The 202,194-nt window shown below is 44.7% G+C and overlaps 1 protein-coding gene and 2 long non-coding RNA genes across 7 annotated transcripts; all 3 read left to right on the top strand.

Moving 5' to 3' along the window:
- The first annotated feature begins 13,336 nt into the window (after positions 1–13,336).
- CCDC85A (coiled-coil domain containing 85A) lies at positions 13,337–97,090 on the top strand. 5 transcript variants are annotated; one of them, XM_057405785.1, is made up of 5 exons: positions 13,337–13,998; positions 16,601–17,510; positions 76,476–76,552; positions 87,624–87,743; positions 95,054–97,090. In XM_057405785.1, exons 1-5 carry the CDS (start codon positions 13,780–13,782, stop codon positions 95,141–95,143), a joined length of 1,416 nt encoding a protein of 471 aa, XP_057261768.1. In that variant the 5' UTR covers positions 13,337–13,779; the 3' UTR covers positions 95,144–97,090. The 5 variants fall into 5 exon arrangements, with proteins under 5 accessions (XP_057261768.1, XP_057261770.1, XP_057261771.1 ...); XM_057405787.1 differs by lacking the exon at positions 87,624–87,743; XM_057405788.1 differs by lacking the exons at positions 87,624–87,743; positions 95,054–97,090 and adding an exon at positions 76,794–77,081.
- Positions 97,091–110,136: 13,046 nt separating this feature from the next.
- Positions 110,137–152,708, top strand: LOC130597339 (uncharacterized). Its single transcript, XR_008971738.1, has 2 exons — positions 110,137–110,260; positions 152,380–152,708. It is a non-coding gene; the product is annotated as an uncharacterized LOC130597339 (long non-coding RNA).
- Positions 152,709–154,088: 1,380 nt separating this feature from the next.
- On the top strand, positions 154,089–163,093 carry LOC130597340 (uncharacterized). Its single transcript, XR_008971739.1, has 3 exons — positions 154,089–154,154; positions 159,669–159,748; positions 162,989–163,093. It is a non-coding gene; the product is annotated as an uncharacterized LOC130597340 (long non-coding RNA).
- Positions 163,094–202,194: the final 39,101 nt, after the last annotated feature.

The raw sequence follows: 202,194 nt of genomic DNA, 5'->3' as shown, positions 1-202,194 counted from the left end.
CCAAACTTCTGGCTAATAAAGAAGTTTCCAGAAGCAAACAATAAATGGCAGCAGAGCATATCTGTGAAGTAAGTTTTGAGGACAAAAACCTGAGCTTTAGCACATCTGTCTTTTCAGTAATGAGATAAAAAAAGAACGGAATCAGCTTTGAGGCTCAAAAATACATCTCCTTGTTCTACACGTAACACTTGGTATAGGATGATGATATGTAATGAAAGCACGTCAGCTGTCTGTGGGTGAGCATCACCACAAGGGAATCACTGTCTCCAGGCAGAGCTGTTCTGTGCCCTTATAAATTGAAAGGAAACCAGCTAGTTCAGTGCAATGTATTGTCCTGAGCAGGAGCATCTAGTTACAGTAGACCAAATGCCTTTTTCTTGAAGGGAACATATTGAATGAAGTATATTATTCTTTAGATAATGGACAAAAAACATTCTTTATTATGAAACTTGATGCTCTTTCATAAGCATTAATAGTGCTGGGGGATGTGTGGGTGGGAGAGCAGGTGGGTAGACATGGTAAATGGAAAAGTAAAATGGGATAGTTATGAGGCTGTATTTCTGGTGAAATATTTCTCTGTGTGATCCCTCTTTCCCTTAGAACATTCTTGTAAAAGTACTGTGCATTTCCTGCAGCCTTCGGGTTTGTGCTGCTTTTTGTAAGTGCAGAACTTGTGAAAGGCCGTGGGAAGGAGGTAGCCGAGGAAAGCCTTTATCCAGATGACATCCAGTACTAACAGCAATGGAAATTTCCTCTTGCTCTGGGACAGTGCCTGAATCTTGTCTAAAAATCATCTCTTAGGCTCACAGCATTGCTCCTCTCCAGTGCTCATTCATTCTCCAGCAGCTCTCCCAAGCCTAGCAAGGTAAAACAAACCCTCTTGCTCTTCTAAAAACGTTTTCTGGGTGGTTTTCCCTTGTTAATCTCCTTCATAGGTCACAGAGCTGTAGTAGGAGCAGTGGGTGCTGCACACATGGATGGATTCAGGTGGATTTCTGGGGTGGGCTCCATCTCTGAGTACCAGGAATCATTCCATCTTCTGCTTGCCTACAAAATCTTGTTATTACACCTGATTCCTACATTACAGCAACCAAATGTTTCAGCTTCAGAGATATGTCTCAGTATGGCAGTAGTGGCCCTGGATTTTTTTTTCCTCTATCAACCCACTTGCTTCCCTATTGTTATTATAAAATCTTCCTCAGGGATACTAGTAAGGGTTTAGGACCATCCTGCTGGTGAGAATTACCAATGAGAATTTCCATCCAAGGTCCAGAAAGCTTTATTAACACAGCTCTTTCTTGTGCAGTGTGTACAGAGATGCTTTTCTGAAGCGGCCAGTTGCATTTTGAGTAAACCTTGTCTTCATGGTTGTACAGATTTTTTTTCATGGCTGAAAGTAAATGCAATGAGCTTGAATTATCAGTAGATAGATCTCAGCAGGTAGCTTCTCTCTAAATGAAAGAAATATTCCATTTTAAAGAATAATAATTATAAAAAATAATTAACACAAGAAGGGATATTTGCAGCCCTATTAGTCAGAAGCAAAAGATGTAAAGAGCAAGATTAGAGTCAGTGCTGGCCTTTCCTCTTAGACATTTATGGGTATTTTATTAATTTCAATGAAAAAAGGAACCTGATAATTAAATTTTTAGTAGGAACTGTATTCAGCAGGGTTTGAGTGATTCCTGTTGGCTTTCACTGTTGTGCTCCCCCTTCTCTGTCACCTCAGCCTGTTCACTGGAAGCATTAGATCAATACTGATGTAATAGGGAAGTCATGAGAAGTGTGCTATCGATTTTATTGATTGCAAACATGTAACCAGCACCTAAGAAGACACGTTAGAATGGTACCAGCTACTCGGAGGCTTCTACAACTGCTAAAGAGTTAAGACAGGAGCAGAAAACCCATTTGAAAGAGGTAGCAGGATGGATAAATCCTTTTGTCCCTCTACACTTACAAGTTCAAACTTAATGCTTGACAGTTAGGCAGGGATGTATGGAAAAAAAGAGATTCTTACAGAAAACTCAAGCTGGGCAATTTGCATTGGTCCATAAAGAAAGAGGGAGAACAGCAGAGCAAAGAGTCTCAGCCTACACATCTAGCAGGGAAAATGCTGCACTATGAATTAATTTTCATTAAAAAGGTATGTGGAGCAGCAGGAGGACAAAGTGAAACGCTCTGCAGATGGAAAGGGCAGTGGTAGGAAGGAATCAGCACAGAGACCCTGGGCTGCAAGTTGTTGTTGTGGAGAAAAGGCAAATGCATTTACCCCAGCAGATGAAGGAGGTGTCTTTTCATTGTAGGCTGTGTTTGACAGCTACTGTATGTGGGTGCTTATGGCTTTGGGAAGTTTTGGTTTGTTTTTAGTACCTGAAAACCCTTGAAAGCTATTGCAAATATTTAATAACTGGGAGTTATCCAGGCACTGACATGCCTGTGGACCAGTGGCCTGCAAAAAACCCCAGAAGGAATCTTTTCCTTTCTCCAAAAGGTCAATCCATCAGCCACAAACCCAAGAGATGTTGAAAGGAAGTAAATTTCAACTGTGAGTTTTAAATTGGCAACCGGGGAAGATGAGTTGCCAAAATGGGTCTTCGGTTTGTGTTTCTGAAAGCCTCAGTTCCTCCTTGTGGAAGACTTCCATGGGATTCCTCATTGAGGGCATAGGATGGTTCAGAAACTCAGTAATTACTTTCTAATAAGTTGTAGAGAATCCTTTTTAATTATGCAGAGAAATAAGAAGCCTTTTGTAAACACAGTGGTCAGAGAAGGAGAGTAATTGAGATGTTAATTCTAATCATATGCTCTGCTCAGGCATTGATTTTTAAATTAATGTTATCCATTAATTAGTTAATGCCTGTAAAGTGCCTTGAAGATAGAAAATGCTATAAATTACTACGTACTATTGTTACTATCCTTATCCATTAGGTTTAATTAGTTCTTATACATTTAATTGGATTATTGAGATGTAAACTTAAAGAGTATGATTTCAGACCACACGTTATCCTCAGAATGCTGGGGAAGTGAGCAGCTGCAGTGCCAACACATACAAATCAGACCTTGTTTATGTGGATGGAGACATAAATATGTTTGTGCTACATGAACACGTGCCTCTGATGGCTTCCCTCTCCCCTAAAATTATCCTTGTCTAAGACTAGGCTAGGGTACATCCAGTCTGGTATTTCTACAGAAGGATGTGTCATAGTGCTAAGAATGCCCCTGGAAGACCAGAAACAAGAGGATTATAGCACAACAGTGAGAAGAGTCTCAGTTTCCCTGTGGGACCAGCATGTTTCTGTCGCCCTTTGAAGAAGGGGAGCTGGCTTTAAACCAACAGCATCTTTAACAGTATCTGGTTGTAGGGTTTTTCTTTCTGTTTCTGTAATAGTGACAAAACCTGCTGACCTTGTCCTTCTTTCTTGCCTGTTGTTCAGAAGGATGTATGGAAAATAACTGTTTCTCTTAAGCCTCATTTATTTATTTATAAGTAACTGCTTTGAAGGAAGCATCCAATCTGATCCTCTTGGAAGAAAACCTTTTGGAAGTTTTCCTTTCAGTTTGGTCCAAACTGCTTCTCCCTATCCCCCTGCAAGATCAGGGACTTTGTGGCTTTGTATAAAGCTGTAGATGCTCTAGTTCCAAAACCTGCTTTGTTTCCAGAACAGTAGTTGGGCAGCTGGCAAATCTCCCCATGCTGCTTGCTACAAGGCTCTTTCTTCTGCATATCTTCACTATGTTTTGGGTTTAGTCCTTATAAGACACTGATTTTCTTCTTCTATCAGCCTACTTCTACTGAGAGATCAGGAATAAGGCTGATAGGTAAGTAACTGAGCAGGGTACCGATCCATACTCCTTAGAAATAATGGGAAGTCACCTGTTGAAGCCAGTGGGCTTTGGGACAAACCCTAAACCATCTAACAACTGTCTGCTTCCACAGTGCTGAGTTCCTGATCAAAAATGTTGAGATTTGTCCCTTTTTTATCATAGCCTTCTGTTCTTTGGTCTTATGTAGTGGCAGTAGTTCCTATTTCAGAGGACTGAATCTGATTGCCCCTCTCTTTAGATATTAGGGTTAAAATCTTTGATTTAACCTTTGCTGAATGTTTGCTGTGTCAGCCCAAGAAATCAAGTTTCTGGATTAGATCCTCTTTCATTTCACGTGGTGCTGCAGTTGCAAGAATTTCCCATGCAGTGATCTTGCTTTGTGCTCATTGTTTGTCTAATGTTACAGAGAAAATACTCATCCCCTGAAGATTGGGGTTTGTCTCTAATATTTCCTTGTCAGAAGCAATTGTTTAAACTGGAGCCTATCAGTTTATCTTCAGAAGCACTTGCCCTTGGCAATTGTCATACCTCAGCTGTGGCAAACTACAGCAATTTGATTCTCTTTCTTTCTTCCCCCTGAATATTCCAAACATTACAGCGTGTGTCGTCCCTAATTGCTGGGGATTAGCTGGGGTCTGTAAAGTTTTGCTGGAGTTCTGAAGCAATGGTTTGTGCTGTACTTCGGTTAAGTGGCCTTTCTTGGAATCACCAAGTTGTCCCCTCTCTGTTTCACTCAGTTTGAAACCTCCACTGTGGCCTGTCAGGCCTGTGCCTATCCTGTACAGTGGGATTTTCTCTACCAGTGAATTCCTGCTCCACTTAAAAACCCAACCAGGCAAAAAAAAACCAACCCTCACTTCAGTGCCCACCTATTAGTGCACCAGCAGTTTCCAGAGTTTGGGCATCTCTTCTTGAATTGATAATAATAGCTAAAAGCAGTACACTTAGAAGTCCTGGTTTAGTTGTCCATTTTCTTTTTGCTTTTACTGTTCATAAGCACATAGAACAAAATCACCAGTAAAGCACATATCATAGCAATGGTGTGTTGTACAGAATGTTTTGATACAGAATGTAATGTTAAGCCAGCACTAGAATAGTACAATTACCTAATATATTGAACAGAGCTTAATTAAATATTTAATGGATTCTTCCTGCTGAGAGGAATCAGCAGAATAACTAAAGACTCTGCTCCTGGAGATGAAAGTTACAGAGGAAGGAGATCTGTGGGAATCACTGTTCATTCAGTAACTTCCTGAGCTGCCTTTCCCATCAGTGTACCCCTTTCTTCCAAGTGTGGTATTGCACATTAATATGTATACACGTATTTCAGTGGCTCCAAACCAGTAAAGAATTTCAAAGCATTATTGCATGCATGGCACTCTGCATGCTGTGGCCTGGCCACTGTCTTTGAGAAGTGCTGTAGGTGAGCTCAGAGTTACAGTGAGGATATGAGGCTGATGTGGACCGATGTGCAGATGTCTTCAGCGTGTGTTCCTTGGTTTTATGCTCTGCTTTCATTACTTGGTTTCCAGTTCTGTGCTCAAGAATCAATGCATGGCTGGGGAGAACGGTTTTGTTTGTATTTTTAAGTTAGTCTAGTATTTAGAGTGAATCTAGGGAAATCTTCAAAATAATCTTGTTTTGCTTCTCTGTGACTAGGCCATCCTAGTAAAGATGTGGACACCTCAGAATGGGAAGTAAAGATAAGCTGGAAATCCCTGGAATTGCTTCCTACCAAGCTCCATTCTGGAAGCTGTCCCTGTGAAGCAGCAAGAGATGGAGAGAAATTGTCTTTGGTGTAATCCTGCTGCGTGTCTCTCTGGCAAAGGGGTAAGTGATGGACAAATAACCAGTGATTTCCCCAAACCCACCTTACTGCAGACAGCAACTGAGTTTTGGGGAGGTTTGTGGAAACTGCGGAGTCTATTTACAAAATACCTCTGTACCAAGGGAGGAGGTGGGTATGAGGCCATCATAGCCATGTGGCAGCCAGAATGGGTGGGTAGGTGACTGATTTAGATGTTTTGGGATAAATGGAGATGGTTCTAAATGAAAAGTACCATGTTACAGACCACTGTTACAGAGTGTTACAGTGAGATCTGTCCCGTATACTCTTGTTGCTGATTAGTTTTATTTAAGCACGCATAGCTTTATAAAAATACAATGAATAATCTCTTTTTTATAAAAAGGGTTAATTAACAAGTTATAACAATAATGCCACTGAAAAGACAGATTAAAAAGAAGCTTTTATCTTACAGAATCATGGAATCGTAGAATAGTTAGGGTTGGAAAGGACCTTAAGATCATCAAGTTCCAGCCCCTAGCCATGGGCAGGGACACCTCACACTAAACCATGTCAATCAAGGCCTCTTCCAACCTGGTCTTATATTGTCTTAACAAGACAATCTTTTGTCTCGTAGATTCAGGGAGATGATGATGGAGTCTGGAGGCTTTCCTTTTCATTAGGTAGCTGTTTGACATCATGTTTCTTACGAGTTAGGAAGTGGGGCTTATTTGATGTAATGGCTTATGTGAATGGACATGGAGTCTGTGAGTACTTGCTTTTGTGCAGTTATCAAGGAACCCACTACTCCAGTGAATTTGTGTCAGTTTTCACTCATGATACCGGAGCTTAAACTTGAAAAAAGGACATAGATAGGAAGAGGGGAAGGAGAAGAAAAGCTCCTGTAAAGTATTTGGTGTCCAACAGGGCATTTTTCTGTGTTGCTCCTTCCTGGCAGTGGTGCCTTTCTTCCTGCATGGTATTGCTTAATTTCCAAACCATCTCATTTTTTGACAAGGTTTTACCTCACCTTAATCTCATTCCAGAGTTTGTGGTTACTAAGTATGTTGTAAATGCGTAAAAGTGCACTTTCCTACAGTTATAGTGGTGTCTTGAAGGAGGACAGAGATCTCCATCTTCACCCCTGTAGATATTGTACCTGTATTTGCCACTTTTGTGGGGTCAGGGAAACCAAAGGATTATGCTGTAGGACATGCACATAGAGAAGATACATAGTCATCTGCTTCCATCAGCAAGAGTGGAAAGAAGCATCTGGCCCCTCATTAACTCCCTAATCCAATATGAATACAAACCAAAGTCCAGTGTTACTGAAACGATAAGCAGGAGTACAATTAAAACAAACCCACAGATGCTGTGGTTATGCCTCTGTGTTGGATCCCAGCCAGAACAAACTGTTAGCTGTAGACAAGTTGCCAAGCTCCTCGATAAAATCAGCCCCATAAAAATGTTGTAATTAATGATTTCATTCTAACATCATTGGATGACTTGAAGTTACTGTTTCAGGTATGATTTCTGCTGAGTTGGAAAAGCGCCTATTCCTGTGTCAGTCACGCAACCACTGGTTTAACCTTGAGCAGTTATAAAGCACGTTCATTTCCATGTACCTCACTGGAAGTACCACACAGGTTTAGGATATTGGCCCAGACCTGCAAAGGCAATTTCTAAGTCAGTTTGAGTGGCAGTATCTTTTCCTGGCACCTCCTGGGAGTAATGAGGACCACAGGATTGTCCTGGAGAAGAGCTGCAAAAGCCTCCAGTCAGTTTTCCAACTGAAAGAGCAAAATGCCCATATAAGAACTCCCAGGACTTTTCATTCTGTGGTAGATTGCAAGTCAAATCTGCAAGCCTGGCTGAGCCACAAGAGCCCCAGCAGGAAGTGCTGATTGCTCTCTGCTCCTCTCATCTAGGGTGTCTTTGGTGGTCGTTGTGAAGGCTCACTGTCACCCCATGTTTAATCTGCTCTGAATGCAGGCTGCCATCAACAGGGATGCTGTTGCTCCACCTCTATCCCTGGGGTCCTGTATTCCCTCCCTTGCAGCTAATACATGTCCTGTGAGCCAGATCAGTGCAATCATCCACTGCAGAAGCAGTCATTATTTTAAGTGGTTGATTTTGGGGTTATGATTGATTTTATTGAGTCCTGAAGCTGATCCAGCTCACCACGGGGTTGCACGTAGCCAGATCATGTAGGTGGCTGTAGGAGAGAGTTCAGAACAAACTTTGGTTTGGGAAAAATTCTTAATTTTGAAAAAAGGAAATAAACTTTTCAACAGTTTAAAGAGGACAAAAGCTTTTATTTCATTTTTCTGACAGAATAGATAGAAACTACCATAGGTAATTAATTAAAGGGTTTAAAGTTTAATCTTTCTGAGGTTTTAAAAAGCCCAATGGTGAACTCAAGCTGAGCTTTTTATTATTTCTGAGATGAGAAACTGCATGTTGCCCAGTTTGAAAGAATGCTGGTAGTTGCACTGGAAATCCGTGTTTGTGGAATTGCTTGTCATCTAGGTTGCAATAAAGCTGAAACGTTGGCAAGAGAAGTGTTCAAGGCCAGGTTGGACAGGGCTTGCAGCAACCAGCTGATGTGGAAGGTGTTGGGGTTGGGACTGGGTAAGCTTTAAGGCCCCTTCCAACACAGACTGTTCTGTGCTTTATGAAGAGGGTTGAAGTATTGCATGGTTTGCCCTCATGTCACTAGCCTTGTCCCAGGGGTCTGTAGTTTCTGCTGGTTCCTCCCCTTTTTCACTTCCTGCAGGTCTTAGTGGTGCAGCAGCTTTGCTGTGGTGCTGTGCTTGGTGTTTGTCTGCAGTGTTGTTTAGGAGAGAGGTCACAAATGAAACTCTCTTAGAGTAGAGAATGGCATAGAGAGGCATTCTGAAATGCCCAGGGCACGTGGGTACAAGAGCTTTGGAAAACCAACCCTTTCACATAACATACTGTCTTTAATCTCACTTAAAGCTGGAACTGTGTTTGTGTATCTCTACCTGTCGCAATTATATTAAGGGAGACAGTATAAATAAACCCTGCCTTAGCAATGGGTTTAAGCCAGAGAGTGTGAGTATAGTTCATGTTGGGTTGTGGACATATGGAAGTGTGGGTTTGCTGGATGCTGGCTGTTCACTTGTGCCTATCATGAAGTCAGGAGCAAAAGACAAGGATTCCATCTGTAAATGTTTTGGATATGAAGGTGTCCGTAAGGAAGGATTTTGTTTCTGGCCAGCTTTAGCTCAGTGGCATTACGCATAATATAGTCCCCTGTGTGATGGTAGTGGGTGTGCAATGAAGTAGAAAATATTATAGGAACTGCCTGGTGTCAGTTTATTAACTTCTATATCTACAAGTAGAAGACTCCATTAGGGAAAGCTGTTCTATATTCTATTGTAAAATGTTTTTATGTGAATGCAGTAATCTAATTTATACTGGTGTAGTGAATAAATGAGGGTCTGAGCTTGTCAAGTTGGAAAATGAAGACTCCTATGGTGAAAGAGCTGAAGGAGGACTGGATGGATCCTGTGGTCAACAAGTGCTTGCACAGGTGGTGTGAAAGCAGGGATTTGGCTTTTATGTCCATGGGATCCTCTGTGAGTGTTAAGGACCAATAGAAAGAGATGGGATCCACCTGTCCAAATTAGGCAAAAGCATTTTTTTCCAACATTCTGGCAAATCTGTTGATGGGATGGACAGGAGACAGCTGATGACTGAGAAGTGAGCAAACGGTAGACCAGGCTGGTAGGCAGAGGATGCAGAGTTATGTGGACAGAAGAGATATCAGGAATTACATACAGGACTGCAGGGTGTCCATGTAGAGCATGGGCACTTAAGTAAGGAGGTGCCGAGAGGACAGCATTTCAGGGGAAGCTCCACTGCCTTTCCTGGGAAATCAGGACAACTGGGTGCCTCTTTGGAATGCCTGTATGCTAATGCAGATGGCATGGGGAACGGACAGGAGGAATTAGGTCTGTGTGCAGCTCCAGGGCTATGATCTCATTGGGATTATGGAGGCATGGTGGGATAGTTCATGTGACTGGGTGCTGACACAGATGGATAGATGCTCTTTATGAAGGACAGGATGGAAAGGAGAGGAGGAGAAGTCATCCAGTGGGAAGGTGTGGAGATCTGCCTAGGGATGGGTGATGAGCCACTGGAGAATCTGTGGGCTAGGATTAGGGACCAGCCAGGGTGGGTGATGCTGTGTTGGGTGTCAGCCACAGACACATGAATGATGGGTAGAAATCTAGAAGCAACAGTAACTAAAATTACTTGAACTTTTCATTTGTAAAGCTCTTTTCACTTCCTTCCGATTTGGGAATGACATTTTTGAAGTCTAAACTCTTCTCACAAGTATTTTTGGAAAGTCTGAACAAAAACAGTTTAGCCATCTTTGTAACATGACTGCTATGAAGGCATTCATTTGCTATGACACATTTTTGGCAGAGAGCTCTTGAACAGCTTTAGGACCTCATTGGAAATGTCCAAAAGTGTTCTTAAAATCACTGTGTAATTATGACTGGCTCTAATAATGATTAGAGACTCCTCCCAGGGTTCAGAGACGTTAAGTACTAGATAGTCTGTCTGCAAGGGGCAATGAAGAGCCAGTGAGTCCTCAAGCACCTGGCTGCATGTTCAGAGGTGAGCAGGACACTGCAGTGAACATGTTATGGAGCTGGCAAACCATGGTCAGCTATGGAGAGCTAATTGGATGTGGGCCCACATTGCTGCTGGCATTTGGCAAACGGCCTCAAACCACACTAGGGGAGGTTTAGATGGAGCTGAGGAACAATTCCTTCCCCAGAGGGTGCTCAGGCATTGGAACAGGCTGCCCAGGGCAGGGCTGCAGTCACCATCCCTGTAAGTGTTCACACATGGTGTGGACGAGGCCTCAGTACCATGGGCTAGTGGTGGCCTTGGCAGTGCTGGGGTAAAGGTTGGACTTGATCTTACAGGTCTTTTCCAACCTGGTTGATTCTGTGATTCTCTGAAGTGCTCAGTGTTTGAGCAGAAGATGGACTATCTGAAAGTAAAGTTTTAAAATTGCCAGAAGATGGAATAATTATATCACACTTCCCACTCTCTGTTTGATCTTGTTACACAAGCGTGAGTGTGAAATTAGATGCTCTCCTTATAGAAGCATTACAGATTAGTTCCGCTTGCTATGGTTTTGGTTCCATTATTAGAGCTACATTTCTCCCAAATTTTGAAAGTTTGACTTTATTTAACTATTTCTAATGGTCACACTTTATGAATTTTCCTTTTGTGTTTCATAGAATCCCAGCGTGGTTTGTGTTGCAAGGGATCTTAAAGCTCATCCAGTTCCAACCCCCTGCCACGGGCAGGGACACCTTCCACTAGAGCAGCTTGCTCCAAAGCCCCTGTGTCCAACCTGGCCTTGAACACTGCCAGGGATGGGGCAGCCACAGCTTCTCTGGGCACCCTGTGCCAGCGCCTCAGCACCCTCACAGGGAAGAGCTTCTGCCTTACCTCAATCTGCCCTCTGGCAAGTTAAAACCATTCCCCTTGTCTTGTCCCTACAGGCCCTTGTCTCCAGGGTTCTTGTTGCCCCTTTAGGTACTGGAAGTTTGTGTCTATATAATAAACCTGTGCCCCCTGAAGACAAATGTGGAGGAATTGCAGGCTTATGGAGAACGTGGTATTTTCTGAAGCTGTACTTCTTGAATCCGTGCTTTCCATGGCACCCCATGATCAGAAACCACGGAGTGCTACTCCTGAGAAATGCCATTAGCACTGAGTTGAGGCAAGGGGGACATTCTTTCCTAAAGCTTTTGGATTAAAAATTATCAGGCATTTTTCACTCAACAGCTGATTCCATGGACAGAAATACATGTGAACTTTTAAAATTCCAACATCATCTGGCCTTTCAACTAATATACTGCTGAATTAGAAGAATAAGAACAGCCTTCATTTATTGCTGCCTTTTCCCCAAGCTGTTCTTTTTGAGTTGCATTAAAATGGAATATATTTGGGCATGAAAGATGACAGCTCCTTTTCATGGCCTTTTACAGTATTTTTGTTGTGACTGGTCAGATGCTTTTATCTACAGCTTTGTTCTTTTGAGTGGGGAGAAGTATTCAGAGGATTTAAGGGAGTGATAGAGTTTTCAGAGAAAATAAATATTTCACACAATACTTAGTGCTGGTTGGGAAATGGGATTTCATGATGGCAGAGCTCCATGCTCTGTTGGAACCCTTGTTGACTGTGATGGACATCAGAGTTCATACTGCGGCTTGGCACAGGTTCTGTTTGTAGTAGGGGTGATTCTCCTTTTGTGGCAGCCTGTACCCAAAATGGGGCTTTGGCAAGCGACTGGTAGGAATGGAAGGTGGTCATACCGGGTCAGAGCAGGGTCTGGCACCTCACTGGGAAACTGGAGGTACATGGGAAGCAGATCAATGGGCAGAGCATCTCTGCATGTGCTTGGGAAGGGAAAATGCGTTGGATTTATTGGCACAGTGGAAACGCAAAGTGTAGCCTGTGATGCATAGGAACAGAACTCTGTGATGAAATTACAGCTGATAGTCTGGGGAGAAGAACAAAGGACTAAACAGTGTTTGATTTGACCATTCTTGCAACTTTTAAATAGGACTGGAGCAGAAAATAACCCTTGGCTATCTGATCCTGTGGCATGGGCTGCTCTCCCAGCAGGCAAGGCAGAGAGGTGCCTGGGGCAGCAAAATGCCACAGGAGCCACCTGGGATGGTGACAGGGACAGGGACAGACCGGGCAGGCGTTGTGCAGCTCCTGCAGAGCCAGCCCTACTCGTGGGGCTGCATCTGCAGCCCCGAATATCGAGCACTTTACATTTTCCCCCTCCAGAGCCTGGAATCTTTCATGCTGAGTAATTATGGAATACTGAAATTGGAGGTGGCAAGAGCCCATGGAGGGAGGCAGTCTTCTCTGCCCGCAGGGGATTGCTCGGAGTGATTAAAAAATGGGAATTCAACCAATTATGCACCTACTAGTTCCAGTTCATCCACTACGAACTAATATCGTATCATCTGTCTTTGTAAGCAGCATGAGTGGATTATCGCGTTCCATTCTCAAATCATCAGCAAGGCGGATTGATGTAGTCTTCGTATCTCCGAGCAAACTGGGACACGTAAACCTCTCGCAGCACCGCCACTGAGTGTTCTGAAAGAGGAAATGCAAACATCCCAGCCCTGATTCCTGCGGGGAGCTCGAGCGACCTTCAGCTCGAGTGAAGAGTTGCACTGAGGGGCTGTGTCTAGTTCTGTCTGGTCGCAGCTCTGTACAGCCGAGGCGGCGCTGGCTGCCGGTGATGTAATGCGCCCTCCCCTCCCGCCCGGCGCGGGGAGCAGGCTGAGCGGCGGGCGGCTGCCTCTGCACCCCCGTTTCCCGGTGTAAAGCCGCTCCCTGGAGCACCGGGGCCCGGTCTGCGGCCTGAGGCGGGGGGGAAGCCCCGGCAGCTCCCTCCCGCGGGGCTCCCCCGAGCAGCGGCCGCGCTGCGCTCCGCCCGGCCCGGCCCCCTGTGCTGCGGGAGGCAGGTACCGGCGGTGCCAAGCGGGGCAGTGAGCGGCAGGTGGCGCCCGCGAGCCGTGCGGGGACAGCACCGCCCCCCCCTCCCGCACGTGTGAAAAGCCGCGAGCAGCCCCGCGCCCGGCACTGCCGCTCCTCCCGCTGCGGCGGGGACCGCTCGGCCGACGGACACAGACCGAGCACCGCCATGGAGCGCCCGCATCCCGCAGCGCAGGGGCGGCGGTTACCGTGAGAGGCACCGCGCCCCGGCAGCCCCGCCGCGGCAGCGGGCAGGAGGACCGCTGACCTGTTGAAAGAGCCGGGCTTGTCCCGCTTCCCCTCTTCTTTTTCCCTTTATTTTGTGTTTTTCCTCCTTCCCGACGGGGGAAGTTTGCTCCCCAGCCTGTGGCTCGGCTTCCTCCACACCCTTTCCTCCTCCTCTTCCTCCGGTTTTCCAGGATCCGCTCTCTGGAGCCGGGAGCTCCCTTCGTAACCCCCCCGCCCGGCCCAGCCGCCCCGGGCGCTGGAGCCGGGGGTGCCCCCGCGGGAGCAGCCGGCGGGCTCCGCGCTCGCCCTTTCCCCTGAGCGCCGCGGCGGTGGGGCGGCCGCAGAGCGGTTGTAGCCCGCGGTCGGCGGGCGCCCCCTCCGCGGGTGCCACCATGTCCAAAGTGGCGTCGGAAAGTTGCGGGACGGCGCCGGCCGAGGACTTGTCCAAGGTGTCGGACGAGGAACTGCTCAAGTGGAGCAAGGAGGAGCTGATCCGCAGCCTCCGCCGAGCCGAAGCTGAGAAGATGAGCGCGATGCTGGACCACAGCAACCTCATCCGCGAGGTGAACCGCCGCCTCCAGCTCCACCTCGGAGAGATCCGCGGCTTGAAGGTAGCGGGGTGGGCAGGGTGGGAGCCCCGAAGTTGCTGCCGTGTCTTGGTGTCCCGCCGGGAGCGATCTCAGCAGGTGGATGCTCTAGGAGGAGCCGTTACCGAGAGTCCATTGGAAAGTGAATAAGTAGCCTTTGAGACCCCTTAAAAAGCAAGTGTCTGGTTAGGTGAGCATACCCAGCTCTCCTGCAGTCTGTGGAGCATGGCTCTCTTATGCTCTGCCTCCGTGTACTTTGGGTTGATAAAACCAGTCTGGTCACCTTTGTGTTAGACTTCATTGCTTTTGGGGCAGGTTAAACCACCCTGCCTTAAAGTGTACGTGAAAGAGTAGTATGCGGAGCTGTAGACGTTCAAAAGGTTTTATGTAACTTAGTCTGCTTTCTGTCACTGTCTTAAGATGACCTACTCGTCTGATGGGCTTGCTGGAGAGAGGTGCTCATCTCCAGGCTGCAGAGCAGCATGTGGCAGGTGGTGGTAAACCCCTGGGCTCTGTTTTGGGATGATCAGAACCAATCCCAAGTTTATTGTCTGAAAAAGATGTCTGGTAACTCATCTCCGATCGAGCCATTTTCGATTGTACTGTAGCCCCTGCTACAGTCAGGGGCAGACCAAGTCTGTAATAACCCTTCTTAACTGAACTCTTTTGTTGGATGAGGAGCGTAGTCCCTGATGTTTCCTTCCCAATTCCAAGGACTGGGAAGACAGTGTGAGTATTTATAGATAATTTCCCTGACTTAGTATGTACACGTGTATTATAGACCTAGAAAGTTATCTTAAAGCAGGCAGGACTACAGAACCTTTTATACCTTGTTGCTTTGAGAGAAGACCTTGTCTTTAGGAAGTTCCTTCAGCGAGATGAGGTTGGAGGGAAAGAGAGGGGAAACAGAGATGTAGATTGGGCTTTAGAATTATTATTATGTAAGAGTACATTAGAAGGCAGTTCTTGACTTGCAGAATGGCTTTAATCAACTAAAAGATTGAGAAAGCATCTTTGATAACAGTATGGCATAAAATAAATAGCATGTGGGGGAAGATTGTTCCTATCTCCCAAGTTCTGCAAAGCAGGAATGTGTGTGTATGTCTCCCCTCCCTCTTTTTGACAATCTGGGGGTAGAAAAGACCCATCCATGATAGTACCTTAGTAAAAATAAAGCTTAAAGTGTTAAATGTAAGCTGAATTACAGCTATGTGTGAAGGTGATATCATATAGATTTATGCGTCTTCCAGATAAGTAGCAAAACAGACCAAGATGTGTAGGAAGGAGTGACAAATTCCTCTCCATTCTGAACTGCTTAAGTGATGTTTCACTTCCACCTTTTGTTTAGATGCCTCAGCTGGAACTCTGAAAAGGAACTGGGGAGAATGACTCCCGGGGCCCTGGGTTGGTGCCTGGGCATCCACTCCTTTGTCCTGTGTGGAGTAACTGGTCTGAGTCAGAATGAGCAGCTGTGCCTGATTTCAGTGACTGGATACCTCCTGCCTCTGAGTGACGGGTTGTGGGCTTCCACAACTGTTTATTCCACTGTGGGGTCATTTAAAATCCCTTTCACAGCCCAGATTTTAAAGGGTACCTTGTAGACTCACTGAAATGTTTCCTTTGTCAAATATGGGTTGAAATTGGTCAAGTTCAAAGCTGTTTGGAGGCAAAGATCAGATAAACACAGGCAGTAGAGTTACAAAAGTTTCCTTTTCTTAAGAAATAGTGTTAAACTGGTCTTTTCATAAGGCTAATTTTTTGCCAGTTGTGGCTAATCTCTGTTTCTCATGCCCTACATTAAGAAGGAATGAATATTTAGATGGGAGATAGATAAACATGGTCACAAGCCAGTATAGTAAAACTAGGAGGCTAAAATACTGAAGATGTTTTCTTTGGCACATTATTCTCCTGTAGCAATAGCTTGAACGTTTTTGCTTCAGAGCATTTGCTTCACACTGTTCCTCCCTCAGAGAAGGGCATGGAATCATGTACTTCATTTTCACTCTTAACAAAAACCTGTGACAGCCGATTATTTTATTGCAGAGTGGTTGAAGCAGTCCTGGTTAAGTAATGCCTGACAAGGTTCTGTCATGCAAATCTGAAACAAAGCCAAAGAAAGGCTCAGTTTTCCTATATCTCTCAAATGTTCATCCTTCCATGTGAATCTGCTTTAGGGAGCAGAGAGCGTAAATGTTAATAAGAAATTATTTAAGCAAGATTACAGTTTCTGATGTACTTTGCAGTTCTGTTCAGCTCTAACTTGCAGGTGAATATACCTCAGGGGAGTGAGATCATCATGAGAGAGGTGATGATCTTTGCTAAGTCAGAAACTAAATTATTCTCATGATTAGCATGAAAATGAATTAAGCATCAGAACTTTTATGCTGTATCACAAGTTTGTCTTTGAGCCCTTCTAGATTAGCTCCAGGTGATCGTTGCTTTTTAGTGGCCAGCAGCTTTGTTTGTTTGAAGCATGATGCTGTCATAATATTGCCAGATCTACACATGCACCTGTTTGTGCCTCGCTTGAATGCTTAGGTGATGAGTTTACAGCAGGGCTGTTCACTAGCTTGTGTAATGTTATTCTTTTATACGCTTCTCTGTCATGATAATTTTTCTCTTAAAGGATATCAACCAGAAGCTGCAAGAAGATAACCAAGAACTGCGAGACCTTTGCTGCTTTCTGGATGATGACAGGCAGAAGGGCAAGAAGGTGTCCCGAGAATGGCAAAGACTGGGCAGGTACAGCGCTAGTATTATGCACAAAGAGGTTGCCTTATACTTACAGAAGCTGAAAGAACTGGAAGTGAGACAAGAAGAAGTGGTTAAGGAGAACCTGGAGCTGAAGGAATTGTGTGTGTTGCTGGATGAGGAGAAGGGTGGTGGAGCAGGCAGTCGGAGCTCTATTGACAGCCAGATCAGCCTGTGCCAGTTAACTGCTACAAGTGCTTACATCAGAGATGTTGGTGATGGGAGTAGTACGTCTAGCACAGGAAGCACAGATAGTCCAGACCATCATAAACATCATCCAAGTACTAGTCCAGAGCATCTCCAGAAAACTCGGGGTGAAGGAAGCCCTGAGCATCAGAAACACCGCAGCTTAAGCCCAGAGCACCTGCAGAAGCCGAGGAGCTCTGGCAGTCCTGACCATCACCTGAAAGGACCGAGTCCAGAGCATCACAAAACCATTGTCAAAGCACCTGAACAACAAAAGCACAGCAGCCCAGAAACTATCCCAAAGCATGTTTTGAGTAGTAGCCCTGAACACTTTCAAAAGCAGAGGCCGGGTAGTAGTCCTGAGCATCAAAAGCACAGCAGTGGCAGCCCAGATCATCTTCAAAAGCACACGCTGAGTGGAAGTACAGAACATCTCCACAAAGTGAGGGGTACGAGCCCTGAGCATCTCAAACAACACTATGGAGGGAGTCCAGAGCATCTCAAACATCTCAGTGGAGGCAGCAGAGAAGGTACCCTCAGGAGACAAGTAACAGATGACCTGTCACCTCACCACAGGAGTATATACAATGGAATGAATGGTGGGTCAATACCTTTAGTGAAAACTCATTTTGAAAATTACTAAGGTAGTTTGAGTGCTAATTCCAGCTATTTCTGGAAAAGGAATAATATGTGAAATGAAATGAAATGTACCAAGTCTGGTGTTGGCATTATTCCTTTAGCAAGTGATGTAATCAGAGTCCTTCCAGTAGATGCTGAGTAGCTTGCAAAAACAGAGCAAAAGTACCTCTTGAGTGTAAGGTACCACGGAGCAGCTCTTGGCTGTGATCCTGTTCTGTGGCTGGTAGGCATAAACTGTTTGTCCCTAGGCAGACCTCTGTGTACATCAGAGGAGTTGCGTGGGTTTGAGTCAGCAGAATGGAGGTGAATGTCTTCCGTTTCATTGCCACCTTCCCAACCTCCTCTTTCTGTAGCTTTAAAGATGTAAGAATTTCCTGTTTGTTGCTGGAAGGCTGCTTCTGTCCTTTTCCATAAGGTTTGGAAAAGACCCCAGATGAAGAGCTGGCCTCAATATAAATGAGTCTGCTCCTAAAGCTTCACAAAGCCTTGAGCTTGCATGTGTTTAATTATAATAAATTAAAAATGAAGGAAGATCTTAAGGTTGGGGTTTTGTGTTATTGCTGCATTTTAGAATGATACCAAATAAACAAGCACAAGCTTTAAGAGCTGTGTATTCTCTCTGAAATGATTTAAAGTAGTCACAGTGAAGCATTTTGTTAAGACAAACAGTTGCAAACATACTGAAATGAATGAAACACAGCAAAGGAAATTGTTAAACCAGAGTTCAAGCATCCTCCTATGCTGTAGAAATAACTTCTTAGAGACTTGGCAGAATTTTTGTAGTCTGCTCCAGTTTGTTTTCACGAAGGAGAATAGCATTGTAGCTGCAAACCTATTTCTCAGACCTTTACTTTTAGATTTGAAGTCAAGCTCTGTGGAAAGTGATGATTTTGTCTTAGTAAACTGGCTGGGATGGAGTTCATGTCTTTGTATTCTATAAGCAGCTGTAGAAGTTGTGTTGCAGAATGCCTTCAGCTAAGATAACTCGCTCTGTAGGGGTAAATCCAGATTACTGTCAGGTAAATGCATATGCTTGACAGGGCTGAGGAACCCAAAGTGGCTAAATGTAGAGACTTCTCTTTTTAATGATTTTAAAATGATTGAGATGAGTGTATGACTGTGAAGACATGCAATGCACAAGTTACAAGTTTGTCTTACAAGAACTTCTGTTAAATACTGTATTTCTTTCTCCATCCAGTTCTTTCTGTTTAAAAGTGACCTGGCTGTAAGTAACATGAAGTATGGAACCAGACTTCCCCACATGGCTTCTTTGTTGCGTTTGTGAGGTTCATCAGTCTGATCACTGGTTATGTACAAAGGAGATCTGAGGTTTTAAAACTCATGCACAAAGGGATGGGGTTTCTGCTCCCAGCAGGGTGGACTTTCTGGTGTTTTTTCAGTCCAGATAGTCTTGTCAAGAGCTCAGCCATGTTACTGACAGTGCAAGGAAAGCAGTTGCTACTTTAAACCCGAGTTGACTGGTGTCCTTTGTGCAGAGTATTTGAGCTATCTGCAATTTGGACCTGGGCCACAAGATGCTGGAGAGGGCAGCTGGCGATTTGCGAGTCTGTTTATTGACTTTAATCAGAGCTTTGCCTGTCCTATGCTTTATATAATCATTCTTGCAGAGGACTTCTCTCACTAGTAGGATGTCAAACCTCTCTCCTTTCATATTTATATAGTTTGATGCAAGCATGAGGCTTAGTTCAGACGTCTGTCTGACCTTGGACAGTGCTAAAACTCTTGACAGCTTTGCTCTGAGGAAGAAGCCTTAAACTTCAAGAACATACTTGATCTTCACAGCAAGGCTGAATCCTTTCAGAGTTCTTGTGTTTTGCCTTTGCCAGCTGCTGTAAAAGTGTGAAGAACAGTTAATATGGAAGCAGTGGAAGTGGTGACTATTATCACTTGTTATTGCTAATGTAATGTATAGATCTTAATGTGCCTGTTCTGAGTCTGCCTATATACATGAACCTGCCAATTGAGCAGAGATGGGAACTGTGCCTTGTAGAGAAAATCCTGATCTTTTGCGTCTCTTGTAAGGACTGGTGGAACTCTGAAAACAGGAGTTAGAAAGTGGCCTGTATACCTGGCCCTAAACTCCCATCAGGAATATAAAAGGATGCTATTTTTGTTTCCTATCCAAAAATCATGTAGTAAGCATACTATATTGTGTTGGTGGAGCCTAGTTTGTTTTACAACTTGCAGTATGATTGCACATACAGGTGGTTATTTTTAAGGGCACTTCTAATCTTATTGTAGTTCTCATGGACTGTCATTTGAGCAGCAAGAGTGACAAATAGCAAAGAGATACTAACACCTTTTGACTCCTCTGTACTAAAGGAATAAAGTAATCAGAACTTGGTAGGCTCAGTACAAGCCTGTCCAATCCTCCTTGTTCTTAACTGGACCCTGAATCAGGTCTGAGAGGAGTTCTTGTCTTGTCAGCACTTGTGTGACCACAGGGAAGCAATGTATTGAGTAATGTGCAATTAATCTATACTAGAACTCTGGCTGTATGTAAAGACATGGGGAATGGAGTGTTTGCAGGGTTCTGCCAAACCCTTAAGCTAAAGTTAATGCAGTTGCAATTTAACATTACAGTGCCATCAGAAATATGATGTGTAGCTGTTGCCTGCTTTACAGGGTATGGTATGTGCATTAATTGTTTGGGCTTCCTGCATATTTTAAGCTGTCATGAGGTATGCAGGAAGTTACTTCAGTCTGGAGCCATCTTTGGTCCATAGGCACAGCTGAAGGAATAAAGGATGAGGTGATAACATTTCCTTTCCTAATTCTTCTCATTTTCTATGCTCAAAGGTTTGATCTGAGTATTTTTTTCTTGTATGACATGTCAGCTTTCATTTATAAGATTTATAAAGCTTTAAAGACTTGACTTCAGGGTTCTCCTACATATTTTTCTGCACTGGATGTCCTCAACCTTTAGAGTGACAGAAACTGGGATGAGAGCTCTAAATGTGACTTGATGTTTGTTAACTGAAATCATGTATTTCGTTTGAAAGCCTTTAAGCAACTAAAACATGGCAACAACCTTCTGCTGTGCTCACACCCAAAGGTTCTGGGTAATGGGCACTGGCTTATTTGGGATAGAAAGGCTGCTGAAATTAGGAGATGCCAGCAGTAAAAAACACTTCAAAGAGAACATTTCTGCAACTGAGAATAATACATGGTGGTTTGACTCTGACATAGTGTGTGGGGTAGAAGCGCTTGGTATAAATGATCGTGCTTTCAGCAGTTGCAGTCTAAGTGGTGGGTTTTAGTCAAAGCAATTTCTCGTGAACTTTCTATTTTAAGAAGCCCTTTGTTTTACTCTGGGCTTTGGTGTGAAAGGAAAGCATCAGAAGGCTTTTCATACGTGCTTTTTGCTTCCTGGTGAGGTTATTAATGAGGAGAAGTAAAACTGCTGACTAACACTGTGTGCTGCTGGAGGTGTGAGGGTTCTTGCAGAACAAATGCAACAGCCCCTCTCCTTAAGCAAAGATATTTCTAGGCTAAATGGAGACTTGGCTCAACTATTGAACAGTTTCTGCTGTAAAGATGCTGCTTATAAGGAAAATAAACTCAGAAAATGCTGTGTTGGGTAAAAAAGAAACTGCAGCATGACTTCAGAGAGGGAAAACATGTAATAATGTTACCGAGTTAACTTGTAGCCTCTCGGTAGAAACAGCTTATATCCTGCTGGCCAAAGAGTGAAATGATGACATGTTATGGTGTAGGTTGTTTATGTGTTATGTTCCTTAAAGTTATAATGGAAATAGTTTGCCTGTCATTAATAGCAGCGTATGATGCCTTGTGTGTGACTTGAGCTCTCCTGATGGCATCCACCACTCTGCATCTGCACTCTGCTGTTGGGAGCCTGATACAGCTTTACTGACTCTTGAGAGGAGCCTGTTGTGTAAGCAGAGGCTACAGGATTGATAGATTCTTTTGCTTGCCATTATGAAATCATCTACTATTTATTCCAGAAGCTTATTATTTGAACTGTAGAGCTCTGAAACTTTGTCAATCAGAGTCTTTCAATTGAATTCCATTGGGTTTATGTCAAGCTTGTAAACTATCTTGAGCTATTACACACTGTAGGAGAACTGGGGTATATACGTGAATATGTATGTGACTGGAGTGCGCTGCCTTTATTACCCAACTCATTTTTTTGTGGAGTAATTTATCAAGCTGAAAATGTGTCTTGCAGAATCAAAACAACGAGCCTACTATACACTCATACTGTAGGGCTTTGGGAAGAAGTCTGCGTTTACAGATCCTTAACTTCACTGACAAAACCAGTAGTGGTTTGAATGTTTTAATATGAGGTGGATCATCCTTCCAGCCAAACTGCTGTTGTGTTAATGGGAAGACACTTAACCTAATTTCAAACACTTACATGGATGTTCCAGTGCTCTGACTGGGAAGTTCAGTGGCTGATCAAAATGGCAATGAGACTGGTGCTGCTGGCAGAGGTTTGGTCCTACCCCTGTCTAGCTGGTGCTAGATAGGCAGTGGCACTACATCTTACAGCAGGAAAAGAGCTCAGCTGAACAACTTCTCACAGGACTGAGTACACCCCAGCCAAGTGTGAGGCACTGCCCTTTCTGTGGAGTCACTACTTCCAAGTCTCATCTTTCTTGTTTCCCCTTAGGTTGCATACCCTGCACCATAGATGACTTTGGCAGTAAGGACTTGATGCTAGTTCAGTCTTTCTTTGATGGAAACAAGAATCAGAGTAGGGAATGTAGACATAGTGTCTTTAAATGAACACCAGTATAGGAAGGAAGGAGGAAAATAACTGTTACAGATGAGCCCAGGACACCATGTATCTTTGTGAGCAAGGTCTATATTAGTCAATGGTGAGTGTGTGTGTTAATAAGGTGGGAGGGAATTGGTGCTAAGTGTACAGCTGCTGCAGTGAGTTGGTTACTCGTCCCTCAGCTCCTGTGGCGTGCCATAGTTGCACCAAAGTGTTGATGGAGCCCATTCAGCAGCTCTCCCTTCAGACCTGTGAGTGGTGCCCTTATCTCCTAAGCATTTAACCAGCAGCTCTGCTGGCTGATTAATTTGAGGTGTGTGGCCATAGCTCTTGCTCTGGGTCTCTGCTGGAACTACACCGATGTTTGTCCATAGACCTCCAGAAGTGAAAGGTTGACAATAGATCACAGTGCTGTTATCACAGTGCCTTGACAAACACCCTGCAAGCCAGCCCTGTGGCATCTCCTCACTTTGCTGAGATGGGGCTGACACACTCCTACTACTTCTGCTTATTTCATTGCCTGTTGTGACCAATAACGTGGTGTCTGAGCAGTGAGAGGGAGCTTGTTTCGGTACGTAGAGAAGATCATTTATTTCTCATGATGATTGGGTCAAGATGCAAGGTATTTGCTTTTACCTGTGAGAGCTCATCAGGAGCTTGCAGGGCTGTGAGTGTTGGCTGCCTGAAATCTGTGGGCACATTTTGATTCTATTTTATTTCATTAGTGCCAGAATGGAGAGTCCTTACATGAAAGCTGTGTCTGAGCCTGTGCTTGGAGAGAGCACCTTTAACCGGAGGCCAGGACCTCATTTAACACAGTCCTTTGCAGAGCTTTGAGTTAAAAGTGGTTTTATAATAGCAAAATATGGGTTTAGAAATATTACAGTGATTAAATTGTCAGATTCTCTGAACTCTGTCAGTTATAATGCAGAGTTAGAACATCATAATAACTCTTGGTAAATGCTGCTTGTTTAAAGACTTCAACCTTGTAGGGTATATTATATGTGTTAATCAAGGAGTGTCCTGTCTCTTCTCTTCTAGCTAGCAATGGGGATCTTTAATGTATTATCTTATTAGGAAGTTACCAATGGGGAGTTGCTGTAGGTTCTGCAAGGATTGGAGCTGAACTGGTTAACAAATAGGAAAGAGGGTAGCAGTTAAATAGTGTGGGCTTAAAACTTTGTGCCATTCACCCACCCAGCGTGCGCAGCCGCTGACAGAAGTGAAGGACAGTGAAGCATTCACATTATAAGGGCTTTAATGAGGTAAATAAAGCTTTGTGTACCTATAAAAATGACTCTAGCAATAAAAATTCGTTGTCCTCTGAGGTAGTAAGTCATGTTTTAATTAGTAAACTGAAGCACAGCTTAGGTCTTATTGTTATATACACAGATATATATATCTATATAGCTTCTGAGAGAGCATTGAGAATTATCTTCAAGTCATGATCTTGATATAAATCTTGTCTGTGTGTGCTGCTTGAATAGTTAAAGGGTGCCTCAGTTAAGAGAATCTATTAGGACTGGCACACTGAGCTTTGAATTTGCCTTGGTGCAGAAAGAAGTACATCTTAATACACCACCTCCATACTTATGAAAAGATTAAAACCAAGTTATACGGTGCTTGTGCTATGATTGGTTTTGCCACAACCTTATACTTGAGTCTGTAGAATAATCCACTGTGGAACCAACAGTGTTCTTCTCTGTCCAGAGATCACTGTGGCGCTAAGCCTTAGTAAAGACAAGGATAGAGCACTGTACCATGCACTTTGGAGAAGTATTGTAACAGGATGCTCAGCTGTAACTGAACTCTTCAGCCTCACCAGCAGATTTAGCCAGATCCTCGTTGCTGTGCAATGACACAGAGCCCAACAACAGTTAAAGTCCTGAGAAGTGTGAAGTGGCCCTTTGGGTCATACAAAATGCAAGGTAAAATGGGAATCCTTCATGTTTGGGAGATCTGATTCATTTGTTCTAAGGTGAACATCAGCTTTTAAGTAGTAGAAACTGAGGGTGAATTTCACTCCAGTGTGTCATTCCATTGCTGTTAATGGCAAAAGTTTTTGTGTGCCTCTAAAAGAGCTGGTCCTGGCCCTTGTTGGGGGTGTGTGTGTGTGTGAAATATGGATGTGTGTTTGCCTATGTATATATATAATAAAATACTAAATGTATTACAAAATACTGCTTGCACTGGTCTGATCCAGTGTGGTAATTTCTGATTACTGTAAGATGGTTCTTTTGGTCCTTATTCGTTTGTATGTGGAGGCAGTTTAGTTTTTTCACACACTCACTCTCCAGCTGTGGCCTATAATATTCCTCGAGGACTTAATACAGTCTGCAGTCTTAGTGCAAACTTAAAGTGTTGTGAAGGGTCTTAGTTATGTTCTTTGATTCCTTCATAAGCGTGAATTAAGGATCTTCTGTAGTCTTTGGGGTATTCACAGTAAAGAAATCTGAAAGCATCTTTAGGTAAATGAGGAGAAAAAAATCCATCCTTCTTTCCCCTCTCTGTGCTATTCCCAGGTCGTCTTTTGAAATCTGATCACTTATGATGGGATTTTCAGACGGTGTCATAATAGAAAGAGACCAAATGAAATGAGCAAAGGGAAGGATTAGCCTGGGAGAAGCCTTGGACAGTGGGACTAAAAGCCAGCAGGATACACTAGTAACAACAGTAATCCATTTCAGAGGAGATTAGTTCTACAAGTGTTACATGGGGAGAAGGATCTATACTAAATTGTCTTTAAAATATAAATACACTAATGACACTAGTGCACATTTAGTGTTTAAGTCTTTTTAAAGTGCTTTTAATTCTCTAAGACACACAGAAGGGAGTCACATCATCATTTGGGATGTGTGAGCATTTGGTACGCAGCAGGAAAATGTTTTCAGATGGATTGATTGTGAATGGAAAGCTGCTATCTTGAGCTGGGCTGTCTTCAAAGATGAACACTCATGTGAAGGCTGTGAATAACAAACAGTCTTAATTCAACTTGTCAGTTCTACTAGAAAACTTCGGGCATATTTGCAGGGTTTCTCTATATCCTTAGGGAGAGGAAGGAACCAGCAGCTTTGTACCTCTACGTGTCAGCAAGTACAGGTTTCTTCAAGCCTTCAGTTTTCATTTGCATGATTTCTGAGAACTTTGCACCAAATTATTATGAGTCTTATGTCAAGTTAGAGTGGGTAAAATGGTGACAAGGTTTGTAATACTGGCTAGTAGAAGTCCATATACTAATGTAAGTGGTTATTTAGACTAGTCAAACACAGTAGTGTCATGAGTAAATACACATTGTAGCTGAAAAAGCATCCTGAGCCATGTGTTATGCAGCAGTACTGAATATAGAATCATAGGATAGTTAGGGTTGGAAAGGACCTTAAGATCATCCAGTTCCAACCCCCTGCCATGGGCAGGGACCCCTCATGCTAAACCATGTCACCCAAGGCTCTGTCCAGTCTGGCCTTGAACACTGCCAGGGATGGAGCATTCACAACCTCCCTGGGCAACCCATTCCAGTGCCTCAGCACTCTAACAGTAAAGAACTTCCTCCTTATATCCAATCTAAGCTTCCCCTGTTTAAGTTTGAACCCGTTACCCCTTGTCCTATCACTACAGTCCCTAATGAAGAGTCCCTCCCCAGCATCCCTATAGGCCCCCTTCAGATATCTTCTAAAGACAGGACAGGTGCTTTCTCAAGGATATCTAAAATTATTCCGGAGTTTTTATGCCTGTAATACCAAACTTCTAATTTGATCAGTAGAGAGACGCCTCCTTCAAATGTTTGACCTCAAAACTCACTGGATTTCATCCACTGCATCTCTTTAAGTTCCTATGGATTGTGAACGTTTGCCTTGCTCAGCCCTTGCTGTAGGCTCGTGGAGCATGTACTTGAAACTTGGATTCAAACAAAATATATATATCTGCTTTTCACAGAGGCTTCAGGGCTGATTCATCACTATGTAGCTCACATTTAGGTGAAGTTCAGAGAAGCCTGGAGAAAAGCACTGGGAGGTGACCCACATCCCCTCTTGGTTTCTGAGTCTATTTTTGTTTTACAGTGAATGAATCTTAATGATGTTCAAAATCCATCTTAAGGGTTTTGTGGTCTGAAAACATTACCAGTGACATTAGGATGGGTCTCTAAAAATACTGGTTCCTTATGAGAAAGGAAGGTTTTGCTGAAGGCAGCTGCATATGTGAAGCACAGTGTATGAATGCTGTGAGCTAGAACCTGAAAACTGGCTTAGGTCCATGGAAGTATTTGAGCACTTCACTCCTTGTTGGCACCTGATTTCTACTGAGATTGGATGCCCAGACAGAAGCAAGGAGCTTGAATATCCATGTGCTTGCAGTGATCTGGTCACTTGTCTGTTGTTGTCATTCATCTTTTTTGCCTGTTCCATTTCAGCTTTTTTTGTAACCTGAAGTTGAATTTTGAATTTTAGGTTTTTGCAATACCGTGAAGTCCATAAAGAAACCATGAAAGCAACAATAGGTTTTTTCCTAACCAGCTCTCCAGCTACCAAGACCAAAGGTTCTGCATCTTGACTAAGCAGCAGAAGATACCAGAATCTGTGTCCTCCATGTAGAGGTGCAGGGAACTTCTTGATTTGCTCCTTGTTATTGGAACGTGCCACCTGGTCTACTACAGTGCAGTCAGTGATGCTGAATGCTACATTTTGATCACTTGCAACCATAGCATGTGCTGCAAATATTTTGGAGAGCTAAAGCATCCTGAGCATATCAAAATAAATCCTAATTTCAGCATTAAGGCCCTGGTATTGTGTATTTTACCTTCTCTATGAATGTAAGAAAACGGAAAGATCTTGTAACCTTTTAGAGTGTATTGAAAATTTGTATCCAGACTGATAAAAAGGAGTTGCTGGATTGTGTGACAGCATGGAAGTGACTGATCAGACTCTCTTGGAAGCTTGGATCTCAGGGTTTTATCCTCTTAAGTCACTCCATCATCCTTTTTTTGTCAAGAATGAGTTGGGTAGGTGCTAACTCCTTGTATCGATCACACTACTGTAAGTACATCCGGTTGTTGACCAGTGGAATACTGAAAAGGGGAAGCTCAAAAAGAGGCATAGCGCAAAAGCACTTGCTTGAGCCTCTTTTGTGATAACTCTGGAACAATCCAGATTAAGCCAAGTGGTTTGTACTTAAAAGACAAGTTAACGCTTATCAGCCTATGCCTGGAAATGTGTACTTTGGGAGTCAGATTTCTGGGCAACGTTTTCAACTCCATCTCTGTTGCTTGATGGCTTAACAAAGCCAACAGTGTTGGTCCTGATACCAGTTTGGAAAATGGATATTTGAAGGATCAGTGAAGACTGTTTGAATGAGAAACCATTTCTGTTGGCTTTGAGATCAAAATACCTGTTGACTTTATCAACATGGAAAGATCTATACCTTAAACGTAACAAACCTTGGCTCTGCTTTGTGTTTGGTGGAGATGCACTTGACAGCTCTGTTTCTCAATAAATCGATGTTGGGTGTTAACCCCACATGTCACTTAAACCTCATGTGAGATGTTTTGATGCCCACTGTCCTTGTGACAGGAGAGACAGTATTGACTGTGAATTTAACATTTTTAATGAAGTGCTTTGAATACCCCCCAAATTTTGTTACTTTGGAGGTTGACTGTGGAGGTGTGAGGGTTTAGTGACAGCCAGTCAGGTAGGGCTTGGTATCCACTTCATTGCGTGCAGGTTTGCAAATACCTGTTCCCATAGGGTGGGGAGCAGTCTCAGAGATCTGGGCATCCACTAAGGTGTGCTCCTCACTGCTGAGTTGGTTCTCTTTTCCTTCTGTATGGCATCATCAGATCTTGTATAATGTCACCTTGCTCTGGTTTTGTGAACACATGTTTTGAATGAGGTATTGTGCAGAAAACTTAACCCTCAAAGCCACAAACTCTTAAAAAAACCAAACCCAAATATATATCAGATCTGAAAGCCTCCAGAGTAAATGTTCAATGATATCTAGTCTAGAGAGGGACTCTTCACCAGGGATTGTAGCAGTAAGACAAGGTGCGATGGGTTCATACTGAAACAGGGGAAGTTCTCTGCTGGGAGGGTAATGAGACACTGTAACAGGTTGCCATACCTGGCAGTGTTCTAGGCCAGGTTGGACAGAGCCTTGCATGACTTGGTCTAGTGTGAGGCATCCCTGCCCATGGCAGGGGGCTGGAACTGGATGATGGCAAGGTCCTTTCCAACCCAAACCACTCTATGTTTCTGTGTTTCTATGATTTCTGTGTGTCTCTGGTATGCTTCAGTTTTGCTGAATTCATGAACCTCTGGCACAGGGAAAGACTCAAAATCTGTGCCATGTTGGCCATCAGATTAATGACATTTTTGCATCTTCTGGGAGCTGCCATTGCAATAGTTCTGTTCTGTTCAGGCCCAGTCTTTTGGGCCAACCCCTTTTGCTCTGGTTTGTGCTGTATAAGCCTGCTTCTGTGTTTCAGTGAGCCCTGTGAGCTTCTGAAAGGTCCACAGCAAGTGTGTGATCTCAGAGGTGGGGACTGTGGTACCAGCCAGGGAGCAGGAGGAGAGGAGACCACTGCTGTTTTGTTTTGCTCACTTGCTGTGGAAAGCCATGAGAAACTCCTTTTCTTTCTCCAGATTCTAACTGTGGAGTTTGAGCCTGAAGGCAATTGTGAACCACTTTTGGGTGACTGTTAGGAGATAAAGCAGCTCTTTACTAAAGAGCTTTGGCTTTTTAGCTGGAGATGGATTAACTAGTGGTAGTACTAGCCCTGGAGATCACTGGTGTGTTGACTAGGATAGCATCAGGATGTGGAACTAGCATCAGTTTACATGCATGAATGATTGTAGCCAAGATAATGGTTGTACAAAGTCAATGAAAATGGCTTTGTGAAGTTGATGTGTATAAAGAGCTAAAGGATGTGCTGTTAACCTGAGTAAACACACCTTTTAGTAGTTCCTGTTTATTACTTACAGCTTTTTATCTGTAGTTCTCAAAACAAGTTACCAATGAAACAAACACTGATCATCATCGGGTGTATGAAGAACCATGAGCTAAACAAATGAAGAGACAGGATGAATCAGCCACCAACTAAACCTTAAATCCAGGTTTCCTGATTATTCCATTGCATCATCCCACTTTTCCAACAGGTTTTTGTTTTACATTAGTCTGGTTCTGAGTGGGGTGTAAAAACTGGGGCTGAGGTTGCTCACATGCCTAGAAAACACCTTTACGAACACTTAGCTTGATACAAACATTTTCAATGTGTTTCCTTTCAAAAGCAACTTTTAAGGCTCTGCTTCCTTCCTGAGCTTCCTGAAGTATGCTAACCAGGTGAGTGGGGAACAAAGCTATTTTGTGTGTGTAATGCAGCAAGCATATTAGAAGATGTTAATGTACCTTTTGGATTTACAGGGTGCTTAAAAGCATCCCTGCCCATAAAGTGATTTACAGTGAATCCATACATAAAGTGCTGTGGTAGCCTTACTAGAGGGAGTTATGTTTGTCTGTCTTGTTTCTTGTGGCCTGTTCTTATTGTTGCAGAGTAGTTGTGTAGCTGTAGTTGCCTTTATTTGGGAGATGAAGATGCTGAGATGAATCAGAGCCATGGTCAGCTATCAGCTGAGGATTTAGAGTTGCTGAGTGGCAATCAAAAAGAGAATCCATCTTTTATCAGGATGAGCTTTGGAAATGGAAGGTGTTACGTGCTGAAAAGGAGGAGAACACAGTATTTTGGCAAGATGGTGATTTGGTCCTCAGTATCAATCAATAGTGTGTTATCTTGTGAATATGCCAGTGGTGCTTAGCAGATATAAATCTCTGTGACAAACCCCAGTCTGCACATCTGTGTGATTTGGCAGATGTGGATAGGAACCAGAGAGCTGGTGTAATTTGAGATGTTTTGGCTGAAAGCCTGTACACTCATTTCTAGCAGGTAGGTGGCTGCTGCTGCTGCTATCTATCAAACACTGCACTCTGAAGTGTTTACTTCAAGTCTGTGAAGCAGTGGCTGTGTTTGAGGGAAGACTGGGGAAAAGCTCTCACTCTCTGCCAAAAAGATGGAGGTTTCCTGTACAGAGTAACTGTAGCAGAGTCATTGCTAAAAATGTTTATGAATGGCACCCATCAGAATTCAGGCCAGGATTTTCAGGCTCCATAGGAATGTGCACTCGGTGGGGAATCGGGCTTTGACGTTCAGAAATGACAGCCTAAACATTTCCAGCCCATGAAATGTGATGACAGGACTATAGTAACAATTCTTGTCCTGAGTAGAAAGTTACTGCAATCACAGCAGCTTCCTGCCATGCGAAGAAGTGAGTTTTTAATGGCACTTCTTACCATGAGATGTGGTCTGAGTGCAATTTAGTGTTTCAAACCTGGGCGGAGATTAAAGAGATATTGGCTCTGTTACTATTTTAATCTTACAAACTGGAGCAAACACCAGGTTGTGTGTCCTGAGCATGATTTAGCAATCTGTTAGGCTTTTAATTATCCCCTTCCTAATTAGATTGCTCTGATTATTTGGTGCTTGAAGTAATGGTGTATTTTTAAGTTCGCAGGGCAGTAGCTTTTCATTTTACAGGCATTTTGTCTTTCATGCTGAAGTATGGAAACATATGGTGCTACTTCTGATGTAGCACTTGTCTAAATATCTTTGCTTGTAAGATTTTCTGCAGAGCCATATAATTTTCTCCTGTAAAAACATTCCTAATGTATTTAAGCAGTTTTACAACTCCAGCATGGGATTATCACATTCTGGTCATTGTAAACATTTACTGGATGTAGGTCAAGGTATTGAACTGTGAAGCCTGAAGAAGAAAAATGACCAGGAAGCAGTTAGAAATGCAGGGGGACCAGTAGGAAATGGAATAGTGATAATTCATAGAAACAAAAGAGTTTATGAGAACACTTCCAGATATTTTGAAAGGGTCAAACTAATACATTTCTTTTTAAGCTGAACTCTTGGGATATCACTGTCAGTAGACATGGAATCCTGTAACACAGTGTGCAGACTCCTCACATGGTAACTGGTCACATCTCATGCTTTGTGTTCACTTTCTACGTGATAGTGTTTCTTCTGTCTGAGCCATGTGAAGTCAGGCTGCATTAAAAACTGTGCAATCGCAACACTTATACAATGAAGGGAAACTGGAAATGTTTGAAGAGTTTGGTATAGCTGGAAAGGTTAGTAGAATAGCCAGAATACTTTTGTATCCTTTTGTCTACATTGCTAGGCTCTTGTCCAGCATGAGAGATGATGAGCAGGAGGCTAACTGGCCTGTTAATGAACTTTAGAAATGAGCAAGAACAGTTCTCTCAGGGAGTGATGCAGATCTAAAACTCCTCTTCTTACACAGCAGTGAGAAAGCAAGGGTTCTCATTAATGTGGTCCTCCTGAAGCAAAGTGCATTGCCAAGAAGTGGGTATGTGATGAGCATCACCTGGATCACCTGCCACAGAGGGAAGCGCTCGAAGGCATAGGAGTTGTGCCAGCCTGATGACAGGTCTTGTGCTGCCGTGTTGCTTCCCAGCAGCTGTTATCCAGGAGCATGAGGGTGTGATTGGGCAAACTTTGAAAGCCAAGCTGCCAGAAAGCATTCATGTGTCCTATCTGGGAAGAAGGGCAGGTTGGGTTAAACCAGCACCTGAAGCACTTCTTGCTACTTGGAATCGATGACTGCTTGCCTGTTCCAGACTCCCGAGTACTGTGCTGTAGGACTGCACGTGTGTGAGGATGCGTGTGCTGGAATCTTGCTGCTTCAGCAAACAGAATGGCCCACTGTGTTGCCATGTTGGAGATCGTGGTGGAACTGATGAAATCATTTAGGGTTTGATACTGCTTTTATTTATGCAGGTGGCTGACTTCATACACTTGCATGTCCCCACCGAGTTCACGGGCTACTAGAAGCACTTGTTTGTGTTTTTTAAGTGGTATTATGAAAATCTGAGCTGGCACTTAGAAATGTATTCCAGAGGAAGCAGGCAGCAATCCCTCTTGCCCGTAATGTTCTGATCTGAAGAAAATCTTGCAAGTTTTCTTTCCTGCCTTCAACAGATTGATATTTGGCATCAAGACTTTCAATCCAGGTTTGAAGACAGTCAAAAAATGACGATGGCCTTTCTGTCCCTGGGGTGCTGCCTTCATGGATCACTCATCTCAGGGCTGGCCCTCCCTGAAGGCACAATATGAGTACAGCTTTCAGTAGCAGGGAAGCATTTTAGACTCTCTGGGCTGCCTTGTAAAGCTCTTGACCATCCATATACCTTGTAAAACTCTACAAGGGATGAAGCATCCTCAGTATCCAGGAAAGGAGAGTGAGCAGCTCCCCCAGTCAAGCTCAGAGCATGGAGGCAGAGCACGCTTTTCCCCAGAGGGGTTACAGGGGGAGCTGGAAGTGGAAAGCAAAGAGAAGGATGCACTGGACAGGATCTCCTTTCTCCTCCCTCCTGAAACTGGGTCCAGAAGCCGACTGCCATTTCTAGGACAGATCACCCAGGAGGTAGTTCTGTAGCTGTAATGGGAGCAGGCTGTGTCTGATGTGGAAGGTTTGAGTTGCACCCTCGTGAGCACAGATGATAAAGCTGCTTATAAAAGAATTTGTAATTTCTGAGGGGTTTTCTTTGAGAAAAAGAAACTGGATGAGGTTGGACAGATTCAGAGTTATAGTAAGGAGTGTGTATGTTGTAAAGTGAAGGACTCTGAAGAAGGGGAAATGTCATCATCCAGTTACCCAAAGTTGGATTAGGTAAACTTGCACTGGTTTTAACAGTAGTCCTGCTTCTACCTAGAAAATGGAGGTGTGGGACAGCAGAATTAGATTATAGAAGCGAGCAGAGCTCCAGCATTTCTGAACTTGAAATTGTTGGGAATGATGCAGGTAGTGACCACTTACATTCACTTCTTTGTGTGTGATAAATACAGTAATTGGAGGGGTTTGTTAATGACTATGCAGGTTTTAGTCAATCACAGGTATCAGTTGATATCCTGCCCCCTTGTTCTGTCAGATGAAAAATAGGGCAGCTGTTACCGTATCTGCCAGCTGTGGTGCAGCTGCTGATGTGGTAGTGCTGATCCTGACTGACTCATGGTGGGTACTCAGGAATTTTACTTCCATAGCATCTCTGAGCTCCCTGGGGCTTTTGGGGTCTTGAGCACCTCAAGGTGCCTACTGCAATCTTTCCTTGTGGCTGAGAATGAAGAAGTAGAACTGCAGCTACTTTGGCAATCCCAGCAGTTGATAGTGTAGAAATGTGAATTTCTTCTTATAGACCCTTTACTCTTCCACCAGAGTTTTCTGTAAAGCACGGTTCTCCTCCTGTACACTGGAAGGCAGACAGCTCTCATTTGGAAACACTGGATTTTTCAAAGAATGAAAAATCTGGTCTGTGTTGAACTCTGCTACTAAATGTGAGCTCTCCTGTTTAACAAGGACAAAGCAAACCATGTTTTCTGTCTACTTTTTTACTCAAGTAATCTTCATTTGTGAAAGTCTTTACTATGGGTCCTTTCATTATTGCTGCTGTTGAAAAATCAGTTACACTGGAAGACCAACTAGAAGTCTAATATGAGATGAAGAACTACAGTTCTCTATCTGTTCTATGGGGCAGAGGTGGTTTCTTGCTGCCTTTTATAAACCATCTAGACTGCCAGCAGGCAAGAATAGAGGTAATCCAGTTATTTGGGTTCTCAGTTTTGCTGATAAACAACTAAGTTCTTTTTATAAGTTCTCTCTACAGCAATATGTATTCTTAAGTATTAGTCAGCCATTGCTCTTCAGCGTGCAAAATCCATTGCACCTTTTCAGTCTGGTGGGATTTGAGGTGAAATTGGACAGATTCAACAACGTGACAAAAAAGTCCAGCAGTGCAGAAGGATCCCACAAAGACTATCCATGGAAGATCCAGATGGCTTGCAGCACCCTGCAGTGTTATAGAGCTGCTAAAAGCATAGTGATGTGCAAGCATAATCAGAGTGATCCGTCAGGCCAGGGACACTGCATGTTACTCTGAACTAAAAAAGCTAAATAGCTCAGTAGGTAGGTTTGGTTGCAGTCTTAATGCATCGAGATTTCAGTTTCATTGTGAGCATCCTTGTATCTTTGGCCCTGAATTGTGGCAGTTTGCAATAAACTCTAAGGTAATGCGCTGAAGTGATGCTATTGTCTCTGTGTTTCTCGTTGTAAGTGTAAAAGCAGCATTTGCTAATATGAGGATATGGTTTTTAAAGGGCAAAATCTTCTTCATTGAAGTTGACAGTACCAGAAATCATGTGGCTCATGGAGCCTGATGCACACTTAAAGTTCAGACCATGTTGGTAAGTAAGCTTCAATTAAATGTGGGGTTGGAAACTATGCTTTGGGCATTGCAAAAGAAGTTTTATGTAGATCAAAGTCATAGATCTTATTGGCCAGAATCCTCAAAATGAAGAATGGTTTGTCCCCGTTTCTTACACAACACAAGCCCAGCTGAGAGTCGGTTGTGAGAGGGTTTTCTGTCCTCTGAGTGCTGCTAATACACAGCATCATCCTCTGAGGGCTGCTTTAATGCAGCACTTGATTACTGTTGTCTATTTAAGTTATATTTTGTTTACACTGGGTGCAGTGTAGTGAGAAATAAGTTTAATTTCTTCTGCATATTGGTAAAAAATCAGTGCATGTGTCTTCTACCTCTGTAAAATAACAGCCTGCAGTTAAACATGGGATCATATCCAGACCTGACACGGTTGTGGTTTAACAGCCTTGAAGGCTGACTGTTGCCTGTACCAACATCGAGATGTGTCACTGCAAATCTACCAGGGACTGGGATCAGACTCTTCTCAGATGTTTGGCTTTCCCCAATTTATTTTTGATGGTGGGTGATGGATTATTCACTGGGAGACAGGGATGCAGGAATTCCTCCTCGTTCCTCTTGTTAGTCCTTGTCGAGCAGTGGTTTAAGAGGCAGAACACTGTCTGATTAACATGGCAGCATGAAGTGTCTGGCAGCATGAAGTTCCTATAGGTGCCTGGGCTTCAGGATGAAGAGAAAAATCCCAGATTCACTGAGCAGGGTTCATTTTATGTGTGTCTGTACATAGTAGCATTTATTAATTTAGGGGGATGCTTGGCTTGTTTTAAATCAAATAGAAAATGCTCACTCAAGTGCACAACTAGGACTATAGCTATTATCAGATTGATTAAAGTAAAAGCAGTGAATTAACTGCATTGAATCATAGAATTCCAGACTTGTTTGGGTTGGAAAGGGCTTTAAGATCATCCAGTTCCTACCCCCTGCCAGGTGCAGGGATGCCTCACACTAGACCGTGTTGCCCAAGGCTCTGTCCAGCCTGGCCTTGAACACTGCCAGGGCTGGAGCATTCACCACTTTTTGAGCAGCCTGTTCCACTTCAGTTACAAGGGCTGCCATGCATGGCTTGATACTCGTTTAAGTGTATGCTACATAGATAGAAGGCACCACACAACTAACATGTTAAACTACCAACTTTTAGTCAGGCATTATCAGGGTTTTCTTGCATTTTGTTTCCAAGATCATCAAGAAACTCAGCTAAATGCTCTTACAGGAGCAGTGGCTTTGAAAGCTTTCCTGAATCATTTGTAATGTTTAATTTTAGCCTTATAACTATTTCAAACTATAACCTTAAGCACCTTTAATCTCTCAGTTTGAGTGGTGATTCTGATAGACTTCACATGATCCAAAGGTACCTCGGGGTGAAAACTTCCCTGGAAGGTCACTGAGGAGAGAAATAGATACTTATTTCTTTGAATTACACAGGGCTAACATGAAATTGCCTTTCTGTTTCAGACAAGTGTAGCCTCCACTCTATATGCTGTATATGTGCTTTAGTACTAAACTCCAGGCAGGACCTGAACCTATTTGTGGGAAAGTCTAGATCTGTTTCAAAAGGAGAGGGAAAGCACAGGAAGGTGCACAGTGTGGTAACCTACAGGTTGTATTGTATGCTCTCAATAGTCAAATCTGCAGGCAGTCTGAGATTCAGCAATATGAGAGAAAGCAGAGTGTTGCCAATCTATTCCTGTGCTGAGGGCAGGAAATGAGACCTCTTTCTGCAATAACTTCATATTATGAAAGTCTGCGCGGCATCCTTGCTGTGTGCAGGCTATAGCTGATGCTTCAAAAGCACAACTGCAAGTGAGTAGCACTGGAGCTGTTCTGTCTTGAACTGTGGTGGCATTTCTGGAGGTTGGAGTAATCTGCCTCTTTCCTATTGGCATTGCTTTGGTGACAGCTAAGGGCCAGCAGTGTTTGCTTGCTGGATGGACGACGTTGGGCTGTAAGCTGTTCTCCTGGTAGAAAGGCAGATTTTGGTCACTGATATATTAAAAGCCACAGTTAGTGGGAATGTGATTTTGGCTGGGGTTTGGAGCTCTTAAGGAATGGCATGAAGTATTTAACTGCTTTTTAGGAAACTAGAGCTAGATGGGGAAATGCGGTTGTGATGGTTGTTGAGTTGGGGGGGGAAGAGAAGCACAGGATTGTGCTACCTTGGATGGGGTTCTGGTGTCCTGCCATTACTCTGTCATCACTTTAGGTGAGGTTACAGTCTGTGGAAAGACTCCTGTTGACTCCTGTCTCTGACAGATGGCCTGTGAACAGGCGCATGAAGCAAGGCCTATGAGCAGGACTTACCTCGCAGTGCAGAGTGAAAGCACAGGCAAACAGAAATCTGTGGTGGGTGCAAAGCTTTACAGCTCCACATGGAGGTAAAAGCTCTCTCTAAATTTATCAGAGACTTTTCTTTTGACAACGTTGGTTTTCCTCATCTCTCAGATCATAAAAAGCCGAGAGAGTTGCCTTGAGGCTGCTTTGGAAGCCTCTGGCTGTCAGCGTGATGAGCATTTCAGATCCCAGTGCTGTGACCCTGTGTTCATCGCAGGAACAGACGTGTTGAAACGATAAGCCCCGAATCTTGAGGGTGAATTGGCAACACTGTGAATTTGTTGCATGCATCTTACCTAAGGACCAGAATATCCAGTGTTATCTTGAATGAGAACAGCAGAATATGCTTTTCAGTCATCCCCTTTGCTAAAACTGTAAAAAAAAACAGAAGAGAAATCCATACATGAGTATATATCCTGTTATTTCATACGCACACAGGAGAGAGATTTAAAGTGGAATCAAGGAAATAGTGACCTGGGATAGCTGAGCTTGTTCTCTTGCTGAACACAGAGTCCTTGAAGCAGGAATAAGAACTAAGATAGCCAGGAGCAGCAATTGACTTGGCCACACTTGGGGTGTTGTGGGTTAGCAGATGACATGGGGAGGTCAAAGTTCCATTTCCAGCCTGTTTGACCCCAGTTCGATTTTTAGGGGAAATGGAATGTCCGAATGTTTCAAGGTTGGACTTGATCTTAAAGGTCTCCTAAGGTTGATTCTAAGGAAGGAGGAAGTTCATATTGCTGCAAAGAACTGGTCACACAAGAATTCTCTTTCTATTTTATATATAAACATATGTTTCATACTTCAGTCAACTCTTCCCCTAAATCGTTGCTTCCTATAGGGAATAAAGTATGAAAAATCAGTGTGTATATAGTGAAGGAAATAGGTGGGGTTGGAATAAAACCTTGTACAATTGGTCACACATAGGATCATAGAATAGTTAGGGTTGGAAAGGGCCTTAAGATCATCCAGTTCCAACCCCCCTGCCATGGGCAGGGACACCCCACACTAAAGCATGTCACCCAAGGCTCTATCCAACCTGGCACATAATACATCCTTTAGGACAGAGAGGAGAAAATTTCTTCCTCTCAAAACCTGAATGCCAAAACCATGGGGAGAAGGGGCAGAGTGGTTTGGAGAATGCTTAAATTGCTTTAATTTCATTTTTGGTGGAAAGAATAAGGAAAGAATAAATGAATTAGAATGAGAAATTGATCAAACATGGTTTGAATCCTCTTGGAGAAATATCGCCATTGATTTCTAGAAGAACAGGATGTGACCACATGGTTTGTCTGTGCCTCTGCTACCCTGTTGGCATAGACTAAATCACTGACACTCAAAATAAACCCCAACACAACCCAAACCCAACTTGCTACAAGTGAACAAACAAAACCTACTTGACTGCATGGCACTAAATTAACTCCTTAATCTGTACCATGATTGTTGTGCCAGAGCCGTGGGGGTGAGGAGAGATTTTCCTCTATTAGGCGTGAGACCAACCCCACACTTGGTGGGTGGCTCAGGACCTGAAACAGTTAAGTCATTTTCTAAGCATCACCCAGGTACATGAAGCTGAGATTTTGATTTATTTTGAGCTCTGAGGAATATAATGTGCAAACCTATTGAGGTTCTACTTGCTGGCCAGAGACTGCTCTCAGTTTAATAAGACACAGCTAAATTTACCATGATGAAGTGCTGCTTCATGCATGAAATAGATGCTGTGGTCCTGTGTTGGTGATTGATGATTTATTACCTTTTAAACTATAGGACCTACATGCAGAATTAATTTTCAGTGGATTCTTTATGTTATCACTTGTTTGTACCCCCCTGGAATCTTATATGATTAAACATAACTTTTAAAGAACAAACTCAGAAATAAAATCTGAGAGATATTTAAATTGTGCTTTTCACAATTTTCCCCCTTTTCCCCATGAGATGTTTTACAAACCTAATCTAGCAGCAGCTTATGCTGCAGAAGATGTTTATAGCTCACACTATTCTTGTTCCTTATCAAATCACTGCTCTTATTCTTTAAAGCTCTCAGAGGATTGATTTAAATTTAGGCTTAAGTGTATAGATCACCCCTGTCTGCATAGTCCTTTGTTACCCACGGCAGTTTCTGGCTGCTCTCAGATGACAGACCTGAGGTTGAAACCCCAGGCAGTCCATGTGAAATGCCCACATGGGCCTTGCTCTACTGGGGCAATTTTCAGCTCCAAGTTATGTTCCTGTTTTCACCCTTTAAGTTCTGGGGAGAATAACCTGGTTAAAGAAAGACTGGAAAACTGAGAGGAGAATCCGTCCAGCAGAAGATGGAGAGGGGAGAGGTATGGTAGAGGCATCCTGTCTTACAGAGAATGACCAGATGTGGTGTGGTGTTTAACTCTCTGAAGGGCAGGCACCCAGTGCCATAGAGCCTTGGGGTTTCTTCTGGTGCAAACAAGACTTGGGGTTGACTCTTGTACTGTGGGGATTTGAAAACACTGATGCTGCTTCCTTAAACTCAGAGCTACATAAATGTGCACAGCTAACCTGTACTGGAAGTCTTGAATACATAAAAGGAGCTGGTGATGCACCTTGGATCCTGTAGGTGAGCAGCACATGAAAGTCTTCTGGAGGAGTAGATTGCAGCTCAGCTGCTGGACAGCTCAGCAGCATCAGGCCTTAGGGCTGAACATGTTGGATTGGGGTGAAATACTTCAGATGCTTCATGGCTTTGGTCCTTGCCCTACAGACATCAGGTGAGCCCATGACTGCTCTGTTCAGAGGCTGGTTCATGATCCTTTATACATAGTCTCCTGTGTAGTTCCAGAGTGACAGAAGGGCTCAGCAGTGTCGGAGCTAACAAATAAATTCTTTATTTGAAAGAAAATAAGCTGTACTTTTGCAAACAAGGCTCTTCTCAGCATTTGTAAGCTGAGCAGGGTCAGCCTGGGTCCTTACCTGGCTTTTTAAGCTCTGGAAAGACCACAAGGGTGTTAGTGATGGAAAAACCATTATATTTTGAGTCAGTCATAAATACTGTGAAGGTAAAGGTTGAAATATTCTACTATGATCCATTCTGCTTGTTATTTGAAGTCCCAAATACCAAGAGCTTTAAAGTTCTTCCAAGGCTCTCTGCAAACATTGGTGGTGTTTGCAGAAAGCATTGTGTGCAGTGTTGCCATTCACTTCTTGTCAGAGACCTCTTTACGATGCTGCAGTGTACTTCTCACCAGACACAGCACTGTCTGCTTTGAGTGCAGAAGCAGATTCACTTTCTCTTCTCTCATCACAGCACCTATTGATTCTCTTTATCAGAGCTGTCATAGAACCCCAGCCTGGTTTGTGTTGGAAGGGACCTTAAAGCTCATTCACTTCCAAATCCCTGCCACAGGCAGGGACCCCTTCCACTAGAGCAGCTTGCTCCAAGCCCCTGTGTCCAACCTGGCCTTGAACACTGCCAGGGATGGGGCAGCCACAGCTTCTCTGGGCACCCTGTGCCAGTGCCTCAGCACCCTCACAGGGAAGAGCTTCTGCCTGAGAGCTCATCTCAGTCTCCCCTGTTCTGTCAGGTTCAAGCCATCCCCCTTGGCCTGTCCCTACAGGGCCTTGTCCAAAGCCCCTCTCCAGGCTTTTTGTAGCCCCTTTCGGGATTACAAAGCTGTTATCAGGTCTCCCTGAAGCCTTCTCCTGTCTTCTCTCTTTGTCCCTTGTCCCTGCCACTCTTCAGTGTTATATTTTTGGAAGATAAATTTAATTATAAGCAAAAATGCCTACTGAGGATGGACATGGTCCAGTACTATGTCAAGAAGAGATCATTCCCATTGTGGGGTAAAATCTCTCTTCTCTGTCCAGTTTTCTCTCTTGGAAATGCTGTTTCCCCTATGTTTCCTTCCACATCTTCAGAAAATTAAGTGCTGAAGTCTTTTAAAATCTATAAGCCAGATTCCTGCCTTTCATGGCTGGTGAAGTGAGTAACTGCAAGGTGATTGCAATGGCTCATACTCAGATTACATGGGAACAACTGTGGTGCCCTCTGACTGTGAGCTCCTGGTGGCTGACACATACCTGCAGTGCAACAAGCCAGTGAATACTCTGTTTGGTAAAAATCAATCCTGGTTATCCTCTCTCCATCTCCATGTTTTGGTGTCTGTCAGCTTGGATTTATCACAATGATCACTGGTTGGACTTGCACGTCGGGCTTGACTGATGAACAACTCTAGATAGGAAAGGGTTTCCTTAAAGGGCGCTTGGCCTCTCAGTCTTCACCCATGGAAAACCTGTAAAAGGTGAATGCATGTTGGTGCTGCAGTAGGTATGGGTTTGTTTCCAAGGACTAAGCTTTGTGCTCACTGTAGCCATAAAGCAATGACTTCAAATTATTGACTTCTGGAATGTGAAGTCATCAAACTTCTGTAATGGGAAAATCTTTTTATATTAGAGAAATTTATCTCAGGTTGAAAATAGTTTTATTTGTCTTCCTCAGCAGCCAAACCTCTGTGGGCTCCTCACTAGCTCTCAGAAATGATCCTAACTTGTTTGTACCGTATGGTACTGTCTGGACACAGCAGAACAGACCTGACTAGATTGGATAGGACTTGGAGCAAGCTGCTCTAGTGGAAGGTGTCCCTGACCGTGGCAGGGGGTTGGAACTGCATGAGCTTTAAGGTCCTTTCCCATACAAACCAGCCTGGGATTCTATGAAATCTTAGATCTGTTTGCTGTCCCCCTGGTATGGGCTTCCCACATGTCACGTAGGACTTGTCTTGTTGTTCAGTATACTTAAGGCATGAGCTCCTTTCAGAACCACTTTCAATGGCAGAGTACGTTTTACTGTTTCCTTTTGCAAACATTGCTTCAGTTTCTCCTCTATCTCCATGGTGTACTCATAACTTTCTTTACAACTTAATAATAATAATACAATGTTTTTATTTATTAGTTTTATGAATAAGATGGGAAAATTTGCATGTATCTCATCACAATAAGGTTAAAAATACCTTATGGTTGCAAACAGAACACTACAATTTGTTACTATCCTTTAGGCAGGATCCTGTGATCCCACTATCAAAGTCTAGATGGGTGATGATCAAACGAGCTCGCTCTTGCAGCAAGTGTTGGATGTGACAGATGGAACAGACGGCAGCTTGGGCTTTGTTTTGCTATAAGACAGGGAAGATGCTGTGTATTTCTGTGCTGGTGAAAGTGTCCCTTCTTTGGACATTTTAGCAAAATAAAAGTGGTTCCGTGGGCCACATGGGGAGAAAAAGGGGTAAAGGAAGCCTTTGGCTGAGAGCAGCACATGCATCAACAATGTTCCTTTGGGAATATAAATAATTAGTGCAAGGAAAACTTCTGAAAGTGTTGTCAGACAGCAAGGAGCGAGAGATGATCTTGAAACAGGATAAAACCTCAGGATAGAAAACAGTGAAGGCCCAATAGCCTGGTCTTGAGATGCCTGGGGGAGCAGGGAAGAGAGGTTGGCTGGAGCCATGCACTGGGCTATATAAGCTACTGTATTTCCAAAAGACACAGGTATCATTCCAGCTCCTGGTAATTCAGACTGCTTGAGTGTTACATTGCTACTTTGTGATCTTGATTAAACCTTGACAAAGCTCTCCCTCGCTTAGATACTTGCAGAAGCTTTATGCTTGCCTTCCAAGGCAGAATTTGGATCTGATGCCTACCTGAGGATATACTGCACTTTGTATCATGTGGCCACTTTACACTGAATGCCTCTGTTTAGCTTTTCCCAGTTGGATAACAAAGGAATGGCAAAAATGTAGTAAAGAAGGAATAAATGTCTGTCTTGTGTTGGAAATCCAGACCAAATTTGGAACAACTCCATCCATCCATGTGTTCTAGTCAGACTGCCTCTGCACACACTGAGACTCGCACATGCTGCAGTGGAAGTTTTGGCTCTTCGTCAGGAGGGAACAGAAATAGAGCACTTGCAAAAGCCCCCAAGGCCCCCAAAATCATTTGCCTGACAAATGAGCAAGGCAAACGATTGGATGGAGTTGGGGTTTTCTTCTTTCACATTCTTTTCTTTAGAGAAACCAAACCAAAAGCCTTTGCCAGAGCTGAGGTTTCCCAGGTAGGCAGCGTCAGCAGGAAGCAGAGAAGCCTCTGAAGGGCAGAAGGAGAGTGAAGAAGTACAAGGTAGTTTCTAGGCAGTATTCCTGACGCATAATGCAATGGGTGGTTAAAACAATAAGCAGATTTGGTGTCATGTTTTGAAGATGTACTAGAGCTAAGACAAGGGGAGAAAGCCAGGAAGCACAGGGATGTGCCAAGGGCAATTTTTGTTGAGCTGGAAGACATAAATAGTAGCAGTTTCAAAGGTTGCAGGACACCAGAACCTTAACCTGCTGTTTGCAATTCCTGTCAGGGCTGCTTTGAGTTGTGCTGAACGTGCAGGACCTGGAAACACATCTTGTGTCAGAGTATAGATCATCAGTGTTCTCTCCAGAAGTCAAATTCTCATGCAGAGCACTGGTCTGCAGGGATTATTCAGGGAGAGACATTCAACCAGAGGAGCTTGGTAATTGCTGCACCATCGGATGCTGGATGCCACAGTGTGATACTAAGCTTTAGTGATGTTCTGGATGTCATGTAGAAGGGATAGATCAGAAGGGAAGTGTCCAGGAATAGTTGCAGTGCAAGTAGTCTTGGTGCTGACACTATTTTTGGAATCCTTTCCCTTGTCTAGGCAGTATCTTGATGAAATCAAGTAAGACTGAATATGTCTGAGGTTTTGGAGTGGAAAGAGAATAATGATGATGCTTTTCTTCAGGCCAGTTCTTATCTCACAGCCATTTCTTCACTTCTTTCTCCGATAAGAGGTCAGTCTGATTATGGGAGTTAAATAAATCTTATTTAGCAATAGTTGGAAAACAGAGATTTCTTATTTACTTGTTTATGTATCTTAATATATCTTCCTGATCTCTCTGTCTTCTTCTCAAAAGAGTTGTAACACATGCAAAGACACTGTAATGAGGAGGGAAGAAAATGATTCCTGGCTGAAGAGCTGTGAAAACTAAACCTCTCATTTCCCTTAGTAGTAGGAAAAGGACCTTGTGAACGTGACCCCAGGCAGCCAGCCCCCTGCAGCCATACAGGGAACGTGCACCAGTTTGTGTTGGTGAGCCAAATCACCAAAGTTTAACATTTTATGGAATGAGATGCTTATCCTTAATGTATCCTTAGCTAATGTGAAGCGGCATAGAAGTGCAACTGTCTTCTGTCTGACTGGGGGTTTGGCTTAGATTTTCAGATCTTCAAACCACTCCTTACACCACATCAAATGATGACAGCTCCTGTGAAAGCTGCAATGATTTGGATAGCGGCCATCCGGTGATGCATAAGCTTTTCTTTCATGTCTTCCTTCCATACCCTGACTTTCCTGCTTAATGAAATAAAAGTCAGTTTAACTGGTAAGCTCAGCCAGTATTTTGTGTAATTCAGGATGTAGACTTCACTAAAGCTGTGTTCTACACAGTAGATGTGGTTGCAAGGGGAGGCATTATGGATCCATAACTCCTCTGTCACTATAGTCAGAAGCATCAATGCCTTGACCTCCATCTGAAAGCAGAGCAGTGCTGATGTTTGTTAAGGAAGTCCAGGTACATGGATCTTGTTAAACCCCCAAGGTGTTTTGGGTTTATTAACTGCCTCATTGTATTACCTCGGCACCTGGTGTGCATCGCTGGCCCCAAACTCCTGCTTTTCTGCCTTCTCTGTAGAAATCTATGCAGAAAGTGTGGTTTTGTGTGTGTCTCAGTGGTGCTGGAACTATGAATGCACTCTCTTTAATGAGCTGACAGCTTAAGCAGGGCCAAACGTGTAGGTTATAGCCTGATGCACAGGGAAGGCCTGATAACAAACCCAAAGGTGATTGATGCTGCAGCAGAAGTTTAAAACTAAGATGAATTAAACTCTGGCGAGGGTTTTCTGGGTTTGGCCATTCAGCTTTGAGGTTCAGAGTTGAGGAAATCAAGCTCCATACTGTATTCACAGGTTCTTTTACTTATACATAAGCAGCTCACCTGGGATCTTTTTAGCCTGACTTGAAATTCCAGCTTGATGGGTTTCTGATAAATAGGCTGCCTCCTGTCCTTTCTGAAGCCTTAGGAAGAAATGCAAGCTGAATGTAAAGCTGCAGGAAGAATAAGCTGTATTTCATTTTTACAGGGATTTTTATCAGCTGCTGGGTTTATTGTGCTTCTACATTAACACCATTAATTTTCAGGTTTGTTCTTTAAAGGCTTAGAACTAAAGCTTATTAAAAGATGACAGATTTTCCAATATTTCCTGGGAATGATAAAGGGAAATTTCCATCAAAGAGGCATCAGTACTGAGTTAAAATAGGATATCCAGCATTTTACAGCTGGTGGGCTTGGTGTGTTGCTTCTCTTCAAGCCTTTCTCTCAGCAGCAACTTGGACTTCATAGGAGTCTGGATGGGAAGAGCAGTTGTCCCTTAACTTCCAACCAGGTGAGGGCATGATGCAGATGCCATAGTGGGGTTAAACAGTAGGACCCATCTCTTAAAACATTAGTCTGCATTTGATTTGCACCTGAAAGTATGTCTAAGCTATGAGTACACAAACTTGTCTATACCCTTCTTGGCAGGATGGTCTTTGCTCTCTGTTTGGAACATGTTACATTAAAGAAAAGGAGGCAAATATTTTCTTACCTATATGGACTAAATTCCCTTTCCTTTAATTTCATTCTATGTTTTGCTATGCACTAACTTAAGGCTGGCCTGTGAACTGCAAGCACAGGCCTCCCTGCTGGCATCTGTTCCTTGGGCTTACTGGCTCTTGCTATATCACTGCAGGAGCAACCAGGGAAATAAATACCTCCAAATTCACACAGAAGTGCTTTTTGCTATCAGCAATGTATTGACCATGCAGGTGAATGGGTACTGCTTCATTCCTTGCTGGGGTGTGCTCCTAGGGATCAGTTGCCTCTTGTGAGCTTCACTTTGAAGCTACAGAAATCACTGGCATTGCAACTGAGGAGAGCTCACCTGGAGTCAACCATAGTCTGCCAGCTGAAAAGCAGGAATCTGTAGTGTATGCACCCATGCAGAAAGTGCTGCTGTTGTATTTGGGACACTGTACTGTGATCTGTAACATTTACCTCTAGTGAAAAGCGTTTCCTTTTGCTTGTTAATCTTTCTTAGCTTGCTTTAAGCTCATGCCACATCACTTCTTTCTGCCTCTAGATGACTGCTACCATATGTCTGTAGGTTCCTAAACACAAAGAATAAAAGGACTTTCAGGCAAGTGATGAGATAAAAATTGACACAGTACATGGCTGGAAGTGGAAATGTTACACTACTGCTATGCCTGCAAGTGCCCTTTTAGCAACTAAGAAAAACTGCCTTTAAATACATGGCTGGGACATGAAAAGAGAGTGACATTTAAAAGAGAACAAAGGGAGCATCTGCAGAATTCACAGCCAAGGTGTGAGCAGGTACAGGAGGAAAATCCCAGTTAAGGTAGCAATTGAACAGAGCTTTTCTCCAGAGGGGCTCTCAAATATTTGTCCTTTCATCAGTCTTTTAGAGGAAGATTCAATGTGTTTGGGAGTAAAACCACACTGTGGATAGTGTTTGCTTAACATGTGAATCATGCCTGGGAAAACAAACTTAGGCAAGATGTGGTCCATAGCAAACCAAACTGATTCAAGATCAACTTGATCTTGAAGTCATCACTTAACATCACTGTTAGTGGTCTAAATATGACCCCTGTAGTGTCCAGATAGGATAGGGATAACTTTAATAGGGTTGTAAAATAACTAAGTCACTTTTCCTAGTGCTAAACTGATGGCATTATCAGTACGGGTGTTGAATCTGGGTGTACAGAGGGGAGGAAGCCCTGTGCACGTGCAGTGGTGGTTAGAAGAAGCAAAGATGGTGGTAGGTTACGTGGGGTTGTGAATGCTGCAGGGAACATGATATTGTGTGTGTGTTTTGTGTAAGCTTTAATGTGACTAATAAGTGAAGTTCTGGTCATCTCTATCTTGGGGACAAAGGAGAATTAATTGGTGAAGGACAACTGGAAGAGACTCTAATGTCTGAGGAGAAGAGGAGGAGAAAAATAACTGCAAACAGAGAGAAAGTGAGTAGCTGCAGAAGGCAGATTGAAGCTTTATATTGCTTCTAGCTACTCTGTGATATACTTCATAGATACTCCATGAAATACAATAGCAGAGAATTCAAAACCAGTGAGAGAAACAAGCATGTTATTTGAATATATAAAAAGAAATTGGAACCAAAAGAGATGATACTAAAAGGGTATTTATAACTGGAAAAAAGACTGAAATGTGGACATTGGGAATGTTCAGGGTTATCATAACTGCTTGGAACAAGCTGTCCCCCACAGTGATTACATTTCAAGACTGTTTACTCCTGGCTCCTAAAGAACAGGATGTGTTCCCTGCTGAGAGGGACAAAGTAACCTGCGTCAGCCTGTACTGGGGTGTTTGCTTGTTGTTCTGCAGCACAGAATCATAGAATCATAGAATCGTTAGGGTTGGAAAGCACCTTAAGATCATCCAGTTCCAACCCCCCTGCCGTGGGCAGGGACACCTCACACTAAATCATATCACCCAAGGCCTTGTCCAACCTGGCCTTGAGCACTGCCAGGGATGGAGCATTCACAACCTCCCTGGGCAACCCATTCCAGTGCCTCACCACCCTCACAGGAAAGAATTTCCTTCTTATATCCAATCTAAACTTCCCCTGTTTAAGTTTGAACCCGAACTAATCCCTGGCAGAGCAGTCTGATCTCAGAGCAGCGCTGCTGAAACTGCAAGCTGACTTGTCCACTTAAAGGCTGTATTTACCCTTCTGTGGTTAAACACCCATAAATACCCTTCACTTCTCACCACATTTGAGCCCTATCCCATCAATTACTTATTTTTGTAATAGAACAGTGCACAGAGACATGCTTGGTTGTTGGGGATCCTTCTGTGAAGAGTGCCTGTTATATGCAGTATAGACACAGCCCCTGTGCAGCCTTTGGCTTACTTGAAGCGAGCTCATCCCGAGGGTGCTCTGATTTTGAAGTCTGTGCACATTAAACACTGTAGCTTATTTTAGTGCAAGTGGATGGTTATAATTAAGAGAATTTGCAAGTAGAAACTTTGTTTAGGCTATATGTGCAGAAGTAATGCCATATGGATTGAATTCTAAAGATACATGCAAACTTCTATATGAAACTATGTGTATGTCTGTATGTAGTGGTAAGGCAAGGGGGAATGGCTTTAACCTGACAAAACAGGGGAGACTGAGCTGAGCTCTTAGGCAGAAGCTCTTCCCTGTGAGGGTGCTGAGGCGCTGGCACAGGGTGCCCAGAGAAGCTGTGGCTGCCCCATCCCTGGCAGTGTTCAAGGCCAGGTTGGACACAGGGGCTTGGAGCAAGCTGCTCTAGTGGAAGGTGTCCCTGCCCGTGGCAGGGGTTGGAGCGGGAGGAGCTTTAAGGTCCCTTCCAACACAAACCATTCTATGGTTCTATAAACATGTGGCTGGACCGTTAGGAAAGAGGTTGAATAGATACAAGTATGAAACAAGCGACAAGCTTTCCCACAGCATCCATAAATGAGAGCAAAGGCATTACTTACTACATATTCAGCAGAACTAAGGAGGGAAGAAGCCGCAGGACCAAAAAGGAAGAGGTGGGCAGTATAAGTGGTGTTTGGTGTGGGGTTGTACCCCTGAGTTCTGTTCACCAGCGATGTGATGGGGAGCACTCTGCACTGCTGTGTGTCTGGCAGCTACCCTCTATAGCATGTCTACAACTCCACTGATTTTGACAAAAGGCAGGTCTTGCTCTAGGATTTTGTCTGACACCAGGTGAGAGGAGGGCAAAACATCAATAGGGATGGTTTTATGACCACTGGGAGTCAGAAGGTGCGATAACTTCATGTTAGATCTTCTTGACCTGCGTCATCTGCTGTCCTGGCCCTCTGTTTCTGATGTGGTCATGACTTATTCCGAGTCAAGCCTTAAGAGCACTACCCAAAGATGTTCAAGGACAGGGAACACTCAGTAAGTTGGTTTATACTTTGATCTGCTTCAGTGGCTGGTGGTTGCTGCCCTTCTGCTGCTTTCTCTCTTGGCCCTCCCTGCTGTATCCTCCATTAGCCTGATAGAGCCGCTGGGCTGGCTTGCAGCAGCATCCTGAACATGCCTAACAGTGGGAAAACCAAAGTAGTGTCCTTTTCACAAAGACTGTATACACTAGAAAAACAAAAGAGACAAAAGGATGGAAAGGCACTGTGATGATCACCAGGCAGGGTGGTGATCAGTACACTGTTTCTTGTTCATGCACAACTGAGCAGAGGAAATTCTCTTCCTTTCCTCCTGGATTCACCCCCCTTCTTCCATTCCCCTAGCTGCTCACCAGCTTTGGTTTATTTCATTTACCTTAAAGTGAATGCATTTAACTGAGAAATGAAATGAAAAGGGACTAAGGAAGTGATTTTTGACTTGCAGCTTCCTGTAGGGTACAGAATGGGGTCGTTGGAAGGAATGTAAATCTTGACTAGAAACAAGTGAGAGGTTGGTGTTTGCTTGCATTTGTCATTTTGCTGGCAGTGTAATAAACCCTGGGTAAGGGACTGGGGTGTTATTGTTCTCAGGTTGATAGAGTCTGCATGGGAAGTACTGTTCACTTCTTTAAAATTACACAACTGCCAAATCACAAACTCGGTGGAACACAAGAAGTTCTTATGAATTTTATCTTTTCATTTTATGATACGCAATATCCTGCCCTTTATTAAACCACCTAAGGGATGGACAGTGAGAATGGAGGAGAAGCTGTTACAGTTCCCAGGGGGCTGCTCCAGCCCTCGTTTATTTCACTTCTCATTTTTACTAAAACCAGCACTTCCCATCTAGGAATGGTGCCATGCTGTCAGACACACGCCTGTGAGGAGATGAGGTGGTAACTGCTCTGTGGTGACAGTGGGTACACAGAGCATGGGCCCTTTGCTGCCTTCTGAGGGGCATGGTAAAAACTGTATTTCTGTGTAGCACAAGAGTTGTTTCCCATTTTTTGCCTATTAGCTCTTGGATGTAAGAGACAGGCTGAGAGCTGGGCTTGTTCTGTCTGAAGAAGGCTCAGGGCAGACCTTAGAGCAGCTCCAGTGCCTAAAGGGGCTACAAGAAACCTGGAGAAGGGCTTTGAACAAGGGCCTGTAGGGACAGGCCAAGGGGAATGGCTTGAACCTGCCAGAGGGGAGACTGAGCTGAGCTCTTAGGCAGAAGCTCTTCCCTGTGAGGGTGCTGAGGCGCTGGCCCAGGGTGCCCAGAGAAGCTGTGGCTGCCCCATCCCTGGCAGTGCTCAAGGCCAGGTTGGACACAGGGGCTTGGAGCAAGCTGCTCTAGTGGAAGGGGTCCCTGCCCGTGGCAGGGGTTGGAGCTGGAGGAGCTTTAAGGTCCCTTCCAACCCAAACCAGGCTGGGATTTTATGAAATGTGATCTAGAAGCTTCATGGCAGGAGAGCGCATGCAGGCTGCAGAAAGATGAGCCATGCTTTGAATAGATTCTAGGTCACAGGGGTTTTTTAATTTTATTTTATTTTACTTCTTAAGATATAAATTTAGAAACTCATTAAAGCTTTGTCCTTATGGATTAGACATACTTAAAACAACTACAGGATTTTCTCTGAAGTATATGATAGAATTTGTTGACAAGATTAAGGACAGGCAAAGGGTGTCATCCAAAGCCCACAGAAGCCAGCGAGGAGCTTCACTGACTGAAGGCTTTGGATCTGGTCTTCCTAGTTGACAGTGGGGGAAGAGCTTATTTTACTTCTTGGATAAATAATAATGCATTGCCACTTCCTGGTAGAAACCATGGGCATTGATTTCCCATAGATTTCTGTGTAGTGGTTCATAGGGCTCGTTTTTATAAATGGGTTCTGTTTGCAGATGTAAGCAGTCTCCTCCTGCACTGTGGTACGACTCCCATTAAGCAAATGGTTGTTATTAGCAGGTACTTTTTTAAGCTTGAGTTTGTTTAAGCACTTCCTTAAATTCCAAAGACCTGTAAAATTACAAAATGGGGGAAGTTCTAGTTCAGATGGCTGAGAAATCCGGGAGAAAATTGGTTTAGAAAGCATCTTAAAAGGACAGACACAGCTCTACAGGTTTGACTGTGTCATTCTAAATACAATTCTGAATATAATTTAATGGAAAGGAAGAACAGGGAGAAATACAGCTGCATGGAATAAATGGATCTCTTAAATACATATCCACTCTGCATTGAACTGACTTGCCCTGAAACCTTATTTTTAATCTTACTTCAGGTAATAGATCTCTCTTTAGCAGTTTCTTTTTAGAGTAACATCTTAGCCAGGGGAATGCGAAAACGATCATCTCCAAGTCCTGTTTCTGGAGGTTTATAACTCAAACCCTGAAGCATTTACTCTCAAGTGAAAGCCGCTGTGTGAGGTCTCTGGTGTCCTGGCAGGGATGTTTTGCTGTGCCACTACGTGCTCTTTGGGTTGCATGAGCTCCTCAGAGCTGGCTTTTCTGAAGCTACCTGTGTGCGGGGCAGCAGGAGGGGAGGCCAGGCGAAAGTTATAGAGGAATACTCCTCCTTCTCATGCTGTTCACCATTGGGATCTCAGCTTAAATGCAGTTATAGGGGGGAAGTGCTCAGTATTCTGGTCTGAAGAACCATTTCTGACATGGAGAGATGTCTTTCCGTAAAGCTGTGCCTGCTTTCTGATGTCCCTTCCCTGCTGTATTTTGTAATGTAGCCTGTTGTGATTCACAGCAGACAGCAGCTGCACCCACATAACCCTGAATCAGCAAATGTCACTGCATTTTAGGTGCCTCTCATTTACTTAATACCTTTGTAGAGCCTCATGCAGGACTCATGTAGCAGTAATTATGTATTAGATTCTTAGAAGTGTTGCATTTGCCTTGAGGGCAAGGAAGTCCTCTTAGTTTTGTGTAAATTGCAGCTGCTGGTTTCTGCTTTTCTAAGTGCTGAAAGGGCTCAGGAACCTGGCAGAGGCTGCTCTTCTCACCTGCCTTTGGAAATACCTTGGATATACCTTTGGATTTAGCTTTTGGGATGTACCTAAATATCTAGGTACTGAGGGTTACGTGTGCTGCCGATTGGATGGGAGATGCTTTTGGAATGAACTGGGGGGTTCTTGAGGACATGGGCTTTGTGCTGGGAGCTCTGGTACACAGCTAAACCTTTGTACTCTTAATGCCAGCTTCAAAGGCAGTGCAGGATCAGGTCCTGAGTGAAGGTAGCAGATCTGATACATACCTGTATTTGACAAAACAGCTACTTTAAGTTGCCCTTAAGAAAGCACTGGCTATATGGTAATTACTGCCATAATCCCACTCTAAAATGGGAGGCTGTTTTGTGAAAGGAAAAAATTATTGCCTTCAAGTACTTCATTGTTTACTACACTTGCAGTTAAGGGATTTAAAACGTGTATGTGATGCTATTTTCATAAAACTTATTACTTATTTACAGTATCTATTAATATCTTCTTAATTATTCATGCCATGTAAATTTTGCATGCTACTGCCACAAGATATAGCTACCTTTCTGTAAGAACCATTGTACTGCCATGTATGACACTTCAGGGCAAGGTTAAGACTCAGTCATTCTGGGTTCTATCTGGATTTAAGAAACAGAAGAGTCATGAATCTCAGTCTCTCTCTTTTGCTCCTTTTGGCTTTCACATGTGTTCTGGCTTTGATGTGAAATACCTGCAAACTGCAGAGTTTGGGCTGATGTGAATCTAATGAATTGTTTAAGCAGTTTATGTCTTCATATACTCATTTTAGTTTGGTGAGCTTTTACGTCTCATTTTTACATTGAAAATTAAGAATTTTCAGAAGCCTTGAGTTTTTATGTGGTTCTGCCGAAATCAGAAGAGAATTTTTCCTACTGGCTTCAATGGGAGCAGGCACCTGGCTGCCTTTGGAAATCAGACCCATAATTTATTAAACAACAAATCACTGTCAGATTTACAGTGGATGTCAGCATTTACAGCAGGTATATACAGCATTTACACTATAAATGTACCCATTAGATTAATTGTTATGGAAGAGTTACTGTTAGCTTAGGGTACGCTGCTGGGCTGCCAGCCAAGGCCAGGCTGTTCAGCTGGGGCTCCTTGCAGTGGGATGACTCTTAGGGAAGTTGTCTCGGTGGCGTGGGGCTTGTTCTCCATCTGTGCATCAGCCCAGCCACTGCTGTAGCTCTGCTGGAGCAGGCAGGTTACAAAGCTGTCCCTCTTGCTGAAGTGGTTCCTCTGAAAGGGAGGTGCTGTGGTTTACATGGAAAGCAGGGTCTCAACCTGTGGTTCGCACCCATGTTTCCTGATGTTTATGGTCTGTTCTTGGGGCTGGCTCTGCCATCACACCAGTGAGGCTGTGCCTCTTAGAATCATGGAATCAACCAGGTTGGAGAAGCCCTTTAAGCTTCTCAAATCCAACCATTGCCCCAGCACTGCCATGGCACTGAGGCCTCGTCTCCACGGGGTGTGAACCCTTGCAGGGACAGTGACTGCAGCCCTGCCCTGGGCAGCCTGTTCCAATGCCTGAGCACCCTCTGGGGCAGGAATTGTTCCTCAGCTCCATCTAAACCTGCCCTGGTGCAGCTTGAGGCCGTTTCCTCTTGTCCCATCCCTTGTTCCTTGGGAGCAGAGCCCAGCCCCTCCTGGCTCCATCCTCCTGTCAGGCAGTTGCAGGGAGCGATCAGGTCCCCCCTGAGCCTTCTCTTCTCCAGACTGAACCCCCCAGGTCCCTCAGCCGTTCCCCATCACACTTGTGCTCTTGACACAGGTCAGAGTTCCTCTTGCAGTGCCTGGAGCAGTTACTAATACAGTAGTTGCATAGGAAAATGCAACCACATGTATATATTTTGTATGGTACTTGCAATGAAAATAAACTTGCAATGAAAATCAAATTGTTACGCTTCCAGTGAGCTAAGTGCAGTATTCTGCTAACAGAGCCACAGAGAGCAGTGGATATGCTGCAGCAGGGCTACACAAGGTGCTGCCATGTACAACAGCTATTGTGCTGTGCTGGTGGAATTCACTTGGCATTCTGTCTGTTTGAGGAGCCCAAGTCAGTGCGTGAAGAGAAAAAAGTGGTTTTGGATACAGCAGCCTGAGTTCCACCTACATCCTGCTACAGGAATCTAAACCTGTTTTAAAGCTGACCCAAAACCATAGGCATGTGTATGCGGTAGAGGCACACTGTGGTAAGCACACTTAAAACACATCACTTGGCACTTCAAGGGCACATGTGTCAGGTCCAGCCCCTGGGGAAAAGCTGTGGCTCGGGATGTTCCTGTCAGTCGGAGGCCCCATGGCTATGGGCAAGATACTGTGTTTTCAGACTGTTGGCAACTTCAGCGTGGCTACAACCAAATCCTTAACTGACAGCATGTCCTAGGGGCCAGCTGTGTGGACAGGCTGCCGTCATTGCATCGTGCTGTAATTTAAAGAAGCTTTAACCTTTTTTTTCCCTAAAAGGGAAGCTGGGAAGTGTTTATGAGCTTCTGACACAGAAGCCAGAGAGAGAACACGGAGCTTGTCCTCTGTTTGTAAGGAAAATTGCTTCTCTTCACACCTGCATGCATTGAATAGTGCAAGTAAACAAATTAGGAGCAGCTTTTCACTCAGTCCCTGCACATTAATAATCTCATCCATACAGCTTCCAATTGGGACATAGTTTATTACAGGAAATAGATGTCATGGACATATATATCATCATGCTCATTACACTGACGAATCTTTTAGAAGCCTTTAAAAGAAAATGTCATCAGTACTTTCTTCCCATGGAGATAAGTCAGTGAGTGAATAGCCTTTGAAATGAGTAACTAGACATTTCCTCTCTGGAGGTGGGAAGAGAGCCCAGGAAGAAATATGGGCAATTCCCCTTTTGAAAGGAGCATTTATACAAAGGGGAGGGTCTGTTCTGGGTCAGCTCAGCCCACCTACACGGTGTGTGTGGGATAGAGGGACATGTGATGGGGCTGGGCAGACATTACCAGTTCCTTGACCTGTGGTAAATGAGGCCGTTCATGACTTCATTCTCCTTTTATTCCTTCCTCACTATATAACAGGAGGTCTTGTAACTCCCATTTGGCAGGGTTATTATTTGCCCCTGTAACAAAGCAGGCATGGTGGGAGCAGAGACATGTGAGGACAGGCACTGAAAACACCCCTGTGAAGCTCATGGGCATTGCTGTTTTAACAGTGCATGTGTCCCATGCTCAGTGACGTGGTTTTCAAGCTAAAACTTCCACATTGGGCAGAATTTCAGTCTCTGAGAAGCAGTTCTTGAATCCATGTCTGGCTGCAAAGGGGGGATACAGAGAAACACAATGGCAAAAGTACAAACAAAATTTCAGACATGATAGAAGTGACAAACCATGGCCAAATACAGCCCCTTCTTATCATAGGATCACAGCCTGGTTTGTGTTGGAAGGGACCTTGAAGCTGATCCATTCCAACCCCTGCCACGGCCAGGGACACCTTCACCTTCCACTAGAGCAGCTTGCTCCAAGCCCCTGTGTCCAGCCTGGCCTTGAACACTGCCAGGGATGGGGCAGCCACAGCTTCTCTGGGCACCCTGTGCCAGCGCCTCAGCACCCTCACAGGGAAGAGCTTCTGCCTAAGAGCTCAGCTCAGTCTCCCCTGTTCTGGCAGGTTCAAGCCATTCCCCTTGGCCTGTCCCTACATCCCTTGTCCCAAGCCCCTCTCCAGGTTTCCTGCAGCCCCTTCAGGCACTGGAGCTGCTCTCAGGTCTCCCCTTCAGGAGCCTTCTCTTCTCCCAGCTGACCCAGCCCAGCTCTGTCAGCCTCAGGCTAGTATTAATCTGATAAAACAGCAGCAAAATCAGGCCATGAGAATGAAAAGGCATGCACAAGAGATCTTTAAATCAATGCTGGCTCAAGTTATGTTAGTTTTATGAAAATCATTAATATCCACCCTTGACTGTCCTGAATTTGCAGCTATGTGGAAGGTCTGTATTGGTTTGAAAGGAAAGTGCTATGAGAACCCAGGGATGGAAATACCCGCGTGCTGAGGGGTGTCCTGTATCTGTTAGTGCTCTTGTACACCCTGTCCTGCTTGGTGAGCTGCAGGGTGGGGGACTGGGCTTGGCCTAAAAGAACATCTTGTGCGCATCTCCAGAAGGCTCTGATGAAATCTCTTTATTCAATGTCAGATATTCCATCTTCCAATGCTTTCAGAAAAAGCTGAATTAATTCATGGCAGTTGACAGTAGAGCTATTCTCAGAGCAAATACAAGACCTGCAGCATACTAATATTAAATGGTACATTTTTTAGAGGTTAAATATAGCTAGCTAAGCATTCCAGAGGTGTCTGTGTGTATGATAATGCTTTGGAAAGGGTCCTAAGTGGCACTCTGGAAAATGGACTTTTTTCGCTCTTGAAACGTGCCCTCTGACTTTGTGACAAGGATCTACCTTTATTTGAATGATATTTTGGGGTTATTCTTATTTTAAAAACTGTTTTCCTTCTATCTTAATCTTAAATCTTCATTCATATGGCCTCAATCTTGCTGCCTTTTTTATAGTATATTTGTCTTTCTATGGGTTCTCCAGCTGCAAAAATATACACTGTCTGTCTCAGGGTCAAAGTAATGCTTCTGAGTGTGAAATTTGACAATGTGCATATTATCCCCCTGATAAACATGTCAAATCTAAGAGATGTGTTTGACAAGAAGATAGAGGCAAAATTTCAAGGCCATAGAGAAGGAAGTAGCAGTGTAAGGAAAATACTTACTTATTCATTCTCAGTCACTGTCAGACAATGGCAGTAGTGAGAATGGGATAAAATCTAAAGCCTTTGTTGTGATCCTCAGTGAGAGTTTCTTGAAGTAACCACAGAGTCAAGACTGAGCAAGGACTCGGGAGTTTGCTAATGATGATTGGCTTCATGAAGAGAGAAATCCTATTGCAGAATGTACATACATCATTTGCTCTAACGTAATAAGTAAAAGCTATATAGAAGTGATTTTCCTGGGGGGAAACAGCAATTAACCCATCCTGTTACCACAACCCAGGTACTTTACTAGGGAGGGTTCTGCTGGGGATAGCAATCTTACCTTTGATTGTGTGCAATTACATTATGAAAACTGCAGTTCAGGCAACCTCATCTTTCATTCAGCAGATTTTCAATTTCATGTGCTATATGAGCTTATTGAGCTTAATCTTGGTCTGAAGATTGCTAAAGGTGACATCTCAAATAAACATCATTTTTGTGCAGCCTTTCCACAGAGGAGCTAGAACAAACCAATGACAGACGTGAATGATCTCCCAGTTAAGAAACACGGCTTGTAAAATTGAGGTGTTCTGAGTAACAACATCCCTAATTTCTTTTATGCTTGATTAACTTTTGTATCATGGTTCACAGGGCCAGGAAGACTTAATTACAGTGTGAAGCGACTCGCCATGCTCTGTTAGACCCAGTTCTTGGCAAGAAGTGTTTAAGGGCTCTTAAATCTGTAGCAGCAAGAGCAGGAGGTAAAAGCCAATTACTGGTGCAAATGTAAACTTGACAATTAGCAGGTAAAGGCTTGTGGTTTGGGAAATGACTCTCAGCACGGTGAAAGTGTCTACCAATCCAATGATATTTGATTCCAGGCTGCTGGTGGAGGGAAGCAGATTGTCCTGGGAGAGCTGCCCTGCCAAGCTGCAGAGAAACAGGCGGCCCAGAGAAGCTGTGGCTGCCCCATCCCTGGCAGTGCTCAAGGCCAGGTTGGACACAGGGGCTTGGAGCAAGCTGCTCCAGTGGAAGGTGTCCCTGCCTGTGGCAGGGGTTGGAACTGGATGAGCTTTAAGGTCCCTTCAACCCAAACTATTCTATGATTCTATGGTTTATCCATGTACATCTGCCCAGGAGCACACCCAGAATTCAAGCAGATCACCCTCCATTGTCCATCACACTGTGTTCACCTGGTTGTGTGTTGCAGCACAAGGTAGTTCCTTCCTTCCTTCCTGCCCTGGCACCATCCGTGTCCAGTGGAGCAGCACTGGGCTGAGTTGTCTTAGTTTGTGCTTGCTCCAGTATCAGTCATCTCCAAAGTGAAATGACCCATTTTACAGCACGGTGAGAGGGGAAGTGATTAGTGGCAGTGCGCCCTGCCAGGGGTGGCAAAGTGGCTGCTCACAAAGATATGCATCAGCAAAGGGAAGTAGACTTTAAACTCCCTTTTAATTTGTGCTGAGACATTAACTGTGAATTATGAACCAGAACTATTTAATGAAATACATGGTCTTTAATAGGCTGGGGGTGTGCTTAACGTGTAGGACAAAGTGGTGTATCTGATTGGATTAGTGGCAAATTTAATCTAGTGTATGACACTGCTGATTCAGCAGTCTCTTATTTTACAGGACCAAAGTGACTTTGGCTTGACGTGTGGTCTGTTCCGTGCACCAAATGAACTGGAGGCTGGGTGGTTTTGATTCGTTATTTCAAGAGGGGAATTAACTTACTTTGAGAAGAGTTGCAATGTACACTATGGGAAATGATTTTCTTACAGTGTGGGAAAGCTCTTCTGTGACTTGTGAAATTTCCTCAGGTCTGAGCCCGGAGCAGCAAATAACTTGCAGGGACATTTCCCCAGAACATCAGCACTGATTGCACAACTTATGTTTTCCGTGATCTTTTCCAGTCCTGACTCCAAAGAACAAATATTCTTTTTCCTGTAAGGATATTTATTCGAATCAGCAGACCTGAGTGAAGGTTTATAGTGTCCCAGCCTGGTTTGGGTTGGAAGGGACCTTAAAGCTCCTCCAGCTCCAACCCCTGCCACGGGCAGGGACCCCTTCCACTAGAGCAGCTTGCTCCAAGCCCCTGTGTCCAACCTGGCCTTGAACACTGCCAGGGATGGGGCAGCCACAGCTTCTCTGGGCACCCTGTGCCAGCGCCTCAGCACCCTCACAGGGAAGAGCTTCTGCCTAAGAGCTCAGCTCAGTCACCCCTGTTCTGGCAGGTTCAAGCCATTCCCCTTGGCCTGTCCCTAAAGGCCCTTGTCCCAAGCCCCTCTCCAGGTTTCCTGGAGCCCCTTTAAGCACTGGGAGCTGCTCTAAGGTCTCGCTTTCATGCAGTAGTGGGGCAGAATCCCCTCCCTGAGCTGCTGCTCACGCTCTGGGGGTGAAGCCCAGCACATGGGGGGGTTCTGGGCTCAAGCACACACTGAAGGTGGGTCATGGAGAGCTTCTCCTCAGCCAGCACCCCCAAGTCCTTCTCCTGGGGGCTGCTCTCAGTCCAATCCCCTGTGAGACAGGCAGGATCTGGACATCTGGGCATTGTGGACTAAGGCATCTTTCTAGAATTCATAGAAATGGACATTTCTATGTATCCATGTGTCAGCTCTAGGCACAGTTGCTCCAGCAAGCCTTAGGGCATGTTCGCTTGTAGGTACTATACTACTATAGAGTTGAGCAAGAATGTTTGCAATGTGCTTTGGGGTTTGGTTTCAGTTAGAACAGCCGGTTCTGCTGGTAGTTTCACTTACATGTGTGAGCATTTGTATAGAAGTGAGGGGAAATGTTTTGCAGGTGAAGGTTCTGGATTGATCAGAGTGCCACAGCTAAGATCTCACTAGTGCTTACTCTAAACACATTACATAGTTGCAGAGCATGTCCTTTCATTTTCAGCTTTCTAAGTGTTATCTTGAGAAGTGAGTTATGGAAGAAGTGTTGCCAGCTTCTGCTTTTGACACTGTTGATGTGAGTTGTTCAATATCTATGTGATAAGACAAATATTTTTAATAAAACAGATTAAAATATCACTATCGGCAGCACTGCAGCTCTTGTTGCACTAAGTGTGGTACTTAACAACTGTGCAGCCATAAGAGCTTTCAGCTAGCAACCATTCACGTATTTGTTTTACAGTTCTGAAATGTACTTAGCTGCCAGCTGAGGAAAGGAACTGGTTAGGTGGGACCAGCAGTGGAGATGTGGGCTTTGACAAGAGCTAGTAGGGAAAAGCAGGAATTGATATTGCATAGAGTTTCTGAAACAGAACTGGCTATTGCCAGCATTTCACAGGGTCAGTGGGAAAGGCGCTGAGTCTCAAGGGATTGTAGACTTGCCTTGGAGGCAATGGGCGACTGTAAGAAAACTGTCTAAAAGAAAGGAATCACTTCGTTTTACGTTTAGAGGGAATTCTTTACCCTAACGTAAGAAGCATTGTGTTCATGGTAAGAATGAGGCAGTAAAGATAAGGTGATTTTCAGAAAATAAGGTTGCCAGTGATTACTTGCTTCCTCTGATTATACTTTTCCAACCAGGTCTGCGCTCCTCTGCCTGCCACAATGAGGGATCTGTCTCACTTGGTAGTTCAAACTGAGGTCAGGTTTCCTTCCTCCTACTCTGCTTCCTTCTCTTTCTCTTTTCCACTCTGAAAGCTGCAGACCCAAGTGTGAGCCTGTCCTGTAACCTTTTCCTGCCCAAAAGGTCCAATCCTTTCAAGACTTGACCTTTTAATCCCATATTGTTCTAAGGCAGAGCAACGACTTGCGTGTTTGTGCTTAGCAAACATGTAAGTGAGTATAAGCATTATGCAACAAACATATAAGCAAGTGTAAGCATTATCATCAAAATATGAAGTGGTGAGGATGGTTTTCAACAAGCAAAAGTGGAAGTTGACAAGAAGGCTCTTTACTGGTGTTTCTTTAAGGAGAGCTGGTGTCCATTCAGTGACCAGTCTGAACTAAAAGGCTGGTCTTTGATCATTTACTGCCCTGGAGCAGTGCCCTGGCCGCAAGATCATCGCTGTATTTGCTGTCCATGGCTGAAGTTCTTGTGTGAGGTCAAAACCAGTGGGAGCTCTGAGGCAGATCAGGCTTAGAGGAAATGGTGGTGTTGCACATTGGGCCTCTTCTCTGTTGAGCTGAAAGTGGTGTCCTCAACTGCAACAGCATCAGTCACGTTCAGATGGGTTTTAGATGACACTCTTGATGTTTGGGTGACAGTGATAAATGTTTCATTAAAATGTTGGCCAGGCAGCTCTAATTCTGTTTTCCTTACAAAGTTGTACACTTGGGTAAGCCTGCCCTAACACTGCTACTGAATCTTGGGCTGTTCCTTTCTCTGATGATGGAAAGCAGCCCTTGGAGGGGTCCTGGGAGTATGGGTCTTACTGAGAGGTCCAGGGCTTGCCTCTTAGAGTAATTCAAGTTAGCTTGTAGAAAAGCAAACCAGAACAGTGATATCAGGAGCACACTCTGCATGTGGTAAGAGCAGGTAATAATTCCCTTTGAGGGGAATACAGAAACCAAATCCTTCTACCTGTCTCCAGTATCAGAATCCAGCTTGGTGCTCTGTTCAGTAAAGTTAATGCTTCATAGCATCCCCTTATCATTTCCTAAAGGAGCACTTCAAACTGGAAAAATCCCATGGACAGTTAATAACTTCCTCTAGGCACCACATGTATTCTGTGCCACCACAGCACTTCTTTTGCTGTCCTGTACAGTGTAAGTTGTTCCTTCCTGCTGTCCATGAAGCCAGGCCTCTGGTCAAAGAATCCTAGAATCCCATGCTGGTTTGTGTTGGAAGGGACCTTAAAGCTCATTCAGTTCCAACCCCCTGCCATGGGGGCACCTTCCACTAGAGCAGCTTGCTCCAAGCCCCTGTGTCCAACCTGGCCTTGAACACTGCCAGGGATGGGGCAGACACAGCTTCTCTGGGCACCCTGTGCCAGCACCTCAGCACCCTCACAGGGAAGAGCTTCCGACTAATGCTTAACCTAAATGTCTAATGATGGAACAAATAACTTAGCAAAACTCAGCTGCCCTTGCAAGCATTCCCTTAACAGAGAGTGAAAAGGAAACCTGGGAATATTGTGAGTCATTGGAGGAGACTGATGTGGGAAATATATCCTCTCACTACCACTTCCCAGCCTGCAAAGTGGTTTAGAGACATGTTAAATGCTTTTTTTCTTCTGCCTGTTTGTAACAGTGGGACAACTGTAGGACAACCCCTCCACCCTCCAAAAAGCCCAAATCCAATCCCCAGCAAACAAAGCAGGCACTTCCCGTTACTGCTCCATTTGCTTCCCAAGCACTTTGTCTCCCAAATTCTGCTTGTCTGACGGGAAATGATGGAACTTGCCACTCAGCTGAAGAGTTCAGTTCCTGCCAGCACTGGATCCTGAGTGCTCAAGAAGAGGTTATCTCACATGTCTGAGAACATGCCATGTCCCTGGCCCATGGAGGTGGCTCTCGGCACAGGGGCAAGTAACATGTAGAGGCTGCTCTGCCTGATAATTCTGCTGCTGTTGTTGCTGCAGAGCCTCATTGAAACGTGTTTATGCTACAGGAAAGAAAGCTTATAATTTCCCTGAGCTCCTGGCATGTTTCCAGGAAGAAGTTGTGTTCTGTGTCAACCATTGCTGGTGTCACTGTGTTGTAATTGCTGCTATTAGAAGAATGGGAGGAAAGGAGATTCCTTTTCTTCTGCAAGCCTGTGCTTTGAGATTTTTCTGTTAGTCTTTATTAAGGTTGGAAGTGTGTGTTGAGTTTGTGAAGAACGGTCTAGTTAATGCTCTGGTAAAGCCTGTGGAGTTGTTCTCATCTGGGGAATACCAGTGGCTTGCTGGGGGTCATAATCTGTGTAAGATTTCTTACCCTATATAAGGACTTTGTTAACATTTAACTGTAGAATGACAGATTGTGGTGCTGCAATTCCTATTCAAATACCCCCGAAGCAGCAGGTGGGTGGAGGAAGCATCATGGGATGTCCTCTGGTGGGAGGTTTCCCAGCTGGGGGGGACGATGGGTTTCCTTCTTACATGCAGCGTGATGTGAACAAAGGGATGGAGGGTAACTGATACAGGCTTTAACCTACTCATTCCATACATGAACATCAGAGCAGGGTTGTCCTGATGAATGGCAGGAAGTAACATAGAAGCATTGGAACTGCTTGCCAGGCTTCAGGAAAACCATAGAAATGGAGACTGGAACCCTTTGCAATAAATTATTACTACAGATCTTCTGTTTATCTCCTAAATCACATGAAAAACATTGTTCATAAACTTCATTTTGGTCCAGTTGTTTTTACCAAAGTTTTCTCTGGAGTTAAAAACCCCGCAGACTTCTTTAGACCGTGTCCACTTCCAGCAGCGAAAAGGAAACCAGGCATTCCTGGAATTATTATCAGAATTCCTTTGTCTCCGCAGGGCAGGAAGCCAGGCTGCATTGTTTTAATGGCATTTCTCTAGCCTTAAACCTCTGAGGCTCTCTATATTTCTCAATTTTCTCCAGAAATTTCAGGATGCTGCCTGCATTTTGGTACAGCAGCTACTCTGACAGCTCATCTATAGCCTTATTCTACCTTCCCTGCCCTCAGCACTGTTGTTTCTGAGCCCATCCTGTGTAATGAAATAGTAGGTGGTATGGTTCCGTTGTCTTTTGAACAGGACTTGCAGTGGTCATGTATGTGTAATATAATCAGATTTGTAACTGGTTTACTCGGAGCTTTCCTTCAGTTTGTAGTTAGAGTCACGTCTGCCTTTTATTGCCCAGAACTCCGGGAATAATTATGTCTTTTTGTCTTCATTCTAGCCAGTCTCGGGGGATACAGTCCTAGTTTGCAGCTACTGGCAGAGGAAGACGTTGGTCTTTTTTATCCTTCTAGAATTTATTCTATTGCACTACATTGCTGTATTTCTATTTCATTATTAGTATTAATCAGACAGGATAGCTGTGACTGTACTGCACGGCCTGCCCAGGAAATGCTCAGCTAAGCACCAAAAATCCCCCTCTGTCTTTCTGAAGGCACACATTTTTAGTCCTTATAAACCTACAGAAACCCCTTTCTCCATTATTTGTATGTTTAGGGAGAGGAAACACGTAAATGGCTTTGCCATTAGTGAAGTAACCAGGAAATAAACGGAGGAGACCTTGTTTAAAATACTTGTTTTGTTCCGATGCTGCAGATAAGCAGCTGTGAGAGCTCTCAAGTTTGACGGCTCATGAGTCATTCTAAGCTCTGTCTGGATGTCGTAGCCCCTTGTGCAACCACACAAAGTACCATACCCCTGCAGATGCTTTAAAAACTTGCACCACTATTGCAACTGCTTATTTATCACTTTCAGGTTCTGGGGTACTTCCAATATTGGACTGATTTAACCCCTGTTGAATTAAATGGTATTTGAAACATAGGAGAAGGTGCCGGGGCAGCCAACGGCAGTGGCATCATTTCATGTGTTTTAAGAGACAGCTCAGTGAGATGTATAGATTCACCTTGCTCAGTGGCTGATGGCCATGCTGGCAACAAAGGTCACCAATTGGTTTGTGCTGGAAGGGGCCTTCAAGCTCATCCAGTTCTAACCCCCTGCCACGGGCAGGGACCCCTTCCACTAGAGCAGCTTGCTCCAAGCCCCTGTGTCCAACCTGGCCTTGAACACTGCCAGGGATGGGGCAGCCACAGCTTCTCTGGGCACCCTGGGCCAGCGCCTCAGCACCCTCACAGGGAACAGCTTCTGCCTAAGAGCTCAGCTCAGTCTCCCCTCGGGCAGGTTCAAGCCATTCCCCTTGGCCTGTCCCTACAGGCCCTTGTCCCAAGCCCCTCTCCAGGTTTCCTGCAGCCCCTTCAGGCACTGGAGCTGCTCTCAGGTCTCCCCTTCAGGAGCCTTCTCTTCTCCTGGGGGCTGCCCCAGCCCAGCTCTCTCAGCCTGGCTCCAGAGCAGAGCTGCTCCAGCCCTCGCAGCATCTCCGTGGCCTCCTCTGGGCTCACTCCCAACAGCTCCACATCCCTCTTGTGCTGCTGCCCCAGAGCTGAACAAGATATACAAAAGCTGTTCTGCAGAAGACTGTCCATTACTTAGAGCTCCTTGGAGTTGTATTTGACTCTTTCTCCTAAATGTTTGGAAGTGCAGTGAAGTGAAAGCACTTCATTAACCTCTTTGATGAGGAGGATGATCTCATCATACTAAAGCCCCTGGATTAGCTTTGCTAATACTGGCAAAAAGTCACATCATCGGAGGGGCTACCAAGAGAGCAGGCAGTAGCATCCTAAGGGAGCTGCCCACATCTGCTGTCCCAGGACTTATGCAATCCATACAGAATCACTCAAGAAATCTTTTATGCTGACCAGGAAATGGGCAGGTGGTGATTGAGCATGCTGTTGTAGGAAATCTCAGCTGGTTTTGCTCTAAAGACATTGCAGATACATGACTAGCAGAAAGAGAAGGAGAGCACAAGGGGCTCAGCCACCATTTGCTGGCTCTGGGAGGTACATACATGATTATACAGTTGTTGACAGCTTTAAAGCAGATGTGTGTAGTGCAGCCTATCTCTATACTATGAGGGTGCTGAGGTGCTGGCACAGGGTGCCAGAGAAGCTGTGGCTGCCCCATCCCTGGCAGTGTTCAAGGCCAGGTTGGACACAGGGGCTTGGAACAACCTGATCTAGTGGAAGGTGTCCCTGCCTGTGGCAGGGGTTGGGACTGGATGAGCTTGAAGGTCCCTTCCAACCCAAACCAGGCTGGGATTCTACGTATGTCTGACAACGTGAATGGGGAAATATGTAAAAGGTGCCTAAACCCTGGGAAGGTTTGGGTGCCTTAAAAATGCAGTGTGGCAGGGTTTGGTGTGCAGCACCTGAGTCCCCTCTGCCTGGCAGGCCCTGCCCTGGCTGTGGCTCTGAGGAAGCAATGGCTGCTGACAGCCTCACTGGAATGGTCACAGAGTCCCAGCATTGTGCCAGGACCACAGAGAAACTGGGTCAGATCTCCAGAAATGCAGGAAATGGCAAGATCTTGTGTTAGGTGTGTGCTTGGTCTGCTCTGGCACAGGCATCCCTATGCCCCCAAGGTCAGGCTTGTTTGAGGTATCAAGAACATGCAGGAGACATCCAAAGTGCTGAAGTAGTTTAGCAAGGTGCTGATTCAGCCAGAGCTGGGCATTTAGTCTGATTCCTGATTCCCTCTGGGAGCTTTCCCCTCCCAGGGATTTTATCTGAAGACATGGATGCTCCACTGAAGAGGAGCCCAGGCACTTGTGCTACGTTGCCTGGCAGACAGACTATTGAAGATGTGAGTACCTATAGATAGAGACATACTTGCACTGACAGATTGTTGGCTTAAAAGCCATGTCATTTAAATGCTTCTTTTTACTACTCTCTTCCACATTCAGCCAAAAGTCTTACAGAAGAGATAGAGCCTTCTCCTCCGCTCTCATGTAGCTGCCAGCATGAAATGGGTAGTTAATTTTTCCTCAGAATTAGGTTCTGTGCTGAGATTGCCAGTGCAGTAATTTCACAGAACGGTCATCTTTCCAGCTCCAAATGGGACCAGGCTCAGTAGGGGCAGGAAAGCACTTTTATATGATGGCTCTTTAATGGGCTGTGGGAAGCAAGAGGGTGGTTTCAGTCTCGAGGACGTATTTAATCTTGCAACATCTTTTACTACATTTAATAGCCGGTCCTGCGTCTTGATCACTCTGTGTAGGGAAATTAATCCAAAGCCCCCTTTCCTGCTGATAATTTTTAATCTTCACTGTGTTTGCTCACATTAGCTTGTCTTCTTCTGGCAGTCCCTCAGCTTCTGCTCTTGCCTCATCACGGGAGCGTTCCTCATTGCTCATCCACGGAGATGGATAATAGTATAAATCTAGCTTCTCTTTTTCCCTTGGAGACCTGCTGGTTTTGTGGTTTTCCCTGCTGTGTTTCCCAGTAAGTATCCATCTGTAAAAAGACAGGATTTGGGGGAGGACACTCCCCCTCTTCTTTTCTGGTAGATGGAGTGTCAGTGGTGACCTGCTGTGGTTGGTGCCTCCTGCTGATGCTCTGCCTCCGGGAGGAGATGCCATGCTGCTGCCAAGTGCTCATGGCTGCAGGGAGAGGCTGCTTGGAGGGATATCTCTGCCATGCAGACAGCGTGCCCCGGGCCAGAGGACGCCTGCAGCCATGTGGAAAGGCTGGACATTTTGATGCCTTTGTTTCTAGAGGTGTGGATGTCCCCTTTGCCCTCTCTTCCCACTTGGCAACCAAGTGTGTCCCTCCCGGTGGCAGGGCTGTGTGTAGCTGCAGGCTACCTGGCATGCCTTGGGCCTGAGGCAGTGACAAGCAGATGCAGGGAGACTGATGGACAGGTCTGAAATTCAGCTCCTTAGAAAGTAGGACTCATTATTCCCATACAAAATTGTATACTGGCAGAGCTTTTAGCACAGCTAGTAAAGATGGTCTCAGTTTAAGAGTGAACGTAAAAGACTCCTGACCTATCAGCGTCTTTTCCTGTGCCTCTGAGACAGCAGTCTCATGGATAATAGCTGGATTAAATCCTGCTGTTGTCCTGGGTTATTATTAGGTGGTACTTTTCCCCTGAGGAAGGGGTGTTGCTGCATTGCTCTGCACAAGAGAGATGCTGCCTCCATGCAGGCTCCCCGGCAGGCATCGTGCCACTGTCTGCACACCACAGTTCACTGCAGGGTGCATCTGTTGCAGGAAGTGGAGCAGCAGCAGGATCAGAAGGGAGCAAAGGAGCTAGAAACAGAGCCTAAGACAGTGACTTTACTGTTCCTCTTGCATTCCTGGCTCTGCCTGCTGCCCAGATACCTTGAAGCCGTGATCTGATGTTGTACAGGTTCTCCCCAGTGAGCCTACGCCTCTCTGAGCAAGGAGAGAAGTAAAGGGTGAAGAAAGAACTCGCTGGCACAGCTCGCTGCGTACCGTGGTCTGCAGCCTGTAGACAGTAGGATGCACTCTGCTGCCCCTACACCTGCAGTCCATGGTGTCCACTTTAACGGTGTATGCAGCTACAGGGTCCTTCCCAGCCTTTGCCTCTCCATCCAGACTTGCCCCACATAAACCCAGAATGTGAACTGTTGGTTTCAGTCACACAAGGAGATGCCTTAACAAAGAAAAGGAATGTGGCTTGGCTGTTCCTCCACATACCACATGGCTATCGATCTTTGTTGTGAGTTTTGGCATCTCATTTGTAGTTGTAGCAGGAAGTGAGCTGTTCAATGGCTTCAGCAATGTGAAAGCGTCTATTTCTGCTCTCCCAGGAACATCGCTTGCATTTGGTTCCGAGTCACGCAAATCATAACCCATGAAAAGGGATTGTACAGGGTGGATAACTGCCTCTTAACAAGGCAGTGGATGAGCATGAGAGTGATTCACAGGTTTGATCTGGTTCAGAAGTCCTGGAGATGTAGTTTTCAGTTTTGGCCTACATTGCAGTCTTCCAAGTAGAAGCCAATGTAATTATTAACTAGAACTTGCTGTACCAATGCTAACTTTGCTACACTGTGTTTCTTCAACATCTGATGGTTGGAGCTTCTGAAACACAATTGTATGTGCTAGGAAAGATGGCTTTGAGCATCTGCGGGGAGTTGTGGGGATGATGACAGACCTTCAGTGCATGTATTCAGCACCTCAGTCAGTTTGACCCTCTGGTCCTCTGCTTTCTCAGCTAATACTGTTGTTGCTGGGAAGCTTTAATTTGCATTCATTGTTTTGTTTTTCATTTTGTTGTACTGCAAATGGTCATTTAACATGGGCACAGGAGAACTGGGAGATGCTGGTTCTGTGGTGTCTTTGTGGATCGTGGGGTCATGTAGGCATGTATGGCTTCACACTGGCCATGTCTTTGAAGAAGACCCAGGTCCTCTTCAGCAAGGGACTACTTAAAAGATGCAAATCAACATGATCAGGAGATTTTGTAGTTTGCTTTCTAGGTGCCAGTAGTAAACCCCTCCCTTATTTATCTCTCCAAGCCAGTACCTTCATGTACCTTACTTTCCTAAGCAAAGCTATACTCAAGCTTGTCTTTCCCCCTCTTCCATTTGATTTCCCACAGGAGCCCATTCCTCTCCTGCTGCTGCACTTCCAGTCTAGGGGGATGTTCTTGCACTTGGGGGACGCTCCTAATGAGCAAATGAGAGAGCAGTGGCACAGGGACAAACCCAGGCAGTTCAGTAAGTGGAGCTGATAAGGGTTTTACCGATAATAAAACACACAGAATCAATACCAGAACAAGCTAGCAGCCAGTGGGCAAGCTTTAAGCAATACCATAATGGGTTTGATTTTCTCAGTTTTCATCAATAACGTGGCCAGTGCATTTAGCACAGCCTGAAGTGGAGCTAACAGGATATCAAGCAGGCCAGGAAGAAAAGCTTTGCCTTTGTCACCTGTAGCTCCAAAAAACCCCCAACAAACCAAGGTTAGTGTTACAGCAGACCATTAACGTGACAGCGTTACCCAGCTGTAAGCAAAAGTGTTACTGATAGCTTCAGAGAAGCAGGAAGCAAAAGCTGACCTTGTCTGACATCTGATGTCATTTTTCAGCACTCCTGAAGTCAAATCCTTTTTCTCTATGAGAGGGTTTTTAACTTATTTTTTTAAGCTTTTTTGATGTAGGTGAATTCAGCCGGAGATCTTGTTGTACCCTAAAAGTGAACATGCAACAAAACCTCCAACCAATGCCAACCTAAATTGCTAACACAGAATCATAACCACAGAATCAACCAGGTTGGAAAAGACTCATCCAGTCCAACCATTCCCAGCCCTGCCAGGGCCACCACTAACCCATGGCACTGAGGCCTCGTCTCCACAGGCTGTGAACCCTTGCAGGGCCGGTGACTGCAGCCCTGCCCTGGGCAGCCTGTTCCAATGCCTGAGCACCCTCTGGGGCAGGAATTGTTCCTCAGCTCCATCTAAACCTGTCCTGGTGCAGCTTGAGGCCGTTTCCTCTTGTCCCATCCCTTGTTCTTTGGGGACAGAACCCAACCTCCTGCTGGCTCCATCCTCCTTTGGGTAGGGAGCAATAAGGTCCCCCCTGAGATGGATCATTAATGCTTGTGCTGCCTCAAGACATTACAAGTATTTTTCCCTGTAATAAAGAGATGATTTATGATTAAAAGCTGCTACAACTGAGAGGACACTATTTCTGAATGAAATCTGTGTGCAAATGCCTGATTACAGAAATACCATTATTGGCACACGTCTGTGTGTAGCGTGTGCTGAAAAAGGGAAACGTGGCACATGCTGTCTGAGAAATAAAACTAAGTGGCAGGGGTAACGTTGCATTCTAGATGTTTGAATTAGCATATGTAAGCTTTTCCCTTTGCTAGCATTCAGTATTGAGGCACTTAGTGAGCTAGCTAAGCTTGGGTAATTCTATTTTTAATTACAGGGAGAAGTCAAGAAGTGCTGGATCCGTAATCACAAGGAATCTCAGCTTGGGGTGGGAGAATGTCAGACAGCAGCAACCCTGAGAAATGCAGACCCTATATTAATGCTAATGCTTGGCTGGTTGCTGCCCCAGAACTTCCCAAGTGCCTGTGCCTAAGTGGTAAATAGCTCCTAAACATTCTGGTGAGCTCCTAAAATGTGGCCTTAGGCAAATGTCTGTCTGTCTACATGGTAGCCATAATCCTCATGTCACTATGTTACATACAGGGGAATTCAGCTGCACTTTAATAACTTCTCCAGCACTTACTCAATAGCAGTGTTGCATAAGATGTGCAACCATAAGAGAAGATCGCAGAAGACAGGGCTAAAAGTGACCTTCAGAGGTCATTGTGTCCTGCTGCCGGGCGGCTGGATGCTGCCAGTATAAGCCCTGGGCAGCTCCACCGGTTCAGAGATGCAGGAGGTGGGAATCTGCCTTCGTGTAAAGTCAACAGTGTGATTTTTTTACTTATAATCAAGCAAGGCAGCTTAAAGGAGATGAATTGCAGTAATAACATGGTTTAGTCATGAATATTAATACTGAAGTAATTAAATCAGATACTTAGGAATTATAGGACAGGGAGATACTTTGCGTGTCATTGAATCTGCTCCCCAGTTCGCACAGAAACCCTTCAATGAACATATGGAGCTGTCAGTTAATTGCAGGAGGGTTTAAAGTATCCCTTGCACAGCCGTGGTTTTCATCTCCCATTCCTTGAAAGATGATTTAGTTTTCATTGCAGGATGCTGGGTGTGGATTTGAATGACCAAAATGTGATTTGATATGCAAATATTATATCCCTGCCAACACAGTGCAGGAGGAGCAGCGTAACAAATGACTTTCCCCACTGAAGTGGAAATACCTTCACTGAACCTTCACTGCCATACATCACAGTATCACTACACATAACATGCTAAAGTCTTTGCTGAAATAAGTTGCTGGCAGTTTCCCTCATTTATACCATAAGTGGTTAAAGTATTGCATTGGGATGTGACAGCTCTCTAGGTTCTGGTGACCTCCTTTAGGAACCTAAAGAGCTGAGCTAGTGGAAGCAGAAACTGTTGATGTGAACAGAACTGGGGTGATGTTTGCATTATCATAAACCACATTTATCCATTTTCTGGACATGAGGACATGAGGACCAGCTGCTGCTGCTTCAGAGCTGCCTTTCGTCCATCATAGCGTCTTCTATTCATGCTGGCCAGAAGTCACCAGCTAGGCAAATCAAGGCAAACAGTAGTACTTGTTTCTCAGTCTAAGTATTTTCAGCTTGGGGGATTTTGTTCTACTTCTTCCTGTGCTTTGCTTATCCCCTGTATTACCAGGTGTTTCCAGAGTTAAAAGATTCTGTAAGTCTTTTTTAACTTCCATGAAGTGAGTAGCATCTTTTGCATTGATGGGTTTGCCCTTTAAGGTCAATCAAAGGAAGGTCTGCGGGATCCCTGTGCTCAGTTTTTGCAGACAACTATTATAATTTGTTATCAGTGTTCTTTAAAAGTACGAAAAGTTGGGATTTTAGTTACTGCATGCACTTGTGCATTACTTTCTGAGTTTATATCAGTCCTAGAGGTGTTGCATCTCCTGCTCTTTCTTTACCTCAGGTGCTTCTCTAGTCATTAGATAAAACTCTTTCCACTGGCTTGTTACTCAAGCTCATTTCAACAGTAGAAGTGTGGATTGAGGTTTTGCTTTCTGTGGGGTTCTGATCTATTTGCTTTGCAGGGAGCTAATATGTAGTAGAGGACCTCAGTCTTTAAGAGGTTCTCCAGTGCAGTGCCACAGTTGCCTGCAAGTTGTACCCTTCCAGTTTCTTCAAACCCAGAAAAAAGGGAACTATCAGAATGTAATGTGGCATCTTCAACCATTCTAAAATAGCAGAGGATAATCTGGCTTCAAGAACACTATGAGTTATTTGATAGCCTGAGATCAGGCACAGTCACACAAAAACGGATAAAGCCAAGGGACAAACGCGCCTTTGGAGCAGCGTAAGAGTCTGATAAAGTTTGACATCAGCCCAGAATATCTACTGGCTTCGAGTGTGGATGTCAAAAGAGAAAGGGATCGGCTATAAATATTGATGTTCTCTAATAACATGTTAGAGTGACGGATGTGGAGAAGGGGTGTGCTGTCACTTCTTTTCCCTAAAAGCAATGTACTGCTGTCTCTTTAGTGATTTGGAGAAGAGTTTTAGTTTCCGCTGTGGAATAAAGCACCACATGGAGATCCTGCTTTCAATGATGCTGTGAACGTGGGAGGCTCAAGTAGGGGAGCTCATTTGGTAGGAACCCATTCCTGAGAATGGGAATTGTTCAAATTGTAACTCCCATAGAAGTACCTGGTGAAGGAAAATGAGATGAAGCAGAAATAATGTAACCAAGAAGCCCAGAGGGGGATGATGTGTGGCTACTGCGGCATCATGTCCCTGCGGTCGGATCTAGTTTAGTTATGGGGCCAAATTAATTGTTTGTGGGCTTTTACTTGAGGCTGTGTTTGATCTGCATGTAGTTAACAGTTTCTGATCTATTACAGTAGCTGAGCCTTTATGGTGTTTACTACAAACGCTGTTTCCCCCTGGTTGTGTTCTCACACATTTGTGTGTGGAAGTTTATCTACAAGCAATCTACGACTGAAGTTTAAGGTCCTGCAAATAAGGGAGGGCTTTTCTGTGTACCCACAGCTCTGAGCAACGTGAGAGAGATCTGTCTGGGGAAGGATAAAACACAGAAAGGTTTCATGACTAATGACATCAGCTTGGGATCAGCTTGTTTGCACAGGTTGGGTTTCAGAGCAGTGGTTGCCTGACACATTGTGCCATCTCACTAAATGCCTGATTATCAGATAACAGTAATGATAGGGAAGTGATGCTAAGCTTCTGTACTGCTTCCCCTTTGGGATACATCTGTTTGCAGCTCAGATATTGAAGCTGAAGCATTATTATCATCAGTTCATTCTGCTTCAGTTTTAAAGTGCTTAATTGTCTTCTGGCAATTTGCCTGAAGTGACAAGGGGAGCGGTAGCAGGTAACTGTTTGCTGATGGCATTTTAAGCTTTGCTCTTTGTTTAGAGCTCATTCCTGGTCTCCAGGCTGATTGGGAATAGATGGATCGTACAGACCTTCTCACAGTTACTTTCAAGATGCAACTTTGATTGTTTCAAGTTTGGTGACAGTGTTTCACTTCATGTCTTTTCAGTTCCTCTGTCTCTTACGTCCTTGACTGGCTTTTCTGCTCATTTTCCCCTCTAAGCTCATAGCATCACAGCATGAATATATTAACAGATACTGAAATATCTATGCACCTAGTCTACGTGTCAAGAAGACTCACATAAATAAGGATTTGCTGGATCAAAACGGTGGTAGATGACCTAATTTTCTGTTTTAATCAGATTACAAAAGGGATTTAAATCATTGTTTCACACTTTTGAAGAGTTAACAGGCACAGAGATTTCAGACCAAACCCTCAGCAGGTCTGACCTGGCACTGGAGCAGAGTTGTGTGATTTGAAGCAGAACAGATCTTGGCTCTGGACTCCCGGCATACAAGTGAAGAAGTAAAACTGAGAGGCAGGCTTTGCCAAGAGGTGCACATCCTATGAGGAGCTATTAAACTGTAAACCAGACAATTACAAAAGACCCAGAGTTGAAGAGAATCCAGAAGGGAGCCTGCATAAAGCAGGCTGGTGGGCACAGCTGGGAAGTTGGACTTGAGAATCAAGTCTAAACCCAAGCCAACATAAGAATGGGCTTGTAACCAGTGAATTCAGAGATGGCAAGTGCCAAAGCAAGCCCCTACTTCAGTCCCTTTGAAAAGGGACAGGAAGCATCTTATGTGGAAAACAACAAGGAGAAGAGATGAGATGTGCTGGAGCTATTGCCTGTGCTAATGGCCATAATGGTGAGGGAGCTTCTGCTGCTCCTCCCAGCAGTGCTGCTGCTGGGAAGGAGCTGATGTGGTGGGAGGGACCCTGTTGTATGCACTTAATTGAATAAGCTGCTCATCTCCTAAGTGCTCAGCTGGGCTTGGCTTAGTGGCTCTCCAGAGATGCACTCATCACTGGCTATGGAAATCCTTATGCAGCAGAGCACGCAGAACCTCACATTACCTCTTTCATTGTACAATTCTATTTTTAACCCAGTGCCTCACTGTGTATTAATCATTTTGGACAAATTACCCTGTGTTGTCTTCATGTTGTGTAAATTCCCACACACTGTGCAGGCATATTTTAGCCTATTGCAGCCTCATAAGAGCAGTGACACCTATATTTTATGGGTGGGTTGGCAAGGTGATGAGGTGCCAGAGGAAGCACAAATTCATCTGCCAGTTTAAAACAGTGAAGAGCTCTGTGGTCAATGAAGCTTTGCAGGGTTGTGTCAACTGATAGTACTGCCCCAATACCTGTGGATTCTGTACCATTAACCATCAGAGAGAGAATTCTACTAGTTACATGATAGTAAGGGTACAGATAAGTTACTGGAGTTGACATTGCAGAGCAAGGTGAGTGGATCATGAAGTCAGGAGTAAGTACATGGTGGATTTCCATCTACGTACAAGGAGGTCCAAGAGTCACAACAGTGTTTCTGCACTGAGAAGGTATCTTTACTCTTACAGTCAAGTGCTGCTTTCTCAGGCATGTGCTTCTCTTAGATACAGGGCTTTAATATCAGGAATTCTTTGTGACCCAAGAACTGTGGGATGATAAAGCTCTCGGATTCATTTAGGGGTGGATCCAGGATCTGCTCTTCTTGCATGAAGTTCTTGGGAACAGAGCAGGCTAGGAGTGATTAATTTTATTTTCTTCATTTATATTATTCTGTGGAAGAAGAGAGGATGGGAAAAATGCGATTTTATGGCATTTATTTATTATTAATTTCATTTATTATTGGGTTCAAACTTAAACAGGGGAGATTTATGTTAGATATAAGGAAGAAATTCTTTACTGTGAGGGTGCTGAGGCGCTGGCACAGGGTGCCCAGAGAAGCTGTGGCTGCCCCATCCCTGGCAGTGTTCAAGGCCAGGTTGGACACAGGGGCTTGGAGCAAGCTGCTCTAGTGGAAGGTGTCCCTGCCCATGGAAGGGGGTTGGAACTTTCAGATCTCTTCCAACCCAAACCTTTCTATGACTCCATGATTCTGAATTACCTTACGAAAGTCAGTGAGGTTGCTTGTGCATAGAGCAGGCAGGATTCTGTTCCTCCACCAAGCCTGCATCACATAGCAGTGCTGTGAGGGCATGTCCTGGTATGGCACTGCCCTGGTGTGCATGGGATGAGTACACACTGTGAGCAATGCTGTGCCCTGGGCTGTTGTGCTATCAGCCAGGATTAAAACCCTCTCAGGGCCCTGGAGACACGCATCTGGTTTGTAGCATAGGCTTGAGCATGACAGCACATCCTTAGCAGATAATGAGGCTTGAGCCTCTGTGCTGGTGAACTGCTCTATTCCCTGCAGGCAGGAGCATGGCGTGCAGGCGGAGGCTGCGTGTGCACCACCAGACCTACATGGGACTGTGTGGAGAGGCTTCTTCCACTGCATCTTCCTTCGGAAGTCTGTCTTCTCTTTCTGGGCTTTTCAGTGGGATAATGCATTATTCTTGTGGGGTATTTCCAAAATACAGCACAAGCTCATAGGTGGGGCTGTTCAGCCTGGAGAAGAGAAGCTGTGTGGAGACCTCAGAGCAGCTTCCAGTATCTGAAGGGGGGCTATAGGGATGCTGGGGAGGGACTCTTCATTAGGGACTGTAGTGACAGGACAAGGGGTAACGGGTTCAAACTTAAACAGGGGAAGTTCAGATTGGATATAAGGAGGAAATTCTTTCCTGTGAGGGTGGTGAGGCACTGGAATGGGTTGCCCAGGGAGGTTGTGAATGCTCCATCCCTGGTGGTGTGCAAGGCCAGGTTGGACAGAGCCTTGGGTGACATGGTTTAGTGTGAGGTGTCCCTGCCCATGGCAGGGGGGTTGGAACTGGATGATCTTAAGGTCCTTTCCAACCCTAACTATTCTATGGTTCTATGACTCAAGGGATGGGTTTGAAGAACTTAAGTCTGTGAAATACCTTGTGTCTGAGTAGGGACCACCTCAAAGCGCAGCAGTTTAGAATCCCAAGCAACAAAGAACTAGGTTAATCCTAGCACCAGTGTTACTCGCAGTGCCCTGGAGAGGAGCAGAGCTGATTGTTTCGTGGACATTTGAGAGAGGCCGTCTGCTGTGAGTCCAAGTCAGAATGTGGTGCAGGCTCGGACGTGAGCAAACACGAGCAGATCTCTGTGGATAATACGAGTTCTTTTTTTCTGTTTGATTTTTTAGAATCAACCTTGTCCTATGTTAGGCAGCTGGAGGCAAGAGTAAGACAGCTGGAGGAGGAAAATCGCATGCTGCCCCAGGTGGGTGACTTCTCTTGGTGGGAACAGTAGCCAGCAGCTAGACAGCAGCGCTCGGGTCCTCGTGTGTGAGATAAATCAGTGTCACTTCTCACCTGACGTTGTTACTACTGCGTTTGAACGCTCGGGCTTATCACTTGGATGACCAAAGGCACTCACATCTGCTTGTTCATCTTGCTCGTGGTTGAGTGGGGTATTTCTTTAAGGCTATGACAATGCTTTCATTCATCTTTCTCCTTTGCAGGTGTTGGTACCTTGCTAAGAAAAATTCACTGGAAGCTGCTTCTTATAATTAATTAATGTAAGGGTTGGAAATCACAGAGAACTGACCCTTTACATTCTGGTTTTATTCCAAGAGCTTCTTCTTATTAACAGACCAAGTGATATTTCTAATTAACCAAAATATTTTGCTCTGGAAATGCAAATGTTTTAAGTAATAATAGTTGGGTTATATTAGTTTAATATTTTGAGGAATATAGTAGATAAATAAATGCAAAACTGTGATTAAATCGAATAAATAAGAAAATATGAAGGTAAAGGTTTTTCAAATATGTTTTTTTAAGAATGAAAAGTTTTGAAGTTCATTAAGAATGGATCAAAGACACTTGTTAAGTTTTTATATATACACATGCAAGCCAGCACCTTTCTCTTGTATTTTATGAAGTAATCCTTAGAAAAATCCATCAAGTCTCCAAAAGAAGTTGGCCATTGGCAGAAAAAAGAAGTTGCATTTTGTTTAAATCGAACTAGTTTAAATGAAGACATTGCTTTTAAGGAAAAATGCTCAGCACTGTTATTTGAATGTGACATTCAAAAGAACAGTGGAATGTATAAGAACTAAAATCCACTGGCTGAGATTTATTCAGTTGTATAAGCTGAGATCAGCAGGAAGATCTCAGCCCTGGGTTGACAATTGCCTTTGGGTAGATTTGAAGTCAAGTGTGGTGGGTTTTTTCCTCACCCATAATGTGACAGTTGGAAGAGCCCCTTTCGCTCTCGGTGACACTGAGCAGTTTATGTAGCACCTTTATACCCTAATTCTTTGATCTGGAAAAGAAGGACAGCCAGAGTGGTTAAATGTCCAACAACATGCTCACAGGCTTCACCAGGAAAGGCAAAGGTTGATCTTCACTGATGAAGAATATGATTTTCTTGCCAAGAACCGTGTCCAGGGCCTGCAAAATACCACTGTGGTTTGTGTTGGGTCTGGAACGGCACTGGGAGATGAGTTGTGCAGAACATTCTTTGTGGGCAAGGTCTTTACAAGTGCTCATACTTTTTTTTGTCTGGGGCTTGAGGCTTTCAGGTGGGGACCCATGAAATGCATTCCCAGAGCTTGCCAAAGACTGGAACACCCACATTGCAAGCATCGAATTCATTGAAAATATCTGAGATGGGGTGCCAAAACCAGAACATAGTGCTTGTGACTATAGCACTTAAACCTGCAGCTGTGGCAAAAGTAATTGGAACAAAATATGCTGATTGTGGGCATTTGAAGGGGAAGAACTAGGTGAGCAAACCTGCAAACTGAGTTTTGATTTTCAATACAGAGGCCAGAGTTTGCCTTATGTTTGGTTTTGTTGGCACGAGGATCTGTAGGAGAGTTCTGAAAAATCTCCTAATATCTCTGCATACTGATGCTAAGAAAAAAGAGTGAGGAGGTTCGTGTTTCCTGACATATCTCACCTTTCCTCCTGAAGAAGAGAGGAAGGAAATGTAGACACCGACGTTCACTTTGATGCCTTTGCATTCAATTACCTCGGCATCACATTTGCATGAGTTCATTTTTGGGCGTTTGTTGTTCCTCTGAGTGACACCGTGAACGTGCTGTGAGCAGTGATCAGGCCCTGTCACAAACACAAGGATGCAGGATGGAAATGCATCAGTTCCAAGCACTGCTTTGATTCAGTTTAATGGCAGGAATGGGAGTTTGTTGGGCATTAAGCCAGACCAAGCGCTTTTGACAAATCAGCTGCAAATACAGGATGAGCTCCACAACTGATGAAGGTTTTTGGCACAGCTCTTAAAGTGATTTGCCTTAAAATTTCACCAGTGCTTCAGTGAGAAAGTGCCTTTTGCTTTGTGCACATCACCTCTTTGATGGCACTGGAGCAGTGGGAAGCTTTGGGAGTTGCAGGACTGTGCTTGGTACAAGAGAGGTGACAACTCACACTTGGATGAAGCCTCTGATAGGTGTTTAATGAAGAGTCCTTACCTTGCTTTCTGAGGCTTTTTTCTCTCCTCCTGCCATGCTTTCCTTCTTTTTCCTTTCAATATCCTTTCTTTTTCCCCTTTTTTGCCTATGTGTTGCTCATGAAAATGCACTGGCACCTTCACTGACTCCCTCTTCAGCTAAACCACCCCCTCCATCTATCACTTAGGTGTGGTTCTTTTCCAGTTGCTTTTGCTTTGCTTGTCTCCCTCCACACTGATTTGTTCTTTTCAAAACCCCACAGCCCTCTAATGTAAAGGTTTTATTAATATTTAGTAGCAAGAACATTTCCACAGAAAATGGGTTTAAGTGCTGCCATCACTGCTCAAATGGGTTCTGAGTTTTAGTTCACTCTGCTCTGCTGAAGGGCTCTGTGTCAGAGGAAATGCAGTACCACCACTGAGTCAATATTTTAGTTTGATCAGGTAATAGCAAAGGTATAAAAATTCACTTGAGGCTGCTAAAGTCTCTTCCTTTGTTGTGCACAGTTGTTCTGGTGGCGGTTTATAGCATAGTAGTGGGTTTAAGAGTTATGAGGAGCTATAGATGGGTTGTAGGTTTGCTGTGCTGGTGAGAGCTGTAATTAGCTGTTCTTTTTATGTTGTTCTCTTTTTTGCCTTCTCTCAAAGAGCACGTAACAGGATCCAGACCCTTTCAGTTCCTGGCCACAAGCAGGGTTTTTGTGCAAGAAAGCAGATGCTTTCCAAGATTTATGGTGTGCAGCTGGGTCTTGTGTTGGGAATGCCAAACGGTGCCGGCTGTGCCCGAGACAAGGGCTGTGTGTGCACTGGTGCTTCTCAGTCCCTCGTGGAGTGAGGGACTGTGACAGCAGTGATGGAGGCAAAAGGGTCTGAGCAAGAGCATTTGTGGCTTGGATTTCAGACCATAGTTTCCCCATGGGGCTGGGGCAGGAAAGTTCCCTGTGGCACTGGGCTCTGGCAGTGCCTTCTGCTGCCTTACAATGTACCTGGGACTACAGCATCGCTGTGCATCGAGTTTTGCTGCTAACACTAAAAACCCTCAAAACACAAGATAGCATGACCGGTGCCCTAACCAGACGCAGGAGGTTGACACTGGCTGGATGCCATATGCCCCCCAAAGCTGCTCTGTCACACCCCTCCTCAACTGCATCAGGGAGAAAATATAATGAGAGGCTCATGGGTCAAGATAAAGACAGGGAGATATCACTCACTGATTACTGTCAGGGGAAGAACAGGCTCGGCTTGGGGAAACGAGTTTAATTTATTAACAATCAAATCAGAATAGGATAATGAAAACTAAAACCAGATCATAAAACACCTTCCACCCACCCCTCCCTTCTGCCTGGGCTCGGCTTCACTCCTCGTTTTCTCTACCTTCCCCCCAGTGGCGCAGGGGATGGGGAATGGGGTTGTGGTCAGTCCATCTCTGCCACTCCTTCCTCCTCAGAAGAGGACTCCTCACACTCTTCCTCTGCTCCAGCATGGGCCCACCTTGGGGTCACACGTTCTGCCAGCAAACCTGCTCCAGCACAGTCCCCTCTCCACAGGTCCTGCCCAGAGCCTGCTCTAGCGCAGGCTTCCCACAAGGTCACAGCCTCCTTCAGGCATCCCCCTGCTCCAGTGTGGGCCCTTCCATGGGCTGCAGGGGGACAGACTGCCTCACCATGGCCTACACCATGGGCTGCAGCACCTCCTCCCCTCCTCCTGCACTGGCATTGGTGTTTGCAGGGCTGTTTCTCTCACATGTTCTCATTCCTCTTTTTTCTCTTCAGGCTTTTTTCCCTCCCCTTCTTCAATCTGCTATCCCAGAGGTGCTACCACTGTCACTGATGGGCTCAGACTTGGCCACTGGCAGGTCTGTCATGGAGTTGGCTGCACTGACTCCATTGGAAGCGGAAGCTTCAAGCCACTTTCTCATAGAAGCCACCCCTGTAGCCCCCACTACCAAAACCTTGCCACAGAAACCCAATACAGCAGAACGTAGTGTCTATGCATATAGTAATGAAAGCCAGTCAGCAATAATCAAGAAATTGGATTCAGATCCCAGTGGGAGCTTCCTGGGCGCGACAGATCCGTCATGTCAGCGAGCAACTTCAGATAACTGGGAACAGGAGAGTCCTCCCAGCGCTGGTGCGGTGCGTAACCACTATGCGTGCCTCTTGCTGCGGGAAGCCAGATCAGGATCTGGCATCCCCATAGCAATTAAGTGCAGCTCTCCCTGGGTTTTCATAGGGGTTGTATTTCAGGGCTGATAAGCTCAGCTGGAAAGTTATGGAAATGTGGACATCTGTCAAGTAATGACAGCGAATGCATTTGCAAAAGATCTACTTGGCAAAGCACCCAATTTAAATTGCTTCAGTGCTTGTTTCATCGGAGGAGGGAGCAAGAGGCAGAGATGGAGAATTGTCAGACGTTTCCCCCTTCTAACTCCTTGTCCTTGTAATTGAGCTTTACCTGTAATGAAGGGGAAAGGAAGCGTTGCCAGGATGCTGCTTTCTGAGCGAGCAAACTGCATGGGACAGTGGGGCTGGATGCACGGAGCTGAGCTCCGGCTTCCACAGTGTGCAGCACCAACGCCACGAGGCTGAACCTTCTGCTCTCTTTCAGGGCTTTTCTGCCTATGTTTCCTCACTCTTTCTTTTACCAGTCTTCTGGTCCTTTTCCATCTCTTCTTGTTGTATCTCTTTCATTTCCACTGTTGTTTCAGGCACTTTTGGGGGGGTTTGACACAAGAAGTTTGCCGTTTGCAGTATGTTTCAGTGTGAAATGGCAGGCATGATCCTTAGGCACACAGTAGTTTATTATTAAGCTCTTCTAACATTTGCATTTCCCTCTTTTTCCCCCCTTCCTTTAGACTGTCACATTTTATTTCAACCCCTTTCCAATTCTTTCAAAACTCTTTTTGCTGAGCTCTGTGTGTTCTATTTTCCCTGTGCATGGCATGGGTTTACTTATAAATCTAATTAGAAGATGGGAACTGTTTGGTTAGCATTTTTTCTTGTGCAATCTGTGTTATTCACAGCCCAATACTGTTTGTCTCCTCCCATCCATAGCATGTAGGAGAATAGGGAATCCTTCAACCAAAATGTAATTAAAGCCCATTGAACAAACCCACGGTATCTCATCATGTCATCAAATATTTGCTGAAAGTAAATCAACTGCATCCACCCACCAGGTTCTTTCATGTGCTCTCCTCCTCTGTTTAAATTAATAGGTCATTAATGTAGTGACTTACAACAGCTGAGGCTCTGACCGAGGTCTTTGTCTCTGGGAGCACCAAGCACAGTGCTTTCACCTTGGGTTAACTGAATGGGAAGAGCTTATGGGCTTGGTGTGAATCCAGATACAAATTCAAGGAAAACCCACTTACAACAAGAGTTGCAGTTCAGATGGAAGAACAGATTTGGTTTGGGGATTTTTGTTCCCAGAGTAATTCCCAAGGTCTAGAGTTGCTTCACACTCATGATTTTCTAGTAGAGCCCTAGTAGAGTGGAGTCTAGAAGAGTCTGAACCTTCCAGATCTTAAATAGTGGTGGTCTTTACATCTGTGGCCTCTGAGAGTTGGACCTGCTACAGCCCAGGACCTTTTCCTCTTACACATTCATCAGCAAAAGGGGTTTATGAAGGACCAGCTGAAGATGGTTGCTTCTGAAGAAGCTTGGGCCATTGGAAGGTGTCCCTGCCTATGGCAGGGGGTTGGAACCGAGTGAGCTTTAAGGTCCCTTCCAGTCCAGACTCTTCTGTGATTCTATGAAGGTGTGTAGCCAGCAGTGGTTTTGGCCACTCAGAAATCTGAATGTGCTTCAAACAAGTCATGATGCTGTGTGGATTGTGGCAGCAATATGCACAAGTAGAGGTTTCTCCTGAGCTCTTTGGGAACAGGAGTTCCATGGTGAGTAACTGCAGCAGTGTAAAATTGTGTATTTTAATTGACAGGAATGTTCCTTAATACAATGGTTGCAGTTTTGTGCAGTGTGTTATTAATCCAGCACAGCACCACGCTGCGGTCTGGTGTTTTCTGGTTTCCTTTCTCCTGCCTGCTTGAAACAAGGCGACAAACACAGCCCGTGTTTTCTTTGAGCTAACCGTGAAAGTGAGGGCTGAGGAAATCAGAAGCAAGTTTCCAACATCAGGTAGTGATTGAACTGGTGTGGCAGTTACCCAGCAGGAAGGATATACTTCCCAGGAAACCACTTGCCTCTGGGATAAAAGGCTGCAGGAGGATGAGGTCTGGGGCGTTTGAAGTAGGTCTCCGATGGTAAGTGAACAGAGCAGTGCCCAGTGGACAGGAAAATCGTGTTCTCTCAGAAGCTTTGGGGAGGTGACTCAAGTGGCCTTGGGGCACAAGGAGCTGTGGCTCTCCCTGCGTGCTGTGCCATGGGGAGGTTGGGAGTCAGGCAGCAAGCGGAATGCTTCCTGGGAGATGAACCGCCACGACTGGAGCTGCACAGCGTGCTCTGCACTATGTGGTTTTCATTCATGACTGCCCTTGTCACCAGTAAGGACTGGAAAATGGTGGGGTTTAGTGGCTCAAGGAGGAAAGCTCATGATTAGTTCTGTCCATCAAATACCCTGTTCTACACAGGGGTCTTTATTGTGACTGTGACCAGGGCACAGTGCAGGGTTTGCCTCTGCCTCTATGGGAGAATGGCCTGAGTATCCCTCACATTTTGCAGGGAGTGTGAGGGAGGTGCTAAATTTCCATTCATCTCCTTTTTTGTTACGTGATATTGTGGGGCTGAGTCAGATCTCCTGTGCCTTCTATTCACTGGAGTCACGTGCTGGCATTAGATATTGTGTAGATTTACTTCCAACAGAAAATGGATCTACGCATTTAGAGGTTGCCCTCTCTTTTCTTTATGAGAAGCTGTACATGGGATATTATGTGGGTTCTGCCTGCCTCAGGCAATGTGCTTTCTGCAGCAGTGTAATCCACACAGAGTACACTTCGGAGGAGGCAACATCCAAACCATGCTGTAGCCTGGGCACAAGGGCTGGCAGGGGCAGAGGGGGTGGTTGGCAGTGTAGTATGAGTCCATTATTTGTCAGATGCTGATGTTTGCAGCACTGTGTATTCACAATTACTCAATATATTGAAGTTAATACAGATTAATATGCACAGTTAATGCAGATTTGCTAGCCAGGCAGCCAGCAAATGAAAGCAAACGTGAAATTCTGATTTAGCTTTTTAGAGCTATTGGGAAGAAAATAGGCCTGGAAACAGCCTACCAGCTTGCAGATCAGATTTGCAGTGTCAGGTGATGTGTCCTGCAAGTGTTAAGAAATTAATGCAGGATCAGACAATGGTTTATTTCACAAAATTATGTAAATATGTTCTTAAATTTATTTAATGACTTTATTTAATAAGTAAGGCATGAAGTTAATAGCAGTTAATCATTCTCTGAGGGGAGACTGAGATGAGCTCTTAGGCAGAAGCTCTTCCCTGTGAGGGTGCTGAGGCGCTGGCCCAGGGTGCCCAGAGAAGCTGTGGCTGCCCCATCCCTGGCAGTGTTCAAGGGCAGGTTGGACACAGGGGCTTGGAGCAAGCTGCTCTAGTGGAAGGGGTCCCTGCCCGTGGCAGGGGTTGGAGCTGGAGGAGCTTTAAGGTCCCTTCCAACACAAACCAGGCTGGGATTCTATGAATCTGTGATTTCAGTGCTATGACTTCATCCCTTCTGTCTGATTTGGTTCCACTTGCACAGCTTTGTCACTAGATAATAAGTGGAAGGTTCGCATGTGTACACATGGGATGCCTTCTTTGAGTGGCTGAATGCAAGTGCCTTGTGTGGAGCCGGGGAATAGGAGGAAGGGAACAGGATTTCTCCTCTCATCCTCAAGGTCCTGCTCAGGATCCTGTTGAAACCTGGGTTAGGCAGCAGCAGAGAAGGGATTCAGTGCAAGGAGGTTCAGGTCGAGTTTTGGTGGAAGGTTAAACGTTGCCATGCTCCCCACTGGCAAGCAGCAGCTGTGATGATAGGTCTGAAAAGCACACTTCTGCTCTCCTAAGGCACCTTGTTTTCAGAGAGCTCCACTTTGGCAAAGTGCCTTTTCCTCTTGTTTTGCTTCGCTGCCTCAGAAACTCGTAACACCGTCAGTAGCACTGAAGTGCCTTCAGGCTCACAGAACTTGAAGAACAAGAGACCCACATTCAAGCTGGTCCCATCCCCATCCCCTGCTGCAGTAAGCTTCCTCCAGAAGGAAGGGACAGAATAAGCAGGCAGAAGCTATCCTGCCTTTGTGGAGTCGCATCCCCTGAGATGAGAAGTCTCTGAGCTGAAGGATGGGACTTCAGGGCTGCAAAACCTGCCTGGTTTTTAAGGAAAAGCTGATGTCTCTCTCACCAAGGACAGAGGGAGAAGGATGCCCACAGGGGAAATACTAACTTTCAGTGTCCTACCAACATGTGTTGAAATGCTGCCTGCTTAAAGCACTGTGTTCACAAGAAGTTTCTCATTCTCATGAGATGCAGATGGCACAGAAGAGGCTGTGAGGATGCCTGGAGGGGAGGAGGCCTGAACTCTGAGAGCAGCACAATTCACAGGAGCTTTGCATTTGCTCATATTCAAGAGGCTTTAGATGTACAATCTGCACTAATATTCCCAGACTTTTCATAGCAATATTTGTATTTTACCATTCAAAACTGACTAGAAATCTTTGCTGGCTCTGGAGTCAGTAAAAGAAATAGAATACTTTGACTTATAAAAACCCCAAAGCTGACTGAGGGAATTTATCCTAAAGCAGAATTGCTCCAATCTGCTTTATTACCCCTTTTCCTTCCCCCTTTCATTTCCTTTCCCAAAGTATAGCATTAAGTCTGCCCGGTCACTAAGAGATCTATAAATCCTGCCCAAAGAAAAATAAGTCCTAAACCTCCCTCCATATATCACAGCAAATTGATAATAGTCGTTCCTGGGGAGAAGTGAAGGATGATACACTGCACGCTGCCCTAAGTGTGTGCTGCTATTGTCAGCCTGGTTATGAGACCCATTAGTCCCCACTCTTGTGGTTCACACAAGCATCCATGGCTTGGCAGGAGGGCGCCATAGGAAGATGAGTTTCTGTATTAAATGCAGACTTAAGGTACCTTTTCCATGGGCTTAACACATGCAGCAGTCTCATTTTATTACATTTTTTAGGGTTTTGTACAATATGTGAGGTTCAGTCCTGCAGATGCTTGCTGGGCGTGAGTCTAATGTGTGTCCACAACTGCCTGACAGGAGGATGGAGCCAGGAGGGGCTGGGCTCTGCTCCCAAGGAGCAAGGGATGGGACAAGAGGAAACGGCCTCAAGCTGCCCCAGGGCAGGTTTAGATGGAGCTGAGGAACAATTCCTGCCCCAGAGGGTGCTCAGGCATTGGAACAGGCTGCCCAGGGCAGGGCTGCAGTCACCGTCCCTGCAAGGGTTCACAGCCTGTGGAGACGAGGCCTCAGTGCCATGGGTTAGTGGTGGCCGTGGCAGGGCTGGGGCAATGATTGGATTTGAGGAGCTTAAAGGGCTTCTCCAACCTGGTTGATTCCATGATTCTATTGCCAGCAGTTGCAAGGGTTCTCCCTGTGCTCTGCCCCATTGGCAGCATTGGTTACAAAAGCCTGGGTGTATCTCTTGAGGAAGCCATGCGCAGCAGACAGACCTGCTTTGGACTAGGGTTCTTTCCAGTTACACATTTTCAGGTAGTCTGGATCTGTGCAGCTCAGCTCATGCCATCTCTCTGTGCCCTTCTTCTCCCACAAGCCACCTTCATCTTTCCTATTGTTTAGATTATAGACCTCCCCCCAAAGACCGCAACGTGCTTCGTGCTTGCTCAGCGGGGCACATTAGCGCACATCGGGGCACTGATCCTGATCAGAGGCTCTTCCCACTGTCATTATTTTCCCTTCAGAAATGCGTTTCCCACACATTCCAGCAGGAATTACTGCTACATTATTTCTTAATGTTTCCTACAGCGGTTCTTTGCTTTGTAAGAAAGGAACTTTTCATCCCTCAGCCTTTGAAACATTTTTCTTCTTTATGTCTCTTTGTTATAAAACAAAGTTCTACATGAAGAATGGCAGTGAAGAGCAGATCAGGCTGAAGGCACCTCAGAAGGATCCCTCCCACTGCAGCTATCACATTGCTGTCCATGCACGCAGCAGGGGTATTTTTAGCACTCCTCTGAAGCAGGCTGCTTGCTCAGGTTACCTCGGCACTGCAGTCGCTCCAGGAGGTGCTTTACATCCTGCAAAGTTTGAGGTGACTGGGCTGTAAGAGTTTATGTAGCTTGTGTTTGTTTGGCAGCGTCCTGAAGAACCCTTCAGATGTTCACTGGGAGGAGGAGCCCCATGAGGTTGTCACTGTTGGGTATAAAGTGACATCTCAAGCTTAAACAGGGGAGATTCAAACTTAAACAGGGGAGATTTAGCTTAGATCTAAGGCAGAAGCTCTTCCCTGTGAGGGTGCTGAGGCGCTGGCACAGGGTGCCCAGAGAAGCTGTGGCTGCCCCATCCCTGGCAGTGTTCAAGGCCAGGTTGGACACAGGGGCTTGGAGCAAGCTGCTCTAGTGGAAGGGGTCCCTGCCCGTGGCAGGGCTTGGAGCTGGAGGAGCTTTAAGGTCCCTCCCAACACAAGCCACTCTGTGATAAGAATTTTTTACTACTATATCCTAATTTTTCCAGCTATAGTTGCCTTTGAGGGCCTTTTGAGGGTGTTTGGGTGTCACTCAACAGTAGCATTTGTTCTGCCTCGTGGATCTTGGTTACTGTGGCACAGAAAGAGGGGCAGTTCGGAGCAAAACATGCCTTCAGTGCTTTTCAGCCTTTTAAAACAGAACAGTAACTAACTGACATCTGTTGTAACTAGTTGCCAACCCTTTTCTTTATTAAATAGTGTTTAATTTCTTGTGAAGGATCCCATTAGGATGCCAGGAGGGGCGGAGGGGAGCTACTGCTCTGCAAACGAGCCAGCTAGCGTCAGTGGACATGGCTCAGCCTCCCAGCAGTCTGACTCAGTGGTAAATGCTCTGAAGGTAATGCTCCTCCGGTACAGTCCATGCCAAACGTCCTGTCTGTTCCCCAACACGTGTCGTATTTGTCTTGGCAACATTCCTGTGGACACCACTGGGATGTTACTGTCATGAGTGAGATTGGTGTTCTGTTTGTCACCCATTGCATCTGTGGACTGTGTGTTTCTTGGGGCAGGAATCTGGCCCTTACAGCGGGGTCAATGCCAGTTGTAGCTGCTCTCCACACTACTTACACGTGTACAGTTTTATTTTGAACCTGAAACTGGTGGTTTTCCAAACGAGGAAATCTTTCTACTTCGCCTAGGATGCCTGCTTGTTCTCCAGTGGAATATGATGGATTCCTGTAACCCATGCAGAGAGAAATACTTTAATGCAAAGATAAAGCCAGTGTGCATGGTCTATTGATGATAAAACTAGCAGGACTTTGGGCTGAAGACCATGCATCATGATCCCAAGGTCAGTGTTGAAACATCTTTGAGAGCAGATGTGCTTTACTCTGAAGTCAGGGTTGGATTGCACAGACCTGTGTTGTATTGATGAACAGCAATTGCCACAAGCAATCAGAGGGGGAAATCTGCAAGTTCTTAACCTCTGTTAACAGTGAAACTACTGCAATTAATGGCACTTAGAGAGCTGTTAAAGATGTGATGGTTTATCAGCTGAGTCAACCAGTGGCTGAGTTCCCTGTCCCACCACAGCAGGGGCATCAGCTGTGTCTGTGCTCCTCCAGAGAGGATCAAACCCTGATGGTGAGCTGAGCAGAGAGCAGGGACTCCCTGTTCCTGCCTCCTGGTGCTGGCTCTGATGTGAACGTGACTGTTGCCTGGTGCTTTGTGCACATCTTCCCCTGGACTTCACTCATCAGCTAAACTGCTTTAATGTTAATTTGGTTAAGTGGGTGTTACTCCTCACCTGTACACATACTGCAGGGACATACTGGTTCCTTGGAGGGGGAAGGTCTGCACTCCTTCAGGGGAGAACTGGAAGGGATTTTGTAGACATTTGCTCTGGTTTGGGGCTTCATGGAGATGCTCAGTGCACAGCAAGAGCTCTGGAGTGCTGTTGACTTGCTGAGTTTATGCACAGGGTGATTATCTTCCACATGGCTGGGTGACATTGACTTCTCCTCCATGAAGCCTGAGGAAATAGGTTTATAGGAGTGATCTGTGCACAAATTACAGCAATCAGATCCCTTCCTGTAACATAAAACCTGGGCACAGCAATGCCTCACCGCAGCCACCTCTCCTGGTTTCCTGGCATCCAAAGGGGAAGCAGCAGCAGCAGAGGGCTTGACCCATCTCCATGTGCACACAACTACAAGTCCCTTCTATAATGACCACTACAGCCCATGTCCCCAGTCAGCAGCACTCTGCCTATGAGTGCACTGGTCTTGTCCTTGTACAGGAGAGGACATGGGATGAACCAGCACCATTCCTGGCTGGTGAGGAGCTCGCTCCAGCAGTGCTCAAGTTCCTGTGTGTATCTCCCATATATTTTACCTGCTGTTGCCTAGAAAATAAAGCTATGCCAAGTAATTCTGTCAAGAGATCATGCATAATTATCAGGAAAAGCCTTTTGTCGTTCTTAAAATTCCCCTTGGCAAAGACACTTCCCTGAGTGGAACCTTTAACAATGTGCTCTTGTGCAACCTGTAATAGCTGGTTGGTGTAAGTGAAATACTGGATCAATGGTTGATACATTGGTTGCTGAAATGGACTGGTAAGAAATACACAGAATTTAGTTCAATATGATGTGAAAGCTCAGCCTCGAGTTTGCTAGGAGGTATTGCAGCAGGCAGAGGTAGATATAAATGATGCTGGTATATTCAAAAAGGAAAGTGAGCTGTCAGCTAAACACACTGCCCTAACTTCCCCCTTCCCAGCCAGGGAGGAGACCCTGCTGGTTCCCAGAGTGGAGCAGATGGGTTTGATCCTGCCTGTCTCGGGGGAATGCAGAGCTCCCACTTGCATCGCTCAGCAGAATCAGATGCAGGAGGAATAGCAAGCCAGCCTCGGCAGCCTGCTTTTCCTTACTCATTTGGCCATTCGGAATTCCTGCAAGAAAGAAACAGTTGTTGTTGCAAAAGCTCATTGTTGGTGCGCTCCCCTTCTGCGCAGCAAGAAATCTAAAGAGCAGGAATGTGTTTTAAAGGGGCAGATCCAGAAGAAAACAGAGGGAGGTCATTGATAAAAATAGTCTGGTTTTCTCCTGAGTAATGAAGAGACTGCAAAAACCAACCCTATCTACCTGTGCCTCTTCCACTGGTGGAGACAGTGGTGAAAGGGAGGGAAAAGCTTTGCCATGCGGCTGGTCTGATACAGGCTCTTCTATGACCTGATCCAACATTCAGGGTGGTTGAAAGGAGAAATTGCCTTGTGCACCCTCATACCGGGGCCTTGGTGATGCTCCCCAGCCGACCAGTGGTTATGGGATTATTCCCTATGTGCAAGTAGTATCCTTAGGGATATATAAGTAACTATTTCATATGGCAAGATGTGTTTGTTTCCTCTTGCAAGTTGTATATGACCATCCTGCCTGCTTGTGCATGGAGGTGCACATGTCCTGCACAGTTTGCTTTACAGACCAGGGGTTGTATTTATGGAATGATGATGGTTATCTAGTCTGGCTTCCTGAATAACCATGCGCACAGCCTTACCTGTGAAACTTGCCCTGGGTTTTCCTATCCTGAGTTCAGTGTCACCTACTGGAATCTCCACTGTGCATCTACAAATGGAATTGAGGTATGCTTTAATCAAAGGTCTGAGGGTAAGTATAGGAGCTACTGCAGAAAAGTGAGTGTCCTATGGTACCCAGGCAAGAAGATTTACTGATCCCCCCTGCCTTGCAATCCAGAGCACTGTAATCACTCTAATTATGTCTAAGTGCAAGTTTTTGCTCAGTTGCATATGTATGCCCATACTCAGGAGGTCCCATGAAAGTTTAAATCTACCACTGCTCTTACTTGTGGCTTCAAAACAGATTTATAAAGTAAAATCTCCTTTTATTAAGCATACCCTTGCCTTGGAAGCTTAGGAAAATAGAAATCAGCAGGTTATTGTTATTAAAGACTCCTAAAACTCTTACCACTACCTATGTGAGACAGAAAAAGCTGTGGCCGGAGCAACGTGCTGTATAAGTTTAAGGTGTTTCATTTTCTATTGCACAATGAGCCTGAAAACACCTGAAAATGCAAAGTACTTCTGCTTAAATGCTGACAATAAGCCCTTGAAGATGTTATATGGAAATCAAGTCAGTGACTGTTTCTGTAATGCAATTACTGGTTTATTTGGAATACTGTCATTTTAACGTGGCGGTCAGTATTGATCACAAAAGTCTATGTGTGGTAATGTACCTGGGATGAAGGACTGTACGACTCGGCTGACCTGGATTCATCCTTTGGAAGGATAAGTCAGCTGCAGTCTGGCAGCCTCCGTTTCCCCATCTGAGCAATGGCACCTGTGAACTTTCCTGCCTGCTCTATTCCTTTGCAAATGATGGATACAAAAGCAGTTTCTGACTAATACATATTTAATAGTAATCCATAGAAGTCCTCGTGGTGTAAGTGATGCCACTTCTAAAATGCTAACTTTGACATGATCGGTTCTGTTTTGTAAATCCCGAAGATACACCTGGATTCTGCCTTGTCTCTTTGTTCCCCAGGGATTCAAAGCTCTGCTGCTGGCACTGAAATACTCCCTTTCCTTTTGACTTCTATAATCTATGTCCGATTTGGCTATTGATATATTACACTTTGAAAACACTTGGTTATTTCCTCTCTGGTTTTGCTTTTTCTTATGTTCATCTAGTCAATGTTAAATGTGGACCTGTGCTAAACTAATTCTAATGTTTCTTTCTTTCGCATTCTCACTGCAGTTCCTTCCTGTTTGTAGCTCACTGTTTTGCTGCAGCTTTATGCACTGTGGGTGTTTTACATGAAACATTTGCCACAGCATCATTTTGCCTGTAAAACCAGCGGAAAGATGACAAATTTCATTTTGGGCTCTATAATAATCCCTGCATAACTTTGGTGCATCGTTTTGATTTGTACAAAAATGCAATTTGGATGTATAATTCATATTATAGAAACTTTATGGAGCTATATGATCATGTTGATATTTCATTAAGATAATGGATGTGGGAATTCTCTCTTCAGGATGTGCATATGGTATTGGTACTACAGCATCAACATATTTGGGAATGTTTTTGCATTGTATTTATATATTTGTCTTATGAGAATGTAGGAATGTGTAGTAGCAGGTTTAGAGGTAGTTTATTGTGTCAGGGAGTGAGTCCAGAGGAGGCCACGGAGATGCTGCGAGGGCTGGAGCAGCTCTGCTCTGGAGCCAGGCTGAGAGAGCTGGGCTGGGGCAGCCTGGAGAAGAGAAGGCTCCTGAAGGGGAGACCTGAGAGCAGCTCCAGTGCCTAAAGGGGCTGCAGGAAACCTGGAGAGGGGCTTGGGACAAGGGTCTGTAGGGACAGGCCAAGGGGAATGGCTTGAACCTGCCCGAGGGGAGACTGAGCTGAGCTCTTAGGCAGAAGCTCTTCCCTGTGAGGGTGCTGAGGCGCTGGCCCAGGGTGCCCAGAGAAGCTGTGGCTGCCCCATCCCTGGCAGTGTTCAAGGCCAGGTTGGACACAGGGGCTTGGAGCAAGCTGCTCTAGTGGAAGGGGTCCCTGCCCGTGGCAGGGGTTGGAGCTGGGTGAGCTTTAAGGTCCCTTCAACCCAAACCATCCCATGTATTAGTGAGCATGGGAGTAATTTCAAAGCCCAGGAACAGTTGGATCAAGTCTGGAGGGGTGCCCTTCATGACTTTCCTCAGATTACCGGTAAGTTTTGTTCTTAAAAAAGGGCTGCAGCAGCCTCACTTGGGCTGGGAGCCAAAGGGAAGATGCTTTATGCCCTGTATGATTGGTGGGGTGGCTGGGAAAGAGGGAGTCCAGAGATCTCCACAAGTATTTGATGAAATACCATGGGCTTTGAGTGCTCCCCATCCAACAGGCAGTGTAGCTGCTCTCCCCTGCAGTTGGGGTGCAGCTTTCTGCCTGGCTTCCCCGTCCTTTTACTCTGGTGTGTTGGAAGTGAGCTAGAAATGAATTGCCGTGACTGTATCATGAACCTTACAACTGTCCTTCATTCAGTCAAGGTTTTGGCTGAAAATCTGAGTGAAAGCTGTGATACAGGGCTATTTGTCAGAACTATTTAAAACATTTAGCAATGCTTAAGCGTTACATTTTCTTTTCAGTGCTTGTAAACACAAAGTAATTCCATTAGTGCTGCTTGTGACAGGTCAGTGTTGAACTAGTGAACTGATGACATGTACAGCTACCATGATTGTGCAAAGAACTGTACACATGCCAGCACAAAAGGAACTTGGTGATAAACTTAGCCTGTATCATCCTGTGTTTCTGAAAAGGAGGCAAAAGTCCTGTGATGCCTTCAAGACTCAGGTACCTGTTGCACTGTGTGCACAAGCAGAAGTGGTTGCTGATAACAGAGTTCTCCATTTCCCACCCATAAAAAAGGCATGAGTATTGCTTCTGACCCACCTGGGCAATTCTGCTGAGGCTGCTGGCTTTCCAGGGCTGTCTGGTGTGTGTTTGTCCCCTCCTTGCAATCAGGCTCATTTGTTCAGCTGGAGATAAAGGATTAGTTTATTACTGTGTCAGCATTAGCTGCTTGGTAAATATTGCCTAATGTTTATTGACCAGAAAAGTTGTTGAAAGGCAACGTGTGGGTACAGTGTGCCTCCTCACAGAGCTATCCAAAAGACCTTTCCTTTTGAGAATATTAACTTAGGAAAATCAGCAACCAAACGTTGGAATCTCATCAGACCCAGCCCTCCACCGTTTCCAATGGGTCTGCCATAGACAGCTGATGCAGGAGGCTTCACTGAAAACCCATTTTCATGCTTTCACCATGGCAAAATGTTTCACAATACATCAAACATAGCTAAAAGATGTTTTTGTGATGGTAACTTCTGATTTTAGGCTACAAGAAGCTGGTCATATGGAAAGTTTGCAGGGTTTGGGTTGTGCCCATCCATTAGTATTAAAGACATTTCCCTTAATTTGTTTGGTCCTGTGTAGCGAGACGGTTGTCATTGCTTCCAGTCTTATACTCAGGTTTTCTTCAGCAAAGGCTCAGAGGAACTGCGTTATTTTCCCACCTCCTGCACAGAATCACAGAAGGACCTTGGGGTTGTTCTGCCTTTGCTCATCAGCTGTAGGAGATGCCTTGTCAGGATGTCAGCTTCCCAGGATCCAGCTGCTTTGTGTTTATTCAGTTCCAGCTAATGCCCCCTTTGCTCCTGGGCTTTAAGCACTGTTAAAATACAAATAATAGGTAATGACAATGGAAAACAGTTTTTCCCTTCCTTGACAGTCATATGGCTGTTGGTTCAGAGATTAATGAGGGTTTAGCAGCCGTTCTGCTTTAGCTGCTTGCTAGTTGGTACTTAGTAAACAGAAATAATTGTAAGTTGCTATACACGGTGTGGTGAGCACCTCTCTGGTTTTGGTGGTCCCTGGAAGAGATGCTCAGTGATACAACACAAGCAGCTGATTCTCCTGCTTATAATCAGTCCACCTTTTTAGACTTGCCTAATTGCGGGAGGTGTAACTTCCCTGCATTTCTAATTCTGTAATTGTAACGTGAGTGCTATGCAGTCGTGAATGGGAGTAGATGTGAGCCTCAGGAAGGCAACCTTTATAACGTATGGTCCACACAAAGAAATAAATCACTCACTTCTACTGAATTGCAGATTTTGCTCTGGTTCAGCAAAACGCACAGGCATGTGTAGAACAGTGACTACAGGCACACTTCCGCTGAGCTCAAGGAAGAACAAATGAAATCAGCTCTTTTAATGCCTTCCTTGATTGTAAGAGAACAAGTAAATTCTTTGGAAAAGAGCAGAACCGCTCTGTGCGTTTGAAACGGGAAATGTTTAGGCTCCTTTGGACTGAGCTTCGTGCTTCTGAACTGCATTCTGCAAGAGATGCATTGAACAGAGTTTCAGCTGAGGCCTGGAAATGCCCTCAGTCTTGGACCTGAAGCATAAACCAGCCTGGTGATGCACGTGCCAGTTCATCTGTCTCTGTTTATAACCATTTTTTCCTAGAAGCATGTGCTTTCTGTGTTCAGAAGCAGTGTTGTACCCCTTGAGAAATACCCTCCTCTCCTGTTGTGTGGCCCTCCCCTGTGTCCTTACCTGTGCTGCATGGTCTGCGCAATGCGTGGTGTTTCCGGATGCATGTCTGTATGAACAGTGGTACCTCTGAGCTGGTGGTAACAACATCTCTTCCATCCCTCCCTTTAGGTTGTGTGGAGGAAACTTGGAGATGCTGCAGGGTCGTGCCCTGGAATTAGACAACATTTGTCAGGCAATCAGTATAAAGGACCTATGTAAAAGGCCCTGAGGAAGTCCTCTCACTGAAGAGAAAGAGTTTGAACTGCTGATGAGAGCGAAAGGACTGGCTGTGTCTGCAGCAACTTCCAGCTGACGACAGGGTGTCTGTGTGCACTGCAAGAGACTCGGTTCGAAACTGGTTGGGATTCTCCCAGAGGTCTCCCAGAGGAGCCGTGCTGTTGTCCGCATCCCCTGAGTGCTGCTCTCTGGGTATACTGGCTACTGCAACGCTGCCGCCGCATCGTCTGCCAACACACCACATGTAGGAGCACTGAGGTATTCCCACCCTAACTCAAGAGAATCGGGATTCTGCAGGAGTTACATGATATAAGTTTTCTTTTGCTTAGTTACAGTGAATCTTTAGTCAAATCTGAACGACTTTGCCACTGGATTTAATGGAGGTTTTCCACCAGACTGGAGAGACGTTGATAAACTGTGCCTTTGCTCGCCGCAGTTATGAGAAAGTCACCTCTTAGTAACTCACCCTGCAGTCTGTAGAGTATCCGTTAATGGTGCTTAGGCAATTTCCAAGTGATTGTTTTTCCCTTTGGTAGAATACCTGCCTTTGGAGGTGCTAAAAGACCATCAAGTCTCCTGACCAGCCAGTAGTGTAGCATAACTACAGTCCTTGTAGTGAAACACAATTTCTTTCTAAATGGAAGTACCGATAGCTTTCTTTTCGATTCACTTTGATGCACATCTTCTGAAGACATGTAGGATGTTGGCAGCCCTTTACTGAACAGAAGACTTAGGGATTGTTATTACAGGTCTCAAATAAGAGTGGTTTTCTGGAGAGTATTTTCCAATTGTCAGGATGCTAATTTCTCCTGTTTAATTTCGAGACACGCTGGTTTATTTAACAAGAGCCTATAAGGATCTAAACGATTGCACTGCATTATATAAAACAAAAGCTTTCTTTGCCAACTGTAGCGTTCTTTCAAAGGAAAAGGTTTTATTATACTCAGAGCATGTCTTTCATTACTATGAGGCAGAAAGCTCTTGTTGAGATTGCCTGAGACTTGACCAGACGGCGCCCTAGATGTGCTTAGTTTATTTTTATCTATGTGTATGATACTAGTTGTGTGTAATGAATTGCAACAAATAGGTATTTTGTGTATATCTAAAAGCAGCGATAGTTTCATGTATGAATGTGCAACAGGCTTGTGACTGAATGCTGTTGCTTAACTTTTTACTATAGCCGAGCATCAAAGAAAGACTAATAAAAGTTAAACATAAAAAATAGGAATGCAACAATTCCTGGGTTTCTGGTTTGTTCTTGGTTACAAAGATTTGAGCCAAAGGCAGAACCTCTGTTTTCTCTGAGCTTGCAACATGCTGTATTCGTGGGCTATCTGCAGTGGAATGTAGCTGGGTTGCTGTACAATCTTTTGTTATCTAGGCCTATGATGTAAATCTGCTAATTGTCTTCAGAAAAACAGTGTGTTAATTTGCAGCAGTAATTCTACTGGTTTCTGTTGTTAGTTTTACTTGGTACCATTCAGTGTAAGGCCTCTGATCCAGCATTGCTTTCTCCTTTTGAGGGCAAAACTCCTCTTCAGTCCTTCTCCTTGAGTTGGAAATGCAGAATCTGGCCTTCCATTCCGAAACCTTGCACTCTTGCATCGGTTCTCCTATATATATAACCCAGCCCAAACAGCTCTCTGTTATCTTTACATGTTGTTTTCTCCCATGCATATTGTTTGCATAGTTAAACTACAATTGTTGTATTCCTATATCTATCTCTATGCGTGTATGAAACGATGTAAAACCTGTACTTGTGCCTGCAGGATGGATGTGCAGGGGCTAACCTGAGGGACACTGGTCTTTTGACATGACACTTGTGTAAATTTTGATACTGTATTAAAACTATTTTTTTACAGTTCTGCATACGAGTGGGTATCAAGTATCTGTGTTCAGTTAGCAACGGTAATAAATTATACCATCTCACACTGTTTGCTCTCCTTTAATGACTGAAGCCATGAGGTGCTTGGCCTCCCATGAGGTTTGCTGGGAAGGAGCCATTTGAAATGTTCCCTGCTTGGTTGAGGAATGAGCTGCACGTTGTGGGGTTTTGTTCACTTTCTCTCCAGGTGTCTTTAAAATCACTGTGAACTTGCTGCTGTCTGTTATGCTAAAGGAGGTAGGTGCTGTATGTAAGATGTATGGACCGCGGGGAGCCAGGGACATGGGTTAGTGGTGGCCTTGGCAGTGGTGGGGTAAAGGTTGGGCTTGATGATCTTAAAGGTCTTTCCCAACCTCATTGATTCTGATTCTGTGCAGCAGCTCCAGGTGGCCAGGTAAGGCGTTAAGTCCCCAGCCCTGCTGCAAGGGCAGCCCCAGGGCACGTGTGCTGGGTTTTCCTCCCTGCTTCTTGCAGTGTGGCTTTGAGGCAAGATGAGGCAACGTGGAGCTCCCGCAGCTGTTCGGCTCAGGTAGGACACACAGGCATGTTGGGAGTCCTGGGGAGGCTGGTTGTGTCCCACTGTGTGTCTCCTGTGCCCAATGCATCTCTGGATGCCCCTGAACCAGCCCCCTTCATCCCACTCCATGGGCTGTAGGGGCAAAAGGAAAGTGCTGTGAAAGGGCTGCCTGTCACTGCTCATGCTGGGAAGCAGAAAAGTAAATTTTCTGGAAGAAACCCAAACTCTGTACAATCAGGATCTTGAAGCTGATAAATTGTTCTTTGTTGCCCCATGGAAGCTGTGGCTGCCCCATCCCTGGCAGTGTTCAAGGCCAGGTTGGACACAGGGGCTTGGAGCAAGCTGCTCTAGTGGAACCCGTGGCAGGGGTTGGAGCTGGGTGAACTTTAAGGTCCCTTCCAACCCAAACCATTCTGTTCCTCTATGTTTAAATCATGTGGGGGGTCCTGAAAATGTGGCTTACTAAGAGGAGAAAGTGGGTGGTGTGGGGAGAAAGAGGTGCAGTGCTCTTGAGGGTCCTGTAGCCTGCTGATAGGTCTCTGTGCTAATGAATAAAAACTGCTGTGGTAGTTATGGACCTTCATCTCATCCGATCTGCTCCCTTCCCACATGGTTAGGTGTTCTTCAGGAAAACATAATCTTGCCAAGCCTCATGAACTTCTTGTTCAGTTGTTTTTAGCATAATCCTGCTTCAGTTGAAAATCTCCAAGTGTTGTTACAGGGCCGTTCCCAGCTTCTGAACTGAGCATCAATGAGCTGTAAAGTTCATGATGCGAGTGAATTTTAAATAGCTCTTGCACAGCAGATGTAGTGGTGGATTTCACATTCTGGACTGCAGAAAGGCTGCTTTGCTGAAGGATTAGGAGATAAAGAATGGCAGTTTGTTTTCCAGCAAGTGAAAGGTTCCAGTGAAGCCTGTTCCCCAAAGGTTGCAGTTGATGGACATGTTTATGAACACAGCACAAAGCCCTTTGGAATGCTCTGAGCACAGCCACCCCAAACAGCCCCTGCAGCCCCCGACCCCATGCTCCTTTGTGCTGCCTGAACCTCTCAAACACCAAATGCCCCTCAGGCTTTCCGTGTCACTGCCAGGTACCTGCCCAGTGAATCCCGCTCTTCCCAGGGCACTGCTTCAGTTAATTCTTTATGTGGTTTAGAAATAAGTCTCTGGGGTGAATTCCTTATACTGATCTCACCCGTGTGATGCAGAAGAAAGTGGCTGAGCCTCTTTTTCTCCCCACTTTCAGGGGAAGGAAAAAAATCTTGATACTGTCCTTCATTTTGAGTTGCTGCAGAACAGACCTGCAAATGCAGCTGCCAGGTATATAATGCCAAGACCTCCTTGTAACTCCACACTTGTGTTTTCCAGGCTTGGTGAACCACATACACAGGGACCCCAGCCATGCACGTCCCCAGCCAGCTACTAGCTCTGTGACTCTGGTCATCCAAACCTGAAGGTAAGAAGAGCTGACTCGATAGCAGCTCTGCTTGGGATGAGGAAAGAGTTTCTGCATTATTTAATCACCCAGCATTTGCTGGGCTGCCTCATAGTTCTGGTACTTTCTAGCATAGGTAGTAACGACCAGAGGTGAATAATGGGACAGCATTTACCACAGTTGGCAAATCACCTCTGATATCCACAGTATTAAGAGTGAGGGGGGAAGAGAAACTGCAAGAGGAAGAAAGGACAGGTAACCTTCTTGCTAGTAATGACTTTATCCTCTCTTTTGTCTTCCCTCTTTCTCATTTTTCTTTGTTTAGAAAGAACCTCTCCCCCCTCCTCCTTTGCTGACTCCAGACTCTTCATGGTTTTGATTTATCCCAGAAATAGCATGGTGTGACTGAGATTTCCAATATGTGGAAAAGAAACTTCAGTTGTTATGAAAAGCCAAATGCTTTTGGCTTTTCAAAAAGATCAGAGAGGAGAGAAAAGCTTATAAAGACTACATGGGATGCTCCTGAGCACTCCTGCTGACTTTGATGGAAGGTCAGGCAACCCAAAATGGGTAGTGTGAATGAAAATAAAGTTTTAAATAGTCTTATAAATAAATAAGTAATTTTAAATAGTTTTATAAATAAATTAAAAAATAGAACTATCATGTTTCAAAAACTTGAGAGATAACATGGACCAGAGACATGAACCTGACCTGAATGTTTCTTAACTGAGAAAGCTCAGACACTTCCATGGGAGTAATTAGAAAATTGAGACATATCCACTGGAAATGATGAAAATGAAATAAAACTATAGCTGAAAATACAATAAAACTAGATTATATTAAATAAAACAATATCTTCTGATATTAATAGGAGGTCTTTGCTGGCTGTGCTGGAGCCAGGCTATGGGGGGCTGCAGCTCAGGCGTTAGTGAGTGGTTCTTTTCACGCTACTGACTGGTGGGGAAGGACCTCAGGGACTTCATTGCCGCTTCCATCTGAAACAGCTTCCTGAACACCTGGCTCCCAAAGAAGTGCCAAAATAATACTAATGTATTATTTAATGTGTTTGTTAGCACATGATACTTACTCTTCACTTGCATCAGAATCTGTCAGAATTATCTCTTCAATGCAGTAGCCATGGCCCTGAAGTTTGAAGCTTCTTTGGTGGGTTTTTCCCAACTACTGTGAATAGGTTGAAGTAAACTTTAAAGTCATTTATTTATAGGTCTTCAGATGAAAAGTAAAGGAAAAAATAACCCTGGGAACCCATTTCCAGGTTCTGAAAAGGAAGAGGACAAAGGGAAGGGGGATGAAGACCTGTCTTGCCAGGATCCCGGCTGCAGGTGCACCTTCTTGCAGTGTTTAGGGGACTAATGGGTACAGCTCCTTTTTTATGCAACCCACCTGTGTGTGGCAATCACAGAGGGCTGAGAGGAAGGCTGTGTGAGAAAGAAGGTGCTTTAATGCTTTCACATGTGATTTTATTCTGTTTGTGGGTTGGGTTTGTTTAGCACTGCTCTTGATAAATGCCAGGGGACGGGGTTGGCCATGACCAGTGGTGGTCCCTGGGCCTGAACACCTCAACCGTGGGGCAGGAGGAGGTTGATGTCATGGTATTTTCAGGAAGCTTTGCAAGTCCCTGGGGACACAAGGACATCTTGGCTCAGGCAAGTGCACCGAGCCCTGTTGAGCTGTAGCATCACTCATGGCTTAAGTGCAAAGACCACAGCGTGAAAGGAAAACACTCTCTGGGGGTTTGAGGTGGACTTTCAACATAGGATCCGGTTTGCTGTCGGAGTGGTGGGAATTGGCCAGAGCATCAGTCTGTGGCACAGGGCCGTCGAGCTGCTCTGTTTTCACAGGCATTTCACAGGCTCATCAGAGAGGAAACACACAATCTAAAAATACATCCTCTTCCTCCGGCCGCTGCAGGGAAGCGCTCGCAGACTGCTGCACGTGCCCATTTAGAAAGGCCCCGAGCACCCCAGAGCCCACCCTGCACAACCTTGAAAATCCCAGGAAAAGCTCACCCTGCAACACGGCAACGTTTCCATGGGAACTGTTCCTCTACTCCTGCTACTAAAACCTACAGCAGGAATGATAACAGGACCCAATTTCTGCACCAAACTACAAACAGCGAATGCTACAAAGGGAAGCGGTAAAGAGCAGGAGTGGAAATCAACAGAACTGATAAATGAGGTGCGTGTCTCTCCACAAAAACCCCACAAGCACATAAACAAAGCCCTTGGGAGGTGGGGGGAAAATCATCTTGATTATAGCACATCCAGCCAACATAAACCCCATGGATTGTGTGAAATCAGGTTTGTTCTTCTGATACGCAGCAGGAAACCCTGTAGCAGATCAAATATGTTCAGGGAGGCTGTCTTGCTAATTGCTGCTCCTAGCTGAGCCAAAGCAAACTATTTAGACAAAGGAGAGAATTCACTTTTTCTTTAGTATTAATTATGAAATAGCATGTCTGGATGGGCTTTCAATAACACTGTGTTTCCTGGGGAAACAAAAATGAAGTTCTAATCCTGTGAAATAATTGCAGAATTAACACCTTGCTCCAGGCTGGAACCCCAACATGTGCTTACAATTAAGTGCAAGATGAGCGAGGTCTTGGATAAGACCTTTCCTTCAATCACAGCAGATTATGAAACTCGTTTTAAAGCCCTCTTTATAAGCATTCTTGTGTGTTCTCACTTACACGGGTGTTAAAGCAGCGCATTCTTTCTGTTGTGGCTTTCTTAGTATTTCTTTTTTAAGCCTGTTGTTATGGTCATTTTGCTCCTCACTAAAGATTTGGCTTCTCACTAAAGATTTTGCACTAGGTATTTTGGGGCTTGAATGGGGCATTTGGGCGCTTTGTACTCACTCTGTGCTGCCAAGAGCCTACCAAACACTTACGGCAGGGTTTATTTTCCTCCTGTGCTTTCCTCCTGCTCAGAGCAGCTTCGCTGAATATTAGCACTTGTAGCCCCAGACAAATGAAACCAAAGTGGCAAGGAAGAAGCTGTGATACTGAATGCCAGAAGGTTAACCACCTTCCACACCTGGACAACAGGAATGGGGTCACTGATGTTCTGGCTGTGTGGTTGTGGGGCACAACAGAAAAGGGGAGCAATGATGAACTTGTAAGTATGTGCAGCCAAGCTTGTAGGAAGATAGGAGTAGGAACTGGCTGAGGTTGAAGGCTGCTTCTTACCGTTGTGTAATGGCTCATAGTGATCGCTCTCTTAGGTTTAGCTTTCTTTGACATCAAGCTTTGAATATGCCTAGCTGCAAAAACTGCTTCTTGAGGGCCTTCTACTCTGGGAGGTGCCATCTAGAAGGGAACAAGAGATCACAAATAGCGTGAGGACCTCTAAATCACAAACTTCCTGGTTCAGTTTCTGCCTCACTGAACCACGCTGATCCCTTCTGCCCTTGTTTAGCTGCACCACTGTCCATCAGGTCCCTGCAGAGGTGTGATTTTGTTGGTGCACACAGTGTCACCCTGCTGCATCGGGGTACTGTGCCTCACTGGCAGGCCTGCGGGCAGCTTTAAACAGTCATAGGTCTTTAGGACTGGAAGGAGAGTGTATGTTAGATGCCTTTTAATGCTGAAAACACTTGGGAGGAGAAAAAGGCACATCATATGTCATAACTATTGAGCCTTTCAGAATGATGCATGAATTAAGAGCCACTACTGAAGTTACGTGCAGCATAGTAAGAGAATAATATATACTATTAGTTTCCTAGTTGCCAGGATCAATACTTAGCTTGGTACAGCCTCCCTTTTGCTGAGGTGCTCCCACGTGCTCTGTGGGTCTGCGTGCAGGTGCACACCTGCACACACCAGGCTTTATTTGAAGGTCACTGACAGAAACAGGCCTTAGGTTAGGTGAGGGTCTGGTGCGTGGTGCAGTTAGAGGGTGTTGTGGGTTGGGTCTGGTGCAAAGTCCATTCTCAGCTATAATGCCCCAAAGGGAGTGTATTTCTCTTCATAAGGCTCCCAACACAGTTTCATAGAATCATAGAATAGTTAGGGTTGGAAAGGACCTTAAGATCATCCAGTTCCAACCCCCCTGCCATGGGCAGGGACACCTCACACTAAACCATGGCACCCAAGGCCTCGTCCAACCTGGTCTTTCTCACTTTCCTGATCAAAGTAATGGAACCAAACACTTAAAAGGAGAAACCAGAATAAAATCACAAGCAAAAAGGTCTGTGACCAACCTGGTTATCTCTATCTTTGCATTCAGTGGCATCTGAATGAGTGATTCTAAAGTAAAACATTCTCCCTTGGGATAGTCTGCTCCCCACAGACAGGTAGAGCACCTTGTGTCCAGATGAGGTAACCTGTAGCTAAGAGGACTCCAAAGCTTCCTGATTTAATCACAGCAAATCAATTATGTGTACCTATTAAACAAAACAAAAGATTTTGTCTCCAGTGATTAATTCTAGCTAGAAATTGTTGTTAAAATATTCATCTTGGTTTGCTAATGGCTTTAAAAAGGGGGGAAAAGGTGAAATAATGATGAATGATTAAACCTTGTCTCCATAAATCCCATTAATTACATTTGGGGAAAAATGAAATAGATGTTGAAGGCAGTATGCTCTCAGATGGCTTCACTAGAAGGGCAGAGCTACATAATGGGCAAATTACTGTTTGTTTCTGTACAGGAAAATAGCCACTCTGTATCCAAAGGGGTCACAAACCCCATTGTTCAGGTGGGTCCCATGGGGCGAAGCTGGCCAGCTTGTCCCCAGACCCAGGGCTTAATATGGCAAAGCAGAGCTGCCCCCAGGCAGCATCCTTTGCCTGCTTAGAAAGGGCTCTTTGGGCTTGATGCGCTGCACGTGTTTGGCAGCCATGGGCAGGGAGAAAGGCAGGAAGGCAGTGGTGTATTTCTGTAATCATAAATTATGCTGTATGTTACCTGGAGTTCAGTCTCTATAAATCCTGCATTGACCCTGATTGCATGTGGCTGTAATTAAGCTGTCCAACAGAGTGGGTCTGGCTGGTGATTACACACCGGGGCCTGACCGCACGTGACACAGGGGAAAGGGGTCAGGCACCTGAGGACCTCGACAAGCCTCTTGTGACCAGATGAGCTGTTACCACAGTTCAATCAGGCTTTGGAAAGCACACTGAAACAATTCCTAACAAGTCAACAGGATAGGAGTGGCCTGCAATCATCTGCAGGGGAAGCTGTTCCACTGGTCCTGGCATGTGCCTGCGGCTGAGTGCCAGCAAGGAGCTGTGTGGACCAGCCTCTTGGGTCTGCAGATGTGCAGGGCTCATCTCTGTGCGCTGGGCACCCACTGCCCTGTGTTTGATCCTCTTGGATCATCCTCACAGTGAAAAGACTTTCCTTATATCTGCCCAGCGTTCCCACTTGTCGCTTGTCCTTTCACTGGGCACATGTGGGGAGATGTATATGCCTTGTGCTCCAGCCCCTTGCCATCCTGGTGGCCTCCACGGACTCATTCCAGTGTATCCATCTCCACCTGGGGAGCCCACGACTGGACCCAGCACTCCAGATGTCTCACCAATGCTAAGTACACTGGAAGCATCACCTCCCTCAGCCCTGTTTGATAAGCCTTATAATGCCGTGGAGACAAAGACTATGTTGGTACCCTGACCGAATGGAAATGACAGGAATATTCATACATAGCATCCACAGAAACGACAGGAATATTCATATATAGCATCCATAATCCATATGTGCTTACGTTAAGTAATAACTTTACTGTGTTCAGCAAAACGTCTCTGCGGGTGCTAATGGAGAACTGAGATGGATGTAAAGGCAGACATGTGCCAGCACTGTGCAATAAACCTGCTGCTCTGAACTCGTTCTGGAGACACAGTCACATTGAAAAAGGAACAGGACTACTCCAGACCACGCAGCTCCCCTCGGCCCTTTGAAGCTCTTCCTTGTCTCAGACGATAGGTCCACGTGACCATATACTTGTCTTTTTCCCTGCTAATATCCCTGCCCTAGCAGGAAGAAGGAACAATAGAGAGCAGATAGCTTTTGATAGCATTCAGGCAGTGATCTGATCTGCTCCTGAGCCCTGCTGAGACGACAGCAGATAAGGTTTTATCTTTGATCTTGATGAAATAATCGATGCTCAGCATCCTTCAGCACTGCTCATGCGTGGGGTGAACATTTCCTCCTCTGTTTTGGTTCTGTGCTGTTGACGAAGGGACCGAAGGGCTCGTTCCTGCCCATGTCTCCATCCCAGGGAGCTGCCAGCGGGTCCTGAGGCCTCTTGCTTGCCCGGTCAGTGCTGTGGGGTGGAGGTTTCGTGGCCTTGGGACCAGCTGACCATGGCAGGGCGCCTGTAGGGATGGTGAATGTGACCCTGCCTGTCACTGTGGCACCTACCCTGATGTGAGCAGCAGCCCAGGGAGGGGATTCTCCCCCTCTGCTCTGGAAGACACCCCCCCCCTGCAGCCCTGATCCAGCTCCGGGGCAGCAGCACAAGAGGGACGTGGAGCTGCTGGAGCGAGGCCAGAGGAGGCCACAGAGATGCTGCGAGGGCTGGAGCAGCTCTGCTCTGGAGCCAGGCTGAGAGAGCTGGGCTGGGGCAGCCTGGAGAAGAGAAGGCTCCTGAAGGGGAGACCTGAGAGCAGCTCCAGTGCCTGAAGGGGCTGCAGGAAACATGGAGAGGGGCTTGGGACAAGGGCAGGTAGGGACAGGCCAAGGGGAATGGCTTGAACCTGCCCGAGGGGAGACTGAGATGAGCTCTTAGGCAGAAGCTCTTCCCTGTGAGGGTGCTGAGGCGCTGGCACAGGGTGCCCAGAGAAGCTGTGGCTGCCCCATCCCTGGCAGTGTTCAAGGCCAGGCTGGACACAGGGGCTTGGAGCAAGCTGCTCTAGTGGAAGGGGTCCCTGCCCGTGGCAGGGGATTGGAGCTGGAGGAGCTTTAAGATCCCTTCAACCCAAACCATAACACGATTCCATGTGCCAGCTCTGATATAGCCACGCTCCGCATATCTCTCGCGCTCTGTACCTCAGCACTGGCGAGGGCAGCAGGGCTGCGGTGGCTCCTTGCTCCTCTGCCCTCCGGTCTCTCAACGCTGTTTCTTACAGGACTCCCCTTCCCTTCCCCTCCCCGCTGGCCGCCATTTTGTGTGTTCCCATCCGGGCTCCCCTCAGGTGCCGGTGACGACGCGGAGGGGCGGGGCTGCCGGAACCGGCTGGAACCGGCTGGGGTCAGCCCCGCCTCTCCTCAGGGAGCGGGAGGCGCCTGGACGGCAGCGCCCGGAGCAGGTACAGCTCAACATACATGTGTTTGTATATAAATATATGGATTCTCTAGATATTATATATATAATATATATTACTTTATATATAAAGGCAGGCACGGAGGGCGCGGTGCCTGACCTGTGTTGAGGGCATAGCCTCCTCCTCCCTCCCCAAACTGCCCTCCCCCCTTTTCCCCCTCAGCTGAGTGAGTCTGAGGTGAGCCCTGGGTTTGAATTTGGCGGTTTCCCCTTGTGTCCCAGAGGGAAAAGGCTTTCCTTGGGTGAGATGGTGTCTACATAAATAACTTGTTCCCCTGCTTACCGTGCGTGTGTGCAGCTGGTGCCGAAGACCGAGGAGAACTTCTTAAGTGCACGTTATAAAAGAATGCCTTTTCAGTCAGATTCGCTGTAGTTTAGCTCTTTGCCTTTTTCAGAAACTATGTGAACAGCAAAATCCATGAATCGGAGGGATTGCGAGAGGGGAGGATACTTAGGCTGATCATCCTGTGCTCTTCGTTTGGATGGGGAGGGATTATTAGGCAGACTGTAGGGATTTTTTCCTAGGAGTGATAAAATATATTCCCTAAAAGGTCTCTGACTGAGCTGCCTTTAACCACATGTGTAATTCCCATTTCACACGTTATTAGGCTCTGAATTCTGGTGGCCTGAACAGGAGGAGCTAAAAGGCCATAAACTAAGGGCTGGTGTTAGAAGTGAGCCATATAATCCATGCAGAATAGCTCTATGGCTTGGTGTCTTCAGATGTGCCCTGTGAGTTTCCATTCTTTACAGGGAAATAAAGGTGACCAAAGGGCAGGAGAAATGTAACTGCAGTGCTGGAGGCTCAGCTGAACTGGAACTGCCCACAGAACCTGGGGTTTATTCTGTATTTGGCTACCCGAGAGATCCATCCAGTGTTTGTGCCCATGACCAAAGGCAGTGCTGGTTTAGCTGGGCAGACACTCCTTTAGAAAACAGGACCCGGTTCTGTTCACGCTTCTGTTGCTGCTTTACAGACACAATCCTGTTATCTGGGATTTCATGGGCATAGATGACTGTAAAATTACCTCAGTGATGCATTTTCTATTCTCCTTTTGGTGTGTCTGTTGTGATTTGCTAAGGGGTAAGTAAATTACATGGAAACTGTCACATTTAGTCATTAAAAAGGTTTAAAACTCGATTTCACCTTGCAAGATTTTTCTTGTGGGGAAAACACCTGAAGCTCGTTTTACCTTGAAGCTACATTTACTACAGTTGGTGGAAACGACCTGTCCATCACTGGTGATGGTTGGTAGGTCCCCATCCTTAGCAGCTGCTGGGACTGGCCTGAGGCTTGGGGAGGGAACCAGTGATTGTAAACCTGAAACCGTGGTAGCAATGATAATGTGTGTTGAAAGGAGGTGACAAAGCTGTTCCAAGAGAAGATAAATGCGCTAGGTAGGCTCCTGAACTAATGCCATTTGATGTACCTCAGCTGTAAGCGGAGTTTTCCCCTGTGTCTCTCCTAGGAAAATTTGGTCTGTAAACAGTAGAAATCTAATTGTTGTGATCAAAAGCAGTTGTGCTTTGCAGGTGCTCTTGCTCATAAATGACAATAGTAGAGCTTAGTAGAACAATTAGGTATTTATCAAAGGGATATGGCTATGGTACTTGACAAACTGTACAATTTTAGTTGAATTACAACAAAATACAGCTATGTTGTAACAAAAAAGTCTGTGGTGGAGTGCAGTGGTGTACACTTTGCAATTAAAAATCAGGTTAAAGGAGTTTAAAAAGAGGCTTTCCTCATTTTGAAGGTTAGATTTTCAAAGGGCTTCAGGGAATTTACAGGATCTATCAGATATCTCCCATTTCTGTTTCCTCCAGTGTAACTAATTAATGCAGCTCAGAACAGCTCAGGGAGAGAGTGGAGGCAGAACACGGGTAGTTTTATATGACAGAGGGAATGGTTTTACAGTTACCAGTCTGGGCAAGGTGTTCTTCTGCTCATGAGACCTTAATTTCCGATTGGCCTGTGATTCACTGGATGCTTTGCTGAAGCTTCCTGCTAGTTGGTTCTATGATTCTGCCAGACTTAGGTGTGCTGTCTTTAAGTGTGTGCCTTGAAGGATAAACCTGTGAACCTGCTCCATGGTGGTGCTTTGTAAACTGATAGTAGAGAGAGGCAAGTCTGCACGGGGTTTACTCCAGGTTTGTGGAGCCTGGTGCTAAAATGCACACTTTATTTGGTCTTAGCTTAGCGTTTGTCTCAGTATGTTACGTGGTGTAATTTGCTATGGTGTCATTGGGAGGTATTTGCAAGTGCCTGATGGCCTTTCCTTGGGACGCTGCTTGGCGTCTGTTTTTTGAACTCTCCTCCTTAGGCAAGATCCCTCCAATCTGCTTCTAAATTCATTCATCGTCCTTCAAAATAATTTCTGAAAAGAAAGCCTGATCCCAGGCAGCCTTAGTAATACCATTATTAACAAGTATATGGAGACAGGCTGAGAACATTGGGGCTGTTCAGCCTGGAGAAGAGAAGCTGCGTGGAGACCTCAGAGCAGCTTCCAGTGTCTGAAGGGGGCTACAAGGATGCTGCAGAGGGACTCTTCATCAGGGGCTTTAGTGAGAGGACAAGGGGTGATGGGTTCAAACTGAATTTCAGGTTAGATATAAGGAAGAAGTTCTTTACTGTGAGGGTGCTGAGGCACTGGCACAGGTTGCCCAAAGAAGTGGTAAATGCTCCGTGCCTGGCAGTGTTCAAGGCCAGGCTGGACAGAGCCTTGGACAACATGGTCTAGGGTGAGGCGTTCCCTCCCCATGACAGGGGGTTGAAACTGGATGATCTTAAGGTCCTTTCCAACCCAAACCATGCTGTGATTTTCTGATATATATTAGAAATTCTAATAGATGCCCGGGTTTTGTTTTGTTGCGAGGTTTAAGTGTGTGCGAAATATTTATTTGCATGAAGAAATGCCTTCATCTATTTGAGAGACACATTTAGTTTGCAGATTTTACTGCTGATTAAAGGTGTACAGCTCAGTTTGCAAAGCGCAGCACTTTATTGTGCAGACAGATTTCTCCCCTTTACCCTCTGGTCTCTCTTCCCGACTTGAGTTTTCCAGGTGTGGAATGGTCTTCACTCAGAGAAAAGAGCATCTGCGTTTTGTTGATGCTCAGAGGAGTAAAACTTTGCAGATGAGAGCTGATTTCAGTCCTTCTCCTTTCCTGCCTCCATGCTGGAGTTGGTTTTGTGGGTGTGCCGAGCAAATTGACAGAGCAGAGTGGTGCTGATCTGTGGCCAGAGCAGCTCTCCACTCCTTTTATCCTGTAGGAGTATCTGTTTATTTTCTGTTTGAATTTCAGGTTGTCACAGAAATACCATTTATCCTGCAGATGGTGACAAGAAAAGTGTTGTGTTTGCTTCAGCTGTAAGACAAAGGGACCACTTCCCAGCCTTTGCTGTCAGCTCAAAGCAAAACTGGGATATGGAGAGAAATAATGCACAAAGGAGAGGTCTCTGAAGGCCTTTGTCATGCCAGTTCAGTGGGTGCTGTGAAACTCCCTGTGATGTAATTGTGTAGGAGGTTTTGACCACTGTGTGCAGTGCAGCCCTCTGAACCTGAACCTCTGTTCGTGTGTCCCCCTCCTGGCCACGGAGCTTGTAGCAGCCAGAAAAGGTTGCTGAAACTTAGCAATGTGAATTTGTGGGGGAATTAATTGCAACTGAAGTGTAACACCTCAGAAATGGCACCTGGGAGACTTTGGCATTGGGCAGTTCACAGCTACAATATGTAGTACCAGCGTAAACCCTACCCTTCTGTGTGGTTTTTGCAGGGTCTCATTATTTACCTTGTGAGCAGGAAAGCTGCTGTAAACCTGGCCTCATTCTCTGACACCCATTCTTACACAGGAAAGCTTCCTCTGATGGAAGCCACAGTGCTGCATGGAGAGAAGTACACCCAGGAGAGGAGCACTACACCCAGGTGTTGTCACTGCTCCAGTTTGCTGGACTGTCACCTCAGCTCTTGGCAGAAGCAAAAGTGAGTAGCAGTTCTAAATGCTTGAGTAGCTTTCTATTTGCAAAAGCAGCTCCCAGCTGGGGGGGTCAGCAAGGATGCCCCTACCTGGGGCTGACAAGTGCAAGTGGAGGGTGACAAAGTTCCTCAGCAGCTGATACGCTTCAGAAATGCATATATTTTAATTTTAAAGAATGCTGATTCTTATCTGCTGGTTTGTGCAGTATATCAGTTGTTTGTATAAAGAGGTTTTTATCTACTCAAAGGCTCACTATTAATTTTATTGTGGCTGAGGGTTTAATGAATTACAGGAGATGAGAATAAAGAGGAGAGTCCAACCTTTTACCAGAACACAAAGGAATCGTGCTGATATGAAACTTTTTTTTCCCCCTCGGTTATGAATGTACAGTCTTTTTCTTGATTACTAGCTGGGGGAGTGAAAATGTAGAGGTTGGTGACTCAAGGCCATAGAAATGAGTAAATACTAGTACATAAACCTATTTGCACTGAAATATTAAACTCTTCCAGAAGATAAGTAACAGTGGTTTTGGTAGTGGTAGGAGAGTGATGGTTTGCTATCAGTCCTCATAGTTTATCCTGTGCAGAGCGTTGCCTGTGGACTGAGGTCACAATAGATGCTCTCAGCCATCCTGGTGTGGCAGGAATCAAGATTTTGTTTCACACTGAACTCTGTGTATCAAGAAAGAGAAGCCAAAAAGCAGAATTGACTATTGATTTGCTGAGCCTCCATGTTAATACTGCTATAGATCTATATGGCTTAGTCCACTACAGTATCTTAAGGTCTTTAAAGAATCAATGGCACTTGCTGCAGCACTTGTGCCTGCTTGCCCCAGAGGAGCTGCTTTTGTTCTAAAATAATCTATATTTGAAGTTTGAAGAATTTTCAAGTGCCTCCTTGGGGTGGGCAGCTTGGGCAGGGCTGAGCTCAAGCAGCAGCAGTGTGCAAAGAAGGTTTAAGTTTTACTGCTCATGCTCTCTTTTTCTCTGAAGCTTGTGTCACCTGTGGTGAGTTGCAACGCACACACACCTCCTGTAACTGTTTTCAGCCTCTTGGTACCAACCTGTTCCTGTATTTGTACTGTCTTTGTTCCTTAACATGGGGGAGATGGCTGAAAGGCAGTTGGTATGGTATTCTCAGGGAGGTAATTAATCTGCATTTGCAGCATTGCCCCTTTGCAGTACCTATGGGTGAGCGTGCACTGGGGAGAGCTGGATGTGATGTTGCCTTGTCTTGAATCCCAAAGGGTTAGCATTAAGCAATATTGTCAGCATATTTGAGCTTAAACACATTACAGACTTCTAAAAGTGAGTTGGCCAAATTGATGTTGCAGAGCAGGAAATAAATAACTGGGGGGTTTGCCTTGCAGTCAGTCTTGCATGGCCATTTAGAGCTGATGATACAACCACAGGTTGTTAACCAATTTGTGCAGACGTGTTTTGAACCATGTAAAACTAACATTTAATGAAGTGAAACACAGATCAATGGTGAATTTTGTGCAGTGGCTCAGTTGTATTGATTGCAAGGTTCAAAGGCTTTCAGTATGGACCTCTTAAACCTCTATAATGTTAGGGTTGAAATGATGTTTGGCAAATGCTAACGAGGTTGAACAGGCAGTGTGGATGTGTTTGCTTCCTGCTTTCAAAGAATCTGTTGCTTTTCTGTCAGTAAGGAGGGGTGGGAACTGGTTGGTCATGCAGGAGATGCTCCTGGATCAGTTTTACTGGGTTTCAAAGAAAGGGACTTCTGTGCTGGTGCAGCTGCAAAGGCACCACTGCAGCAGTGGTGGCTGCTGAGTATGAAGGTGTTGGTGCTCTCACCCAGCCCATGCATTGTGCAGCACTTGTTGCTTCCTAAAGTGATTTTGGCTGTCAGACATGTGGATGCACTTGTACAGGTGCTAACCTCAATTTGAGCATGACAGACTGAGCAGGATCTCCTTCCTGCAGCATGGCCTGTCCACGCTCTGTGCGTGTGGCAGTAAGGATGGCCACACAAGGTGGCCCAGCCATGGGTGCTGGAGACTGCATCTGTCGCAGCAGCTGTTTAGTAAAGCAGATGAGAGGATAATTTAACTGTATTTGCCTTTGGCATGCTAAAATCTGGAACCTGGCTCCAGTCTGGGCCCCTAGTGAGAGGTCTGTAATTTGCAGCCGCTCAAGGATGCTGGTGGCTTTCTCTCTGCTCTGCAGATAGGCACCATGCTCAGCCTCAGCTGAGTCATGCACCCCCTCCTGCCCAGCAGTGGAGTGGAAATGGGAAGAGGTGTTATCAGGCCAATAGAACTGCAAAAATAAAATCAATAGAGATCAACCAAAGAGTTTAAATCTTGCCTTGTAATAACTCTGCATCTGACCATCCCCCATATATATTACAATTGTTGCATCATCGAACACTGCTCACTTGCAAATCAAAATACTGTGATGCAATATAGTATGTATGAATATGTGTGCACACATAGAAAATGCCCCCCTTTGTGAATGGCTGTGTGCCTGCAGAGAAACAAACCCAACCAACTTCCATGGCAGGTATGGCAGAGCAGTGCTTTGGGCAACGAGTGTCTAGGTGATGTGTTTGACCCTGACAGTTCATGCTGTTGTTAGCTGGCTGGATGACAGTCACAAAATTAACACCTGGGTGTAAAGGGCTCTTATTTCATAAAATAGCAGCTCCCTCTCCTGCATATATTCTGACAACAGCAATTAAAACCATAGCAGCACACCAGGGATCTGCTAAATATAGTATGGCCTGAAGTTACAGCTTATGTTTCCTGGATTTTTCTGTTGTGATTCCCCATGCCCTACCCCGTTATGGATGGAGCAGGAGAATTTAAAGGTCAGGTGAGCAAATGAGCTCAGGAAGAAGAGGGATCCCTGCCTCTGCCACTGCAGCATGGAGCCCCCCCTGGCTGGGCCAGCAGTGCTTTGGGGCATCGTAGCTCCTGTGCAAGAAGTACTACTTTCAGAAAACTCTTTAGGAAATGTATAAAGAGGGAGAGTTTTAATTCTTGGACATCTTAATTCAGGCTGACTTGTTGTCACTGCTGCAATAACACATATTTTGCTTGTGCATAGTATTATTCCTTTTACAGAGGCTGAATGAAGGAGAGAGCATTCTCTGTGTGGTATGTGAACGTTTATGGATGGTTTGGCGCTTAGTTTAATAGCTCAGGCTTTTAAAGACTTGACATCTTGTTTGTAGTACCTAAATAGATACATGCTATTTCCGGGAGCTATTGCTACTGCTGGGTTTTTATGACAGTCTTTATACAGAGTTTCATTTTCAGCGTGGGAGAGGTCACAGCATTCCGCTAACTCAAAATACCTGACACTGACAAGAGAAAACAAATTTCATTAAATAAAAAGGGGGTCAGCAGGCTGATTATTTATAAATAGTGCTGCCAGTCAATACCTGATGCTTTATTGAGCTTAATGAAACTCCTGGTAGCCAAAGTGTGTATTTTAAGAACGTGTTTGACCTTGGGCATCTCTCCTGCTGGGGGATGCTGTCTGCTTGCCAGAGGTTCAAAATCAATAACCTCCAACACTGTCCTGTTGAGGGCTCTTGTATTTAAGGGTGATATTGTAAAATGTGACAATATTCTGCTGACGAATGGCTTGATACAGAGATCCCTGTGGGGAAGGGTGGGCAGGGTTATGTGGTGACTCTAAAAATGCACTTATAATGAATGAAGGGGGAAAAAAAACTGCTGGGAATGCCATTTTATCCACTTAGTGCTTGGATCTGCTGTCCTTGTGTCAACCTTTACCAACATGGTCTGTGGGTGCCTCAGTGAAATCTAGTTGTATTTCACAGGTTTCATAAGGTTGTTAGGGCTGTGAAAGTCATACTCTTATTCACCTGCTTTTCATAATGTTAGCAGAGGGAAAACCCCTGTCGACAGAAATGATTCTTGTGTGACTTGTACACAAAACCAAGTCTGTAGCCCCCAAATCAGTTCTCAAGCCTCACTCTAAGGACTGGCTGGACATTTTATGCTGTTGTCTATAAACAGGTTGAAGATGAACACTAGAGAGGGACAAGAGCTTTCTGTGCAGGAAGAACTGGAGATAAACTAGCAATGATTGCATTTATCATTATCAGTTGGAAGAGAATGTCAAGCTAGCAAAAGTGTCTTTCTAGAAAGGCTGAAGAAGCAAAAGGTTGAATTTCTTCTTAATGTTGATACCTAGTTCATGTGAGGGGCTGTACATCAGTAGACAGATGATGGGTTCATTGACATGCAAAGGGCTTTTTTTTTTGTGCCCTAAATGTTTAAAACTCCAAACTAACCAATGTACTGTACATAGAGGAGCTTCAGTACCCGGCATCGTTTCAAGGTTGTTGGCACTACTCATGGCGTAGACTGAACATGGATTTTCCAGATTCCTGGTTTTGGAACTGGGATGCATATCAAAGTTGAGATGCTGTATAAACTTAATACAAAATGGTTTGACAAATCTGCTTAGGCCAAGCAGCTGCTTTATAACCTGTGTTTAAAAACTTACAGCCTTTCAGAAGAGCAATACCATTACTTTCTTGTAAGCATGCTTATAATGGCTCAAATGTCTATCTGTGCAAATAGACTCTTATGTCTTTAGCTTGATGCAGACTGCCAGTAGGAGAAGCAATAAATGCAAGTGTACAAATAAATGTGTAATTGCAAATCTCCAGAATAACTTATTTTTAATAACATCTTTTAAATGCTTTATGTATTGAAGGGCTCAGCAGGTCTCTTCATGATGTACAGTGTGATTAATTCAAATGAGAAAAACCAGTCATGAGGACAGGCTTTACAGCTAATGAACAGGATGCATAAAATATGCTTAGCCTCACTAAGGTATTATTGTCATCTGACATTTTTGCAAACTCCCATGGAATTTATTTTGCATTAACTTCTGGCAGTGCTGATGGAGTTGGTGACTTACTGCCCCTGTCTTGAGACTGGAGCTAATTCTCTGGGCAGATTTGTAGAAGTTTCTTTTGCACAATTCTGAGTTATGCACATTATTAAGAGAATTGCATGTCGGAAAGTTTATCCCAGCAGCATAGGCAGGAGAATAGGCAGTAAATTACATTCCTATGTCACTGTGGGTTAAGTTGTGAATCGTAAGCAAAGACGGTGGACCTTTAAGTCCCATTTTTTCCACTAATAAGCCTTAAATGTTCATTGCCTGTTTTAGCCATACAACCACAGACTGGTTTGGGTTGGAAGGGACCTTGAAGATCATCCAGTTCCACCCCCCTGCCATGAGCAGGGACGCCATCCACTAGACCAGGTTGCTCCAACCTGTCCCTGAACACTGCCAGGGACAGAGTAGCCACAGCTTCTCTGGGCAACCTGTGCCAGTGCCTCATGTTACCTGTGCAATGTGTTTTTAAATGTAAATTCTGGAACTTAACAAAGGGGGCTGGTTGTTCCTGACCTGAGGGAACCTTGTTGAAACACTTGCAGATGGTGAATGGTAGGGGCTTCCTGATGATCAGTAGCTGCCTTCTGGTAGAGGATGGGGTGGTGTCTCCAAAAAGAAGACATTCCAGAACATTGCCTGTTTGTAGAAGTCTGGCTGCTTTGGGGTTTGGTAGTAAAATCTTCATGCATGAAGAAGAATCAAGTCTCCTTTGCTTTTTGGATGCGCTCTAAGTAAGCACATACACAACCAAAGTAAGTACATCTCTTACTTAGAGATAACACATCAGTAACTATGAATGGTTCTAGACCTGCCTGTGTATTTCCCAGGACTTGGGTATGTAATCAGAATAAGGGTCCCTTCATCTGTTTCAGACACTTGATATGAATAAGTGCATTGTTGTACTGAAATAACAGACCATAAGCTATACTTAGCGTATATAAAAACCCAACTTGGTTTTCCCCAATCTGAACAATAATTGTTGCTGGGGAAATATCTTGAAGGGAGATCCCTTCAGTAAAGCCCAGGTTTTTGTCAGCGAGCTTCAACAGTGTTCACATACATACCTCTGCAGAGTACCTCCCAGTATTCTGTACCTGAAACTTGAGTAAACTTATTTAGCAGAGAGCGCTTCACTTCCCTTGCTCCATCAAAAAGCAATTGTTTTTCTTGCTCTCTAGCTTCTAAAGTCATTCTTTTACAGGAAAGATTTGCTACTCTGAAAGAAAACAGGCAGAAGACAATGGAAGAGGAGTTGCTAAAGAGATAGATGACAGACTCAGCCTTAAACCCTGCACTTGCAATTTATTTGAAGCAAACAGTCGGGGAGTGTGAAGACAGGACATCTGTTTTATATTATTCCCAAAGCAACCTGCTTATTCAGCTGCAGGCATCCCCACCTGCTCCTCTAATGAGCTCAGATCTCACAGTATTCCCTGTTCACCCCTTCGAACCTGGACAGAACTGTCTGAAACAGAGGGGCAATACCTAAAATTCAGTGTAGGGTGAACCCTCTGCACGCATGCTGTTGGAATCTCTTTAACTCCCACGTTACTGGAGTTGTGATGGCTAAATCAGGCATTACTGTACACAGTCCAAATGTAGGATGTTGAATGTGAAATTAGAGCAGTCTTGGGTCTGGTGAGGAGTTTGGGCTCTGGGCTTCAAGAGAGAATTTGTAGTGTTATCATTTTCTGATGCACCACTGGTGTTTGACATTTACAATTGGCTGCTTATGCAAACCAAGGAATAGCAGCAAGAAAGAGTTTTTTTTTTCTCCCTGTGCTTTAATTTTATAAAGCAAATATCACAAAGAAATGCTTTGCAGGTGCTTTTTAGCACAGTGAGCATAATGCTTGGGGAATGCAGTTGAAATCCTTGGCCAAGGCTGCAGAGTCACTGTGTTTGAAAATTCATATGACTTTGGTGAAAACTCTGGACCAAGTACTCACAGCCTGCAGAGGTGCCCGCAGCAGTGGAAGAAGTGTCCAAAATGGTGCAGTCATCTGCTCAGGCAACCTGGTTTGTACTGTGCAGGACAGGAAGGGAATGCCCTTGAAACTTTGCAGAAGAAACAGATCCTAGTCTGAGCCCCTTGGTCTGAACTCCTTTGGAGACTGGTGATTGAAAAATGTGTTCAAATGTATCTGAACACTCTGAGCTGACTTCCCTTGACCTGTACAGCAGCCTAGTAAATAGGGCAGCAGCAAGGCAGAAACGCTTTTTGTAGACTCCTTCTCAGGCAGGAACATTCCCAAGATTCTTTCTGTCTGTCTGTCCTTGTACTACACCATTTTTTTCTCTGTACAGAATACACATTCTCAGATGCAGATCTCATTCAAGGAGAAGGAATTTCTGATGGTTTTCCTATGCTAAACTCTGCTATTAATTTGGCATTTGCTTTGTGTGATGGCTTTTGCCTTTTACTAGCCACTGTTTCCTGGGGTAGTGTTGACAGGAGAGGGTGCATCTGGATTCCAAGAGAGCTCAGTCCAGGATTCTTCAGATGTGGGCTGACTAAGGATAATACTGATAATACAACTGAAATTCCTTTTGTTGGCACCTTCCAGTAAACATTCCCAAATAATTTAAAGAACACGATAAACTTAATATACCAGAGACTCTTATCCCTTGTTAGTACTTAATTTCTTTTTTTCAGAGGGTCAGTATCAACACTGCTTTTTGGTGCCAATGCACAGTCCTGGCTGTGGGACTGAGATGAGCTGCTGTGATGGCTGCAGACCATCTTGAGTGATGGCTGGAGGCACCGGAGTTGCTTAGCAGCTTTGTGTGTGCCTCTGCTCCAGCAGGAGCCCAGTGTCATGCCAGTGGCCTCTTGCCATATGCCAAAACCAAGTTGCATTGAGACCATAAGCTGTATGATCAGTTACAATGTGAAATCTGATGGCTCTTGCGAAGAATGGATGATTATCAGAAAGCTTTTCTATAAATGCTGGGTTGAAGGAGTCTGTGGGATTCTCTGTAACCGGAAATTCTGTGTCTCTGTGTTGGACCTGACTAGATGAAACTCAGCAGCAGTAACGTTATGAAGGATGTGTGAAAATGTGATCTGCAGAAAGCAACCAGAATGGCTTATAATGAAAGGGGATCTGCAGGTAGGTGTTTCAGTGAAGACCACTGTGAGAATCATCTGTTTTGTCATGGTAAAGGCATATCCTCTCTGCTGCTGTCTCCGAGGAATGGCAGATCCAGAGAACAGAGCTGTGGCTTTCTCTGTTGGAGTGAGCAGGAGCAAATAGCAGCTTTCTCCACAGGAAGAAAACCTGGCAGTGATTTGATTGCCTGATACACAGTGCTCAGTGTGGAGCACTCGGGCTGGAGCTAACTGCAGTGTTTCCAGTTGTAAAAACCATCTCATGGTAATTAGTTTTATTGGGTTTGGCCAAATGCCAGCTAAAAGATAAAGTAATACAGAGCTATTGGCATGGTGCTTCACAGGTCCAGATATGCTCCATTTCCAATAGCTTTTGGTGTCTTTAGTGACTTGTGTTACACAGCCATTACATATACTGAGTCAGTGTAGATAGCATAGTATGCAGCTAAGTGTCTTTTCCACTGCCCAGTTTTAAAATTTATGGTATTTAAGTTGATATATCAGTGGAATTAAGTATAATGGTTTTCTCTTTGTTAATGGGGAGGATATTTCCTGTTAAGGCAGTTAGGCTTGTTGGGGCAGAAAAACTACTGAGAACAGGGAATTACAAAGGTTTTAAACTCAGTTTAGCACCAACTATATATAATTATACTGAAGAAATGGCAATAACTGGAAACTATGGCATGGTAGAAAAAAATTGAATCCTCACTGGAAGAATGCCTTTGCTATTTGTAGCCAATCTCACATGCATAGTAACTTAGTTACACATTGATTTCTGTAAATGGTACTTTAGCTCACAAGATGGCATTTAGCATATTAAATCAAGTAAAGAGGAATATTGGACAAAGGGCTGTTGGACCATACAGGACAGTCAGGGTTCTGTTGTCGCTTAGGCATTCCTGGCAGTAAGATAACTCTTTACTGGGACCATGAGAAATGGGAGGAGGCTGTTACAAAACAATCTGCACGCATACAACCTAGCTTCTTTCTTAGTGCAAGCATTTGTCTTGAATGTAGAGATGGTCCCTTCAGCCTGGGACTGAGACGTGCTTCAAGAGGAGGTTGTTAGGGGAGTATTTATCACTGCTGTGTATGTTGTGCTTCTTCCATGAATAGGTAGACATCTTCCAGACCCACTACTGTAGTTGTTTCCTCCAGTGAGGAAAAGTGATGTTAAACAACAGAGGTGAAGACCCATTGAAGCACTGATCCTAGTGGTTAGGAGCACTATAGAGGGGAGAGTTTAGTAACAAACTAACAAAATTAACAAAACTGTGACTGAAGTCTTTTGCCTTCCTCCTGAATGACTGAACAGGTTGTTCAATCCTGATTTAGAAATAAGAATAAAAAAGGGGCATCTTCTGAAAGGTTCAGTTGCCATTGAGGTTGACAGTGGCTTAGGAATTTGTTTCCTTGTGTTGCTCACTAACCTTGCCTACAAATAATAACATGTGGCTGCAGAATCTGACATGATAATAGCTGCAGGCTCACAGCATATGCAAGAGGTCAGTACCCTGCACCATACAGCTAATACCAGTCATGAACAACTGTGGAAGATGCAGAAGTTCAGCATATGCCTGTTAACCACAGGACATGCTGTAAAGTAACTTCACATCTCCATTTAATTCTCTATTACTTTCAGTAAAAAAATTGATTAACTCAGTTGATATCTTTATCGTTATCCCTACCAGTCAATAGTCTCAATCTAGTCTTTCTTTAGGGACAAGACAGTTCTTGATACTTCAGCAGACTATTTGCAGTTATTGGCTTTGTTTAAGCATAGTGATTACTGGTTTTAGGGCTGGTTTAATTCCTGTAATATTCATGTTAATAACAATAACTTTTGGGAAACCCATTAAAAGTCTGTGATGGTAATTTGAAAGAAAGGTCAGATGCACCATTCCCCATTCAATTATGATCAAGTTAGTAACTTTTGATGGATATATTAAATGATGCTGTCATCCCTGGGCATCTCATTGAATCAAAATTAGGCTCCTGTTTTATTCAATGTGTGCACCTGCAGTGAAATGGTCTTCTTGCTAAAGCAGGTGTTTGCAACAGAGGGAAGGTTTGCTGCTTTAAACCGCGTTCAGCCAGTGCTGTGGGTGCCTGCCAATAGAGAGCAACCCATAATCTATATATGAATTAAACAAAAACCCTTCATGACAAGAATATTATTAAAGCTGCAAAGTCAGACACTTGGAGGTGAAGGAATGCCAGCATCAAAGTTTCCTGGGTGACCTCAGTTTGTCCCCTCCTTCTGTTGTGCACATGCATAATGATGCAGCTTATAATTACACAGCCACAAGTTACTGCTTTTTAATGCCATGTACCTGTGTTGAGAACCCAAAACACCCCTTGCTCTTGGGGCTGTGCAGTGCTAGAGGCTTGACTCTGGACTGTTGTTACCTAAGCAAATAAGGTGGTTATGAAGTAACACCAGATTTGTATCTTGGAAAGAAATGTGTTAGGGGTGTTGGGCTTTTATTTCTGCAGTAACTTAAATAGCCCATTAAAATCAGACCTGCCACATGAGAATCACAGAATGGTTTGGGTTGGAAAGGACTGTAATGTCATCCAGTTCCAACCCCCTGCCATGGGGCAGGGACACCTTCCACTAGAGCAGGTTGCTCCCAGCCCCATCCAACCTGGCCTTGAACACTGCCAGGGGTGGAGCATTCACCACTTCCCTGGGCAACCTGTTCCAGTGTCTCACCACCCTCACAGTAAAGAACTTCTTCCTTATATCTAACCTGAACTTCCCCCGTTTAAGTTGATGAGGATGTGAGAGTGGGGCTCCACACTTCTACAAGTGCCGTTGGAAATGCACTGTAGGCTTTGTGTACAATGCTGGGAGCAAAACTATACTGGAAGTCTTTCTGGAGTTTCCCCTGATGTTATGTGGCTCTGTGGCTGTGAGCATACGTGTCTCTCCTGAGCCCTGGTGGAATTCTGAGCTCATTTAAAAATAGCACTTGTGCTTTATAAGGAAATACATTTCTTGGGGGATTTGGAGCATCATTCTGGCAAAAGCAAACAGGACAAGTTTCACCGATCATCTGCTTCTTAGACTTCTTTCTATATACCTCTGGTCCTGGGTGGTATAAGAGAGTTTTGGGGTTTTTTAAATGCATGCCAGGAGTGCATTGCTATGATTCTTACAGAATGCAATTGTTTAATACTTGACCTCACTCTTGCTTCAGAAGGCAAAGGAAATCCAGGTACAGAGCCAGAGACAGGGAGTTATAACAGGAGTTAAACTGAAATTAGATATGAAAGATCTTTTTAATCTTTTGTCTGTGGAGCCTGAGAGGTTTCTCCTTCTCCAGTGAAGGCATCATGAAAAGGGAGATTCAACCTCATTGAAAAATGCTTTATTCCTCTCAGACAGAAAAGAGAGAGCAGAAATGTTTTTAAGAGCATCAGTCCTTGTTTCTCTGGTCAGACTGTGCAAACCCACTGCTTCTAGGTTGATTTGTGAGTTACTCTGCAGTTTAAAGCATCTGGCAAGAGGTGGTCCAAATACCAGCACAGATGCTATCAAACCCGGGAAAATCACCCTTTGAAGACATAGGGAAGAATAGAAATTGTATATAACTTTGTTCATTGAATAGTCAGTGTGAGCATATAATGAATCTAGCAAAGGCTGGATCCTGCCAGAAGTTTGCAGACATGGAGCAAAAATGTTAGGTTATACTGAATCTCACCAGTAGCTAAAGGATGTGCAGCTCTAAGTGAGTGGTGCTCACCTCCCGGGGCAGACTTGGCGCAAGAGGGTCTGCTCACTCTCATAGTTTTCCTCAGCATGTAGTGCTTCTGTGTGAATTATCCTTCACATGGTTTCTGGGAGGGAAGTACCATTCCCAGAGGCAGGATTAAGCTGCTAAAGGTTGTTCAGAGAAAAAATAATGCTGGTTTTATTTACAGAGACAAAAAGAGCCTGTGAGGTTTGTAGCATCAGCCTCAGTTTTCATAACTATGGTAACAGCTGGAACCAGGGGGTGCAGGCAGGATGAAAATACACTTGGGCTTGTGTTAGGGAGAACTGTGTTCACCATTTGGCTTTTATTCTCTTCAGTTGTGTTTGCTCATGTAGGGCTGTAATCTGGTAAGACTCCATTACGGGTAGTTATCTAAGGTATGGAAGGACATGCCTAAATTGCATAGATCTGAAAACTCACACAGAGCTTTGCTTCTCCAAACTGGTGTATCATTAAACTCAGCAGAAAAGTGCTGCAAATGTAATGTAAGTGAATTCATATCAGACTTGTGGTGTAACGGCTGTGTTTATGAGACAGATGTCTCGAAGACAGTAAATACATGCAAGTTACACTTGCAGCTGAGGAACATCCTTACACCCTTGTAGGAAAGTTTATCACCTTTCCAGGCTTAGAAGTCTGTGGGGTTTATTTTCTGGGTTGAGCTGGTGACTGAAGCTCACATGCTTGCAGTAGACTAACTTGCTGTCACCTCGTTGGCTTCCTGGTTTGCCATTTGCAATTAAAGCTAAATTTGCATGCATGCATTCCCCACAAGACACCAGTCTGCTTGCAAAGAGCTTCTTGAGTGAAAGGAATCCAACTTCCCAACTTGTTCCCTTTCTTTGACTTTTTAGTATGGAAAGTTACACGATGCACCAGTCTGCAGGGACCTGCACGCTGCCTCTTAATTGTGCACTGTAATCAGTTGCTTGTTTGCAACCCTCTGCAATGACTTAGCTTTGTCCTCCAGCTGAGGGCATGACAGGAACTGTCTCTGCAGGCAAAAGGCACGAAGGAAGCTGAGGGACCGTTGAAAACCTCTGCTTTGATGCCACAAGGCTGATGGGGCTGTGTAAGCGTAACTTGTTAACTTTGGCTCTCAGTTTATACTTCAGCATGTGTTTTATAGTGTATTGATTGGTGAAGGGAGCATAAAATACTGCATAAACCCATATTCTCTTTGGCAGTTGCCATTACCCAAGGCAAAACTGAACCCAAAGAGCTGGGGTCCTAAAAAGCTTTAATTCCCTTATAAAGATACGCATGACCCTGGATTAATTTGAAGTCAGGAGAAATAGGTCCCACTCAGCATTTCACAGGCATTTGCAGGCTCACAGGAGTGAACTTGTGATGTACACCACAATAAACTTCTGCAGGGTGAAACAGGAGAAACATTAATGGCAGCATCTGAGCTGAAGGAACTGCAGTGTTCTGCTTTCGTAAAAGAAGGAAGAGTGAAGGACCTGTACTCTTGCCTTTGCTTTGTTTTGCTTTGTGTTAGTAAAAATAAGTGTATAAGCCCTGTAGAGAAATGGGAGTTGTGAGAAAACACCCTGCATCCAACTGGCAATGGAAGTGGGCTGTTGCAGAAATGTAAAGCACTGGGGATGGTCTAAAAGAGATGTGATATTCCCTGTTCGAGGTGTCCATGATTCAGGCGCTTCTCTGCCTGGTGAACCAAAAACATAACTGTAAAAAAGGCAAAATAACTATGACATTGGACCAAAGTGTTCAGAAGTTAGTTGAACAAAACAGGACATGTTTGCATTCTGTAACAGTGAAATTATGCTTCGGGAAAGGCTGCTTCAGCCTCATGGAAGAGGTGAGCCTAAAGTGTGGGGTGGCTCTTTGGGTCCTTCCTGGAATGTAGGCTTCCAGAATCCTTTAGCCTTCTTCTCCGAAAGCAGTCATTCTCCACCTTGATAAAATGTCATGAAAGATAATCTGCATAAATATAATTGCTGCAGGCCTGGCTGGATTGAAGCATTTGCTATTATACTTTAGGACACCAAGAAATGGGTTGTGTGTGTTTTCCTTCAAGGCAGAATTTCTTACATTCTTGACAGCTTTTGGAAAAAAAGTTGTATGTGGAGTGCAGATCTTTGATAGGGAAGTGGAAGAGTGAAATAGATGTGAATTATAGCTTAGTTGTTCTGCTTTTTAAAGGTGAGCTCTTAAATTTCTAAAGTGGCCATCCAGATGCTAAAAGGCATAACTTCTACAATTTATTACAGCACATTCTCTCCTTTATGTCCAATAAAATAATATAGACGTTCTTGACAATACACCTCTGTCATAGCATGTAATATATACCTCAAATATATTTCTTCAAACCAGGATACCACATGGCTGTCTTTCCTTTAGCTTGTTTTACTGGTCTATGTGATGGGCAGAAGTTGGAATGAGTTTTAAAAACCTGATGGATAGTGACACCACATCAACAAAATGGTAGAAAAGAACATGTAATCCATGGTTTTGAGGTGTTTAACTGGACTGAGGTCTAAACTGGCTTCCTGTGGCTTGTGCTTGACCAGGAAAGTAGATTTATGCTGCAAATGAAGTTTTGTACCTTTTTTCCTTTACTGTTGGGGAAACTGCAGCTTTATATTGTGGAAAGACTGGAGAAACACAAGGAGGACAAATGCAGTTGAGTAAAAGTCATGTGCAGTTCTCTGCCCAGGTGAGAAGAGAAAGGTGAACTGACAAACCAGACCAAGGAGTGATTGCTCCTTCTGACACCACACTACCTCCAAAAACTGGGTTTTAAAGCCAGGAACAATGTTGCTTGTAGGAGTAATTCAAGCCACAGCTAATGGGCACAGGAAAGGAGCTTGGCTGGTTGTCCCAGACCTGTTTATTACTTTGTGCTGCTTACTCGTCACTGCAGAGCAGATGGCATCTGCATCAAGTACGGACTTCAGAAACAACATGTTTGCCACCCAGGCAGAGTTTTGCCAGCTGTCAATGTGTTTGCTGTACACATGGTGAAAACCGGTCCAAATTGTGAGAAGGGAGTGATTCCGTGTATAGAATCATAGAATAGTTGGGGCTGGAAAGGACCTTAAAATCATCCAGTTCCAACTCCCCTGCCATGGGCAGGGACACCTCACACTAAACCACGTCACACAAGGCTCTGTCAAACGCAGGCTTGAACAGAGCCAGGGATGGAGCATTCACAACCTCCCTGGGCAACCCATTCCAGTGCCTCACCACCCTAACAGGAAAGAATTTCCTTCTTATATCCAATCTAAACTTCCCCTGTTTAAGTTTTAACCCGTTACCCCTTGTCCTGTCACTCCAGTCCCTAATGAAGAGTCCCTCCCCAGCATCCTCATAGGCCCCCTTCAGATACTGGAAGGCTGTTACGGGGTCTCCACACAGCTTCTCTTCTCCAGGCTAAACAGCCCCAGCTTTCTCAGCCTCTCTTCATATGGGAGGTGCTCCAGCCCCTGATCATCCTTGTGGCCTCTGGACTAGTTCCAACAGTTCCATGTCCTTTTTATCAAACAAGGGATCTATCACTTGGTAAGAGTAATTTGCTTTCCTTTTAGTAGTTTGTATTTTTAATGACTTGTGATACTTCTGTATGCCCTTTCATTTCAGGGGGTTCAAATAAATTGGACTAAATTGCCTTCAAAGGGCTACAAGTATAATCAGTGGTTGGGCAGAGTGCTGCACTGGGCATGCAGGGATAGCACAGGGACTTCAGAAGTACCAATGTTCCAGCTCAGTCTGAACACATCAGTTTTAGCCACACAGGAACTTGGTGAGTAATTTCTTTACTTACCATAAGGGAAAGCAATGGAAGTTAAAGTATTGATGTTCAATTTCCTTATGTTTCAACATATATAAGTAAAAAAAGTATGTATACACTTAACATATTCAATAACCATACATTCTTATTGATACTTAATATGAACATATATAGCAAATATATAATATAGCCAGTACAGTACAGCATATAACATCTTTTCTTACAGTAAAATATTGGCTGTATTTGGTTCACTGCACTTTGGCTGTTAACTGTGTTTTAATTAAGTCTACTGAAAATGTTATTTGTTTCCTGTAACAGTTTGGCAGAGAAGTAGGACAAGTTCCACCTGTTAAGACATTTAATCTCTTTAGGGAAAAGGAAAAAAAAAAGCTTTATTATGCTTTCTAGTGGTGAACATAAAACATCTGAGAAGATCTAGTGTTGGGTTGAAAAATGGACAATTGCACTGTTCCTAAATAAAGGTACAGTGATCCTGCATGTATATGCTTAACTTTGCCTGAGACTGAGCTACATTGGGCTACTTGCATACTTAAAATCAAATGCATAGGCATTGTCTTCAGTGTTTTAAAACCTAACAAAAAAAAAGAGGGTAAAATGTCCTAAAAATTAACTGTTTTTTGCTCCATTTCCTCTCCCAACATCTCTTCCAAGTTTGAAGTGCCAGTTTGGCCGTAACTAGCAACTAGCTTGTGAAATAAATTCTCTTTTGGAGATTGCAAATGCAGCTTTTCATAACCCTCTGCTTGAATTCCTCCTTCAGCACAGTCATGTGTTTCTTCCCCTGTTCTACTGTTGCCTCTCATTTAGAAGTGCCTCAGCCTGATCAGATTTGAAAATACCTTTCCCAAAGCTCAAGACCTTGCTTGTATTTACTAGTGTGAGACCAGCTTTTACTCCTGGCCACAGGTACAGTCCCAAGTGCATGAGCTGGCCATGGGCTGAACTGGTGGCTCCCCTTTGGAGATAAATACCAGTAAGGACAATGGTTTTAACTGCTTATTAATAGAACTGGGTCATCAGAAATTACGGGAACAACGAAAGGAACCAGCTTTCAGGGAGTTTGTGTGGAGAGCGTAGGGCTTACTTTTGTTGGCTGTAATATCTTTGTTAGTACATGTTAGGTGCTTGTATTTTGAGTACTTGTAAAATTAACAACCATTTTATGAGCCCTGTGGTAGATGAATGAATCATGGAATGCCACTGCTTTCTATTCAAGTGCCGAGGAGTCCAGGTGATAATGTACTTGGTGGAGAGTTTGATTGCTTCATTGAGTAGATAAGGAGCTGATAAAGGAAGTTATTCTGGACTCCACATGTCCTACTGGTGGCATAACTTGCCTAAATGCCTGGTTTCAGTGACATGCTTTGTGGTGAATGTGGCATGCTTCTGGCGTGTGTCTGGAATAAGGTAACTGTATGACAAGCACAAAGAGGGTATTTCCCAAATTGTGGGTGATTTTCCTGGTGTAAATATGCATAGCTCTGTCAAGAGGGCACAGTAAATGGCCCACATCTAAAAACCTTCCAGTGTAATGGGAATTTTTCCATTGCTTTTCCTGGCATTTGGTTTGGGGTCCTCATCCTTGGAATTTGGCTGAGAAGCCTCATCGAGGATATACAAAATCTGGGGTTACCAACTGTGTATTTCAATTTCTGCTTAAGAAAGTCAACATGCTGTGTAGTATAACATGTTTCTGGAGAAGGTTTAGTTAAGTGAAATTGTCTTTTTGTCCTGTTCACTCTGCTCCACCCTAGCCTGTGGATTTCTGCCACAGGATTTACTGCTTTTGTCTGGAAACACAGAGTTGGGTGGCTCTTTCTGTCCTTTTCCTGATGGATTGGCTTGGGAACAGCCCCACTTCTGGGTGGTGCAGGTTAGTGGTGAATTCAGACACCCTACACAATGACCTAGACCTTTGCTTTCTAAAACAATTCTACCTTGTCTTCAGTGGGATGTTCATGTAGAATATGGGTAGGAACATACTTGGAAGGCATTGAAGAAAGTGTTGGGTATGTTCATTTTTATTCTTGCAGACTTTGCAGAGATGCAGTGTCCAGTCAAATGATGTGTGATTGCTTCTGAAAGAACTGTGTGTTCTCACATTGTCTACAGATCCTTTTTCTATAGTAGGTCAGAGCACAAATGCCAGGGAAAAAGCGAATTATTGGTAAAATAGTGATTTTGCTGAGAAAAGTTCAACAAAAAGTAGCAAAACATCTCTCTCCTCTGTCTCCTCTGTCTTGAAAGATTGTTCATTGTTTTCATGGCTGGAGAGAATCGAGAGCCTGTGACTTTCTCCTAAGAAGACTAATAGATTTTCTTCTTTTAGTCTGGGTGTAGCATTTGATGCTTGAAAACACAATTAGGGTGCTTGCCTTCACTTCTCCTCTGCTTCTTACCTTTTGAGCCTGCCAGGAAGTCACTGGAAGTTATTTTGTATTCTGAAGGGAATCTTTCATTCTTTTCCATGTTACATGATGTCTTTATCATTTACATTCAGGGGAGTAACAGGGCTGTCTTAAGAGCACGAGGCCACGTTGCTTGGGAATCTCAGCTCTGCACCTTTGACACGTCTTTGGTTTGCAGGTAGTGATTTTTTTAAATCTATTTTTAAAGTATTCTTTTGCAGTAGTACAGAATAGCCCTCCCCATGAAACACAACTCTCTTGTGCTAGGCTTTGTAGCAACCTGAACTAAGAATAAATGTATTTTACTGCTTGTGGGGAGGGTTCTCTTCCAGTTATGTGATGCACTCTGACCAACTGCTGAAAGTAGCCTGGTATCAATGTAGATGTGCATAGACCCTTCCTAAATTATCATGTCCTCACTATTTCTGCAGGTGTTTGAGAGTTTTGGGGGTATACAGCATGATTGTTTGTGATCTACAGGTTTTTGTTCAGTTGTATTGATGAGGGTACGATGGTGTCTCACTGGGGAAAGATCCTGTGCCCTGACCAGTTCAAGTGCATTAGCTTGCAAAAACAGTGAGTTCACCCTTCCTGAGCAAAAGGAGAGTTTCAGACCCAGCTCTAATCTTTGTACATTCATGAAGCACTTCCAAAACCATGGCAAGGAGCATCCAGATGGATGGGAGAAGGACTGGCATAGAACCTGGCTCACAGCCTTGGCTAGCTGCCTGGTGCAGACATACCCAAACTGTCCCTTGGTGGCTATTCTGACACTCTCCTGTGTCTTCACTGGATGCCAGGACAGCAATGCCTTCCTGTTCTCTCCCCCTGCAAAAATCCACACTGTCCTTTCTTGTCTTTCTCTTCCAGCTCTTTATTGCTTTAGTAATTTTGAAAGGATTCCCTGCTCAAGCTGGAAGAGGCAGTTTGTAATAACAGAGGCAAGAAACATGCATGAGATTTACTTGTTTGACCAGAGATTTGTCTCGGGAAGTCTTCAGAGCCCCAGTGTGAGTGCAGAGAACATTGCAGCCTTGTGGTTTAACTAAAAGCGTAGAGGTAAAAACCCAGCAGTAAAACCCCAGCAACCCCCTCTTCACCCTCACAGAAGGAAGTAAAAGCACCAGTCAGATCTGTCTAGTAACTGTCATTTAAGGCACCAGCATTTGGGTCATCACCCAGCCTCTTCACCCTGCAAGCCTCTGGCACTGGACTGTGCTGCCCTCACTCCCATACAGTGCAGTGGCCAACCATGGGACCTGATTTGCAACCTCTGAAGGCTGATTTGTCCTCTGCTTTCAGCTGGTTATCTGAGTGTGATTGAGTGTTTAGCAGATGAATCTGGATGTTGCATTGCAAAGGGAAGCAATTGCATTAGGTGCTCTGGGAGAGAGCTGAGGAGCATCTTATATGGCCTTTCCAGAACACTGCTCCAGAGCTGTTCCTGAGCTTATTAGCAGTGAGCCTCTTAATTCAAAGGAGATGCTCCAGAACCACTTGGGAGATAAGGGAAGATTAAATAGAAGAGCATAAGTGCTTGGAGATGAATCCTTAATACCCCTGATTGAAAGGAGGCTGGAATAAATGAGAGTTGCACCTAGGCAGCTTCATTGCAGTGCAGGGATAGCAGATCTCCTCCCTAGCTTCCTGCAGCTGGGCATCAGCTGGCTCCAGGCTAGAGGCAGGTTCAAGCCATTTTGTCATTAAGTGAAAATCTTTTTTGGAGGTCTGCACTTACAAAAAGTAGAGTTGTGTAAGTGACTGAGAGCAATATTGATTGAGGCTCTCAGGATCTGGTGGCAAAAGGATTGTTTAAAGGGTGGCAGGAGTTTTATAAACACACAAGTGGTGGTGAAGATGATGAATCGGAGGAATGCTCTGCTAAAGAATTGTCTTTGTTAAAAGAAGATGCTTTCTATAGAAAGGCATATCTCAGAGCACTAAAAAATAGCAGTGCAGTGTGAACAATAACCCTATAATGCTTCTGCTGCAAAGGACAAACCTTGCTGAAATACATGGGCTCCTACAGCTGGCAGGCAGAGTCATCCTGTCTGGGCTGGGCTCTCAGCGTGCCCCCAGATTTGTACATAGGGATTTCACCTCTTGGAGACATGCTCCAAGGACAGCTGGATGCCAGCAGCTACTGTAATGGTGGGGGGGTTATAAGAGAACCAAGTGGATGGGTTTTCCCTCAGGAAGTCCTCATGGAAACAGACTGCTCTTGACTCACATGCTGCAGCTGCTCTAGGGTGTATGAGCAAGTGCTGGGTGTCCTGGCTGTCCTGGAATACAAAAGATAATCCGAGTATGATGAAAGTGTACAGAAATGGCTCTTTTAAGAGTCTCCCATAAGTAAAACCAAATACTGAACTGAAAGTGACCTCCTCTTTTAAAGGGTATTTGCTATTTGTAGATGAGATCTGATTCTGAGCTCACCTGTTTTGCACTGCTGCAACTGAGGAGCACTCAGGTCTTGGACCAACAGACCACTGGTGGCAGTCTGGGGGAGCTTTGCTCACTTTTTACTTGTGATATCTGCAGCCTACCTGTTAGTTTTTCTGTGAAGAGATCTGATAAATGTTTCGGCATGGGCCTTTTCAGTAAAATGAGTTTGTGTTCGTCTCGGAAAGCCGATTTCTTTTGTGAAGCTTTCAGCAGGGAGGAGGAGCTGTAGCTCACCACTCTTAAGGGACTAATCTTGATGTATTTATTTCTCGTATCCTAGCTGGAGCTCAAGTGTTTCAGGGTAAGGAGCATATTCTGGTTTTTCTTCTTCTCAGGGGGATTTTGTCATTCCCTGTCATATACAAACACCCTGAAATATGCTTTCAGCCACCACTTTGGGGCCTGTTTCAATACTGCTTGTGCCTTTGCTGCAGTCAGCACCCTGTTCTCTTGCATTGCCTTCCCTTGTAGTCCTTGCTGAAGGGCCACTGATGGGAACATTAAGCAGCTAGTTGGCTTTGTACTGGTTTTCTTGCATTGTCGTACTTTAGGCCTGGCAGTAACTAGCATATTATTAACCATTGAATGTCAACGCTGCAGTGTACTCTGAGAAGGTGCTCACACATTTTCAAGACCAGTAAATGCATTAAGATAATATCAGTGGCCTAAACCCCCACAAGCCAGGGATTTTGGACTTCAGGATGAAGCTCAGCTTTTTAAGATGCATGTGTGTGTCTCACTAGCACAGACAACCCTCCGCAGGGAGTTCCCAGGGAAGTTTGTTTGGAGCTGCAGCAGATGGGCACAGCCACGTGCTGGGGATGGACTGTGGTGTATTGTTGTCTTTGATGTCTTTGACTGGTGGTGTTATTATGACTAATGTTACTGTCAAGGCGAAATGTAGGGATAGTGCAGAGAGATGAAGACACTGATCCGATTATAGTGACAGACTATGAAAATAAACCTTTCTCTAAGAGTAGAGTTTTGACAGTTGACTTTTTTAGTGCATTCTCAAAGCTCAGGGTATTATGCTCTTTATTTTCTCATTGCTCAAAGCAAAAGGTTACATGCATCAGGCACACACAGATGCAAAATTAAGTCCGTTAATAAAACAATAATTTTGAGCCAGATATATGCCTTTTCAAAATCTGTTGAGTTTCTGACACTTGGGTCTGACTGAGATGGAGTTAATTCTCCCCATAGCACCCCTCATAGTGCTGTGGTTCTTATTGGTAGCTAGAAAGGCGTTGATAACACACCAGTATTCTGGCTACTGCTGAGCAGTGCTCACAGCATCAGGGGTGTCTCTCCAACATTGCCCCTCAGCAGTTGGCTGGGGGTGAGCAAGATGCTGGGAGGGGACACAGCCAGGACAGCTTACCCAGACAGACAAAAGGGATATTCCTACCATATGATGTCTGCTCAGCAATAAAAGCAGAGAGAAAGGAGGGGGGAAAGGGCATTTTTTGTTACAACATTTGCCTTCCGGTGGAACTGCTATCCATACTGAAGCCCTGCATCCCGGGATGTGACTGGTTGTTACCTGTTGATGGGATGTAAAGAATAAATCTTTTGTTTTCCTTTGCTTCCACATATGGCCTTTGCTTCTGCTTTATTAAACTGCCTTTATCTTGAACCACAAGCTTCTGTCCATACTGTTTTCTCCTCCCCGCACCATCCCCTGTCCTGCTGGGGAGGGGATTGATAGAGCAGCTTGGTGGGCGCCTGGTGTCCAGCCAAGGTCAACCCAGCACAGCATATTTCACTTATAATGACAGCTTGTGCCAGAAACTGCATCACTGAGTGCCCCAGTGGGAACAATATGCTGGGCTGTCAGGATGGCAGATCAGGGAAGCTTTGGGACCTTGAAAAGACAGCTTCAACTGGACTGGGCTCTGCTCAGCTTTGTAAAGGCAGCTAAATGAGGAGCAGATACCAGAACCAGGAAGTAACAAAGCCTGATTGCTCATGGACTTGTAGAATCACAGAACCATAGAATAGTTAGGGTTGGAAAGGACCTTAAGATCATCCAGTTCCCACCCGCCTGCCATAGGCAGGGACACCTCACACTGAGCCATGACACCCAAAAATATGCCCCACAGCTGACTGTGGGCTTCAGCACAGCTATGGATATGGTATGAGACTTGAAAGAAAGTCAGCTTGCAGTCACTAAGAAGGGAAAAATTCCTAATTACATATGCAGTCAGTTCTGCTGCTGAGATGGAATTGTCTTTTCTTTTTTGGGAACAAAAGACTCTTGGAGAATACTTTGGGGAAGAAAGGTCTTGACACTTTGGAGAGGCACAAAGAAAAATACCGTACAGTGATTTTTCTTCTTCTTCCCCCCTACTCCCCCTCAAACATTGACTCTGCAGTGCCTGGGCTCTAACTTCTGTCAGCAATTTCCATTCCCCTCCTATTCTTACAGGTGAATTTAACATGTGAGTTTTGTCATTGCCTGGGAAGCACAGGAGTTGTCTTGTTTTGCCCCAGCCTGGATTCCCTTCTGTTAACAGGTGCTGGGCAAAGAGCACTGGGATTTGAACATCTGTCCTCTGTGTTGTCCAGTTGAATAATGTGCATTGCAAGCAATGCTGCTTGCAGCTGGGCTGCCTCTTCCTAGCAAGCGAGTGGCCTAAAGGATGGGCTGGTTTCTGAACTTGGGTAAGAAGAAGGGCTGCAATCCTAATGGCTTTCCACCTGCTCTTCCTCCTCCTCCTCCTTCTGGTGTGTCCAGAAGCAGCCATGGCTGGCACTTCAGAGAAAGCTCTGTAGAACTTGGCTGTACACGCTCAGGTTTGCAGCTTGCCAGCATGAGAAGTGCCATCAGGCAGCGCAGCAGGTAGCTGGGTTTAATCCTTTTCTGTACTGTACCTCATACCGCCTAATGGGACTGCATAATTCCCAAAAGGCAAAAAAAACATTGAGATGGAGGTGTGTGTGAGACCTGAGGCCAATGCACAGGTTCACCGCAGCCAGGCAAATATCACTGTATCCTGCTCTGCACCTCAGTCAGGGAATTCCTTGTATGACTTTTGGCTCCAAATGCTGTGGAAGTGCTGCTAGCAGCCTCTCTGGATGGCAGTGAGCAGGCACCTCGAACCTCAGGCTGAGGCCAGTTGTTGAATACATTCATTGTTTATCTTCAGGGGAGAAGTGCTGTGCTGTGGGGCAGCAGCTTTGGTCCATGGTGTAACGCTGCTGTTGGATAAAATGACTTCTTGTTTCCACCGGCTGCTGACCTCTGCTGTCTTGTGGAGTTGATTTTCAGAGGTCAGTGAGGTTCTGTGGAGAAAGAAAAGTTGTCTCTTGGCTGGTCTGAATTCTCCATGTGTTGGTGTTCCTTGCTGGTGAACTTGGATGGAGTTTTGCTTTGCTTTGTAGACCAGCACCAGGCAGACATGGGTCTGCTGTGGTTGTTGATGGGATGCTGTTGGGTACAGGCTGGCTCCAGCTCTCCTGACAGTGCAAACACAGCCATCAACATGAACAGCCACAAAATCTTTACTGAAGTGTCAGATACATTAAACTACATCTTGATTTATGAAGATTCTCTCTAGAGAGACTGTTATCTAACAGAAAATAAAGAACATTTTGTATCCATATTTAATAAGCATGAAGTAAACTATGAACTGCATCAAATCAAACATGGATTCCCTGTTGGATAGTGTTAAATTGATGGTGATTTATAAATACTTTACTTCCATCTTTGTATGCTGTAGGGTGCTGCTTAAGATGGAGAGCAAAGGAAATCTGTATGATACTCCACCAAATGGCTAAACAACATTTGCACTAAAGAACAGCAAGTGGATACTTTTAAAACTGTGCGTGTTTATTCAGAGGCAGGCATAAAATAGGTCAGTCTGCCTCAATGCTTCCTGTTGTTATGGATTGCTTATTAAAATGTCAGACACATTTGTATCTGTTAGAAGTTGTGTTTTTAGAGAGAAGGTGCTGTAGAGGGACTGCCTGGATTATGCCAGGGTGTTACTTTGGAGTACCCAACATGCCCTGAAGGAAGCAGGGTTTTTTCCACAGATTTCTGTGCTTTTGGATCATCCTCTGCTCCTGTTCTCTCACCATTTGCCTGCTGTGACTCTTGCTGTCATCAGCACAGCTTGCAGGATTTGGGGACTGCAAACAGCAGGTACCAGGGCAATGTGTACGTAAGGGGATCTTTGTACTGGAGTTACATACAGTGCTCACATTGCTGTGTCAAGGAAGTGGCCTTTGCTGAAAGTGCATACCACCTTTCTGCTTGGATCTGTGGCTGCAAGGGGCAAAGGGAGAGGGATGCTGCTTATTCCTGACCAGCTGGATTACTCACTCCTATTTCTCAGCAAAAACATCCCCCTTTTGCAAGTGAAAAGAGGATGTCACAAGGAAATCTATTTGCAGTGCTCTGACCTGCACTCCCAGTGGGTTTGGGGCTAGCAGCACACCCAGTTCCAGCTGTGGGAAGTGCAAACATGCTCTGCCAAGCTTTCCAGCTCTCTGCCAACTTTTTCTTGCAGTTCAGATGATATTTTTGTAAGACTTGTTGTAGCACTTCTCATTCTTTAAGGCAAACCAACGCCATCAGCCTTGCATTAACTGAATGTATGTGCTCAGGCAGATACAACGAGTGCAACAGGATGATAAGATCAGTGGTGGTTCTGGGACTTGCCAGTCTTCAGGTGGAGAGAGTCAGCTCTCTCCACATACAAGCTGTCTGACCTGCTAAGTGCTTTAGGGCACTGCATCCAAAAAAGCGCCTTTTGTACATGGATTTTAACCCTCTGGAGCTGCTGGCAGGCATCGTGGTGGGATTTAGGAAGTAATGGGGTGCTTGCACAGGATGCATGGCTTTGAAATGACTGTCTTGGAGGGGACTAGACACTTGCTGCTGTGAGGGAAGGGCCAGGCGGCAGAGCAAAGAGCATAGCCTTTATGGCTGAAATCACTCAGTAAACCCATTGATACTTGTTTTTCCTGCAGGTGTTGTAATTTAGGTGTAAGTGCTCTGTTTTTCCTGCTGCTCTGTCATGCCTGTCATTATGGAAATAGCACTTTCTACCCAAGAAGAGCACAGAAAGCTGGCGATTCCCAGGCCACAGCTTTCACAGTTTGTGAAAGGCTGTTTTCAAGTGGGAGCTGATCAAATGCACTCGATGAGGTAGCCTAATTTTACAGAGCACATCACAAAAACAGTTTGATCTCCCCTCACTTGGCAGCTCACACATTGGAGGCAGAGCTCTAGGTGGCTTTAGCAGCAGAGCAGACTCGTGCCAGAAAATCCAAACCAGGAGGCTGGAGTGTGACCTGCGCTGCTGCTCCCCAGGGCTGTCTTAATGGATGGGACACTGGCCAGCTCATCATGGAGGTGACCGGCTCACCACATGAGGCCAGCAGCAGCCACAACTCCCACAGTGCAATCCCTGCCCCTTTGGTTTACAGAAAGCCACAGTGATTCTGCCCAAAGGTGCTTTTGCAGAAGTCAGTCATGACTGAGCTCCATCTGTGATGGCTTTTCTTAACGTCCACAGCTAGTTTCCCTAAACTGAGACGACCCCCTTGTGCATCCTGTGTCATGTTTAGGTTGTAACAGTGTACTGAAATAGGCAGGTGGAAACAAACCTTGTCCACATTGGCTAGCTGCAGATCCAGCCCATGCATTTTTGACCATTTGTATTAAGTTTTCTTTCTTCTTGTTCCTCTTGGATGCACTGCGCTTCCGGTGCCTCTTGCTTGCAGACACACAAAGCTCAAAGCACTTTGCTGGTTTTATTAGCAGCCTTTTTTCCTAGATTGCAATAGATTTAGACTGTCTTCAATGATCTGGGGGTCTGCAGATGACTGGGAACAGTGACAGCAGTGCCCAAGTGTGGGAGGAAGCCTCAGAGTTATGTCCTTCACCAAGTGATCGTGATGCAGTTTTGTTTTTGTGGTTGTGCTTAGCCTCTATGTGGTGATTGAGCATCACAAATTCATATCCTGCTGCATCATCTCCAAGGAGAGCTTCTACAAGCAGCAGGCAGTGTTACTCTGCACCAACAGCCTGCTTGCCTTCATCCTTGTATTTTCACGCTACTTGTGAACAAGCCTTTCTGCTGAAAGCTCTTGAAAACAGAAGAGGTAAAACATACAGAATTGCAATGGATGGCTTCACTGGAGCTGTTGGCTCCTCTGCTCACTGCCAGGGTGTGTCCTGGGCCAAGAAAGAGAGCAGGGCTTTGAGGAAGGTCAGTTCATTCCCTGTCCAAGGCCACTGGCGAGTTTCTGTGTGGAGCTGTGTGCCTGTACCGAAAGGATGAGCAGGGCTGTTTGCATGAGCTTTTGCTGGCTACCTGTGAGAAGCCTCATGTCTGTCCTTTATGGTATATTTTTTCCCACCTGTGGTTGAGAAAAAGATCTTCATTCCTCTCCCGTCCCAATTCCTCCTCTCCCCAGTGCCCACCGTGGACAGACATGTAAATTTGAAGGGGTGGAGAATCAGCCTAGCTCTTATTAGAAAGGCTGGAAACCGTGTGTTTTTAGAGGGTGCATCCTGGGGAGCTGGTGCACTACATTACGTGTGAGCAAAGCTTGACCAGACCTCCCTAGTACTTGTGCAAGGGCAGAGCCCAGGCGTGGGTCCTCCCATATCTGCCTTGACCACTGCCAGTGTCCCTTTGGAGGGACATGCTGGAGTTCAGAAGTAACCATGTAACTGATTGACAGCGGAGTACACTGACCTGGCACACTCTGAACTGTTCCTGGCAAGGCAGAATCAGAGGGATTGGATTTGCAGTCGCTACGGGGAATACTAGAGCTTACAGTAAGCCTTATAGAGTTAAGGTACAATGTACTTTATCATATTTTAAGTCTGTAACATAAACAGTGATGGGTTGTTCTTATCGGAGAGCTTCCAAACAAGATTCTGATCACACCTAACAGGTTGTTGTTCCAGCTGAGGGGATAAGAAATCCAAGATAAAATGCTGAAATGGAATGACGTTCTTCTCTTCCTATAGATGATGTACATTTAAGCCCAGATAGAAACCTAGATTTCACAGCTGGTTTTTAGCATAGACTAAACCAAAATCTTGGATCCAGAGCTTGGCAGTGTTCAAAGTGCAGAAAATGGTATCAGAGCTTACTCTCCCTTCTGGCATGAATGTGTGAGTGAAGTTCACAGACAGAACTCAGTACAATGAAGAAATGCTGTGGTTTACTGGAATATATCTTTATTCCTTCCATTTGTGGCAGTGTAGATGACAGGGAAGGCAGTGGGATTGTCCTAATGAAATTGGTGACAGTAATTTTAATTAAACCAAAGCCACTTCGGTTTTAAATAAAACCATTTAGAGTTTGACCGCAGTTCACAGACATTCCTTTTCTTCCTTTCTTACACTGCAGATATATCTCTGCTGAAAGGTTATGTGTTTAGCATTGAGTTCCATTAGAAAAAACAGCATTAGGACTATAGGAGGTTTTTTTTTCCCTAGCAATAAATCACTAAGAAGAGCTGCATGTGGACTGTTGGGGCTAAAAAGGTTATTCCAATGCTTGAGCAACACCAGGAGTAGGCACACAACACCTTTTGAAATGGTAAAATAATTGGATTGCTACAAGGCACCTTCTATTTTGTTTATTTACCAATTTGATGGTGCTGAGCTGGGGCCAGGATTGTGCTGGTGAATGGAGTGGCTCCCTGGCCAGGGGAAGAGGTCACTGTAGACGTGGGACTGATGCCGTGGCAGGGAGGAGATTACCTGAATTAGCCCCCAACAGCCCTATGGAAGTGCTGGTGTGTAGTATGTCCTTAAACCAGGAATGTGCTAAGTCTGATGTTAGCAAAGCTGTTGCCTTTATTATGCTTCCCTTCTTGCAAAACTCACAAGTCATAAGAGCTGCCTGGACAGAGGCAGAAATGTGAGTATTTTCAGTGGAAAACCTTTGGCTTCAGATTTTATTTCCTCCACTGCTCTTGAGGGTACACAATAAATCTTCCGTGCTTATTTTCACTGGAGGCAGTGATGCACCAGAGTGAGATGTTATAGCTTACCCTGGTGCAACAAATATCTGCAATTTACTTTTTTTACAAGCCTACTAATTTTTATGGATTTCCAGAACTGTTTATGAACCAAGGAACATCTGCGTGATGGAAAGGGAAAATAATGCTCCTCCAAAACATGGTAACTTAAAAATATCTGCAGTGAACAAACAGAAAGACCACTGCGTTTGTATCATAGAATGGCTTGGGTTGGAAAAGACCTTAAGATCATCCAGTTCCAACCCCTGCCATGGGCAGGGACTCCTTCCACTAGAGCAGCTTGCTCCAAGCCCTGTCCAGCCTGGCCTTGAACACTGCAGGGATGGGGCATTCACCACTTCTCTGGGCAGCCTGTTCCAGCGCCTCAGCACCCTCACAGTAAAGAACTTCTTCCTTATATCTAACCTGAACTTCCCCTGTTTCAATTTGAACCCATCATCCCTTGTCCGATCACTACAGTCCCTGATGAAGAGTCCCTCTCCAGCATCCTCGTAGGCCCCTTCAGATACTGGAAGCTGCTCTGAGATCCCCACTCACCTCTTATCTTAGAAGTGAGATATTTTACAGCTAATCCTTCATCAGGTGCCATTGGTACTAAACAGCATTGCTGTCTATGCAGGTTTTTGGCTCCAGGAGCAAAGATGTGCCCTGGACACTTCCAAAATGCTGCTTGTGATGGGCTCAATAGCATCTGGGACAACAGAAATGGGGACTGTATAGCAAAGCTCATCTTCAGCAAGGAGATGTATACATGGGGACTCATCTTGCTCCTGGCTTGCCCTTTGGATTTTTACTGTATTTGTAAGGAATGGGGGGGTTCCAAGGCTTTGGTTGACATCTCTGGTCCCCCGAGTGACCAGACAATGCAGCACAGCTGCAGAGGACAGTGCAACTCTCTGGTTAAGCGGGTTGTACTGTCAAGATGGCCCAAACTTAGGCCACATTTTGTAGGTGACCAGTGATCCCTGGGTGGTACTTTGTGTCCTCTAGTCCGGATTGGAGATTTTGGCTCCAAGACCTTTGAACAACAAGGAGATGAAATACAGCTTCTTATTGCTCAAAGGGACCCAAAGGTCTTGGAGGAAAATCAATTTACTTGACAGACTTGGCAAGGAGACCTCTCAGCTGGTGGCTGGCCTCTGGCCAAGCTTTTTCCTTTACAGGGACAGGCAGGATAATGTAGCAGATCCTGTTCCAGAAGAGTGGGATAACACATTTGTGAATGTTCAGGTGACTGAAGGGCTTCATGCGTAAGCACTTGGGAGCGAAAATCTGTTTGGTGCTTGCTTTTTGCTCCTGTTGAGCAAAGGAGAGTGTTTGACCCTGTTCTGTGACAGGCATCAGTGCAAAGTCACTTTGAAAAGGGGCAATGGAGAGCTTTGAAATGGTCCACAAATGTTGGGACATCAATTTCTCTCAAAGCACACAAGTTTCTCCTCAGCCCATGGATATACCATGACAGATTTGTTTCATCAGTTGAATTTTCCATTTCTCATCAGGTTTTTCTTCCTGCCTTAACTTTTAACCTTCTTACCACCCCTGACTGTGCTTTGGGTGATTTTAAATGAAATTCCAACATTACTTTCTCAAGAAAAAGCATTGCTGGTATTGAAGACATGTAGTTATTACTGCCATAACACAGCAATGGAAAAATACAACTTTACTTGAACCCTTCTTTGGTTTTACTGTAGCTTTGAGTCTTCTTGGGATCTAAGGATTTCTGAAAACCTTCCATGTGTGCAGCCATTGCTCTAGTGTGGTGGATGCATGAGGTTTTCATTTTTTTCCCAGATGAAGTTAATAACTGTGATAGAAAAACCAGGAAGTGGGAAAGGGGAGAGGTTGGTGCATGCTCTTCTCACTACCCATAATGCCAGCCCCTGCCTTCAGCTCTGCGGTATGAAGATGGTTTGTTGTAGTGTTGAAGTGTTGCACAAAGTAAAACAGTTTGTTGGTATGCATACCTGGTGGTATTTTAAATGAATTCTGTGGTTTATGTTGTGTTTGTAGGGTGGAAGCTGATTTAAATTCCTTAGCCTTTCATTAAGAGTATTCTATGGGGCTTTCATTCACTGTTGCCTTGAAGCCGTGAAGGACTGAAATAAAGGAGAATCCTGGAATATCAAAAGAAGGTTAACACAGGAATGAAGCATTTCCTTGGTTTGCAGAGAAATGATAAAAACATTCTGAAAGTGTGGGAAGACAATTACAGAGTGCAAATTGGAAGTCCTAAAGTTCTGTTTGGCTTTTCTTTGGACAAATAATGTCAGGATTAATTTAGCAGAGCTGATCCTGCCTTGAGGAAGAGAAGGGAGTAACTGACCTTGTGGGATCTCTTCCCGCTTTCCTTTCTACAATGCTGTTATCATTCTAGTCCTCTGGGACCCAAAACTGTGCAGCATCTGAAAGCCAGCCTGAGAGAAGGTTACTGAAGGCAGAACTGGTTCAGCCAGGAGTATGAGAGATGTGTTTGCAGATGTTATTGAAGTGTTGCTATTTGACATCATTAACTTGAGCTTTAACAATAAGAAAAATACCTGAAAAACTTCATGGCTTCTTTCTCTTCCCTGGTAAACAATGGGTTCAGGACATACAAGAAAAGCAATTCAGCAAAGCCCTTTACTCCCTATCTCTGACCCAGGTGCTGTAGGGTAACAGATTAACAGCAGGACATGTACTTTACAGCCTCCTTCACTTCCCACTGGCTGCCACATGTCCCCTGTCCCTGTGTTAACACACAGAGGACAGGACTTAGCTGCTACCTCTTTGATTCTACCACAGTTATGCCAACTAAATAGACTTTTCTGTATTTATTATGGAAGAGTTACTTACACCTAGTGACATTTCTGCTGACTGCTGTTAAAATCCCCTCTGCTTTAAAGTCAGCAGCTGCATCTTAGAGTGACAAACAAAACTGTTATTGAAGAAAGTGTCTCCTGACGTGTTGAATGTAAGATTGTGTAATGGTAAGGAATACAGTCTGCAAAGGTACAGTGGGAAAATGGACTAAAAGCAGAAATCAGATTTAATGCACTCTGGTTTCTTGCTCTTTGCAGTTCGAGGAATTGATAATGGAGAGTTAGTGAGAAGGGTAAGAAAACTCAGGGGAGACACAAACGCCAGCACATACACCTCAGGAAGAAAAAGCCAAAGGGTTCAGAAGAATATTCTTTTACTTTCTAGTTCTGCTGCTTATTGTTTGTTGGTATTTTTTTTAAGGGAATAATACATTTCTCTTTTATCTCCTTTTTCATCTTCTTTCTTAAATTTCTCATTAGTTTCTGCTAGGAAATTTTGCTAGATCAGATGCTGACAGCCTGCACTGGTGAATATCTATCTGCAGACGTTACAGAATTCATCCCAGCCCCAAATCAGGTTAGAGCAGAAATAGCACCTTTGAACTGCCAATCATGCAACAGAAAGGCAGCTGTTGGCAGCATGTGCCATGCCAGGGGGTTACCAGCAGGGTTGGAAAGACATAGCACCAAGTTTTGGGACATAGAAATGGGGCAAAGCTTGTGTCTAAATATGTCGTTGCAGCCACACTTACCCTATATCATGTTGACAGTCCTTTACCCATTTATTAGGTCCGAGTTCATTGTATTTGGAATCTGTCCTTTCATGATGACAAAGATGGAAAATGTTGCCGAGTTTAGGTTTGTTTTTTGCATATGAAACTCAACAGAATAAAGCAGTGACTGAGCTTTGTAAGAAGAGTGTGTTGTTTTTGGAGCAGGCTCACACTAGCAAGCATCCTGTTCAGGCTTGCATTGCCCCTGCTTCAGTGGTGCTCTCAGCTGAAGGCTCCGGAATGGTCTGTGTAAACAAGGAGCAGGATGCTTCTTCCCAGTACCATTTACTCAAGATACTGTTCTGCTCTCAAGCTCCTCTTAATGAACTTGCATTGACTTTGGGTCCAGAGAAGGGCAACGGAGCTGGTGCAGGGCCTGGAGCACAAGTGTGATGGGGAGCAGCTAAGGGACCTGGGGGAGTTCAGTCTGGAGAAGGCTCAGGGGGAGCCTGATGGCTCCCTACAAGTGCCTGACAGGAGGATGGAGCCAGGAGGGGCTGGGCTCTGCTCCCAAGGAGCAAGGGATGGGACAAGAGGAAACGGCCTCAAGCTGCACCAGGGCAGGTTTAGATGGAGCTGAGGAACAATTCCTGCCCCAGAGGGTGCTCAGGCATTGGAACAGGCTGCCCAGGGCAGGGCTGCAGTCACCGTCCCTGCAAGTGTTCACACACCGTGTAGATGAGGCCTCAGTGCCATGGTTTAGTGGTCAACTTGACAGTCCTGGTATAAAAAGGCTGGACTTGATTTGCTTAAAGTTCTTTTCCAACCTAGCTGATTCTATGATTCTGTGACTTGAGCAGATACGTATGGGTCAGAGCTAAATCCTGCCCCTTTCTGACAGGCTCGTGCTAAACTGGGCAGTTTCGTTTCAGAGTTTTGAAGGCCACACCAAATAATCAGTCTACTTTTTCTAGCTCTCCATTAAATTTATCATTTCTCCTGGCTAGCACTGGAACACAGCAGGGAGTCTTTTCAGTCAGAGCTCTGGAATCCCATTTAATACAACAGACCTGCTGCAGCTATCAGGTACAGTGGACTGGGGGGATTGCCGCAGTGTAGGATGCAGGTTAGCTGACTCTGTCAAGGTTCTCATCCTGTACGTTGCATGCAGGAGTATCTGTGGTAGATAGTACATTCAGAACAGCCCATATCAGTGAGTGGGGCACTGGTCAACATTCAGCTTTCCTAATAATTCATGGCTCTGCTGATAATTGCCATTTCAGTATCTGTGTCTCATTTATTCTACAAGGAAGGAAGGCTGACAGGGTTGCAGCTTGATTTTTCTTGGTTAGACAAAAAAACATTTGCTGGTTACACAGCATCCTTAGGGAATCCCTCAAAACCAGACAGGAGTGCTCATTATTTTCCACTGGCCATGACCACTGGTCTGTGTTAAGGCAATTTATTGTTTCCATGTTTACTGTCAGAGAAGAGTTTGTTTCGTCTTATTTTAAACCCCTTTGAAGCCTGTGCTTAACCTCCTGTGAAGCCTGTGCATAGATTTACCTGTTGCACTCTGATATCCAAGTAAGATTTGAGCCTTTTGTATGCTATGGGAAGAAGATGGAAATACTGCACTGAGGATGCAGGCAAACAAAAATAGGATTATTGATCTCTTGAAAAATGTATGTGTGCATCTATTGGACCTCCTGCTGTGAAGTGAGGTAATGCACACACCTGAATTTGGTTCCTGATGTATTTGGGAAGCAGCAGCAAAATGTATGAGGGAAAATAGATACAGGTAAGAGCTGCAATGGATTAAAATGATGTAATCTGCAGAGCAAAATGTGTAAGAGTAAATGGTCATCTCCCAGCATGGGAGTCTAGTTACAACTGAGGAATTAGGGAGAAAATAAGGAGTGTTTTTTGCACAGAACTAATGCAGGGAAATTGTACACCACAACTGGTTTGCAGCCCAAGGACTAATTTAATCACAGGAGATAAAATTTCCCCTGTTTCACTGCAGGACATGTAACAATGACTGGCTCGTTTATTTCAGGGCTGAAGTTTATGTGTATAGGTCATACTTTATTTCACAGATGCTTCCTGCAAGCAGGATGTTTGACCTGCAGCATGGTAGAGGTCTGAAGGTGGTTCAGGGAAGCCTCTCCAGTCTGGAACAGAGGAGGCCTTGGAGGGGCTGGTTTGGTGAAGGTCTAGATTCCCAAATAACCATTTTGCTTGCTCTGTTATACACCAAGTGCTGAGCAAAGGGATCTGCTTTTCTTTTTCCTGTTTCTGTGTCTGGTGCCCTTGACCCTCACAGGAGTCACTAGAGAATTATTAGGTACCAGTCTATGTGTGTGTATGTATCACACACACATATAGATGCATTATCATTAAATGAAGGACTGAGCAATTGCACTGTGACTTAACTGGCTTACAATACAGCTGTATTGCTTTCAGATCTGGAGGAAACTCAGCTTTGGACTTGTGCATTGCCTGCAGGTCTTCTCCAGCATGAAGGAGACTTTCAGTTAGAGCTGGGGTTACAACTTGGTGCTTCTGGTCTGATTGAACCACATTTATTGGAATAAAATACATGGCACAAATGCTGTTTTATGGGGTACCCTTAGTGCAGAAAGTGGAAGGAGGCTGGTGGACATCGTTGGGATACTTAGAAGTAAAAAGAAATCAGTGATATGTATTTAAGACTTAGGTGTGCTAAAGGGAGACAGGAGAAAAAGAACGATTCCTCAATGCTAATCTTCCTCACATACTATAGATGAGTTTAAGGGAAATTCAACCACTTGAAAAGGAAGTTTCAAATAGGAGGATTACCAAAGGCTGTTCAGGATGAAAGAGAGTGAGAACCGGCAGAGCAACGCCCCAGTCCACGCTCCAGTCAAGGGGATGCTAATGTGGCTCTCAGCTATTCAAAGCCAAAAAAGCAATAGATGAGGAAGCTGTATTCCCTGGGGAGGGATCTTTATGAAGGAGGGAAAAACATCTCCATGCTATGCATTAAACCAAGCACTCTGTGTGATTTATTCAAGCAAAAGGCATAAAGGCAACTGGAAATGAGAATATGCAGTTGTAAAGAGCAAGGAACAGGTCAAGTCTATTTTTAGTGTCCATAAAATTATGGTTCTGTTTAGCAGAAGAAAAAGTGATAAAGTCCTCCTTAACCATAAGGCAGGGGTGAAGGAAAGCTCAAACCTTTCTCTCCTCTCATTTTCTGACTAAATCCACTTTTTTTCCTCTGGTTTTCCCAGTCTCTGTCCTGTCCAGGTCTAAGAAATTAGTATGTGTTGGGTTTTTGTTATAGGCTAACAGTGTTTTTTCTCCAGTGTTTGTGAGGAATGGTGGAAATTGCCCTTCTAGCAGACAGCTTGTGGGACAGGCAGCACAGGAAATGGTACCCACATGGAATAACTAGGGAGCTCATTTCTTCTTTCCATCCTTGTTACTGAGTGCTTGCGTTGGTTTATTGCAGGTGTCAGGAAATGTGGCCAGTTTTAAGGTGGGGTAAGGTACAGACTGACAAGAAATCTGTGATGAGGAGGGTACGTAGCAGGAAATGGGATTGTGAGGAAAGTGGGAATGTGACTCTGAAACATCTGTAGGGTATTTAGCAGAGGGGATGGAAGGAGAGGTCTGCAAGGCAGTGCTGCTGCTGCACTGGACACATGCCCTTTGGGAGCCAGGGAAGGCTTCCAAGGATGGAAAGAGGTGAGGTAGCTTCAGGACTCCTTACTTCTTACTTGCATGGAATCATCTCTCTTAGCACTACACTGCTATATTTGGCTTTTCAACACAATAACTGCCGTTTTTGTGAAGTGTGATCCAATAATATCTCCTCATATGACTCAAATGCCTGTCTCCCAAAGATTGTGTCAAAATCTAATTAATTACACTATCAGATGTCTGCATCATTCATTCCTGTAACTTGGTTTGCTAGGCTGAAAGATTTCTGCTGAAACACATGTAAAATGAGCTAGGGTTTTGATCCTTGCCTTCAGAAATCTTTACTGTGATGTTTTGAATACAGAATCTCTTCAGTCTAAATCTATAGCTGCAATTGAACAGTTGCACTATCAGTACCACTATCAGCATTACAGAAACATTTACATTCCCTGCCTATGGGGAGTACTATGTGAGTGCCATAAACACAGTCTGGTGGGGAGGTAACTCCAGGAGCTCTGTATCCGGTGCTGTTTGCAGCCTGTGGCATTGGCAACTCATATGGGGCAAAATCCCATTGATACGGTTTAATGTGAAGTGTCCCTGCCCATGGCAGGGGAGTTGGAACTTGATCTTAAGGTCCTTTCCAACCCTAACTATTCTATGGTTCTGTGACATGCTTTAGTGTGAGGTGTCCCTATCCACGGCAGGAGGGTTGGAACTGGGTGATCTTAAAGGTCCTTTCCAACTCGAACTATTCTATGATTCTATGATTTTGGGCAAAGCAAGTGGGGAGCACAAAGCCTACAGGAACTTGGGGTCCCTCCTTTGCTACTTATTCCCATTTTTTGCTTGAATTCCTGCTGAGCCTCTGAGTCTTTTTGCTTGAACACATCTGGGTCAGCTTCTGCCCTCAATTAGATGTCAGTTCAATTCTTGCTTTAAGCAGGTTTTCATGAGAACAGCTGAGGGCAGAAACTGGCCCTGGAAAGCTGCTGGAAATAAGAACATTGACAAATCTTATGTATTGTATAAGCAGAGGGGGCAGAAAGGGCAGTAGTCACAAGAACAGCTCTCTTGCCTGTCTTGTTGAAACAAACATCTTTTCTTCTAGGACAAAACCATTACTTTTTATATAACAAATCAGGCTGTTTTGTTGTTTTAATGGCTTTATAAATGGAATTTGTTAACAGTGACTCCACTGTTGTGATGTTAAATGGCGGTAAATTGGCCTGCTGTGTTGCAGCCACCTCTTATTAGAAGTTCCTTTCCCCTCCTGTGCTAAGAGGCTGGGGTTTGAAAACCTGTGAACAAGGACATCATAGAGAATCTGATTCAATTCACTTTAAAAGCTGAATTAGAGCAATTGATCATTTCATTCTGGTGATCATAGTCTCCCAGTGGAAAAGACTGAAACATCTGTAATAGCCAGACTTGCAGAATCACAGTAAGTGAATCAGAGCTGTTTGGAAACTTATTTGTCAACTCACTGGCAGTTATGAATGTCATAATAATGATTTAAAAAATTGGCAGAAATAGCTTCAAGTCAAACTAAAATGGGAAAGTCTCAGTTTGGTTGCAGGAACATTTAAAAAATACAAGAAAATGGATATTTCTAAGTGAAAAGCCACAGAAATTGAAAGACAGATCCAAAGCTTTATTTAAGAACATTGGTAGAGGTGTTTAGATTACTCAGGTTGGTTTTGACTCTATTTTCAACATGGGACTTGGTGCTATGGGCACAATTCTGTGTCATGATTTGAAGTTCCTGTATTCTTCACAAACCAGACAACGTGCCATATATGTTGTTTCCCAAAGGTGATGTTTCCTGAAGCCCAACAGAGATCACTGATGCACTTTATTACTAATAGTCATTATTCCTTGAAAGGGAGCAGTTGCATTTGTGAGCAGGTAGATGCTGTGCATAGGTTGAATCCTGAAGGACTTGTTTAGACAGTTTCCACAGAGTTACCCTCCTGCAAGGGACATGTATCTGCTGAGCCCAGAGATCTCCTTAATGGCATTATCAGAGCAACGGGCTCCGCAGAGAGATGCACATTAGAGCAAGAACAGCAGTAAGATCAGGCTACAAAACCCTGTGAGCTGAAAACTCCTTAGGCAAGGAATGTATTGCAGAAGAGTCACAGGCAAACGTCAATGAAACATCAGCGGAACAGCTGAAAAGCAAAATAATGAGTTGGGAAATGTTCCATAATGGTCTCATCTGGAAGTGTGACTGGTGCATCGTTCTGGTACTCAGTAAAAGAACCCCCAACTTCATATTGCTTATATTTTCTTCGCACATGTGGTTTTCATAGGTGCTGGAATGAAAACAGAGAAGCCTATAAACCCCTCCATATGTAATCACATGGAAATCTCAGTATAGCTGCTTAGCCAAGGAAACCCCAATCCCTTTCTGCTCATCTGTACTTTTTGTCCCTTTTTTTTTTTTTTTGGTGTTACTTTTGCTTCCTTGTTTCTTGTTTTTTGTCTTAAACCAATTGCCAGTAAATGACTGTTCATTGTTCCAAACCTGCACATGACTTCAGCTGACACTGACATGAACAATCTCAGACTCTAAGACAAGAACACCACCAGAACTAAAACATTCCTCTTAGCTAAGCGAGCTTGTGGTGAAGTGTGTACCGCTCCTACTGATGTGACACTGGTTTTAGTGTTAAGAATAAGCTCAAACATTTTGCAGCAGCTTCTGTGTTTTCCTTGAAATCGTGCTCCAGAGGCTTTTAAATCCAAGAAGGCATTTTTCACAAGGAAAAAATATAATAAGTCTTCATGTTGAAAACAAATTGCTAACATGACCTGAGTGCTTTCCAACCACTCTGAAATGGGAGGACAAAGAAGTCACAGCGCACGTTCATCTTAGTCACCTTTTCTCTAAAGAAGGCACTTTTTGCATTTCTCCTGCTCCTCCATAGGTTTACAATTTTAAATTCGTGGCTCAATTCCAACCAAAGTTCATAAGGGAGAAGAGCAGAACTCTCACAGGTGATTGTGTTGATACAGATTTCATGGAACTAAGCAGATGGAAGTAACCCACTAGAAAAGTCCAGCCCAAATACAAGACTTGAGCAAGGATTTTTCCTAGGAATGGCAATCTTCTTCTGGCAACCTCGATCAGTGTAGCTGGGGGAAACGGGCTCCACTGGTAGTTCTGTCAGTCACAGAATCATAGAATAGTTAGGATGGGAAAGGACCTTGAGATCATCCAGTTCCAACCCCCCTGCCGTGGACAGGGATGCCTCACACATGCCTCACACCATACCATGTTGCCCAAGGCTCTGTCCAGCCTGGCCTTGAACGCTGCCAGGGATGGAGCATTCACAACTTCCCTGGACACCCTCACAGTAAAGAACTTCCTTAAATCTAACCTGAACTTCCTCTGTTTAAGTCTGAGCCCATCACCCCATGTCCTATCACTCCAGTCCCTGATGAAGAGTCCCTCCCCAGCATCCTTGTAGCCCCCTTCAGACACTGGAAGCTGCTCTGAGGTCTCCACGCAGCTTCTCTTCTCCAGGCTGAACAGCCCCAACTTTCTCAGCCTGTCTCCATACAGGAGGTGCTCCAGCCCCTGATCATCCTCATGTCCTCCTCTGGACCTGCTCCAACAGCTACATGTCCTTCTGATGTTGAGGACACCAGAACTGCCACAAGACACAAATCAATATGAAACAAAACTTTACTGGGGCTTTTGGAACAGTGTGGTCCCAAAAGTGTATGGCTGGCTTGCAAGTCTTGTGGCTTTTTTTCTCATTCCCCCCCCCCCCCCCCCCCACTTTTTTTTTGTGTTTTTGTTTGTTTTTTTTTTTTGAGATAATCTCATTATATTTCTGGGAATTGTGAATGTTTAGGTTTGGAATATTTTCTGATTTCAACAATCTTTGCAGGAAATATGCCTGCAATTAGAATGAATATCCCAAATGAAATCACCTCTGTAGCAAGCAGGGCTTTCCCAGCCACGGGGCCATCCATCTCAGCCTGCAGCCATATAGTCATTATAAGGCGATGTGGGTTTTGAGAGGAAAACATTTACCAAGAAGGGAAATGACAGCACTTCTCAGGGTTAAAAGAAATGTATGTAAATAAAGATACCCTCTGCTTCCATAACCCAACTACAACATTGATGTGCGTGATCTGAAAATTATATGCTGTGAAAATAACACAGCATTACAGATCAGCATCTGACTGGCTCTCCTTGATTTCAGACACATGTAGGATAATTGCATGCTCCAACATAGATCTTAATTTGTATTGTTCCAGAAGAAAAGCATTTATTTCTGTAAAGCAATTCTAATCCTAGGGCATTAAATAAACAAAAGCCTTTGAGGGAGGCAGAGATAGCAGCAGCTCCACTGGGTGAAAATGGACCTGCATAAGAGACCTGTTCTTGTTCCCCAAAGCACTCTCCTAGAGGCAGTGCCTGGCCTGTTTCTTCGTGTGGTAGGGAGCAATAGTGTTTGGCTGGTAGAAGGCCCATGGTATGAATAAGGTTTGGGAAAAGAATGGTCTGTATCATACTGGCCAATGCCAAATTGCAAAGTGAAAATGCTGTGATAGAAGGCGTGAGTGTGGTATTTGCCAGGCATTCCATGAGAGAACCTGCACAGGCTCAGTCCCAGGAGCATCACTAGGAAGCTTTTAAATCCCTCCAGGGATGGTGACTGCAGCATTGCCCTGGGCAGCCTGTTCCAATGCCTGACCACCTTTTAAGTGAAGAAATTTTCCCTAATCTCCAGTCTAAACCTCCCCTGGTGCATCTTGAGGCCGTTTCCTCTTGTCCCGTCCCTAGTTCCTTGGGAGAAGAGGCTGACCCCACATTGCTTCACCCTCCTTTCATGTTGCCAGCTTGCTGAGGCTGAAGGGGTGTTTTAAATGGAAGAATAAGAGAATTGGTTTGTGCTATTGCTATCAGATACCACAGTAAAGCTGAGAAAGTCTCTTCTGTAGCTTATTCACTTCCTGTGGTAATTTTGCAGGCAGCATTACATGACCATAGCTGAGCTATTATTTTATTTCCAATTCTGGATAGCACTGTGTATTTTCTGCCTTGTGGCAAAGAAAACCTGGAGCAATGAAATGCATGAACCTGATGGTTTCTGAACATTGTCGATGCTGCCAAATTACACCTTTTGGTGAACAAGCTGAAAGTTCAGTGTGTTCCCTGATCTTTAAAGCCTTTTAAAGCACCACCATCCCCTTCCCCAGCTGAGCCTGGCTGTGCCGTTAATGTATGACAAATCTGGGAATGACTCATCAGCTGTTTGCTACTGTGCACACGTTGGATGTTCGTTGCCCTCGCTGTACAAGCAGTTGCAGATCGAGCCTGCAGTCGTGAGTCAAGCTGATGTTTTGAAGCCAGGGAGTGTTGTGGGGAAAATGAACGTGTGCCGGTGGTACCGTGTGCTGACAAAAGGCTGATTCTTCCAGCGGCTCAGGAGAGAAGCTGCTGCTTAAGAAGCTGCTGCATTTTGAACTCAGGAGAAAGAAAACATCCCAAGAACCTAATAGGAATATTCAGTTCACTGTTTTTACAGACAGGCCTGCCTCAGTTCGAATGTTCCAGCCTTGAAAGCACAGGTTGAGCTCAGTTAGCTGAAAGATTCCATTGTAATTCAAATTAAAGGAATAATTTGAACAAATAACTCTGAAGTTGCTGCCTGCTTAAGCACTATCAAGCACCAAGGCAGGACTTGCAGCTGCCTGAATGTGTCTCTCCATCTCCTTTGAGAATTCTACTTCCTTCCTGCGTGGAAAGCAACATGATAAGTTAACATAACCATGGCAGGGAGTGTTGTTTTGCTACATGTTGAAGCAGAGGTGAGGTGGGACCTTACGGCAGGAGGGGTAGACCTCCTTCCCTTGGAGAGTTACGGAACTTGCTCAAAAGTGAGCAAGACAATGGGATATTGCTGCGAGGTGCAGGTAGCAGCAAGGGATGGCACCATTTCCCATTGATGGCTTGGAATCGTGTATACTTTTGTTGTCTCACAGAATATTATGGAGGTGGCTGGGAAGAACAAGCTGCCAGCACAGCTGCAATGGATGGAAAGCGGTACTGTTCAGAGGGGACAGGGAAACAACACAGAGCTTCACCAGGTGCAGGATGAGGCCTGTGCTTTCTAATGCATTGCCTTACCTTGGAATATAACTGATCATTTCCTACTTTCTGGTTCCCAAGAGAACGCTCTGTGATCAAGGCTGGCTGCAAATGGTGACGAACTGTTTGAACTCGATCCTCTTTGAACTGTGCAACCTCTGAGGAAAGCTGGGGAAGTTTAGAGAGGAAACCAGCTTATCTTTTCCTTCTTGCTGGATGGATGCCCTTATTTTGTTTCAGATCCTTCAGCTTTAGTTTTCCTATGGAAGTGTTACTTATTCAGCTTTCAAATATTTGGTCAGCTTATTAATTTTTCATATGCAGGAGCTTTGAATATTTCTCTTTGAAATGCCAAAACTAAGCTCTTTTTTCTTCTTCTCTGGGCAGTGTATTTGGTTCTCCAGCTATGACCTTCTCCCAAAGGCTGCTTAGAAAAATAGCCAAGGACAGATTCTCCAGCTTGTGGACGTCTGGTGGGAGCGCTGTAAGTGATGAAAAAGGTCCCGTTGCAGATACTAAAAGGGATGAAATATTTAGCATGTGAAGGAGAACATCCAAGATCACAGTGGTCAGAGGAGAAAACCACGTGGGCTCTTTGTTTGCTGTAATAGTTATTGTTTGAATTCCTGCTGTTACTATTGCTTTACCCTCTGGTGTTGCTTTACCAGGAACAGGTGTTTTACTTTTTAGGGCAAAAGATGCTAAAATGAACTAAATGTGGAGTTTATTGCTTTGTTTCTTGTATGTAGTATTTTTCTTGCTTTACTTCAGGCTTGCTTCCATTTTTTTTTCCTGTATGATGAATGTAGGAACAGCACTTAGCATGGGCTTGTTCTCCTTGCCATGCTCCAGACCATATACTACCTCTTCCTTACAAACTTCTTCTGGATGAATTTACCCTTTCCAACTTCTCCAGCCTTCATTTAATATTAGTACTTTCTTTTTCTTTAGTTGTTCTTTATCAGAGTAGTTTTATCTCACCCACCATCTTCCATTTCACTGCTCTTACCAAGTTTCATATCATAGAACCATAGAGTAGTAATGGAAAGGAAAGGACCTTAAGATCATCCAGTTCCAGCCCCCCTGCCATGGGCAGGGACACCTCACACTAAACCATCTCACCCAAGGCTCTGTCCAACCTGGCCTTGAACACCGCCAGGGATGGAGCATTCACAACCTCCCTGGGCAACCCATTCCAGTGCCTCACCACCCTCACAGGAAAGAACTTCTTCCTTATATCCAATCTAAACTTCCCCTGTTTAAGTTTGAACCCGTTACCCCTTGTCCTATCACTACAGTCCCTAATGAAGAGTCCCTCCCCAGCATCCCTATAGGTCCCCTTCAGATACTGGAAGCTGCTCTGAGGTCTCCATGCAGTCTTCTCTTCTCCAGGCTGAACAGCCCCAACTTTCTCATTCTCCTCTTTGAGTTCAGATCTGGTGGCTGCAGGCTCCAGGCTCCAGCTGCCTCATACAGTGAGTAAATGAAGGCTGTCTCTCATTACATGGTACGCCTCGCCTTTTCCTCTGCTCCCCACAACCTGCTCCTCCAGGCAATTCATTTCACACATCTTTGTTGAGAACAGAGTTGTTGAGAACTGTATTGTAGATCAGTGCTTATTTATTGACTTGTGTCTTGTTATTATTTTGATAGACGGGTTTTGGTGTACTGCATACCCACCCCAGCTCTTCTCTCTTGCTGGTTTATTACCTCTGTGTGGTGTTTCTCAACACTCCAGATGGTGACTGAGCTGTGAATGCAGGGCAAACCATGCCTCACAGAAAGCAGTAGGATACTGGTGGTTGATATAAGGCAGAAGAATACCAAGGGCATCTTTGTACATAAACAAGATGTCTAAGAAGCTTTCTGAAAGTGCCTGTGTGAGTTAATATACCAGTTCATGTCTGTGTTCAAAAGTATTTGGGAGCTTCAAATCTTTCAATTGTTTATGTGATTTTTTTTTTTTTGCTTGTACTTGGTTATTCTTTAAAATTAGACAAGACCAGAGGCTCATGATATGCATTTGAAAGAGCTGATGTAAACCTGAATACATTCCCTGATAGGGCTTTTCACACCAACAGCATAGAAACTGAGGAAGAAACTGAGGAAGTGGAAACAAAGCTGCAGCTCCAAGCACGTAAACAGAGCAGAGGGAGTCCAAGGTATCCAGCTTGTTTTGGTGTGACACATTTGTCTTGGGTTCAGCTGATAACACCACTGATAGCACCGATGTTTTCAGACTGAAAGTCAAAACAACAGCACTGTACCAGCTACTAAGAAGGAGAAAAATGACTGCTACTGCTGAACCCAGGACAGCATTGCAATAGTGATTGCCAGCCCTGAAGAGAAATTCTTTGATATACTGTGTTTTGCTTGTTGTTTTCCCAAGTTCCTGAGCTGTCCCCATCAGTGCAGCTCTGTGGAGCAGGCTGTGCTTTCCTTGTGCTGGTGAAGGAAGAGAGTGTGAAAACATCCACCTCTGAAACTCCATCACACTGCAAAACCACTGTGTCAGAATTTATAGTGAATACCTGCAAATTCTGGCAACATACCAGGAGATCTAATACCATCCCAGCACAACAGAAATTTAGCATGCAGGCACAGGCTTTACTGGGCTATAATTGGTTCATATTGCTCCACTTTTACAATCCTGCATTCAAATACATTCTCACTGAAAAAGAAACTGATGAATCTTCAATACCAGGAGAGCTTGAGACCATCAACAGACTTTTAATGAGTCTCAGGCTGCATTTCTGCTCTTGCAGTGCTGCTAAAACATGGTCTTGCCCAGGGGGACACTCAGGAGCCAATACAGCCACTTAGAGAAAGAAGTCTGTGGGACCAGTGGAGCAAAGTATGGAAAACCCAGTGCTTAAAAACCCCACTGTGTATTCAGAGAACAGCCTGAAGGAGTTGGCAATGACACAGCACAGGAAAATCAGGCTTTCAAAAGGGAATACTGTGTGTACGCTGCAGCTGGTGGGCTGGAGCCTCCGTAGAGGGGTCTGTCATTGTGAAGCTTTGTGCAGGGGTTGTGAGGGCAGAGGTAGAAATACCAACTCATAAGTAGTTCCAGAAGGGCTACATTATTCTTACATGGCATATCAGTGAATGGCACTTAACTGTGGACAGGTGTGTGCACAGAAATACAAGTTTGTGTAATCACATTGCAGCCAAAGAACTCAGGTGCTGTGGCAATAGAAGAAACAGATTCAGTCCAGCAACGCTGTATGTGAGATACAGTACTTGTGGGCCACGTCAGTGCTTTACAGCACTCCTCTGGTGAAAACTTTAGCTCATAGCAAAAGATATGGTTGACATAAACGTGATTCTATGACTTTAAGGCCCTATCTTTTAGTTTTTCTAATAATTTTAAATGGCTCTTACATTGTGTTTAATCTCACTGTATCTTGCTGGTTTGTGGGGCTGTGTGGTGCTGTTCAGTTTGTGCATGTTTGGAACCAGAGAAAGCATGAGGAAGATTCCCCAGCACAGAGCTGTAGATGAGTCTTGAGGTTCTCTTTCCTCCTGACTACCACAAACACTTCAGCACCTTCATTTGGCTTTCCAGATACGGAGACATTATTGCAATTCATGTTGTACATTTGTTGATGTACAACAGTGTTGTACAGCAAACGTTGTACATTTGTTTACAGCCTAAACAAAAAGTCCCATGCATTCCGTTTTTAGAGCCCAAACCATACAAGTGGCTGGTAGCTTGGTTGACACTCTGGATCCATGAGGTAAGTCATAGAACCCAGCCTGGTTTGGGTTGGAAGAGACCTTAAAGCTCATCCAGCTCCAACCCCTGCCACGGGCAGGGACCCCTTCCACTAGAGCAGCTTGCTCCAAGCTCCTGTGTCCAACCTGGCCTTGAACACTGCCAGGGATGGGGCAGCCACAGCTGCTCTGGGCACCCTGTGCCAGCGCCTCAGCACCCTCACAGGGAAGAGCTTCTGCCTAATACCTAACATGAGCTTCCTTGTTTAAGTCAGCTCACAGACAATGCTGCATCAGCCACAGCTACAATCAGACCCTTTCTCACAAAGTGGCTCGTCTGTCTAGACAGCAAAATGCTTTGAATCTCAGTAAACTATACTAGAATTCCCAGAAAAAAAGTCTGAATCATTTTCCTGCTCTTTTATGAATTCAGATATCATTCCTGTTTTAATTCACCTATTCCCACCTAATGCTTAATTAAGGCAGGTATTCTGGGGTAGCTGGTTTTAATTTCCTTCTAGCTGTGCTTCAATTTCTGTTGTTGCTTCACTGCTGATTTTACTTTTGCAATTGATTGGGAAGGTTTAGGCTTCCTTTAATGTTAGTCTTTAAATACTTGCTCGCAACAGGGACTCTCAAATACTTATTATATTGGACTACATGATGAGAAACAGTCTGCAGTGCCAGATCTGGTGGGTGATCTCCTCCTGCTGTATATATCTCCACACAGGCACAGATGCTTTCAGTGGTTTTGCTACTTGTATTACATTACCATTGTTATAATTAGTTCCTTCTTTACAAATCTCCCAGATAGCACAGGAGCCACCCAAAGTAGCCATCAAGAAAAGATTGTTTCCTTGATAGCTGTATCAAATGGCTCTGTCTCTCTGGCACAGTAAGCTACTCAGCAGTGCCACCACTCAGGCAGCTCTTTTTTCCCTGTGAATATGGAGTAGGAATGAATTGAGGCACATGGAGCTGTATTATTAACCTGCCATGTCATCATAGTCCAGTGATTACCAGGTCCCTGTCAGCAAATTCAGTGTGCAACATGCTGACTAAAATACAAATGGGGAAGTATAACTCAAGCAACCCAAGGAAAGTTACCTTGGAAATAGTTAAAAAACAAAGGAAAATAAGAATGGGTTCTGCGATTAAGGTAACGTTGTTAACTTGTGATAGTATGGCGTATTTTTCAGCTTCTCTTCATCAAAATGACATCTACTGTAATTTCATCAGGGACTGTAGTGATATGTCAAGGGGAAATGGGTTTAAGTAACAGGAGAAGTTCAGGTTAGATACAAGAAGAAGCTCTTCCCTGTGAGGGTGCTTAGGCGCTGGCACAGGGTGCCCAGAGAAGCTGTGGCTGCCCCATCCCTGGCAGTGTTCAAGGCCAGGCTGGACAAAGCCTTGGATGACATGGTCTGTTGTCCAGGGCATTAGAACTGGATGAGCTTTACGGTCCTTTCCAACCCAAACCATTCTATGCTTCCATGACTATTATGAATAGTCACAACAAACCTGATTGAAGAAGCAAATGAAATGCACAGCGATAGTTTTTTTCCTATCAAACCACTTGGTTTAACAGCATGTATCTAAGCCACCCTCAGTTCAGGGTCAACACTGCCCCAGTCCTTAAAAAGCACCATCAAGGGCTCATGGCCTTTCCCCCAGGGGGATGAATGGGACTTAAGCAGTGCTGAGCACCAGTCAGTGGTGTCCCAGCTCAAGGCCAAGGGTTCATCCTGGTTTGCAGTGGTTCAGTGAGGGAAAGATGTATTAGGCCATGAAGCTGCAATACTTGGCAGTAAAACAGGGAAAAAAAAACCATTGGTATAGAGAACACATTCTCAAACCTTGGTTGAATAGCTTCAATTTTTAACAGAACTTGGGCTAGGGAAAGCAAGACGTTTATTAAGAATTGTTGTCTTGGCTTTGTTTTTAGCCTTTTCCCTTCATTGTGGTGTCTCGAATGGCAAACTCAAAGGCAAATATGTCATTTTATATTAAACCCTTGTTCAGCCAATGGTCCAGACTCTTCCCTGGGGTGACTTTCATAGCTTTATGCCAGGAACAAATTTGATTAGTCTCAAGGAAGGATAAAAATCCCCCAAGGTCTGAGGCCTGTTACCTCAGTGTTATACTCATTTGCAACTCCTTCAAGGTCTCTCCTTCCTTAACGGTGCTTTGGAAGGTTCAGACCTGGGATGAAGATGACAGCTCCCTGCTCTGAGAAGGTCTTTTTGTCTTGTGGATGGTTTTTTCACCACGTGGAAGTTAAGAGCACTGTTTCCCCTTTAGTCTCCACAGCACTGTATGGATATGAGCGTTCCCCTTTCTTTAGTTTGAAAATGGGTTAGCTTTGACATCTGAACCTGAATTACGCCAACAGGTAACGATTCAGCAGTCTTGCTACTAAGGCCCACATCATTCACACCAGTGTCAATAGTATCTCCACAACTTCCCCTTCAGAAGGGGAAGAAATGTCCTGATGCAGTGAAATCCCAGTAGGCTCACCACTAAACCCTTGCAGACTTTAACAGCCAAAAGGGAGCTGTCTTGCTGTGTTTCTTGCATGCTTTGTGTTCCCAAACCTGACTGCAGCAAAAATGTGGCACTTGACCTTTTGCTGTTTCACGCCTCTATCTGTGAAGCTGCCAGGTTGTCTGGAGAGGAACCCAGGAAGCTTCTTGTGTTTGTCAGAGATGCAGCCAGGCTGGGAGATGCAGCACTGGAATATTTATGAATACTTGAGAATATTCTCATCTGAGTCTGGGTTCTTTTCCATTCCCATCATCAACTGAGCAGAGCCTGGAGATAGCGGTTTGTAGTGAAGCTGTTGTTGGAAAACAGAGTATGTAAGCAGTAGGGGAGAAGTGTAAAGCAAAAGGGTTTGTTTGATGCTTGTGAAATACTGGAATAAATTGCAGTGCGTTGTGTCTGCGTGCGTAGGAAGATACAAATAGTGCAGTCACACCAGGCAGTCCTCCTTGTGATTCTGATGGGGGACAAGGATGGGAGCAAAGGGGGAGGTACTTCAGGCTCATCACCAAAGACCTGCTCTCTTCCTGCTAAACCAAATGTCAGTCTGGATGTATGAGAACACTGAAGGGGAACTGCAGAACATCTTAATTTCTCAAATTAATCTCCTTAAGATTTAATTAGCGAGTGCCTTGCTGCAAGTGAAGAGGATTGCCTACCTTGCAGCTGAACCCAAGTAAGGAAGCAGAGCATCAGTGCAAGTAGGAAGATGCTTACCTCACAGCTGAGGCTTTGCTAAATACACCAAAGGGACCCAGGAGCTTGCTCTTCAGGGTCATTAAAGAGTTCAACCCCTATCAGGAATGAACCCAATGGTTGCAAATTCCTGTCCCAGTTCCTACAGGGATGTAGGTAGAGTAAGTCTGATCCGTAACAAGAATCATGGAACTACAGACCCCCCCTAGCTTGGTACTTGTGTCATGCTGACAGACATCCCTGTAGCCTGGTAAAGACACATAAAGACTATACAGCTCTCTCTGTGATTCACTGTTCTTACAACTAGAAAGTTTTCCCTAATATCTCCCTTGGATTTCCTTTTCTGCAGTTTCAGGCTCTTACTTTGGTAGTCTTTTCCTTTAGCTGAAACGTGATAAAGACAGTGAGGAATTAGCATCTAAGTTACAGGGTGACTCCTCTTTCAGGTGTGTAATGCATGCAGGGAAAAGGAACTATTTAAAGCCAGATAAGCTGTTATTTAAATGATTTCAGGAAAATCCTTGGGTTTTGTGAAGAATGAAACCTCCAGCACAGTTAAATACAAGGGCTGGTGAACACTGCAAGAGCAAGCATCACTTACTGTAAATATTATAGCTTCTAACAGCATGAGATTGTTTGTGTCTTTCATCCCTGCAGATGCACTTTAACTTATTCCATGTTAAAAGGTCAAATTTGCTTCTTTGTTTGCTATTATGTAGATCCTCGCAGTTCTTTTGCAAATGCAACCACCTAAATAATTCATGAGAGCAGAGACACAAGCTGTCAGTGCCACATCCAGGTAAGTCCTAATTCATGACAGCCTTCCCTTCCTTGAAGACCGCAAAGGACGTAGCTGTGCAGTGACTATGCCAAGTTGTGGTGTGTTGCTGGAGGCTTCTTTGACTCTCGGGGTAAATCTGGCAGTTGAAGACAAGAATGGAATAGGCAGAGAAAAAGTATTGATCAAAGGGAATTTTCCCCTTGACATAACCTGGAAAATGGACCTTAGGTGCTAACTTAGGATCAAACCAGGCAGAAATTACACTGGAAGAAAATATTGACAATATATCTAAAAATAGGAAGACTGTGCCTGTTGTACGAGCAAGTTTGGGGATGTCAGGCATAGCAAAAATCAATGCTGTAATAAGAGGTAGAGTGATGGCATATCAGAAGAGGAGCTGTTACTCGCTGCCTCATGTGGAACCTGACAGCATGTATTGGAGTGTCAACTGGTCCTGAAGTTACAGACATTTCTATCTGAAATGACTGTCACTTTGGAGGAAGAGCTTGGCTTCCTCCTCAGCCAGGATGTAAAGGCACCTGGGATTCGCTTGTCCCTAGCACTGCTTTATCTTTGGAGATGCTGTTGTGGCAGAGGGGATTTGCTGGAAATCACTCTTGAAAGCGATGAGCTGCCTGGAGCTGCCTGTTCAAGAGTTTTGGACCCGTCTCCTTGAGCACAATCCAGTGATAGAAATCTGCAAAATGGGAAATTCTGGAGGTCAGTGACAGTATTTGACTCTTTACAGGAGGGCCTGCATGCTCTTCAGCTGGAAGATCTTAACACGCTGAAAGACATCGTATTGCTGGATGAGCTAACTGCCTGACTGGGGCTTATCAGTCTGTCTTTGATTTCTTCCTGTTCTCTCCAGTCTGTGCAGGTCTAACAATAAGGGAATCTGGAACAGCGGTAGGAACAATGTAAACTATTTTTTACCTCCTCTGAATAACAGGGAAAAAGCAATTTCCAAGTGACAGGAGTGATCAGCACAGTTTGATTGCAAACTTAGAGCAGCTGTTACATTAGCTGGGGTTTGCATGCCTCGTGTTTATTTGCATACAGATTTGACAATGTAATTGTCTACTGACAGGAAGAACATTGAAAGGAAATAAGGAAATAAGATAACATTCCTACAGTCTGCTTCTGTATCACAGCCAGAATTTAGAAGCTACCATTCTGCAGCAGAAGTTGAGGTTTTTATTCTACCAAGTGGTACTTGGCCAGTTAGAAGCCTTGGAGCCAGTTTCATTCAGATTTACTGGGGCCTACAAGGATACTGGAGAGGGACTCTCCATCATGGACTGTAGTGACAGGACAAGGGGTGATGGGTTCAGACTGAAACAGGGGAAGTTCAGGTTAAGTATAAGGCAGAAGCTCTTCCCTGTGAGGGTGCTGAGGCGCTGGCACAGGGTGCCCAGAGAAGCTGTGGCTGCCCCATCCCTGGCAGTGTTCAAGGCCAGGTTGGACACAGGGGCTTGGAGCAAGGTGCTCTAGTGGAAGGGGTCCCTGCCCGTGGCAGGGGTTGGAGCTGGAGGAGCTTTGAGGTCCCTTCCAACACAAACCAGGCTGGGATTCTATGATTCTCTCTTGTAATGTAAACCCAAAGTAAACTTGTGGGACTGAGTGAAGGCCAGATCACCTGCAATCCAGCATTTAACAACACTTCACATTTAACAATATGCTTTACATAATAAAAGGTAATTTCCAAGTAAATGAATGTAAGGCATCTGTTGTTAATGTGTTTTATTTAGAAGAGTGTTCCTACTTCTCACATTGCACCAGATGACCCATTCTGCATTGGTATGAAACTCAAAACCAGGCAGGGCTTTGACTTTAAGATGCAGCCCAACTCTGCCAGCACATTTTAATACTGCCTGCAGTGGAATCAGGACTCACGGCAATCACGACTGCGTTTGAAAGATTTCCTCTCCTTGTCTGCCCTACTTTTCTGTCTCATCATAATTTAAAAGCCTCAGCATCAGGCTGATTTTGGAGACATTCAGCAGCGAAGGAACTGGGTTTGATAGGAAAATGGGCTGGGGAGAGGAAGAAGACGACTGTTTCTCTTGAAACTCTGTCCTGAGTGATGTTTTCTGTTAGAATCAAGGTCAGGGTCAGCTGGTGGGAGTGTGCTACAATTAAAGTAGTGAGAACCACATTTAAAGATGAAGGGGATGCTTTGAACGTGTCTCTTATTGAAAACCACTGACCCATCTGTTCCTTGGCTAACACCCTGACAAGCATTTTGGCCAGTGACATGACAGAGCTGCTAATATGAATCAGCAGAATCTCTGTAGGCAGACAGAGTACTGGAAATGGTTTCTTTTCCTGTGTTTCCAATTCATTTTAAATACCACTCCCATCACACCAGAGACATCAAATAAATGACAGGCAGGAGATGAAAAGAAAAAGTAAAGCCAGACTATGAGTAAGTGTTAATTAAACCAGGATTTGGAATAATCATAGTTCTCCTTTAATATCTGTTGCATATTTAAGACCCATTTTGAGTTGATTTACATAGCTGTTTGTAATGATTTCTAGCAGATATTTCACTGTGCTAGTGTCTGAAATCTGTGATTCTTGTCACTGACTGCACTGCTGCCTTTGATACTCTGAACTCACGTTAACTTGACGTTAACACACGTGTGCTGAAAACGATGGCTTATGACTTGGAAATCAGCGTGTTACACGATACCTGTCTGCTGACAGTCCTGGGAATGAAAGTAACTCCTGTACTCAAAAAGCCATGTTTCCTTTCCTTTGAATTAGCGGTTCCTGTAAGTTGACAGCCTCAACTTTTAGGATAAAGAAACCACATTAATATTTATAGTATTGCTCAGGGGAAAAAGATATAATTGGTTGCTGAGTAGAATTTGATCCCAAATTGGTATGTCCTGTGTGTTTGTGTGTGTTAAACATACAAATGTATGTTCATGTGTACATATAGATATGTAGAGATACAGCTGTAGATATTCTGGACTGCTTTGTATGTATAGATATGTGGGAATGTGTGCGTTTGCCTGTATACACATACCTCCGGGATGCATTCCTATTTATCATCTAAATATTTAATGGAGTTATGCAACTCTACGTAAGTGTAGAAGCCTCCTTTGATCTGAGGTAGTTGCTGCCAGTTGTTGTGATTTATTTTAGAAGGTTTGTGCATATCAAGCTGTGGTAACTCCAGCTTGTTTTTGTTTCATTAGAATGTTTAAGCCCTCAAGATCTGTTAAGCTGGTGTTTTGTTTTGGTTTTCAGGAACTAAATCCCCCTTGAAAGAGCTAATTTAGCCACCGAAGTGGATCATCAGACAGAGCATTAAGACCATAAGTGGTTATAGCAAACAGTAATGTCAAAATCTAGTCACCAGTTTCCCTTACATTTGTCCTGCAGCTTCTGCACAACTTCATCTCACTCGACGCAGCCTGTGAAGGACCAGGTTTGCTTCTTCACTGGCTCCACTGTGGCAGCAGCAGTGATGGGGAAGCCAAGATCATCATCATCCACCAGTGACTCCACACTGGAAGGTGCTGCTTGGAGTTTCCCAGCGAGTGGCTTCTGGTGAGACTTACTCCCCCACCATCAGCACTTCAAGTTGAGAAGGCAAATTACAGTGGTGATAAAGTGTGTTTTCTATAGTTCTTCAGTTTTACAGCTAGTGCTGTGGTTTAACAGCATGGTGGGAGCTAGGGTATAAATATTGGCTTTTTCTTCCCAGAACACATGTACTTTGATAGACTGATTTATTTTAATAGGATTAGAGTGTGATGTATTCTTTTAAAAAGAAGTGTACTGATGGAACGATTGACTTTCTCCTGTGTAGGGAAGCCTCACAGCACCAGGTCTGGGTTGAGCAATGCTCCAATGAGCAGCCTCCCACCATGGGCATGTCTGGAGTGAAAAGCTCTACCTAGGTAGGAAAAACCCCTAAAACCCTTACCAAGGTTCAAAAAGGAAGGGAGGCATTAGTACAGCATTCTCATTTTACACAGAGTTTAGCCAGGACAGGAGGAGGAAGCAGCCAGACAAATACAAAACACTGTAAGAGCATTTCCTAATCAAAAAATCTAGGATTTGGGAATAAAATAATGTAAGTTTTCACCAAAAAAATTCTGCCAAGCAGCTCCAAAGCATGTGTTGGGTGGAGTTAGCAGGAATAATGTTCTTAGTGCTGGGAAGACTTGAACTGAAGCATGTGAGGTTCTTGACAGGGGAATTTCTGAGGGTACTTACAAACCCATCTAATATTATCATTTCTGTTTGTGTATTGTTTGGGAAATTGGTGATACCTGAAACATTACAATGGCTCTTTTCTTGCAGAGTAACAGCATTGCACAGAATGAGGTAAGGCCAGAAAAACAAGTTAATGATCTTCAAAGCTGCAGATTATTACATTCACTGTTACCTACCTGGGGTGGCTGAACCCAAGAGTCAAGGTCAGAGATTTTAATTAATATTAGAAACATTAAACTGCACAAAGAACTTATTCTGTAACACAGACTCAGTGCACTGCACCTGAATGACAGGAACCGGGGGCATGAATCCAGTGGGGGTTCTCTCTTCATTAAACAAGCCAGCCACTGGTGGTGGTGGTGAATGCGGAACTCCCAGGCACAGATCCGTAAGAACCCACTGGTTACTCCATCCTGATTTTCTCAATCTAAATGTTAAAAGAACGCTGTGTCTCCAACATACCTGAGATTGTCTTGGTCTTGTTTGCGCAGGTGAAAGGACAGTTTTGGCCCCTTCTCACCTACTCTGGGGTCCTGCTTTGGGCTCTAGTGCAGGCCATTTTTATTATCAAAGGAAATGAAAACACGTTTATTTAGCAAACTGTGGCAGAGAACAGGCTCTCTGTTTCCTGGTCTCTGAAACACAAATTTGACCAGGATCCATGTGTCCCTTCTCGTTGCCTTTACCCAGGAATGAGTGACACTAAGGTAAATGCAAGGTAAGTGAAGGTAAATTTAACTCATCCCAGATACCAGCTGTCTCCTGCTTCTGCAGCACACTGGAAATTCGTATCCGGCTAAATTTATCTATTTGTGTAGAAGAAAACAGAAATTGTGATCTCAGCCTCAGCCCAAAAATACTGTCTTGGTTTTTTCCTTAGAAAGCCCTGCATGTGACTGAACTGAAGCTATTTTCCACTCCCTTTTCTGTAAGCCTTCTTCTAGAGATGCCTCTTAAACGGGTGAAGGTCCTCCAATGTAATGACTGCCTTGCTGAAAAGGAAGACTTTCTCCTATTACTTGTGACGGGGATTCAGTTGTCACCCACGAATCACTGTCAGTGCAGTCTTCCCTCTGTGGAGCCCACTTCAGGAGTGTGGCCCTGCTTTCCTTGAAGGATCTAGAGTTTCATTATATTGTTGCAGGCGATTTTTCCTGCCCTTCAGTGCAGGCTTAACTGGATGTGCAAAATGTAAGTGTAATTACAGCTGTGGAGGAAGCTCTGCACAAATAGTTTGGCTATTTAGGGCCATAATTATCCAGATTGCATTCACAGAAATAGTAGCTCTATATACAAATCAGTCCAAATGCTTTCTAAATAGCTTCTTCTAGTCCTCCTAACCTTCTGCATTATAGAGCCACAATGAAAAACATCTTAAATGGCATCCATGGATGCAGCTTGCCTTGCTGTGCAGGAAACAGCAGTAGTGCAGTCTTCTGAGACACACAAAAAGACCAAAGCCTTTTGTCTGTGAAGACCTGAACTTGGAGCAAGTCCTCCGTGACCACAGGAGGCCCCAGTTCGGCTGCAGGTGTGGGGAGGTGGCACAGCACCAGCCAGGTCTGTGGGGAGAGCAGTGGGGTGGGTGTACCTGTGGACACAGGCAAAGGAAGCACTTGGATCCATTCAGTTTTCCTGAACGGATGGAAATGGCAGTTCAGGGTAAGGCACGGTCCACTTCCCTGACGTGAGACATGTCTTGAAATCTTAATTACATCTTCTTGTACACATACACTGAACACTCACCAAAATCAGACTGTTTTCAAAGTCACACCTCAGTATCTCTTTGACAGCACTAGACCAGAGAATATAATTGAAACAGAGTTTCTACCCCAGGACCAATTAAATGGCTTGTCCAGCTCCTTTCCATAAAGCAGCTCACCCCAAAACTAAGGATTATTTTAAAGAGCAAAAAAGATCCAAGAAATTTCAGAATAAATATCGAACACAGTCTGACAGAGCAGACATGAGCTTATCTATGGAAAGCCACAGATGTCCTCCTGGCTCTGCCAACTCTCCCCCAGACATGGATGGAGCCAGTGCTTAATGCAAGGATTTTAATGGCAAAAGAAAACTCTGCAAGGCTTTGGGATGTGATTATGAGACTGGGTTTTGTGACTGTTGTTGGCTGGGGGAAGAGGGGCTGGAAATGACTCTGAAGATAGAATAAAACAAAGGAGACATTAAAAGAAGATGCAAAATAGATGGGGGTGGGAGGTAAAAAAGATTCTTAAAGGAAAAGATTGATCAGAAGGGGGCTGGGGGTGTATGGCTGCAGGTGGGAATATGGGCACACCTCTGTGTTGTATTGTTAAATGACAGACCGGCTTTTAAGACCATGGATGGAAAACTTAAGCTTGGAAGAGGACATTTTGGAGCAGAGCAGTTTCTTCCTTGGTAGTGTTTTACCTCCAACTATGTGTAAAAATGGTGATAAAGAAGTTAAGAGTTGTCATGCAATCTGCTGCTCTGAAATCCTTACTTATTTGCACTGACAGATTGATGGAGCTCCTGTCGGGCTTTATGCAAGAAAGCACACACCATCACAGGAGCTGTCTTCTGTTTGTGTGAACCTTAGCTGTGTTATCAAACAGCAAGCACTAAAAACAGGAGGGAAAGCACACTCCTGACTGGAAGGTTCATCAGTTAAATCACAGTGGAGTGACTCCGACTTGAATCTGTCTGGTTTTCACTGTTTATTTTCTGTGGGCCTTATTCTGATGTGAATTAGCTGATTCCAGCAGCCAGATTTATAATAAGAACAGTGCAATTAGGCGAAGGCCTCTGATAGCCACAGAAGTGTTAAAGCCGTCAGAGAAAGACTAAATGATCCATTATGTTTTGGCAACTGCAAGCTCATTTCCTACCTGCTGTTCATTTTGTGGTCATTATGAACCGATTATTCCAGATAATGTGGGGAACAGTCCATTTATGAGAATCCATCAAGAAGTCATTATTCCACTAGAAGCTGTGTACTGGGTTTTAAGCAGAATTGGAGGGATGGATTCACAAACACCTTGCTTTCTTGAGCCTCTTTTGAGGGGGAGGGAAGAAGGGGCTGGCGGGCTGGCACCACACTCTCCAGTCTTGGCTGACCAGTTGTCTTCTCTAAGACACAACAAATGATGGTGAATATACAGCATTTTATACTTACCCCAGGCACAGGTTACAGCACTGAGGTCAGGAGCCTGAAAGCACCGACACCGGAGAAGCAGCTCAGTTCCTTGACTGCTTGGGCAGTCACAGGTGAGATAGATATATACATTTATCTCTCTATAACATCTCTTATCTAGCATCACATCTATCTGTTCCTAAAATATGCCCCACAGCCTTGCACATGGCAGATACCCATTGTCAGTGCTGCATGCTGGGGGCCTAGCTCTGAAGAGCAGCTGGAGGAAAGCTGACAAGTCTGAATTGCTAAGAAGGAAGGTGAAACCATGCTGCTCCAGCTTGGCATGATTCAGCTGGGTGAGCTGGATTGTCATCTAAATGACAAGGTCACTGGGGAGCTAATGCTGCAGTCGTTCTGCTGCTGTGCTACGCTGTAATGTTTTTTGTGACTTGTTGGTTTCTTGTGATCATGAGGGTCAATCTCATGAGACACTATCAGGGAGCAATGTGTGAGAAGTGGCTTGTTGTGTGTATGGGGTGCATGGGACAGAATGTGGGCACCCCCCCTGCTTCCCAGCCAGATTCCCCCTCAAGAGTCTGGATTCCACTTCTTATCACTGCTTATTTATTTCACAAGCAAGTTACCAACCAAACTGTTCCAGATCCGTTTTCTTTCTAGCAAGCTGTAACTCTCATTGACTTTCCCTCTGGAGTCCAGTTGCTTTCTGGAAGTCAAAATATCTCCGGTAACATGGAGGATATCGGTTATGTGGGGGCACTGCGTCATTTGTTAGCAGTGGCTCCTGTGTGTGGAGTTGACCATTAAAACCTGTGGTTCCAGGCTGAGGTGACAGTACATACAAAGCAGCGGTAGTTACCTTTGCCTCATCTCTTCAGCACAGCCAAAGAGCAAGTGAAGTAGGAAATGTTTGCCTCCGAGCAAAAGCAGACTGAAAGGAGCGTTACGTAAAAAGCTCTGTGGATGAAGGCTCCCACTCCTGTTAGCAGCTGCTTGAAGGCAGCTCAGCACAGTGCTCTCACAGCCACAGCAAATCTCCTCATTATTGCTGGAGCCCTGCGAGGCCCCTGCCAGAGGTCAGCTGCAGCTCCTTTGCGCTGAGCTGTAAGCACAGCAAGTGCTTATTTTCACTCTGGTGTCCTCACAGAGGGGATAAACAAGTGAGAAAGCAAAGAACCCCCACACTGGGCTTTAGTTCACCCAGGAGAGCTCCTGCTAAAGCCGTGCAGCTGCCCATGGGGAGTAAACCAGAGTGGTGGATGGGAGAAAGGGCAAAAGCCCGTGCTGGTTCACTGAACCCGGAGACGTGCTTGTGTAGAACCAGTTGAGGGTCCCAGGTTTGTCCTCTCTGCTCTCACATTTTTTTCATGCTGTTTTCTTCCTTGCTCTGAGGCTTTAACTTGAAGGAGCTGCTGCAGTGTGCTTTTTTACCCACATCCATTGCTTTCCAGGGCCAATTCTCCAAACATCCCCCTTGTATGCTTTCAGCAAAGACTGAGTTGGGCCCAGGCTGAATCTGGGGCCTGCCTGCTCTCCAGTGAGTGCATGGACTGAATAATTACTGACCTTTTTGTCCCTATACCTCGACACAGGGATGACTACACCGGGTCACCTTCTGGAGGGACTCCTCTCTGAACTACACTTACAACATGACCAGCATAAACGATGGCAGGCCTTTGGGGGCTTTCATCAGTACAAAGAGGCACTGCAGACACCTTCCTGATGGTAAATCACAACATGCAGTAACTCAGTCTCTCTCTGCCTCTGGTACTGAAAGCTCACTGCGCTGGGGTTGGTTTTTAGGTTGGTTTGGGTTTTTTAGGCTACTGCTTCATGACTCTTCTCTTTCACAGCCTGAGAAACCAGCTTGTGCCCCGAGGCAGAGGTGAAGGGAGCAAAGCAGCTGACCTCTGGATGTGTGCAAGGTAGGAGGGGTTTTGAGACCTTGGGGTTTGACTGGACGTGGTTAGGGGTCTGCTTCATGCCAGTGCAAACCCTGAGTAAAATGACCACAGCATAAAGCCTCTGTAGAGCCACATAGGAAACCTTTTCTCTACAGCATTCCACTGTGCAGCATAATCGTAATGATACTGAGAACAGGATTGTGCTGTCTGCTGTCCTGGGAGAAAGGCTACAGCCAGGCTGAGACTAAAAGAAGATAAAAAATCCAGTGATGAATGCAAGTCTTCCCAGAAATGTTTTCTGGGAAAAGGCAGCAGCTCAGGTACACACCACAGCAAAGAGCCCCTCCAGGGCAATGCATAACCCTGACAGCTTTGGTGTGCTTATGGGCACAGGGACTGATGTGAGGCCCTTGAAGTCAGGGTTAGTGTGTTTATCCACATGCTGACTCAGAAAGTACAACTCTCAGTACCTGGAACAGGGTTTCCTCATGCATTTTTTTCTCTTTCTAGTACATTGGCTCTTCTAACAGAAGCAAAGCAGGTGAACCCACAGGCTCTCTTCTGCTTTTAGCAAAGGTGTCTTCCGAATTCCTTTATATTGGTATTGGGCACTTTAAACTGTATCTTGCATCAGGTCCTGGAAAGTTTGTGTTCAAAGTGATCTCCCCAGTTCACACCAAGTTACTGTGGGTAGCTCAGATGGAATGAGGATGATCAGGGGCTGGAGCACCTCCTGTATGAAGACAGGCTGAGGAAGTTGGGGCTGTTCAGCCTGGAGAAGAGAAGCTGCGTGGAGACCTCAGAGCAGCTTCCAGTGTCTGAAGGGGGTCTATAAGGATGCTGGGGAGGGACTCTTCATTTGGGACTGGAGTGACAGGACAAGGGGTAACGGGTTAAAACTTAAACAGGGGAAGTTTAGCTTGGATATAAGGAAGAAATTCTTTACTGTGAGGGTGGTGAGGCACTGGAATGGGTTGCCCAGGGAGGTTGTGAATGCTCCATCCCTGGCCCTGTTCAAGGCCAGGTTGGACGAGGCCTTGGGTGACATGGTTTAGTGTGAGGTGTCCCTGCCCATGGCAGGGGGCTTGGAATTGGATGATCTTAAGGTCCTTTCCAACTGTAACTATTCTATGACTGTGGCCATGACTGTGGGGACATCTCACCATGGTGTGGCTTAGGGCAGGGACAGGGTGGGAGTCCATGGTGTGCCTGGGCAGGGCAGTTGAGGGTGAGAGTTTGCACATATGTGCTCAGGTAGAATGGAAATGCATACACAAACAAGACAGGAAACTGAACCTGGTTTTAAGATGCTTCTCCTTTTAATAGGTACAGCACTTTACCATCGCAGTTTTCTCCATGAAAACTTCATTTCCTGTGGGTATGAATTACCTGAGCTTGTAGAAAACCTCCCTGCTAAAAGCCAGGTGTTTAAAGGACACACACAGTTACTGCTGAAGAAATCCTACAGAACCTAAATAATGGGGTTGTGTGGATTAAGAGACCACATTTCATGAATAGTTCCAAATAAAGCAGATTTTGGTGCATTTTTTTACGTTTTGTTTCAGAGTACCAGCAACTTCCATCTGCAGAAGCAGGTAAGGAAACAGAGGGTGGTGAGGGATGGATGTCACCAGTGCCCTGTGGTACATCCAGCACAAGGCTTATGGCACTTTGGAGCTGTGGATGTGATCCAGGTCAGTAACAAAAACTTCCCAAAGCTCTTACAGTCACAAGGCGCTGGGGTGACCACCGGAGTCCAGACATCAAAACCCTTCCCTTTTTAGCCCAACACAACAAAACCAGGGTGCTGGTGTCAACGGTACCTGCAAAACTAAAGCAGGCCTTTCTGGTCCCGGTGCGCAGTCTGTTGGGGTGTATACAAAGCGTTTCCCCTTTTAGGGGTGCAGGTTGATTTTGTGTCACTCTCCAGAAACACAAAGTGCAGCTGTTGCAGGGGCAAGGAGAGCAGCACAGCTTCCTGGGTGATCTTAACCCCATGATCTTGGCTGGAGCACTGGAGCTGATGCAACATCTGGAGAAAAACCACACTGACCTCAGGCCTCTCACTGCACAGACTGGCAGGGTCCCACCAGCTGGCTCCTACCAGCTGCCTGCCCTTTCCTTGCAGGAGAAACCATCTTTCTTGCTAAGAGGCAGACATCTGGATGGGCAATGCACAGCTGTAGCCTGCAGCAAGGGCAGAAGCTGTCCAGAAATGTTTCAGGTTATCACTGCGGATGAGCAGAAGGGAACACCCACCCCCCATTGCAAAACTGAACTGGAAATGGGAGTGTTGGTTGTGCTGTGAGGTATTTTATACTGGGCCCCACATCACCTCTGCGTAAGTAACAACTGATGACAAGAGGAAACGGCCTCAAGCTGCACCAGGGCAGGTTTAGATGGAGCTGAGGAACAATTCCTGCCCCAGAGGGTGCTCAGGCATTGGAACAGGCTGCCCAGGGCAGGGCTGCAGTCACCGTCCCTGCAAGTGTTCACACCCCGTGGAGACGAGGCCTCAGTGCCATGGGTTAGTGGTGGCCTGGGCAGTGCTGGGGAACGGTTGGATTTCATGATCTTGCAGCTCTTTTCCAACCTAATTGGTTCTGTAAAGTTTAAACCTTTCCCAACCTCGTGATTGGGTGCCCAGCTCACCTGGACACTGCAATGTGGGGAGAAGACACTGCTCTCAGGCTGCTGGGGCCTCACGGTGGGGATACCAGCATCTCCAGCTTGCAGAAATGAATGCGCTGACCTGGTTACTCAGAGGTATTGTATTAAGTAATCTCTGACTTTGGCCTTTGCTGTCAGGACCTCATACGCCAGTGTCTTTTTGTTTCAGGAAGAACGTTCCTCATAAATCAGGTCTCTCCTAAAGGACTCAGAAAAATACAATATTATCTCAATTAAACAAAAGTGTTTTCCTGCAGCTCTGTCACTCCAAATGGCACAGAATGACAGCTCAATGGGCGGCCTGTAATTCAGATGGGGCAGTCAAAAATGCTTTATCTAGATTAAAACCCTATTACTCCCACTAATGTAATTTTCAGTGTATGGCAGGGGACAAGCAGGAGAGAGGGTCTGCGTGTATGCTGCAATTAACTGTTACTGATTAATCACTCATGTTCTTCTCTATCTGCATGAACAGTGTTGGGTATCTGATCCAAACAGCTCCATCCAGGGTCACTGGAATGCTGCACGGTGTGTTGATAAAATGCCTGTTTTTTTCCTCCCTGGCAAGTCAGGCTGGTACAAAGGAGCAGAAGGGAAGGATAAACACACAGAACATGGTCTCAGGGAGCAGGTGGGTGGGTAATTCACCACACAGATTGTAAAGCCCTGTGCCATTCTGCTGTCGTATTACAGTAATGGGAGATTTATGTGAGTGGGACTTGTGCTGTTTGCCAACAGCAGCCGTTGCCTCGACTGAGCCCATTGCTGTCGGGTTGTCATCATTTAGGGTGCATTAGAGACACTGCGAGAGCAGTGATGTGGAGAGGGAAGTTAGGCTGCTATTAGTGAGTTGCATATGAAATTAAATGGGAAATGAGCAAAAAGCCCATCTACTGTAGCACAAAAGTTCTGTCTCTGCATGGAAATAAAATCCTTTCTCCTTTTGCACTCTGTGTGCCGGCACGCTGCACAGCACCGGGTGGTGGTCCTCATGCATCCGGTGCGGGAGATGGTATTTACAGCATTTGGAAAGGCTGTTTAATTGCCCCGTGGGTGTCATAAGCTCTGTACTACCTCCCTCCCTCTCCCCCCCAGTGGAGAGACAGACAGCAGGAGCAGCGCAATAGTCTGCTGCTGACCTGTGCTACCACCCTGCTCCAGGACATTGCATTTGTATGTATTATAAATATAATGTATATTATGTAAGGATGGATGGAGGACAAAAGGGTGAAGGAAGAATGAATGAAAGGACAGAAGGACAGACCTATGAATGGATGGATAGATGGGGGGATGGAAGGAAGGACAACCAGCAAAAGGCAGGATGGACAGAAGAAAGGATGGATGATGGATGGAGGGAGGGACAGAAGGATGAAGGAAGGATGGAAGGAAAGGTGGGATGAAGGAAAAGATGGGATGAAGGAAAGGGCAGGACAGAAGGAAGGTAGAAGGGCAGGGTGGCTGGAAAGAAGGATGGAAAGTCTGATGGAAGGAAGTCCAGCCAGAAGAACAGAAGCAAAAAGGATGGTAGAAGGGCAGACTGACTTACAGAATAGCAGATGAAAGGTAGGCATCTATGGAAGGACAGAAAGACAAGGTGAAGATGGACAGAAGGAAGTACAGATATACAGTCACACCAAAGGATGAATGCAAGGAAGGAAAGATGACAGAAGGATGGACAGAAAAAGCTGGACAGATGGAAGTAAGGCAGGAGGGAAGAATGGACAGAGGGTGGGACAGAAGAATGGATGCATGAACAAAAGGGAAGAGTGACAACTGGAAGGACAGGCAGGAAGTCAGATGAAAGGATGGAAGGAGGGAAAAAGCGTGAGATGAAAAATGGAAGGAATGAAAGGATGGATGGATGGAAGGTCACAGAATCATAGAATAACTGATGGGAGGGAAGATGGAGGGATGCAATAACAGAAAGGACAGACATAAGGAAAGAAACAGGAAAGAAGGAAATGATGGGAGGGAAGATGGAGGGATGCAATAACAGAAAGGACAGACATAAGGAAAGAAACGGGAACGAAGGAAATGATGGAAGGGCAGAAGGAAGGATGACTGATGGTAGGAAGGAAAGATGGATAGAACAGATGGATGCAGTAACAGGGACAGAAGAGAGGATGGACAGAAAATGGGAAGGAGGGATGGGGAAGAGGGGTGTAGTTCGGACAGAAGAATGAAAGCAATGACAACATGATGGAAGGAAAGATGAATGGGTGGAAAAACAGTGGGTGGCTGGAAGGAAGGACACAGGAAGGAAGGAAAGGTACAGATGGATGGAAGGATAGCAGCATGGAAGGCTGTATGGAAGGAAGGCAGACAGATGAAATGGACTGGCAAATGCAAAGCATGAAAGAATGCAAGTATGAAAAGACAAAAGTATGAAAGAAAGGACAAAATGGAGGAAGGTAGGAAGAAATAGAGATGGACAGGAGAAGGGAAAGACACAGAGGCACAGAGAGAAGAGATGGACAGATGCAAGGGAAGAAGCAAGGACCGAACAATGGAAGGAATAATGGATGGATGGAACAAAGGAATGACAGATGACTAGAAAGACAAGTAGAAGGAAGGATGGAAGGACAGAAAAAAGGGAGGATAGTGGAAGACAAAGATGGAATGAAGGGTGGTAAGGAAAAGTGGAAAATAAATGTAAAGACAGATGGACAAAAGGAGGGAAGGAAGGACCTGATGGATGGAAGTCAGGATGGAAGAAGGGCAGTACGGGTGCAAGGAACAGAGGACGGAAGAAAAGAAGTAGGAATAGATGAAGGGAAGAAGATCAGAAGGAAAGACAGAAGGACAGAAGCAAGGAAAGGCAGATGAAAATAAAAGCTGACATAAGGCAGGCGAGAGATGGAAGGGTAGAAGGAGAACAGACTAAGGGAATGATGGATGTGGGGAAGGAAGGAAAGAATTGTAACAGAAGGATGGATGGTACGAAGGGTGGAAGGAGGCCATCATGAAATGAGTGGTTTGGGGTTGCTCAAAGGATGACCATCAAAGGTACCGGTGAGAGCAGGTTTAATGATTTCTGCAGGCACAGCTGTTACATGGGTGTAGCATACAAAGGAACACTGCTGTAAAACTGAGCTAAAACTGATTAATACTGAGAGCACATGCACGGGGTGGGGGATGATGGGGGTCTGTGCACCCTCCTGTTGAGTCATGAGGGTCAGACTTGACCCCTGTTGCTGTGCCAACTCCTGATGGAGCCCAGGTGCAGCTGGGTCTAGTCTTAGTCTCAGACCTGGTCACGAGTTTACACCTGAAGGGTTACAGGTGTCATTTAGCAGCAGGTTGCAGTTTTAAGGTGGATCTTGGTCAACAGGATTCACTACAGCTGCTATAACTGTGTGTACATGTGTACAGGTGCCTGTTGAAACTTCCCCTTGGACAGATGGACAGAGGATGAGTGGAATGATGAATGGAACAATGGATGGATGGAAAGTATAGATGAAAGGAAGAAAGGCCAGATGTATGGATGGACAGATGGAAAGGATGGGTGGATGGAAGGACACACTGAAGGAAGGGTGGGAAAACAAAGGCAGGAGGGACAAAAGGATGAATGGAGGTGACGGATGGAAGAAGGGATGGGAGACAGAATGGATGGAAGATACAGAAGGAAGGAAGAAATTAACTACAGGAAAGAATGGTGGATGGAGGGAAGGGAAGAACAGAAGGAATGACTGAGGGACAGATGGAAGTAAGAATGGTAGAGGGAAGTGAAGGAATGTAAGGACATAAGGAAGTTTGAGGATGGAAGGAAGAATGGAAGCGTGGAAAAAAGGATGGAAGGTTGGAAGGAGGAGAATACAGAAGGACAATGGGAAGCATGTAAGGACAAAAGGAAGGAAAGCAAACGTTATAATAATGGAAAGAAATGGAAGTAAGGCTGGAAGCAAGGAAGGACATGGGATGCAAGACGGGTGTACAAAAGGAGTGAAGGATGGAAAGAAGAATGAGAGGACAAATGGACAGCCAAAAGCACAGTCAGATGGAAGGACAGATGGAAAGAATGAAGCAAGGATGGCAGACAGGAATGAACCATGGAAGGACAGAGGAACAGAAGGAGGGAGGGAGGACAAATGGAAACATGGGCAGAAAGAAGACGGAGGAAGAATGGAAGGAAGGACAAAAGAACCAATGTAAGAAAAAAGGGCAAATGGAGGGAAAAATGGAAGGACAGGATGGAGGGAAGGAGGGGAAGGAAGGAAAGAGAAAGAAGGGAACCTGTTGTTTAGCATGTGAACCCTGTACATCCTGCACCACTCCAGCCCGATGACAGCACAGGAGATGCTCTTGTTCGTGATGTGATCCTTCCAGATGACCTAAGAGAGTCTGTGCCCTGAGCTGCGAGTCGGTTAAGATGAATCATTTCAACTTTTCTCACTACTTTCATTCTGTGTTGCACTGACAAACATTTTCAGCCATTAACAAAGGCCCAGTGTTAGTGGGAAGGTTGTGCAAGTGTGCCATGAGAGGCACTTCCTTCCTCTTGCATAGTGCTACTCTGCAGTTGTTTCAGGAGAGAACAAGCCAGACATTTACATTACTTTCCCCAATAAAACCAGACCTTGGCAGTCATTAGAACACATCCAAGCCGCCCATGAGAGCTGGTGCCAGAGCAGTTAAGGCAAGTTTTGCAAAGGACAGTTTGGATCGGGGCCTGAACAGCTTCAACATGCTTTTAAAATACTCACTGTAATTCATCTGATGGGTGGTCTGGGAGAGCAGGAGTGACTGAGCTGCCTCGGCACCGAGCCTGCTCTGGAGAGTTTGGTTTAGTTCTCAGGTCAGCCACAGGCTGAACTACTGGACATGACATGAGCCCTCTTTTCCCTCTCTAACAAGAGATTATCACTTCGGTTCCTCACACTGGCAAGGAAAGACAGAATTCATTAACCTCTGGGTGTTCTCCGGTACTCTGATTGCAAAGTCACACACAAATGACAGTATAAAGTAGTGGGTTGGTCTAAGAGTTTACACAGCATGCAATATCCACATTAAAACAAGCAGCTGGTAGTAGATGTGGTAGTGGTATCTGGGAGGAACTTGAAGAATACCCACAAGCTCCTTCACTTAACATTTGCTCATTTGTGTTTGGTTATGTCAGAGACACGCTGTAGCTGTGGATCATCACAGTTCTTCATAGCAACAGTTACAATCCATAGAATTATAATCTATACAATTATGATCCATAATTCTCTATAATCACAATTTAATTTCATCACACCCACTTCCTGCAGACATTTTGCTGTCAACAGACAGAAGAAGAAAGTGCATTGGAACCCATGTGCCAAGTTTGCAGTTATCAGAAGCCAAAGTACCTGCTGGGGTGAGGACCGTCCCCAGGCACTGATCCAGAAACCCCTCCAGCAACAGCTGGGGGAGCAGGGTCCTCCCCGTAAGGTGTTTGAACAGATAAAGCAATTTATCCAACACTAAAAAGGTGAACCTCCTTTTTCCAGTTTCTCCCCAGTCTCCATCCTCTTTAAACACAGAAGTGTTGAAATCCCAAACTCGTAATCTAATTAAACCTTGACCTTCGGCTCATTTCTGTCTCTGCTTTACGTTTTACAGTCAGGCAATGCCTGTGAATAGGTCAGCTCAAAATGAGGAGCAGCACGTGGTAGGTCCAAACAGGAAACAGAACGAGCTCCTGTTTTATGTCAAGGACCACAGAGGGAAAAGCAGGTGAAGTGCCAGCATTAAAGAATGTTTTCTAAACATTTTCATTCCACTAATGACACTTTATACAGCAGTCTCTGTATTTCAGTTTTGCTCCCACTAATGACCTTCCAGTTCTGTGCTCTTACTTGAAACAGTAAGAATGAGCCCCTAAATAAACTAAACAAGCAAATACAAATGTCCAAGGGGATGCTCCTTGGCACATTCCTGCTGGCTGCTCTGCCCTATGCCCAGAGAGCAGTGGCTGTTACAACCTCCACTGTGTGCACAGGTTTACACCGAATCACACACAATCGTGTTCCTCACACAAAACTATCACCCTTTCAAGCAAACCATGGAGCAAAGACTGGGGAAGCTCTACATCCATTCTGAGCCTTGCATGAGAAAGCTGAAATGATTTACAAAGGAAAACTGTATCATGGGGACATAAACTGTGTGCATGCTCCATTTCACATGCTTGCATTCTTAGGTTAAACCCCCCAAGTCCTGGCCTGACCTCTACACCCACTGGCCACTCTCCTCATGAAGCTCCACGTGACCTGCAGCTACATTTATTTTCAGTAGCTGATTTTCCCATTAAAGCCAATTAAATCTCTAACCTGACTTCATTCTGGGCATTGCTTCTCATTTTCAATATCCCGTGATTTTGCTGTCTCCCTGAAAGCACCACTCCGGGGCGGTTGCACGTGGGGGGATTGCAGCCCAATTCCCTTTTTATTAAAATGGAAATCTTTGGAGACCTCATGCAATGATGAATGTGAAAAGCTGAACATCCCCACACTTAATATATTATAAAACCTCATATGAGTTTGTGATGCTTCCTTCGGTCATGATCGTTTCGTGCTTGGAAGCAGTGGGCCTGACATCAGACCAGAGCCCTGTTCTAGGGATTGCTCTATCCAAAACACTGCAGGGAGGTACTGTGCTACCTGGGTTTAAACTGGTTTTGGTCTATTCTGGGGTGGAGAGACGGGAGTATTTTCAACCACAAACCTATGTGACTATTCAGGGAACACAATTCAGTGACCATTCCGTTTCCTAAGGGAAAGAAATGACCACACTGGAAACAAAGCAAACTCTATTCCAGCCATAGGCTCTGCAGCACAAGTGCCTGGGCCTGGGCCTTCCCCTTCCGTGTGTCCATGCAGCCGCTCAGCCATCGGTCTGTCTGCTCTCCCCAGACAGGGAGGATTTTGTGCACAGGACACAGGTTTAGTGGTGGAGAACAGTCGGACTTGATGATCTTTGCCAACCTTGCCGATTCTGTGATCCCATAAACCATGACTTCATAGAACTGTGACTTCAGCAGCAGCAGCAAATGCACCCGCAGCACTTAGCTGCAATACCCACCTCATGCCAGTGAACTCAGTGACACACACACGGAGTTCCATGGGATGAACAAAAACATGTGAGAAAGGAAGACTGGATCTGGAGTGAGTTTCTCTCTGGTCTCACCCAAAAGCACTTCAGTCGCAAGTAAGTACCCACCATCCACTTGCCTGCATGGAAAACTCTTAGTGCAACACAGACCACATGCCAGAAGTTGCCAAAGAAACAGGACCCATGGATGATGCTACTTGTTGGTTATTGCATTTTGTTATTTTTCTGCACCCACATACACCTTACAGCTAGTGCTGTCCTGCGTGGGCTAATTCCCATGATGGCATTGCCCATCAAGGGCCCAGACATGGATTCGCCACCTGAATTAAAGCCTGAGGCACTGTCATTTTAAAACAAGATGTCTAAGAACTGTACTGTACCTTTTCAGTAGGTTACTTTAGGTTGCCTTTTGCCTTTTCCTCACACCAGTAGCCAAAATACTCACTGGCACATCTAGTTCAAGTGCTAAGTACAGTATTCCTCAACTGTGTGCGCTCTGTGAAACTGGAAGTATCCAAGGAAAGATTCTGGAAGCAATTCCCCCCCCCCCCCCGCTGTTCTCCTGATTCACAAGTCCCAACTTACTGTGTGCTGGCTACACAATCCCAGCCCCTTCAATGGGAATTACTGACCTGAGGAAAGCTGGGATTTCAACCACTCCCTGTGTGAAGTCACCTGGAGCTGGGTTACACTGATCCAGAGCAGCTGAGATGCCTTCAATCTGTTCTGCCTGGAATGCCATCAATACCACAAGCCATTGCTCATGGCTGGGGTAGGTCTCCAGGCTCCACAAATTACAGCTCCTCCATGGGTCACATATGACAGACAGCTTTTGACTCCTGGGGTTTGGTGTCAGGAAGAGAATTCCAGATTTAAATCTTATTCCTGATTTCTCCCCCCTCCCCGCCCAGGTTTGGTCCCAGCTCCAGGCATGATTTGCAGAGAGACTCAAAGCAATGACCTTGGGTTGAGCTGGCCAAATGAGCACAGCTGAGGGGGATTGTTTTTCCCATCAGTGGAGCTGTCAGAATGGTTTTGCTGATCTCTGGGTGTGTTTTCATTCCTCCCCTTGTTTGCCAAACGACAGGAGGAATGTGCCACATGACAGGATGATGGAGGAAATTAAATTAATAGGAAATGAAAAGCACAAGTTGCTTCAGCACATGGAGACCACCTTGCACTTAACTGCAACCTGACTATAAGAAATCCTCCCCTGTGCTTCCCCCCCTCCTCCCTCCCTTCCTTCCTTTCTCTGCTCCTTTAGAAAACCTTAAAAGCCTCGAATATCCTGGGTATCATCTGATGTAACTGTAAAACTTGAGACGCATCCAAATAAATACCTTGGATCTGAGCAAACCTGAGCCATGTGATGTGTCCTGGTCGAGATGGATCGTCTCCTCTTTGAGGGTTATCTTCTGGCTGGGGCTGATCTTCATAAAGAACAATTAAACAGAATCAGACAGAACACCAAAGACAACACCGTGTTCTTTAGAGAAACAGGTGTGTGATCAGCTCAAACAGTCAACAGAGGCTCACAGACATTCCCAGGATAACCAGCCTGGAATGTGCCCCAAGTATAATCAAAAGCTTAAGCATAGCAAGGTAGAGGACACAGAAGGAAAAGCTGTGGGAGACAGGGCTGATGGAGCTGCTTTGCATTTTAAAGCTGAAAGACACTGAGATCTTTACCTGTGTCTGTAAACACACATCTGAGGCCTACCTAGTGCCAGCGGCAACCATATCCCTGGCTTTACTGGAATGGGACAAACAAACTAGATACAAGGAACCAGTTTTCTTCTGGGAGGCAAAGGATCTGCTGCTGAGAATGTATTTTACATTTTCCATCTGCTAACAATGATCAACAGCCAGAGTGAGCACTCAGATAAAGCAAGAGCTTAAAACCAGCCTCATCACACACACACAAACCCAAAAGGACTGATTTTGTAACCCCTCATTTCCAGGATCAGAAATGGCTCAGACAGTGCAGTTAGACAGTATAGCTCCAATTCTGTTGCCCTATACGGGACCATGGACATGAACCTGGAAAAACCAGCAGGATCATCTGGCAAACTGAGGGACAAAATGAACAACCCCTCCCTTTGCTTTGCAGGCACAAATCAACACTGCTGGCAGAAAGCATTAACCATACCTGAACGTGGTGGCACCATCTGTCCATGTACTTCCCGTGGTCCCACCAAGCCTCTGAGCCCACACTAAGGAGCAGCAGCAGGTCCATGTGGGGTCACTGGACCTGCTGCAGGGATTCCGGGAGCTGGAGAGCTGAAGGACTGAAAAAGCAGGTTCTGTAACAGTAAGGCAGAGCTGACCTGTGCACAGTCTGTGGAATGGAGCTGACTGATTGGAATGTAAGTGGGTTTAAAAACTGGGAATTACCAGGTGAGCACTGCACAGTCACGTGTTCAGTTCTTGAGCTGCAGAGCCGACAGGGTGTAGTACGGATACTGTGGTGTTTTCATCCTCCTGCTGCTTAAATCTAACCAAAGATTGCAGCCCACTTGTTCAGCCCCTATTAGTAATGTTTTTAAACTGATTTTGTAGAGCCACTTCTTGTATGTTTTACTTCTATACATGCTGACAGCACTTGTGGTGTGAGGTGTGAACTCACCTGAGCTCCAGAGGCAATACTTCTTGAAGACACCCAACCAAGGCAGTGACAGCTGATGCATGAAATGTCTACACCACGTAATGCGATACGGTGACAGGAGGTTAAGGAGTGTTACTACGTGGATCTGTTCCCTGTCCCTTTACACTAGTAGAAAGCACAAATGCGTTTAAATCAGAACCACGGGGCAGTGATCAATGTTCTGAAGTGGGTTTAAAATTAAGTATTTATTTCAGAGACTCTCCCCTCCCAAAGAGGGGAATTGGTTTAGCAAATGGATTAATTCCATCCCAAGCAAAGAACCTACCCCGACCCCTTTATTTAATCCCATAGGGAAATATTAACCAGTGTCTTCCACAAGCTCCCAGGAGTTCACTCCATCACCTCTCTGGCAGCTTCCAGAAAACACTGGAAAAACACCTCCTGCAGAACTCAAACCTAATGGTTGATATAAAAGGAAAGAGGAGTTTGCAGACAAAGAAACAACATCTTTGTTTGCTGACAGCAACAGAATGTAACTTGTCACCAGGGCTGGTATGCTGCATTAATGGTTCTCGAGTGCAAACACAGCTGAATGCTGTAAATACTGATGTGACTGCCCTGGGCTTGGAAGGGGGCCATAGGTGACACTTCTTCAGGTGAATACAAAACTGCCTTCACAGTGTTTCTCCCACTTGAAATTCAAATATCCCCTTTTAATTGGAAGCCACCAGAACATTTGCCACCAGGAACAATTTCTGCTGCTGATGGAGCAGACAGAGCAGGGAAGAACACTCCTACGTACAAGTGACAGCCACGGCTGTCAACATCTGCGTACAGCAAAACTGAGGGACAGATCTCGAACATGTGGAGTGCTAACGGATGCTGCGGTGAGTTTGGGGTTTTTTATGTTTTAGCATGTGAGGTCTTGAGGCTCCCAATGACAGCCTGGTTGCCACGGTTACTGGTGAGCCGGACTCCTACCTCAGTCTGAGGAGCCACAGTTCAGTTTCTCATCCATACTGGATGTGTCCACATGGACATTCCCTTAAACCTCGGCATGGACATTCCCATTCCTTCAGCAGAGGCAGCGCCACAAACCAGTGGCCAACACTCAGGTCTGTCTTTACAGGGAAAAGACTTACAGGAGTCCTGACCCTTCCACAGAAATGAAAAGATACCACCCCAGCCCCAGCAGTCTTTAGAAGCTCCTCAGAATTCCCCCCTACACAGCATGTGTTAAATTAACTCTTCCGAGGAAGGTGAGGCTGGACAGACCCTGATGTAAGCACTGGAGTCTTCCTCAAGAGCTCCTGTGACCACTTCATGTGCCCGAACAGCTGCTCCCCAGTTCAGGGAGCTGAAATTGGTCCAATCCAGCACATGCACTGGGGTGACAGATGAATGGGGCTTGCTGAAAACAGTGCATGTGCCAAAAAAAGGAAAGTCCATTTAAGTCCAGGAGAGAGAGAGAGCTGAGAAGGTGATGCCTGTGCAGGCGATGCCTCTGCAGCTGCTGCCCAAAAAGGCTGCACTCAAAAATCAATAAAATTGGGTTTAGATAGGATAGAAAGCAATGAGGGATTTTCAATGACCCGCTGTGCAGGGACTGCAGTAAGGCAGAGAGTTAAGGGAGTTCCATCTCCTGCAGTCCTGGATGGGCTCGAGCCTCACTGTGGAACTCTCACAAGCAAAAAAACCCCACCAAACCAGCAAACCACCCCACCACAGACGTGTGCAGCACTGCCAAAGAACAGGGGCAAGAAATGATTTTCCACTCACTGCAGGCGGGAACCATGGCACAGAACCGGTCAGGCCTTACCGCTCCTCTGACACCAGTGCATTGGGTCCAGTGTCCACGGACACTCTGAATGGAACGGTGTGGAACAGAGATGTACAGCACCATGCAGTGAGGATGCAGTGTGGTAGTGACAGCAGTTCTAATCCACAGGATGTCCTGAGACCATTTCCGTTAGTTCTATCATTCCTGAAAAGCAAAAAGAAAAGAGAATTAAAGTAACCCAAGGAAGTGAATGCGAGACTTAAATTTACCCAGGAGCAGTTTTGAGCCATCCCACTGCACTGCATTACAGTGGAATTGGAAGGTCACAAGCAATTTTAGACCATGATAGCTGGTTTTCAGCAGATAAACTCTAGCTTGTAATTTAGCAAAGGTAACACATACTTTTGGTTTTGAAAAGGTAAAAAGCACAGTGATAAACAGGAGTCTTCCACCTGTCAGGTACTGCTTCACAGCTCACAAATGGGACACTGGAAGATGAAGTGATGTGACCAGGTTCATAGAGGAATCTAACAGAGCTGGAGGCTGAGACCACAGCATGTGTCTGCCTCACTGCTACCTGCGCTGCAAGAGGAAAAGCTCCACCTGAAGTGGCTTGGAGAAGACAACAAACAATAGGTCTGTAGGGGAACAAGGAAACTGGGAAAGTAAATGGCAAAACGGCTTTTAAAAGTATTTATAACACAAGAGAGTTATTTTCAACACGTTTCAGGAGTTGATGGCGCTGGCTTTGTATGGGGGATCACTCAGGATTTCTGTGCAATCTGTGTTAGGGAGTGCAGCAGCAGAAACAGGATATCACACACAGTCAACAGGCTGGTGCATAAGGGGCTTCAACACCCAAACAAAGGGGAAAATGCAGAAACCAAAGCCAAAAGTACCTGACAGGGAAAGACTGTATATAAAAACTGTGTCCTAAATGTAACTTTTCTACATTTAGGACTGAAGAACATGAGGAAACCGAATACTGGCCACTGCTTTCCATGCTTTAGCTATAGTAATGCACATAATTTATGCTTAACACCAATACAGTGCTTCATATTATACAGCAGATAGATGGCATGGGAGAGACATGAACATATAAACATCTACATCACAGAAGAATCTGGAGGCTGTGCCCACGCTCAGGAACCGTGGTCTAGGCTGTTCCAAGTTAGCAACAAACATGCCTATAAACTGGTGTCAAGCAAGTTTGAAGGAGCCAGTGCCATAATTTCCCTGAAATCTAGAATACAGTCCCCCTCTGAAGAGAGTGTATTTAGAGTACCGAGAGGAAAAATCCAACCCTACTATATAAATGGGAAAATATGGTTATTTTATCTTCTCTGTGGGCATTACAGAATGTTTGCTGGATAAACTGGCTGGATTTCTCTAAGTATCTGCTATTACTGGGATAAATAAGGTTTTATTTAACTGCAACACACAAGTAATAAACCAGCATTTGCAGAGCAGCAGCTATAATGAACAAGGCACTCCAGCTCCAGGCAAAACATGAGTTTTCCAAAGTTCATCTTCAAGCAACATTACTGAAACGCATGTTCAGGATTGAATCCCAAACCCCTGTTCGCCAAATGCTGGCGCAGCGTAAGTACAAACGACCTGGATTTCTAATTGGTGCATACTTTAAAGAAGAGTTTCCCTGCAAAGATCTAACAGATACAGAAGGGAAAATGCCAGAAAACAAACTCCTTGACCTACTTCCAGAACAGAAGAAACAGGCACAGTGCAGTGTTTTAATGATGTAGGAATATTCCAGCAAGGACTCACTCCTACCTGCAAGTATCCTCAATCCAGCTCCTGAGCCAGGGGTTAACTCTTGGCAGTGTTGTTCTGTAGGTTTGTGCCATGCTCTGATAAAGAAATGACAATGTTTTATTCAGACAAAAGCCACACCACATGTGTGGGGGACTGGTGCAGATTTGAGAACTGGACCCAGAGGTGTGTAACTAACATCACCCAGGATGTCACTGCGCAGCACAGCTCCATGACTGCATCCAGCCAGGGGCAGGGAGGACAGGGAGCCAGGCAGAGGGAAGTAGATCTATTTCCTAGATTTCCTCTGCCTTGCAGGTGGAAGCAGCACCCAGGAGCTGGAGTTCCCTTTACAAGGCAATCCCTATTGCTTCAGCTGTTTACTACTCAGTCTGTCAAGTCTTCAGGACATGCGTTTTAATCAGATTCATGATGGATGAGAACCAAGATTACCGAGTGGAAACATAAACCAGCAGCTTTCAGAGTCAGAACCTTCTGGCTGCACCAAATCATTTATAGCCTAAATGTTTGCTTCCCTCAGGTTTAACAGCCTGGGGGAAGGACGATCCCTGCACACATCCATTGGGAGGCAGGAGGCTCAGTCCAGCAGAGCCTCCCTCCCTTGTCCTGACTTTCAGTCCGATGCAAGCATCATTTCTTCTGACATTCCCACAATCCTGCTTTCAGCGGTCATTTCCTTTGCTCTTCCTGGTCCATGGAAGCTGCATTTCTTTTACAACCCTGCTTCCCAGCACCTTCCTGGGCACCTGAGTCCAAGCCATGTGGGCTCAAGAGGAAGCCAAACCCTGCCTTCCTGTGGGTGTCAAGTGGTTGCTCTAAGCACTGGGTGCTCACTGGGCACCCACCAGCCTCCTCCCAGCTCACGCATTTAAAGAACTAGCCCCAAAACAATTACACGAGCTTTTAGAGGGTGAGGCAGAATCCCTCTCATCTAACACCGAGTAGAGCTCAGATGGTTACTGGCTCAGCCTCTTCAGCTTTGACATTTATGGCTACAGACCTCATAAAGATCCTTGTGGCCATCATTCTGTAAACTTCTTGTTCAGCTCTGATTTATAGGTTGAGTAAATCCCAGCAAAACGGAGCAGTAAAAGCAGTTTGTGGGATAATTTACTGCCTCAGTTTAGGTTAGGGGTTTTAATAGTTATTTACCTTTATATTTTAGATAAAGATTTGTGAGCAGCCAGTTACACAAGGCAGTGTGAGTAGCTCTGGCAGCTGAGTTCAATGCATGAGCTACCCTTAGAAGGTACTGCCTTTTTCTGACACAAAATGCTGCAGTTAAATCGAGAGGCCAGAGCCTGTATCTTAAAACAGAGAAAATATGATCCAGATAATCTGTGTGGAACACAGCTTTTGAGGATAAAAGCTTCCCAACAGAAGAGGGAGAGATCATTACTGCGCATTTCTATGAAGCCAGGGCTAGTTTTCCTGTGGGCTCCATTGAAGCTGTGTCAATTTACACCAGATAAAAACCACCTCTGAGGAGTTCATTACACCTCTGCCTCAGCAATGCATCGCTCCAGGATTGAGCAGTTGTCCATCTGACAGACTCGTTATTCTCTTACTCCAAAATGGTACCTTGGATCTCAGGACTGGGTGTGAAGCGGTGATGTTACCTGCACCAGCTCTTTCCTCCTCACATTTAAATGTGCTGCTGTATTCCCTGCAGAGCCTGGAAGACTGCAAACATTTATGCAGCAGGAATAAAGGGACACAGACTGGAGGAGGCTGCTCAGAAGAACCTCCTACAGCCCTGGTTTGGTTTTTGGGCTCCTGAGCTGGGCTCTGCTGCCCCTCAGAAGGAAAGGCCTTTTACTGCTGCCAGGTTGGGTTTTTGCTATACTCAAAGTCAGATGAATAATATACACTGAGTTTTGATTGATCTTGTGCTTTTTTTCAGTTTTCCAGGGAGCAGGAACCAACTGCAGCTCCTCACTAGATATCACTTCTGCTTAATTCCTGCAACTACTTTGAAAGCAACTCAAATTCTAGATGCTAAATCTCAAACACGAGCCTTTGTGGATCAGAGACGCTCCAGTCACAAGATACATATCCAGCTGGGTGAGCATAACTTTGCATTTTCCTTGTGGCTGGTGCAGTTCTGGACTAGGAATCAACTGTCTATATAATTTGCAATACTTCATGTCGTGGCAACATTTGCTGCTTTTAGGCCACTGATGAAAAGGGTTCAGCATTACAATATAATAGCCCCCACAAAGCAACCAGAAAAGAAACATAAATCCTTAGCCCTAGAAGGGGCCATGAATTTCCTTGGTTCTAGTCATTACCTTCCTCCAGTCCCTCTTCCTCTGCTTAGATCAGCGCCTGATACTCTCCTGTTTCCTGCCACAGTGTTATCTTGCCAGCCTGCAGTAGCTATAGAAAATAAAAGCTTTCAAATGTTACAGGATTACAGCATTGGCATTTTATGTGTTGGCATATGTGAGCATCAGGCAACAAGCATATGTGGCTGATGACATGGAACCTTCCAGAAGTTACACTGAAATGAGCCTTGATTATCCTGCAGAATCCTGTCGTGACAATACCCGCTGGCTGAGCAGGCAGCCATGGTTTGTTGGGAAGAGTGGAGTCTGGCACTTCCAGTCACACATCTTGCTCAAACAGCCACACACGCTTTACTGGTGCATATGTAACATCGCAGTCAGAGCTAAGGTTATTGTACATCCACTCCCACAGTCTGAGGTTTTATCCTCACTCTAAAGGGATTTTTCTACTTCTGATTTCACATATGGTCCAAATGCAGAAATAACGTTATGATAACGTTAGGGAGATCTGGGATGTGGTGAGACAGCACAGAAATGTTAAGCCTACATTTATAGAATACAGTTAACAGTAAACTATCACAGTCATCCTTTCTAGTCTCAAACTTTCCTGTTCCTTCCAGGAGATTTAGAAACATATTTCAAGTCAGAACACTTACAGATTGAGCATTCTGTGCCGTATTTTTCTCTCTGCTTCTAGAAGAGGCCAACTGCAAGCAAGACTGGATGAGACTTCTTGCCACTCTTCTGTCTCCTTGATCTTAGTGAGTGCTGCAGGAATTCCCCATCTCTGTATATTCTGAATGGAGATTTGCACTTTGTCTTCAGTGTTGCTGGAAGCGGATCTCCCATCCCTGTGGAAAAACACAGCATGATGCTTCACAAGCAATACCAACTGCAGTGCAGCCATCCCGGCACGTTCCTCCTCTGACACCATGCAACAGTTCAGCCCACAGATTGGAGAGGGCTGTGTGTCTACTGTGTCCCAGAGGAAATTTCCTCCCATACATCTGATGTTCACCGTTAAAGATCAAGCTGATGGCCAACTGCATTCCTCTGTAGATGACAAACTGACTGACTTTCAAGTATTTACGACCTATTATACACAACACTGCCCAGTCTCAGAAGTCAAGGATTTGTGCTACCAACAGGGTAGTAAGCTGTTGAATTCCACATGGGCAGAGTTCTGCTATGCTGAAGGGGAGGGCAATGGAGGGACAGGAGATTTGCTTTTTAAATAAGAGTTTGATAGCGATCCACCAGTAAGCTGTTAGTCTTTCATCTGTATTATGACCATGTATCATGCCTGGCTTTTCTGCCATTATCTACAATGTATGATTCAGGCAAAGCTGTTCATTTTGGAGATGTGAAATGCAGTATTGTAAAGGTTGGAGACTTCTCCTGACTCTGCCATCCCCATTAGCTGAGTACGTTATAAATAATGCAGAGCTTCATCCCCCTGCATTTTGTGAAACCCCAACGTACTACAGAGTAACAGAAGGGAAGAAACGAGTTTCTGTAAATCCCTCCAACTACTATAAACTACCTGATCGATAACTTTTGTAATCCACTGAGCTGCACAAATGATGGGCTGTGAATAATTTAAGGCGTTTGGGCCGTTTTGACACCAGATCTGCCTGGAACAGTTCAGTTTCCCACCAGCACATTTGCTCCATAGCGTTTCTCCTACATAATTTGTATGCCCAATTATTGCTCCTTAGAGCGTTTGTGAGCCCTTAGCTGTGTCTATGATTAAATTTGAGCTCTTTCAGACAGTTTTAATTGCGTGCATCCATCAAATAGAATAATTTCCTTTTCTTGACATAACCCTACCAACCAAGTATCTTTTGACTTCTGTTTGCAATCCACTGCCTAATCCAGAGTGATGATTAGTAATCTCTGTGATTTGTACACTCAGATTTAGAAGGGCTTGTTGATCTCTCAACTGGTTATTTGCTTTCCTGGATAAAGACAGGTGTATTATTAGCTTTAATTAGTCTCTGAATTGGGTTTTTTAGGTAATTAGAATAGTTCAGTGTTCATTTAAGAAGTTACTGTCCCCATCTGTCCACTTGGTATGATTCAAGTACTCTGTATCAGATTTGTGGTAGCACAGGCAGTGAAGGATGTGCCCTCAAGTATTCAACCCGATTCAAAACCTCCCTCTTTTATTTCACCATTACTCTAGTAAGGTCCCATTCATCAGAGACAACAGCAGGTCAACAGCTTTTCAAGCGGGTGGGAAGTGTTCAACCCCCCTTAAATCAGGTTTTAGGAATGGAAGAGTCTTTGTGCCTGTCCATAGGGCACTAAATTCCTTTTAAATCTGATCAAAGTCTCTGTGGCAGAGGCTCAGCAGCGGGGAAGCCAGCTGAGCATTGCTCATTGCCATAGTACTGTTTCATCAAGTTGCCTTATAGAGCTCTCCCAGAGATACCAGGACAATCTACTCCAAAATGTGACAGTATGACAGGGTTGAAAGACTACAAGATAACACAGAACTCAGCTTCCATCACTACAAGTAAGACCCAATGCAAAAACATTCCTTTCCTAACACAATGGATATTCAATTTGCTAAAGACAGTATTGGCTCAGGGTCAAGGAAGATGCTTCAGGAAACCAAAGAACAAACCTTTACTACATATAAAATCTGAAATTCTCTCAAGATAGTCAGAAAATGTGGCACTGAATATCTGAAGATGAGAATGGATGTTGTAGTAATGTCTTTTTAGAGGAGAAAAAGTGTTCATCTTGTCCAGTTGTGTATTTTGTATATATAGTTTGTATATTTTATTATATATTTAACAAAAATACACTATGCTCCAACTGGCAAATTCAAAGTTACATTTCTAAGCCAGCTATTGCAGCTCCTTCCCCCAGGTTTGCCATTAATAAATCAAGGATATCTGGAGGACACAGAACGACTCTGAGTCAACCCTGAACACACAAAATTCAGAACAGAGCTAAACAGTGGCAGGATCCTGAGTTTTCTCCTTTTATGTATGAATTCTGTTAAGGTCAGCAATGACAAAAAATCATTCAAAGTGTTACCTAAGCATGGTAGGCAGAGAGGGATGAGGCAGCAAATAGATACCCACATCACTACTGACCTCTGTGTTGGCAGCCTCAGTGATGAGATGGCCCTTGAGACTGCACTAAGACAGCAGATATATATATTTATACATACATGCATATATACATACACATGTCTATGCTTGCATTACTTTGCACGTTTCCTGAAGCCAAAGCCAACATCCTCATAGCAGCCTTCCAGTATCTGAAGGGGGCCTATAGGGATGCTGGGCAGGGACTCTTCATTAGAGACTGTAGTGACAGGACAAGGGGGAAAGAATTAAAACTTAAACAGGGGAAGTTTAGATTGGATATAAGAAGGAAATTCTTTCCTGTTAGGGTGGTGAGGGTGTGTGTCCATCTCCACAGTAGAGGAATGGGTTGCCCAGGGAGGTTGTGAATGCTCCATCCCTGGCAGTGTTCAAGGCGAGGCTGGACGAGGCCTTGGGTGATATGATTTAGCGTAAGGTGTCCCTGCCCATGACAGGGGGGTTGGAACTGGATGATCTTAAGGTCCTTTCCAACCGTAATTATTCTATGATTCTGATTCTATCAACTGATGGTCTAGCATAGGTCAGCCTGCACTACTCCTCTGATCTGTGTTCAAGACATTTTCATCAGAATTGATTCATAGATCCTTTTCTCAGTTCCGCTGCAGATGAACAAGTTGAGTGATGTTAATGAACTTATACAGGCATAAAACAATAAATAAATGTTTTACTGTTTTCTAAGTATAAAACAAAAAAACAAACCAGTACAAGAAGGGAATAGACACTGTTTTGAGAGTGGTCCCTGTTGAAAAATTCCATTATATTTATATTTTAAAGTGTTAGTAGTAAGAGACATTTATAGATGACTATTGGCCATTATCAACTACGAAAATGACTTAGAGATGTGCAAATCAACAGGATCTCAAGTTTAGTTGGTTTTGGACAACTGCCTCGCTGCTCCTTCCAGCTTTTATTACAGTGCATTTGCACGTGTGTGTTTCTTACCTGCCCTGTGTTTTTGCTTCCAACAACGTGTGAAATTGGAGACTGATGGCAATTTTCTTGCATTGTTGGAGGATCAGAGTATCGACAGCCTGGTTTTCTAATTGTAACTCAATCTTGTTTCCTGCCTCAGGGCTGTCATTTACATTTTACTTCAGGATTATGTTGTACCATTTCTGGCGTCTCTTCAGTAACAAAGTGAAGCTGCCTTTGGACCCTGTTCACTAGAGCTGGCTGAAACTGTTCAGATTCAATGGTTCCCAACGGAATGTTTTTTTCACTAAAACAAGCCCCTGTCTCTGAATCTAAACCTGCTCCAGATTTATGGATTTGCAGGAGACAAAACTTAAACTCAAGCGCTTTGTTTAGGAAAAAGATTCCTGTTTCTGTGTTATGGGAGTGAACATGAAATGGTTCAATTATTCATGTCAAAGCAGCTCGTCCTCTGAAACTCCATTTCAGTGGAGGAGAGGGGGCAAATGGAATATATTTGTTTAACTAAAGCAACTGGGAGGGGTTTGGTTTGGTTTATGTCCATTTCAGAGCAGAGTTCTTCAGCAAGCTCTGCTGTTTGAGCACCAGACAGCTTTATTTTCCCAATGCTTGATTTTCCTCACATTCATTTTTGCTGCGCTTTGCACATGGATGCAGGATGTGTGTGCTTTTATTAATCTTCAACATACTCAACTCTGTACTAACTCACCCTGGCAGCTGATCAAAATCTGGTGAACCAGATGATTCAGTGTATATTCCTAGTAGGGAATAACGGGAGAATTAACTCAAGAGAATTAATTCATTTAATGAATTAAAAATGGGTATCAGCATCTTGTTGAGTTCCTGGAGCAATGCCCCATTTAGCAGACAGTTCATTTTCATACTTGTAAGAATGCAATGAGTTTGCAGGTTAGACAGGTCAGTTTAGCTGAGTTAAGCATTGCAGAGAAACTATTCAGCTTTTGCAATGGAGACAGATGTGTGCTATTAAAAAGTCTAATATCCACAGATATTTGTGTATTTAGGTTAACATCAGAACTGACTTCATTCTCAACCTTTATATGGAGAAAACAAATGAAAATAGCTACCGAAAAGCAAATGCTGTTAAGGTCCTGCAGGTATTCTTAGTATTTGAAATGATCTTACAAGAAACCATCATGCATTCTGAGTCCAGAGGAGGCCACAGAGATGCTGCGAGGGCTGGAGCAGCTCTGCTCTGGAGCCAGGCTGAGAGAGCTGGGCTGGGGCAGCCTGGAGAAGAGAAGGCTCCTGAAGGGGAGACCTGAGAGCAGCTCCAGTGCCTGAAGGGGCTGCAGGAGACCTGGAGAGGGGCTTGGGACAAGGGATGGAGGGACAGGCCAAGGGGAATGGCTTGAACCTGCCAGAGGGGAGACTGAGATGAGCTCTTAGGCAGAAGCTCTTCCCTGTGAGGGTGCTGAGGCGCTGGCACAGGGTGCCCAGAGAAGCTGTGGCTGCCCCATCCCTGGCAGTGTTCAAGGGCAGGTTGGACACAGGGGCTTGGAGCAAGCTGCTCTAGTGGAAGGGGTCCCTGCCTGTGGCAGGGGTTGGGACTGGATGAGCTTTAAGATCTCTTCCAATACAAACCAGGCTGGGATTCTACACATGCATCTGTTGATGTATACTGTGTTGATCTGAAATCTATTAAAACCCATTTTAAACTAGAGACTGCTGCAGTGTATGTAGTGAAACTCATGGCACCCATCTAGGAAAAATGTACTGACAGGCAGCCTATTAGTTTTAAAAATACTTTACAGCATTTATTTTGGTCACCTCAGCAAATCAAATGTGTAATTGCTATTTGGATTATTACTCTCTAGAGCCAGTCCTCACTGAAAACACTGACTGTCAGTAGGTTACTGAAGGGAATCTGAAACTGGGATACTACAGTACCCAAATCACTCCTGGCATCACTTTTCTTCTCTGTATCCTGAGGGAGCAAAAATAGGTTTCCCAGTTTTCAAAATGGGCTTTATTCACCATCACAGTCACAAGTATATTTTGCTGCATAGCCTGAACTTAAGTAGAGTTTATCCTCTTGTAGTTTGTTTTAAAGAGAATGCTTCCCTTCTCTCTACTTTCCCTTCCTTCTTTTTTCTCTTGCACCTTTGTACTAGGATTTCTGTGTGTGCAGACCCCTCTTGTCCTGACAGGGAAGCTCTGATCTGCAGCATTGAGAGCTGCCATCTGTCACATTAAACTGATGCTGGAAAAGCCAAGAACCGTATTCCAAAGAGTCAGCAAAAGGAAATGGATAAAAGCAGATCTAGCAAGAAAGATCAATACAACTCTATGCAGTCGGAGAAAAAACAAAGGGAAGCAAACCCAAAATGTTCATGTGCCTGTCTGCTGCTTTCTGGGGAGTGCTGGGTACCTCAAACATGGACAAGACTCGGGACTGGATGGAGCAGCTGAAGGCATCTTACCGCACACTCTTCCAGCTTGAAGATTTCAGACTTCAGAGCAGGGGGACTGGGCTGCCAACACCAGCAAATGTATTCTGTTTCCTGCACACAGTTAACTTTAACCCATTCAGTTTTCAGCAGTACTTGGGGCAACGTCCTAGGTCCAAAGTGAAAATATCAGATGCTCATATGATTCTTTCTTCCCTACAAGGCTGAAGCATTCAGAGATCACATCCCCCTTCCATCATTCCACACCGTCCTGAGATTTCAGTAGATGGTATCTTTTAATTTCACTTGCATTTCTAAAGGATGTTTTGTTTTGAAGATTTATTCCTTGAACCTCTGGGGAGGGGATACCAAGGAAATATCTTGATCATTTTTCCAAGCTCTGTTTATTGCAGTCTGGCCAATTGTTTTATGAGTCATCTAAAATTATCCTCTTGATGAAGCCAAAGTATTACCTACTCTCCACTTAAAATTGTTCCTTGCAGGATACATTTCAGAATCGATTTTTACAGAAGTTAACTACTAGCTCAAGATATTGGAAGTCTCAATTATGTTCCTAACCACAGGAGTTAATGCTCTTCCTTTGAGGGTTTTCCCTTGACATCTTTTGGAGGAAGTTACAGTTCTATCAGTTTCCCAAGAAAAGTTTCAATTTCCTCTAAGTATTTCTGTCTAATAAGGGGAAAAAAAAGTCATTTTGATAGGGTTCTGCAGAATCACTTCAATTTGATTTACCAGCTCCCCGTGACACAGCTGTGGTCAGTCTGGTGTGCCATGGCATAGGCAGACTGGGCACTGCCTCTGCTTTCTTTGACGTAGTTCAGCACTGGACCTTACACTGTGAGACCCCTTTTAAAACATGTTTCTCATTTAGTTTTTCATAACATGCCTTCAATACCCCTGTTTCTTTCACACTTTAACCTTTCAAAATCATCTTAGTTAAGGAAAAGATAATTTTTTTCCTCCTGGAATAGGAAATAAGTCAAATGTTTGTATAATTCCAGATACATATCCTAGTTCGCTCTGTGTGGTTGTTACCTGAGAACTAAATAACCTGTAATTCTTTAGTAATAAAGACTTAGTCTTTAAACTGATTGAGTTTTCTTCATTTACATCTATTACCTTCCAGTTACCGTAATTACCATTACGTGGACCCTCAGCTGTGGACTTAAGGCCCACCATATTTCACATGGAACACCAAGATGGCTTTTTCACACTGAGCCTTCAGCAGAAGGAATTATTATAATTGCTCACCTAATCCCCAAATCCACATCTCTGGATTTGCCCCTAGCTTTGCAGAGAAGTTGTGTATCGCTATTGATCTTCTCTGGCCTCTTTCTTAACTGACTGGAAGCAAATCTCTCTCTTCACACTTTCACTTAATACACAGAGTTCTATTAAACCCCCCCAAACTATAAAGCTGGTCATAACCAAAGTTCTGTGTAAAGGAGATCAGTTAGAGTAACCTACTGGCAATGGATTTTCAGAACAGGTTCAGGGTAGCAGCAGAGTCTTGTGAACAAACTCCCCAGCTGCACAAATTAAGACAGTTTTTCCAGACATCTCCATTAGCATAGGCAAAATGTGCTGTGCCTCAGCTTTCCATGCTTACAAGACTATTTTCCATCTTCCATCTGCCCAGCATGGTCTAAGCCATTTAAGATGCAGGTTCTTCTAGGCACAGGTACCCCCTCCTTAAGCCAGTGACTGTTTGCTGCTGGTACAGACAAACAGATCTTTGATAGAGCTTTCTGAGCACCAACTGAATAAAGACAAGAAGTAGCATTTCCCATCCCATTCCTGGATACAGGCTTGGTTTCCTCACGTCCTTCCAGCATTGCCACATCATTTAAATATGGTCTGGGGACCAAAGTCACTTTGGAGACGGCACCTCAGATCCTGCTGCCTCAGCATTTCTAACCCTATTCCCTGTAAACAAGGGAGAAACTGCCTTTAATGAGAACACTTAATGCCAAAACTGTCACCAAGTGCTAATGTTTAACTCTCTGGTGACATTATTAAGCATTTACTCAATTTTGGAACCACAGGCTGACATTCTCAGAAGATATATCACCTTCATTAACAGGCAGAGAAAGGCAGAAACTGAGCTTGCAAATGAAATCTGTCACTGATATGTTAATATAGTAGCAAATACTTACACTGTGTCCCTGCTTGCTTGCTCTAGGACTTCAAAGAGGTATAGCTTTTTAACATATGGGAGCCAAGTTGTGCCGTAGTCTTCCCTTGACCCGTGGTACTGGAGTTTGTTGTTGTAATAGCCAGTTCATTATCAGCATTAAAGTGTTTTTATAGAGCATGGGGAGCTGGATTTAAAACCACAAAAATCACAAAAGCAGAATTGGCCTTGCAAGTATCAGTGTTGCTACATTAAAAAGGGTACTTATAAATGGAGCATACAAAACATCACAGTGATCCAAATACTTCTCTGTGTCTCAAAACCCAGTACAGAGGGATCACTTCTGCCCTCATCGTTAAGGTCTCTGGTTTCTTGTTTTGAACAGATACTGCACGGGATTACATCACGGGACAAAAATCTGCCTCAAATCTCATTTTAATGTTGCGGTCACTCTTCTTCACTTCTTTCAGAGCTCTCCACCTCACAGAACTCATTTCCCAGCCCGGTGCTGGAGACTGCCTGCATGTCATGAGGCTCAGCCGCCAAAATGTCAAACACAATGAAAAAGCAGCAAGCCATAATGAAATCAGCCATAGGGGCTTTGAGAGGGCCTCCTGGTTAAACTCCAGCGACTCTGCCACCTCTCCAGCTACAAAGAGGATCTCTGCCTGCACCAGAAGGGCAAATTCAACACCACCACCACCACCACAGGATGTGAATAACCCGAACTGACAGCACGTACACAGCGGAGAGGGCCGTACCTCCAGGTTACTGTCACTTCCTGCAAAGTGAGCAACGCCAGCTTGTCAGATTGGGCACCAAAAAAACGTAAGAGTCCACGCTGCAAGAATCATGCATTTCTGGTTTGGGCATTACAGACTGCCTATATTAAAAAAGGAAATAAAACCAGAGTTCCCTATATGAATGTGGAAATTCTCTAAACTCTTTTCCTCTCCCTTCCTATTACTTTCTCTCCCCAAACACACACACTAAAGAGTCCAAAAGATGCATACACAAGGTCCTTTGTTGGTATTAGGCTTCCCTGTCCTGGGGCAGAGCAGCCCAGGGAGCTCAGAGCTGGAGCAGGTCACAAGAAGCAAGGAGACAGCAGATCTCCTACACGAACACTGCTCCAGCTTCAGGACTGGCACCCCACACCCTGGGGTCCCTGAGGAACAGCACTGCCATCCAGATGGAAGCAGGCCACATAAGAGTCCCATGTATGCATTCATAAGGATATTTAGGGCAGAGAATGAATGGGTGATCATGTCTTGTGAGAGATGCCAAGAACTTGACAACACCGGTGGTATGTATGACCACAGAACCTCCCTCTTTCTCAGTTCTATGGAACACGAACAAGTCCAGTGTAAAGTCTTACACCTCAGGCCCTAGCAAGCAGTTCTGAAGAGGACTGAAACAGTCTGGTATGGTTACTTTTCCTGCCATCATTTGCTTCATGCCTGTGTGCCACGAACAAAAATGCAAAGGGAAAGTAAATGGGTCATTATGAACATGCTTATGTTAGGGGCAGAATACTGAAGATTATCCAGCAATATAGTCAACTTTCAATACCCATGAGCGCCTTGCTACCTCCCGTACAGAATGCCATTCATTATGCGAGTGCCATGCTATTTAATATGTAAGGATTAATTTGCCAAGACATAAATGGGCACTAAGTGGAATAAAAAGCCTTGGAGAAGGAGGAGATGCATGGTTGCAAGACACTTGAGATGCGAGCATCGAAGAGGCTCTGGTTGGTGAACGTGCCTCAGAAGAAGGAAAATACAATGAACCCAACAAAACACAGGCTGACAGAAGAGGATTAACAGGATGCGATGTACATTCATTGATTTTAGTGTACTTTTCACAAGAATTAGCTTCATTTTATATTAATGATCAATACATGCAGCCTGACCAGAAAAATATTATTTGTATTACTCACCACGAAGGAGGAATTGCTCCAAAGGAAAGCTGATTTTATAGATAATCCATCATTTGCAATTGGTGTCCCCACCTTCTGCAGATATAATCAGTGCTAAAGTGGAAGGAAAGCCTCTTACATCCCCGAGCATCAGCTACAAATGCTCAGCACCACTGACCTCCTAACTTTTTGCTGGCCTAACTGCTAAACAGTTGCTTATTGGAAGTTAGTATGTGCTTCTGCATTAGCAAATGGAAACTCCTTTAACTCAGCTTCAAGTTCTGTGGGCAGGCTTTACAAGAAAAATAACTTAATTGGGAGCTCAGAAAGAATCTGCTGACACAAATACTCCCTTGAAAGCCAAGATCTGTTACCTCTGTGTGAAACACCTCTGTGTCTCTCCAGATGTTCTGTACTCTGTTAAGGACCTGGATCAGTGGTCTGTAGGAAGCTGAACTGTGCTAACATTTCCTTCTCTGTAATTACGAAAAGCGATGTGGATCAGTAGGACTGACATGTGGCAAAGTGCTAAAACTGCTCTAGGGAAGGTAATCTTACTGTTCGTCTAATTGTGACAAGGGAAGGATTACAGAGGTGCAGGGAAGTTCCTGCAATGATTCACTTTAACAAAACAGCACACCAGGAAAATGGCAAAAAGGGAAAAAAAAAAAAATAAAGAAAATGAAAGCTATTCTCACAGAAAGTGGGAAAAAACACCTCTGAATGAGTCAGTTATACTGATGCTAAGATGGCCAGTACTGAAACTGCAGTTAAATCACAACTGGCAGCTTATGTAGTCTAAACAACAACTGAAAAGATGCTGTGGTGGAGAGAGATGATCATCATTTTTAGCCACAGTATTTTCCTGCAGCCTTGCTGTAGGTGCCTCGCATCACTGATTTGGATAGATGAAGACTGTACAACACAGCACGAGTGGCAAAGCCGCCTGCAGAGAGGAGTGCTCTCCCTCAGACAGAGCTGCAGCACAGCCAGACACAACCAAAGCTCTGCTCCGTGGCCACGTAAGGGCTGGACACACAGACTGCTCCTGGTGGAGCAGGGACATCCCCACCACCAAGCCCCATGGATGCACTAAACCCACTCAGGGGCTCTCAGAGCACTGCAAGAAACCTGTTGCTGCTGAACTCTGCTATTTAAATGGGATGCTAAAGTGCCAATCTAACACTGGTGAGCACGCAAGAGGTCTGACTCCTGGATTCAGCAGGGCCAAGATTTTGTGGTAATTTTCCTATTAGAGAATAAATGTGCTCAAAGCTGTAGCATTTTCTGGGCATGGTTGATAGTTTTCTGGGTACTCTGGTATTTTAAACACCACTTCTGGAACCACTTACAGCTGAGGTAATTTAGTTGGACAATAAAACTACACCTATTCATGCCAGCTGAAGAGCTGCTCCCATAAACAACAGCTAGATTCCTCCTAGCACTCAATTATGGATTCAGTGGATAGATTTTAAATATTAGGAATTAAATAATGTTGGTGGGTTTTTTTTTCAATAATCAGAATTATGTAAAGGACATTTTTGCTGCCATTGCTTGCATTTGTTCCTGGAACAAGTAAACAGTGTTTGATCCTCCATTAAGGAGCAAAATGAGAGACTAGAGAGCTTTTCATGCTGTAGCACAAGAGTTTCAAGCAGTATTTTCATATTAAAAACTATTCAGCTTAATATGCAAAATTCCCTTCCCAGTAATTAAGTCCACAGAGACTTCTGATAACTTCTAATGCATGTAAGTATTAGCAACTGTACAAAAGTGAAAGATAAAAAGGTGATTTTGCTCTTTATGATACACACTGTGGTTTATTAATAATGTCAAAGGTGATGAAATTCAGGCACTGTTGCTCTCTACTAATAGTAAAAACATCACTTTACAGAGTTGGAAACCTTATTTTAAAACAACATGCCCTGCAATATTTAACATGTTTATACCATAAAATGGTAGCAGCCAGCTCTCCAGGTGATTTGCCAGTGTCTTCAATGCTGCCTAAACATGAGCTCCTCAAAGCCCTTCCTGAAGAAGTGTGGATGTATTGATCTCGGTACAGTTCTATCTGAAGCCAGTTCAATGGCTTTAATTTCATTTAGCAATGATGTTAGTAGATGTTAATATTCAGAACTGAACAAGTTTGTTACGTTGGGGGGGGAAGAAAAACCTCTTTAAAATGGAGGAAAATATTCAGCAGGAAAATAACTTTCCTGTTTGAAAGTACTTAATTCCAGAAGGGAAAAAAGGCAAACAGGTATGTCTGTATGCAAATGGCTCTCAGAGAACCATAAAGTTCAGGTTAAAAACAGCAGAAAAACCTGGTTCTTATTTTCAGAGGAATATTTCTTATTTTTTTACTCATCCAAATCACCAGAAGAACCATGGCCTGTCAAACTGGCCTTCAATTTAAGAAACCAACCTTCATAGCCATCAATTCCCTGTTGTCATGGGAATCTCTTCTGATTCTCCCTGGTTCAAGAGTACCACTGCTCCTCTTGGTGGTTATTATTTTGCAATGCAGCAATTAAATGAGGAACTACTCATCCTACGATATCAGAAAGTTGGGGCTGCTCAGCCTGGAGAAGAGAAGCTGCCTGGAGACCTCAGAGCAGCTTCCAGTGTCTGAAGGGGGCTACATGGATCCTGGAGGGGGACTCTTCATCAGGGACTGTAGTGACAGGACAAGGGGCAATGGGTTCAGACTTAAACAGAAGTTCAGTTTGGATGTAAGGAAGAAGTTCTTTACCATGAGGGTGCTGAGGCTCTGCCACAGGGTGCACAGAGAAGTGGTGAATGCTCCATCCCTGACAGTGCTCAAGGCCAGGTTGGACAGAGCCTTGGGTGACATGGTTTAGTGTGAGGTGCCCTTGTCAGTGGCAGGAGGTTGGAACTGGATGATCTTAAGGTCCTTTCCAACCCAAACCATTCTATGAACATATTAACTTTGAAGGAGTATTAAACAAATATGAATGAAAAAGTGAGATAGGAACAAAAATGGAATGAAAGTTGAAGTAAAAAATGGCAGAGAAGAGGGCTTTTCAAGACTTAGGGTTTTCAAACTGATGTTCTTTACTTTTTTAAACCTCTGAGACCTCCTAGCACTAACTCACACTCAATAAAGATGCCCCAAAAGACTTCACTGCTCCTGTATGGTGGTGCAATACATTTTACCAGACTTCTCAAGACCAAAACTAATTTCTTTCATGTCATAGTCATAATGAAGAAAGAAAACAGAAACAAGAAGTTATTCTATGCCTAGCTGCATGTGTGACATAAATACCAACACTGGCACTTCAGATGAGGGAGACTGCAGAATTCTTACATTTACTTCAAATATGCATGGTTAAATTAAAACCCTCAAACTTCCAATGCCTGCACCTCCATCTCAAGTAACAGCCAAGGAATTCCCATGATAAACATTTCCAGCCATCGATTAGCTATCTTCTTGCAACACAATATACAGTTTCACCATGGGAAAAACTCTTCTGACTTCAGCTTCTTTGTAGGCCCTTGCTTGTTAGGCACAGGATTACTATAGTAGGAGTTACCTCCCTCTTGGGAAGGTGCTCCCATAGCGACGTTAAGATATCTCTTAATCCACTCTTTGGTAACATAGAATCACAGAACAGTTAGGGCTGGAAAGGACCTTAAGATCATCCAGTTCCAATCCCCCTGCCATGGGCAGGGACACCTCACACTAAACCATCTCACCCAAGGCTTCATCCAACCTGGCCTTGAACACCGCCAGGGATGGAGCATTCACAACCTCCCTGGGCAACCCATTCCAGTGCCTCACCACCTTAACAGGAAAGAATTTCCTCCTTATATCCAATCTAAACTTCCCCTGTTTAAGTTTGAACCCGTTACCCCTTGTCCTATCACTACAGTCCCTAATGAAGAGTCCCTTCCCAGCATCCCTATAGCCCCCTTCAGACACTGGAAGCTGCTCTGAGGTCTCCACGCAGCCTTCTCTTCTCCAGGCTGAACAGCCCCAACTTTCTCAGCCTGTCTCCATACAGGAGGTGTTCCAGCCCCTGATCATCCTCATGGCCTCCTCTGGACTTGTTCCAACAGTTCCATGTCCTTTTTATGCTGAGGACGCCAGAACTGCACACAATGCTCCAGGTGAGGTCTCATACCCCAGACTGTCTACATTTATTTTTAGATACATATTTCCTATGTCAGCAAGACCTATCCTGACCATGGTCTTAGTTTGCAATTTTCTCCTCTATTTTCGAATAAGGATTTGTTCACATGCCATTGCATTTATTGTAAATTGCTGTGGAGTTTGTTGGTATCACAAAATCAACACCACAATAATACTGAATAAATTGGGTTTGACTTGTGTTTTGAACGCACTCTGGAATAAAAGCACCAGATATTCATGGCTCATCTCTAGCAGGTGGGGAACGCCACACTGAAACAGATGTTGGATTAGATA

The sequence above is a fragment of the Pezoporus wallicus genome, unplaced genomic scaffold (genome assembly GCF_028554395.1).
Source record: "Pezoporus wallicus isolate ANWC-B61680 ecotype Strahan unplaced genomic scaffold, APGP_CSIRO_Pwel_v1 contig_6714, whole genome shotgun sequence".
Classification (NCBI taxonomy): domain Eukaryota; kingdom Metazoa; phylum Chordata; class Aves; order Psittaciformes; family Psittacidae; genus Pezoporus; species Pezoporus wallicus.
Note: the sequence above shows the minus strand (reverse complement) of the source record. Positions and strands in the feature narration are given on the sequence as shown.

Bases quoted from the DNA above. Each gene is read 5' to 3' on its own strand.
- CCDC85A (XM_057405785.1), top strand. From the start codon at position 13,780: ATGTCCAAAGTGGCGTCGGAAAGTTGCGGGACGGCGCCGGCCGAGGAC. The intron at 13,999-16,600 runs GTAGCGGGGTGG...TTTCTCTTAAAG, and splicing joins GAGAGATCCGCGGCTTGAAG to GATATCAACCAGAAGCTGCA. The intron at 76,553-87,623 runs GTGGGTGACTTC...TTTCTTGTGAAG, and splicing joins AAAATCGCATGCTGCCCCAG to GATCCCATTAGGATGCCAGG.